Source organism: Lissotriton helveticus, chromosome 1_1 (assembly GCF_964261635.1).
Source record: "Lissotriton helveticus chromosome 1_1, aLisHel1.1, whole genome shotgun sequence".
NCBI classification, from domain to species: domain Eukaryota; kingdom Metazoa; phylum Chordata; class Amphibia; order Caudata; family Salamandridae; genus Lissotriton; species Lissotriton helveticus.
In genome coordinates, this window is record NC_136057.1 from 32,368,289 (window position 1) to 32,656,646 (window position 288,358).

General features: G+C 46.4%; 2 protein-coding genes across 3 annotated transcripts; one reads left to right on the forward strand and one right to left on the reverse strand.

The window, feature by feature from the left end:
• The first annotated feature begins 77,885 nt into the window (after positions 1 to 77,885).
• LOC144757578 (olfactory receptor 10Q1-like) lies at positions 77,886 to 78,830 on the forward strand. Its single transcript, XM_078646387.1, has one exon. It carries the CDS (start codon positions 77,886 to 77,888, stop codon positions 78,828 to 78,830), a length of 945 nt encoding a protein of 314 aa, XP_078502513.1.
• A 13,716-nt stretch (positions 78,831 to 92,546) lies between these two features.
• Positions 92,547 to 192,136, reverse strand: LOC144819699 (arylsulfatase A-like). Of its 2 annotated transcripts, XM_078677546.1 has the most exons (9): positions 192,055 to 192,136; positions 191,558 to 191,805; positions 165,968 to 166,208; positions 151,802 to 152,020; positions 151,395 to 151,564; positions 128,710 to 128,834; positions 117,761 to 117,888; positions 116,002 to 116,104; positions 92,547 to 93,873 (listed from the first exon to the last, which is right to left on the reverse strand). In XM_078677546.1, the coding sequence occupies exons 2-9, from the start codon at positions 191,770 to 191,772 to the stop codon at positions 93,572 to 93,574; spliced, it is 1,503 nt and encodes a 500-aa protein (XP_078533672.1). In that variant the 5' UTR covers positions 191,773 to 191,805; positions 192,055 to 192,136; the 3' UTR covers positions 92,547 to 93,571. The 2 variants fall into 2 exon arrangements, with proteins under 2 accessions (XP_078533672.1, XP_078533629.1); XM_078677503.1 differs by lacking the exon at positions 192,055 to 192,136 and having other exon boundaries at positions 191,558 to 191,912.
• Between the last annotated feature and the right edge of the window lie 96,222 nt (positions 192,137 to 288,358).

Consider the following 288,358-nt stretch of genomic DNA (forward strand, 5'->3'; position numbering starts at 1 on the left):
TGTATAGAATCTATGTACAAAAAGATTCGTAAAGAAATTATAAGTATACACCAAAAGGAGGAAGCGCAGCGAGTAGCCGAGAAAGAGAATGACTCTTCAGGCGAAGAGGTAGACAGCGAGAATCCCACCAGAATAGCGTATGTAGGCAGAATGAGAATTTCTGATAGACATTCACGTCTAGATTACAAGAAAGCTTTTCCTCCTCCCGTACCAGAACAGTGTTCTCTTGAACAATTATTCCAGGCTACCGATAAAGTTCTGAAACTACGAATAGGTTACAGTGAGCTTAGTACCATGTATGAACAAGAACTAGCCCGATCAGCAGTCCGATGGACTAGTGATTCTGCCATGTTTCCAGACGAAGTAGTGGCCCAAATGTTTCTGAAACTGCCCCCAGGCGAGCAGCGACTGGTGGGTATGTACATGATCCAGCACCTCATCACACTGTATGAGGATCAGCATTCTGATCCAGGTCCCTTATATAATGTATTGAACGAGTTACTACTAAACAGATGGAAAGGTCTAGGTACCGATCTAATTAGTGTCATTTTAGAACAGCGCCACAAATACAGAACGTTCCTGACTCCACATTTTGTTCCTGTTTCACCTCCGTTCTACATAGACAGACAGAATCCGTTGCGAGAAGTGCATCCTGTTAAGGGAGCGGGGGGTAATCTCGAACGAGTATTTGTTTACACCCCTATCACGAAAATAGAACTACTAGAAATGAAAAAGTTACTACCCTGTCACGATAAAGATCCAGCAGGGTTCCACCGAGAATTAAAAGACATGCTCCGTATGGGAGAATACACGTATCCTGATATCATCAAAATGTTAAAGGTCCTGTTGCCTGCGGGCATATATGAAAAACTTAAAGAAAAGGAATGGGAGGTGGGAGAGAAAAAGATAGACTGGACCGCGTTAGAGAACAAAGATAACGTACGAGTCCCAGGTACTGGTCTTGGGGATAGAGCCAAAGATTTGCCCGAACTGTTAGTACAAGTCTTGCCAAGATTGCTAGCCACGAAAAAGGAAGATTGGGATGCCATCTCAGCCTGTAAACAGAAACAAGACGAAGACACTAGTGATTTTTATTCCAGATTTGAGAAATGTTTCATTATTAATAGCGGTCTGAAAACAAGTAGTGAGTCGTATCCACATCTTTTTGTTACCAAACTAGTTGAGAATTCTTTACCGCAAGTTAAAAATCGAGTATTGAAGGTCGAGAGTACTTGGCAAGCTAATACCCCGTCCCAAATGCTCCAGATGTTACAGTATCACCAGAATAGAATCAGGGAAGAGCAAGAACACGAAAGGAGACGTATGAAAGACACGAAAATGAAAGTACTAGTTGCACAGTCCGTTCCACAAGATAGTCAGAAGAGGGGTCCGAATCAGACTAGTCATTCTGCAGCTCCTGTTAAAGGGACCTGCAATTACTGTAAACAGCCAGGTCATTATATAAACGAATGTGCAGTTCTGAAACACAACATAGCTACAGGTAAGACGAAAGAGAGACCACGTCCTCCTAGACAAGAACATGTTCCGCAGAATGCCCAACCTCCGCAGAACGCACAACAGACAGTTACAGTACCGCAGCCTATAGCTGCCACACAACACGTTACACAACAGATGTACCAGTACGCACAGTCAGATTATCCAGAATATCAGCAGTATTCATGAAACAGCCTAGAGAGGGAGGTTGGCTTGCCTCTCATCGAGATTCCTGTAGATCAAGAGGGTCCCTATGTACACAGTCAAGTATTAGGGAAAGACAGAAAGTTTCTGATTGATACAGGGTCAAGTAGGACTACCATCAGTCATGACGAGGTTCCAGGGGCTCCACTCTCAGGCTCAAGAAACGTTTCCCTGGGATTTTCAGGAAAGCCTATTGTTAATGAAATATCGAAACCAGTTTCCCTAGAAGTTGGTCCATTGTCCCGAACTACAGACTTGTTACTTACGAAATCATGTCCTGAAAATTTACTTGGTATTAAAACATTGAAAGAATTAGGAGCGGTAATATGCTGTTCTCCGGAAGGAGTGAGATTGTTTTTACGTGATTTTAAAGGTCATTATGTGTTACGAGATTTTGATCCAAGATTACTGAATGTACCACAGCATTTATGGGCGCAAGGTCCAACTGATGTAGGTTGTATGCACATTACACCATATTGTGTCACTCTGAAACAAGGTGTTGTATTGCCACGAATCAGACAGTACAAATTGCCACCTGAGGCTGTAGCAGCCTTATCGAAAATTATTGACGAGCTCATTGCTCAAGGAGTGGTTGTAGAAACTGACTCCAATGTATGTAATTCTCCTATCATTCCGATTCTTAAACGTACTGATCAAAATGCACCTCCAGTTTATCGATTAGTGATTGATCTCCGAGAACTTAATAAATGTATCATACCCCAGTACCCTGTGGTTCCAGATATCTCTTCCCTATTGACTGCCATTGATTCTGAAGCTACGTTCTTTTCTGTTATTGATCTCAAGAACGCATTCTTTAGTGTCCCCATTCATCCAGACAGCCAGTTTCTTTTCGGATTCTGTTTAAATGGAAGAAGCTATAAATTCACACGAGCTCCTCAAGGTTTCACAGAAAGTCCTAGTATTTACAGTCAAGCACTTAAAAGACAACTAGACAGTATTCACATGCCAACTGACACTGCCCTGCTCCAGTATGTCGATGATCTATTAATCACTGCCCGTACAGAACGTGACTGCGAACGTGCGTCACTGACAGTATTGTATTTTCTGGCCGAAATGGGGCACAAGGTGTCCCCTTCGAAACTGCAATTCTGTGTCCAGCAAGTGGTATACCTTGGACACTTACTGTCCAAGAGGGGTAGACAGTTGACACCAGACCGTATCCAGTTAATAGCACTTCTTCCACAGCCCAAGACACAGAAGGAGGTACGAGCTTTTATCGGCCTCACTTCTTATTGCAGACAATGGATTCCTCAGTACGCATATCTAGCTAAACCACTAATACAGTTAACGACACAGGAGGCAGCGACATCGACTGTCCTCCCTTGGACCCAGGAACATACACTTGTTTTTAATGAGTTAAAGAAAGCTTTATGTAATGCACCTGTATTAGCAACACCAAACTACAGTAAGCCTTTTACGCTTTTTGTCACTGAACGTGATGGTACAGCATTATCTGTTCTCACGCAAGATCAAGCAGGACAACACAAGCCTTGTGCTTATTTTTCTAGCACATTAGATCCAGTAGCCCAGGCTCTGCCTGCGTGCCTCAAGTCAGTTGCAGCCACAGCTCTAGCTATCAGACAAAGTGATTCCATAGTGTTAGGACACTCCCTGACAGTACAAGTTCCACACTCCGTGGAAGTTCTTTTAAACCGAACACAGACTCAGCACCTGACAATTGCACGTTTAACAGGATATGAACTGACACTGTTTCAGCCACACATAGAAATCAGACGCTGCAACATTTTAAATCCTGCTACACTGTTACCTTCGATTACATCAAGCCCTGCCACACATGACTGTGTGGAAGTTATTAACATCATGACAAAGCCAAGACAAGACTTGACAGACATTGCATTACCTGATCCAGACCTGACACTTTACGTGGATGGTTCATGTATGAGAACAAGTACAGGAGAGTTAGTAGCCGCGTATGCAGTGACTACTGAAACTGAAGTTATAGAAACACATCGTATTGACACCCTGTCTGCTCAAGCAGCAGAGCTCATTGCTCTGACCCAAGCCTGCATACGAGCTAAGAACCTGAAAGTAAACATATATACAGATTCACGTTATGCATTCGGAGTCGTACACGACTTTGGAGTACTCTGGCAAGAAAGAGGTTTCATGACTTCTCATGGAGCCAAGATTCTGCATTGCCCCCTCATTCAAGCCCTGTTAGAAGCAATACATTTACCGAAAGCCATTGCCATTATGAAGTGCAAAGCACATACGAAAGCCACTGACACCATTTCTCAAGGTAACGATCTAGCAGATCGAACAGCCAAGCTTACAGCTCAGACTCCAGACACTCCAGTTAACACGACAAAGACAGATGTTCTCGATCAGACTACTTGTATGACAGTTAAAGACCCTACACGAGATGTACTAGACATACAGACACATGCTACCCCAGACGAAATCAAGAAATGGTCTGAACAAGGAGGGGTCCAAACAGATCAGGGATGGTTGACGAAGGGAAAAGCCACATGGTTTCTCCCCGACTCTATGGTTCAAGTCATTATTAATACCGCACATAGTCCAGCACATTTAGGAGAGAAAGCCATGTTAGACAGCATCCAGAACATTTGGTTTAACAAGCATTTACGAGCAGCAGCTAAACAGAAAGTACGTACCTGCATGATCTGTTGTCAGTTCAATCCAGGTAAAGGTGTTCCGGTGGAACAAGGTGGATTCCATCCTCCTGACCACCCTTTTGAAGTCCTCCAGATGGATTATATTCAGATGGATCGATGCCGAGGTTTCAAGTATGTCCTCGTAGTAGTATGCGCTTTGTCCAGATGGACAGAAGCATATCCAGTCCCAGATTATACTGCTGCGACCACTGCCAGGCAGTCGGTTCGTGAGTATTTCCCCCGCTATGGTTTACCTAGGGTCGTGTATTCAGACAACGGCCAGCCATTCTCATCCGAACTCATGAAACAAGTATCTCTTCTGTTAGGGTACCAGTGGAAGTTCCATTGCGTACGACATCCCGAGGCAGCTGGCCTCGTCGAGAGACACAATCAGACTCTGAAAATACGCATTGCAAAGGTTTGCGCCGAGAAAGGCGTAGATTGGATGGTAGCTCTGCCAGTCGCCCTTTTTTACATGAGAATGGTCGCTCACTCCCATTCAGGTCTGTCACCTTTCGAGGTTGTTTTCGGTCGTCCCCCGAACATGTGGGGTACACCAATGCCACGTAAAATAACTGATGTTGACAGTAATATGCTGACAGATTACCTAGCTTCCTTGATGTCTGCACTACTCTCTTGTCGTTCACAGGTCGCGGCTGCCTTTCCAGACAACACTCAAGTGAAACCGCACGAGGTCATACCAGGCGACCTCGTACTCGTAAGGAACTTTGATCGTTCAAGTCCGCTGGAGCCCCGCTGGAAAGAGCCGAAACTAGTTCTGATGACCACAAGGACCGCCGTCAAAGTGGAGGGCCGCAAGGGATGGCTCCACTCCAGTCACATCAAGCATTTTCATGGACTCCGTCCAAAGACTTTTCTCAAGGACTGCCCAGATACTGACTCTAAACTCCCCCTGTTAGAGAAAACTCCGCAGCGGGAGTATAAACTTAAGCTCAGGTCTAGCAAGTCAGACAGTTTAATTGTTTAAGTCCCTCTCGGGTGAAGCGGTTAGACAGGTTCCTGACATGTATGAGATAGACCCCCATAGTGAGAGAGTTAGTCGAAACTCCAAGAAAATACGTTACTGTAAAAATCTGCGCAGCAGATGTATCGTCACTTTATTGTTTATGTTATTTCTGAGTCTTACGGTTACATGCATAAGTTATGTTTTACATGTATTTTTTCCTCCTATTGATTCACATGTACATTTGTCTTCTAATGATACAGTAGAGCACACTTTTAGTGAACTACCTCCTCACGAGTTATCCTACGGACTTGCCATGCGCAACAATACTTTTATCCGAATGTTACACTATTCACACCAGACTAGCAATGCCACTAATTGTTGGGTGTGTGGTCGACTCCCCCCTTTCCAGACACCGAAGGGAGTTCTGCCACTCTTTCCCTATCCGTTTTCACACAATGGTTCGTGTGGAGCATGGTTTACGATAACATCATCCTCAGACGATAAGTCCCTTTTGAATAGAACATGTTTCCCAGACAAGGAAGGTCTTTCCCATAGAACAGGGTTAGATCTAGAAAATGAAGTATATGATCTAGGTAATTATTCCTCGAATTTCATGGTTTTGAATGTTCAGTCCGAGACTACTCCAGACTTGCCTGCTATTACAGTCCTACCAGTGAAAGGCGAATTATGTGTCCGAAAGAATGGTTCAGTACATCTAGGACACAGTGATTGTACTACTGTGGTCGAGTATAGTGACAGTGGGAAATCTAATTTCAAAGCCTCACGTCATTCGTATTTTGTGTGTGGTCAGACCGCATATGTTCGTCTGCCCCTAGATTGGGATGGAACATGTTACATTGCCTTCCTACTGCCACCAGTTTTCCTAGCCCCATCCGATTATCACAGAAACACACATCTAGTACACGTCAGACATAGAAGGGAGATCGAGTCCCCAATTGTCGATCAAACTGAAACTGCCTTAGAACAGTATACAGACTTCAATAAAGGTTTCTTTTTCTTCATAGGTCCTGTCCAGAATAGTAAGCTAATACGTAGGTTAACCAGAACCCTTGAAGCAGTAGTGAATGAGACTACTTCCGCTCTAGGTAACTTAACCGAAGAACAATCTGCTATGAGATTTGTTGTCCTTCAAAACCGCCTTGTCCTTGACGTCATACTGGCCGATAGGGGCGGAGCTTGTAGAGTCATCGGATCTAGTTGTTGCATTTTCATTCCTAATAACGCACCGTCTGTTTATTCAGCTATAACCAGACTTCACAAGATAGCCCATCAGTTACACCAGAATCCAGGCACCTGGACATGGTCCGGTTGGCTCTGGAGTATAATATCTGCCTGGGGATGGAAAGTATTGTCATTCCTAGGAATAGTAATAATGATCATATTCAGTTGTTGTCTATGTTTACAATGTGGCCCTGCGATTTGCGGCTTGTGCGCTACCTCTTGTATTCCAAGTCCTAAGTCCCGTTCCAAGAAGATAAGAGACGAGCAAATGATGCTATATGAACAGATAGATGGTATCATGAATATTGATGTTTCCTGAAGGAAACGTAGGGAACAAGGAGGGAATGAGGAAAATTGAATTTTGCCCTGTCATGTGTCCCTACGTGTTCCCCATTATATGTTATATGTGCATGATCGATATGCATATATTCCCCTTGACCGAATAAAGACGCAATTATAGTTGTGTCCAACGTTAGTATGCCAGTTATCCAGTCCTCGTGAAAGCAACGAGTATTAGGCCTATGTTGCCAACGTTTTACATTTTGCACGTTAATTCATCGAGTTGTCCCCGTTTCTAGGCCTCATAGGGCCCGGACACCAGATTCGAGCTCCAGTCTCCTGAAACCACTCCGAGGAGCGATACAGCCCCTCCCGCATTCCTGACCCTTCACTTACTCTCTGCCAAGCAGCGCGGTGCCCGGCCTGGCCTGCCTGCCTGTCTGCCAAGAATATGTTATGCCTCTAGTTATCAGTTCAGCTCCCCGGCTTCACATTCCTAAGCTAACGAACCGCATAAACATCTTCAGCTATAGTCTAGTCTTCCTGTCTCCATGCAAGAGAATTACTGAATTAATATTCATAGAAGATTCATAGCACACGCTATACACGTAGAATATATGCATGCACCAGCCTTAGTGTCAAGTAGCCTTTGCCCTGATAACTTTTAGATTCTATCAACATGTACTCCAAACACAAGATACCAGATATGCTATAGGTACATGTCGTCCTGACATCCCAGACTTTAGTCTCCTCTTCTAGTGCAGAAGTCAGAGTCCCCAGCTCTCCCTAGTTACACGTCATGGCCCGTTTGCGCGCACCAGTAGGTTAAAGGTTCCAGCTGCCCAGGTAGCCCCCTCCATGTATCCACCCATTTATGACACTTCTGTGACGTTTACATCACATGTTTCCGTGCACGCCCTGTGCACGCCTTCTTTGTACGCCCATATGTTCTTATCTTTCGTTTGTCACTTGTTACGCCTACTGTATGCAATGCAATTATACTGTTATACTATATATACTGTATGATGTTAATATGATATTAGGCTATCATTCTTGTCCCTTCCTGAGCCTTTGCAGGTGATGGAACCCGATGGTCCATTGGCTCGAGCCATCTGATTAAAGCCCATTCTGACTCAGATATCACGGATCCTGCCTCTTATTTATTGAGCTATCTGTTTTTAGTTAATGCATAGAAAAATAGTACCGGTAATTAATTATTTATTTACCACAACTGCTCCTGCCACGTCGCTGCTCCTGCCCCATTCACCGCTCCTGCCCCGTTCACCGCTCCTGCCCCGTTCACCGCTCCTGCCCCGTTCACCGCTCCTGCCCCGTTCACCGCTCCTGCCCCATTCACTGCTCCTGCCCCGTTCACTGCTCCTGCCCCATTCACTGCTCCTGCCCCGTTCACTGCTCCTGTATACTCAGCGCTCCTGCTCATGCCTAATCACCGCTCCTGCCCCATCACTTCTCCTGCTTTGTCAATTCTCCTGGCCCCTCACCTCTCCTGTCCGTCACGTCACCTGTCCATTATGTCACCTGCCCGTCACTTCTCCTGCCCCATCGCTTCAACTGCCCCATTGCTGCTCCTGCCCCGTTCACTGTTCCTGCCCCGTTCACCGCTCCTGTCCTTTCACTGCTCCCGCCCGGTTACCACTCCTGCCTAATCACCTCTCCTGCCCCATCACCTTTCCTGCCCCGTCACCTCTCCTGCCCCGTCACCTCTCCTGCCCCGTCATTACTCCTGCCCCGTCATTACTCCCGCCTGGTCACCACTCCCGCCCGGCCACCACTCCTGCCCGGTCACCACTCTTGCCCACTACCTCTCCTTTCCTGTTGCCTCTCCTGCCCTGTCACTACTCCTGCCCCGTCACTGCTCCTGCCCCATCACTGTTCCTGCCCCGTCACCGCTCCTGCCCTGCGGCCTCTCCTGCCCCATCACTGCTCCTGCCCAGTAACTGCTCCTGCCCAGTCGTCACTCCTGCCCCATTCACCGCTCCTGCCCCGTTCAACGCTCCTGCCCCGTTCACTGCTCCTGCCCCGTTCACTGCTCCTGCCCCGTTCACTGCTCCTGTCCATTCACCGCTCCTGCCTGGTTACCGCTCCTGCTCATGCCTAATCACTGCTCCTGCCCCATCACTTCTCCTGCTTCGTCACCTCTCCTGCCCCCTCACCTCTCCTGTCCGTCACGTCACCTGCCCGTCGATTATCGCTGCTCCTGCCCCGTCGCTGCTCCTGCCCCGTGGCTGCTCCTGTCCCGTTCACTGCTCCTGCCCCGTTCACCGCTCCTGCCCCGATCACTCCTACTGTCCTTTCACTGCTCCAGCCCGGTTACCACTCCTGCCTAATCACCTCTCCTGCCCCTTCACCTCCCCTGCCCCGTCACCTCCCATGCCCCGTCACCTCTCCTGCCCATCACCTCTCCTGCCCCGTCATTACTCCTGCTCGGTCACCATTCCCGCCCGATCACCACTCCCACCCAGTCTCCACTACTGCCCACTACCTCTCCTTTCCTGTTGCCTCTCCTGCCCTGTCACTGCTCGTGCCCCGTCACTGCTCCTGCCCCGTCACTGCTCCTGCCCCGTCACCACTCCTGCCCCATCACTGCTCCTGCCCAGTCACTGCTCCTTCCCCGTTCACCGGTCCTGCCCCGTTCACCGGTCCTGCCCCGTTCACAGCTCCTGCCCCATTCACAGCTCTTGCCCCGTTCACTGCTCCTGTCCATTCACCGCTCCTGCCCGGTTACCGCTCCTGCTCATGCCTAATCACCGCTCCTGCCCCATCACTTCTCCTGTTTCGTCAATTCTCCTGCCCCCTCACCTCTCCTGTCCGTCACATCACCTGTCCGTCAAGTCTCCTGCCTGTCACTTCTCCTGCCCTGTCGCTTTTCCTGCCCTGTCACCTCTCCTGCCCTGTCGCCTCTCCTGCCCCATCACTGCTCCTGCCCAGTCACTGCTCCTGCCCCATCACTTCTCCTGCCCCGTCGCTGCTCCTACCCTGTTCAATACTCCTGCCCCATTCACCGCTCCTGCCCCTTCACTGCTCCTGTCCCATCACTGCTCCCGCCCGGTTACCTCTCCTGCCTAATCACCTCTCCTGCCCCGTCACCTCTCCTGCCTCATCACCTCTCCTGCCCAATCACCTCTCCTGCCCCGTCACCTCTCCTGCCTCGTCACCTCACCTGCCCCGTCACTTCTCCTGTCTCGTCATTACTCCTGCCCCGTCATTACTCCTGCCCCGTCCTTACTCCTGCCCTGTCCTTACTCCTGCCCGGTCACCACTCCTACCCGGTCACCATTCCTGCCCACTACCTCTCTTTTCCTGTTGCCTCTCCTGCCCTGTCACTGCCCCTGCCCCGTCACTGCTCCTGCCCCATCACTGCTCCTGCCCCGTCACGTTTCCTGCCTCGTCACCGCTCCTGCTCCGTCACCGCTCCTGCCCGTTCACTGCTCCTGCCGTTGACTGCTCCTGCCGATCACTTCTCCTGCCCGATTACTTCTCCTGTCCCATCACTTCTCCTGCCCCGTTCACTGCACCTATCCGTTCACTGCCCCTTTCTGTTCACTGCTCCTGCCTAATCACAGCTCCTGCCCCATCACTCCTCCTGCCCCGTCACCTCTCCTTTCCTGTCGCCTCTCCTGTCCCGTCACTGCTCCTGTCCCATCACCTCTCCTATCCTGGCAGCTCTCCTGTCCTGCCACCTCTCCTGTCCGTCACCTCTCCTATGCTGTCACTTCTCCTATGCTGTCACTTCTCCTGCCCTGTCACTTCTCCTGCCCATTACTTCTTCTGCCCAGTCGCCTCTCCTGCCTCATTACCTCGCCTTTCCTGTTGCTTCTTCTGTCCCGTCACTGCACCTGCGCAGTTCACTCTGTGTACAACATTGACAAATTACACAAGGGGGCAAATTCCCCACAGTACTCTGTTTGGGGAAAGCTCCTCTGTAATCAGGAACTACGATCGCACCGGCATGTGATATGCTAAAGGCAGAGGGCGGGCGCATTGTCGTTCGAAAGGGGGTAATCAGCCTCAATCGGAATGACAATGGGCCTGCCCGCAGTCTGTGAGAGCTTAGGGAGGGGCTGCTGCAGCCTCTGGACTTCAACAGAGAAGTTCGAGCAGCCCCTGGAAGCTGAATGAAAAAGTTAATGTTTTTTAAGTAGGACTATTCTTGCCGTCCCGGGACGATTTTTTAAAATAAAGAAGTAGGGGGACGGACTGAAACAATTTTTAAAAGTAGGGGCACGCCGTGACCTTCCGATCCCGCCCTCTACTACCACTGCATCCATCCTTCTAAAAAATGTTACCCAGCGGACACCCAACAGTGCGGCAACTTCGCTCAGCGCAGCGGGACCCGGCTCCATGTGATCGAGCCGACGAGGGACCTCACCGGGGCGTGGGGTGTGGGGCAGCCCAGCCTGCCTCGGAGGTCCATGACAACAGGGGTCGCGGGTGAGCATGAGGCCGGACCTGCGGTGCTCCGCTGGGCAGTGCATTCGCCCCGGGCTGCCCAGGGCTGGGAACACTTCAGCCTGAATTCCATGCCGGAGTGAGAACAGGCCGCCCCAGCCACAATTCGGGACCCGGGAGGGCGACAAAGGCCGCTCCACAGGCAAAACGGAATGGTTGGCCCGGGAGCCTGAGTGGGCATGACACTTATCCATTGTCCTCCGAGGGCTTGGCACTGATCACATATAGCTCCTCTCTCAGGTGGGGGAATGAGCAGCCGGAAAGCAAGGCCTCACCCAACTAACCCCTTCAACATGGCCATCCGATTGGCCTAGAGGTAGGCCCAAAGCGAGGCCTCAGTTCATTCCACATAGCTCAGGACTCACCTTGAGCTCACCACTGCTATAGGGACAATACAAGGGGATTATCCCCCCTTCTCATACTGGGATCAGACACTGCACTACCAAGCGGGAGGGGCAGTGAGAAAACTCTCAATGGGCTACTGCACCGAGTCCTTGCTAGGCCCCATCTATTCTCGTGCCTACAAACCAGAACCCAGGACCAAGCTGTGCCTCAGCAGGGCGCTACTTAGCAGGCCCTATAGCCGGAGCCCAGCCTCTAACCACACACTCTTAAAAACCCTACCACTTACCCGTTTCTTGGGCCCAGCTCTCTCATGCCCAAAGCAACTCAGGGCCCCTGTCGAGGCCCTCTACAGGGCAAGGACATCCCGGTGCTCTCCTCTCCTTCTGAGGCTGGACTCTGCTCTTTCTGAGCTCAATGGACTGGTGGTCTCCTCTGTGACATTCCTCCTGTCTTTCACTGTGAAACCCCTGAAAAAACTGCCACAACTTAACTGGCGGCCACCAGCTCTCCAACTAGCAGAATGGGTTGACGCAATCCAAATCAACGTAAGCTGACCTTCAACAAGTCTGGCACATAGGAATGCTCTGGTCAGCCCTATACAGAGGGTGAGGAAGAGTCGGATGCACAGCCCCCGCACTAGAAGGCACAGCTGCCATTATGGCGGAACTGTGTGCTGAGTTCCAGGCCATTTTTTCCAGGTTCAACTCACTCACTTCAAAACTTGACAGAATGGGAGAAAGCCTTGATAGGCAAAACATCCGGCTTGAAGCAGCTGAAGAACGCATCTCCACCCGTGAAGATCAAGCCAAGAACACCGCGCGCCGGTTAGAAAAAATGGAGCGATTACTGAAGGGCGTACCAATAAAGAATGAAGACTTAGAGGCCGTATTCCAGAGAAATAATAAACACATTCTTATACCTATGGTGATGTTATAAGTGCAACTCAAAGAAAATACTCACAGTAAACAAGAAAATCCACCTAGGTAGTCAGCTGTGCCCACGGATCCTGGCGATCAAGCAGGAACACGCATAGCAGTAACAGCAAGGGGGTAGAACTAAACACAAGCACCATAGACAAGGAGCTAGCAAGGAGGAGTGCTTAACAGGAAAGGAAGGAAATGACAGGGATCACTTGGCAGAAAGCAGGTAACAAACATACAAGGCAACAGAAGCAAGACAGCAGAATAGAAAGGCAGCAAACTAGAACTGGAACCAAGGAAATGGGAAGAAAGGCAGGGACTGGAAACTGATATACAGAAGGGGAGGCTACAAGGGTATACTAGAATAGTGCAGGTTCAGGAATCAAGAAAACAAAGTAGCATAGGAGGCAGTGTTGGGGCAGGAACAAGAAGTGAGCTAAGGCTCAGGAGTCCAGGCGGCACTGCAGTCAGTGCTGGTTCGGGAACAGAGAATTACTAAAGCTTCATGAGTCAATGTAGCACTGCAGGCAGTGCTAGTTCAGAGAAACAGGAAATAGCTACAGCTCAGGGAACAAGGAGTCAAGAGAGCACTGCAAGCAGTGCAAATCAGGAACAAGAAATAGCTGAAGCCCAGGAACAGGAACAAAGACTAACTCCGGCTCAGGAAACAAGGTATCACTTCAGGCAGTGATAATTCAGGCCCAAGAAGTGGCTATAGCTCAGGAATCAAGGAATAGCAAATGCTCAGGAACAAGAACTGATCTCACCAGAACACAGCTACAATGACCAATCTTGGCCTGAAGCGAGCTGGGGTTTAAAAGAGCTCACAGTAATCACATGCATCAGGTGTGAGCAGGCTAGCAGCAGCCAGCCATAAGGTGAGATGAATTCCTCCACCCATCCTTGGCCTGCACTGAAACAGTGAGCATGGAATTTTAGGTATTGGAGTTTCGGGCATGAGCAGGCTGCCTTCCATTAAACCCGGCATGGATTGGGAATGGATGGCCATTTCCATGTAGAGTCCAGTTAGCTGGAAGTCAGTGTGTACATTAAGGGGATGGTCTAGGCGCGTATTAGAACACTGGATAGTCCCACAGTTCAGCCCCCTGGTGGTGGACACGAGAACGCAGGGAGCAAGTTCTGACACTCTTGACACCTATCACCGGACCGACAGCTACAGGTAAGTGCTGAATTCTTTCCCTTGGAATAACGCCTGCTTTGCTCCCCCCCTCTCGCTGCCTCCCTTTCCACCATGATGGCAAGTACTCTCTACATTCTGTTTTGGCATAAACTGGGGATTCTTCCTCTATACTGCAGTGCGCTGTGATGGCGATGCGAAGGTGACCAGTTCGATTTTGGGATGTTACTTTTTTGCTTCGGGGTATTGGGCATTCACCAGGCCTTTGTGCCCTGGTGTGGGTAGGGGGTGGGATCTTTGGGTATTTGCTTTCTCTTACTCTGCTCTTTTGCCCCTCTTTCTGTTCTCGCTTTCTCCCTATGTGCTCCCCTCCTCCGCATGTAGTGTACTCCATAATCATATTATATACACACAAATCCACGTATCCCTATGGCATTGACTCCTGACGCCGCCTCATATTATCATGGCAACGCCTCATATTATCATGGAAAGACGCATAGCTTGGGTAGGACCAAATCCAAAGGAAATCGAGGGTGACTGTGTGGTTGTAAATTTTGATAGAGATGATCTAGCAGGGAAGATATGCAGGACTGCCCAACTTGGGGTTCAGGGGGGCATTAAGGTTTTCCCCCTGGCCTTTTTTTACCCGCCAAATAAAGGCAAAACTCAAACAATTTGGACCCCTAGGGATAGGACAGGTCTCAGGGGTACCTCTACAAGATTCAGTCAATATGTAAACCACTCAAACAATGGGAGATTACCATCTGGTGCTCAATTGGCAAGGAGTTTGGTAAATGTACAGAGGGGAGGCCCCTATCTTTTGATGTCAAGTGCAGAGGGACAAAATAATCAAAGTGTAATTAGATCACCACCCCCAACTAGCCTGGATGAAAATGACTGACTGAAAACAGTTACTTCTAATCAGAGTATTAACCTTGAGAATATTAAGCCCTGTGGACTAAGTAATCAAAACATGTCCAAGTTTGGTATCTTGAGCTGGAATATTGCTGGCCTAAATTCTAAGAAAGATGATCCTAAGTGGCTACAGCTGATTAACTTGTATGATTTTGTGGGGCTCCAGGAGACCTGGGACACGGAGGGAGAATGGTGGCTGGATGGCTATACAGCTTTTTCCCAGCCAGCGGAATTTTCTTCCTCTAGTAGAGCCAACGGGGGGCTTCTTCTGTTATTTTCTGTTAAATTGCCGTGGATGTATAAAAGGGTCGGAGTAGGGACACCCCATTGTTTAGCAGTAGATTTGAGGGATCATAACTCCATTAAACTTTTGGTAGTTCATTTTTATAACTCGGCAGATTGCTCAATAGGAAATGAATATCTGTAAATTTTTAAATCCTTTTTAGAGGAGTATAGGGAAAATCAAACCACTTATCATCCCATTATTATTTTGGGTGATTTTAATATACATCCGTGCAGGCAGGATTGTGAGGGGAGATTGGATCGTGGTGATTCTACAGTATATGCCGTACCTCACTTTGAGCATAATAGACAGGGGGAATGCCTGGAAGAGGTCCTAGCAGTAGTGGATCTCTATGAACCCAGCACAATCGAATTAATTAACAGGATCCTTTCTTTCAAAGCCAGAGGATGTAATACTGTGATTTATTACATTTTGTGTGTTTATTTTTATAGTGTGACATATTTGCATTTTAGTGATCACAATCCGGTCATTTTGGAACTAAATAAAGAATGAGGGTGGAGGTTAGTATTAAACCGACTGATCTGGGAAGAAGGCTGAAATGGACAAAGATTATTCCTGAGATATTTTTTGTTAAAAAATTTAAAAACAACTTTCTGCTTAATGGGGCCCCCCTGGAGTTGGTTGACGCATTCGACTACTTAGGGGTCCGGATAAATAGCCAAATTAATTTGAAGGTTCACCTGGCTAAAATGTTACTTCTCATAAACGCAACACTCCTATTCTTGAATTTAATGAACACGCTGACAGGGAGGTCAACCTACTGGGCAATTACCTTGGGGCACACAGATATGGTGAGGTAGAATGCCCTGGCAGGACTCTTGAACGCCTGGTGCGACCCCCCCAGGAAACTGGACACATTTCTGTGGCGCCCTGATGTCTCCATTGCCTCAGACAATACTAACATAATGGCAGAACTAGCTCCTACTATCGGTCTCTAAATGCCACCAAACTCCCCACAGTCTTCACACAGGCGAGAGACGCTCTAGATGGATTAAAGGCCCCTGGCCTTGGTGGACTATCCGGGAGGACCTTTTACAAAACATTTAAGTAAACACTTATACCACATCTGCAGGAGGTCTATACCGAATCACTCACCAACATGGTAGACATGTCCTACATGGGCAAATTCTTTGCGACCAGACTCGCAATTAATTGATTGCGACCAGACTACTCGATGCTTTCTGCTCTCTGCTCGACAATCTCCTCCTTTCCCCTCCCACCAGAAGAGTTTGTACCTCTCATACTCCTAGTTGCTTACCTGGACGGTTTGCACCTGGTCACTAAGCTATACAGGGGCATATGGCACTCAAACAAGTAAAAGACAAGGGGGCGTGACGCCACTGGGGAGAGGATCTAGGTCAACCCTTATCTGACAAAGAGTGGACCTGCAGTCATGAACAAATTAAGAGGGTATCCCCCAACCACAGGCATAAACTACTTAATTTCAAATGCATTCGCCAAATCTAGGTCACACTGGTAGAACCGGCCAAATATGACTCCTCCAAATCACCCAAATGCCCAAAATTCCAATTCCCCAACACCAACTTCACACACATGACTTGGACCTGTCCAATCATATCTACATACTGGACCACAAAATTTCAGGGGCTCTCTGATATAACCTCCACGCCACTTGCCCTCTCCCCCCAACTGGCCCTATTGGGAGTAGTCAACGACATCCCACTTAGTCACCGCATATTCAAAGCTATATCACTACTGTTAGCTACAAGGGAAATGGGGCACCAGACAATTCCCCACGAAGGAGGCATGCAAACTGAGATATATTCCTCACTCCAACCCCCTGCCTCCTGACCCAAGGATATCAGGCATCTATATCGCCTTTACCTACACCCTATGCAACATGAGTCACCTGCCCTATCCCCTACGCCTTCAACTGAGCATGATAGAACATCATCCACGAACCCGCCACATCCACACTGAGGACTTCTCCAATGGGGGAGGCAAGTCTGCCTCATACTTTCCATATTTCTAGCTGGTTACACATCCCCTCTCAAGTATCTCCTCAAAATAGCCTCGACCTTTCCGACCTCTTTACCTGCCTATTTTGAGTGTCCATGCGGGTAGACCCCCCATTTTTCTGCAACCTCTCCTCTTTCTCTTCCCACTCATCTATGCCCCTTTTGGACGCACTAAATTCTTAGGGGCCGATTCACAGAACTAATCTGAGACAAAATCCTAAACTTACTACTTTTGGTATTCACAGAAGGCCCTTACGATATTTGGTAGTCACAGAAATCACTTAGGACTTCTAAATTTACGTTTGCAATCGGGCTGGAATCCCCGCATCCGGACCGTACTCTACGCACATGGACCTTACTCTCCGCACCCGAACCGTACTCTCCGCACCCGAACTGTACTCTCTGGCTCGAGCCGTAATCTTCGGCTCGGGCCGAATAATGTGAAATCAATGGGGTGGAATGCAATTTTTACAAAAATGAACATTAGGAATGTGTGATAAATGGTAAGGGTGCTCCACTTAGTGCTGACTGTAGTGTTGACACTACAGTCAACACTGAGAGGAGCTCAAATTGTGCACTGCATGTACCATGATGCAAGGGAGCAAACATTTCTGGGTTATGATGTATGCAGGGAAGTAAGATATGATACAAGGAATCCTCATGCATAATAAATTTGGCCAGTTTCAGAGAAAACTGATCGACATTTATTCAGCATATAACTAAGTAAAAGGTCAGAGCCTGAACCATTATGCAGAGCAAGGTTGGACAAACGTGGGCAAAAGGTTTTGTAGCTGCCTAGGCCTATAAATGGGGGACACTTGGGTTCATAACATTATCTAAAGTGCATATATTTGGGGGGAGCAGATTTAATATTCTAACTCCATACCAGCCAAGATTGCAGAAAGTGCATATATTTGGAGGGAGGTAGCAGAAGATTAAGGGCTAGATGTAGGTAAATGGCATTTACTGATTCGAAATACCGAATTTTACCGCTATGTAGGTATTTGTACCGAAAAATTTAACGAATCGGTTTAATTCGGTAATTACCGAATCGGTATTTACCGATTCGGTAATTGCCACGGATTCCCATGGGCCTTGAGGCCCATAGGAACCAATGGCAATTACCGAATCGGTAAATACTGATTCGGTAAAATTACCGAATTGCAAGGGGGACAGGGTGTCACTTTGACACCCTGTTGCACCCCTGATTCAGGCTTGTGTGCCATGTAACACACATACATGCCTTTAGGGCATGTATGTGTGCCACATGGCACAGGTGTTCATGCACAGATGTGCATGTACACAGGAATTCGTTATTTACCATCAAATAGTATTTGATGGTAAATAACGAATTCTGAAGGGTCTGTGGCACTGTTTTCAGTGCCACCTACATCACAAATTACGGATTTGGTAAATTTACAGATTCGGTAATTTACAGAATCAGTAAATTTACCAAATCTGTCATTTTAAGGCCCCCTACATCTGAAACTCCAAATACCGGTCAAACCAGTTGAAACTAACGATTTCAGTAGCTCTACCAGGTACTTGTATCCCTTGTAACGTGTGTTGCTCTAGTTTATTATTCTGCCACCTCAAAAGATTCAAATAGTAAACCTGACCATATTTTGACGATTATCAATCCCCCATCGCTGGAGCAGGGTTGCCATAGTTTTAGTCCCCCCTGCACCCGATACCCCCTCACCCGACTCCCCCTCCCTCATGCTATTGAGAAGTAAATAGCCCCTCCTTCTGGCTGTCATCTGGAAGCTGGAAGTGCTGATTACTGGCACCCCTAATCCCCGATCAGCCACACAACCATCGGGTACCACTGAGTAAGAAAAAAATATATATACTTTTCTGCACCCTGATAATATATGATATTCAACTGTAGGATATTATTGTCCAGATCATGAACCCACCTTAAAAAAGAGATGAGCTGCCCCATGCCACAGAGACAATATGTGAGAGAAATATCAGGGCATAGAAATAAGTAGGTATAGAGAAAAGTAGCCCGTACGTGATCTAAAGTTCATAATAAGATTAGTGTTACTGTCCTGCTCCAAGGTGAGCCAGGGCCTGTTATCATCCTCCAAAGGGTAACACATCTGGGTTTGCCCGTCTTTTAACATTTTGAGGCGAGGAGGTGTGGTAATTTAGCAATGATTAGGTTAAGCATTAGCAGAAGACATCTTGTATTTAGAGACTATCTTGTCCGTTTTACGGAATCCATTTTGTATTTCTGTCGGCCATTTTGTATGCCATGTGCTCTGTCCTACCTTCCTGTCGACTGCTCTTGAAATCTGCCTAGAGACAAGATATATTTATCCTCTTCTGCTTTGCACATGCTCAGTTGAACATGCAGCTGTCTCCAATTTGTAACTGTCAAGATGTGTCCACCAGAATTAGCTGACTGTCAGCCCCTCCCACTTGTTGCTAGCACACTCTCTGTACGACCTTATATGTATTTCAAACCAACACTCTGTGCCTTGTACTGCCTTCATTTCAGCCCCTGTGTGGGTATAAAAGGACCAAGCTCCTTCTAGTCAGTGTGCTACCTCATACACTACCGAAGGGTGTTGTGTGTATGTAGTTCCACCTCATGAGGTTTAATAAACTCTTTCTTTTCTATTCCAGTTTCTGTGCCAACTTCTTATTATTGGTCTAAGGACTCTAAGCAGAGAAGGGCGAATCCCTTGCACTAGTAGGCCTTGCTGAGGCTTGCTACCACAGAGGTTCCTGCAGAAAGAATTGGGCTCCCACAGTTTTGAGATGATTTATAAGTTGGCGCATCTTCCATCTTTGGTTAGTTGTAGATCTACAAAGATCAGACTGAGCCACAAATGACATTGCCCTGATCCGAACTGGAGTTGCAGGATGTGCTTTAAGAAAGATTGCCTGCCTCAAAAGAAATTACAGACGTATATTAAAATTGGATGAGGCTGAGCCATATTAACACTGGAAGAGTTTTGTCTGAGCGTAAGGCATAAGCATGCTAGATTTGAGAGTCCTGTCCCAGTCGGCAAGGTCAGCAAAGGCCCTTCTGAATATTTGTCCCACATATTGCCAGGGATCAGGGCCTTCCTTTCCCTCCGGGATTCCAAATATCCTTAAGCTGTTTGTCTTCTGGCGGTTTTCCATGTCTTTGATTTTTGTTTGTAGATATTCAAACTGAGAATCATGGCCAGCGATTGCCTTGACTATTGCCGATGTAGCCTCCTTGGGGCAAGCAACTCTCTCCTGCAGCTCAGAAAGTGCCATTGTGCGAGTGGTGTTCTGCCCAGTGACCTCATCCAATGATTGTTGTACCTTCGCATTATCTGCTCTAGCCTGAGCATAATACAGCTGGGCCTCAGAGTGCTGGGTCTGCAGGGATTGTAAAATAACTCTTACCGAGGGTTCCTGCAATCATCATATTTGGAATTTGCTGATGGAGATGCCTCCGGTGAATTCTGCCTGGTAGGCACTACACCATACAATAACAGAGATATCATAGATAGTCCCAGGGACGAGTCCACTAATAATGGAACATGTAGACTCACTCTAACTTCGATTCCAGAGATCAGTCCCACTGAAGTAGATTTGCTTCTTAATCTAATTAAATCTGGATCACCGATTGACCTATTACCAGCCATGATGACTGCACCTTTGGCCAGCATTCTGGCTCCAAGTCTTAGAACTCTGATCAATATCTCCCTAAAGGAAGGAAGGATCTCTAATGACTGGAAGATGGTGGTAGTTAACCCCATTCGAAAAAACACCGCACTACCATGGTCTGACCTTAATAATCTACGTCCTATTTCCCTCCTACCGTACATCAGTAAGATGACGGAGAGACATGTTAACACCTATTTGTCTAAATTCATCGAGGCAGCGGACGGTCTGGACCCTTCTCAATCTGGGTTCCGACCAAATCATAGCACAGAATCAGCTCTCCTCTCCGTGACCAATACCATGCGAATGGCACAGGATAGAGGAGAATCTATGATTCTAGTGCTATTAGATTTGTCCGCTGCCTTCGACACGGTGTCTCATGACACCCTGATCAGTCGTCTAGAGGGAGTAGTTGTGGAGGGAACCGCTCTATCTTGGCTGAAAAGCTTCATTTCCAATAGATCACAAAATGTTCGCCTGGGCTCCCACTATTCCACCTCAAGGGAGCTCACTAAGGGGGTTCCACAGGGCTCATGCCTAAGCCCCACATTATTTAATGTGTATGTGGCCCCCCTGGCGAAGGTCGCAAGGAAATTTGGGTTTATACCAATATCCTATGCAGACGACACCCAGCTGTTATTTCCATTCCAAAACATGACTTCTGCAGTAAGGAATTCCTTTGCTGCTGGAATGAGAGCCATAGCTGGATGGATGACCTCCAATTGCCTACAGTGTAATGTGGGCAAGACGGAGGTCATGCTCTTTGGAAATGCCCCTCTCCTTTGGTCGCCTGAGTGGTGGCCATCGGAATTAGGTACAGCTCCTTGTCCCAAGGAAAGTGTGAAAAATCTGGATGTCAAATTAGATCAATCCCTGGTATTAAAAGATCATGCCACACAGGTTACGGGAACCTGCATGAGAGTCATTGGCCTACTCAGAAGGGTTTTCCCTTATTTAGCTGACCATCATCGGAGAACACTAGTACAAACTTTAGTTATGAGTAGGCTTGACTACTGTAACGGATTGCTTATATCCGCTAATACAGAACAGCTGAAGAGATTACAGGTTGTTCAAAATACTGCTGCCAGATTGATCCTTAATGTCCCTGCTAGATCCCCTTCACACCCCCTACTGAACAAACTACACTGGCTCCCTATACGTCAGAGAGTACAATTTAAGATATGTTGTACCATTCACAAGTGCTTATACGGCACTGGCCCCAGGTATCTGACAGAAATCTTCCAATTCTATCAACCTGGAAGAACTCTAAGATCTGGAAATCAAGCTTTGCTACAGATCCCTAGGAGCAAAAGAGAAAGACAAGGAGGCCGGGCCCTTGCATTTAGAGGTCCTACCTTATGGAATTCTTTACCCCCCTCCCTAAGACAAAATTCCAATCTTGTTACCTTCAGAAAATACTTGAAGACGTACTTGTTTCCTGTCTAAGTAATCCTAAGATATGTCACACAAACTTGCTGTCATTTCCTATCTTCGGAACAACACAGCGCGGAGATATCTCCTAGGAGATCGAATTCCTGCGCTTTACAAGAAACTTAAATAAAATAAATAAATAAATCAACCATTTGCCCTGGAGGCACTGATGATAAGTGGGAAATAAGTGTTTTTACCTCCCATTTAGATATAACCCCCTTCCTAGCACAATTATTGCCACCCTTACTTGGATGCCGCTGTCTGGAAGGTTTTTAGAGTTTTGGCAACTGACACAGCTCGTCCTGGTCCACACACTTCTTATTATTATTAGATTCATCCCGATTTGCCTGAGCATAATGTCCTCCCCCCTTACAAAGGGGGGAGGACATTAGCCCCCCTTTGCAAGGGGGGATAATGTCAATGTTCAGTATCCACCTCACAACCTTTGCCCTCCATATCCGCAGGAGTCTTCCTGCCCTGGGCCCCTAGAGCATCAAAAACTGTACTCACATTTAGTAGCTCAGATAGTCCCGTTTGAAGGGGCCCACCAGGCGATATTGTATGTCCCACGTCTGTCCAGGGATTGACTGTTGCTTTGCCTTTCATCTGGTCCTCAACACCAAGAGGGGGTGCCACTGGGCCTGATTCCATTAAAGCATGTGCCAACGAGGGTCCCTCACCAGCGCTGCCGGCTCAGTGTCTGAGATCTGTATAAGCTCCCTCTTAGCCCCGGACCGAAATAATTTTAAAGCAAGAGAGTGTGAGCAAGGAATCTGCAGCTCTGTGCTTGGAACTCGCGATTGAGGCGTGATGGAGGGCAGTGATCGCGCAGCTGCGGGGTGGAGCAGCTCTCTACAGCAGGCTCTTCCTTCCCTTCCATGGCCTATGTTAAATAGGTGTGCTGTGAGAAAGAATCATTGTGGAACCTTGTAAATAACTGATGGGGTCTGGACCCACCTGAGAGCAGAGGCCTTAAGTCCTATCAAATGCTGCAGACAGGTCCAGAAGGAGCAAAGCGAAATCAAGTGCAGAATCGAAAAAGAATGAACTGTGTGACGTCCTAAAGCTGCAAGTAGATAACCCAGCAGAAGCTGCATCATAAGTCTGCAACATGTTTTCCAAACATTTGGCCACAAGACGTAACAAGTATTTGTAATGCAATAGGTCTCGCATTTGTAAGAGTTAGAGCTATTGGCATTGTAAATGATAATGTGTTTTACTTACGTGTTGTATGTATTGGAGGTATGTGGTGTGTTGTGCAATTGTGTTGCATATTTGAAATATCAGTTTTAGTGTTGAATTATGTGGTATGTATCGGAAATGTGTGGAGTGAAGTTTTGTGGCGTGGAACTGTGTGGCGTTGATCAAAATTATGCTTATTACAATTGTGTGTTATGGTGTAGAGTCATTTATATGGATTGCTGGTATGTGGTATAGAGAGCATTTATGTGGGGTGTAGTTATGTTGTAATTATGGGTAGTGTGATTATGTGGTACTGAGTGGCATTAGGTGGAGTGTAATTATGTTGTGTGGTGCAGAATTGAGTGGCATTAAATTGTGTGGTGTTGTATGGAAAATTGATGTCCCCCAACACTCTGTAGTGTAATTAAGAACATAATGGCGGCATAACTCCTTTAACCCCTTCCATGCTGGTGACGGAACCGCTCCGTTACCAGCCTTGGTCGCGCTTTGCTTGTGACGGATCGGTTCCGTCACGGCCCGCTCGGCGGCCTGTGTGGCGCTGATTTCGCGCCTGCGTGGAGCGTTCTATTGAGCAGGCGGAGGCTCGTGACGGAGCGGTTCCGTCACGAGCATGGGAGCGCCGCACGGCCCCCCTCCCACCTGAAATGAATTGGAAATTAAATGAAAATAAAATTTATAAAGCGTTACAGTTGCCCTCAGGCGTCCAGGCACTGAAGCCCTAGCACCTAGAGCTGCGGTGGAATTGCCGCTGCAGCAAAGGGGTTAACATGTTTCTGATGATATTCTAAACTGCGCTCGCTTTTCCTATGCAGACATAGAACTACAAACAATGATTCGCTCAATTGTTAAAAATATGTAGCTTGGTTATTAAGAAGGGGGGGGGAGCTTCAGAATCCCCAACAATGATGCTGGCATATTTTGTTAAAGCACAATGTATGAAAAGCACACCATGAGGGGAGCTGTGTAAAGAGAGCGGAGGCCATTTTGTTTGGAGCACTTAACAGCCCACTGAGTGCACTAATGATACCGTCCCATAGAGTAGTTACTACTGATTGTTAGAAAAGTTAAAGAGATGAAGGTAAAGAGGTTAAGAAATGCTGCCTGCTGCCCTCCACCTGGACTCTCACTTTGGTAAGCATGCCTCTCAGCTCATGCAGTCCAAAGGGTGCATTTTTTGTGGTTGCCTTATCAACGCACTTAACTGTGTGCTTTGTTTCCTTTGCAACACCTGAAACGTGCATCTTAATGGCTGCACTGATGAGGTTTGGCTGATGTCTGCATGGGAATGGCATGATCTCTGGGCCCGATTCACAGAATGAACTTAAAACTCAATCCTAAACTTACTACTATTTTGGTATTCACAGAATGCACTTACTACTTTTGGTATTCACAGAATGCACTTACTACTTTTGGTATTCACAGAATGCACTTACTACTTTTGATATTCATAGAAGTTAGGATTTTGTCTTAAGTCTGTCTTAAGTCTGTCTTAAGTTTGTCTTAAGTCTGTTTTAAGTTTGTCTTAAGACAAACTTAAGACAAAATCCTTTAAGTTTGAAAGCTTTATTGAAAGAAGAATTAGCAATACAATAAGGTGACAACAGCAGAATAAAATAAAAGGCAATCATATGATGGAAAGAAAAATTAAGTCAGCTGATGGCACAGTAAAGAAACAAAGCATTTTACAGATTTTCCAGGGAAGGGAAGGAAGGAAAGGGAGGGGAAGGGAAAGTTAGAACCATGTTAAATACCAGTTAGACTACATTATAAAATCAGCAACTTAAGTAATGGCAGATAGAACAGTAAATGCACGGATCAAACATTAGCAAAATGTGAATAAAGGAAAAAGCAAAGAAAACCTTCAATAGTGAAAACTGAAGCATGAACTTACAGGCAGAAGTACAAACGCTCAAGGAGGCTTAAAATTGTCAGAAGTCAGTGAAGTGTATTTCTTGTTGGAGGCTCGATCTAAGTATAAGGTGAGAGGTAACCAGAACAGTTCAACATTGCGAGGGGGTTTGCAGGAGGATGCGAAGGCAACGTCCAATCTGTGAGAATGACATATTAAGTTCCACCATGAAATTATTGAGAGTTTATTCAAGGATTTCCAATTGGAGGCAATATGTTGGAGTGCAAGGGCCAAAAAAATATCAAAAAGGCCACCTGAATGTGGGTAGAGGTCCAAAGATTCCGAAAGGCTACCTAAAAAAACCAAAGAGGTAGAAAAAGGGATAGAAAAATTAAAAATATTGGAGATGCGAGACCAAACTTGTACCCAAAAACGACGGACAGAAGGACAGAGAAAGAAAAGATGATAAAGGTCAGCATTGGGAGCATCACAGGTCCAGCAGTTGGATGTAGCAGAGGCGAGAAAACGGGAGAGAGAGAGAAGAGAGAGATAGAGCCTGTGATAGAAAAAGAATAGGGATTGAGTAAGAGATGCAGTGCGAGAGGTCTTCAAGGATTTAGCCCAAAGTTTGTCCCAAAGAGAAGTCGGCCACAAGCAATTTAAGTCTTTTTCCCAAGAAAGTTCCAGTTTTGATTTGTGACGATCAGAATCAGGGGCTGAAAAGTATCGATAGATAAGAGAAGCTTTAGGAATAGAAGAGAGAATGGTGAGTAAAGAGGAAAGGGATGTGGATAAATCCTCCGAGGGCAAAGAGTAGTAACGGTCAAGAACGATGTCCATGAGGATACAATATTTCTTTGCAAACGAACGGGGGCAATGGAACTGAGTCTGAAATTGGGGGAAGGAACGAGGACATGAGCCGTCAAACAGGTGATGCACCCATATAATACCTTTTGATCTCCATGCCGCCCAGGCAATAGGTCTATTCCGTACTAGAATAGATGAATTATACCAAATGGGTGACAGCAAAAAGGATTCACGAGAAGTAGATGTGCTGGAAACCAAGGGTCGCAAAAGAGAGGAGGTATGTTTGAATAATGGAGGGTTAAGGCAAGGAGCCTTGGCCGTAAAGCATATCACGTCCTGAAAGGAATAGGGAAGCAATAACTGTCGTTCAACCGATAGCCATAAAGGAGCAAAGGGGACTACATCTTGCGATAACCAACGGGATGCTTGCCGGAGAGAGAAGGACTTATGATATAGGCGGAAGTCAGGGAAGTTAACCCCACCATTCGACTTAGATTTACGGAGGGCCGAAAGTGATATGCGAGCTTTCTTCTGCCTCCAAAGGAATTTGGACAAAACAGAGTCAATGCGACGGAAGTAGAGAGCTGGAATATGTACAGGGAGCATGGAGAGTAAGTAGATCAGAATCGGAGCAATCATCATTTTAATCGAATCAAGACGACCCCACCAGGAGAGATAAAGGGGGTTCCAGGAAGAGAGGAGAGAGTCAATTCTAGAAATTACTGCATTCATATTAAGTCGGATAGAAGAGGAAATGGAATTGGAGAAGAGGACACCAAGATATTTTATTTTCGTACCGTTCCAAGCAAAGCCGGTGGAAGCAAAGAAATGTGGAAGACAGAATTTAGTGAGCGGGAGGATCTCCGTCTTATCAGAGTTTATTTTATATCCGGATGCTTGGGAAAACTTCTCAAATTCCTTTAATAAGGCAGGGATAGAGGTAGCAGGGTCTGAAATGAATAAAAGTATGTCGTCCGCATATGCCGAGAATTTAAGTTGATGTTCACCATATGGGAAACCAGAAATGGATGAGTTGTGACGAATAGAAGAGAGGAAGGGTTCAAGTGCTAAAATAAAAAGAAGAGGTGAAAGAGGGCAGCCCTGACGTACACCTCGTTTAAGGATAAAGGGGGAGGTAAGTTGACCGTTTACAAGGACCGATGCTTTGGGCATAGAATATATTAGAGAAACGTAGGAAAGAAATTTCGGACCAAAGCCATGCCATTGCAGTGAGGCCATCAGAAAAGACCAATCAACTCGATCGAAGGCTTTTTCGGCATCAACCGAAATAGCCGCAAGAGGGATAGAGAGAGAAGAAGCTTTGTTGAGAACATTAAGGAGGAGTCTGGAATTGTCTGAAGTGAGACGGCCTTTAACAAAACAACATTGTTCTTCCCCAATAAGGTGAGGCATGAATAGGTCAAGACGAAGGGCTAATAGTTTGGCAAAGATTTTATAATCCACATTGACTAGGGATATTGGTCGATAGTTCTTACAAAATTTTGGGTCCCTTCCTTCCTTAGGTATAAGACATATGGTAGCATCCTGAAATGAGCCCTGAGCCATTCCAGCAGAACAAAAAGATTGAAAAAGGAAAAGAAGTTTGGGTAAGAGAAGGTCAGAGAAGTGTAAGTAAAATTCAACCGGAAAGCCATCAGGTCCCGGGGTCTTGCCCTTAGTTAAGGAAGACAGTGCTTTGGAAAGTTCAGAGAGGGTAAGATCCGTCTCAATGTCTGAGAAATTAAGTTTAGAGGTGTCCGGATGAGGCAAGCCCTCAAAATATGATTGTAAGAGATCTGGGGTTGGGGGAGTCTCAGGAGAATATAAAGACTCATAGAAGGACTGAAATTGCTGTAGAATATCCTTATCTGTATGCAAGAGGACATTAGAAGGGGAATAGATAGAGTCAATTAGAGTTCTTTCCTTACGTGACTTTAAGTAATTAGCAAGCAATTTGCCCGATTTGTTACGTCCTCCGTAATACCGTGCACTACCTCGAAGGAGGAATGAGGAGGCCGAATCTGTAGTCAATTTGTTAAATGCAAATTTGGCTTGAAGAAGATCCGGAGTTATATGAGTCGGAGAGGAGGTATAAAATTGGTGCTCTAGTGATTTAATATGCGCAAGAACAACTTTTCGTTTTTGGAGAAACTTTTTCTTTCGTTTGGATACAAAATCAATAATAAATCCACGTGCTGTGGCTTTGAAGGAATCCCAAAGAACATGAGGAGAGATATCAGGGTCAGAGTTAAGCTGGAAATACTCAGACGTGAAAGAGCGAAAAGAGGAGGAAAAAAGAGGATCTGTAAGTAAGGAAGAATTAAAACGCCAACGAGAAGATTTAGGAGTTGGAGAAGAAAGATCAAAAACAGTCACAATAGGGGAATGGTCCGAAATGACGATAGGTTCAATAGAGGAGGAGATAAGATGTTGAGATAAGGAAGAAGAAAGAAAAATATAATCTAAACGAGAAAAATAGGCATGCGGTGGGGAGAAAAAAGAAAAATCTATAGTGTCTGGGTGTGTGAGTCTCCATGAGTCCAAAAGGTGAGCCTGGGTGATGGTATCCAGAAACTGTTTATGAGGTTTATGGGGGGTGAATCGTACAGAGGACTTGCGGTCTAAAAAGGGGTCAATGATCTGATTGCAATCCCCGCCCAAAAGGAAGGAATCTTCTTTATGTTGGATACATTTGGCAGTAATTATGGGCCAGAAAGATGAGTCAAAACCTGTGGGGCCATAAACATTAAATACAGTAAGTGGGACATTATTAATAAGCAACTTGACCAGAATCCAGCGACCCTCATCATCTTTGTCCTCAAGAAGTACCTTATATTTGTGGCGTTTGTGGATTAAAATAGCAACACCATTCTTTTTGCATGAGGCCGGAGAAAAAAAAACATTGCCGACCCACAATCTTTTTAGTTTTAGGGATTCAACATCTGAAAGATGGGTTTCCTGAATGAGAACAATATCAGGGTTATAAGAGGAGAGGTGGGAGAGTACTTTCTGTCTGCCATTTAATAGGATGATTAAATCCTTTCACATTCCATGAAATAACTTGAAAATCACAACATGTTTTTTTTTTTTTTTAAACCTTTATTGTAAATAGGGTGGACACAATTACATGTTAACAAAAACCACATCCGGTCAATATCACAGAGACGGGCAATGCAAGTCAAAAAATCAATACACATACCACCCGCCTCCCAAAGTCCACATCAACACCCAGGATACTGTCGTACCATAACGGCACCAGGATAAAAGAGGTTATGTTTTCATTTTTTTAAAGGGTTCAGAGATAGAACAGGATCCGACATCATACAATCTAGCAGCACCAGGGAGAGGGAACATCGCAATTCAGGATATACACATTTGGGATCGCTGCAGGCAGGGCGCAGACATTAACGCGCACTAAACAGGATAGGCAACAAACCGCACATCACGCCCTCCAATGCAGCACACGCCCGCTGAACCAAAAACGAGACACGATGATAACCTCCCCCATACTGGCCTGAAACATAAAAACATCCGTTAAACCACCTACTACTCGGAATCCCAAAAAGAAGAAAAGAAAAACAGAAAAAGAAGCCCAAGCAAAGCAAGAGAGAGAAAGAGGCCCTAGTAACTGAAAAAGGGAAAAAGAAAAAACAGAGAATACCCCCCACCCTGCACCCCTGCCTCCGGCTACGGCCTCCCCCTCAGCAGTGTGCCTGTCACCCGCTGTATGAACCCGAGATTTAGAAGAAAGAGAAAAGAAACAACCACCCGTCCAGACTAAAAACCCAAGCGAGGGAAGACAAGAAAGAAAGAAAAGAAGCAGGAGATAACGCCACAGCGCTTGTGAAGAGAGGAAAAGGGAATAGAAGGTCATAGAAAATAACAAAGAAAAATAAAAAATAAACCCCCCCCCACCCTACACCTCTGCCGATGGCTACGACCCAACCCCACTAGCAGCGTGTCTGTCGCCCCCTAAACTACACCCCAAGGAAGGGAAAAGACGGAGGAGAATGTAACTTCCCCCGCCCCGCTCGCACAAGGCAACACAAATCTAGTACACGCAGGTCCACGAACTGATACACGTAAGCGGCATTAGAAAGACATAGCAGTAAAGCATCTCCCCATCAGTAGCTGGCCGAAGAATCCGCCCCACATCACACGGAAAAATTCAACCCTGCCCCGCTTTAACACGCCCGTTGGCGCGTGACAACCGAATATTCGCCCCACAGTACAATGTCCAATGATCAGAGTTAACAGGAAAGCAAGGCAACGCCAACACCATGCGAAAGTTCTGCAGCAGGGAACCATCAAGACACAACCAACGATTGTCCGAGTTCAGCAACAAAGTACCAAGCCAGCCTTCCAGATCACGACGCCGCCAGGGCAACAAAGAATCAAAGGCCATGTCAGCCGGGTGCACAGGCGGTGCAATTCGAATGGGCAAAGTCGGTGTTCCGTGGAAGTGGTCCGCCCGAGGCGTAGTTGCATGCCCCCCTGCGCCACTCATGTGATCGGCTGTGCGGGACTTATACACCACACCTGATGGAGCCCCATAATTGATCATCTCTAGGCGTGCAACAGTGGATCCGAACGTTGGCGCAGTGCCGCGAGCCGCGCTTACAATCACAGGATTAACGTGGCTCCCACCCGTCGGAGGGGCAACAATGGCGTCCAGCTTTAGTCCAAGCACTCCGACTCCTCCCACCCAGGCAGCATGGAGGGAGCCGAGAGCAACAAAGAGGTCCCGACCCGTGGGCTTCATCATATGTTTCTGGGCCAGTATCAGTCTCTCAGGGTGCAGCTCCTCACACAAAACGGCAACAGAAGCCCTGTCAAGTGTAGCTGATAGAAGAGCCTTGGTAGATCCACTAGGCAGGGGTCGTCACTATCATCAATAAGGAAGGGCAAGCCGCCATAGCCCACATGAACGTGCACAAACCGTGCAGTCTCTGATGCCTCGTGCGAGGCGCAGGCAGAAGTGGCGCTGTGAGACACAGAAGGCTGTTACAGCGGTGAACCCTCCAGGCACATGCAAAATCGGCAACCTTTGCTGCACTAACCACTGGAGAAGCAGGGTTCACAAATACGGTCCAATGTCGACACGGACGGTAGTGCTGTGTCCAGCCAATATGGCGGCCCCCTTCTTCACCGATCCACACCAGCAGGAGAAAAACAGGATATAGTCGTGCGGGCTCGCAACGAGGGAGTCCTGAAGCATAGCAGCTGTGGCCGGAATAGCGCGCTTACCCCATCTCCGTCAGCGCGGGTAATGTGTCGACCCCCGCAGTCCCGACTGGCAATCGTCCAGGCCCGCACAGCCACGTCCTCAATTAACTGTGGTAGCCGGAGCCGATCTCCAGCACCTCCGGGCGCAGCCCGACTCCGCCGCAGCCCGGGCAGGGAGGAGCCCAGGACGGGTTCTCGATCACTCCAAAACACCGGAGTTGCCGTCAAGTATGCCCCAGACCATCCGGTGTATTATCGTGCCGTTCACGAGCCTGTGCGAGCGGGAGCAGGCAGGATTTCAACAGGATTAACGGTGCGGGCAGCGGAGCTCGCTGTCTAAGCGGCCATTCCGCTGCCCGGTCAGCCACGCCCCCCCACAACATGTTAAACTGTTCAAAATTGAAAGGTGCAAAGATATACAGTACAAATAATAATTCAATCAGTAGCATAGCAAAAAGGAAGATAACCAATAGAGTAGTAGAAGAAAGAATAATGAAAAATAGGGGAAAAAGGAAAAAAGGAAAAGGGGATAGGAAAAGAAGAAGGGGAGATATTGGAGAAAAAGGAGTAGGAACTAGGAAAGGGAGAGATGAGAGAAGAAAAAGAATGCATAGAAGACAGTACAAATCCTTACGGATGACTGTAATAAACATACCTGAAGGGAGTGGTACACAAGGGAAGGCGGGGAAGTGGGGATGCAGGACAAGACGGGTAGACCAGGATCAGAAACACAGCCGCGCCGAAACCTCATAGGCAGACAAAGGATAAACACATGGTGAAGGGGAACTGAGACACATCTGTATAGGGAGGAAAGGGAGAGAGAAACAATTAGGTCAGGAACATATGACATATATGTAAAACAACAGTAGAGGAGATCTTAAGAATGTAGAGATCCAATATAAAGGAAGTCAATTGAAAACTGGTCAAAGAAGTTAAATAGCAAACCAGCAGCAAATAACAACAAATACATATGGAATATAAAGAGTCACATCAGCCACTAGTGGAAGGCGAGGATTCCATTCCATCGTTGTTGTGTAAGAGAAGGAAATTACGAAGTTCGCCAGGTTCTTGAAAGGACCAAGACTTATTCTGATGAGTGACTCTGAAGGTACATGGATGGAACAAGCCATATCGGGCCCCTAGAGAACGTAGAGATGGTCTCAGGGCTAGGAATTCTTTGTGTCTAGTAGCGGTGGCATTAGAAACATCTTGAGAAATGTAGAGACGGTGACCCTGCCAGGTTAATTGTCTCTTGGCTCTAGCAGCAGAGAGGATGGATAGCAGATCTGTGAATTTCAAAAACAGGATGATAACACCACGAGGCTTTGTAGAAGTGGACGAATGTGCTCCAAGTCTATGAGCCCTTTGTATGCTGATGGACGTAGACGGTGGCATGTCTAGTAACTTCGGAAAGAAGGAGGTAAAGAAGGTAACTGGATCATCCCCCTCAATAGTTTCCGGCAATCCATAAAGGCATAGGTTGTTCCTCCTATTTCGATTTTCCAAATCCTCCGTGTGTCGTTGCAATGAGAGGACAGTTTTCTCCAAAGACTCAATACGTTGCGTGTTAGAATGGACTTCAGGGAGTTGTTGTTCTATGGAGGAAATACGAGTGTCCATTGCTTCCCACTTGTCCTTTAGGAGTTGCATATCTCTGCTCGTGTCCTCAATGAATGGGCGCAATGCACAGATCTCCTCCAGAATCAAGTCCATGGAGGAAGGAGGAGAAGAGTCAGGTGTAGGAGAGTTCTGCTTTAACCTTTTGATAGATGCTGCGGAGGGTGAAGACTTATTCGAAGGTGGGTTGCCTGAAGAAGAGCGTTGAGTGGAAGATGTCGACATCTTGATAGGTTGTGAGGAGGCACCCAAAGAGGAAGAATTCACAATAGACGTCGCAGAGGGATTTAATACAAATTTGGGTTTGCGCAACCATACCATAGATGAAATTGAGTCCAAAGAATGAACTTGACAGAGGGAGTTGTGTATAACTCCGCAATGTGGAGAATAGGGACTTCGCACCAGCTGAACTGCAATGACAGAGACGTTGCTACACTGAAGACCTTGAAAAAGTCATCTAGAACGACCCATACAAAGCCTTAAGTGGGTTAGTGTACAACAAGCCCAACGGAATTAATGTGGACGACAACATATCAGAGACGCAGGTACCTTCCATGACGTGTGACTGTCTGGAACCAAATGACAAGAAACATAGGTGATATACTGCCTGTGCTCAAGTCGAGTGCGTATCCAGCAGTAAATGATGAGAAATTAGCTCAATGTCAGACAGAAAATCCAAGAAAGTATCAAGGAAAAAGTATGAATCTCCAAAGAAAGGAACGTGTACATGCCCCAGCAGCTGATAACGTGAGGATAGTCGCAGAACCTTGGATATCAGAACATGTCCAAGCTAGGTATCCATATGCAGCAGGAAAGCGTAGCGCATTAGGAAGGGAAACGATTGGGAGAATGTGGAGAAATTGCCAAAAGTAGGAACCGTGACTTTCCAGTCAGCCGCGGTCACCCTAAAATGGCGGCTGTCGCACCTCAAGTCTAAAGAAGCTCCTGAATCCAAACGAGGGCGGCGACAGCCTTGATATAACCCCCAACGCTCACCTTCTGAATATTGCAGGCACCAGAGCGAGTAAATTCTCTTCAGCAGGAGGAAGGGCAGGAGCTCGTCAGAGGAGCCGCTGACGCTGAAGCGCTGCACAAAATGTCGGATCTCGGCATCGCGTTCCCGGTCTTTGGCTGCAAAACCTCAGGGAGGGTCCGAAAATATGCGCCAGGAGGCACAAATTGGTCACGCCATGTTCCGGTTGAGTAATCCGGTGAATTGCGGTGGAAATAGTCCACTTCACCGCCGGGAGGCCAAAAGGAGGTGAAACGGCACGGAGGAGCTCTTCACCTAGCCGTCCATCTTGCGCGGCACCCAAGCCACGCCCCAAGACAAAATCCTAACTTCTGTGAATTCCAAAAGTAGTAAGTGCATTCTGTGAATACCAAAATAGTAGTAAGTTTAGGATTGAGTCCTAAGTTCATTCTGTGAATCGGGCCCTCTGTCACTGGTGTATGTTTGAAAAAACTCAATAATAAGTGGGAAAACAAGCATTTGCAATGCAATAGGTCTAGCATTTCCACGAGTCCGAGTTACTGACATTGCAATAACAATGCCTTGCGGTTTTCTTTTCATTTTTAAAACATAAATAGAAGGTACTGTCATTTTCAATACCAAAATCTTACGCTCGCGTAAATGTGAGACCTATTACATTGCAAATGCTTGTTTCATGCATGTATTTGAACATCAAAGTTAGATCTATTGGCTTTGCCATTGCTAGTTATTTCAAGTGAGATTAGATCACGGCTGTAATGCTGTTAGTATAGTCTTGAAGTAGTGGCTGGTTATATGGTTTTTACTTCAATCTTCATTGAATGTGCCTTAAACTTTTTGAAAGTGAGATTTTGAGCTATTGGCATTGTAAATGACAATGCATTTTATGTATGTGTTTAAAAAAACTGCAATAATAAAAGGCATTGTCCTTACAATAGCAATAGGTCAAAGTTTCTAAAATGCGAGACCTATTGCATTGCAAGCGCAATGCTTGTTGTTTACATGCGCCCCATGCTGTGCTTTCACGTTAATGGAGGCCACGCCCCTTTCTTTAGATGAGCCATGTCTAAAGACAGGTTAGCGGCCGCTATTAAAGTGAAAGCGCTGTATGGGACGCTTTTACCAGTAAAAGCATTTGTTTTTCAAGTTGATAAACACTGAATGTTGCTGGAAAGCATGTTGTGTCTGCAGTAGGACAAACTTATTGAAGAAAATAGTGCTTAAAGACTAAAAAAGACGTACCGTGTTACAAGCGAAGTAAAAGGCTCCCCATGGGAGGTTACAAATAAAGACAAGGCGGTTCTAAGGAGGGACTAACAAGCCTATTAACGAATCAGAGGCCAGCATTTATGAAGGACAATGACACAAGCCAATGACAAATATGGGCGGAGAAGAGCGGGCGTGGCTTCAACTCCATATGCCAATACAGCATGCATCGCAGAGGCTCGACCTAAAAAGTTAACTAGTCGAGATAATTATAATTTTAGGATTGGGCGCAAAAAGACACTGTAAGAAAGTGAGCTGACCTACTTAGTCTCTGAACATGGCAAAAGTTTTCTTTATTTAAGGTGTGAAAATAGAGAGTGAAGTATGGCACTCTTACATGCGCTGTCCCTTAAAGAGCAGCAACTAACAAAGCTAGGACAAAGAGAAGGATAGGATAGAATACAATCTCAGATTAGGAGTGTCTGGGAATGATGGAAACTTTGATGGCGAGTTTGGACTGTCTTCATTCAACTGACAGGACATGGCAGTCTCTGTACACGTTTTTGAAGGCTTTAACCGCATGCGCGCTAGCGGTTTTCCCGCTGCGCGCTGCGTTTTTTAAAACCCCGCGTCACATGACGAGCTCAGCTCGTCATCAGTGTACGACAGGCGTCGCTGATGGGGAGCTGAGCTCGTCATCAGCATCGAAGGGGTTAAAGAGTGCTGGAGTGTGCTTGTGAGAGGGACACTCTATCCTTCCCTGTCTTCTCTCAATTCTCTGGATTATATAATGAGCAGGGCCACTGGAGTCATGCGATTCTGCGGATTATAATTATGGATTTTTGCCAAATTTGCCTCATAATTTACCATCTGCTGCATAATCTGCAGATTTTAGCAAAACTAGTTTTGTTTGTGGCCTAAACTGATCAAAGTTACAAAGAACATGCCAACGTGTTTGCGATCAGTGGAAGGCCCTTTGCAAAGGTTTGCAGATCGTTCTTTTGCTTATTTCTGTATGTGCTTGTTAACCGCGTCGCTGCAGCGGCTTTTCCCGCGGTGTGCGGCAATTTTTAAATTACCGCGTTACATGACGAGCTCAGCTCGTCATCCGCGTACGGCAGGTTGCGCGGATGACGAGCTGAGCTTGTCATCAGCATGGAAGGGATTAAACTGGTACGAATGAGGAGAAATCTTTGCCACACCAGCATAACCATGTGTATAAATGATAAACTAATGAATACTATAAAAATATGTGCTGCATTACACCGCATAATTTAGTTAACCCTGCCTCATAATTTGGTTGTCGCGTGTTGCTTTATTCCAATGGCCCTCATCACGTGTTCCCTTCAGAAATTGGCATGTAAACATGCAGCTTTTCAGCTAGACTCTTTGAAAGTTGTGCTGCAGATTTTGTCATGTAGCAATAGTTGACGTTATCTCGCCCAGGAACATTACTTATGAAGTAACAATGCGAAAGAAAAAAATATTGTGAGATTTGTATAACCCTTCCAACACAACAGGGGCGATTCGGGGACAATCCATCTCTCTACCAGAGTACGGGGAGGAGGGCAGTGACACGCCAACGCTAAATGTGATGTGCTTATTTACGTTGCGCTTAGCATTGGGGTTCATAATTGTTAAGTGCCCATTCAGAGTAGATCTGGGTTTAATCCATCACCGTTCTTTAGCCCACTCTGCCACCCCAGGTCAGACATGGCCATATGCAAATCAGTCTGACCCTGTGCCTCATGGGAACAGTCCAGCCCGAACTGCCAAGCCATGTCTTCCCTGGACCGGAAACAAGCATCCTGGGACCGGTTTCGGGCTCACAGCCCTGATCAGCTGCAACAATTTTCGCCCTAAGTGTGGCAGGGTATGCTCAGACGTGAGTCCCTTGCTCACTTTGCCCCTGGTTTCAAGCAAGCCGGGCTGACAACGGCTGCAATGCCAGAAACCGGTCCTAGGATGCTTGTTTCCGGTCCAGGGAAGACATGGCTTGGCAGTTCGGGCTGGACTGTTCCCATAAGGCACAGGTTCAGACTGATTTGCATATAGCCATGTCTGAACTGGGGTGGCGGAGTGGGCTAAAGAACGGTGATGGATTAAACCCAGATCTTTTGACTGGGTGTGAGTGTTTGATTGGTTCAGATGCTCCGTCCATTACCACCCCCTTTTGTACCGCTTTTGGCCTCCATAAGTGTGGCAGGGTATGCTCAGGCGTGAGTCCCTTGCTCACTTTGCCACTGGATTCAAGCAAGCCGGGCTGACGACGGCTGCAATGCCAGAAACCGGTCCTAGGATGCTTGTTTCCGGTCCAGGGAAGACATGGCTTGGCAGTTCGGGCTGGACTGTTCCCATGAGGCACTGGGTCAGACTGATTTGCATATGGCCATGTCTGAACTGGGGTGGCAAAGTGGGCTAAAGAACGATGGAATTAACCCAGATATTTTGACTGCGGGAGAATGTTTGCATTGTCAGCATCCGTCCATCATTTCTTTGCTGTAAAGTTTCTCTCATTGCAGCATCAGTGCAGCAACTACTTCACCAGTGCTTAGGTGTAATAAATAAAGCAATGTAAAGAAAGTTATTGACCCAGGCCAAAATGCTCGATTTCAAGTAACAAAGTCGCCAAAACAAGGCAGGTTTAACCAAGGAAGCCTGAGCCACAGCTCCAACTCCCTGGAGGGACAAGACTGCTCTTGACATAGTTAACATCTGGGAGGCTGAGTGAAAGCCCCAGGCTCCTGTGATGAGTCCCTTGTGCACTGCACTCCTTACCCAGCTTCCATGTCTCCAGAGATGTGCTCTGAGCACTGGCCTGGCACCGCAGGGGCGCAGGGATCCTTTCTCTTGCATATAACCCTGCCAGGCAGCTGGCATCGCGTCACCCATGACCTGCAGGCTCTGTTCTCTCCTATGTAACCCTGCCAGGCAGGTGGCATCGCGTCTCTCATGCCCACCAGGCTCTGTTCTCTTCAGTATAACCCAGCCAGGCAGCTGGCATCGCGTCACCCATGACCTGCAGGCTCTGTTCTCTCCTATGTAACCCTGCCAGGCAGCTGGCATCGCGTCTCTCACGCCCACCAGGCTCTGTTCTCTTCAGTATAACCCAGCCAGGCAGCTGGCATAGCGTCTCTCATGCCCTGTAAGCCAGGCAGCTGGCATCGCATCTCCCATGCCCTGTAAGCCAGGCAGCTGGCATCGCATCTCCCATGCCCTGTAAGCCAGGCAGCTGGCATCGCGTCTCTCATGCCCACCAAGCTCTGTTCTCTTGTGTGTAACCCAGCCAGGCAGCTGGCATCGCGTCTCTCATCCCCACCAAGCTCTGTTCTCTTCTGTGTAACCCAGCCAGGCAGCTGGCATTGCGTCTCTCATGCCCACCAAGCTCTGTTCTCTTCTGTGTAACCCAGCCAGGCAGCTGGCATTGCGTCTCTCATGCCCACCAAGCTCTGTTCTCTTCTGTGTAACCCATCCAAGCAGCTGGCATCGCATCTCTCATGCCCACCAAGCTCTGTTCTCTCCAGTATAACCCAGTCAAGCAGCTGGCATCGCGTCTCTCATGCCCACCAGGCTCTGTTCTCTTCTATGTAACCCTGCCAAGCAGCTGGCATCACGTCTCTCATGCCCACCAGGCTCTGTTTGCTTCTATGTAACCCTGCCAAGCAGCTGGCATCGCGTCTTCCGCCGTGCCCTGCAGGCTCTGATCTCTTCTATGTAACCCAGCCAGGCAGCTGGCATCGCGCCTCCCATGCCCACCAGGCTCTGATCTCTTCTATGTAACCCTGCCAGACAGCTGGCATCGCGTCTCCCATGCCCTGCAGGGTCTGTTCTCTTCTGTGTAACCGTGCCAGGCAGCTGGCATCGCGTCTCCTGCTGTGCCCACCAAGCTCTGTTCTCTTCTATGTAACCCTGCGAGGCAGCTGGCATCGCGTCTCCCATGCCCTGCAGGGTCTGTTCTCTCCAGTATAACCCAGCCAGGCAGCTGGCATCGCGTCTCTCATGCCCACCAAGCTCTGTTCTCTCCAGTATAACCCAGTCAAGCAGCTGGCATCGCGTCTCTCATGCCCACCAGGCTCTGTTCTCTTCTATGTAACCCTGCCAAGCAGCTGGCATCGCGTCTCTCATACCCACCAAGCTCTGTTCTCTTCTGTGTAATCCAGCCAGGCAGCTGGCATTGCGTCTCTCATGCCCACCAAGCTCTGTTCTCTTCTGTGTAACCCAGCCAGGCAGCTGGCATCGCGTCTCTCATGCCCACCAAGCTCTGTTCTCTTCTGTGTAACCCACCCAAGCAGCTGGCATTGCATCTCTCATGCCCACCAAGCTCTGTTCTCTCCAGTATAACCCAGTCAAGCAGCTGGCATCGCGTCTCTCATGCCCACCAGGCTCTGTTCTCTTCTATGTAACCCTGCCAAGCAGCTGGCATCACGTCTCTCATGCCCACCAGGCTCTGTTCGCTTCTATGTAACCCTGCCAAGCAGCTGGCATCGCGTCTTCCGCCGTGCCCTGCAGGCTCTGATCTCTTCTATATAACCCAGCCAGGCAGCTGGCATCGCGCCTCCCATGCCTACCAGGCTCTGATCTCTTCTATGTAACCCTGCCAGACAGCTGGCATCGCGTCTCCCATGCCCTGCAGGGTCTGTTCTCTTCTGTGTAACCGTGCCAGGCAGCTGGCATCGCGTCTCCTGCTGTGCCCACCAAGCTCTGTTCTCTTCTATGTAACCCTGCGAGGCAGCTGGCATCGCGTCTCCCATGCCCTGCAGGGTCTGTTCTCTCCAGTATAACCCAGCCAGGCAGCTGGCATCGCGTCTCTCATGCCCACCAAGCTCTGTTCTCTCCAGTATAACCCAGCCAGGCAGCTGGCTTCGCGTCTCTCATGCCCACCAAGCTCTGTTCTCTCCAGTATAACCCAGCCAGGCAGCTGGCATCGCGTCTCTCGCCGTGCCCTGCAGGCTCTGTCCTCTTCTATATAACAATTCAATTCAAAAGTGCTTAATTCGAGTGTTACTCATAAAAGCAGACATACAAACACGTAATAAAAAACAATTAAATTACAGAGGTCATATTTGACATAAGCACATATCACATTAAAAAATAACAGATATATTTCAGCAGAATTTACATGATCACAGGTGTAAAGTTCACTACCGTTAAAAATACAGTTAAAACAGATATAATATCAGTGCTAAAAATCAATAAAATTTCAGTTCGAAGTGACACGTAAAGTATACCAATACAGAGAATAGATAATCTAGCAGTCTCTGAACAACTAGGCAGAGAGTAGTTACCCTACTAGCAATCTCTGCCTAATTACCCACGCCCACCCCAGGTACTTTGCAGTCGCAATTGTAATCCAAGTCAAAGAGGTAGATCTAACAATGCGCAAAGCTACCATACTGCTTTTAGTACCCAAATTCCTGCACATAGGTGCCAACCAAACTCGCCTTGGAGCAGAATATACATGGCAGGAGAACAAAAAGTGACCAAGTGTTTCGTTTCCTTCCCCACAGACTGGGCAAGTAGCTTGTCCTCCTTCTCTCCACTTAGATGTTAAATTACCGAGAGGGAGAGAGCCAGCCCTTAGTTGGAAAAACAGTTTCCTATCCATAGGTTTCGATATATAATCCCAATACATTTCATATATAGGGAACAGTTTAGCCTCGAGGAAACTGGTAGTCATGGACCCGCTATTAGTACTGAGCAAACTCCTGTTAGCAACCCGTTCCCAGAATATGTTTTTTAGGATTGACTTAATGGGAAATGATGACCCAACTGGATCAGACCATAATGCATTTAATCTTAGTTCAAATAGGGCAAGTTTTAATGATTTGAACCATCTAATTTTGTTAAAACGATCTGCTTTAATGACATAAATGAACCCATCCGCATAGTGGGAGAGCTCGGGCGTAGTCCAAAGTTTGCGCCAGTATAAAATCGGACGTAGTTTACCCATGTCCGAGATTTCTCTCCTGCCAAGCTCATATCTCAGAGGCAGTAGCGGGCTACTCTGTGGGGTGCCTGTAAGTTTCCTGAAAAATTTATTCTCAGATATTTGGAGCTCCTGCAGATTTTCATGCCCCCACAACTCAGCCCCGTACAATGCTGACCCAATTGCTTTTGCCTCATATATGATCAAGGGTGGTTTAATCGGTTTGGTCAGCGATTTCCTATGCTCCTTGATAATGGTACCAGCTAATTGCTTGTGCCTTAGTGTTGCAATGTTTATATGTTGGTTCCATCTATTTTTTTTTCATTTCAAAAGAATTTTATTGTTATAAAGAAGCAAATGAAGATACAGATTATAAGTAGAAGTGATACAGTTGATAACAGATGAGTAGCAATCAGAAGCTGACAATCAAAAATGAATCATAGCAAATATATCGAAATATAGAAGCATTCTGCCAAAAACAGAAAGATTAATTAATAATATAAATTAATATCCTAGGCAGAGTCTACCACCAAAAGTATCACTATCAGTTGGTATAATCAGGGGAAGAGAGGACAGGAAAGCAGAAGGAAGAAAGAATGAAACAGAAAAGGGAAAGAGTGGAAAAAGAGATAGAAAATAGATAAGGAGGAGGAAAAAGAAAGAAAGAGAGAAGGATTCCCAACGAACAAACCCGACAAACAAGACGTCATTCATCCAGACAAGTCGAAGGGATATTGGTCAACCAGCCCCTTGGACGACAACTCCATATAGTTATCCAGAGCAGTCCAAACCCCACTCGCAATAGAGGGAGCCAGGTGAGCATGATCAACCGAGGTATGAGCACTTCGTAAAAAGGAAACCCAAGCCCACCAAGTATGATAAGAAACAGAGGAGAAGGATTTCCATTCCATAAGTATTACTTTCACTGCAATAGTCAACAGTAGATCCAACAGCTGTAATTCCAATGGATCCAAGGGTAGAGGGGTTGGAGCAGCTAATGGACCTAATAAAATGAATGGGGAAGAAAGTGGGAACTTAATATTAAAAATGAGCATTAGGTGTTTGTGAATGAGATCCCAAAAGGGTTGAAGGAGGGAGCACTCAAAAAACATATGCGGAAAGTCACCTGCCAATAAACCGCAGCTCCAACATAGGTTATCATCTTTGAGATTGAGCGAATGTAAGCGAACAGGAGTCCAATGAAGAAGGTTGACAGAGAAAAATTTAGATTGCATTAGTGATGGGGCGATTTTATTGCGAAGAGAAAATTTGCCAATCAACTGCCAAGTGTCTGAAGAAATATGTTCAGTAAGACCATGTTCAAAATGGTGCAACCATTTGTCTGGGCAACTGTCTGCGTAGGCAGTGAAACAGTGGATAAAAAGTTATAGATTTTAGAGGCTACATGACCCGATTTAGTCCAGATATGAAAGAGAGAAACCGTAGGAGAAGTAGGATGAAGACGCACCTTAGCGAGCGCTACTTTGATTTTAAGAAAGGTATAAAAATCTAAGTTAGTTAAAGAATATTGTTGAGCTAAGGAGGAAAAAGGTAGTGGCTCATTGTTAGCGCCATAAAGATGTTTAACAAGCGAGACCCCCTTAGCAGCCCAATAAGATACCAGAGAGGGATCAATATTGATTTTAATTTTAGAATTCCGCCAAATAGACGACCATCTAGATTTGTGAAGTGGAATCGCCACTTTCTTGTCTATTTTCCGAATCGCTGCAAGAGTATCCAGAATAATAGAGCGGGAAAAAGGGATGGACAAGGTAGACGCAGTACAAAAGGAAGCAGTCGGTAACGGAGAAGCCAACTCCTGTTCGATTAACAACCAGGAAGGAATAGGACTAGGGGGAGAAGAAAACCACAGAGCACCTTGAGACGCCAAAAAGGCAGTTTGGTACTTCTCCCAATCAGGAAGATTGCAACCCCCCATGTCATAAGGCTTCCGTAAGAATTTATAGGAAATTCTAGCCCGTTTATCATTCCATAAAAATTTAGAGGTTAGAACATCAATTTCATGAAAGAAGGAATCCGAAAGCTTCACCGGGAGCATAGAGGACACAAAGTTAACAATAGGTGTAATCATCATTTTAAGGGTCTGGAGGCGACCCCACCAGGAGATGTGTGTCGGGGACCAAGTGTCCAAAAGACGACGTACTTTAAGAAGAGTCTGGGATTCATTATAGGTAATTGTAGCATATAAGGTCGAACAAAAATAGATACCCAAATATTTTAATTGTTTAGACTGCCATTTAAAACCAGCAGAACCCATATGCGTAGAAAAACAGTAGGCATTTAAGGGGAACATCTCAGTTTTATCCCTATTTAAGGTGTATCCTGAGACCTTTGAAAAAAGGGAAATCGTATCCGAGATAGCAGGAATAGCCAAGGCAATATCTTCTGAAAAAATGAGGACATCATCCGCATACGCAGCAGTTTTAATACAATGAGGACCAAAAGAAAAACCTTTGATGTCTGGGTGTAATTCAATCAATCTGAGGAGAGGATCAATGGACAATAAAAACAAAAGTGGAGATAAAGGACAACCTTGTCGAGTGCCTTGGCGAAGATTAAAAAAGGATGACGTAGCACCATTGACTCTTATGTTAGCTCTAGGTTGAGAGTAGAGAGCCATGACCATATTAATAAAGGAGTCCCCAAGATTATGAGCACACAAGACAGCACGAAGAAAAGGCCAAGAGACCTTGTCGAAGGCCTTTTCTGCATCAAGAGCTAGGGCCACGGCTGGGAGATGAGAACGTTTAGCTGAACCGAGAATATGGCAAAAAGTACGTATATTATCACGCGCAAGACGGCCTTTTACAAAACCCGTTTGGGAGGGATGTACCAGTTTAGGAATAAAGGATTCTAATCTCTTGGCTAAGATTTTAGCAAAAATTTTTGCCTCCATGTTAAGAAGGGAAATAGGACGAACGTTTTTTGGATCTGAGTGATCCTTTCCCTCTTTTGGAATTACTACAATGGTAGCATCAGCCGCCGTGCCAGACACAGACCCATTCTTAATGAAAGCGTCAAATACCAATTGAAGCTTGGGAACAATCACAGGAAGAAAAGTCTTATAAAACAGAATAGGGTAACCATCAGGTCCTGGAGCTTTGCCAGAACGAGTGGCTTTAATTGCGGCAATGATTTCTTCAGGAGTAATTGGACCACTTAAAAATTTACTATCTTCCCCGGATACCGCCTGCACCGGGACAGATTTCAAGAAGTCCTGACACTGCTCAAAAGAGGCCTGATTAGAAGGGGTATATAAATTATTATAGAAATCACGAAAGACTTCAAGAATTTCCTCAGTCTGAAATTTTTTAGAACCAAGGTGATCGTTAATAGAAGAGATTTGAGAAGACTTGAAGGAAGAATCCTGAAATTTTAGTGTAGCCGCAAGAATTTTCCCAGCTCGATTTTTGAACAACAGCCTTTTAGATTTCTGAGCCTGAACTCCAATATGAGCTCTTTTGGTAACTATAGTGTTATATGTGTATTTTAACTGCTTGATGGACTGTAAGCAAGATTTATCCTTAGACTGTCGAAAGGTAGATTCCAGCTTTTTTATTTCAGTTGCGAGATCTGTAAGTTCTTTTTTAAGAGTAGCATTCCTCCTTGACATACATTTAATGACCTGGCCACGGAAAGTACATTTAAACGAATCCCAAAGGATAATTGGGGAAGAAACTGAGCCTTCATTCTCAAGAAAAAAGGTGTCGATTGCACTAGAGAACTCATCAATCTGAGCAGTATCATGCAAAATTTCTGTATTTAATCTCCAGGAGCGAGCTCTTGATTTAGGGGCAAAGGACAACAATGTAAAAGTGACCGCGGCATGATCAGAAATCAGAATAGGATGAATAAGCGGAGAGGAGGAAGACGAAACAAGAGAGGAGTGAACCAATAAATAATCAATACGAGAAAAGGTAGAATGAGGTGAAGAAAAGAAGGAAAAATCACTACCAGTAGGGTTGTGAAGACGCCACACATCCTGAAGATGATTAATGGAACACATGTTAAGCATTTGCTTATGGGATTTTGGAGGGCGAAATTGAAAAGCGGAATTCCTATCTAGAATGGGATCCATTGGTAAATTAAAATCCCCACCAACCATAATATTCCCAGAATGAGGTGTGTCATTTAGTTTTTTGGTAACCGTCTTCCAAAAGGACGGATCATCCTTGTTAGGGGCGTAAATGTTCATAACGTAAAGATCAGTATTACCATCAGACAACTTACTTAATAGCCACCTACCCTCAGTATCATGCTCAGAAGAGATTATGGATAGACCGGAATTTTTGGAAATTAAAGTAATGACTCTATTACGTTTGCCACAAGCGTCGGAACAGACAACATCTGAAACCCATTCTTTCTTTAGGAATAGCGCCTCTCTGGTAGAAATCTTTGCTTCCTGAAAAAGGACTAGATCCGAGGAGAGAGATTTGCAATAATCTAAGATTTTTGACCGTTTCACTGGATGATTTAAACCCTTAACATTAAGGGACAACACATTCAAGCCTGGCATAGACAGAAATTGAAAAAAATAACATAATCCATAGATGGCAAACAGAAAACAAGCAGCACAAATACAGGCATGCAGACTTCAAACATTAACGTCGCAGCGGGAGAGTCCGTGAGGGAAATCCGAAAGAAGAAAAAAGACAAGAGAGGAGAAGAAGGAAGAGAGAAGAGAAATAGCAGGGGAGGTCTGAAAAAGACCAAATTCATACCAGGGGGAACGTGGGAAGGCGAGCAAGGGGACCATCATGAGGAATGATTATAATTGATATGAACAACCCCAAAACAGTATACAACTAAATATACGTAATTAGGAGATAGGAACAACTGCGACATCAACCAATAACCATAGAATAGTACAAAAACAGTTCCTCCACGAATTTATAAAGAGAATACGCATATATCAAGTTAATTCACAAAGAGCATATCAAGTAATCAAAAAAACGCAAGATAAGCAGACAATCAATTGTCTTTAAATATAGATAACTTGTCATAATACGTGACACGAAAGTGCAGAAACATATTAGAGATATGAGAAGAGAGAAGAGGGTAAAGAAGAGACTAAAAAGTGTAATAAAAGTAGAATAACTTATTATACAGTATAAGAGAAGTGCACAGAATTGCAATAGCCTAGCATCAATACAAGAAAATAGTAAATATCTGAGAAGCAGAACAAGCAATGAAACAGCAATGTAAGCATATAGTAAACCTAAATATACAATACATATTGAAAGATACTTGTAATCAATGAATTGACATGCAAAAGGTATATAAACCCCGTTATAAGTAACCAGGAAGGAACAATAAAAGATAAGAACGTCCTATATGATATTAGACAAGTAATAGTAAAAACATAAAAATGAGCCACTATCTGAGATCTCATAGAAAAGATCATGTAAGACCAGTAAAGCAGTCTAAGCATTAAAACAATAACTAGGTAAGCATATGAATAAATGCAAGGTACAATAATCATAGCATGGTGAGCGCCGCTAAACGCAACTATAGAAAATATATAATACTGAGCCTATGACCAGCGCTTGTATCATAATACGAAACAGAACCAGACAAATTGAAGTCAAAAAGACTAAAGACGTACAAAAAGAATGAGCACACACGACGGAATATCAAGTACAAATCAAGTGAGAAAGTAGACTACTCCAAAAACGATAAAGAAATAAACAGTCCAAGGACGGGGATAGAGGCAAGAGGAAATATGAATACACATTGTAGCGACATAACCAAAAATAAATAGACGCAAAAATGGTTACCGGGAAAAAGATCATACAGAAGCAGACTACTACTACAAAACGTAACAAGGAAACAGATAGGAGATATGTCTAACATATCAATAAGGAAGGAGAGAACGAAGACTAACAACACAAACCATAAGGAGGAAGAAAACCATGTCAAATGACAACATCATGAAGACGGGAAAAAGAACACACCGACTACGAAAATAAAAACATCATCGAAAAAGGTGACTGACACCCACAGTCACAAAAGAAAGCCATATACGCACCATCAACCACGGAGCACGCAGGTCTAAAAGGTAAACTCAATAGACCCGGAAAAAACAGAGAAAAGACAAGGAAGACAAAGAGTCACATCAAGTGCCAGAAGCACCAGGCAGACGCGAAGCCTCCATTTGAAGTTCCATCTGTAGCTCCATCTGATTGTCTAAAAAAGAGGCCAAGTCAGCAGGTTCATCGAAGATTCGAGAGCGACCTTTGAAGGTAATGCGAAATTTGGAAGGGCCAGAGAAGGAGAAAGGGATATTCATTTCAGATAGACGCTTTCGAAGATTAAGAAAACCTTTCCTCCTTATCACAGTGTCTCTTGCAAAGTCTTGAGAAATCGAAATACGGTGTCCTTCCCAAGAAAGAACTTTAATCTTCCGCATATGAGCCAGAATTTGTTCCGTGTGCTGATGACGCAATGGTTTAAAAATGACAGCCCGTGGTTGCGTAGCAGATTTAGAACGGAAAGTGGGGACACGATGTGCCCGTTCCAGCTCAAAGTCTTTTTGAAATGAAATTTGCAGAGTAGAAGGCAACCATTGATATAAGAAGTCAATCATAGACGGAGCACCTTTCTCGGCCTCTTCAGGAAGGCCAAAAATGCGTAGGTTGGATCTACGGTTACGGTCCTCCTGCTCAGTTAGATCCCTCCGCAAAGCCGCCATTGAGCGCTCGAATTGTAAAAGAGATCTAGACTGCTTCTGCAGATTATCCTCAGCGCCACTGATGCGTGTCTCCGTGGCAGAGACACGAATGGAGAGAGCCTTAAGATCATTTCTAATGGCTGATACCTCCACCTGCAGTAAGTCTGTATTAGTTTTAGTAGACTGCGCAATGTCATGTACGTCATTGAGACGTGTCAGAATAGCCTCCAGAGTAGAATTAGTATCTTTTTGAGAGGATTCAGGTGTAGGAGAAAGTTGTTTAAGTCTCTTAAGAGAAGCTTTCGACTCCTTTGCATCTTTAGCAGTTGGCGACAAGCCCATATTTGCTGTGATAGAGCCTCCCAAAAAAAAAAATAGAAGAGACAAACACTTCAGAGAGCTAAGGAAAACCCAAAGCCCGAGGAGAATGAGTCACTCAGGAGGCAGGGAAGAAAAAAAAAGAAAAATAGTAAAAATATGCAGGCACACCTCTAGCAGGTAAAGCAGGGTATTAAAGAGCAGTTAATAGCAGTGGAAGGCACTGAAGACGCTCAGAATAACGTAGGGTAAAATGCAACCAGATTATAGTTAAGGCACCACAGCATGAAAAACGATGGCTCTATAAGCTGGTAGGGGTTAATAGTAGTCACCAACCCCTATTTGTGGGCATTTGGTAGAGCTTCGTAGCCATAGTAGCTCCTTTGCTGAGGAGACTCGAAACTGCGTGGAAAGGTGAGGAAAGGCGACCCAAAATGGCGGCCGCCCACAGAAACATCGAGCGTCACCTTAAATCTGGAGCAGAGCAGGCATAATGAGGTTTTGAGCACAGGAAGGACGTTCCGCCGGCACACGGCACCTTCCGTCACCAAAGGCTCCGTTTGCTGTGAGTTCGGGGTCCCTGGAAGCGGAGACGAACCTCAGACGGCCCTCGCTCGTCCCGGAGCTCAAGCGCGAACCGCCATTCCAAAGCGGCGCGCAAGCCACGCCCCATGTTGGTTCCATCTATTATCATTGGAGATATGAATCCCCAGGTATGTAAAGGATTTTACAACTTCAAGGATGCCTCCGCTCATGGTAATTTTGGATTTAAAATTTCTATGCGGATTAAAAACCATGAGTTTTGTCTTAGATGCGTTCACCTCCAGACCGTGATCCCCACAGAACTTATCAAATATTGCCAATGCTTTTTGCAGACCACTTGGGGTTTTAGATAAAATTAACGTGTCATCGGCAAACATTAAAATAGGAACTTTTACACCTGCGAGAGAGGGAGCATCCACTACCTGTGATTGCATGCGTGGGACAATGCCATTAATAAAAAGGGTAAACAGTGTTGGTGCCATTGAGCATCCTTGCCGAACCCCGCGTTCGACAGGAAATTCGGCGGTGTCATTACCGTACCCACCCCATTGAATTTTGGCATAAGTACCTTCATGTAGTCTCATGATCAAGGTCAACAAGACCCCTGGGACCCCCAGAGCTGCAAGCACTGCCCACAGTTTAGCCCGTGGTACCAGGTCGAATGCAGCCCGCAGATCAACAAATGCTGCATAAAGACTGCCTCCACCTAGCACCACGGTCCTCCACTGGATCAGTTGAAAGTGAAAGACTTGATCCACAGTGCTAGTTGCCCTGCGGAACCCAGCCTGAAAAGGAGATAGAATATTGTGGTCCTCCGCCCAGTCGAGCAATCGATTTATAATCACTCGCCCCACGATTTTTTGGACAGTATCAATTAAACTGATTGGGCGGTAGTTGCAAGGTTGGGCGCGATCTCCCTTTTTATATACAGGGATGATTACAGCACCCCGCCACGATACCGGGATTTCTGCACCCTTGGCAATGTGGTTTATTAACAAGTGAATATATTTACTCCACCTTCCAGTGTCATTTAGGAAAACATCCGCTGGGACCCCATCAATGCCTGGAGCTCGGCCACTATGTACAGTTTTTAGGGCAGACAATACTTCACTCTGAGCGAAGACGTTGTCTTCTGCACACAAATAAGTAGGGCAAATGCTATTTACAGACTGATCCCTGGTAGCGTACTGTTCGCTGAAGAATTTGAACCATGCATCCTGTGGGACATTGTTATTACTTGCTTCATCAGACCTTTCTTGACCCCATTTGACAATGTGCCAAAATAATCTAGAGTGTTTACGATCACTTGCACATTTCAACTTGTTCCAATGGGCTTCGTCCCAATCTCTTTTCGCCTTAGCAATACAGTTTTTATAATGCTTCCTAGCAGATCGAATCTCCCCCAAATTTTTACTGTTAATCGCTACTCCCAGAGAGGTTCTTGCCACGTTGCAATCATGATTATACCACTTAGCAGCTATATAAGCACATGCCCTCTTTCTGTTTACAGGTTTTAAAAAATAACATTTGATTTCATTAAAGAGAGTCACATGTACTTTAGTAGTATCGTCATGGCCCAGAGAGATCCCTGCCACACTCTCCAAGGCCACAATAGCCTTATCAGTCGCAGCTCCTATATTTTCTAAGACCTGCTGATCTGTCCTAACACCTGACCACCTCAACCTGCGCATGTCATTTGTTGGTACAATCAACGGTGGTAGAAGTTTGTCACGGGTGATAGATACAATGTCTTCAGACAACCACCATTTGTGAGAAACGCATAAAGGGTTATGGTCGCTCTCTAGCCTTTCTGTTACTACCATATCAATAACAGTTGACCAAAGAGACATGCTACAGATCACATAATCAATGCGGCTTTTATTTCTCCCAATATTGAAGGTCATGGCTGGTACCCTATCTGACTTAGTTCGACCATTCAGGGCTTTTAGCCCTTGTTCGAGGCACATTGCATTTAAACCTAAAATATCCTCGGTCCAGCGAGTTATCGGAGTAGTATCTAATGTGGGAATGTCCCATTGCTTATCTTCCTCTACACCCAGAAAAGCCTCACAAGTGACCAGAGGTTCAAACGTACGGTTTAAGTCTCCTGCAATTATTATGTTCTTCCTAGTTGAATATTTCTCAAGGAGATTATACAGGGTCAAGAGAACCTCAGATTTTCCTGCTTTTCCTCCTCTGACATATATGTTATAGATGTCAATGGAAATGGATAAATCACTCGTGAGTCTAATGAGCTGAATATCTTTTTGATCAAGCTCCACACTTTTTACTACAACCTTTAGGGACTGCCTGACCCATATAGTAAGGCCCCCCATCGGGCGCCCTTTTGGGCCCTTGATGGCTGGAACGTAAAAATTTAAGTACCCCAAAGCAAAAACAGGATCACAGGCCCATGTCTCTTGGAAAATGCAAATATCATATTTGCTTACAAACCCAAACCAGTCTGCACAATCCAACTTGGAACATAACCCAGCCACATTCCAGGACAATAGATTCCCCGTGTCGATATCCATAACAGGTTTAGGACTAGAAACAAACTCATTCAACACGTATCAACAATACTTTTGCAGTTTACATTTTCGTTGATTGGTCCTACTGTAGCCTCAGAGTTGACATTCTTAGTTCGTGCTTCAACTGGATGACTGGACTCTCCAGTAGTACATGCATCACAGGTATTTTGCAACATAGAATTAGGTTTAGATGGTTGTCAGTCACGGGCATCCAGGTTTGAGAGGGCAGAGAATCTATTTTCCAAGCCTAATCCACACTCAGTAAACCCAACGTCCATCCTGCCCCTTTTGGTCACAACGTTCCATTTTGTTCTTAAAATAGTAGAATTCGGACCTCTTCCTTTCTGAGGGTAGAAAAAGTCCAAAGTCAGTGGAACAATTGAAGTGGATCTTCGCTGTGGGGGTAAGATGTTGGGCAAGATGTTTGACAAGACCCCAGGGTCTGAAAAGTGGAGGACAGCACACTCCCCCTTAAACTTTTTGACCCTGTTACCAATCCACTTGACCCTTCTGGCATTTACAAGCTCTTCAGATAGTTGCTGCTTTCCCCAGGGAGAAATTACCATGTTATTAGTGAGCCACGATAAGGATTTGTTTATTAAGGATGATGTTGATTCGTTCTCTCCTGGTGCTAGTGGGGGAACATTTGCAAGGGCGAGAACTAGTGGAGAATCTTCTACTACAAGCTCAGATGACCCTTTCCCAGTATTAAGATCAACAATGGTGGGAACGGGAGGTACAACATCTGAGACACCACCAAAGGAGTCAATCTGTGAAACCATTGGTGGGGTTGGCGCAGGAATAGAATTAAGTCCACTTTTTTCAACAGAGGCAGTTTTACTCACTAATGGCACTATCCTAGACAGGACAACTTCCGGGAGATTTCCTACCTCCACCAGAGTTTTTTCTAGTAAACCTTCTAGTCTACTGACCTCAGCGGTTAGTTTGTCTATTCTACTGACCAGAGGTTTAACTAAACCTTTAAATTTTGTATCCATCATATTCCATAGTTTATTAAATTGAGCATTAGAGAGGGTAACATAGGTCTCATTAGTCAAATCATCCTCCTCATCCTCAAGTGATTTCCTTGGTGGGGTTGCAACTTTATTTCTAGCTGACCTTAAACCCTCCCGTTTTGACATAACCTTTGTTTTATCCCCTGTAATCCTCGGTGCTGGAACAGGGGCTGCAATGTGGATTGGGGACTCATTATTAGTAGCTATCACTGTCACAACTTCACTATCACTATTGTCTTCAGTACTAGCAACTATGCCACTAGGCTGGATGGTAATTGTATCGTGCAGAGAATCATGTGCCACCCCAGATGGACTGCTATTTTGTGGTGCAAAAGGATCCTCTATCTCTTTATCGTTCAAAGGAGATTGGTTACAGAAGTCTAATCCCAGTGAGGATCTCCTGTCGCTGTTTATTTTTGCCACGACTTGTACCAGATAATTATCTATGGTGTTATTGACTGGGGTTTGCTTTTTCGCAGGCATCGTTCAAATGGACAATACACTCAAAGCAAGATAGTTTCTCACAGGACTCAGCAGTTATTTTAATTACCCTGGGCAGTATAGTCCAAGATGGGCTCTATCCAGCAACTAGACGAAAGGATTTTCGAGCAGGGTCCCTGGCCCAACCCAACCTAGTCCAACCTCGGTCGGCCTCAGACGGCCCGCCCTTTGTCTGGGCTTCGTCTGGGCGTCCCGCGACGCGGAAGGAGCAGTGAATTTCAAGCGCCTCCGGGCGCGGTGACCCCGCTGATGTGTTCCGGGTCGCAGGGCAGGCTGGGAAGTGTAGTCTCCCTCCGCTCGGCGGCCGCAAAGATGACTACAGCGGCGGCGGGAGGGAGACCAGAGCACAGCCGATGAGGAGAGAGTGCAGGCAGGCGCAGCAAGTGGCAGGTGAGAGTCCCTCGCTGTTAGCAGAACCTATATAACCCAAAAAGGCAGTGGGCATCACATCACCTACGCAATGCAGGCTCTTTTTTCTCCTGTATAACCCAGCCAGGCAGCTGGCATCGCGTCTCTCGCCGTGCCCTGCAGGCTCTTTTTTCTCCTGTATAACCCAGCCAGGCAGCTGGCATTGGGTACCTCACACCCTACAGGCTCTGTTCTCTTCTATTTAACTCAAAAAGGCAGCTGGCATCACATCTCTTATGCCCACCAGGCTTTGTTATCTCCTGTATAACCCACACAGGCAGCTGGCATCACATCTCTTATGCCCACCAGGCTTTGTTATCTCCTGTATAACCCACACAGGCAGCTGGCATCACATCTCTTATGCCCACCAGGCTTTGTTATCTCCTGTATAACCCACACAGGCAGCTGGCATCGCATCTCCCATGCCCTGTAAGCCAGGCAGCTGGCATCGCGTCTCTCATGCCCACCAGGCTCTGTTCTCTTCTATGTAACCCTGCCAAGAAGCTGGCATCGCGTCTCTCATGCCCACCAAGCTCTGTTCTCTTCTGTGTAACCCATCCATGCAGCTGGCATCGCGTCTCTCATGCCCACCAGGCTCTGTTCTCTTCTGTGTAACCCACCCATGCAGCTGGCATCGCGTCTCTCATGCCCACCAGGCTCTGTTCTCTTCTATGTAACCCAGCCAGGCAGCTGGCATCGCGTCTCTCATGCCCACCAGGCTCTGTTCGCTTCTATGTAACCCTGCCAAGCAGTTGGCATCGCGTCTTCCGCCGTGCCCTGCAGGCTCTGTTCTCTTCTATGTAACCCTGCCAGGCAGCTGGCATCGCGCCTCCCATGCCCACCAGGCTCTGTTCTCTTCTATGTAACCCAGCCAGGCAGCTGGCATCGCGCCTCCCATGCCCACCAGGCTCTGTTCTCTTCTATGTAACCCTGCCAGGCAGCTGGCATCGCGTCTCCAATGCCCTGCAGGGTCTGTTCTCTTCAGTGTAACCGTGCCAGGCAGCTGGCATCGCGTCTCTCGCTGTGCCCACCCAGCTCTGTTCTCTTCTATGTAACCCTGCCAGGCAGCTGGCATCGCGTCTCCAATGCCCTGCAGGCTCTGTTCTCTTCAGTGTAACCGTGCAAGGCAGCTGGCATCGCGTCTCCCGCTGTGCCCACCCAGCTCTGTTCTCTTCTATGTAACCCTGCCAGGCAGCTGGCACCGCGTCTCTCATGCCCACCAGGCTCTGTTCTCTTCTGTGTAACCCTGCCAGGCAGCTGGCATTGGGTACATCACACTCTACAGGCTCTGCTCTCCTCAATGTGACGCAGCCAGGCAGCTGGCATCACATCTCCGATGCCCCTGCAGGTGGCTGGGTGAGCTCTGACCCTGCCCTTCATAGGACAGTCCTCTCCTGCGACTGTCAGGCAGTACTGCTCCGCGGATGATGAAATGCGGAGACACCTTTCACCCTCTCCTGGCGTCACCTGATCTGTGCCTCCAGCAGCGAGGTAGGGTTCTCTCGGCCTGGGTCCTTGTGGGTCGTGCCCTGGGGCTCGTTGTAGGGGTTGATGGGCAGTGAAGAGCACATGCCAGCCTTAGTGCAGTGATACTGTTCACTGCTCAGCATTGTAAGGGCAATAAAGTCCCTCTGGTAAGGATACTGACCACTGCTTACTGCCTGCCCGACAGGCATGGACTGGGTAGAAAGGGGTGGTGTACAAAGAGCATGCGGGCCGTTAACTGCTGTTTATGCTTGGCAGTAGTTGCCATCTGTGCCCTCATTTCCTTTCCGCTTCGGGCAGGGTATCAATATATCAGTGATAACAGCTCTTCAATCTCGTGCTAAACCTCCACCTATCAGGGCGCAGCTAACAGCTCTCCACACCCATCCAGAACTGTGATTGTTATCGACTTCAGCAAGATGGCCTGCTGAGCCAGCCCTGCCGAGGCTTACACAGCTGCAGAACAGGTTACGGACAGATTCCAGATGTGCCAACTCAGACTGTTCCAGGTGTGTCACACGATAGTGAGTCCCTTCACAAGGTCACCCGGTGAGGAACCGAAGTCACACAGAGATGCAGAGAAAACCAGCTGAAAACAGCTGGAGACAGCTGACTTCCAGCTGTGATCGGAGGCGTTGAACTGCGGCGTGCGTCCAGTAAGGGAAGTGAAACCGAGGTCGGACTGAGGCTGGGGGAATCAGGCGGCGTCCGATGGGCTGGTGACAGGTCAGTGTGTGGGCTGTTATTCTTTTTTTTGGCTTTTTGGGGACTGTTTTATGGTCTTGTGGGTCGAGTTTTACTGTTGATTTCCCTGATATTTAAACAAGCATTGGCTGCAGCAAGCTCGAATCCATGCCGCGTCACATACCTTGCAAGCCACATGGCAGATTTACAAGCCCCATGCGCCGCTTTTGCGTCACTTTTCCCATGTTAAAAGTGACGCAAAAGTGGCGCAATGGGGCTTGTAAATCTCCCCCCACGTATTCAGCCTGTCTTTACGGGCTCATAACGTGAAAGTCAATTCACCAAAATGCCAGGAGTAGCGGAAGTGACCTCACACGCCCTTTGACCTTTTTCTTTCACATGCACGTGCTTACACATTAGTCAATATTAGAAAAAAAAAAATAGAGAGATAACAGAGAGTGAAGCCCCAACTGACGTCCATAAGAACAGGCTGCCACTGTCTTCCCAGCACTGACTTTGCTCCCTCTGAGGGCAGGGGTCGCAAAGCCAAAGCCAGGAGTCTAAACCGGAAGCCAGGGGTCCCAGCTGCAACCCCTGGCGACCCCTATGTGACCAGGGCCAGACTGTCTGTAGTGGGCACCGGGCCTTTCAGCGGTGGGCTGCCAGGGTCGGGCCTGTTTTGCAGCCCTGGGAGGCCATTTTTGTAACCTATGCAGGTTTTGCGGCATTGCTTGCAATATCGGCCCTGTAACAAACTCAGCCGAAACTGGCACTTGCAAACAACCCCCCCCCTGCGGCCAAGACGTTTGGCAGGGCCGGTTTGTGTTCCCAGTCTGGCAGTGTATGTGATGACCATGATTCAAACCTGCCCCACTTGCAAACATTGGCACATTTTTAGCCGAGCATCAGCGCGCATGCGCTCTCTGCCAGACCTGCTGTGATCTATCTACAGAGGAAAATCCTGCCTGCTGCTTACCATTGGTTCACATCTATGTCAGTCATCTTTGGTGTGTTCTTATTGGTTGGCTCACCAGTACATCATTTCTGTTTGGTACTCGGGAGCACCAATCAACTCCAGTTCCCTTACACAGTAGCCAGTTATTTGTTCCTTTGAGGACTACTTTAGTAAAAGGAAAAGTGTTAAAGAAAGCTTCCGAGTAGAGCGCTGCAGGCTGTCTGTTGCTTCCTCGCTCTCCAGCTCTGCTGAAACTCTGCCTTGTTTTTTAGTTCATTTTTGGGCTTCTTTCACAAACATGCACTAGGAAACTGCCCTTGACATGCTTAGTGCAGCAGTTCCAGCCAGGCACAAATGTATAATCTCACTAGTGCAAAAGAACCGCACTTGCATGGATAAGTAGGCAGGCTATATTTACTGGCCTTTGTCCCTTAAAGTGTGATGAATGTGTAAGTGGGTGTGCCCGTGTCTTGTTCAAGGTGTGAAGGTCTGTTCCAACCCCTGTAGTGACCTTTACCCACTCGTGACTTCTATCCTCTGCTGCAGCCACAGTGGGACCCCTGCACCGGGCCATTAAATGGCCCTCTGCTGGCCATTGTCTGTGCACTGGCTGCAAGCGCCGGGCTGTCGCTGACGCAGTTGAGGAGAGTGGGGGTGGGGGGGCTCAAGGTGAAACCTCTGTCCCTCCCCTTCCAAGTGAAGGTGGAGCACAGTTCATTCCTGGTCATCGTGCGTGCCACTGACATGCTTTGTTTTTGCAGGTTATACAAATGAAAGGACATGGTATGGCCGGCACAGCCAGTCCGCGGTGTCCTGTAGACGGGATGTCCATTGATCTGAGTTTATAATGCATTTCGCTGAAACAATCCTGTGATATCTATCAGAACTCAAGAAAAACAGGAAACATAAACACATAAAATGCGATTCGAAAGGAATGGAACCCGAAGCACACGGAGCAGCAAATAGTGCCTACACACACGTCCTCTAGGTGCTGTTTACTGAATCTCTGTGGTACACACACACACGCATCCTCTCGGTGCTGTTTACTGAATCTCTGTTGCACACACACACACACACACGTGCGTCCTCTCGGTGCTGTTTACTGAATCTCTGTTGCACACACACACACACACGTCCTCTCGGTGCTGTTTACTGAATCTCTGTTGCGCACACACACACACACACGCGTCCTCTCGGTGCTGTTTACTGAATCTCTGTTGCACACACACACCCACACGTCCTCTCGGTGCTGTTTACTGAATCTCTGTTGCACACACACACACACACACACACACGTCCTCTCAGTGCTGTTTACTGAATCTCTGTTGCACACACACACACACACACACACGCGTCCTCTCGGTGCTGTTTACTGAATCTCTGTTGCACACACACACACACACGTCCTCTCGGTGCTGTTTACTGAATCTCTGTTGCACACACACACACACACACACGCGTCCTCTCGGTGTTTTTTACTGAACCTCTGTTGCACACACACACATGTCCTCTCGGTGCTGTTTACTGAATCTCTGTTGCACACACACACACACACACACGTCCTCTCGGTGCTGTTTACTGAATCTCTGTTGCACACACACACACACACGTCCTCTCGGTGCTGTTTACTGAATCTCTGTTGCACACACACACACACACGTCCTCTCGGTGCTGTTTACTGAATCTCTGTTGCACACACACACACACACACGTCCTCTCGGGGCTGTTTACTGAATCTCTGTTGCACACACACACACACACGTCCTCTCAGTGCTGTTTACTGAATCTCTGTTGCACACACACACACACACACACACGTCCTCTCAGTGCTGTTTACTGAATCTCTGTTGCACACACACACACACACACACACACACACACCTCCTCTCAGTACTGTTTACTGAATCTCTGTTGCACACACACACGTCCTCTAGGTGCTGTTTACTGAATCTCTGTTGCACACACACACAAACACACACACACACACACATACACACACATGTCCTCTCGGTGCTGTTTACTGAATCTCTGTTGCACACACACACATGCGTCCTCTCGGTGCTGTTTACTGAATCTCTGTTGCACACACACACACACACGCACACATCCTCTCGGTGCTGTTTACTGAATCTCTGTTTCACACACACACACACACACACGTCCTCTCGGTGCTGTTTACTGAATCTCTGTTGCACACCCACACACACAAACGTCCTCTCGGTGCTGTTTACTGAATCTCTGTTGCACACACACACACACGTCCTCTCGATGCTGTTTACTGAATCTCTGTTGCACACACACACACACACACGTCCTCTAGGTGCTGTTTACTGAATCTCTGTTGCACACACACACACACGTCCTCTCTGTGCTGTTTACTGAATCTCTGTTGCACACACACACACACACACCTCCTCTCGGTACTGTTTACTGAATCTCTGTTGCACACAAACACGTCCTCTAGGTGCTGTTCACTGAATCTCTGTTGCACACACACACACACACACACACACACATACACACACACGTCCTCTCGGTGCTGTTTACTGAATCTCTGTTGCACACACACACACACACACGTCCTCTCGGTGCTGTTTACTGAATCTCTGTTGCACACACACACACACACACACACACACACGTCCTCTCGGTGCTGTTTACTGAATCTCTGTTGCACACACACACACACACACACACACACACGTCCTCTCGGTGCTGTTTACTGAATCTCTGTTGCGCACACACACACACACACACACACGTCCTCTCGGTGCTGTTTACTGAATCTCTGTTGCAGACACACACACACGTCCTCTCGGTGCTGTTTACTGAATCTCTGTTGCACACACACACACATGTCCTCTCGCTGCTGTTTACTGAATCTCTGTTGCACACACACACACACACACGTCCTCTTGGTGCCATTTACTGAATCGTTGTTGCACACACACACACACATGTCCTCTCGGTGCTGTTTACTGAATCTCTGTTGCACACACACACACACACGTCCTCTCGGTGCTGTTTACTGAATCTCTGTTGCACACACACAAACACACACGTCCTCTTGGTGCCATTTACTGAATCTCTGTTGCACACACACACACACATGTCCTCTCGGTGCTCTTTACTGAATCTCTGTTGCACATACACACACACACGTCCTCTCGGTGCTGTTTACTGAATCTCTGTTGCACACAGTTGGAAAATGCAGATAGTGAAAAATAAAGACCCTCTTAGACCAGCAGCCGCGCATGGCAGTCTGGTGTTGTGAAGTTTCTTTCCCGGGATCAGAGGCTTGTAAATTGATGGCAGCCGCCCATGTCAGCCAGGTTTGGTGCCCATGCGGTTCTTCAGCTGATAGATGCAGCCTGTGCTTCACGACGGAGGTCTGTGAGCCCACACCACAGCAGAGCAGATTAAAAACACAAGAATATCCCTCTGCTCACAATTGTCGAACACTTGTGAATGTACGGGGGCACAAGGGGTGTGTCAGAGCCGCAGGACGCCTCAGAATTCACTGCAGGCCCCTTACCCAGACACAATGACCTGCGTTGTACTTGTGTATAGCGCTGCAGATCGCACCAGTGTTGTCGTTGCACTTCAAGCGTTGGTTACTAGGAGGGCAACCTGAAAATTAGATTTTAGGATAGTGCCAAGTTGTTATAAAAGTCGAAGCTTGGCCCTTCTTTGATTCAGGTGCATCATGACAAGTGCTGCTTTACAGCCTCACAAGCTTAGTGTGGCACGTTAAAGACCGCCCACGAACAATCCACTTCACCAGCAGCAAATGGTTTTAATTGGATAGCACTGCACTGTATAGTCCAGTGGCAAAAGCCTATATAATTTATTTATTTATGAAGATTTATTTAGCGCGAACATGTTCACCGGGGGTATCAGAGCGCTTTACAATATCTGTGGCGAGAGGGTACATGTAAACAACCAAGAGTAACCAAAGAGAGGGAATCATATACATAAAATATCACAGCAGGAGGAAATAAACAAAGTGATAATTACACGGTCATAGGCGTCCGAACTGCCTCATGACCCTTAAATGTCCAACATGGTAAACATAGCTAGAATTTCACAGTCAAAAGTGATCAAACATTCTCCTGAGTCATAAAATGCAAAGGCTGTAATATACAAAGCGAAAATTCACAGACATGAAAAGACCGAGCATTCAAACGGTCCAGGCCGCAGGGCCAGGGATCGACGGTTAGGCCACGGCTTGAAGTGGCGAGGCTAGACTGAGGTAAGAACTTCTACATTAGGAGCCTTTTGGCTTCTTTCTTGAAGAGGAACTTGGGAGGATTTGTCCTGAGTTCGGGGGGGAAGGGAATTCCAGATCCTTGGAGCCATTCCAGAGAAGGCTACAGTACAAGCCATCTTTAAGTGGAGAAGCGTGGCTCAGTGGTTAGAGGCGGCAGACCCGGAAGCTGAGATGGACTGTGGACCAGGGTTCGATTCCTCGGCGGGTCTCGGGCTCAAAATTCCACGGACTCGACAATTCTCGCTCTGGTGCCTACTCAACTCACGGGGTCACACTCTGCGACTCTGGGCAATAGCTTGCTTAATCTCCACTACGGCCCCTCGCAGCGGGATGCCTGGCTTTCACCTTGTGGACACCCTGCCGGGGTTTCTCACAGGGGAATACCAGGACGGGTTCCCTAAGCAAGCGCCGGGACACTCACGGGCAGCTGTGCGCTTTACAAGTCCAACACATTTACATTTAAATGGACTTTTGAAATTTATGTTTCACACTTGCACATTTTTCCTCTCCTCCTTCATGTCAACGTTTACTGATGTCTTTAAATTCAACCGGGGCAGGAGGATGTGCGGTTGCCCTTTGCCATGTATTGTTCATTGTATGTAGGTCTGAGTTATAAAAAAAAATAAGACGCTGCGAGCATTAATCGCCATGAGAACTTCCCCAAGCAAACATCTTACACTGTCCGCAAATCACTTTCCAAATGAGCTCATCAAACGAGTCGTTTAAGTCAGCATTGTCTTCAGTTTACTCTCTTATTTACGTTGGTAAATTTCCAGACATAGCCCTTAGCCTAGTATCATAAGTCTAATGACATTTGGGAAGGGGTTCACGGTGTGTTTTGCACCTTTTTTTAAACTGATTTTTATACATCTGTTTCTCTACAAAGAATCAACTCCATATGGTAAGCAACAGTTTCCAAAGCTAGAACATTCCCTTCCCAGAGGAAACAGACTCACTCCTGACCTTTGCAGAAGTCATGGTTAGAATGGGAAATGTTATGAAAAACCTGCAAGGTTGACCACAGAGTGGCAGGTTTATAAGCCTCTTGCCTCTCTTTGCACCTCTATTGCATCACTTTTTTGACACAATGGGGGCGCAAACAATGCAGCCTATTTACAACATGATGCATCTACGGAGATGTGTCACGCTGTAAATCCCTGCATCACATTAACCTGCATCAGGTATAATGTATGAAGGAGAGGCGTTCCCATGCAGGAAAGCCTCGTAAAAGTGACGCAGTGAAATCTACAAGATTTCCCTCGCCACTCTACAAGATTTCACTGCACCACTTTTAGGACGCCAATGCGTCAAACCTTACACCTGCTTGAAGCAGGCGTAAAAAGTGACACAGAACAGTAAGTACAGGCCTCAAAATGCATGCTGGAGTTGCGTCGTGCTTGCAACACAACTCCAGCAATGCGTGACTTTTGGGCCAACAGATAACTCCAAATTTCTGACGCATCTGTTAATCCTTGCACCATTGAGCACTGTATTGTAAATACAGCACATCCATGGTGGCGCAAGGCCATTTGGCACTGGCACAAGGCATCTGATGCATCTATGCAGATGCGTCAGTTCCTTGCAAATCTGCCCCAAAGTTTCCACTTTGTAGCCTTTCACAACACTTTTCACAGACCCCCTTCTCTCTTCCACAACACCCCTGTTCTCACATTTTCACTACCATAATACAGACTTACTTAGGCAAAAAAGTCCACTAAGAAGGGTAGAATACAGTGTAAGTGAATTTGCCCTTAGCAAAATCTACAAACACTGATTAGACTAAGGATTTACAACTTCCGAATGTGATTCAAAGTTTTACTAAACACTCAAGTGCATGAAATGTGGGCATTTGGTATTTTAGTGACAGAAGAGGCTTCTATTGGTCCCATGGGGCACACGCATCAATATTGCATTTTGCGATTCCTTAATTGCGAAAAATAAGCAATGGCAATTAAGGAATTGCAAACTGCAATGCATCAAGAAATCGCAAAAAAATTGCGATTTCTTAAAATTCCTTAATTGTGATTCTCTAATTGAGAATCGCAATTAAGGAATACCTCCCCATCCATTCCTATGGGCCTTGAGGCCCATAGGAATGAATGGGAAGACATTCTTAATTTGCGATTCACCATTAGAAATTCGCAAATTGAGAATGCAATTTCAAGGGTGCAGGGGTGTCCAAAGGACACCCTGTTGCACCCCTGAAATCTGCCTATAAGTACATTTTGCAAATGGAACTTTGAAAAATGCACTTTAGTGCATTTTTCAAAGTTTTTGCAAATCACCATGAAGGTCAACTTCATGGTAATTTGCTCCCCTTATTTGCGAATTCGCTAATTTTTAAAGTTTGATGCATTGCATTTAAGGAATCTCAATTTGAGATTCCTTAAATGCAATCGCAATTTACGAAATCGCAATTTTGCGATTTCTTAAATTGCGAAAATTAAAAAAATGATAATGCATCCCAAAAATTGGAATTGCATTCGCAAACGGCCGAATTTTGCGATTCCCACCATTTGCGAATGCAATTTTCATTGATGCATGTGCCCCCATGAGTCTTGAACTTGCAGCCTGTGCCTCTAACAGTGAAGTCTTGCCCTGGCCTATCTTTGAGGAAGAGCATTGTATCATGACACAGTAGGAAAGTCTAAGTAAAGTATTGTAGAGCAGAGCATGCTTGCATGCAGTGTCTGCCGTGTCTGCCACAGTTCAGCTTCTTGGAGGTTATTGTTTTTCGCAGCAATCTAAGTCTTGGCAAGGCCTATCAGATGTCAATTATAATTAACCCTGGGCGAAGCACTACGCTACGCTCGCGGAGTTTGCGAAGTTTTCGCAACTTCGCACTACGCGAGCTGCACGTAGCACAGTGCGAACATGCGTAGTGCAGCGTAGCATAGTGCAGCGGTCATTTTTTGCTTGTTCGCGGTCCTGAACGTCATGTTCGGGACCGCGAGCAAGCAAAATGACATCCCGACGAGATTCTCAACGCGAGGAGGTCAGGTTTCTCATTGTGAGTGGTTGCACATGCTCGCGACCGCTCTCAATGAGAAACTACCTGTTCGCGTTGAGAAACCTGCTGTTCGAGTAATAATCTACTCGAGCAGCAGAAAACTACAGCTCGCACTGTGCAAGATGCCGTTTTCAATGCTTGCACAGTGCCGGATGCTTGTCCGCACTGTGCAATAATTGAAAACGCATCTTGCACAGTGCGAACATGCTACTACGCAGCTCGCGTAGTGCTACGTGAAGTTCGCGTAGTGCGAAGTGCACTTCGTGTAGCTTTGCGTAGCGCTACTTCGCGAACTACGCCCAGGGTTAATTATAATGCATTTGCCAGAGGTTGGAATCCTGCAGGTAGCAGAGCCAGTTCTCTTTACACTGATCAGAATGAGGCAGTGCTGCCCCTCACTCATGATTTTATCTGCTCTAGGTAAATGCTGGTCTTTTACTTTTATCTGACTTTTTCAGGTGCCATTGCTGCATTCATTTTTCCAAGCGCTATATTGAACATAAAAAGACCATGAAAATCATGTAATGTAACTTTAACTGTACTCAAATAGTGAAAAAGGGCCTTTCACGCTTGCCGACAAAAATACAAGCATCCAAAGATGATACTTTGAAATACGTACTTTAAACAATCTGTAACAAAAATTCCACATCCAGTCAGCAATAACTTATCAAATTATCAGGATTTTCCAAGTTATCAGTGTATCTTCTAATATTGTAATAATCATGGATAAAGGGACAGGTGTCACAGTTTTCATATTTATGCGGTCAAATCAATCAATCAATCAAATCATTTGTATAGCGCACTACTCACCCGGAGGGTCTGAAGGCGCTGGGGGGAGGAGGGGTATCCGCTACTGCTCAAACACTTCTCTCCAGATAGATTTGCCCATACCACAGGCATGGTAGGAGGGTTGCCCATACCACGCGTGGATGGACCACAATACACTGTGAATCTCAGAAGATGGAACTCACCGGGGGCATATTATCAACATCGGCATTAAAATTAGCGGCGCTTTATTGGCAGGAAACCGCACACCCTCCTGCCCCGGCGATAATGGGCTTGATAATATTCCCCAGAGAAGCCCAGGTTCTGGTGCCTATAATGGTAAACAGTCAAAATATCGAGTAGAAAATATCGAATGGACATAATATCGAGTCCAAAATATAGAATGGACAAAATATCGAATGGACAGAATATAGACATCAAAAATATCGTTTTTAAGGTAAGTAATGTAATATCGAATGTTAAAAATATAGTAAGTTAAAATATCAAAGTATATAATATAGGTTATTAAAATTATCGAATTTTTAATAATATCGAATTTTTATAGTGTTTTTTGTGTTATTGTATGTGTCAAAAGTGTGTATTTATGTTCTAATTTATTTTAATTAATGAATTTTGTTTTTTTAATTTTTGCGTAATTTAATTCTGTAGCGGGTAGTGGGTTTGTAGGAGAATAGGTTGGGAAGTAATTTAATTATAATTAATTAAATATGTAAAATTATTTATTGGTATTTTTTTAGAATTCATTGTTAATTCATTTTTATGGGTAATTAATTAAATTTTAATTGGCAATTAATTTTAATTGATTAATTGCTAATTATGTTAATTTTACAAAAAAGAATTCTGTCGCGGGTTGTGGTTTTATAGGGGAATTGGGTGGGAAGTAATTTATTTATAATTAATTAAATATGTAAAATTATTTATTGGTATTTTTTTAGAATTATTTGTTAATTAATTTTTTATGGGTAATTAATCAAATTTTATTTGCCAATTAATTTAATTTAATTGATTAATTGCTAATTATGTTAATTTTACTAATTTATTTTAAGTAGTAGGTTGTGGGTTTATAGGGGAATAGGGTGGGAAGTAATGTATTCATAATTAATTAAATAATTCAATTTATTTAATTGCATTTAATTTGAATTATTGTTAATTAATTTTTAATGGTTAATTAATTAATTGTTAATTTGTAATTAATTTGTATTAATAGGTAACTAATTGTAATAATTAATTTTAATTTGTAATTTTAATTGATTAATTATTATATTATATTAAATTGGTAATTACTTTAAATTAATTTTTTGTAGATATTAATTTATATTTTTTAAATAATATATGAAGTATTTACTTTCTCTACTGTTGCACTCTCTGGAGTGGGAATAGTAATTTTTACCCCTACGCTATCCAATGCTTTCCCTCATGTTGCACTCTTTGGATTGGGAATAGTCATTTTAACCCCTACGCTATCCAACGCTTTCCCTACTGTTGCACTCTTTGGAGTGGGAATAGTAATTTTTACCCCTACGCTATCCAACGCTTTCCCTACTGTTGCACTCTTTGGATTGGGAATAGTCATTTTATCCCCTACGCTATCCAACGCTTTCCGTACTGTTGCACTCTCTGGAGTGGGAATAGTAATTTTTACCCCTACGCTATCCAACGCTTTCCCTACTGTTGCACTCTTTGGAGTGGGAATAGTAATTTTTATCCCTACGCTATCCAACGCTTTCCCTACTGTTGCCCTCTTTGGATTGGGAATAGTCATTTTATCCCCTACGCTATCCAACGCTTTTCCTACTGTTGCACTCTTTGGAGTGGGAATAGTAATGTTAACCCCTACGCTAGCCAACGCTTTCCCTACTGATGCACTCACTGGAGTGGGAATAGTAATTTTTACCCCTACGCTATCCAACGCTTTCCCTACTGTTGCACTCACTGGAGTGGGAATAGTCATTTTAACCCCTACGCTATCCAACGCTTTCCCTACTGTTGCACTCTTTGGAGTGGGAATAGTAATTTTAACCCCTACGCTAGCCAACGCTTTCCCTACTGATGCACTCACTGGAGTGGGAATAGTAATTTTTACCCCTACGCTATCCAACGCTTTCCCTACTGTTGCACTCACTGGAGTGGGAATAGTAATTTTTACCCCTACGCTATCCAACGCTTTCCCTACTGTTGCACCCACTGGAGTGGGAATAGTAATTTTAACCCCTACGCTATCCAACGCTTTCTCTACTGTTGCACTCTTTGGAGTGGGAATAGTAATTTTTACCCCTACGCTATCCAACGCTTTCCCTACTGTTGCACTCTTTGGAGTTGGAATAGTAATTTTTACCCCTACTCTATCCAATGCTTTCCCTACTGTTGCACCCACTGGAGTGGGAATAGTAATTTTTACCCCTACGCTATCCAACGCTTTCCCTACTGTTGCACTCACTGGAGTGGGAATAGTAATTTTTACGCCTACGCTATCCAACGCTTTCCCTACTGTTGCATTCACTGGAGTGGGAGCAGTAATTTTTACGCCTACGCTATCCAACGCTTTCCCTACTGTTGCACTCACTGGAGAGGGAATACTAATTTTTACCTCTACGCTATCCAACGCTTTCCCTACTGTTGCACTCTTTGGAGTGGGAGTAGTAAGTTTTTACCCCTACGCTATCCAACGCTTTCCCTACTGTTGCACTCTCTGGAGTTGGAATAGTAATTTTTACCCCTACGCTATCCAACGCTTTCCCTACTGTTGCACCCACTGGAGTGGGAATAGTAATTTTTACCCATACGCTATCCAACGCTTTCCCTACTGTTGCACTCACTGGAGTGGGAATAGTAATTTTTACCTCTAGGCTATCAAACGCTTTCCCTACTGTTGCACTCTTTGGAGTGGGAATAGTAATTTTTACCCCTACGCTATCCAAAGCTTTCCCTACTGTTGAACTCTTTGGAGTCAGAATAGTAATTTTTACCTCTACGCTATCCAACGCTTTCCCTACTGTTGCACTCATTGGAGCGGAAATAGTAATTTTAACACTCTTGCCATGCTACGGTAATAATATTGTATATTTTTTAATAATATTCTGTTAATATATATATATATATATGTTTTAACAAATAAAATTGTATTTTTTTATTATTTAAATTAATTATTTAATTATTTTAAGGTTATGTCAGTATTTTTAAGTATATTTTAGTTATTTATTTTTTATATATTTTTTTAATTTTACATTAATTTTAATAAGTTCGATATTTTTACAAAGTACATATTTTTAAACGATATTTATGACTCAATATTTTTGTACTTACCTGTTTGTAGATATGACTTCGATATTTTTGTAGTCGATATTTTGGAGTCGATATTTTAAATTCCTATATTTTTGAGGTCGATATTATGTCAGTGATCTGCCTAGAATATGACAGCCAGGAGAAATCTCTCTACAAGTTGGCACTGACAAACTATAAATGGCCAGTCTCGGTGAAACAGATCATTTATCTGGTAAACACGGTCAAATCAGGCTCACCATTAGATCCTTGCCCCACTCAGTTCTGAAAGTGATCCCAGACCTAATAGGTACAAGCCTGGCCAACATTTTCAGCTCCATGGTCAGCTCAGGCGCCTATCCTTCCCAATTGAAAAAGGCAAAACCAACAATTATCGACCAATTGCGTGTCTCCCTTTGCCTGCCAAACTCACTGAAATAATTATGAACACTCATCAGGTTTAATTTATTGAGGAGAATAAGCTGTTGGACGATACTCAGTTTGGCTTCAGGAAAGGCCATAACACAGAAACCGCACTCATCGAAGCCACTGAAGAAATCAGGTTTGTTTTAGACAAAGGTGTGCTATTCTATCTATTGGCAGCGTTTGACACGGTTGATCATGCTACGCTGATCAATTGTGTCTCTGCCCTAAGCATTGGGAACAAGGCAAAAGCCCTTCTGTCATCGGGGCAGATTTACAAGAAAGGGACGCATCTATAGAGATGCGTCACTTTCCTTGCGCCACCCTAAAAAATGCTTGCGCCACCATGGATGCACCGTATTTACAATACGGAGCACCATGGTAGATGGATTGACAGATGTGTCAGAAATTCTGACGCATCTGTTGGGGCAAAAGTCACGTATTGCTGGAGCTGTGTCGCAAGCACCATGCAACTCCAGCAATGCATTTTGTGGCCTATTCTCACCACACTGCGTCACTCCTTACACCTGCTTCAAGCTAAAGCTTAAAGCAGGCGTAAGGTTTTGACGCAGTGGCACCTTAATCTTGTATATTTCACTGCGTCACTTTTACAAGGCTTTCCTGCATAGGAACATCCCCCTGCATACATTATACCTGATGCAGGTATAATGTGATGCAGGGCTTTAAAACGTGACGCATCTCCCTAGATGAGTCACGTTGTAAATAGGGCAAATTGTTTGCACCGCCGTTGCGTCACAAAAAATGACACAATGGCTGCGCAAATAGGCGCAAGGGGCTTGTAAAACTGCCCCAATATTTTTAACTAATCATACTCAGCTAGTTAGTCTGGGTGACTTTAATTCTCCAGTCTTTTCACTTCCATGTGGAGTCCCGCAGAGATCCTCGCTAAGTCCGACTCTGTTTAACGATTACGTCCCCAACTTAGCACAAGTCATCAACTCATTTGGACTGGGTCTCACGTCATATGCAGATGACACCCAATTGGCGCTCACTGTTCATAAAAACAGGGATGCAGTATCGGCTTGCTTAAAAATGTCAAGGCATTGCCTTAAATTAAGCTCATCCAAGACAGAAGTTATGGTCTTTGCAAATTTATCCCCAGAGTGGTCAGCGGGCTAGTCACCCAATCCCGGTCACTAAAGCCAGGAACTTAGGTGTCATACTTTATGATAACTTTCTTTTAAACATCATGCTAATGCAGTGCTCTCCTCATCCTTAAGTATGGTTAAAAAAATTGCTGTCGTTTATCCCGGCTGGTGCCAGGAGAAAGTGAGTTTCCACCCTGGTTATGTCCAAAGTTGACTACTGTAATAGCCTTCTAATTAATGCACAGGAAATGGTCCTTAGTAAGCTGCAGTTGGTGCAGAATGCAGCCGCTAGGATACTGTTGGGTACTCCCAAATTCAAGTCCATCTCTAACGTGGTGCGACAGCTCCTTTGGCTGCCCATACGAAGCAGAACTAAATTTAAAGCTCTCTGTATTGCCTATAAGGCCATTCACAATACAGGACCAGAATTCTTGAAGAAGTCATTTCAGGTATACACCCCCATCAGATATTTTCGCTCAGCAGGTGTGTCAGGGGGTACCTGTCTGCCCGGGGCCGGGTGAGGACTTTAACGTTTGTTCATTTCCGCCCAGAGTGCAGGACGGCCACGGTTCCTTTAACGCTGCTTGGACCCTCCCGGAGCTGGAACTCCGCCAGTGACATCGTCGGCCGTGCTGAAAACGCGATACCCGGAAGAGGGTGGTTTGTCATCGACCACCGAGGCAGTTGTGGAGAGGGAGTCGTCCGTTGTGGCCATGGAGGCGTTCTACCCCGAGGAGACGGATGTTTCAGGAGTCGCGCAACCCCAAGAACGGAGAAAGCTAGGAGGCCAACGAGACAACGAGCCGCCCCACCACGCTTCAGGAGAAGTGTGGCTCCACAAGGTATGGGCCCGCTTAAGGGGACTCGTGTTTGCACGGGGAGGGACTACGTAGGGGAGGTTGAGGGAGGTCACAACACGGGTCTGCGTGGTAAATGCCCGAAGTCACATCCCTTCCTTTTCATTCACAAAAACCGCCTTGTTAGTTATCGTGTGTTGTGGTGGCAGACCCTGGTGATCCCTCACTCCCCGCCTCCCCTCTGTCAGAACCGGAACCCCGGTACCAATCAGTAACCAAGGGTTTTTTTTTGTTTTTTTCTTTCGAGTGCCTTTTTCGGACCCCTGACATTGAATGACCTAAAAGGCCCAGACCCTTGAAGCAAGGCAGCCATCAGCTACCAAACCACAGCAGTGCTAATTCTGGGATAAAGACGATTCCCTGTTTTCTTTGTTTTGGACTGGATTTTTGGAGCTGGACTTATGAGCTGCCAAATAAAAGAACGCTCCCTTTCAAACGTACCTGAGTGGTAGTACTTCGTTTATGGTTCCCCCACCCTGTCCCAACCATCACAAGGTGTCAATGCTCGTGTCGTCCCTACAATCAAGAGAACCAATTGGGGCGACAGACGTTTTGTAGTTGCCACTGCTAAACTGTGGAACTCTCTTTGCTCACAGATTAAGGCGAGCCCTACTCTGCTATCATTTAGGAAACCAATAAAAACTTGGCTTTTCAAGTAATAGGTTTTTTCCAGCCTTAACCCTCACCTTCTGCAACACATAGCACCGAGACACCTATGGGTATTTGCACACTTTATCAGTTGTTTAAATAAAAAAATGAAATAAATAAATACTCGGAGACCTAAACTTCCACCTGGGCAACCATGATGACCGCAACACCACCGTCGTCCTAGAGAACCTCACCAACATAGAACTGAAGATACTGGTCACCCTCCATGCACACTGCGGGACATACACTCGACCCCATCTTTACAGAAGGAAACAGAATCTCCTACAGCCAAACCACAGAACTCCTCTGGACAGACCACCACTGCTTCCACTTCTCCTTCAGAAAACTCACTGTACAGAAGCATGCCCACTGTCTCCCTCGCAGAAGCTGAAACAAAGTCGCCGAATAGCAGTTCACCTCTGCCCTCATCAGCACCCAATTACCAACAATGCCAGAAGCTAACACCCCGGCAAGCAACCTCGTAGAAGGAGAGACACACAAACAGTCAACATTACATTAGGTTGTCTGCCGTCTGAGGAGTCACATCACTGGGGGATTGTTCAGGGGATGTGTCCGGATCTTGTATCTGAATCTGATTGCGCATCGTTGGCACCGCATGCAGCTCCTTCTGCCTCTCTTGGATAACCTGCTGCAAACTGGGGGTGGCTTGGGTTGTGGCAGGGACGCTTGCTCCTTCTATGCCTCCCGATATGACTGGCTCCACCAATAACAGCTTGTTGTGCAGACCCTCCACTCCCTGTCCGCAGCACCTACCAACGGGTGGATTACAGCGGCGTCAATGATTTGCATGTCAACATCTGAGATCACTTTCAGTCTTTACGGGTAGAGGAGGGATTATTCGATGCCTAACTCTCAGAGGCACCGCTTATACACTAGAGACGAGCCCTTCTGCCTCTGCACCCACGTGGCATTGTCAGGGAGGAAAATAACTGTGGCGTTATCCAATTTCACCTCCGCCAGCCTGCGTACCTTCTTCAGGACAGCGTTACGATCCCTGTAGGAGGCAGACAAGAAAGGGTCTAGGAACTGTCCCTGGCAGCAGGTGGCTCACCGGCACTCCGATAGCCTGTTCCACAACAAAGAATGGGAAGAGTGAACCTGCTGGCAGTGGGTGATGCAACCATGTCTCACTATATGCCACTGCACAAGCCCTATCTGCTCCCTCAGGCAGACCCAACGCCCTCATGTTGTTAATCTGGGAGCGGCCCGCTGCATCCTCCGCTGTTCTTACCAGTGACTTCACATGTGCCATTAACTACTTTACCTCCAAGGCTGCGCTCAGGGTACTCGGGGGACTTTGGCCAGTGCTTGCTCATTATCGTGTACCTTGTAATTCAGCTTGTGATGATCTGCATGCTCCAGGGTAAAATCAACTGTGATTTTGTCTATGCGTAACTCAAAGAAAGTGTCTGCTTGTTTGAGGGAGGTACAAACTGTGAGTACAGAGTCTAGTTTTTAGTCCAGGCTGTCCACTGTCATCTGCCCTGGCATCAGCAACACAGAGGAGTGGCCAATTGTCAACGCTGCCTCCATCTGCAGGCGGTCCATCGTTGCACCAGACGCCCAGGCACTATCAGTGCAGTGTGGCCAGCCAGCCCTCTCCTCCAGTCAGGTGTATTCTAGTCAGGAATCTTCATTTAGGTGGCACCAATGGTAATCCCCATACAATTTCCTTATGGGCGAATTCCTCCCCTAACGCTGCATTCATTGCACCTCAGTGTCCCGGTTCCACCCACTGTCTCGGCAGTATCGATAGTCTTCTTGGATGATACTCACCCACACTGACACTCTTGTTTTAAATGTTTTGTCCTGTCTTTTGTTCCACAGGTATCCTGGGATTGAAATTGCCTGCCTCTTTGTACAATGTATCTCCCTGGTTTTATCCTAACTGTATCCTCCCCCCACAAAGTGCCTTGTTTACCTCCTATATATCGTGTAAAGCACTCCGATACCCTCATGGGTCTGGTTCGCGCTCTATAAACTCTAAATAAATAAATAAAACTCTAAATAAATAAAAATACACCCAAGCATCTGATCTAACAGTGGTGACCAGATTCCATGTTCTCCAGTACCTCAGTAAGTGATGGCAGAACAAGTTGATCCCCCAAGTGCCTGGGGGCGACTCGACTGCTGGGCACCGGATCACTGAAAGAATATCGACGGAGAGAATATCGACCTTCAAAAATATCGTTGAGAAAATATCGACAGTCAAAATATCGAGTTTCTATCTACAAACAGGTAAGTACAAAAATATCGAGTTTAAAATATCGTTAACAAAAATATAGTTGTAAAAAATATCATATTTACTAGAAACAGTGTTAAATTAAATTAATATTAATAATTAATTACTAAAATATACTTAAAATTACTTAAATTAACTTATGATAAATAAATAATTAATGAAAGTTAAATTAAAAAAAAATTATTTCATATTTATTAAACATATATATATAGTAATAAAATATAATAAAATAATACCCAAAAACTGAAAACTGACCCTGAACCCTAAAAATACCCCTTTACCCAAAAACTGAAAACTGACCCTGAACCCTAAAAATACCCCTTTACCCAAAAACTGAAAACTGACCCTGAACCCTAAAAATACCCCTTTACCCAAAAACTGAAAACTGACCCTGAACCCTAAAAATACCCCTTTACCCAAAAACTGAAAACTGACCCTGAACCCTAAAAATACCCCTTTACCCAAAAACTGAAAACTGACCCTAAACCCTAAAAATACCCCTTTACCCAAAAACTGAAAACTGACCCTGAACCCTAAAAATACCCCTTTACCCAAAAACTGAAAACTGACCCTGAACCCTAAAAATACCCCTTTACCCAAAAACTGAAAACTGACCCTGAACCCTAAAAATACCCCTTTACCCAAAAACCCAAAACTGACCCTGAACCCTAAAAATACCCCTTTACCCAAAAACCCAAAACTGACCCTGAACCCTAAAAATAAAAATCGATATTACTTCACTTACCTTAAAAACGATATTACTTCACTTACCTTAAAAACGATATTTTGGCTGTCTATATTCTGTCCAGTCGATATTTTCTCCAAACGATATTTTCAACTCGATATTCTGTCCAAACGATATTTTGGAGTCGATATTATGTCTGTGTACCCTGGGCACCACACCTTCTCCTCACCTGGAAATTGACACTGGGGCTCAATGCGCCAAGCTCTCTCCAAACCTGTGACTCAGCCAGCAGGAACTTCAGCCAGATGGGATTTCACAAGCAGGTACAGCAGTCACAACCAAATCCACTGAGGAACCTCCAGATGCAAGTGGTGCAAGAGGGCCCCCTTAGGCATGAAGTTGCAGTGCTCCCGCCACACAAGTTCAACGCAGCTCAGGGGCCTCACCTTACACAGCGTCTGGGCAGCACCATATTCTCTGGCCTGCAAAGCAGAGAGGTGCAGCACACTGTTGGCGATTTCCTCATGCACCCTGGTGTAGTGGTGGCGCGTGTTATGCAATTCGGACCTCCCTACGCCGATGCCCAGGAGCGCCTCTATCCCTCACCGCTCAAAGGAATGCCAGGCGGTCTTCTCACAGGAGATTGGGGATTTTCAGTAGAAGTCAAGGAACTGCTTTCTGCACTGTTTGTTTTGTATTCACTAGTCATAGTTGCATATTAAGGTTTCGTCTGTTACAGTAGTAGTGGAGAATTGTTTTATGGTATTTAGGACATAAAATGCAGAGGAAATCACTGAGTTTCCATGTTCAGTATAGGACAGTTTGTCATCTATTATACGCTATAAGTTACCGGAATTTGTTACTGGGGCCAGGAGTTTGACCTGGGTCTCAGGGCCACCAGGTTGGGGACCGAAAGGAGGTTTGAGAACCAAATAGAAGAACCTCCATCTTCCCTGAGCCCTTGGTTTAAGGTGCACATTAGCCAATCCTAATCCTTGGCTGATTTTTATTTCAGCCAATGAGAGACAGTTTCTCTTACCTGCCTGCAGTTCCCTCTCTGGTCCGCCAATTGCCATGGACCAATCCTGGTCCTGCTATTTCAACCAATCCTGAGCCCGTATCTCGGGTCACAGCCAATGATAGTTCTTTTCTAAAGCCCGGGATCAAATCGTCTCTGTTCCCCCGGTCTGCAGTGAAAGTTCAATTAAGTATTATTGCGCGATTTTTGCTGTGACATTTGAATATTGTGACTATGAATAAAGCGCTTACAGCCCTGGCTCTGCCAAATTTACATATTTGTTTTATTTTTAAGAATATATAGATATATTACCAAAAGAAACAGTACTTGATAATCCCGCTATCATAAGGTACTTGAATTACAGCAAGACTTTCCCTGCTCTAATCCTCAAGGTGGTCATGTTATGATAGTGGACCCATGCTTTACACGTGATTATAACCAATACAAAAGCCCGTATTGTGGGTATCGGCCAAAGGTTCTAGTTGACAACCACATCCCCAGCGTCTAGGTTTTACTGATCTGCGGCAAGAGTTGAATTTTGCGAGACTCACAGTATTATCACAAGCATTAATTTGAACAATAAAACGGTCTACTGCACTAGTAGCACTCACTCTGAAAGTATGTGTATTAATTCCGAATTTAACAAAACTCGTAGTATTATCACCGACATTAATATGATCAATTGAATGGTCTACTGCATGTTGCAGAGCTAACTAAGAAAGTGTATATTGATTCTTATAATTGTATTCTTACCGGCACGGTACTCATTAGTGACACAGTTTGATGTGGACATTTTAACGGTGCAATGCTAACTAATTTTATTAATAGGATTCTACTCTTACAAGAATTACAAAACTGGTGTGGACATTTTAACGGTAAAATACACTCACAAAACCACTTGGTAGAGTACATATGTTAATTCTTATAATTACATTACTGCGAGGGGTGGTGCTCATTTTAAACATAATCGTGTTGTGCCCTAATTAAAGGAAGACTTTCCTTGTCATATACTAGTGATGATAATATTTGTTTTCCAATTGATCAAATGTTTCCAGTACCTAATTTGATCAAATGTGTTTATATTAAGAATAATAACTTTTTAGGAGGAGAATCTCACCCTCCTTGGTCGTTATCAACCATGTTTTGAAATAGTTAAATATTCAACATGATACTTGATGCTGTATGATATCTATGAAACGCTTACCGGACCTGAGTTGGTCATAATAATGCACAATGTAAGCAAAACCCATATCCTATGCTTCAAAATCTATAAACCAGTCCACTGTATTCCCTTGAATCCACTACTATGAAGAAAATATATGTACAATAAATGTATGGTTTTCTTAATTATACCTATAAAGGCTAGCTCTGTAAGCTATTCCAATTTGTTAATATGTCAATGAAAGACTAACCTACAATGTAAAATATGAGTTACCTAATTTACCTCTGCACCTTTTTTTCCCCTAAAATATGTGATATCCCATTCTGCTATTATAAGAAATAATGCAGTTCATCATCACTATTGAGGCCATAAGACACTGTTTTACATCGACTTCAGGTTTAGGTGGTAAATTCCGTTCCGTTCGCAGAATTTGCGCAATTTGGTTAATTTCGCAATACACGGAGAACGAAAAATTGCCCAAAATTCTGCGTTCTAAAAATGCGTGTTCACGAGATAGTCCCCCCGGAATTTCTGCTTGTTCGTGGAGATTTTTTACCGTTTCGCGGAGATTCACGTAACGCGATTACACAAATTCCGCCCACCCTAATCAACTTATCCATTTGGCCTCTTGCTGTCTCAGTACCAATTCTCAATCACCCCCTCTCCTGTGGGGCACTACTTTCTGTATTCCATGGAATCTGAAATTAATCTGATGCGCACGATTCCTTTGCATATGTTGATATAAGGTAGAATTTTCATCCCTTTTAATCACTGCCCGTCTGTGTGCTTGAATCCTAATTTTCAAGACTCCTTTTGTACTCCCAATGTAAATTTGCGAGCATTCGTACACAATTGCATAAACCACTCCAGTACTGTTGCAATTGATGAATTCCTTTACATTGTAAGTTTGTGAATGTAAGTGAAGCATTACCTTGTTCCTTTAAAACATGGCAGCCACTTCAAATCAAATAACTTTATTCACATTTGATATATGAATAAAAGTACAAAATACAATTATCCTAAAGTCATTTGAACAATAAAAGGTTTAAAATTAATTAATAATTAATATATTATACTTTACGGCAGTCACTTATTATTCATGAGGGGAATTATTATTCTTACAGATATACGCGTTACAAGAAAGCAACATGAAGTATCGAACTGCGGTTTAGGGATGTTTGACTGATAGGCCTTACACGTGAAATAGTTCATCAACATTATGTACATACTGGGTAAGCAGATTTGAAGAAGAGGATTTGCCATTTAATGCGAGTGATATGGTCCTAGGTGACATTGGCTGACAGGATATCATTCTACATATTTTCATTTTTGAGGAACAATGAACGTGTAGATAAAGAAGGAAAAACATACAGTTAGCAGGTCATCTTTAATTTATTTTGTGTTTCATGATTTGAATATCATATGCAATAACAATACACAATATTGATAAATACACCTTCGGTAAATGAGTTGTATTTTGAAATGATCATCAGATGAGTAATTAACAGGAATCATGTTGATGTGTTAAATATGTACTGAATGGATTACAGTGGTATATTGATGTTTTTTTTTCCAAAATAAACCTCCTGATGAAGTACTATTGAGTTCAAATGCTTTGAGGATGAGGACCTAGAAACTAAATATTAAAGAAAAGAAAGGAATGGGGAATTTGCAGATTAAACACTCAATATATTTGACTTTTTGCATGATTAAAAGAGTTCGTGGATTCACTTAACATTATATGGTTTGTATTTGAAGAACGATTGACCGCACAAGGGGACACATAGGAGTGCCACAGGGACATTGCATTTGGTCTATGCAATGCAAAAGTAAATGAAATTGAAGAGACTTTGAATCAGTGAGTGACACCCCTTGGCAACCCAATTAGATTACATTTAAGGTATTTGGATTAAAAACAGGGGAGTGCACAGATTAATACTTGTATGCGTTGGACAAATATTTTACTCATTGCCTCTCAAGTTAAGCCTCACTGCTCCGTACTAAGCTACCAGAGGGTGAGCGCAGATTAATTTAGGTCGTGGTTGTGACTTACCCTGCCTAGGACTGTGGTTCCTGGTTGGACAGGGTGCATACCTCTTCCAACCGAAAACTCTATTTCTAAGAGGGGGTGTCAGATAGGTACAGTGATACCCACCAAAGAGAGGCCTGAGTTCACCCCTTAAAAGCACCTCTGTATTTTCTGGAATAAATATAATTATAATTCCTTTTTCCAGGTTTTTTGATGTGCCTTGGCCTGTTAGAACTTTCAGTGGGGATGCGCTGTGTTACACCGATGGAATGAGTCCTCGACACATACGTGTAAGCATGAATTAATAACATACATGGAAACATGAATTAATAACACATACATGGATGCTTGTATTGATTTTGTAGACTGATATTTAAGTCTAAACATTGCTTTTTGTCCTTTTAAACATGGCATATGGGGCGTGTGAATCAAACCTTGGTGACAGAGTTCATCTTCATGTCCTTCACAAACGCCCGCGAGCTGCAGATCGTTCTCTTCCTGCTCTTCTCCCTTCTCTACAGCATCATTTTTCTGGGGAACATCAGTATCATTGCACAGGTCCAGGTAGACAGCTGCCTCCATAAACCAATGTACTTCTTTCTCTGCACTTTGTCTTTCTTTGAGTTCTGCTACACCTGCAGCGTGGTGCCGAAGATGTTGGTCAATTTACTTGTTACCAATCCAACCATCTCCATCGTTGGCTGTTCGTTGCAGATGTTCTTCTTCATCTCTCTGGGGAGTGCCGACTGCTTCCTTCTTGCAGTGATGTCATATGACCGGTACGTAGCCATCTGCAACCCCTTGCGTTATAGCACAATCATGACCATGCAGCTATGCTTCAAATTTGTAGCTGCCTCCCTGGCCGTCAGCTCTTTGCTGTGCATGACACTGGTCATCCTTATATTCCGCTTACCGTTCTGTGGGGATAACCACATCCAGCATTTCTTCTGTGAAATCCCTGTTGTGCTGAAGCTTGCTTGCTTGGATACATCAGTCCATGAGGTTGCGGTCTTCATCGTGGGTGTCCTAGTCTTGATTATCCCATTTTTGCTCATTAGCATCTCCTATACCAGGATCATCTCATCAGTGTTGGGAATCCGCTCCACTGAGGGCCGACGCAAAGCCTTCTCCACCTGCACATCACACCTGACTGTCGTTCTGCTGCAGTATGGCGTGGTGAGCTTCACCTACATGCGCCCCAAGTCGCTTCACTTTCCAGAGCAGGACAGACTGGTCTCGCTTGTGTACGTCTTCGGGACTCCTCTGTTGAATCCACTCATCTATACTCTAAGAAACAAGGAAATGAAGGCAGCATTGAGGAAGGTGTTAAGCCACAAATGGTCTTCTTCTGTAATGTGATGGGTTACAAAGAACTGAGGGACAAACACATTACATCCATGCATAGGGTAAGTGGCAAAGGCTCGAGGAATGGAAAATGTGGATACGTTGCTACACCGTTTAGCTAGTTGTTGGCACGCAGATGAAGATCTGCTTAAGCCGTCATAGTCCTTACATTTTTATGGTCCTCCCACTGTGCCCAAGGAGAAGGAAAGGGGCCAGGACCCAGCAAGGAGATTTGAAAAGAAGGTCCTTGAGGCTTTTCCAGAAAGAGATGAGGATTCGTGAGTGGTAAATTGCTGCAGATTTCCAGCTCTAACGCAAAGCATGTGAACACGCTTGTCTTAGTGTTTGGGACTTCTTTGCTCTTGAAAAGCCTGGTTGGAGGTTACGTTTGGTTCTGCTGATCCTAGTACCACGTGTGTAAGAGAGACTTCCGGCTGGAGAACTTGGATAATAAACACTGTCTCTGAAGATGCTTGCAGGGTTCTGACACCTTACAATGTGGGGTTGTAATTTCAGAAAGTATACGTCCTGTCATTAGATTTTCATACACCGGAGGAGATCCAAGCGTGCACAACGTTGGGGCAGTTTAAGAAACGGTTGACGAGATGGATGTTTTAATGGCTTTGCGGCTTGAGTGTCCGAGGCTGTACCGCGAAGGCACCAAGAGATCCCCCTGGGGATGATTTGTTGTGCTTGACAAATTTTAATAATAATAAAATAATAAATAAATAATACAGACTACTAATGTCCAACCTCTGGCCTCTCCTCAGGTTCTTCCTTCGGCAGCCTAGAATCTTATCGCAGCCAGCAGTTCGACTGAACACACACTATGTACAGGAATTTATATATAGCGCAAATCACCGAGCGGTTTCTAAGCGCTTGCTTAGGGAACCCGTCCTGGTATTCCCCTGTGAGATAACCCCGGCAGGGTATCCACAAGGTAAAAGCCAGGCATCCCGCCGCGAGGGGCCGTTGTGGAGATTAAGCAAGCTATTGCCCAGAGTCGCAGAGTGTGAACCCGTGAATCGAGTAGGCACCGGAGCGAGAATTGTCGAGTCCATGGTCATTTTGGGACTCAAGACCCCGCCGAGCCGGGAATTGAACCCTGGTCCCAGGCTGACCTCTGCTTCCAGGTCTGCCTCCTCTAACCAGTGAGCCACACTTCTCCACACTAGAACTTGTGGCTTCTCTAGTTCCATAAACACCACTCCCCCTCAAGCTGTCTCCTTCAGGACAGACACAATAACTGGAGATACTCAGTTTCACCCAACAGAGAACCAACTCTCTCCAGATCTCAAGGCTGAATCTCACCCAGAGGGTTTGAAGAAGGAAATGCTGAGGTGGTCACAATCAAGCAACCCAGGATCACAGCACTAAAAATACAAGAAGAGGGCAGGATCCTTGTGAAACACCTGTACAGGTCCTAACACCCACTCTCACAGGCTGCCTGACACCACCTCTTATGTACAAGGTGTGGCGACCAGAGCAAAACCACTATCCAGCACGCCTCGAAGCGGCAATACTGATTGTCTTCATCACATGCCCTATACAATATACTGTTAAGTAAGTGGAAAACACTGGATTTGAAAATTTATAATTTTTATAGTCAGTGAGCTTATTTTATTATTTGTGTATGAGAACCAGGCAGCATCAGTCTTGGACTGTTGTGGAAATATATTCATAAAATGCACACCGCAAACACCAAAAAAGTTAACCCATTATCTTATGCAATGTAAAGATATGGAAGAAGTCACAAGAGCAAAAATGACAAAAGAATAAATAAACAAAAACAAATAATAAAAGATCATTAGACTAATTGATACACAGGAATGCCTCATATAGTGTGACAGTGAATCAACAAAGGGATATTGTGCAGCTTCAAAACATGCACAAATACAAAAATCTGATATGTGTGATGTAAGTGTTTTACTGAAAGCAAATTCTTGAAATGTAATTTAACAGAAATGTTGAAAAAAAACTATTTGAAAATGTATCATTATCTTTCTTCATCCCTTTTGGTTAAATGTATTTTAGATCCAAAACATGTCATTCTAAACAAATCTGATGTATTCTGGGAGTAAGCAAATGGCTATTCTAGTCTTAGTCCTGTTGCATTTGGGGCTCACCTGGGGGCCTGAGCTCAGCAACTTTAAAGAAGTCCTGAGAACAAACAAGCATTGGCAGAAGTTCACTTCTCTTGAGATTTTAATATAGTGTCATAAGATCAAAGACTGGAACATGTCAGGCATTAGAGGGCCCAGACAGCTTGCATTTGCCAACAAAAGCAGTCATTAAAATGTATGAAATTAAGTAATTAATCACTGATTGAGTAGGTGGTCTATCTGACGTCAGTGAGCAGTTATCAACCAGATGCACCTAGGAGCTTATTCATGAGAGACCTGCGCTGACAGGCCGCGAGCCTCTCAGTCGTATTCATGGCCTCTCTGAGTGGCTTTGCATGGCCTCGTAGATATGGAGCAAGGAAAGGCAATTCAACACCCATGGATTTTGACACATCACCAGATTTACCTAATTTACGTAAAACCTTACGCCTCCCCAGAGCAGGCGTAGCGAGGAGAAATCTTATTTCTCTTCATTGTTTCTGCAGAAAGAGGAAAACCCTCTTCGGATTGTTTCTGCACCTACGTTGGCTCTAGACAGTAAGTTGTGCACCAGTGCTGGGAGAAAGGACAGGAATGCACCGTATTTCATAATACAGTGCATTGCTGTCTTTTCACATTGGCGTAAGGAGGCACAGCAAGAAGACTCGCGGCGCTGCCCTACGTCAGTTCCTCATAAATAAGGACCTTAATCTAAAAAGTGCAGTAGAAACTAATCACATACTATGGCAGGTAGCTCTCTTTAGTAAACCATGTACAGTTGTCCAGTGTTGTTTACAGTTATTAAATGGTCATGTTATATTATGCTCTGTTATATTTGATGCCATGTCATTTTATGTGATGTTATGTTATGTCTTGTTATGTCATGAGGCAACTAATCTGTTGTGGCAGCTGGGTAACAGACACATGAAACAACAGGGGCCGGGGTAGCCATCTCAGGGCCTGCTCTGGACACCCCTCTCCAGGACCTTGTGAGAGGTGGTGTCAACTTAAAGGTAGCTGAGAGCTCCAGCCGTATTAGAGCTGCATTCACACCTTCATCCAGTTTGATTTAATCTCATCCACCACGGATTACCGAGCGCTTCCAGGTCTGTGCATGGATGTATGACGTTACAACGCATACTTTTACAACGCATACCATTACAACGAATTTTTTACAACGCAAAAACTTTTACAACGCATACCATTACAACGCATGTTTTTACAACGCAAGTACCTTTACAACGCATACCATTACAACGTAAGTATTGGTAAGTATATATTATTTTTTTTATTTTAAATTAATTGAAATTAATATAATTTAATTTAATTTAAGTTAATTTCATTTTATTTTTACCCTGTACCCCTGTACCCCAAATTTAATTTAATTAAATTAATTTAATTTTTTTTCACCCTGTACCCCAAAAACCCCAAAATGACCCTGAACCCTAAAAATACCCCTGTACCCCAAAAACCCAAAACTGTCCCTGAACCCTAAAAATACCCCTGTACCCCAAAAACCCAAAACTGACCCTGAACCCTAAAAATACCCCTTTACCCAAAAACTGAAAACTGACCCTGAACCCTAAAAATACCCCTTTACCCAAAAACTGAAAACTGACCCTGAACCCTAAAAATACCCCTTTACCCAAAAACTGAAAACTGACCCTGAACCCTAAAAATACCCCTTTACCCAAAAACTGAAAACTGACCCTGAACCCTAAAAATACCCCTTTACCCAAAAACTGAAAACTGACCCTGTACCCTAAAAATACCCCTTTACCCAAAAACTGAAAACTGACCCTGAACCCTAAAAATACCCCTTTACCCAAAAACTGAAAACTGACCCTGAACCCTAAAAATACCCCTTTACCCAAAAACTAAAAACTGACCCTGAACCCTAAAAATACCCCTTAAAAAAACTCAAACATATAAAATTTTAAATATAATTATATACTTACCAATACTTACGTTGTAATGGTATGCGTTGTAAAGGTACTTGCGTTGTAAAAACATGCGTTGTAATGGTATGCGTTGTAAAAGTTTTTGCGTTGTAAAAGTTTCGTTGTAATGGTAGTGCGTTGTAAAAGTTGCGTTGTAAAGGTTGTTTCCCGGTTAATTGGTATTGGGAGCAAGTATACTGTCAGGGATAGCTGGATTGGCTCTAGGTTTTTGTTTTAATAGCTTCCTTTTTCCAGCTGAAAGGGATCACACCACAATTTTATGAGATATTGCAAAGTATCCTCAGGAGGTCTAAGGATAGTAACCTGTGGGAACTAGCACTAAAGGGATGCCTGGCAGAACCCACTGCTCCCATCAAGGGTGGGTGAATACACTTGCTGTATAACCTGTGCTCACCATCGGGTAGTTTGGCGCTGAGCAGTCGGGCTTTCTTCAGAGGCAATGTGTAAAGCAACTATTTTACAAAACAAGGGAAACCCAGAAGGTATGCCATAGGGACCTTGGGCAGTAACGTATTTTAAAGAACAATGGTCCCTATTTTGGAAGGAAAAATAGAGGAACACAATAATCATACGCTCAAATGTATCAAAAGGCAGGGTACAAGATGTGTCTGTATGTGTGTAATCACTTATGACAGACTTAGATAACCAATTACACACCATTGATCATTACAATATTATAAAATCATATTGCATATGGTGTTTTTAGTGTCGACAACGTTTCAATGCTATTCACAACAGTATAAAGCATCATCTTCAGGACAAAAAATAAATAATTGTTGTCTTAAACTTAATCACATGTATAGCCTATATCGCATTAGTTTGAAGGAGCAGGTAGATGCACCGGTAATGGAACGGACATTGCGATCCGTAACTAGCGAGGGCAGCCACTAGATCATTAATAGGCCATCGGCCTTCCTCGAAAAATTAAATTCTTGATATCGATATGAGTCAGTGCCGGATCGCACTTGGGGCTTTGGGTTAGATAATATTTCCACTGGGTGCCAAGTTGCACCTCTTGAATAACGGCGGAGGGTCAGGGCACCGAAGCTCCTGCTCGTGCTGAATAGCGGGTCATCAGACCTTGCAAGAAATCTAGGGATTATTCTAGATAACAAGCTCAACATGATGACTCAAGTTAACGCAGTATGCCCCTCCTGCTTCCACATCCTACGCATGCTGTGTAACATCTTCAAATGGTTGCCTCAGACCACCGGATTGACCAACACAAAAGCACTCATCGCCAGCAGGCCGGACTACAGCAACACTCTCTATGACAGAATCTCCAAACAACTCCTACACAAACTCCAGACCATGCAGAACACCAGCAAGACTCGTACTCAACCTCCATCGCCTCACCCGCCTCCCACCGCACCTCAGGAAGTTTCACTGGCTCCCCATTCACAAGTGCAGCCAATTCAAACTTCTCACACACGCATACAAAACCTTAAACATCACAGGACCAGGATACCTGAACAGCTGCATACACTTTCACTAACCCACCAGACACCTACACTCTGCTTCACTTCCACACATTTCTTGCATCTGAAAAAGCAAATTGGAGCTTTCTCATTCTCCTACATTGACCCAAGACATGGAACAACCCCCACCCCCCAACAGGTCAGAGCCTCCTCTTCACTTCTCGAGTTCTACAAGAAGCTGAGGATCTGGCTCTTCATATAAGCACCTTGGAAACCACAAACCTACACACCTGCCCAAGTGCCCAAGTGCCTGGATACCCTCTCGGGTGAATACTGCACTATACAATCAACATAACATAACAACATCACATGGAACTTCTATACAAGAATCTTTTTTCCCACATGTATTGTCCCTACGCCACATCTGATGTGACGTTCGAATGTGTTATAATTTAGCTTGTCTAGGCATAGTTCATACATTTAAAATATATTTCAGCCTAGGAAAAATATAGCATTTTATTCAAGAATAAAGAGTTGGAATTATAAAGAATGTTAGTAGCAGGGGTGTGGGAAGGGATGTGTTTGTGTTTTTCACCCCCTAATAAATGTATCTTCTAGTAAATAATTGGGTACAGGTGCCTTCAGTCAGGTATAGCGAGGTGTCCATGGTATGTCACTTCTAATTGTTACATACACAGTCAACAACGCACACACGCTTTTCTTCCTTTCTCTTCTTTGAAAGTCTTTGAAAATGTTGGTAAGTCTACAAAATATTGTGATTTACTCACTTAGTACCTCTTCCAATCTTCATTTCTCCCTCTTTCCACTGCCCCTTAAGCCACTTTCAAGCGCCTTGAGCCCGTATATCACATTTTTACATTATATGCCAGCATGATGATTGGGAAATCTCAAGCTCACACTCCCCAATCTAACTAACTTGATTCTCCCATTCTAAGATCCATAGGTGCAGCTTAGTCAGTGAGATTCAGGAGGCGATGTGAATCCCAGATTTCCAAACTAAAAAAGCAATGGGCCGCACTGTGAATGGTTGAAATGACCAAGGTACAGGACAGACTGGCCGCTGAGAAGCAGGGTCAGTACTGATGGATTGGTGTCACTACAACGCATGCTTTTACCACGCATGCCTTTACAACGCGGTTTTTACCACGCAGTCCATTACAACGCATAATGCTTTTAGGCGCTGGTTAGTGAATTATTTAATTTACTATTCCAACTCCAGTCCCCGTGGATAGCAGGGAAGGTGTTGGATAGTATATTAAATACATTCCCTATCCTAGAGCGCCCCCCAGCGCATTGCGTTGTAATGGTTTGCGTGGTAAAAGTTGCGATGTAATGGTAGTGCGTTGTAAAAAATTCGTTGTAACCGTGCTACACCGTACTGATTTGTATTGTGAGGGCAGATTTCTTTCAAATCTAGAATAAGTTTTACATACTTTATTCTGTCGCTTTTTATCTCTATTTACAGCTATCCATGTCTGTCTCTGCCCATCTCTCTATTTCAATTTGGTCTGTGTCAGAGACTCACAGACCAGAGTTTGTTGACTGTATCAATGCCTGCAACAAGTTTGGGGAGCGTTAGGAGACATGAATCATTCCTCCTTCTGATTAGGATGCAGTTGTCACCTACCTGGAGGGCGGCTTCTTTGTGCTGCAGCAGGGTCTGGAGCTGGGTTGGCAGTGCTCCAGAAGGTTTTTCTTACTGATATACCCTGTAGTTGAATACAGGCTTTCATTAGTCTTACCATAAGCACAGATGGGTGACCGGTGGTAGTTGGAGAGATCTTTCTTTGTCCAGTGTGGGCCTTTCAGCAGCTGAGGTCTATTCTGAAACATTGACTAGATATGAGTGCATCTCAACTGAGGGGCTTCACCATATTTGCTGGTAAAAAGTGCATTGATGGACTTGATTGTGTCAGTGATTGAGAGGAGTTTGACTCCTGTCCAGTTGAGGTCTACGTTCCAGCTCCTGACCCTAGATACGCTTACGGATAAGTTGTGTCATACAAATCGACCTAGCATAACGTAACTTAACATAACATAACAAGATGAATGTCTGTTTGGGGTTGTTGTTGCAGGTAATGTTTTGTTTATCTTCTCATTGAAGAAGTGATTGATTGCACTTGTCCACTGACTGAGAGATTGGTAAATTTAGTAGTGCCCGGACGCACTGCTTGACTGCTTGGAAGAATGTTTTACTTCTGTTTGTTGCTTTGAGGTGATGGTCCTCTTTAAGGTAATTTTGGATCCCCTGATGAGGGATCTGTTCACAGATTGAGTGATTTTAGTTGGGGCCTTTGGTCAGTTTCTGTTTCTTTTTTGGCTTTTTATGGAATACTTACATGTTCAAAGGGAGATCTTGTGAGTACTATAAAGAAGAAAGGTTGGTTATGGCGGATTATGCTGTTAGTAGTGCATTAACGCATATGTGTTTTTCAGGGTGTTATTGTATACATGCAGGAGTAGATTTTCATCTATTGAAGGTTGGTGGGAGTTGCTGAGTTTGATTAATCATTTTTGAAGTGAGCCTCTGGAGGATCCTTGAAGAAGGGTTTATTGGAGTGGTAGGAAGTAGCGAGAAGGGTTTTGCAAGGTGATCGGTCGAGTTCAGATGTGCCAGATTGAATGTGAGCACATCATCATGTGCTCAAGGATGATTGTTTCAGTGTAAACATGCAAAAGGTGATGAGAGGAATGCTTGCAATAAGTTAAACCACTAGCAATCGCTTGAGCAAGAACTCCAACCCATCGAACATTTGCTTACCTTGCCACCTCAGTTTGGCAGATATGCCCAGATGTGGGTCCCTTGCTCACTGTACCAATGGGATCAAGCTATACCCAACAGATGACCCCTAAGAAGGGTAAAGCCAGTCCTGGTTTGTCTGTGTTCTAGTTCAGGGAGGACTTGGCTTGACACTTGAAGCTGGACTCTTCCCACCGGAGCAGGATCAAGATTGATTTGCACACGGCTGGGTCCAAACTGATATGGCATAGTGGACAATAAATCAATGGAGTGGAATGTGGCCCCAGTAACTACCAGTGGCTGAGGGCAATTCTAGCATTCCATCCACCTCTTTTTTGTCTACTTCTCTTTGGTTTAGAGTAAGTAGTTTCAGTGATGTGCACATTGATGTCTAGTAAAGAAAGAACTGTGGGGAATATCAACAAGGGTATTATCGCCGCTTTAGCAGCACTCTGTGTGTTCTAAAGCGGCGATATTCCTATCGCCCTATAAACAAGGCGGCGCTAACAAGCATTAGCACATGTTAGCTGCTGAATTCCCAACGCTTGGCATCTCAGCGATAAACATCGCTAATGAGAATATTATCGCCCTGGAGTAACACGTTGTTGATAACGCGCCAACTAGGTGATAAATTCCAGCGATAGACGGCGATAAATATAAATGTGCTAAGCGCGTTTTGCGATATTTATCGCCGTCTTTTGCTGATATGTCCCTGCATTATGTTGGTGCTTGAGACTTCAAGATGATTGACGAACTGCTGAAGGAGGCTGTCCCACAGCACTACCCTGTATTTAGCATTACTTAAGAGTATGAGGGCATATTTACTCATCTTTCATGCAATGTAGGGCAGCACACAAAGGTGTTGCACTGCACTGTGTTGCGTTGCGTGGAAGGGAGAGACTGGAAATGCACAATATTTGTCTCTCTGATTGCACTGGTGCACTGTGTACAGTTTAGCGCCGTTGCTTGCACCCAAAGTGCAACCTTCCCGCACAAAAACAATCTTTAAGGCAGCCTCCTCTTTCTCTGTGTGCTCTGGAGTGAATCACACATAGAAAGAGGAAGCAACAAGGCTAAAGTTATTTCTCCTCATTATGCCTCATTGGGGGAGGCGCAGAATGTTCATGCTTTCTCAGGTTTACTGGCTTTAGTATATCTGGGAATGCGCCCGATTTCATGCGTAAATGCATGGGAAAACCTCCCATCTAGAAATCTAATGTAATGTAGCGCAAGCCACTGCGTTGTGTTACATTTGTTTACAAAGTCATGCAAGACAGTGCAAATTGCTTGTTTTGAGGCTTTGTAACTATTACTGAAGCCTTTGTGTTGTCCTTGCATCGCCTTTCATGACGCAAGGACGGCGCAAAGGATTAATAAGTCGGTGCCATGATGTAATAAAGAAATGGTATTGCAATGGGCTGGTCAGAGTCCAGACTGCTACAGAAAATATCAAAGGGTCTGAAAAAAACACAGTTAATTGGAAATTCCAAATGCCCAAATGTAGTAGGAGCAAACGTGAAATAAGTCCACATGAAGCGTCAACACACTGCTGCCAATGGCTTCTCTATAGGACCTTGTGGCAGGCGTGGCAGCCATTCGTATACCCTCATCTGGAAACTTGGGTATGGCTGGATAGCACTGGCAGTACTCTGAGCCTGCAGAGATCTCCACAATTAATTTCAGTGGAAGCGTTATCCCATCACGAGGTCCTCATAGAATTACGGAATGAAGAGGGTATTGGCAGCTTGAGCAGAGAACTTGAACTGCATGGATAACTCCAAGACGAGCTCCCTGTTTACAAGCACCAAAAGCAAAAGCAGCCATCTTGGATGACAATGATTATCTGATCTATTTCATTCTGATGTCAAGAGGATTCCGTGTTTTTAGTCCAGAGCACGTGTCGAGTAGTTCCTATAAAACTTTACAGGATCTGCACGTTCGAACAGCATACACTGCAGGATTGGTGTCAGACTGACTCTGAAACCCCCCATCTGGTATGGGGGCCTCTTGTATCAGCTAGCTCACAGTGCCACTAGAATCTCCCCTTACCAAGGAGAGAACAATTCTTGTCAACCATCGAACATGACAACCCTGATCCCTCAGGACGTGGAAACAATATACTACTTTTCGCTTAGTCACTCGTGTTTACTCAGTCTGATACACAGAATATACAGGCTGGGCGTTTTCAATAAGTATTTGTTGAACAGTTGTTATTCTGGTGTAAAATAGATGGGCTGCAACAACCGTTAGACAGTAAAAATTATAAATGAACAGTATTATAAAGGTAAACGGATGGAACGTTCTACCACCTTGTAGTAATCATGAATACAGTAAAGTATATAAAAAAGATGTGTACTCCTGCGTTGCCTCCCTAGCTAGATGTGCCTAAGTGTACCTAGCATGTGTATAGGTGTTAAGCTAAGAATCCACTAGGATAAAGTCAACGCCATTACCTGAAGTGAGAGACTGTGGGACCCTGGCCTGGTCTCGAGTTGGACACCCCATGAGGGATGTTAGACCACTGCGAGCTGGAGCATCTGCATGCAGGTCCCTCTGCGTCTCTGGTCAGTGTGATGGCCGGTAAGTCTCGGTCTCCTCTGTTTTATCTTAGCAAGATGAGATGTATATATACCCAAAGGTCTACCCAGGGGTCTTAACTCGCTGTATTACTGTGTCGGCCTTAGGATGACATCAGGCATGGACTTTATACATAGATATTATACATGAGATGGCAGTCCTGCTGTGCTTCCAAGAAACCTTGTGTATAATGTATGAGATTTAGAACTAGAGAAAACCTGCATTCTGAATGCAGTCTTGTATCTATGTAAAGGTCAGTCCCTGTAAACCGTTATAATTGTAATGTAGGGAAGCACATAGGTGAAGGGTTACGATGTTACCTGGGCCTATATCAGGGTACCTATATGGAATATAATACCAGGACAGCCTTCGGAGCAGCAGAGTGTTTTAGAAATGCCTTTTATATTACATTACAGATCTCGCATGAGTATGAAGGAATTAAAAGAAAAAAAAACAGTAGAGATTCTGTGTGGAGTGATACAATAGTGTTTGGATCTGCTTGTAGTTGTTAGAAATTTTCTTTTCTATAGTTTTTATTTTCTGTGTGGAAGCATAAAGCTTCATTTGCTTCTCCACTTCTCTGGCCGCACTGGGCCACCTGCGGACAGAGTTACTCACACCTACTCTGCCTTGTCCCACACTTTCTCTAATGGACTTTTTTTATAATATGATAGATAGTAGAACTCCCACTCACCACATAGGACCCTCTCCCTCTAACTCACAAGGGATTTGGACAGTTCCATAAAATGACATGGACATAAACTAAGACATCGACCAACCACGCCCTCGCCACCGTTCCCCGCATCCGAAGAGCCACAACGGGAGGAAGATCCTTCTCCTACCTGGCTGCCAAGACATGGAACTCCCTCCCCATCCACTTCCGCCTGACCCAAGACCACCTCTCCTTCAGGAAGCAACTCAAGACCTGGCTGTTCGAACAGTAGCGGACCCCCCTCCCCCAAGCGCCTTGAGACCCTCCGGGTGAGTAGCACGCTATACAAATGCTTTGATTGATTGATTGATTGATTGAGAGTCTCAGGACAGTACTCAGTTTTTTATTGTTTTAACATACAAAATTTGTCAATATCAAGACTCTTTTCGATATCGCAGTTAGAGATACAATCGCTTTAATCAAAGCTTTCAGCATTTGTGAGAAATACATCAAACACAAATACAGAGGTACAGATTCCTAATACCCTAGGTAGAGGAGAATTCTCCAGGACCTAACAAGAATATACTTCACTAATCCAGGATTTGGGATGGTTAAAGTCTATAGGGCAATATCCATTAGCTAAATCAAAAAAGTCTATCTCAAATCAAAGTCTATTCTTTTTGTTAAAAAGGAAAGTGCACCAGGAACGGAGTCAGAGTCATCCAAATGAGTCCAGCAGTTTTCTTTATTTGTTTCAAAGTTTTAAAATGGCCTTCAGCCAACGCGTTTCGTTCCTATGAAGGAACTTCTTCAGGGCTGCGGTGTCAGATAGAAGGGTATATATCTATGTATACGTGCTGCAATTTGGGAAATACCCCATAATAAGGGTTTAGCAGGATTATATCAAGGTCCATTCTTGTTCGATAGGTAAAGCTTTGTCCAACTGCTACCGAATGTGGCATTGAGCCAGAAATCCAAAGACATTTAGAATCCTCTGAAGCCAGTCTGCATCAAAAGCAGGAAGCAAATCCAAAAAACAAAGAGCTGGTTGAATACCTCGTCAAAAAGAGAAAATATGCGTTGAAAAGCATTGCCAAGGTACAGCTGGCATAGCATTGTGAAAATGAAAATGCGTTGCCCCTGCTCTGGGGTATCATCTGTTATAAGATTTCTTGCAAAAATCCGTATCAGGGGGTGTCACACCCCTACTACATCATCTCACAGTTCAGGGTGTAGAATTATCTCATTGATTGGTTAGCTCATTGAGGGGATGATTAATAGCGCCTAATAAATGATAATAATAATAATTGATGAGGTAGATACACCAAGGAATATTCTCACGCGCTTCATGAGAACGGAAAAGTAGGAGTCTATGTCAATTGTTAAAAAGAAACAATATTTGAGACATGCATGCTCCGACCAGCATGGCTCCCAGGGTCTAAGTATTCTCATGAGACCCAAGTCACACTACATCCACTGGAATGTGAGTCTCTGCTCCTGTATGGAGAAATATAACAATATCTAAGGTCTGTGGTCCTAGGCTAGCCTAGGTTAAGTTAAAGCCAGGTGCCCCCACCACAAAGCTTTGCACGATCTGCACAATTACATTTCAGGTCATAAAATAAAACATTTCCTTAAATCTATACTTCTCCATAAATCATTGTTAATATACATATATTTAATTTACTACATGTTATTCATCACTGAATATACCCTATTGCTGCAAAGCTTTTGGGTGTAGATTTATACCTTCTTAAAAAACAATTTGAGTTTTATAATAGATACTCTTAAAGATAGTTTTTTGTCAAGCTTAGTGCAAGCAACATGAATTCCCTTTCTGAGTTCCGTGAAGAGCCAAGGACCACCCACCCAGAGTCTGCATCCTGAAGAAGGCCACAGACCCAAGTTGTCTACCACACCACAGCAGGTGTCTGTCAGTTCCACAGAAAGGAACTTTTCACAGCAAATGTTGGGGCTTCTGTGGTTTATGGTCAGTTTTTAGGTTAGAAGGTCTGTGTGCCAACAGAGATGGCAAAGTGTCTCTTTCGTGTGCTCAAAAATACAAATATATATATACTGCTATTGTTCTCGCTATATGAAACCAAATGAGTGTAGATTTAGGACATTTTAATGCAATGCAGAGTAGCAGCTAAATTACATCCCTTAATGCTTAGTAAAGCAAAGCAGAGTACAGCACCAAGTTGCATTAGGTAGGGCTACTTTCCAACACAAAACACTTTTGTACTGGAAAATAAATCACGATTTGACAATTTTAAGTCAGTTTGTATCGCTTCTGTGATGCTAACTTGTACAAGGTGTTAATTAATTTGCCCTGGATTTCCCAGTAACCCCTTCTAGATAGTTAGCTCCGGCTTTTCTCAACACCCCCACACAGGTATTGTGTAGCACCAAGGTGCCAGCACTGGAAATAATTTCAGAATATTACATTTTTTGGCAATGTTTTAGCCCCTAAACAATTTAAGGATAATCAAAAGCTTTAGGAAGTGATAGATATTTCAAGAAGTGACAGTTCTTTCAAGGAAGAGACAGATCTTTCAAAAAGTGATAATTCTTTCAAGAAGTGATGGATCTTTCAAGAAGTGATAGATCTTTCCGAACATATATATCCTTCAAGGAAGTGATAGAACTTCCTGGAAGGGAGAGATTCTTCAAGGAAAAATTAGATTTTTCAAGAAGTGATAGATTTTACAGGAAGTGATAGATATTTCAAGGAAGTGATACATCTTTCAAGAAGTGACAGTTCTTTCAAGGAAGTGACAGATCTTTCAGGATGTAATAGATCTTTCTGGAAGTGGTAAATATTTTAAGGTAGTGATAGAACTTCCAGGATGTGAGAGATCTTTCAAGGAAGTGACAGATTTTTCAAGGCTTCAGTGTGAGTTGAGATCACAAGCACCAACAACTGGATGTTGCTTGTGAACACCTGCTGTTGCTGCCGCGTGCCAGAAAATACTGTAATTCCAGGCACCAGATATGGCATGTCTTGGATAAGAAAGCAGGGTTATAGTGAGAGTCTTGGGTGGGGATGATGGGCACAGCCCAGTGGATGGCTTAGGTCAGGTCCCAGTGCTACACCATGGCTTCAGGCACTGACAACTGAATTATTCTTGAGTGTTTTTCATGGACCCCCAACACCCCAAAGTCTTTAGTGGACAGTGAATATTAAGGTAAGTATCAAGGCTTTTTTGTGATCTTGGGCACAACCAATCTGAATATCTTTGGAAGACCACCAATTTGACAGCAAGGCTTGGGCTGGAGTGTTGATCACAGGCACCGACAGCAGGCTGGTTTGGGTGAACAGCTGGGGTTGCAGCATGGCTCCAGACTGGGGTCTCTACCTTTGTTGTACTGACTCTCAGCAAAGTCCATCTGCTCATCGAAGTGTGCCTTCTCCAGCCAGATCTCCTTCAGGAGGTGAACGTACTTCTCCCTCTGCTCACCTGCTAAGAGGTTGTAGTTTTCAGATGGGTCTGATTCCAAGTCATAGAGAAGCGGAGGGTTGTGGGAGGTTAGATTAGCTGATCGATAGCAGTCTTGATCTGGTGGTCCTTCACTGTTTATGGCCCCTGGAACAAAAGAAGATTAATAAAAGGATGGTTTACAAACCATAGTGTATTACTTCAGAGCTACAGGGCCTTTAGTGTACACTGATCTTCACATGCAATAAGACAGCCAGATCAAATGCATCACTTCATGGCAGACTCTGGTTATATCTCCCCTACCAGTGCACGGGCAGGCTGTGTAAGTTAAACTTTGGCGCTGCTTTACGTGTTAGGAACCTTGGGGGAGCACTGAACAGGAGCCATACCTTCCAAAGACTCAGTGACAGGCCACTACCAAGTAAGTGGAAATTCAGTTTCCAACTCTCCCTCAAGAGATACTTGGCCTGGGCTTTCCAGAGTTTGGAGGTTTATCTTTTGCCGGTGCATCTTTAGTTTGTGTCACAGTAGTTGTTTGTGAGATCACATCAGAGAAGAACTTATCGCAAAGGTTGTCAGTAGCTTGAGTAATGAAAAAACCCTTAGTGTCATTTGTTGAACTTCCTGAGACCACACTCAGACTCACTGCTGTTCAGCTTACCACTGACAGGAAACAAAATGTTATTTTCTAGCCAAAGAAATGCACAAGTTGTCTTCAGTGTCGCAAACGCCACACTATGTGTTTGCTACCATGCCTCACATTCAAAAACATCTTCACATTCTCTTCATTGCAGACAATATCATGAATTGATAATGAGTGGAATACTTCACAGTGAGTGTGAACCATGCACCACCTTCAGAATTTGTTTAAAAATACTGAGGACTACTTTTGAGTACTCTGAACGCGCACATTGGTTGTGAGTTGTCTGAAACCTCTGGGTCTGCACCTTAATAATGAGTTGTCTTAGACCTCTATCTGTGCACCTTGATTGTGAGTGGCCTCCACCTGTGGCTGTTCATCTTGGTAGAGATTTGTTTTATACTTGTGTGTGTACACCTTGATTGTGAGTTGTCTTACACCTCTGTGTGTGCAAATTGATTGTGAGTTGTCTTACACCTCTGTGTGTGCAACTTGATTGTGAGTTGTCCTACACCTCTGTGTGTGCAACTTGATTGTGAGTTGTCTTACACCTCTGTGTGTGCAACTTGATTGTGAGTATCCTAAACCTCTGGCTTTTCATCTTGATAGTGATTTGTTTTATACTTGTATGTGTACAACTTGATTGTGAGTTGCCTTACACCTCTCTCTGTGCACCTCCATTTTGAGTTGTCTTACGCCTCTGTGTGTGCACATTGATTGTGGGTTGTCTGAGACCTTTGAGTGTGCACATTAATAGTGAATTGTCCTACACCTCTGTGCCTGCACCTTGATTGTGGGTTGTCTTACACCGGTGTATAGCAAGATTGTGAGTCATCTTACACCTCTAGCTGTGCACCTTGATTGTGAGTTGCCTTACAACAGTGTGTACATATTGTTTGTGACTTGTCTTAGCCCTGTGGATTTGCACCATGATTGTGAGCCCTCTCGTGTGCATCATAATTGATATCAAGACACCCTGAGAGTAGACCCTCACACCTCCTCAGACTGTGGAAAAAGGGTCAGGCAGATCAGGTCGATTACCCCTTTTCAAGGTTTGCCCGGCGTTAGCCGCTTCTCACCCAACTCACGGTTACCAAATAAAGAGGCAGGCGCTGGAGACTGGAAGGCAGGAAACAGGAGTTTATTCCGACGGAGCAGAACACGTCAAATCAGACAACAGGGTATCTTCTCGAGGTGCTCTCTAACAACATCTCTGAGGCCTGGCCTCTTATACACAGTTTTATGGTTTTATTGAATTCATTGCATCCGTAATATTACTTTGAAGTACAGCATGACATCCTTGGAATCCCCGGTCCAGGCCCGTTCCCACACAATCGCGCAGCTGGACATTCCGCTGGGAACGGGAATGTAGGCGATCGGTCGGATCTAGGGGTGTGAAGGTATTGATTAATCTCTGCTCCTTTGATGTGGGGTGAGTTCCTACAGTAGGGGTAATAAACTGCAGCTGCAGGGCAAGGTGGTGGCTTGGGAACGGTTCGGACAATGGACGAGGAGGAAGAGGTTATCAAAGGGAAATGAGATGAAAGGAGTGTCGGGGTTCAGCACGGGATGTGGCTCTGAGGCAGGGTCGCGCTGGAGGTGCGCTTATGGCCCAGGCAGGAGAGATCGGGGGCTATCAGAGCGTGGGGGATGCTTGCGAGGCCTGAGAATGAGGGGGGGGAGACGCGCTGGCTATCGGCAGTGGGCAGAGAGGCCATGGCATTCAAAATGGCTGCTGCTTACGCGCACGTACGAGTCTGAAAAGGGACAAGATGGCGCCGATAATGTTTATGCCATAATCTAGATTTTAACAGTCCTCCCTTTTCAACATATCTAGCCAGCTTGTCAATTTATGTCAATCCCCATTATATTTCTTATTTCAAGGTCATACAAGGCTTTCATGCGTTCGGTTTCAAAGTCCAGAGTCTTACGGCAGATACAATTAGTCAAAAGTGAGCATAGAGGTGGCAAACATTGAATACCCAGGCAGAATCCACATATTACGACAATCGGTACCAATACGATCATAAACAACTTCCACCCCCAGTCCTTTATAGCACTCCAGAACCAACTCCCAAGTGACCATTCTTCTTGTTCCTGATGAACCTCTGAGGAAAGTCTGTGGAGGTGTTCAATGGCTTTGTAGACTGAGGGCGAATTGTCTGGTACGTAGGTGCAACAGCTGGACCCGATGATACGGCATGCTCCTCCCCGATCTGCAAGAACCACGTCTAGAACGAGGCGGTTCTGAAGGGCTACCAGGCGGACCGCCTGAAGCTCGGCCGTGTTGTTCGCGAGGATGCCAGCTGTAATGTTCATTGTCGTTTCAATCGCCTGGGTCAAGTGTTGGATGGCACAGCTGTTCGCCATCGGTCCCCAGAGCGGGACGAGTCCTTTAACTGCATCCAGGAATTGTGCCCCGGTTTAGTCGACTTGCTCAATGTCTCGTGCTCGCTTTTGACGGTGATGGTTTGCTGGAGCCACATAGGTTGGTGGAAGGATGAAGGCAATGTAGCAGGTACCACCCCAGCCCTTTGGGAGCCAGGTGTAGGCTTTCGTACCACAGATGAAGTACATATTCGGGGAGGTGACGAAAGGGGGTGGATCAGTTGAGCCCAAAGTTCTGGTGATGAGGCAAGCACTGTGGCCCACCATCTGTGTCCCAAGGCCTCTGATGCATACAAGGCCCGAGACATTGACGACAGATAGGGCTACAGTTAGGGTGGCAGCTGTTTGTTTCCGGAGATAGGAGAAGGTGGGTCTGGCTGGATTGTTGAACACCTGCATCTCGATTCGCTCTTTAGCAGGGATATCCAGGTGAACGGAGGTGTTGGATGTTAGAGGGCAAAAGGGAGCAGCGTCTCTTCCCGTTTTGTTCAGCCAGACCCCATGATAAAAGTGTGACATAGTTTCGCTGGAAGTGGTATTGTCCTTGTAACTCTCTTGCAAGAGGATCAGCCAAGCAAGGCAGGAACCATGGATAGAAAAAGGTGAAGGGATGAAAGGGATGGAATGTCCAGCGGCATGTGGTATCAACCCACAAATCCAGCAGTTTGTGGCATTGGCTGCAAGGTTGTGTTGGTGCAGCAACTGTACAAAGGAGTTGTTCCAGAACTCCTTGCGTCTTTCTCGGAGTTGAGGTGAAAGAGAAACCTGGTAGTGTTCTTTCATGGTGGTAGGCTGTGCAGTTGTGAGAAATGGCTTATGAGCCGGGGGCGCTCTCTTCCACAATCCAGAGGGTAGTCATGAGGAGGAGGCAAAAGAGAAGAGCGATAAAGAGGACAATAGTCTTTGAGCTGTGTAACCTGTTTGTCTTCGGGTTTCTGTAGTGGGTCTTCGGATATCCGGTTGCTTCCATCATCTTCGTATCGGGCGCTTCCATCATTTTCAAGGGGCTCGGTAGCGGGCAGAACCACAAACTTCGTTTGGCTTCTCTCCGGGCAGCCTTAGTAGTGTTAGGCCACCGTTCTGAGAATTGTAACTTAGTCAGTGGTCTGCTTAGCCGAAGCTTCCTCCTTTCATCGCAGGTTATACCCTTCTCTGGATGGTACAGTGGGATCAGGGAATTTTGCCAATTCGAGTGTCTCTGTTTCAGGGTAGCAGCGCAGGGATGGTCGGTCTTTGTTCAGGAGCTCTTCTTGGGTGGCCACGTCTTCGGTCGCAGTCAGGGTCGGAGAGATCTTCTTGCAGTGATGTGCGTGCAGCCAGTTTCGCTTCCCCTCCACTCGAAGAGCTGTTCGGGTGGTGATCAAAACTTGCCAGGGGCCCGTCCAGCGGGGTTCCAGACTCTTCTCCCGCTGAAAGTTTCGGATCAGGACGAAATCTCCAGGCTGGATGGTATGTCCGGGGCCCCTGGAAGCATCGGGGATGGCCTGCAGCACCTGATGATGAATAACAGACAGTGTTTTAGTCAGGTTATACAGATAGTCAGACATTAGGACGTCCGGGACGTCGTGAATAGATGTCGGTTTGGGTGCGGACCAGATACTCATGGGCCGGCCGAAAACGACCTCGTAAGGGGTCAAGCGGTGTTTGGTGGGGGTGGAACGTATTGACAGCAATGCTAGGGGAAGGGCGTCTGGCCATTTTAGTCCTGTGGTAGCCACTATTTTCGCCAGTTTTAGTTTCAATGTGGCATTGTGCCGCTCGACCAGTCCAGCAGATTGGGGGTGGAAAACTGCGTGGAATTTCTGTCGTACCCCCAGTCCTTTCAGGATGAGCTGGATAACCTCGGCTACAAAATGGGGGCCATTGTCACTCCATAAAATACGACGAAGGCCGTAGCGAGGGAAGAACTCTTTCAATAGTACTTTTGCAGTGGCAATGGCAGTGTTGTCACGCGTCGGGTAGGCTTCCACCCATTTGCTAAAAGCGCATACAACAACAAGTACATACTTCAGTCCTCGACATCTCTCTAACTGGATATAGTCCATCTGTAGGATTTCAAATGGATGGTTGGGGACCCCAAACCCTCTCCGTGGTACGACAGTTCCTTTCCCCGGGTTGTGTTGCAGGCAGACTAGACACTGCTGAACTAATCGTTTGGCTGAGTCTGCAATCCTATCGTTATGCCAAACTCGGGAGACAAGTTCGGTCATAGGTGCAGATCCTATGTGTGCAGGGGAGTGAGCCATGGTCAGTATAGGGACCAAGTATGAATTTGGTAGCAACCATTTGTTAGTGTCTTTCGTACGCCAGCAGCCTTCATCGTCCTTCAGTCCCACCCGTGCCCATTCAGTCAATTCGTGTGGTGCACTGGCCATCTGGATGTCCCTAATGGTCTCCCTAGTGTCTTTCCATTTTTCCGTTTGTGACCTGGTCACATATATGCGTGTTGTCGTCCTATTCTCTGCTGTCGTCCGGGCGGTGACGTCGGCCAGTGCATTTCCCTGTCCAATGATATCCATCACCTTTTTGTGTGCCTGACATTTGATCACAGCAAGTCGTTTGGGAAGGAGAACTGCTTCAGTCAGAGCGGAGACTAGATCTCCATGTAGGATGGGTGTGCCGTGTGAGATCAGGAATCCCCTCTCCTTCCACAGGAGTCCAAAATGATGAACCACCCCGAAGGCATACTGACTGTCGGTGTAAATATTTGCTGTCGTCCCTGCTGCTAGGATACACGCTCGTGTGAGGGCAATCAGTTCTGCTGCCTGTGCAGATTTCTGTGTGATGCGGGCGGTCTCAACTACAGTTCGGGCTGTGGTAACTGCGTACGCAGCTGAGGTGGTGCCATCGGTGAGTTTGATGCAAGAGCCATTTACCCATAGCTCTCCGTCAGGATCTGGGAAAGCTGTGTCTCGAAGGTCAACTCTACTCCTAGTCTGTTCGTCCGTGAGGGTCACACAGTCATGTATAGTTCTCAGGCAGAGGCAACAAGGTGGCTGGGTTCAGCGTGGTGCATCTCTTCAACGTGATGTGGGGTGCAAGCAGTGTCAGTTCGTACCCAGTCAGTCGTGCGCTAGTCAGGTGCTGTGTCTTAGTCTGGTTTAAGAGGGTGTCAACGGCATGGGGCACTAGTACCGTGAGGGAATTCGAGAGTACGATCCCCTCACTTTGTCGGATAGAGACAGCAGCAGCGGCTACTGCTCGAAGGCAGGCAGGCAAAGCTCTCGCTACAGGGTCAAGAGTGGCAGAGAAATAGGCACATGGGCGTTGCTTGGGACCAATGGTTTGAGTCAGGACAGACAAAGCGCATCCCTCCCTTTCGTGAGTGTAGAGAGAGAAGGGCTTTGTATAATCAGGGGTTCCTAGGACGGGTGCTGAACAAAGGGCGTCTCGTAGTTCCTTGAAGGAGGATTGGCATTCAGGGGTCCAAGGGAGTGGGAAGGGAACATCTTTAGCTAGTAGGGAAAGTAGTGGTTTCACAATGAGGCTGAAATTTGGCAACCATTGCCGGCAGAAGGAGGTGAGGCCTACCAGAGAGCGGGCTTGCTTCTGGGTTTTAGGGACAGGGGTTTCTAGAATCGCCTGAATTCGATCGGGTGTGAGTTTTCTCCCATCTTTGGACAAGAGGTGGCCTAGGTAAGTGACTTGGGGTTGGCAGAATTGCAACTTCTTCTTGGAGACCTTGTGGCCATTTTCCGCGAGGAAGTGCAGGAGTTGGATGGTGGCTGTGACTGCAAGTGGGGTGGTGTCGGCCGCCAAAAGGATATCATCGACGTACTGTATCAACACCACTCCATCCGGCAATTGGACTGCATCCAGCTGTCTCTTGAGGGCCTGGCTGTAGATGCTTGGACTTTCAGTGTAGCCCTGGGGTGCTCTGCAAAATCTATATGAGCGGGATTTTAAAGGGAAGCCGAAAAGGTAGCGGCTGTCTGGGTGGATGGGGATGGAGAAGAATGCGTTTTTAAGATCGATTACCGTGAAGGTGGTGGCAGTGGAAGGAATCAGAGTCAGAATGGTGGTGATGTCTGAGACTACAGGGTACTGAGGTACAACTACTTTGTTGACTTCTCGTAGGTCGATGATGAAGCGGTACGCTTTTTCATCTCCCTCACCCTGCTTCTTTACAATGGGTAGGATAGGGCTGTTGCAAACATTGCTAACTACTTCCTCTACCACTCCTGCGTCTACCAGAGACTGGATGATTTTTACCAATGCCTTCTCGCCCTCAGGGCGATATTCGATACTGTGGGAGTTTTGGGAGCACTGCGTCCTGTCGAACAGTTATGTGTACAGGGTCTATCATCATGCGTCCTACGTCCGAGTCAGTCTTTGCCCACAGGTACAGAGGTAGGGTGTCGAGTAGAGACAAGTCAGCGTCAGTGATGGAAAGCATGTGTCGTGTGGGACAAGATCTGAGCAGTGTTGGGTTGTCGTACAGAATGACTCGAACTCCGTCCTGTGAACACCTAATAGTAGCTCGAAAATGTTTCAACAAGTCAAGTCCCATAATGGCATCGGGGGTGTTGGAAGAGAGCAAAAACGTCGTGTCAGTGGTGTTATTGTCCAAGTTAAAGGAGATCGGTGTGGACAAGGGATTAGTGGAGGGCGTTCCATCAAAACCTATTGATGTCACATGTGAGCCAGACAAGGGTGCCCTGGGAATCAATCGTTTAGACAACGCACTACGTGTTGCACCAGTATCTACCAGAAATTGAGACTTTGTACCTAGGACCTTAGCGGTGACATAAGGACCTTGCTGGTCAACATAGAGCTCGACTGGATCCCTCCCTTGCCCATGGCAGTCCTATGCAAAGTCGTGGGCATTGTCGCAGTCAGACTGTTGGCACTGATTCTGTCGGGGACGGTCAAACGTGTTCGGTCTGCTTGGTCTGTCATTGTTGGTGTCGTTTGTGTGCCCTCGTCCCTGTCCTCTATTCTTTGGCCCGCCCGCTACGTTTCTCGTGTCTCTATTTCTGAGTGCTTCTTGCATAATTGGGCATTGGGACTTCCAATGACCATCGCCTCTGCAAAACGCACATTGGTTTTCGTCGATGTCTGTTCGCGGAGCGTTAGGTGCAGATGTGCGGTCTCTAGGGGGTGGATGTCTAGGAGCATTCGACTGGTAGTTTCCCCTATACTGTTCCCTTCGTATAGTCACCCCTTGCAACTGAGCAATCATCACTCTTTCTTTCAAGTCCTTTTTCTTTTTCTCAGTCGCTCGATCGTTTTCGTTCTTCTGTCGCTCATAGTATTGAGCCATCTGAAGGATAGCTGAGGGCTTGGAGGCCGCCCAACTACTTTCGCTAGTCTGCAGTTTTTGCGAAACTTCTGTTGTCAGGCCTTTCACATAGTTCTGGACAAAAAAGTGATGTCCGGTTGCAGTGGTCATGTCCTGACCGCTGTAATCAGAGAACACCGTTTCGAACCGGGAGAAGTATTCTGATACGTCTTCCTGGGGTTTCTGGTGACAGGCCGTTACTATCGACCAGTCCACCTTTCTTTCTGGGACTAGGGTTTTTAATTTCTGCACCATCTTGTCGGGTAGGTCTAAAATGGCTTTCAAAGGTTTCTGTCCGGGCTCTCGCTGCTTGTCTACGTCACCGAGTTGTGTCCAGGTATGTCCGAACAGCTCAAGGTGGTCGACTTTCCGGATTTGCTTCCACACATCAGCTGGCAGACATAACACGAAAAACAAGTCGATATCCGCTAGGGTCATATTCGTCGAACCCAAAGCGGTGGCTAATTCTGTATAGAAGGCTGTGGGGTTCTTTCGCAGATCAGGCAAGGACTTTCGGAAAGTCAGGATGTCTTGCCGATCCCATGGTTGGTAAACCCAGTTGTAAACTACCCTGCCTCTCGCATCTTGGTGGTTAATATCGTCGTGTGTTCCCTGTCCTCTCGGGGGAACCCAATAGGGAGCGGCCTCCTTTATGGGCATCATCGTGTCAATTTTTTCTACTTGGCGTTCAGTCGCTACAGGAGTCGTAGTGTTCGGTTTCAGTGAGGTGAGGTGGCGGAAAACTTCAAGCGTACGCGTGAAGAGGTCCGTCACATCACACTCGCCTTCATCTCCAATGTCAACTTTCCTATACAGAGTCGTTAGGTTTTCAGGGCCTTTGTCTTGGTACCGGTCTTCGTAGGCATTAAGGGTGTGATAGCAAAGGCGTACGACAAAGTGTCGCTTATGGCTATTGGCATATGTATTGTACATATCCGTTATATAATCCTCACTTTCCTTTCGCGCCACCAGTGTCTTTACAATCTTATCAATCCCAGCTCGTTCATCCTTACTTAATCTATTCGATCTAGCAGGGTCTTTCCTCCCAGCTTCGGGATCATCTGAAGTCGCTGCTTGCGCTGTGCTGGGTACAAGGGGTTCGGTCGGCGCAGAGGCCATGAGGGCCGAAGCTCTAGCACTATTCTCGTCTGTCGTTGGGGGTTGCGGGTGTTGCGCTAAGGGTTGGGAAGGAGCATATGGAGGGGGCATGTAGATGATCGGGGGACCTAATAGCAAATCATCGTTCGTTCGCTGTTTTGAAGGTAGCTCAGGGTAAAGCGCAGAGGGTGTCCTAACGGGACACTGGCCCGATGATTCGGAATCTTGTTTTAGCTTGGATTCTTCTCTTTCTTTTATTTCTTCTTTCAATTTGTTAGCGGCTAGGTGAGCTGCCTTTCGTAATTCCTTTTCTAATCTGACTTAATTTCTCTTTTTCCGCTGTTCTGTTTCTTTGCGCCACATGCCGAAGCTATCAAGCATAGTGGGTGTTGTCTTATTTCTATAAAGGGCTGTTTCCAGCGCATTTATTTTGTCGTTATCAAAGGATCCTATCAGTGGCCACTGACTTTCCTGATCCTTTCTCGTATATTTATGCGACAGCTTACTATAAGCCACGGCGACTAGTCCATATTTAGTAAACATGTCCTTATTAGGGGTGCCTTCCAGTGGAGCCGGATGGTTCACCTCTAATAAGCGGTCCGGGCTGAACCAACTACCAACAAACGGGGCAAAAATAGGCATGACGGGTTACAAAGGGGACAAAAGTCTGCACTACCTATCCTTCACTATCCACAAAGACTAAACAGAGTATTTCGACTCTGTGCTTATTTGTAAATAGAAAATAGCCCAAAGAGAACCAATTCCGAACAATCAAGGTTCAGATAAACAATCAATCAAATGAGGGATATAAATAGGCACGACGGATTACAACGGGGGCAAAAGCCTGCGTTACCTATCCTTCACTATCTGCAAAGACTAAACAGAGTATTGCGACTCTGTGCTTGTTTGCAAATAGAGAATGATCCAAAGAGAACCAATTCCAAAACAGTAAATGTTTGGATAACAATCAATCAAATGGAGAGGGAAGTAGGCACGACGGGTTACAACGGGGGCAAAAGCCTGCGTTACCTACCCTTCACTATCTGCAAAGACTAAACAGAGTATGGCGACTCTGTGCTTGTTTGCAAATAGAGAATCTCTCAGAAACAATCAAATGAGTAATACTAGTATTTTCAAACAATCAAACAATCAATTCGCAATTCGCTGCGATGTACGACCTTACCCGGACCGCATGGACAGTTTCTCGTCTTCCGCTTCCAGTGCCCGATCGTCCTCTATTCTCCGTAATTGCTGTGGCACTCCTGATGGTTCCCAGTCAGGACCATAGATCACTCGAGAGAGGTCTGCTCGGAACCGGTGAAGTTCGGATGATCGGCTGCCAGACGAGGGTCTATCGGGCAGGAGCTCTTCCCGATCGTTGCAGTCGTTCACGCTGTCGTCAGGACCTCTCCCACTGGATCCACGTGTCGCTGATGGGCCCCATGTTTGGGCGGCCAATTGTGGAAAAAGGGTCAGGCAGATCAGGTTGATTACCCCTTTTCAAGGTTTGCCCGGCGTTAGCCGCTTCTCACCCAACTCACGGTTACCAAATAAAGAGGCAGGCGCTGGAGACTGGAAGGCAGGAAACAGGAGTTTATTCCGACGGAGCAGAACACGTCAAATCAGACAACAGGGTATCTTCTCGAGGTGCTCTCTAACAGCATCTCTGAGGCCTGGCCTCTTATACACAGTTTTATGGTTTTATTGAATTCATTGCATCCGTAATATTACTTTGAAGTACAGCATGACATCCTCGGAATCCCCGGTCCAGGCCCGTTCCCACACACATCTACAGTAGAGTTCCCACCCCGATCTCAGCATGTGATGGCAATCGCGCAGCTGGACATTCCGCTGGGAACGGGAATGTAGGCGATCGGTCGGATCTAGGGGTGTGAAGGTATTGATTAATCTCTGCTCCTTTGATGTGGGGTGAGTTCCTACAGTTGGGGCAATAAACTGCAGCTGCAGGGCAAGGTGGTGGCTTGGGAACGGTTCGGACAATGGACGAGGAGGAAGAGGTTATCAAAGGGAAATGAGATGAAAGGAGTGTGGGGGTTCAGCACGGGATGTGGCTCTGAGGCAGGGTCGCGCTGGAGGTGCGCTTATGGCCCAGGCAGGAGAGATCGGGGGCTATCAGAGAGTGGGGGATGCTTGCGAGGCCTGAGAATGAGGGGGGGGGGGAGACGCGCTGGCTATCGGCAGTGGGCAGAGAGGCCATGGCATTCAAAATGGCTGCTGCTTACGCGCACGTACGAGTCTGAAAAGGGACAAGATGGCGCCGATAATGTTTATGCCATAATCTAGATTTTAACAAGACTAACCTTGTCCTTCCCTCACACCTAGATGAGGTAAGAAGAGGCATTGTTACACGTTTGAAATAAATATGAATATTTCAATATCACTATTACTTCACCAAATTATATGTTATGGTTGATGGCCCTCGGTCCACTAGCCTAATAATCTTTGAAGTAGCCAAGGTACCAGCCTTTCCCTATTTAGGGGTGTTATTTGACATGAACAAAAATTGGAAGCCCCAGATTGGGGGGAAGAGATCTGAACTTGTCAAGTCCACCGTGGCAGTGGCCAGTTTTGCGGGTAGGTTGAGTTCTTGGTCACTGCATGCTCTAACAAAAATTTACCAGGCCAAATGGGTGTCACTGATCTTGTATGGTAGTTAGATTTGGAGGTACATAAAGAGTGATAAAATCCAAACAGCTGAAACCCATTTCTTAAAACGGTTTGTGCCGGTCTCCCAAAGTACTCCAGACTTTTTAATCCATTCTGAGCTTGGAACCAGTTGCCTAGATGATATAATTGCCCTTAGACCTCTCTTGTGTTGGGTTAAGGTTTGGGTCAGGGAGAGACTTTCATTAAACAGACAGATTCTCTGAAACTGTCTGTCTCTTGATCATGCTCTCGGAACCCCCTGGATTGTTTATGTGAAGGCAGCTTTTGCCACTCTAGGGAGAAAGGGAATATTTCTTAATCCTCACTCACTGTTGCTCTTGGAACTGAAAAGGGTAAATGATCTGTTTCTAGAGTGGACCCTGTTGGCTAGAGAACCAAAACAGTCTAGAGTAGGGATCCTTACTTGGCACAGGTACCTAATTTAATGGACAGGCTTGGTATGACCAGGATTAGATTTAACCTGTTACATCACCTCTTGGCCTTATCCAGCTGCTGAGCCCATCCATGTTCCGTGTTGCCCTGCGGCTGCGAAAATAGGTCTCCACTGTACATTTGACACTTTTGTAACGATTTGCAGGTATTTGAATATGCATAGAAAGCAGTTTATTGTCCCACTGCTGAAGTTCCTGAATTTTACCCCCTACACTTATAAACCTGCAGATGCCCCCCAATGAACATGTGTTATATGCTGTCTCTTGTTTTTACGAGCCGCACTGATGTCAAAGCTTTCCAGACCTAACTGACCAATGCATTGCTGCTAATGGGGTTGCCTTTTTACCTGTTTTTATCATGACTTGGTAATTAATTTTAATACTTTGTATTTTATGCAAATGTATTATAGTTGTATGACCATATGTGCTGTGCTTTTTGTTCCTTTATGGTTGTTGTTGTCAGGGACTGTCCGGGACTATGTCTGGAACACAGTCATGGACTTGGGCAAGGACTTGCGACTGGGTAGAAAATGTACGCAGAAAGAGAAGTAGAGCGCTGATCAGGACCATACAGGAAGTTAGAGGAGAAAAAGGAACCAAAGGGGAAGCCTGCACGAAGGAACAAGATGGAAAAGACTCAGAAAGGATAGGCACTCATGAGGTGATTTAGCACACAGAATAATTACACCCTGGACGAGTGTGCAAGACTCATATATGAAACAACATTAACAGTAAAAGGAGTGTGGGGTAAAGCACTCAGGAGCTCCACACGGTAAGACTGAATCTCAGTAAGTTCATCACCCACAATTGCTGTTACAAAGACTGACGGCAAATACCCACATATAGGACATGCATGCACAGGCCGGGTCTGAGGAGCTTATACCTATGGTAAGGTTATAAATATAACTCGAAGACAATAGTCACAGTGAACAAGAAACACCACCTAGGTTGTCAGCTGTGCCCAGGGATCCTGGCGATGAAACAGGAACACGCAAGGCAGTAGAACTAAACACAAGAAAATAGACAAGGAGTTAGCAAGGAGGAGTGCTTAACAGGAAAGGAAGGACATCACAGGACAAACTTGGCAGAAAGCAACTAACAAACATACAAGGTAATAGAAGCAAGACAGCAGGAAAAGAAAGACAGTAAACTAGGAACTGTAACCAAGGAAACGGGAAGAAAAGCAGGAACTGGAAAAGGATGAACAGATGGGGAAGCTACAAGGGTATACTAGAATAGTGCAGGTTCAGGAATCAAGAAAACAAAGTAGCATAGAAGGCAGTGCTGGGGCAGGAACAAGAAGTGAGCAAAAGCTCAGGAGTCAAGGCAGCACTGCAGACAGTGCTGGTTCAGGAACAGGGAACTACCAAAGCTTCAGGAGTCAAGGCAGCACTGCAGGCAGTGCTAGTCAGGAACAACTGCTGCAGCTCAGGAACAAGGAAAGCTCAGGAGTCAAGGCAGCACTGCAGACAGTGCAGGTTCAGGAACAACTGCTGCAGCTCAGGAACAAGGAAACACTGGAAACAAGGATATCAAAGCCTCAGGAAAGACTGGAACAAGGCTCAGTCTCACCGGTACACAGCTACAATGACCAACACTGGACTGAAGGGAGCTGGGGCTTAAAAGAGCTCTCAGTAATCACATGCATCAGATGTGCTAGGCTAGCAGCAGCCAGCCACAGGTGAGCTGAATTCCTCCACCCATCCTTGGCCTGCAGGTGTGGTGGAGATGAAGCAGTGAGCAGAGAATTCTAGGTAACAGATGGTCAAACATGAGCACGCTGGCTTTCACAAAACCAGGCAAGGATTGGGAATGATGGCAATGTGCATGTTGAATTCAAATGACTGAAAGTCAGTATATGCAAGAAGGAGAGGGTATGGAAGCTTATGAGAACACTGGAGATCCCCACAATTCTGCCCCCTGGTGGCAGGCACAAGAATGCAGGGAGTGAGGTGTGACAGTTGTTGCAACCGAATAAAGATTTTTATGATCAATGTCACTCAATCCGGCTGCATCTCTTCACAATGGGTTATAGATCTGCAGCCAAATAATGCACGTGGGGCAATAGAACTGCACACCCTTCATCCTCCTGTAGCATTTAGGGGTTTGAGACTCAATCTAAGTTACATATTTGTCGCCAAAAATGAAAGCAAATCTTATCAAATTCAAGATGAAGTTAAGTACAATATGATGGAGACATTTCCATTCTGATAGCAAAACCCTAGCTACCCCCTTCGCCGCTTAAACGAAGTACTAATTCGAAACTATTGTTAATGGTTAATATTCTTAAACCACAGGCCAGTGTGAAGGACCTTTGTGAATCGGGCCCTGAGGGAGTGTGATGATGCAGGGAATGCTGAGTGTAGATCTTGAAGATGGAATATTAAGTTTGGATACTGAGGGAGTGTGATGCATGGAATGTTGAGTGTGGCTACCAAGGGAGTGTGATGATGCATTGAATACTGAGTGTAGATACTGAGGAAGTGTGATAATGCCTGGAATGCTGGGTGTAGATTCTGAGGGAGTGTGATAATGCATGTAATGTTTAGAGTGGATACTCATGGAGTATGATGATGCATGGAATGCCGAGTGCAGATACTGATGGAGTGTGATGATGCATGGAATGCTGAGTGTAGATACTGAGGGAGTGTGATAATATATGGAATGTTTAGAGTGGATACTCATGGAGTATGATGATGCACGGAATGCTGAGTGTAGATACTGAGGGAGTGTGATAATATATAGAATGTTTAGAGTGGATACTCATGGAGTATGATGATGCATGGAATGCTGAGTGTAGATACTGAGGGGGTGTGATAATATATGGAATGTGTAGAGTGGATACTCATGGAGTGTGATGATGCATGGAATGCTGAGTGTAGATACTGAGGGAGTGTGATAATATATAGAATGTTTAGAGTGGATACTCATGGAGTATGATGATGCATGGAATGCTGAGTGTAGATACTGAGGGAGTGTGATAATATATGGAATGTTTAGAGTGGATACTCATGGAGTGTGATGATGCATGGAATGCTGAGTGTAGATACTGAGGGAGTGTGATAATGTATGGAATGTTTAGAGTGGATACTCATGGAGTATGATGATGCATGGAATGCTGAGTGTGGATACTGAGGGAGTGTGATTCACAGAATGCTGATGATGATACTGAGGGAGTGTGATGATGCATGGAATGCTGAGTGCAGATACTGAGGTTGTGTGATGATGCAGGGAATGCTGAGTGTTGATACTGAGGGAGTGTGATGCATGGAATGCTGAGTGTAGATACTGAGGAAGTGTGATGAATCAGGGAATGCTGAGTGTGGATACTGAGGGAGTGTGATGATGCATGGAATGCTGAGTGCAGATACTGAGGGAGTGTGATGATGCATGGAATGCTGATTGCAGATACTGAGGGAGCGTGATGATGCATGGAATGCTGAGTGTAGATACTGAGGAAGTGTGATGAATCAGGGAATGCTGAGTGTGGATACTGAGGGAGTGTGATGATGCATGGAATGCTGAGTGCAGATACTGAGGGAGTGTGATGATGCATGGAATGCTGAGTGCAGATACTGAGGGAGTGTGATGATGCATGGAATGCTGAGTGTTGATACTGAGGGAGTGTGATGCATGGAATGCTGAGTGTAGATACTGAGGAAGTGTGATGAATCAGGGAATGCTGAGTGTGGATACTGAGGGAGTGTGATGATGCATGGAATGCTGAGTGCAGATACTGAGGGAGTATGATGATGCATGGAATGCCGAGTGCAGATACTGAGGGAGTGTGATGATGCATGGAATGCTGAGTGCAGATACTGAGGGAGTGTGATGATGCATGGAATGCTGAGTGCAGATACTGAGGTTGTGTGATGATGCAGGGAATGCTAAGTGTTGATACTGAGGGAGTGTGATGCATGGAATGCTGAGTGTAGATACTGAGGAAGTGTGATGAATCAGGGAATGCTGAGTGCGGATACTGAGGGAGTGTGATGATGCATGGAATGCTGAGTGCAGATACTGAGGGATTGTGATGATGCATGGAATGCTGAGTGCAGATACTGAGGGAGTGTGATGATGAATGGAATGCTGAGTGCAGATACTGAGGGAGTGTGATGATGCATGGAATGCTGAGTGCAGATACTGAGGGAGTGTGATGATGAATGGAATGCTGAGTGCAGATACTGAGGGAGTGTGATGCATGGAATGCTGAGTGCAGATACTGAGGAAGTGTGATGATGCAGGGAATGCTGAGTGTGGATACTGAGGGAGTGTGATGAATCAGGGAATGCTGAGTGTGGATACTGAGGGAGTGTGATGATGCATGGAATGCTGAGTGCAGATACTGAGGGAGTGTGATGATGCATGGAATGCTGAGTGCAGATACTGAGGGAGTGTGATGATGCATGGAATGCTGAGTGTAGATACTGAGGAAGTGTGATGATGCAGGGAATGCTGAGTGTGGATACTGAGGGAGTGTGATGAATCAGGGAATGCTGAGTGTGGATACTGAGGGAGTGTGATGATGCATGGAATGCTGAGTGCAGATACTGAGGGAGTGTGATGATGCATGGAATGCTGAGTGCAGATACTGAGGGAGTGTGATGATGCATGGAATGCTGAGTGCAGATACTGAGGGAGTGTGATGATGCATGGAATGCTGAGTGTAGATACTGAGGAAGTGTGATGATGCAGGGAATGCTGAGTGTGGATACTGAGGGAGTGTGATGAATCAGGGACTGCTGAGTGTGGATACTGAGGGAGTGTGATGAATCAGGGACTGCTGAGTGTGGATACTGAGGGAGTGTGATGATGCATGGAATGCTGAGTGCAGATACTGAGGGAGTGTGATGATGCATGGAATGCTGAGTGCAGATACTGAGGGAGTGTGATGATGCATGGAATGCTGAGTGTAGATACTGAGGAAGTGTGATGATGCAGGGAATGCTGAGTGCAGATACTGAGGGAGTGTGATGATGCATGGAATGCTGAGTGTAGATACTGAGGAAGTGTGATGATGCAGGGAATGCTGAGTGCAGATACTGAGGGAGTGTGATGATGCATGGAATGCTGAGTGTAGATACTGAGGAAGTGTGATGATGCATGGAATGCTGAGTGCAGATACTGAGGGAGTGTGATGATGCATGGAATGCTGAGTGTAGATACTGAGGAAGTGTGATGATGCAGGGAATGCTGAGTGCAGATACTGAGGGAGTGTGATGATGCATGGAATGCTGAGTGTAGATACTGAGGAAGTGTGATGATGCAGGGAATGCTGAGTGTGGATACTGAGGGAGTGTGATAATGCATGGAATGCTGAGTGCAGATACTGAGGGAGTGTGATGATGCATGGAATGCTGAGTGCAGATACTGAGGGAGTGTGATGATGCATGGAATGCTGAGTGTTGATACTGAGGGAGTGTGATGCATGGAATGCTGAGTGTAGATACTGAGGAAGTGTGATGAATCAGGGAATGCTGAGTGTGGATACTGAGGGAGTGTGATGATGCATGGAATGCTGAGTGCAGATACTGAGGGAGTATGATGATGCATGGAATGCCGAGTGCAGATACTGAGGGAGTGTGATGATGCATGGAATGCTGAGTGCAGATACTGAGGGAGTGTGATGATGCATGGAATGCTGAGTGCAGATACTGAGGTTGTGTGATGATGCAGGGAATGCTGAGTGTTGATACTGAGGGAGTGTGATGCATGGAAGGCTGAGTGTAGATACTGAGGAAGTGTGATGAATCAGGGAATGCTGAGTGCGGATAATGAGGGAGTGTGATGATGCATGGAATGCTGAGTGCAGATACTGAGGGAGTGTGATGATGCATGGAATGCTGAGTGCAGATACTGAGGGAGTGTGATGATGCATGGAATGCTGAGTGCAGATACTGAGGGAGTGTGATGATGCATGGAATGCTGAGTGTAGATACTGAGGAAGTGTGATGATGCAGGGAATGCTGAGTGTGGATACTGAGGGAGTATGATGAATCAGGGAATGCTGAGTGTGGATACTGAGGGAGTGTGATGATGCATGGAATGCTGAGTGCAGATACTGAGGGAGTGTGATGATGCATGGATGCTGAGTGCAGATACTGAGGGAGTGTGATGATGCATGGAATGCTGAGTGCAGATACTGAGGGAGTGTGATGATGCATGGAATGCTGAGTGTAGATACTGAGGAAGTGTGATGATGCAGGGAATGCTGAGTGTGGATACTGAGGGAGTGTGATGAATCAGGGACTGCTGAGTGTGGATACTGAGGGAGTGTGATGATGCATGGAATGCTGAGTGCAGATACTGAGGGAGTGTGATGATGCATGGAATGCTGAGTGCAGATACTGAGGGAGTGTGATGATGCATGGAATGCTGAGTGTAGATACTGAGCAAGTGTGATGATGCAGGGAATGCTGAGTGCAGATACTGAGGGAGTGTGATGATGCATGGAATGCTGAGTGTAGATACTGAGGAAGTGTGATGATGCAGGGAATGCTGAGTGCAGATACTGAGGGAGTGTGATGATGCATGGAATGCTGAGTGTAGATACTGAGGAAGTGTGATGATGCATGGAATGCTGAGTGCAGATACTGAGGGAGTGTGATGATGCATGGAATGCTGAGTGTAGATACTGAGGAAGTGTGATGATGCAGGGAATGCTGAGTGCAGATACTGAGGGAGTGTGATGATGCATGGAATGCTGAGTGTAGATACTGAGGAAGTGTGATGATGCAGGGAATGCTGAGTGTGGATACTGAGGGAGTGTGATAATGCATGGAATGCTGAGTGCAGATACTGAGGGAGTGTGATGATGCATGGAATGCTGAGTGCAGATACTGAGGGAGTGTGATGATGCATGGAATGCTGAGTGCAGATACTGAGGGAGTGTGATGATGCATGGAATGCTGAGTGTAGATACTGAGGAAGTGTGATGATGCAGGGAATGCTGAGTGTGGATACTGAGGGAGTGTGATGAATCAGGGACTGCTGAGTGTGGATACTGAGGGAGTGTGATGATGCATGGAATGCTGAGTGCAGATACTGAGGGAGTGTGATGATGCATGGAATGCTGAGTGCAGATACTGAGGGAGTGTGATGATGCATGGAATGCTGAGTGTAGATACTGAGGAAGTGTGATGATGCAGGGAATGCTGAGTGCAGATACTGAGAGAGTGTGATGATGCATGGAATGCTGAGTGTAGATACTGAGGAAGTGTGATGATGCAGGGAATGCTGAGTGCAGATACTGAGGGAGTGTGATGATGCATGGAATGCTGAGTGTAGATACTGAGGAAGTGTGATGATGCATGGAATGCTGAGTGCAGATACTGAGGGAGTGTGATGATGCATGGAATGCTGAGTGTAGATACTGAGGAAGTGTGATGATGCAGGGAATGCTGAGTGCAGATACTGAGGGAGTGTGATGATGCATGGAATGCTGAGTGTAGATACTGAGGAAGTGTGATGATGCATGGAATGCTGAGTGCAGATACTGAGGGAGTGTGATGATGCATGGAATGCTGAGTGTAGATACTGAGGAAGTGTGATGATGCAGGGAATGCTGAGTGCAGATACTGAGGGAGTGTGATGATGCATGGAATGCTGAGTGTAGATACTGAGGAAGTGTGATGATGCAGGGAATACTGAGTGTGGATACTGAGGGAGTGTGATAATGCATGGAATGCTGAGTGCAGATACTGAGGGAGTGTGATGATGCATGGAATGCTGAGTGCAGATACTGAGGGAGTGTGATGATGCATGGAATGCTGAGTGCAGATACTGAGGGAGTGTGATGATGCATGGAATGCTGAGTGTAGATACTGAGGAAGTGTGATGATGCAGGGAATGCTGAGTGTGGATACTGAGGGAGTGTGATGAATCAGGGACTGCTGAGTGTGGATACTGAGGGAGTGTGATGATGCATGGAATGCTGAGTGCAGATACTGAGGGAGTGTGATGATGCATGGAATGCTGAGTGCAGATACTGAGGGAGTGTGATGATGCATGGAATGCTGAGTGTAGATACTGAGGAAGTGTGATGATGCAGGGAATGCTGAGTGCAGATACTGAGAGAGTGTGATGATGCATGGAATGCTGAGTGTAGATACTGAGGAAGTGTGATGATGCAGGGAATGCTGAGTGCAGATACTGAGGGAGTGTGATGATGCATGGAATGCTGAGTGTAGATACTGAGGAAGTGTGATGATGCATGGAATGCTGAGTGCAGATACTGAGGGAGTGTGATGATGCATGGAATGCTGAGTGTAGATACTGAGGAAGTGTGATGATGCAGGGAATGCTGAGTGCAGATACTGAGGGAGTGTGATGATGCATGGAATGCTGAGTGTAGATACTGAGGGAGTGTGATGATGCATGGAATGCTGAGTGTGGATTCTGAGGGAGTGTGATGATGCAGGGAATGCTGAGTGTGGATTCTGAGGGAGTGTGATGAATCAGGGAATGCTTAGTATGGACGCTGAGGGATTGTGATGATGCAGGGAATGTTGGGGTCTCTGCACTGGGTGAAGTCTGGGACTTATCTAAAGTTGTAGATAGAATGGGTCCCTAACAGGATCTATCAGGCTATGGCTGTGGCTAGGGTTAAACAAAGAATGTACTTCCTACCTGAATGGCGATAGACTCTTAAGAGAAGACACTGCTCTCCACCTACAATATTGTTCGTCAGCATAGAGACACGAAGGTCGCATGCCCTCAAGCATGCTAGTAATCCCAAGGTGGCCAAAGGTAAAAAACGTCATGATATATATGTAGAATGTTTGCAATTATTTGTAAGGACACGGCAGAAGCAGTGTCTAACACCTGATGGTTCTCTTCTTAAACACTGGGCCCAGTAATGTATGTGACCAAATGTTGTGATAATCTGAAGTGAACTCTAATAAATTGGAGGCACCTCTGAAAATGATCAATGGTTACTTCTTTAATTCCCATAAGTGATTTTATCAATTAGTGAAAGAGCTGACCCATGTCTCATGGTAATAGCTGCTTCTTTAATGTGACATTCATGAATGTTCATAATTTCCACTTCAGTTGCTTCTAGTTTACTGAAAGATGTGTATACAAAGTGGGTATCATACACATCCAATTCCTCTATCCATCAGCTTCCTCTAACACAGATAAAATCTCCCTCTAAGACACACTTCGTCTTAATTAACAATCATCCCTACTTCAGCCCTGAAGAAGCAGCTATGTTTCGGCAGCTCATACAATCCATCAAGAGAATTAGAGGTGAAGATTGATGTATTTCAGCAGTGCCTCTGTTTTGTTAATAATTTTCCTAGAGTCAACATCTTGGGGAGTTTGGTGCCCCTTAAGATACCTGAGCACTGGGTATTATTTATCATGTAATGCCCTAAAACTGTCTGTGAGTCAGACCTATAACTCTTATACTCCTAGTAGATAGTTACCCCTCCTGCTGCTAGGTATGTGTAGGACTTAAAAGGCCCTACCTCATACTGAGTGTTCTAGGTTTGCCTCTATGTGTTTACAATAGAGCTCAGAACTCCCAGATCCGAGAGTAGCATTGGATTCTAATAGTGAAGCACACTAAATACTGAGCCCTACAACTTCTGTGCATCACATTGTAGCCTGAATTTCATGTACAGCACTATGGGTTTGATTTTACAGAGCTCTGATGCCTATTAAGGTGTAGTGTAGGCTCTACAAAAATATACATATATAAAACAAATGCATGCATGTATAGAAAGATAAAGGAACAAGAGACATACCCTTTGTAAAAAAGTGGGCCTTGTATTTCCCATATCGAACAGCGTACGCTCCGCGGATCTCATCTGGGGAAACTGGATAGTAGAACATTGTATTTCTCTTACTCTAAAATGTTGCAAGAGACCACATTTAAACATCACTCTTGAGTACTTTTCCTAAGATTGCAATAATTAATCACAGCAAGCATGACCACACATCTGCATTGCATTTATTTCTGGTGACAAGGAGATTATGGTGAAAACTGTGTTTATGTCACAATACGTGTCCATCCCATAATCCTCATGTATAACTCTTTCCGTGCTGATGACGGAACCGCTCCGTCATCAGCCGCGGTGGCACTGTGCTGATGACGGAGCGGTTCCGTCATCGCCCGCCCGATGCACCTGCGCGGCGCTGATTTCGCGCCTGCCCGGCGCGTCTATTAAGTGGGCTGGGCCATGACGGAACCGCTCCGTCATGAGCACAGCTCAACTGCGGCTGGTGACGGAGCGGTTCCGTCACCAGCATGGGCCCGCCACGCGCCCCTCCGCCCCTAGGCGCTGCGGCGGAATAGCTGCCGCAGCGATGTGGCTAAAGAAGGTTGTTCTTGTGGCAGTGAGCCTGGCAGTGTTATGTCCCACAGTGTCATCTCAGAGGTGACTACATCCTTCTCTTCTGACCTGGATCCCTATTATTCCAAACCAAGGAGGAACACAAGGATGTAAAATAATCTGCAAGGGTGAGATAAGGAGATAGGGAGTGACATGTGGTGAAGGAAAGATGAATGAGGTGAAATCAGGACAATGCAGGCTTGGTGTCGGCACCTGACCTTCAATGGAGCCGACAGTAGGCTTCCGATCAAAACTTTGTGGCCTTGTAGTTTTTCTGTGGTCACTTCAAACCAGTTCTGGGGGCAGCTCCTCTCCCTCTGGGTTTGGAGCCTGCCTGGCTGGGGGACCAAAGAAAGGCCCTGCCCAGTGTCCTCTCACACTTGCCGGTGACAGGTGATGACTCCTTAAAGTTAATCAATTTCCTGGGGGCAGCCCAAATGGACATTCTGCCAGAGTAACATACACACCTTCCCACACCCAAAGCCTTTGCCTTGTTCTGGGATTAGTTTATATACCTCATCAATGGCTGTATTGTAATCATCCCACATTGAATTCACTCATTGGTATATCCCCGCTTTCAGTCACTCCTGAGTTTCTAACCTGTTCATGCATTCACCCAACTCACTCACCACTCATTTAAAGACTAAAGGCCAGATCAACCGTCCGCCACAGTCTTAATCAGGGGCTAATTCACGTATCCACCCATATACACTTCCACTGACCTGCATAGTCATCCCTCATCCATTTATCCATCCATTTTTTAAACAATGCAGTCCTCTATTAATAAGCCATCCATTCTCACCTTGGCTAACACATGACTGTGTGGTGTGAGATTATAGAAGGCCATGCCCTTCAGTGCTCGGGGTGTTTCAATAGAGTGCATTCATGGTTGATTAAGGCCAGGGACAGAAATTTGCACAATAGGGTTTGAGGCTGGCAAGGAGATACTTTGGTGCTCTTTAGGGGACTGGATAAGCATGTAATGAATTATGCTGTTATAGTTAAGCCAAATTCTAGTCCCCGTGGTATTCCACAACGCATACCGCACTACTAATCAATGCTGGCTGAACTTTCTGTGTATTGATTCAAGAGAGCCATCACACTATACACTGACACATACTGCAAATCACCCCCACACAGAAGGATCGAGTATTATAGACTGAGCACTAACCTTGCCACCACTGAAGAGAAGATCGAGCATGCTATAGCCATCCAGAGTCACACTCGGCAAAGGCACGCCAGCCAATGCCGCCAGGGTCGGCAGGATGTCTAAGGTGCTGGCTAGCTCGTGGGTCACCCCTGACAGCATAAAAGAGGTTTACAACTTAGAAGAGAGATCAGGACATGTTATTTTCAATATAGTGAACCAGTTACATTTGCTTTTCAAATGAAACATTTGTTGAAGACTCAAACTTTTTATTAGACTGATTAAATTAATGACCAACAGCAACTGCTTTAATATGGTTGGACAATCATCTATGCTTTCATCAGCTTTCTCCATGTAAGTCCATAAAATCCTAGTTTGCAGACACTGACTGTTTTAGGTAGTGTGTAAGACATAGTGGATTTGCATCAAGGATGAGTTTAGATATCAGTCCAGCAAATGCTGTACCCCCGTATGTTTTTGCCTCCGAGTGATCCCAACCAGCTATAGGTCCCATATGATCCGACTGTGGGTCCCATAGGGGGAATCTACCCTTTATGGATCTAAATCCTCTGTGGCCATAATCCTTTGTGGATTTCCCTATTGTCTGTGCCATCTCATGTGCTTTCAGGGCGCATGTTTTTAGACCTTCATGTTTGAAACAGCTTTTGTCTTAACACATCTGGGGTACTCTTACCTAACCCATGGATCTGGAAAATGCTGCCAAACTCACTCTCCGGCGCAAAAGAGATGGCCTTTGGCAGGTGGGAAAAACTCCAACTATTCCTAGTGTTTGCATTGTCATACCCTGGCATTCTGCAAACACCATTTTCAGAATCTCCATTGAAGGGAGTCCAATTTTAGGAAGGCGTATTGTTAGTAAGTGGGGGTTCAGATAGTTATAATACCACAATCAATAATATGGTCCAGCAAGGGCTCAATAAATTAATCCTTGCTCCACCCTTAGTAGCTTGGCAACAAGCAGTCAGGCTTAACTTAGGAGACAGGTAAAACATTTCATATCGCCAAAACAGGTCATAAGTAAAAGACACAAAACAATAAAAAAAATCAACCTAATTTTATAAAAATAGAGAATAGTTGTATCTTTAACATGACACCAAAACAACAAAACTCCAATGAAGGGAACCAGAGATATTAATTTTTAAAGATTAAATAAAAAATTCTGCATACTTGCATCAAAAAGCTTAAAGCTCCACTTGCGGCTATCTGGTTGAGCTGGGCCGGGACAAAGTCAAAGTTTTAGGCCTACTACAATGGACCGCTGGTCAGCTAGGTCGAGCACTAGGTCCCTTTCATGATTTTACCTTCGCACTCAGTCACTTTTTTGGAGCTTTTCTCTCAACGACGAGCCCTCAGGTTCCTTGAATCCTGCGTTGGCTTCGATGAAGGTGGCCTGCTGCAGGAAGAAGCCACAGTGAGCCCCAGGCAGTCTTTGTCCTTGGTGTCGATGGTGAGGAGCGCTGCAGATTTTAGCAGAACAAGCCGGCATGGACAGGGCAATTCTGAAGTCAACAACACTGGCTTAACTCTTGATGTTGAGTCAGTCTTCTTCTGGTGCTTTTTACCAATACTTTGCAAAAAGTTCCCAGCAGCACCAGCCAAGGGTTCAAAAGTTCGGGATTGCCTCTAGGGGTCTGGGAGTCAATCGTCCACAATGCACCTGGTCAGTCCAGGAAAATATATTTGTAGATGGTCCGCTTGAGTTGTCCTCTCTTTGGCTGTTGCAAGTGGCTTCTTCCAGCACTTATCTACCTGTTGCTGTTCAGAAGTCCACTCCTTTTCCTTGAATTAGGCACAGTGCTTCTTTTGTGGGGACTGTAGAGTGCAGAAAGTGCAGTTCTTCTGAGTGCAACATCTTCTGTGTTGCAGTTCAAGGTTCCAGCAGGGCAGTACTTCTTCAGATGTTCCAAGCAGTGATCTCAGGAGCTCCTGCAGCTCTGCCTTATTTATCCTCCATTCTTGGCTGGCAAAAGGGTGGGTCTACCCATCCAATATGGGCAAAGTTGACTTCTCTGCTATGACCACTTCCTGCAAAGTGTGGTATATTTTTGAACCAAAATGCACTGTTCTTCAAAAAATTGAAATGGAGAAGTTCTCCCCTTGGGGTGTGTGCATGGCTAACCCAATCCACAGATGTGGCTTACCATTCACAACACTCCCTTTCCTGCCCCTCTCCTAATTAAATTAGAGGTGTTCCCATCTGGCTGGGGATCAAGGAAGTGGGTGTTGGCCTAGGTCCTGTGACATCTTTTTTCCTGCTTTTGAAGTTCCGTTTACCTCTCCTGCCCCCTTCCTCTCCCTGGCTTCTCCAGGAAGCAATCTTCTCCCAACAAATGGCTGTATTGTTTCAGCCCGAGACCTCTTCACACTTACTCAGGGAGCAGCTCAGACTGTCAAGGTTGGTAAGTCGTAATGGCTGCTACAGGGCTGTTTTAGGTAACTTCAGGAAAGTAAGTGCTAAAACTACTTTCCTGTAACAGTTATAACAAATCGAAGCTTGGCGAGTTGTTGGATGTATTGTAGCAATTATTGTGATACTTTGAATCATATTTTGAGCGAAATCCAATCAAAAGTTAGACTTTATTAAACTTTGATAAAGCATTTCAAAGTGAACCTATGGGGTTAGCTGCACTACAATTAGGGAAAAGCAACTTTGGCTGCTTCTCCATACTAGGACATATAAAACAAATGTTATATTGTCCCTGCTTTTTACAACAATGCACACTACTATTGGGGCACCTAGAGTAGACCTTAGGAGTGACATATGTATAAAAAGGTAGTTTTGTACTTTGGAAGTATTTTTAATTCCAAAGTCGAATTTGGACATATTAAACATAGAAGCACCGGTGCACCACAACACATAGCACAATAAGAGTCAATATAGAGTCCAAATTCCAAGAGTCACTGGAGTAGAGGTTCCTCGGTTAGATCTCTTTAATTCATTAGAAAAATAGAGCACAATACAGCCAACGCGTTTCGTCCCAGGGTGGGACTTCTTCAGGGCTGTTAAATGTAAACATATAAACAAACATATATAAGGCACATAAAAAATACATATATATAGACATCATAAAGCCGTACAAAAACAAAACACCATATTTTAAAATACCACAATTCATTATGCAACATTTGGCTTGATGTTATCTTTATCTCGTCAGGTCTGTTAATATATTGACATACATAGACAGACAGCTTTAGCGACAATACAGGACTAATCTGTTTCCATCTATCATTTGTATATTGGGTTACAAAACCCTTTTTCATTATATACATAGTCTGAACAACAGAGGTTGTCTGAATACATAATGAGCAAACGAGCGGGAGAGGAGAAGAGAGCAAGGAGGAGTAAAGAGAGAAGGGAGGAACTGATATAGCCAAAAGATAAGTACGTTTTTTATATTTCAAGATAAGACAAGTATATACAAAGAGGAATAGGAATACAGGAGAAGGGAGAAAGATCAGAACCTGAGACCCCCCCATCTTTACTTCGTGAGTCTCACCAACGAGGAACGTATTCGAAAGCAAAACATTTGCATCAGTAGCCATCACTAACTGTACATTTAATTGTGCGTATTAATTCAACAACATAATAGCTCAGGCAAACAAATTGAATCAATGTTCCTCAGCGTGAACCACAATGCTGGGGGTCCAGTTATGTTCATGTTTAAACAGACAGTGACACTTACAAGAAACGAGTAATTTGATGGCCGTCCCAGTGCAAATCTCCGCTGGTTTTGAAAAGGTTTTTATATACTGACCCAAGGTATAAGGTTGAAACAATGTTCCATCAGACAACTACACAAGGTTAAAATTTAATCTGTGGGCGGAAAGGTGGAGCCATTAGTAATACCCCTTACCAGAATCAATCTTTTCAGTATAGCCCGGTATAGTTAACTAGGTCAATGAATCATGTTCCTAAAAGTAAGTACACTTACGAGTCCAAGAAAAATATGTGGGCCGTTCAAGTGTATAGGCACGGGGGAGTACCGATGGAAGTGGTGCACGACCTGCAGGTAATAGGTCAGAAAGCGATATTGTACATTTTCTACACATATATACATTTCCAAACTCTGTAGAAGAGGGTACGCCCGATAGGTTATCATATTTAATAAAGAAAAGATGATGGGACAATGGTTTTGTGGGCTTCTGTTGACATGCAGTACCCTTTTCAGATTCCACGCCCGTCGTGAGCTACTAATAGTGTTCCCTGTGGGGGGATCTGTTGCTGCACGATTTCCTTTCATTTCTTTAATAAATATGAGAACCTATCGGGGTATTTTAAAATATGGTGTTTTGTTTTTGTACGGCTTTCTGATGTCTATATATATATGTATTTTTATATGTGCCTTATATATGTTTGTTTATATGTTTGCATTGAACAGCCCTGCAGAAGTCCCACCCTGGGACGAAACGCGTTGGCTGTATTGTGCTCTATTTTTCTAATGAAATAAAGAGATCTAACCGAGGAACCTCTACTCCTGTGACTCATTGGAATTTGGACTCTATGTTGACTCTTATTGTGCTATATGCTGTGGTGCACCTGTTCTTCTCTGTTTAATTGACTGAGTTCCTGAGGGAACAGGCATTGTAACAGTGGGTGCTATTCGGTGTGCACACGAACCCCTGTCAAATTAGTAGGGGTAATATTTATTAGTTGGGGCTATTCCATGTTAGGTGCTGACTCTGAGAAGGTCCCACTGTTAGGTCTAGTTTTGTTCGAATTTGGACATAGTTTTATTGTAAAACCAGCCTGCAATGCACGGGTGTCTTTAAAATGGCACAAGACACCACAGAAAGCAACGTACATGCAAGAAGTCCACTGAGGTCTCAATACTTACATGTTCTACCAGATACTAGGGATTTAGAGGTAGGTTGCTTTGTCCAATGTGAAGTAACCACCAGTATCAGTCAAAAAAGTGGATGATCAGGACCAAAAAGACGACTTTCCTACACCCATGTTATCTAATTTTCACACATTGAAATATTCCCTTTAATATTAGAACTTCCTTCGTACTATTGTCAATACAACTCCACGTCATTCATGTGATTGCTGCTGTGGCTTAAAAAATGGCACTTGCCCTCGTTAACTAGAAACAATTTGCAAACAGCCAGCTCACTGACGAACCGTTCCACACCCTACACAAATACCGGGTATATCCATCGGTGGGTGCAGCTTTTCCCGCTTTCCCTGGTCACATATCAGTAAAATAGAGTTGTAAAAACATTTGTAAAGGTTGACGTTCCCCCAGTAGGGCATCTTGGCACTACGACCAGAGCTTGCTTGACAGAAGCAGAACAATGAACCACTGACACACAAAATAATGAATTTTGATTGGATTTCTGTAGGGTTTGGAGTCCAAGAAAACACACTCAAGTAGAGGGAGGTGTTTGTTTAAGAAGGAATCAAGCACCACCATGTGCACTTTCTCTGTGGCTATGGAATTTTGTATGTTATCATTTTATATGTAAGTATGTATGTATGGGTGTACGTGTGTGTATGTATGTATGCATGTATGTATATACAAATGGATGTATGCATGTATGTATGTAAGTATATATGCATGTATGCATATAAGCATGTATGTATGCATATGTATTTATGCATGTGTATATGTATGCATATATATATTTATATATGTATCCATGTATGCATGTACTCTTGTGTTATGTAGGCATGAATGTATGTATGTATGCATGTATGTATTTATGTATCCATGCATGTATGTAAGCATGCATGAATGTATGTATGTATGCATGTATGTATTTATGTATCCATGCATGTATGTAAGCATGCATGAATGTATGTATGTATGCATGTATGTATTTATGTATCCATGCATGTATGTAAGCATGCATGAATGTATGTATGTATGCATGTATGTATTTATGTATCCATGCATGTATGTAAGCATGCATGAATGTATGTAACTGTATTTATGTAGCGCTTACTACCCTTTATTTTTTTATCAAAATCACTGACCTCCAAACGACAGTTCAGGCCTTAGTCATCTCAAGGCTGGAGTATGGCAGTTCCACCCTCGCTGGCCTTCCAAAAACCTCTACCGCACCGTTAAAAGCCTGTCTCAACGCCGCAGCTAGACTCATCTCTGGATCAAGGAAATTCAATCACATTTCGCCACACCTGAAGGCACTTATGAAGGCCGCATTCACTTAAAGATTGCATGTATTACCCATGAGGCGTTACACCACAATACCCCGCAGTTCCTAGCCCAAAAACGTACTTTATCTGGAGGAAACAGACATTCCAGGAGCACTGATAACCTACTCCCGAAACCCGCAAGGTTCATAAAGACAAATAAAACAACCGCAAAGGTGCACCACAACAAGCAAGATAATAAGTGCAAATGGTATTTAAGCACGATGAAGAAATATTTCACAAAGAAATGTTGATAGTCTTCTTTTAATCTTTAATTTTCAATTTGCAGTGAAACATATACAGCCGACGCGTTTCGTCCCAAGCTGGGACTTCTTCAGGGCTTTAAGTTTATGATGCGTCGCTTATGGAGACAATGTGAGTGGAACCGGGGTCCAAGAGGCGCCTTCCCAGATACTGTAATCCTGATGTAAATTAGTTCATTCCCATGTCGAATTAACAAATTTGGACTGTAAGCATGCTAATGGGTGATGAAGGCAGTGCTTATCAAAGTTCCTGAGTGGTGTAAACGGTCTTGCCACCTTATTTTTGTATCTGTCTTAAGCCGTCTACTGGGTGGTCTATAGATCTAGTGATGGACTGAAGGTCCTATTTGTCCAAGGGAGGAGGGTGTAGGCACTGTGTTCCAGCAGGCCGTTCCTGATAAAACGGCCGGCGCCCATCCACAGCCCTCGTCCCACCGAAACACCCACAGCGACGTCGAGTTCATAAAGACCATAACCTCCAACAGAGCTTTCTCTGGAGCGGCACCAAGAATCTGGATCTCGCTTCCCCCAATCATCAGAAAAATCACCTCAACACACCTCTTCAAAAAGGAAGATAAATCCTTCCTGATGAGCAAACTCCTACCGTAAACTCCCCACTCTTACCGAGCCAGCATCAAATCTCATCTCAAAGATAACGCTTCTTCAATCACGTTTTGACTCCCTATTGTATTGTTGTTCTCTATTTCGGCCATCTCCCAGCTTACCGTATTATGTACTTGTCACTTATTTGGCATTTCTTTTTATGTACGTGTTACTTGATTTGCGCTTATTTCGATTGGTGTGGTTTCATGCTCACTTTGTAAAGCGCTCGGTTACCCGTCTCTTGGGTCTGGTTCGCGCTATGGAAAACTCTAAAAATAAATAAATAAAAAATAAGTAGTATGTGGAACCCAAAAAGGATTAGTGGTGAATTAGTACAGGGAAAACATGAATTAATTTGAGCGGTGGACAGGTGAGTTTGTTAGTTGGGTTGAAAAGGATGATGGCGGGATAGTAGAAGGGAGAGTCTAGTAAGTGTTTATTGGGAAATAATAGTAGTGGGGAGGTCCAAGTAGTGAAATGAGGTCTCAGATTAATCTAAGGAGGGATAAATGAGGGAAGAATTTAGAAAGGGTTGTTTGGGGGATCTTAGTAGTATATTGAGGTGTGGGGTGATGCAAGGAGGGATAGAGAGTGAAAGAGTCCAGAAAGAGTAATTTTGAAGCTCATAGTAGGAGAATGAGGTTTGGGATGAGTCAGAGAGTGGAGGTAGAGGATATACTGGGAGAGCTATAGGGTGAATCATAGGATAGTGCATTGGAAAGACGCAAATGTGTTGTTATAACACTAGGAGTAAAGTAATAGATAGATATAAACCACCAACAGCCCATACAAAAACTCTATTTTAGAAACAATCCCTTACAAGGGGAGTTTACCCACCTTTCCTCAACGTGCTTCGTGTGATCTTTGCAAGGGGACTGGCTCACCAAGATCGCAAATGAAACCGCACCCATCGTAAGTACTAGGATGAGGAAGAAAGGAGTCCTATTGCAAGATTTATGAGGATCTACCATCAACCATCTTGATATAAGGCATACCAGAATCCAAAACAATGTCGTATCATCTATTGATGTATATATGTGGTATTTCTATAACACAGACGTAGCCAAAAGGCAGCAGACCTCTGTACAGAGTCAAAGGCGAGCATCAAGTCAACAAGTATTAAGCGGGGAAGCTGGGTTGTGTTTCTCTCAAGAGGTGAGTCTTCAACCCTTTCCTAAATTGCAGCAGTGTGAGGGCGATGCTGATGGACATAGGGATGAATATGTGACATTCCAACGCATGCCAGTACATGGCGTGCCGTTGCAACTCCAACCTCTCCCCGACTTTCTGTCGGGGGAGCGCTGGAAGTTGGAATAGAATAATTTTCTATTCCAACTCCAGTGTGAGCAACAGTAGGGAAGGTGTTGGAGTTAAATCCAATACCTTCTACCCACTGCTGCACACCTTTTTAGTTGCAGCAACATGCAATATAATGGCATTCATTGTAACGGTTGAGCAGTAAAGGCCGTTTCCCTATGGGGATGTTGTTCCAGATTTTGGGTACATAGATGGAAAAGTCCTGCTGCCTTGTTTCTTTTCTTCTTTTTTACACTCAGTAGTCTGCAGTCTGCTGGTGTCCTGGCTGTGGGTGTGCCAAGAACCACCAGAGATGGTCGGCTTCTCAGAAAGATAAGCAGTTGTGCTGGTCATATTGACTTTGTAAATGATGCAACTGCTTTGGGGGATGGTGCAGCTCGGCAAGAGCAGCCAATGGCGTTCAAGCAGGATGGGAGTGATGTAATTATATTTCTTCAGGCCTTTGATGGGAAGTGATGCTGCATGTAGGATGTGCCTAAGGGTTTTCTGTATACAGTCTGGCAGGCCAAGGCCAAGGATGTTACCTCCATCCAGATGTGAGAGTACCAGGGCTTGAACAGCAGGTCTAGAGACACTTTCAGGAAGAAACAGACCTTCTTTAAAAGAGAGAGCTGGTACCAGGACATCTTGTTTTTTGAGCAATATGTTCAGGAGGGTAAGGTCGGTGTCCACGAGGAATCCAAGTGTCTTGGAATTAGATGAAAGCTGGGGTTTGATGCTGTCAAAGATGTCATTGATGCAGGTTTCTTGCTGTTTCTTGTTATGTTAGTCTTGGCAAATAATAGACATTCTGCCTTGGTTGGTTAAGCTTCAGGTGGGCAGAGTACATCCAGGTCTGGACAAGGTGAAAGCTGTGTTTGAGGCTTTGGATGTCTGAAGCAGAGGAGGTTTTCAAGAATAGTTGAGAATCTACAGCATATTAGTGAATCTTGATGCTGTTATCCGTCAACAGAGCAGCAAAGGGCCAGATGTGTTGGTTAAAGATGACAGGGGACATAATGAGGGCTCTACATGCGATAGGGATCTTTCGTGAAATGTGAACAGACTAGTGTTGTTTGGAAAAGTAGGAGAACCAGAGATGATCATTACTGGTGAATCCTATTGAAGACTCCAGGGTGCCCACGAGGGTGGGGTGATCAACTGTGCCTGAGGCAGCTGAGAGGGTCAGCAATATCTGGAAGCAGGGGACATCTTCATTTGTTGTAAGAAAGACCTTGTCTATGATATGCAAGGTAGTGTTCTCCATGAGTGGAAGCCAAAGAGTAATCCAAAGAATCCAAACGTAGAGGGGTAAGCATCAAGAAGATGTATTACAATGAAGTGGAAGAAACTCCAGCCGCAGCTGTCCCAGGAATTCTCCAGTCAAGGGACCTTCACTGTTTCTGGTTTGACAACAAAAAATCCTACATTGAAAACTCTAATAGGAAAGAACCACTAAAGGACGCTTCAGAGAAATCTGAAGCAATAGGCCCATACTACTGAAAAATAATTCACAAAAGAAATATAATAAATATACATTGCCACACCAGGGTTAGCATTCATTTGATATTGTAGTCGAACAGATCGTTTTTTTAACCAAGTATGAACTACAGTTCCAGCAGTGGCAAAACTGACAATGACATTCCAACTGACATGGTACAGTCAGGTTAAGGCATAGTCAGGCATCTCCACAGCGACATCAATTATAACAGAAGCATGTTATAGAAGCGGCTGACTGCATGAAGGGCCATGGGCTGGTTTATTTATTTATCCAAAGTGTTTAACCCTGATTATGGTCCTTCTTATTACCTGTCAGAACATGACAATTTCTGTGATGTTCTTAGCCCATGCGATAGGGCTCTTGCTGGAATCTTGGGGCCCAATTCGCTGAATGAACTTAAGACTCAATCGTAAACTTACTACTATTTTGGTATTCACAGAATGCACTTACTACTTTTGGTATTCACAGAATGCACTTACTACTTTTAGTATTCACAGAAGTTAGGATTTTGTCTTAAGTTTGTCTTAAGACAGACTTAAGACAGATTTAATAAAGACTTAAGACAACTTAAGACAGACTTAAGACAAAATCCTAACTTCTGTGAATACCAAAAGTAGTAAGTGCATTCTGTGAATACCAAAAGTAGTAAGTGCATTCTGTGAATACCAAAATAGTAGTAAGTTTAGGATTGAGTTTTAAGTTCATTCTGTGAATCAGGCCCTTGGTGACTAGATGTTGGTGCCCGTCAATCTTTTAAGTGGGATTTCTCCCTCCTCCCCAGTACCTCAGTTCAAAGGGGATGCCACATCCCCCTTATCCAGGTCATGTAAACTAACCTGAGTCCATCCTGGATCCCACCTGACATCAGTCAGGAGAACTGTGCACCATCTGTAGGCCCCAGTGAAGACTCCAGCAAGATCCATCCATCCTTTCATCATTTTAAGATCAAGAGAAGTTGGCGGTAGAACAGCTGGGTTATAGATATAATTGCCATTTAAGTTGCAAGAGCCAATGTGTGGTGTGTGGCATATAAATGATCAGCATCCGAGCCCCGCTTGCATCCACTGAATTGTGTTCCCAGGTTATCACAGCATCATGGTTGGCAGACTCATGCATCATCAGGCACTTGACATACCTTGTGTGATTCGGCCAGGCCAGTAGACTATGGCGGGCTCTCTGACGCCGCCTTCATAGGTTGTGGCTTTCCCACATTTCAGAAGACCCGAGTTCCCTCCGCGGGAGTGGCGCATGGTCTCGGGTCTGTAACATGAAGCAGAAGAGATGGAAAGGTTCACACGAGGAAAGCCTAACAAGACAATGGCATTACAAATAGGCTTATGATTTAGATTTTTAATTATTTTTTTCAACCAAATGGTGTGGCAAAGCATACAGAGGTTGTGTCAATAGATATACACAAATGCTAAAAAAATAAGCAAACATAAAGAAATTGAATTGAAGATGTTGAAGGATGGAGCAGTCCTGTTCTGATTCTCAGGACCCTGCCAGAAGATGCTCTTTTGAGGGTAGATCATTGTCATCAACTGCTTTGAGGACAGATTTTTCCATGGTGTGTAGTGTAGTTCCTATTATCCCAATAGGCTCTGCGCATTGGAATAATACCTTCAATAGTATAGGCCTAGACCAGACGTTAACTAGGTCTACTACTGTCGATATTAGACTTAAAGTTTTGTGTTTGCCAGCTAGCTCAGAGTTCACTAGAAACTTTCTCGAATAGGCAAGGAGGATCTGAACCTCCCTGGATAGACAAGAAGGGATTTAGTTTCTGACAACCATAGAACATGACAACTTTGCTCTCCCCTAATCAAGAGTGTATCTCTAGAGTCGTGTGAAAACAAAAGACGACTTATTTTACTCAGTCAGTACGTGCATTCTTAGTCTCACCAGATTGTAGAGAAAAGGAAGAGACGGGCGTGCTCAATAAAAGATGTTATTTATTGATCAGTCTCTTTTCTCATACAAGAGAAATGGATCGATATTATTGCAATACTTATGGTTAAGTAAAGTGCATACATTAAAAGTAGAAGTATAAAATAATACTGTAAAAACATTGATATGGTTTCTAAGCCATATGATGGTTTAAAATGGATAAAATAGATACATACACATATACATTTGACTAATCGTACTCAACTGGTGTTTCTAACTACGCCTACCCCAAATGTACCTGACCTAAGCCTAATACGTGGGCGGGAATAGAAAGTAGCAGTTTAAGTTAAGTTTGTTTTGCCAAGTGACTGACTCAAGAATTCTCTGCGAGGGGTTATTCAGTTCTGTACCTGGAATTTAGGATGAATGAGGGATGGTATCTCTCGTCTCTGGTCTCGATATTCCAAGCTGCCTGCGAGGGCTGCTCGGAAGCGCCGGAGCTGGATTTCTCGGCAGGAGAAAGCAGCGTCTCGTTCTCAGCGCGTCAGGAAGGCGGGGCTGCGCCAGCGGGGTCTGCTCTGCTCTGGGCTTCGGCAAGTCTGGCTGCTCCGATCTCGTCACCACCGCGTGTGTTTGCATAGGGCAATATCGGTAATATTTATACCTTTAAGGTGCCGAGATTGACGTAAGGATGGACATAGATACGTCAATAAGGATGTCATACGACTTGGTCGTTAGCACATTCTTTGGCTGAAGTTCTCGATGAAATCAAAACAATGGCCGCAGGGTTTTTCCCAGGTTGTCATAGGTTTGATTTGTTTTGAGAACTCCGTATGCCTTATCAGGGGCTGGAGGAATATCGCTATCTAATTAGATGGCAAGCGTTATGACCTAATCAGATAACACGTTCCTGTGCCGTAGTGTGGCTTAATCAGATAACGGTTTCTGCATCATGGGGGTTTTCTGCATCATGGGATGGCTGCTAGTTAACTTGTTAACCAGAATAGGGGGATCGATACAGAACCTATAGGAATACATCACACCCACTCCACGCTAACTATGGACATATTTACGAATCTATGCATAGTAAAACATACTGTAGAGTATCGTGTATACCTTACCACCCCAAAATACATAAATGCATTTTGAAATTATCAAATATACGGAAAAAACAGTCACATGTAATATATGCACTCAAGCTGTAGAATAATGCTAAAGTAATCACGCATATCTATACATTATCACTTAATTTGTATATGAGAATTTACACATGAAATGGCTCTTAATACAGAAAAAAGGTTCGAGACCATTCCATCACAGAATAAAATAATTATGAACATACCAGCGGGCAGCTAATGTCTATAAACTATCTAAAATTAGAAATGTTAGTTCTCTAAGAATAGTTCCTACTTTAAGCAGAAGATAAGTGTCCCGAAAAATGCGAAAAATATTTTGGGGCTGCTGAAAAAATTGCTGTCCGTGAACTGGAGGGAAAATGGTTCATGGTATTTTGCTTTTCTAGTTGAAGGCCAAATTCAGGGAACGCCGTGTACGAGCTTGCTCAAAAGTCTCTATTTCTGCTCTGGTGAGAGCATCATATCATTTAGACTCTCGAAAAAGTTGTCAACAGCTTCCTGGGAGAGTTCCACTAACTCGGAAAAAGGTGTAACCATGCATTCGTGCGCATGATTGTCTCCATTGACATTTTGGTTAGTATTGCTGACAGAAGGTCGTACCTGATCAATGCTGCTTTCATCATGAACTTCACTACCCCTTAATTGTAGTGGTGAAGCTTCCACGAATGCCGTCATCAGGATTGGTAGCCGTTGAGGGCAGCACAAAGCATGAGCCTTTATTGGACTCAACAATGTTTCTGCATCCATTGGCGCATCTGATTGTAGCGTCAGACAGGTGTCTAACACGCATTCTTCTCCGCATAGCAAGCACCTTAATACAGGTAAAACACATCGTTGCCACATTGGTCGAAATGAAAGAAACCAAGTCATGTTCAGGTCTCTAAGCCGGGATAGTCCCAGGATTTTTGATATCCGGTCCCGGTATCCAATGGCTAGGATTGTTTCTTCCCTTGTCGCAGGTGTTTTGTCTGTGACACGGTTTGCCATAACGAAATATTAGGACCAAGAATAGGATTCCTGCAATTAGTCCCAAAATGAGGGGAAGTCCGCCAAAAATCGAATGGACGAAATCTGGAAAAATACCCAGTATGGCTTTGAATGCTGTTCATGCCATCGAAAATACTGTCTTAAATACTTTTGAGACTCCACTGGTATCAGAAATATTTAAGATTTCATTCAGGATTTCTGCGAAATGTATGGGGGAATTAGTTGATAATAAGGAGTGAATCTCTGCAGTCGTCCTTGCGACTAGGAGATCATACGTTTCTTTTGATGACGTGAGCCTTGTCGGCGTCTGAAGAAGCACTGTTTTCATTCTGCTTAAAGTGTCTATTCGAATAGAAGTAATTTTCAAGTTGGGCCATGCCCTTGCCTCCCTGTCTGGAAGGGAGCTGGGGAACAATAAGCGTCCACAGCACTTGACCTTCGCAGTCGTAGTTACGAGATAAGGAGTCCCGGGCATAAGACTACAACATCTGCGGTCCACAATTAGAACGTAACTCCCATTATAGAGTCTTTGAAAGAATGGTTCTATCTCTGTTGCAGGTGTGCCTAGCTGGTGACATGAAAGGTTATTTGAGTTCCCTTCACAGGCTCCATGCAAACTAATTCCATTACACAGAAGTGTACCGCTTAGTGACATCGCACAATTATTGCCACTAAGAAACACTTTCTGTCCTTTATTACTGACACATGCATGTGAATAGGGCAAGTTCCATGTTGTTTTAATGTACCCTTTTCCCAATTTTTCGTACATGCCAGCCTGTATATATTTTTGGCAGTATTGAAACCTGAAGGTTGATATTGGAATATTAATTATCCCATGTATTATCCATTCACTGACAGGTCGTTCTGACATTGTCACTGGTAATCTCTCGAGTTTCTCAATACTCAGGATTGTATAATCAGCACCCTTCTGTGCCATACTGATTTGTTTATCAGTAAGGTTAAAGATATTGAATAGTGACGTTGTGTTGATTAAACGCCAAGGCACATAGCCTGAACGCAGATTTTGTAACGTCCAGCCAAGCTGTACAATAGAACGCAATTGAGACTGACCGTGTTGTAACAACAGTAAGTCTTGCGATAATATGTCGATTGCTGAAGACACAATGCTGTCCAGAGAAAAAATTCTGGAGGACAGAGTCATTAACCCATTGTCCACTACAGAAAGTGATTTTTCCAAATTAATACGGTCAATTTCCCGTATACTTTCTGCTGTCTCAATTTGAGTAACCTTCCAGGCCTCGTTGTATGCTGCATATACAGAGGCTGCTATGAAACGTTTTTGACGCTGTTTGCGCGGTCCCATAATGAAATCACGCAAGTCAGCACCATCAGTAAGTAAAGTTAGGTGTTGCTTAATTTCTGCCAGTGTGGAAGTTTGTAGCCACTGAAGGCATAATTTGCCCACACTGTAGGTGGTTATTATCCCTGGGTGTTGTCTTTGGGGATATCTAGGGTCTGGCCTGGTCAGTTTGAACCCCTGTGTTTTGTTCAGGAATCTGTCTTGACAGTTATTAGTATCTGTGGGCCAGATCAACCACTGTTTCCAATCAGGATGTGTTCTGTTTTGGTTTAATACATAGTTTACGTCTATCTCTTCATCTGTAGAGCTATTGCTGTACATTGTTGGTTTTGGAATAGACGGTTTATTTAAGTCTTTGATTTTGGCTAGGCCAAGACAGGTGGTTTGTTGAACAGTGTCATTTAAAAATATAATTTGTTCTGGGATCATGCAGGCTCTAAACAAAGATTCTATACCCTGTACTTGCCATTCTTTTGTACCCCAAACACTCTTTACTTCAACATTTTTGTCCCAATAATCAAAACCAAAAGTATTCATTTGTTCAAAGAATGAGTCTGAATATATCAATTTCGTGTTTGTTATCATGGTCTTTGTCCCTGTCTTATTTGACAATTGGAAATAAAATGTTTCAGCATTACTTGTGTTAAAACCTGAGAAGTATGAATATTTGTCATAAACAGTTCTTGAGCTTCCTTTTGGAGGGGTTGCACAATGTTCCCATTGATTATAATTTAAAACATTTCTAGGTTGTGCAGATCTATGTAGAAAATGGTTACCATAGTGGTTATAACAGTACATACTATCATAATTTGTCGAACCCTGCAAATAATCATGTTTGGTAAATTTAGCAGACATCACTAAGTCAGACATCATATTATTTATACTTTCAAAGTCCCAATCATCAGCAAATGAGCTTGGTTTTACAAAGTCACTCAACGAGATCTTAATTTGGTGTGGATATTTCAGGATTTCAACCGGACCATAAATTTCGTAGTCAGTGTTGTCCCATGCTACCCCACCCGGTATAGGATTGGCTGTGAAGTTGACTGAAGAAAGTTCTCTTTTCTCGACGTGTGAAGATGTGTGTGGTTTGAGGATCAAGTTGATTTTCTGACTTGCTGTGTCCATTTTAGCATATTTTCCCTCAATGAAGCGTCCCAAAGTTAGTACCATGATGAGCCAAAGTATGAGGATAAATGCACCAAAACCCACCCAAAATTCAATCCATGGAGAAATCAGATATGTTTCTTTCAGTTGTTTCAAAAGTACTTTAACTTTATCTTTAAAGGTTTTTGTTGATGGCTGTGTTTTTGATTCAGTGAAGTCTTCAGAGGAATCATCGAAGTTTATGAAGTAGCCGGATGCAGTTCTGTCAATTGTTCCAATTGCTTCAGGATTACTGTTTCTTGCATAGTCGTTTGTTACTTCATTATAGATTGGTGTGTCTCTGCTAAATGTTTTTATTTGGGTTTTCAGAGGTCTAAGTTCCATTGCATTGTTGCATAGTCCTTGTTGTAGTTCTGTAGGCGTTTCGAATGTGATTAGCCTCTTAGATTGGACCTCTGTATTGGTAGCAAACCTTGGTGTTCTACTACTTATCGGGAGTCCACTTGGCCTACTATTTGTTATCGGCCACATGATTGTGGTTTTACCAGGTCGATGGATACAACTCGGTTCTCCTTTTTACCAGCAAGCGGCGGTAGTACAACTGATCTTGTCCCGTTGATGGACAAGACAGGAACTGCTTTTCTGTAAGAAGGCCCAAATTCCTTCTTTACCGCGATCTTTTCTCTGACTAGATCCCCGACTTTTGGAATCCAGACAGGTCTTGCTGGGACAGGTGGTGGTTCTTCAGTGGTTGTTGGCTGCTGTTTCAACTTTATGTTGCTCAGGTCTTTTCTTGTTTCGTTTAAGTCCTGCAAAATAGCCAAACGATCTTTGATATCAAAGCTTTTTTCCTTCACCACTGAAGTCTGACTGTCGAGGTCTAAGACTAACATCCTAGTTCCAAATAATAATTCGTACGGACTGAATCCCTTCAGAGAATTTCTTGGCAAGTTATTTAGACTACGTTGGACACTTATTAGATGTTTGACCCACCCAGCTCCCGAACCTAATATCCTTTCCGTTATAGATAGCTTTATGCCTTGGTTTTTTCTTTACACCATCCCGTATCCCTCAGGAAGGAAGTGAGAAGATTCCCGCTGTGCTATGCTCATTTGGCCATGTTTCCCCTCAGGCTTAAGGGCTAAAGTGAGAACAATGGTCAAACGTAGCATGCTCCTAGCGTATATGCCATTTAGACTCGCAAATCTTTGTATAACAGTCCAGACGTCAGCCGAGTGCTGAGGATCTACATTATAAGTGGAAACTAGCCTGTATATGTTAATCGGACGCTTTGCTTTTTACTGTTGATTCTTTCTGGAGTGAAACGCCACGGTATTACACCGTTTCTCTCACCACTGCGATTTCTGTTACAGTTTGGGCAGTTCTTTACAAACATGGTATGATGCAGGCTCATGCCTGGCCACCAGTACCTTGATTGTAATTCTTCCAGAGAATCTTTTAGTTTGAGGTGTCTGAGACCCTCACCCATATGTGCGTCTGCAATTAACAAGGTTCTCCTGTCCATGTTTGGAATTACTCTATCCCCCACTCCAGGGATTCGAGCAAAAGGGACGGAGTTTGCATCGATTATGTATGTATAATTGAGTGGATAGTTGATCGGTAGCGCTGAGCAATCGCCTTTTGATGACGTTTTCACCGCCAGCACTGTTTCACCGTCAATATATTTTAATGTACGCTTTTTTCTAGCTACGGAAGCCGATTTAGTTGCTACCGCTGTGGCTGTCTCAGCCAATGAATTCCCTGCAACGTGAACGCCATCACGCTGATACTCAGTGAGTGTGTCACGTGAGTCTTTGGTAGTTCTTTTTGTAACAGAACTATTTGTTCCCAAAGCAGTTTTTGCTTTATTGTTGCACCTGTGTCATCTTTGTAACCGTTTTGAATCCATGTCTGCAAATCCTTGTTATATGATTTGACGCAGTAATATGAATCGGACACTATAAGTGTCGGGAATTCGCGATCCGCATTATCTAGCGCCATTTTCAATGCTATTATTTCAGTCTGTTGTTCTGAATTAGTTTCTACTGAGTGTGTTTTTGTTAATAGAGGTCTTAGTTTACCTCCGCGCCACACTTCTTTTGTAATCTCACATGTGGGGTTGTATGCTTGTTCTCCCCAAACGGAGGGTTGAGCATGTCCGTCTGTATAGATTACACAAGCGTATTGTCGTAAGGGCAGAATGTCGATTGGCAGAGGGAATGTTCTTTCATATTCTAGATTTTTCAATTCCTTTAGTTCTGGATCAAAGTAGTAGTATACTTTGTCCGTTGTAATTGAATTCACCCATTGTATCCATTCCGGATTCAATGTTGTTGTTGGTAAATTACACGGTGTTGTTAATGCCTCAAAGGCTGATTCTGCTGTTCTGACTGTGATGTGTCTACCGTCCGCTTGATCTTTTTCTCTAGCTATTGCGGTTTGGACTGCATAAACAATGTTTTCTTTAATGCTGAACTTCTTTTCAGCTTCTGTGTACAAGTGTGATTTGAATGCAATTGGTACCTTTTCTCCCTCATTAGAGGTCAGGTATGCGAATCCGCATCTTCCTGGGATGACTCGAATCACAAGATTGCGTGTGTTATCACGTGTTTCTAATTTTGTTTTAATTAACATGTCTGTTTGTAAGGATCTCAGAATTTCTGTGTGTATTTGAGTCCAATTGGTTCTTTTAAAATCTGGTTTTATTAGATCATAAAGGGGTTTGACCCTTTCTGCGTAATTTGCAATGTACGTTCTTTCGAAATTTAGGAAGCCTAGAATTGACTGTAGGTTTTTTAGTGTTCTAGGTGATTGGAGTACGGCACATTTCTCTAGGAAATTGTCAGCCAGGCTTTTGCCTTCACTTGATAATTCATATCCTAAAAACAGGACTGTTAGATGAGCAATTCTGGATTTTTTAAAGTTGAATTTGTAACCCTCTGCTGCGAACCCAAGTATTATGGTGTTCACTCTCTTCAAGTGAGTATCCAAGTCATCATCTGTCAAGTATATGTCCGACATACGATAATGCTTCGTCATCATATGTTTGTAGTAATTCTGTTACTCTCGCTGAGAATACCCCATGGCTATTCTTGTACCCCTGGGCTAACCGACAGAATTGTTTTTGAATGCCATTTATTGAGAACGCAGACAAATATCTGCTCTCTGGTGCTATGTTTTGACAAAAGAATCCATTAGAGATGTCTAATGTTGTTTTGTATTTTTTGCGCACTATGTTATTCATTAGTGCAGCACTATGCGAGTTTTGCACTGCAAAAGTTTTGCAACATGATTTAAGGTGTCGGTAATCCAAAACTAGACGATATGAATTGTCTGGTTTGGAGACCGGAAACAAAGGGTTGTTCATTTGTGAGGTGCAAGTTTCAATCACCCCCTGGTATTCTAATTGATCTAGGATTTCTTTTACCTGTTTTTTAGCTTCTTGCTTAATTGGGTACTGTCTTTGTGCAGTAGGTTGTGATTTTAACTGGATTTTGTGAGGAGGATAGTCCTCATCCCATCCTACATGGTTTTTATATAAAGCAGGAGCTAGAGCTACTGCCCACTTTCTAGCAAGTGTATATTTTTTATGAATTGGGATATGATTTGAGAAGGCAGGCATAATTATTTCTTCGCCATGAGGGCACTCCCTGACAAACTCTGGTGGCCAGTCTTTTTCAGCTAGAAGGATGTCATAGCCCTTGGAGAGATTATCCCAAAATAGTCCCCTTATTTTTCTAGTCTTATCCCCTTCTATACGTAAAGTTATTTCATATATTTTGTGAGGTTTGCTAACTCTGGTGTTTGCAGTTTCCACTTGAAGATATTCATTCGTGTCCACTGTCTCCAGATGATTCATAAGGACTTTGCGAGCTATGCTCACTTCTGCTGCGCTGTCTAGCATTGTCTGAGCCCATTCTCCGTTTTTCAGTTGTGTCCTCAGTATTCTCGGCATTGTTAACTACCTTGATACTGGCTACCTTCTTTTTTGGAAATTGCAGTTTCTTTTTTAGATGAGCAGATTCCTTGTCTTTGGACTTGGCGTGCTCTTCTCTTTGTTCTGATCGTCCTCTTCTTTCCGATTTCTGCGAGGAAGTCTGAAAAGATTGAGAGGGACGTGTATCAATGTCTTGATATCTATCAGGCTTCTTTATATTATCCCTATTTCTAAGGTTATATCTTTTCCCAGAGGGGTCACTTTGGGGTGACCTGTGTCTTTGGTTCGGAGATTTTTCTCTCCGCCGAGGAGACCTTCCTCTGGACTGGAATTTCTTTTCTTTAGGATTGGATTGTTTGTTTCCATCCCAGCTCTTTTTTTGTGATGTTGAATTATTATTAAAAAATATTTTTTCAGGACTTTCAATCAGTTGTGGTTTTACTGGTATTCCACCTAAACTATCTCTACCTAGTTCCTCATAGGATTTTTCTATAATTCTGGCAATTTCAGCTGGTTGGTCTGCTATATCTGTCTCCTTTAACCTCTGGCGGATCGCCACGTTTGCTGCTTCTCCCTTTATGTTGGCTAATAATATAGCCGAGACCTGCTTGAAGTCTTTTAGTAATTTCATACCAAGAGTTAAAGCGGGTTCTGGACCATATTCGTCTTGAATTTGTTTTAGCACATCTGGTATTACCGAAATGGATGGAACACCGTGCGTTTTTGTGTAGATGGAAGCAAAGACTGTACCCCAAGTGTCACAGTCCTCCACGTGTGGTGGGATTCCCATTGGAAGACAGATAGTCAGAATCCTGTGTTTTTCTAACGGGGTGGTGTCTGGAAACACCGCCTCTATTTGGGTGATTTTTTGTGCTAACCAGAATGGTATTTGTTCCCGTTTAGCTGGTACTTTACCTAGGCAGGATTGTATGTTCTGTGGTGTAATTTTATTTGTGTTCCCCTGATGAGGGGTCAGCTGTGGAATTTTAATTGATGGTTGAATTGTTGAAGTCCGCATCACATATTGGACTAATTGTCTATGTATTTTTATTAATTGTTTTAGTTGTACTAAAAGATCTGCTGCAGACATTCTTTCGAAGTCTGGATGTGGTGTGTATCCGGCTAGGACCGGCCACGTTGCTCCTGGTCTACCTAATGGACCGAGCCTGGTGATGTGATTATTATGTTTTAGGGCGCCATTAAATAAGAGCAGGTGCTCTTGAAATTTAAGTGGTACTTCCACCTCCTCGAAAGGAGTGTACGCATCAGGAGGTTCCTCTGTTTTGTAATAGTGGAAGTACTTTGTTACAGCATTTGCTGCTGGAAAGTGTATCCATGAATAGAACACCTCTGTCTGCCGATATTCGTGTGCCTCAATTACGAATATGACTGTGCCACCTCTAGGTGTCAGTCCATTTTCTATAAGTTTTAAGGTTATAGATTTCCTTGTGTTGACCGGGATGATTATTATACCCGGGTCTGCTTCTTGCATAGCAGTATCAGCTTCTGCGAGTTCAGTTGCTATTCTAACTGTCTCTTTTTCATCATCACTGTCTACCATTTTACCGACGGGAAGCTTATTTCTTTTGTTTGCAGATCAGGTTTCTTATGGAAACAAAGATTAGATGCACAATATTTTGGAACAGTGTATCCTTCAACGTTGACTAAACCAAGAACCATACATAGGAGTTTCCTCCTGCGAGGTCTGGCGGATATTACCTTTCACCCACTCCAGACGTCTTTGGAGTATTATGGGAAAAAAAGGGGTCTGAGTGAAAAAGCACGACTGAGTTACTCTAAATGTCTTGCTTTAGTTTTATCGCCTATCCAAACGAGTTGGGCGCCATGTAGTGTAGTTCCTATTATCCCAATAGGCTCTGCGCATTGGAATAATACCTTCAATAGTATAGGCCTAGACCAGACGTTAACTAGGTCTACTACTGTCGATATTAGACTTAAAGTTTTGGGTTTGCCAGCTAGCTCAGAGTTCACTAGAAACTTTCTCGAATAGGCAAGGAGGAGTTTAACCTCCCTGGATAGACAAGAAGGGATTTAGTTTCTGACAACCATAGAACATGACAACTTTGCTCTCCCCTAATCAAGAGTGTATCTCTAGAGTCGTGTGAAAACAAAAGACGACTTATTTTACTCAGTCAGTGTTGGACCCTGCTCAGCCCAAGCACTGCAGGAGCGAAGCATGCACCAGTCCCCTTCTCTTGTCCACCGAAAACCCACAAATTGGATTATACTGTGAGTATCCCAGTGAACCCGAAAAGAGGGTGGTATAATACGAGACACCAAGTCTCCCACCCTGTTGAACGTCAGGACACGGCTCCCTCCTTCACGCTTCTGCACCTGAAGTCAACAAGGGAAAGAATAACACTCAATATACATAACACCAATATAGCCTCTATATCTGTTACCAGTTCCACCAAAACACCCAAACAACATATACCCCCTTCTTACCAATGGTAAGCGCAGGCTTGGCTTCGTGTAGGGACTGGTATCTCCAACAATGGATAATAATAACTCTCCAAGGAGATAGAACCCAGTCAGGGGCACAAAGAAAAACGAAGTCCTGAAGTTACTGAAGATGCATGCTATGCACCGTACAAGGGGAAAAAAAAATGGCTGGGAAATAATTCCGCTAGCGCCAGCTAGCACCAGCTACAAAAAAAAACCTTAATATATAAAATAGGGCAAGGGATAATGGGCAAGGGATAATAAAGAGACTAGCGACTCTCTTTCCTACACGCCAGCAGTTTGTATCCAAAACAACAATAGCGGAATGACCCAAAACGTCACATCCGCGCGCCGAACGATGTAGACAGGCGCTTACTTGCAAATTGCCAGATGAAAACAAACAGCGCGTTTAACACCGCGCTGTCGGCAAAAAGACAAAAAAGGTGAAAACGGGAGCCCCCGCTCACATCAAGATACGATACAAAAATGCTGGCGAACAACAAGGGAGGGGACAGAAAGAAAACAGGAATGGCACAAAAAATAAGAAAAGGGGAACTAACTTACTCTCTAATACAGTGGGGAGGGACAAGGAGACAAGGAGACCAAAAAACGAACAGAAATCCCCCACGAGCCCGTGGGAGACAGTAAAGGAGCAAGGGGCAATGAATCCTCCTCAGCAAGCACAGGAAAACGAAGGAGCTGGATACCAGGGCCACAACGTTGGCGATATCGAGCAATGAACAAAGAGGTAGGACACAAATATATACATTGCCCAAGTCATGTGATGGTGGCCCATGGTCACAGAAACAGGACTAACTGCCGTTTCCTAACAGTACCCCCCCCCTACGGCCCTCCCCACGGGACGGGGCTTCATGGGATGCTGCCTATGGACCAATCGGACCAATCGAGGGGCATGAACCCCACCAGCCGGCTCCCAAGTCCTGTCCTCCTGTTTATATCCCTTCCAATCAATCAAGTAAAAGAGGCGACCCCTAACCCGTTTAGAGTCGCAGATGGCATGTACCTCAAATTCCTCCTGACCATCAATTGTCAAAGGAGGAGGCGGGGGCAACACCTGTGCAGAAGGTATGTAAGGTTTCAACAAGGACGCATGAAACACAGGATGTACCCCATAGTCCTGTGGCAACTCAAGCTTCATTGCAACTGGGTTAATAACCTGGACTATTGGAAAGGGACCTACGTACCTGGGCTGCAATTTACGAGACCCCTGCAACCGCAGATTACGAGACGCCAACCATACCAAATCGCCCACCTTATACGGGGGAGCTGGGGCCCGATGTCTATCCGCCTGTGTCTTCATAGCAGCCTTGGCCTCCACCAGACTCTCCCGGGCCAAGCCCCAGATATCACTCAATTGCCTACAAATCCCGTCAATGGCTGGCATGCGTCCCGTGGGCTGAATGGCCACCGCCCTAGGGTGGTACCCAAGTGAACAATAGAATGGGGTCATGCCCAAAGCGGAGTGCAAGCTGTTGTTATATGCAAACTCGGCAATGGGCAGAGCCGTCACCCAATCACATGACAAGGAGGTAATCAAACATCTCAGGTACTGTTCCATTGTCTGATTAGTACGCTCAGTCTGTCCATCAGACTGAGGATGGTATGCCGAGGACAAACGTATCTCTGTCTTCAGGACCAGACATAGTTCAGACCAGAAATGGGACACAAATTGTGCCCCCCGATCGGATATGATCACCTCTGGCATTCCATGTAAACGTACTACTGAAGACATAAAGACCACCGACATTTCCTTGGCTGTAGGGATCTTGCAGAGTGGTATGAAATGTGCCATTTTGGTGAATAAATCCACCACTACCAATATAGCCGTATATCCAGAGACTAATGGTAGTTCAGTCACAAAATCCATACTGATGGTATGCCACGGGGATGGCGGTACCTCCAAAGGGCACAGAAGCCCTGAGGGCTTACAGTGCGATGGCTTGTTGATGGCACATACAGGGCATGACTTAACATATCCCTGAATGTCCTTTATCATGGAGTCCCACCAAAACCACCGCTCACACAGTTCTCTTGTCTTTCTCATCCCTGGATGTGCCACCAGTGCAGACGAATGGCACCACTCCAAAACCTCATCCCTTAGAGAAGGAGGGATTACCATCCTGTCCCCATGATACAACAACCCTTCCTTCTCTCTTACCTCAGGCACAGATAACAAAGGAGCTAGGTCAAAATGCTTCAATCGCTCTTTTACCAAACCAGGAAATTCATCCATATCCATGGCCCCCACTATCCGCTTACCATCTATCATGGCCCTGTTCTCCGCCATGGATTCTTCCCCTTTTGGCTCACTATGTATCCGAGAAAGGGCATCGGATTTAACCTGTTGGGCCGCTGGCCTGTAGGTGATGACAAAATCATATTCATTAAAGAATAACACCCACCGCATCTGACGAGGTGTCAATGCCCTAGCGGAACGGAAAAATTCAAGGTTTTTGTGGTCTGTATAGATGGTGATAACGTGTCTAGCACCCCACAAATAGTGTCGCCATTCCTCGAATGCCAATTTTACGGCTAGCAACTCTCGTTCGGCCACTGTATAATTCCTTTCGGCGGGCAACAATGTCTTTGAGAAAAAGGCGATTGGATGCATATGACCGGTGGATTCGTCACGCTGGGATAACACCCCACCTACAGCACACATGGAGGCATCGGTTTCTACAAAGAACGGCAGGGCAGGATCAGGGTGCACCAATACGGGAGCTGAAGTGAAGTGCTCCAATAAAGACCGAAAAGCTTTCTGAGTCTCACTGGTCCACTCAAAAGGAACACCCTTTCTCAACAGACGAGTCATCGGTGACACCACCTCGGAGAAATGCGCAATGAATCGCCGATAGAAGTTGGCGAAACCCAGGAGCACCTGAATCTGTTTCACAGAGGTAGGCACAGGCCAGGTCACAATGGCCTGTATCTTCCCTGGATCCATTCGTATCCCCTTTGCTGAAATAACGAAACCAAGAAACTCTACCTCTTGAGTATCAAACTGGCATTTCTCTAGCTTGGCATAAAGATGGTGCTCCCGGAGTGTCCGCAATACCTGAAGTACATGATCTGTATGCTCTGCCCTTGTTTCAGAAAACACAAGAATATCGTCTAAATAGACGATAACTGTGCGATCCAAGTATTCACTAAGCACCTCATTTATGAAAAACTGGAACGCCGCCGGCGCATTACATAAGCCGAACGGCATCACAGTATATTCATATAAACCATACTTGGTCCTAAAAGCCGTTTTCCACTCATCCCCGGGTCTCATCCTAATTAGATGGTAGGCTCCCCGCAAATCCAATTTTGTAAATACGGTAGCCCTACGGAGCTGATCTAACAACACGGAGATGAGTGGAAGAGGGTACCTGTTCTTCACTGTGGCCGCATTCAGAATCCTATAGTCCACACATGCCCTGAGGGTCCCTTCCTTCTTAGGAATGAAGAAAATAGCAGATGACACAGGGGAGGAAGACGGACGAATGAACCCAAGTCTCAACATCTCATCGATGTACTCCTTCAAGTGTTCTTCTTCTGGTTCCGACAATGCGTACACCCGACTACAAGGCAAAGAGACCCCTGGTACCAGGTCTATCTTACAATCATAAGCCCTGTTAGGGGGAAGTGTCTGGGCATTCGTCTTATCAAAGACGTCCTTAAACGCCAAGTACTGAGGAGGAACAGATCCCACATCCGTCACAGCGCAAACCAACGGTTCGATCTGTACCCGTGCAACGGCGTAACAATGCTTCAAACAGTACGCTGAATCTAACGTCACCAACCTCTGCACCCAATCAATCCTCGGATTATGCTTCTGCAGCCATGGTACCCCCAACACCAATCCAAATGAAGGGGCATCGATTAGATCGAAAACCACCATCTCGGAATGCCCATTCTCACAAGATAGACCCAGAGGTGCAGTCTGACGGGTGATACACCCCGATGTCAGCTCAGTACCATCAATAGCCCTTACTGGCTCAGGTCGTTCCTTCAGCTGCCAAGGAACCCCCAGCTTCTCTGCCATAGTGATATCCATAAAATTGCCAGTGGCGCCTGAATCCAACAATACTGATACAGAAACACAATCCTGGGTCCGTATCAATAACTGGGCATTGATAACGAAATGTCTAGGTGCTTGGTCTATGGAACCGACAACCTCATACTGTTGACCATGTCCTTCACCTACCCTGCGATCTACCTGAACACAAGCCACCTTCTTGCTGAATCCCACACCAGAGGGCTTCACAGGACATTCCCTAGCAAAATGACCCCCCTGACCACAGTATAGGCACAAATTGTTCTCCCTCCTTCTCTTCTTCTCCTCTGGCGCCAAAGGACCCCGTACCCCGCCCAGTTCCATGGGCTCGGGTGCTGCCTTGTTATCCCCTGTGGCTTTTACCTCCGCCCTCACGTAACTACCTCTGGATGCCTGGAACCTACTACGCTCACCTCGCCTCTCGGACACCCTGTGGTTCAGTTTAACCACCAGATCTATGAATGCCGCACAATCTTCTGGTGGATCTACCACCTGGGACAAGATGTCCTTTAGCTCTTCACAGAGACCCTGATAAAATATTGAAGTTCTCTTTTCAGCGGGCCAATGAGTCTCAGATACCAGTCTGTTAAAAGAAGCAATATAGGACAACAAATCCTGTCTGCCCTGCCGGAGCTTCATTAGTTCAGCGTCACTAGCCTGCATAAACGCATTCTTGGCAAACAGTCCCCGCATGAGTTCTTTAAATGCGCTATAATTGTACAACACCCGATCATCGCTATCCACCAAAGGTATAGCCCATTGAGCCGCATTGCCAGCCAGGTAGGATATAGTGAAGGCCACCTTTGCAGAATCATCAGGGAAGGCACTCGGTCTGCACATGAAATGTAGCTGACACTGGGTCATAAACATTCCGAATTTCTCACTATCTCCCGTGAATCTCTCAGGAGGGGCCAATGGCACAGCTACCGGGGATGATACTGTGACGTTTATAGGGTTACTGGTGTTACTACCTCCCATTGTACCCTGACCAACCCCCCCACTGTACTGGAAGGTCGCAGAGTGAATAACGGGAGCGGCCCCCCTTTGGTGTGACTGTTCTCTGGCCCTGACAGCCACCAACTCCTGTTTCAAACCAGTGTTCTCCTGCTGTAATTCCTGAACCTGTGTCTGTAATGTCTGTAATGCCCCCATGATATCCTGCATTGAAGGACCTCCTGAGCCATCCCCACTGCGTTCCCATCCACGTCCATGCTCGCTCAGGCAGTGCTAAATACGTGGGCTCGATATTCTGTTGGACCCTGCTCAGCCCAAGCACTGCAGGAGCGAAGCATGCACCAGTACCCTTCTCTTGTCCACCGAAAACCCACAAATTGGATTATACTGTGAGTATCCCAATGAACCCGAAAAGAGGGTGGTATAATACGAGACACCAAGTCTCCCACCCTGTTGAACGTCAGGACACGGCTCCCTCCTTCACGCTTCTGCACCTGAAGTCAACAAGGGAAAGAATAACACTCAATATACATAACACCAATATAGCCTCTATATCTGTGACCAGTTCCACCAAAACACCCAAACAACATATACCCCCTTCTTACCAATGGTAAGCGCAGGCTTGGCTTCGTGTAGGGACTGGTATCTCCAACAATGGATAATAATAACTCTCCAAGGAGATAGAACCCAGTCAGGGGCACAAAGAAAAACGAAGTCCTGAAGTTACTGAAGATGCATGCTATGCACCGTACAAGGGGAAAAAAGAAGGGCTGGGAAATACTTCCGCTAGCGCCAGCTAGCACCAGCTACAAAAAAAACCTTAATATATAAAATAGGGCAAGGGATAATGGGCAAGGGATAATAAAGAGACTAGCGACTCTCTTTCCTACACGCCAGCAGTTTGTATCCAAAACAACAATAGCGGAATGACCCAAAACGTCACATCCGCGCGCCGAACGATGTAGACAGGCGCTTACTTGCAAATTGCCGGATGAAAACAAACAGCGCGTTTAACACCGCGCTGTCGGCAAAAAGACAAAAAAGGTGAAAACGGGAGCCCCCGCTCACATCAAGATACGATACAAAAATGCTGGCGAACAACAAGGGAGGGGACAGAAAGAAAACAGGAATGGCACGAAAAATAAGAAAAGGGGAACTAACTTACTCTCTAATACAGTGGGGAGGGACAAGGAGACAAGGAGACCAAAAAACGAACAGAAATCCCCCACGAGCCCGTGGGAGACAGTAAAGGAGCAAGGGGCAATGAATCCTCCTCAGCAAGCACAGGAAAACGAAGGAGCTGGATACCAGGGCCACAACGTTGGCGATATCGAGCAATGAACAAAGAGGTAGGACACAAATATATACATTGCCCAAGTCATGTGATGGTGGCCCATGGTCACAGAAACAGGACTAACTGCCGCTTCCTAACAGTCAGTACGTGCATTCTTAGTCTCACCAGATTGTAGAGAAAAGGAAGAGACGGGCGTGTTCAATAAAAGATGTTATTTATTGATCAGTCTCTTTTCTCATACAAGAGAAATGGATCGATATTATTGCAATACTTATGGTTAAGTAAAGTGCATACATTAAAAGTAGAAGTATAAAATAATACTGTAAAAACATTGATATGGTTTCTAAGCCATATGATGGTTTAAAATGGATAAAATAGATACATACACATATACATTTGACTAATCGTACTCAACTGGTGTTTCTAACTACGCCTACCCCAAATGTACCTGACCTAAGCCTAATACGTGGGCGGGAATAGAAAGTAGCAGTTTAAGTTAAGTTTGTTTTGCCAAGTGACTGACTTAAGAATTCTCTGCGAGGGGTTATTCAGTTCTGTACCTGGAATTTAGGATGAATGAGGGATGGTATCTCTCGTCTCTGGTCTCGATATTCCAGGCTGCCTGCGAGGGCTACCCGGAAGCGCCGGAGCTGGATTTCTCGGCAGGAGAAAAGGCAGCTTCTCGTTCTCAGCGCGTCAGGAAGGCGGGGCTGCGCCAGCGGGGTCTGCTGTGCTCTGGGCTTCGGCAAGTCTGGCTGCTCCGATCTCGTCACCACCGCGTGTGTTTGCATAGGGCAATATCGGTAATATTTATACCTTTAAGGTGCCGAGATTGACATAAGGATGGACATAGATACGTCAATAAGGATGTCATACGACTTGGTCGTTAGCACATTCTTTCGCTGAAGTTCTCGATGAAATCAAAACAATGGCCGCAGGGTTTTTCCCAGGTTGTCATAGGTTTGATTTGTTTTGAGAACTCCGTATGCCTTATCAGGGGCTGGAGGAATATCGCTTGTCTAATTAGATGGCAAGCGTTATGACCTAATCAGATAACACGTTCCTGTGCCGTAGTGTGGCTTAATCAGATAACGGTTTCTGCATCATGGGGGTTTTCTGCATCATGGGATGGCTGCTAGTTAACTTGTTAACCAGAATAGGGTCAGAAATAGGGGGATCGATACAGAACCTATAGGAATACATCACAGGTGAGCCCAGGTCAGTCGTCAGACTGGAAATGTCCCAGTTGGTGGTTATTGAAAGTGATTTCTAGAGATGATCAACCTATCATTGATCACTGCTCAGAGCAGGAAGACCTTTGATGAGCCTGAGGTTCTTCAGGACTTGGGGTCAACTTTTTGTTTTTTTACAATTGCATCCAACTTTAAATGCATCAGGGAGGAAGTCCTGTTCAAGAGACAAATGAATCATAGGCAAGAAATGGACTGGGTGGATCCCTAGCTAGGAATCTGAGCAGTCTATGGCAAGGCGTTTGTCTTGTCAAAGGCTTGTCTAATGGCTTTTTCAGTTATAAGGTTGAAGAAAATGAAGGATGATTCCCAGATTGTCCTGATAAGGATGATCCGAACACATTCAGGGGGAGTATGGAGACTGTCTATGATGTCTCTGAATCTTCTTAAAAAATCCGTCTCCCTACTATCAGTTGGGCAGTGTGCTTGGGGTTTCAGATGGGACCTTTCTCCTGGTATTAGTCTTGTTGTTAAACTATGAGACTGATACACCCACAGATATGCTCTATACTGAGCTCAAAATGTCCTAGTACTCCTTGCAATTTGATTTTATTTTATTCATGGTTTATATAGCGATTGAATGCCCAGAGGCGTCTTGGCGCTGCTTTCACGCAGGAGATCAATATGCTACATCCATACCAGAAAACTAGTTTCTAAAGAGTCAAGTTTTCATGCTTTCCAAAAAGACATAAGATTGGGTCTGTCTCTTAATGTGAAGTGAAGAGAGTTCCAGAGTTTGACAGTTCCTTAAATTAAGCTTTTGTCGCCCCAACTGGATCTTTAGGTCCTAGGGACCACCAGAAGCTTTGCAATAGCTCATCGTAGGTATCTGGAAGGAGAGTACCAGATAAAGCGTTTTCTCAGGTAGCCTGGGCCAATAATATGCAGAGTCTTAAAGGCTATACATAAACCTTTCAATTCAATCCTTTTACAAGTTGGGAGCAGATGTAGCTTCACCAGATGTTGAGATACAGATTAGTATTCGAGAATACCCACAATGAGCCGTGCTGCGGCATTTTGCAGCATCTGCACTCTCTCCAGGGATTTTATTTTTGGATATTAAGAAATAGGGCATTCCCGTGATCCAATTTGGATAGGGCTAGACCTTTGACTACTGTCTTCTGGAGGTCTGGAGGAAGAAACAGGCATATCTACCTGATCATTTTTAAGAAAAAGAACACTGACGATACTGAGCCGTTAGTCTTCTCTTTGAAGGTTAATCTATCATCAAAAAAGACTCCTAGATTCCTCGCCTTGGTCGGTGGAGAAGGGAGAGTGCCTAGGTCAGTCGGCCACCAGTTAGATGAGGTATTGTTTCCTAAAAGAAGAACCTCAGGGGTATATTACCAACAACTAGCTATATTTATCGCTAAATGGGCTTAGCAAGTTTTTTTTATCGCCAAGCATCGCTGGATTTTATTGCAGAGATAACGTGCTATTAGCAACATTTATCTCTAAAGCAATAAAATATCCAGCGATAGCGGCGAAATGCGTGAATATCGCTGAGAATACAGCGATATTCGCGCATTAACGCCAATAGGGTCTTAGCCATAATATCCACCTCCAATTGAATATAATGGCTAAGAACTGGTCTGATCAGGCATTAGCTTTTAGAGATATTCGCGCTTAGCGCGAATATTTCCATCGCTACGCCTGTGTTGATAATAGGCGATAGCGATGTTAGCGACTGTTTTTAGTTGCTAACAGGTTGGGTACGCCTACTTTGCATGTCATTAGCGATAAATATCGCTGACATGCAAAGCTGGCCCAAAACTCGCTATCACCTAAAAGCTGTCGCTAACTGATGTCAGCAACAGCTTGCTAATAGGGCGATGAAATTATCATGATAATATCATGATGATAATTTCATTTCACCCGCCTTGATAATATGCCCCTCAGTTTTTACACAGTTAAGTTTTAAACAGTTTTAGCCTCATCCATGCAGTGACCTGAGACATGCAGCTGTTAAAACCCTCTGCAGTTTCAGTTGGGTTGCTAGCTATTGAAACAATAATCTGGGTATCATCAGCGTAGGATACTTCTGAGACACTACAAGGTTTCATAGTCCTGGCCAGTGGGGTCACATATAGATTGAAGAGAGTAGGGCTCAATGAGGAACCCTGTGGCACCCCAAAAGGCAGCTTGAATTCATCCAAGGAGAAGGATCCCAGCTGTGCCTTTTATTCCAAGCTCAGTCGGTTAGTTAAAATGTCGTGACTGACTGTATCGAAAGCCGCCGACAAATGCAACAGGACCAGGGCCGCCTCCCCTCCTTTATCCATTAGATATGGAAGCTCGGGCAAAGCTGCGACCAAAGCAGTCTGTATTCTGCTACATGTCTCTTTCCTTTCACTGCCCCCTTCTTACACCACCCACAATATTGCTTCATTACATACGTCCTAATCATGTGCTGTATTGTAATTCTAGTTAATTCACTGGAGTCGTAAAATGTAGGGGCATATTAGCAAGTACCTCGTTAAAATTATTGCCATTTTAGCGGCAGGAAACTGTTGCTAAAATAGCAATAATGGGCTCGCTAATATGCGTTATAGAGTTCCAATAGAAGCCCAGGTTAGATGTCCAGGACATGTAACCTGGGCTCCTATTGGAAATCTATGACGCATATTAGCAAGCCCATTATCGCCGTTTTAGCGGCAGTTTCCTGCCACTAAACTGGTGATAATGTTAACGCAGTTCTTGCTAATATGCCCCGTAGTTCTTTTAGTTCGCCTTTTGATTTCTGTCTCTGATATTTGTCATCAAACACCTATGATCTACATTATTGGAATGCACATTTATGTCCTGATGAAGACCTTACACAGAAGAAAATCCCATTTAGGCTGAAAGATGTTGATTTTGTGTCTTAGTAGCTGAATGTTGTAAACATCTGTAATGTACAGTTCAGGGTTAGAAATAACCAGACACAAGAACGTCACCACTATCCAACTGTTTTAATAGCACTCCTACCTTAGTCAAAAAACATTTTTTATATCTATTTTCCACTGTACTTCACACAAAGTTTTGTGATAAAGATTCTAATTTTATCTGTTGTTAATTTTTCAAAGTTCTAGTTTAGCTGATTGTTTGATGGAGGCCTAAAAAGGTTCACAAACATGGGACAAACAAATATAACACAATTAAATGGAACCAACATGTCATCATACCCTTAGCATCTAAATCAATCATTTTACTAATACATATTCTTAATAAACACATTCAAAGACAGCCTAAAATTGCTCCTTTCTTCTCACCTTTTCAGTATTGAGAGTTATTTCTGAATTATCTCTAGGGTGGACTAATCTTCCTCTAAGTTATAATGTTTCTCTATTCTCATTACAATAATTGTTTTTGTTGGTTCAAGCAGGAGCGGCACTAAAATGGAAGAACAAGAGGTGAACTGCTTTTCCACAGACACCAGACTCACCCATTGTCAGATGTGAAGAACACAAGAGTGTTGTTTTCCACTCCAAGCTGCTGGATGGTCGCCACTAATCCACCCACCGAGCCATCAAGTTCCATCAGGGCATCACCAAATGGGCCGCGCAGAGACTGCCCGGTGTACTCCTTGCTGGCAAACTGCGGGTAGTGGGTGTGCTGGGTGGGGAAAGAGATAAACGATAAGATTACCAGGTGTACCTTAACCCCTTCCGCGCTAATATACAAAGCCAGCTCGTCATGGGCGTTACCTGCGCTACGCGGATGATGAGCTGGCTTTGTCATAAACAAGCCATTTTTCAAATTCCAGCGCACAGCGGAAAAACGCGGTAGGGGTTAAACCAGTCAATAGTTTCAAAGACCAGATCAGCCATATTAATGCTTCACAAAACCCACATGAGACGCGTAGTAGAGGAAGAAAGGCTTCTGCTGCTGGACGGTGTCCACGATGAACTGCTTGGAGAAGGCGTTGTAGCGCGGCACCAGTGTGGTGAAGTCCACCGGCTGTTGGATAACCTTGTCGTTCTGGAAGACGGGCAGAAGGACTACATCCTGGTCACAGGTCCCAAAGCATTTGGTGTCTGGCGGGAAGCACGTGAGGTTCTGGCAGGGGCCCTTGGACAGAACACAGAGAGAGGAGATTCAAGAAGATGCCAGAACGCACATTACACAATAGTACAGACTGAGATCAAAGCCAATGAATGGGCTGTTTGGGGCCGGTTTTATAGTCTAGTAGGCAGTTTCTTTACTGTTTATTTCACAGAAACTGTCACGTCCATTGCCTGCAGCAAGGACACATGCATGCACAGACTGCATGTGTGAGTTTGTGTTACTATCCTTGAGAGGACTTGGGTGATAACAGTCACGCTGTGGGGACTTGTGTACATTGTGGGACATGAACCCAGGACCCCACAAGGCAATATCTTTTAAAAGAAAAAAACAGGCATCATGAACATATGTGTAATTTTTTTTACAACTTTTAAAACAGTTGCCTTTTGTAGACCTGTGAATCATCAAGGGCCCGATTCACAGAATGAACTTAAGACTCAATCTTAAACTTACTACTATTTTAGTATTCACAGAATGCACTTACTACTTTTGGCATTCACAGAATGAACTTACTACTTTTGGTATTCACAGAAGTTAGGATTTTGTCTTAAGTCTGTCTTAAATCTGTCTTAAATTTGTCTTAAGTCTGTCTCAAGTCTGTCTTAAGTTTGTCTTAAGTCTGTCTTAAATCTGTCTTAAATTTGTCTTAAGTCTGTCTCAAGTCTGTCTTAAATTTGTCTTAAGTCTGTCTCAAGTCTGTCTTAAGTTTGTCTTAAGACAAAATCCTAAATTCTGTGAATATCAAAAGTAGTAAGTTCATTCTGTGAATGCCAAAAGTAGTAAGTGTATTCTGTGAATACCAAAATAGTAGTAAGTTTAGGATTGAGTCTTAAATTCATTCTGTGAATCGGGCCCATTGTGTGTTTATATTTTTGCTCAGCTGCGCCCCTGTAGACAGGAGGCAGTACTGCAGTCTTAAATACTGCATATAAACACACAAGCAGCAAACACACATTTCAAAGGAAAAGCTGCTTAACCCTGTGTGTATCCAAATATTTTTTATGCACATTTATCTTTTCCATATTTATTAAATCAAAACTTTTATTTACAGGAAGTATTCCATTTAGAAATTTTGTGTCTGAATTTTGTTAGTGATTTTAAAAATATTGCTAAAAACAATTTGGGTCAGTTTCAAATCCCTGAATACTTCAATACTGTCATTTGATTCTTAACTGCAATTAAAGAGTGATGATGCACTACTATAAACTCTTTTTAACATTTTTGGCAAATAACTTAAAGGCATCAATGCTTATCTTTACATTTTAATACTGGTACCAAGAATTCAGAGTCTCTTTGATGCTTTCCCTTGGTTTGCATCTTAATATGCATTATGGACTATGTTGTTATAGATGATGGCTATATGTAAACAGTCTTTACAACAAAGCCTTTAACATGCAGCTTTCATCACGCAGGTACATTGTTGTGCCTTTACCGTGCTGCCTTTACCATGCATGATGTGTGTGTGTGTGTGTGTGTGTGTGTGTGTATATATATATATTGATATGACATTGTGTCAAAATTTGCACTGGAAGGCTCAATCGTACATAAATCTCACACAAGACACCAATAGCCTGCTTTACCTGAGCAATGCTTAGAATCACATGGAAACAAGACAGCCAATTACCTCATTGGCCTGTGATTCTAAAAGTTTGGCCCTGCACTACTTTTACTGTTTATCCAATAGAGTACAGTGGAATGGTACAAATAGTTATATGTCACAGCCTCAAGTTTAGTTTATTTAGGTCACAGAGTTGCAACCACAGTCCTGTGTTTCTGAGCTTTGATATCTTCAGCTATGCACCAACTTGTAGTTATCAAGTTATTTCATGTGCACCTAGGCAGCCCCATTTAATTCAGAAGCGATGAACTGCTCCCTTTAGCATGCTATGCCCTCTGGACTCTTTAAGCATTTAACTTGAGTAAGAAGAGTTTTAAACTGTCCTGTGATTATCCATTTTGATTTTACTAGCTTAAACATGTGGCTCAGCAAAATTCCTTCTTATAGTACATAAGAACAGGTATCTATGCCTGGTGCCATATGTGTACTAGCTCAGTACATAATTGTATCTCTAAATTAGTTACAGTGAGCTGATCAGTCAATCATCCTAACTCATCAGATTGCAGGTGCTAGGGCTGTTTTGTATTTCCATTGACACACAGAGGCCTTTTCAGGCTGAAACATGTTGACCGCCTTGACTGATGCCAAGGATAAGTAATTCTGCCTACTGGTGTCACATACTGTTTTTAACCTTATCCCTACTGTCCTCATTTTATATTAAAAATTATTTTGGGCATAGTAGATCATTTTAATCTCAGGTTCTGATACACAAATCCCACCAATGTGACTCACCAGACACTCTCCCTCCAGTTGGAGGCATCACTCACCTGGAGAAGGGGAGTACCCAGGTGCGGAACCCAATGATGATGTCACCCACAACAATTGCCCCAGTGGAGACAATATATGCCGCTCGTGCAAAATAGGATTTGAGGGCTTCCTGAACAACAACTGTGAGACTGTGGAATAACAATTGTGGTGGTCCATTCTACTCATGATTATATATATCTACCCAGGGAGCTGAGTGGACCTACAGTAGCGCCTTTCTCCGTCCTTTGATCATTGAGTTATCACTATAATCAAACACTATCTCTAGGGGGAACTGAACATTCCTGTAATCACACATAATTTATGTGTGGTCTTGAACAACCTGAGACTCACATTCTTTCTGTTTGGACACTTTAACATTGTGTTCTAACATTATTTGAGGTGGGACTTGAACTCAATATCTTCACACACTTTCTTGATGGAAATTTAAAAATCAAGTTAACCACACATTATCCTCTGTGGGTGTTTGACAATCACTATAATCACATACTATGTGGGGACTTGAACGCCACTGAAATTGTACACTATTTCTGTGGGAACTTGAGCATAACTTTAACCACACACTATCTTTATGGGGACTTGAACATTCCTATAATCACACATAATTTATCTGTGGACTTGAACATCCTTAGCCTCAAATTCAACAGATTGGAGACTTGAACATTGTGTATTAACACTCACTCCGGCAGTATTTGAACAAGATAATCTTAGCACACTATTTGAGTGTGGAGATGAACATTGTCTTTGCACATTATTTCAGTTGAATTGTGAACACAATTTTTGTTACACATTATCTCTATGGGACTTAAAATTCACAATAATGATATATTATCTCAGTGGATGCTTGAGAATTACTGTAAGCACACACGGTCTTTGTGGGGACGTGAACAACAATATAATCACACACTGTCTCTGTGGGGACTTGAACATCACTAACTGGACACTATCTTTGTGGGAACGTGAGATAAGTATGAACTGACACTATCTCTGCGAGGACTTGAACATCACCATAATCACACACTATCTCTGCGAGGACTTGGACATCACACACTATCTCTGCGAGGACTTGAACATCACCATAATCACACACTATCTCTGCGAGGACTTAACCATTACCATAATCGCACACTATCTCTGCGAGGACTTAAACATCACCATAATCACACACTATCTCCGTGGGACTTGAACATCACTATAACCAAACACTATTTCTGCGAGGACTTGAACATCACTATAATCACACACTATCTCTGCGAGGACTTAACCATTACCATAATCACACACTATCTCCGTGGGACTTGAACATCACTATAACCACACACTATTTCTGCGAGGACCTGAACATCACTATAATCACACACTATCTCTGCGAGGACTTAACCATTACCATAATCACACACTATTTCTGCGAGGACTTGAACATCACTATAATCACACACTCTCTCTGTGAGGACTTGAGATAACTATGAACTTACATAAGCTATGGACCCAGATTTACTATGCCTTTGCTTTGTCCTTATATCTGTGGAGACTTGAACATCAAATACCCACGTGAACCACCATTTCTGAGAGGACTTGAACATCACTATAATCACACACTATCTCTGTGGAGACTTAAGAATCATTACCTTCACACTCTACTTCTGCGGGTAATTTCATCAAGGCTGGAGACATTATCTGTGTAGACAAAACAATCAAGACCCACTCCCTCGGCGTACGACCAAATCAGTGACTAGAGGGGGGGTGTTTCAAACGTCCTACTCCCTACCACTCTCTTACCAATATTGTAAGAGACAATATGCACTGTTCTCCGCCAATGTATAAAAACCTGTTCTCCAGGGCAACACACCAGAACCAACACATAAGGTGTACCCGAATCCCGGGATTTACCACTGTATCCACACCCAACGTTGGACACTGCTCTTGTTAGAGCAAAAAATGTGAAAGACGCAAGTGACACCTCACGGAAACACCACCGTCGGGGTAACTGGTATCAAATTTCCAGACAGGCCCCTGTCTCATCATCGGTTGTCACATGCGTCTTAAAGAAAAATAAGATGAAAGGAAAGAAGTGTCCAAAACAACAAACATATATAAAGTGACAAACTAGTGAAGGTGCAGAAATATCTGCTAGTGACCAAGACATATAAACAAAGTGAAAATAAAGTAACAAAGTGCATAAAAACACACACCCAATCAACCGTCCCTTACCCAACTTTATTCATAGGGCGGAGATGGTGTGCTTGTATAAAAAAGGGGGCTGGTAGTTAATCATATCTACCACAACCTCCTGCCAGTTTCGACATGTTTCACTGCTATGTTATATTAAAGCAGTTTCTTCAGGGCTGCACTCTGGGAATGTCACTTCACTGTCTTGGACACTAGTTCTATAGTGTGCTGCCAAAAGAGAACAGGTAAAAAGACCAAATTAAAACCATGTGGACCTGCACCAGGAGCCAAAGCACCCTGGATGTACTGAGAAAAGACTGGGGTATATAAAGTGAAATATTACCAAAGGGCAGCCAGGCCATTCATACCGGCCGCTCCAGTATCTATAAGGGCAATCAACACTTCTCATGTAAGTCTGTGCCTTATTGCTCCATTATCAAATCTGTAAAGGGTAAAATATATGCGTTTGTATCATGATCAAACTGAGATATATTGCTGTCTCCTCATTTGTACCAACACACTCCGCAAGGTTCAGCCCCATTATCATAACTGAGGCGTGCCAGTAACTGATGTGAGGAACGCTCTATTAACAAATGCTCCCCATCACATAGACTGCCGTGGTGCAAACAATCTCACAATCGCACAACCTACTGCCCATCCGCTTTTACACTTTTTTCACGAAACAACAATGTTTCACTTGTAAGGTATCCTGCCCCTCGGTACCGAGTGGCATGTAGGGAAACTGGGGCTAACAACATCTCTGCCTCGCAAAGCACCCATCCCTATGTTCAAGTTACTTCCCTGCTCAGAATCTCTACCAGACACCCTCTCACCGTGCCGTGCTCGGAAGGCGCCTTTCCTCAGCCGTGCACGCCCAACAAACACCGGAGCTACAAGGCTGCCGCGCCGGCCGGGTACCGCCCCTGCTTGCGTACCACGTGACTTCAGGTGTCTGTGTGTCGGCCATCTTAGCCTAGTTGCCGATAGCTACTAAACGCTGGGAAACATATAGAAAAAACATAAGCCCATTTGCTCCCGCATTTAAAACAATGCGTAGTAAAGTACAACTTGCGTGGGCATATAAATCAACCCCTCAATGAATGCCGACGGAGTCCCGCCGACCCGTCCTTGCCGCTAAGCAGGAAACGAAAGGAGAAAAGGACTCGTGTGAGGCGGCCATGCTAGCCTAGTCAATTTAAACAACTTCAGCCCTGATCTCTACAGCATCCAGGCTATCTCAGGCCAGATTGCGTCCTTGCAGGAATTTCGGGTTGTGCCAACTATGCTACATACAGCACCTCACTGCCTCTCCTGAAGCTGGATCTAAAGCGCTATATAATATGTAATATGTAGCACAGACTCCGCCGTCACATCATGTGTATCAGGAAGCCTAGGTCTAGAGTGGGGCCCTGCATAGGTGGTAAACAGGGGTTCACCTGTACTCCTCAAACCTATCTAGGTCAGTGTGTTTACAAAGCTCTACACCACTCCATCATTACTCATTATCCACAGGGGGGGTTTTGTTCCTTTCTCGCCATACTTCCAGTATCGCCACAGTGTAACAAAGGGGTTTAGATATCTGGACCCTACATTTACACCAGCCCACCATATCTAATAGGGCAACCTATGATAGACTGTATAATGTGGTGGACGTTTCAGAACTGAATATGGAACTTACAGTTTGACACGGTTCCATTCAATAATCTCATTTAGACCCTTCCTGTCTGTTTTCTCATTAAAGATCCAGCGTGATTCTTTAGCCAATAAGATCTCCTCTATGGGGGCGACCATGGCACCAAGCATAGCTTGCATCTATGTTGGACAGTTCGAGGAGCACGTCATCTATCACAATAACAACCCGTTCCAGAGTCAGCTTAGGCTCTGGAAACGATATATAGATGACGTGCTGTGCATTTGGACCGGCACTGAGGAGCGCCTCGTAGAATTCCTCAACTGGCTTAATGTCCAAGATGGCAACCTCAAGTTCACTTGGACATACGACAGACACAAGGCAGTATATCTGGACTTGGATATTGAGTACAATATGGGCACTATTAACACCTGTGTACATCAAAAGCCCACGGATAGGAATTCCCTGCTGTCATACAACTCTTTCCACCCCAGGGCTCTGAGGGACAATTTGCCGGTGGGGCAATTTCTGAGATACAGAAGAAATTGTTCAGATACCAACACCTTTCTGGAACAATCTGAAATATTGACGGATAAACTTATCAGAAGGAATTACCCCACCAGGACGGTGAAGCAGGCTAAAAAGAGAGCACTGAACACACCCAGGAGTGCCCTGCTAGAAAAAACGACCAAACAGAGGGATGAATGTGTACCAGTGGTTATGACCTTCGACCCTATGGCCACTAAGATCCGGCAGTCCATCCGGAAGCACTGGTCAATTCTATCAGACAGTGACTTCAAGATGCCACCCCCCAGATTTGCTTTTAAAAGGGCAAGCAATCTAAAAGATAAACTTGTACACTCTAGGGCACCCTCTACACCCACTGACCAACCATCCACTATACCCAAAGGCCACTATCCATGTGGAACATGCTCGGTCTGCCCACTGACTAGAAAGAGCAAAAGCGTGACATTGACATCTGGCAAGGAGTGGTTCCACAATCAATTTAGTAACTGTAACTCCACTCAAGTGGTGTATAGGTTAACATGCCAGTGTGGTCTACAATACATCGGCCTGACCAGTCGAAAAATTAAAGTACGCATACAAGAGCATTTGAGTACCATTAGGGCTGGTAAATTGACAACGAGGTTGGTCCAACACTGTTTTTCCACGAAACACACTTTTCAGTGGACCATCCTTGAAAAGGTTCGAGGGTCCCCCCAAAATTTAGAGGAGATCTTATTGGCTAAAGAATCACGCTGGATCTTTAATGAGAAAACAGACAGGAAGGGTCTAAATGAGATTATTGAATGGAACCGTGTCAAACTGTAAGTTCCATATTCAGTTCTGAAACGTCCACCACATTATACAGTCTATCATAGGTTGCCCTATTAGATATGGTGGGCTGGTGTAAATGTAGGGTCCAGATATCTAAACCCCTTTGTTACACTGTGGCGATACTGGAAGTATGGCGAGAAAGGAACAAAACCCCCCCTGTGGATAATGAGTAATGATGGAGTGGTGTAGAGCTTTGTAAACACACTGACCTAGATAGGTTTGAGGAGTACAGGTGAACCCCTGTTTACCACCTATGCAGGGCCCCACTCTAGACCTAGGCTTCCTGATACACATGATGTGACGGCGGAGTCTGTGCTACATATTACATATTATATAGCGCTTTAGATCCAGCTTCAGGAGAGGCAGTGAGGTGCTGTATGTAGCATAGTTGGCACAACCCGAAATTCCTGCAAGGACGCAATCTGGCCTGAGATAGCCTGGATGCTGTAGAGATCAGGGCTGAAGTTGTTTAAATTGACTAGGCTAGCATGGCCGCCTCACACGAGTCCTTTTCTCCTTTCGTTTCCTGCTTAGCGGCAAGGACGGGTCGGCGGGACTCCGTCGGCATTCATTGAGGGGTTGATTTATATGCCCACGCAAGTTGTACTTTACTACGCATTGTTTTAAATGCGGGAGCAAATGGGCTTATGTTTTTTCTATATGTTTCCCAGCGTTTAGTAGCTATCGGCAACTAGGCTAAGATGGCCGACACACAGACACCTGAAGTCACGTGGTACGCAAGCAGGGGCGGTACCCGGCCGGCGCGGCAGCCTTGTAGCTCCGGTGTTTGTTGGGCGTGCACGGCTGAGGAAAGGCGCCTTCCGAGCACGGCACGGTGAGAGGGTGTCTGGTAGAGATTCTGAGCAGGGAAGTAACTTGAACATAGGGATGGGTGCTTTGCGAGGCAGAGATGTTGTTAGCCCCAGTTTCCCTACATGCCACTCGGTACCGAGGGGCAGGATACCTTACAAGTGAAACATTGTTGTTTCGTGAAAAAAGTGTAAAAGCGGATGGGCAGTAGGTTGTGCGATTGTGAGATTGTTTGCACCACGGCAGTCTATGTGATGGGGAGCATTTGTTAATAGAGCGTTCCTCACATCAGTTACTGGCACGCCTCAGTTATGATAATGGGGCTGAACCTTGCGGAGTGTGTTGGTACAAATGAGGAGACAGCAATATATCTCAGTTTGATCATGATACAAACGCATATATTTTACCCTTTACAGATTTGATAATGGAGCAATAAGGCACAGACTTACATGAGAAGTGTTGATTGCCCTTATAGATACTGGAGCGGCCGGTATGAATGGCCTGGCTGCCCTTTGGTAATATTTCACTTTATATACCCCAGTCTTTTCTCAGTACATCCAGGGTGCTTTGGCTCCTGGTGCAGGTCCACATGGTTTTAATTTGGTCTTTTTACCTGTTCTCTTTTGGCAGCACACTATAGAACTAGTGTCCAAGACAGTGAAGTGACATTCCCAGAGTGCAGCCCTGAAGAAACTGCTTTAATATAACATAGCAGTGAAACATGTCGGCACTGGCAGGAGGTTGTGGTAGATATGATTAACTACCAGCCCCCTTTTTTATACAAGCACACCATCTCCGCCCTATGAATAAAGTTGGGTAAGGGACGGTTGATTGGGTGTGTGTTTTTATGCACTTTGTTACTTTATTTTCACTTTGTTTATATGTTTTGGTCACTAGCAGATATTTCTGCACCTTCACTAGTTTGTCACTATATATGTTTGTTGTTTTGGACACTTCTTTCCTTTCATCTTATTTTTCTTTAAGACGCATGTGACAACCGATGATGAGACAGGGGCCTGTCTGGAAATTTGATACCAGTTACCCCGACGGTGGAGTTTCCGTGAGGTGTCACTTGCGTCTTTCACATTTTTTGCTCTAACAAGAGCAGTGTCCAACGTTGGGTGTGGATACAGTGGTAAATCCCGGGATTCGGGTACACCTTATGTGTTGGTTCTGGTGTGTTGCCCTGGAGAACAGGTTTTTATACATTGGCGGAGAACAGTGCATATTGTCTCTTACAATATTGGTAAGAGAGTGGTAGGGAGTAGGACGTTTGAAACACCCCCCCTCTAGTCACTGATTTGGTCGTACGCCGAGGGAGTGGGTCTTGATTGTTTTGTTGACTTTGAGTGGAGGGCGACCCGCTCCAGCATCCCTCTGTGCTCCTTTAATTGTTTAAATTATCTGTGTAGAGACAATGGTGCTACACCACCTCTGTGGGCACCATCACACACCATACATATGCAGTGATCACAATCACCTCTTGGTATCATCACTTACTAATCCTGTTCATTACATGCCATTCCATGGAAGATGTTATCTAACAGCTGGTTTGACAACATATAAGTAACTATATAAACTCTGTGTTCCAGTTGATCACATGATTTGATACCATCTGTTGATTTATCTATGCATTGTTATTGCCTATCATTTTTAGCACTGAGAAATGGGTGACCTGCAGTTTAAATTATCTTTCTGTACCCATGATATATGATGTCTTCTGACACATTATGAGCATTATCCATCTTTATGTAGCCCTAGGATATGTGCGGCACTTCATATAAAAACTGATTATAATATTTCTGTATATTTCTGATAAAATAAACATTTACCCTTATGCCTTTGACTGTATTTGATCACTAATGACAATTATGGTGTAGGTCCTCACAAGGATATTAGTACGTGTTCAAACCCCATTAACGTGGTTATGTGGGCGCGTTTAAAGATCAATATATTTGCTTGTTTGAATAAGAATATCCTCAAAGAACATGTAGATCCAATGAAGGAGGGGTGAGCGTAGCAGGAAGTGGGAACTAAAATCCTGCCTTTCACCACAGCCAACCAAAACTGAAGGTGGGCAGGCCGAAATATCATCTGCTCCATATAGAGAAATGTTGAGACTGTTATCGGCCTGTCAGCATCTGCTGCTCATGCCATGGACCAGCCCTGCACTCAACATGCCGCGATGGTCACTTGTTGTATTCTCTTATTTGATATAAGTTTGTATATCACTTTAATGGAGAACATTCTATCTGGGCTGATGTCATGATGCTCCTTGTAACTTAGACATTCTCTACTTGCCAGTTGCTCCTACGCCTGGACAGGGAACACCAGCTTAATCTCTGTATCATCATTAAACTACTTATTCTTCTACACTGCTTCCATGGTTATTATCTACAGTCACATCATCACTCATACTATGTGGTTCACTGGATCAGTCCCATGTTCAGTTGCAAAGGGAAGGAGCTGCTGTGTGATCAGTGATTGAACTCCAAGGATCAGACACCAGCTGATGGGGTCTCCACATAGCTCTGTTATTACCCAATGCCACTGCTTATTTTGAGCTGGAGGTTGCCAGTGGGGGAGCACGGTCACAAATTCTTGGGAAACATCAGACATTTCCTAAGAGCAAAAGAAGGAAAAACACACAAAGGAGAAGGACAGAGGAAGAGAGCGATGGAAAAACCATCACAAAGCAAGAAAGTAAGAACCGGCAAGAGTATCTTTTAGATGCAAGGGGCATGAGGTGGATTTGAGTCTATGCAGCATTGGTTTTCGGTGCATGGCTTTTAATAGCCGAGAGCTGAGCAGTGCTTTACGCACTGGCATCCATTCTTTCAGGATTAGGCACTGGCCAACCCCTGTCTGTAGATCATGAAATAAACCAGCCAATGGGATCTGCTCATAGCACTGTCACCACCCAACACCTGTCTGTAGACCATGAAATGAACCAGCCAATGGTATCTGCACAGAGCACTGTCACCACCCAACCCCTGTCTGTAGAACATCAAGTAAACCAGCCAATGGGATCTGCACAGAGCACTGTCACCACTCAACACCTGTCTGTAGAACATGAAGTGAACCAGCCAATGGGGTCTGCACAAAGCCCTGTTACCACCCAATCCCTGTCTAAAGAATAAAATGGGTCTGCCTAGAGAACTGTTACCATCCAATCCCTGTCTAAAGAATAAATGGGGTCTGCACAGAGCACTGTTATCAAATAATTCTTGTCTGTATTAGATGAAATATTTCAGCCAATGGGGTCTGCACAGAGCACTGTTTTCACCCATCCCCTCTCTGTAGAAGAGGAAGTAAATCAGCCAATGGGGTCTGCACAGAATATTGTTATTATCCAACCCTTGTCTGTAAGACTTGAACTAAACCAACCGATGGGGTCTGCACAAAACCCTGTTACCACCTAACCCTTGTCTGTAGAACATGAAATAAACTCGCCAGTGGGGTATTCATAGAACACTGTTAGCACCCAACCCCTATGTTTAGAACATGACGTAAACCAGCAAATTGGGTCTGTGCAGAGCACTGTTCTCACCCAACACCTGTCTGTAGAACAAGAAGTAAACAGGCCAATGGGGTCTTACCAGAGCCTGTTACCATCCAACCCCTGAAGGTATAGTATGAAATGATCCAGCCCTTGGGGTCTTCATAGAACACTGTTATTGCCCAACCCCTATCTTTAGAACATGACGTAAATCAGCAAATTGGGTCTGTGCAGAGCACTGTTATCACCCAACCATTGTCTGTGGAACAGAGGGGGTCTGCACAGAGCACTGCTATCCAATAACTCTTCTCTGTAGAACATTGAGTAAATCAGTTAACAGAGTCTGCACAGAGCTATGTTATCACCCAACTCTTGTCTGAGGGACATGAAGTAAACCATGCAATGGGGTACGCACAGAGCACTGCTTTCACCCAACCCCTGTCTGTAGAATATGAAGTAAAACAGCCAATGGGTTCCACACAGAACACTGTTATTATCCATCCCTTGTCTGTAAGACTTGATCTAAACCAGACAATGGTGGCTACACAGAGAACTGTTTTTACCCAACCCCAATCTGAAGAACATGAGATAAATCAGCCAATAGAGTCTGCATGAAGCACTGTTATCACCCACCCCTTGTCTGTATTACATGAAATAATCCAGCCAATGGGGCATGGAGAGAGCATTGTTCACACCCAACACCTGTCTGTAGAGCACAAAGTAAACCAGCCAATGGGGTCTGCACAGAGCACTGTTATAACCCACCCCAGTCTGTAGAACATGAGATAAAGCAGCCAATAGGGTCTGCATGGAGCACTGTTATCACCCACCCCTTGACTGTATTACATGAAGTAATCCAGCAAATGGGGTCTGGAGAGAGCATTGTTCACACCCAACACCTGTCTATAGAACATGAAGTGAACCAGCCAATGGGGTCTGCACAGAGCACTGTTATCACCCAACCCCTGACTGTAGAAAATGAAAGAAACCAGCCAATGAGATCTGCAAAGAACACAATTATTAATCATCCCTTGTTGGCAAGACATGAAATAAACCAGCCACTGGGGTCCGCACAGAGAACCGTTTTCACCCAAACCAAATCTGTAGAACATGAAATGATCCAGCCAATGGGGTCTGCACGGAGCACGGTTATCACCCAACCTTTGACTTTAGAACATGAAATAAGCTAGCTAATGGGGTATTCATAGAGCAATGTTATCATCCGACTCCTATCTTTAGAACATGATGTAAACCCTCAAATTTGGACTGCACAGAGCACTTTTATCACCCAACCCCTGTCTGTAGAACAAGAAGTAAACAAGCCAATGGGGTCTCCATAGAACACTGTTATCACCCACCCCCTTTCTTTAGAACATGAGATAAAGCAGCCATTGGGATCTGCACAGAGAACTGCTACTACCAACCCCTGTCTATAGAATTGGCGTTAATAAGCCAATGGGGTCTGAAGAGAGCACTGATACCACCCAATCCCTGTCTGTAGAACATGAAGCAATCTAGCCAACCACTGATACTACCCAACCACAAACTTTAGAAGATGACGTAAACCCATCAATGAAGTCTGCTCCGAGCACTATTATCACCCAACCTCTCTCTGTAGAGCATGAAGCAAACCAGCCAATGGGGTCTGCACAGAGCACTGTTAACACCCAACAATGTCTGTATTACATGAAGTAAACCAGAAAGTGGGGTCAGCACAAAGCACTGCTAAAACCCAACCCTTGTCTGTAGAACATGAAATAAACAAACCAATGGGGTCTGCACAGAGAACTGTTATCACCTAACTACTGTCTGTATAACATGAAGTAAACTAGCCAATTGGGTCAGCACAGAGCCCTGTGTGCATTAGTGGTTGACGGCTACCAGTGCGCCAGTGCAGAGAGGAAACGGGAATGTGTCATAGGTCAGTAAAAATGGCGAATTCCTGCCCGCTCCATTTGACGCAGTGCAACATGTTCCCTTGCTCAATTGTGGTGCTTCAAATCTTGATACACCTGGCCCTTGTGTGTAAAGTGTGATGCAGGTGTTTCTTGTTTTTCTGTTCATTCCTCCATCCCTTTCTCCCCCCCATTCCACTGAACCTTCTGATATGAATTTCCTGCCTACCTGGTCATGGGAGTACGGGACTCCCAGGAACTGGTCGAAACCCTGGTGGATGGGCAAGAAGGTCCCGTTGGCACCGAGGCCAAGGTGCCACTTCCCTACCATGGCGGTGGCATACCCACGTGTCTTCAGAAGTTCCGCGATGGTGATCTCCTTGAGCGGGAGGCCACCGATGGATCCCGGGTCAAACACACTCGGATAGACCCCGGAGCGGGTCTGATAGCGGCCAGTGAGCAGAGCTGCCCTGCAAGGAGAAGAGAGACATCACTAACCCTGAATTGTGGGTACATTATTTGCTTGATCTTTCACAAGTGTCATTTCACAGTTGCCTTTAAATAATATCAAATTCATATTCACAACAGTTAAGCAACCTTTACTACTCAATAAACTGCACACAACCCTACTCACATGACGCATGTCCTCTACCCCATTTTATTAAATAAACAATCAGGTCCTGGTTCACAAAGGTAACTTTCACTTTTAAGTAATTGACACTTTTTAGTAAAGTTACTATTTTTTGGCTACTTAGAAAGGGACTGCTTCACAAAAGTAATCAGACAAAATCCAAAACTTTACGACTTTTGGTATTCAGAAAAGGCATTTAGTAGTAGCAGTAAAGTTAGGAATCCTAACTTCACTACTACTAAATCCCTTTTGTGGATCCCAAAAGTCGTAAAGTTAGGATTTTGTCTCAGATTACTTTTGTGAATCGGGCCCAAAATGTTTAAATTTACTCCAACAATGTAATTTACAAGTCTCCACCAGATTGAAGGGCCTAGGCTTCATTTACAAACTGCAAGGGCAATTCACAAAGGTAACTTATAGCTTTGAGTAATTTACATGTGTAAAATACTTTTACACTTTTGAGTAAGTTTATAACTTTTGGCTATTCACAAAAAACAAGTGTGAATCTACTCAAACGTGTATGAGTAAATTACATGTGTAAATTACTTAAGCGTCTCCCTATGGTAAAGTAAAGAGAAAATGTAAAACAATTATTTAACTCCAAAATAAATATTAAAAAATAGTTTTATAACAAATTTGAAAGTAAATTAATTGTATATAGTTGTTCAAATTGTACAACACAATAAAAATGCTAAGCACTATCAACATAAATTTAAAAAACATCTTTATTTAATAGATATGTATTAAATGTATGTAAAATATTTTTCTGAAGTTATTTAAAAAAAAAAAATTCCATCTAAACAGAAAACATTTTATGCTGGAATAATTATTCCAACTGATATACACAATTAATTAAAAGTAATGCAATTATAATTTAATCAGAAAATAGATGTACATTATTTTTAAATTCAAAATAGATATTCAACAATGTTAAAATTAAGCAATCACTTAGTGCTATTTTTATATAAATATTATTTATATAAATATATATTATATTTTTATATATATAATAAATTAATTGTATCTATTTTTTTTAACTATGTTAAATAATTTAACTTAATATCTTTTTCAGTGTATTTTCTTTTAATTCCCTATTGCTAATATTTTTTATGGGAGGATGTTACAGTACCACTGGTTGGCATGTGTCATGCTGGAGTTTAGTCATTGCTACTCTGATTTTCTGAACAAGAATAAATGTGAAAACACACTCAAAAGTTTAAATTACTCAAAAGTATAAGTTAGCCTTATGAGTCAGGCCCAAAAGCGTAAGAGAATGTTAAAAATTATCTGTGTAAAAAAGGTTGCAAGTTCTCCGGATGAAAATTAACCAATATGTCCAATTAAGGAGTTGACTTAAAAGATTAGAGCAATCATTAATCATTCCACCTAACAAACGGTCAGCAGTATGTCTTTCTTAGTGCAGGCTGTCGAATTATGGAGCCACCATCTAAAATTTACAAGATTGGCTAATAACTAGCTTCTTCCTATCAGACCACCCTGGACTCCCTGACAAGATAAGATCTCAAAACTGGGACTCACAAAAATAAGAAAAAGCCTGCTCTGCCCATAAACAGCAGCTCTGCCCAGCCGGTCAACATAACACGAAGATCGCGTTGAATCTTATTGGCCAACAGTTCTACCACTTGCCCGGTCCCTGTATTAATGTCATAGAGTACACTTGTTTACTACAACCATCCGCTGAAGACCGCGTGAACTCCTACAAACTTACACCACTATAATGCATAAACCCTGTGAAAAACAACAATGAGTGGTTATGACCTAACATCCTCTCTAAGACCGACTTCCCTTATTTGATTTATTTTCAAAATGAGAGTCATTTTCAACTCCTACCCAAATGTGTGTGTCTTTTGACCTACTATAGCCTTATAGGCTAGGACAGTAGAGTACCCACCATTAAAGGCACACTCCTGTGCTGGATCACTGACATAATATCGACCTCAAAATTATCGAGATACCAAAATATCGAGGATAAAATATCGAGGGACAAAATATCGACTGCCTATCTTCAAACAGGTAAGTACTAAAATATCGACTCCAAAATATCGACTTACAAAAATATAGACTGTCAAAATATCGATTTTTTTAAATGTCTTAAAATTAAGTTAAAAATAATATATATAAATATATGTAATATAAACTTAGAAATAATTATTAAATACATGTAATATTAATAAATAATTAATATAAATTAAAAAATTATATCACCAAAAAGAATACATATATATATATATATATATATATATATATATAAAAACATATGATTAAATAAACATATTAATATAATATAATTTAATTTAATTTCATTAAATTAATTTAATTTAAATTTAATTTTACTTTATTTTTACACTGTACCTCTGTACCCCAAAAACCCAAAACTGACCCTGAACCCTAAAAATGCCCCTTTACCCAAAAACTAGAAACTGACCCTGAACCCTAAAAATACCCCTTTATCCAAAAACTAAAAACTGACCCTGAACCCTAAAAATACCCCTCTACCCAAAAACTAAAAACTGACCCTGAACCCTAAAAATACCCCTTTACCCAAAAACTGAAAACTGACCCTGAACCCTAAAAATACCCCTTTACCCAAAAACTAAAAACTGACCGTGAACCCTAAAAATACCCCTTTACCCAAAAACTAAAAACTGACCCTGAACCCTAAAAATACCCCTTTACCCAAAAACTAAAAACTGACCCTGAACACTAAAAATACCCCTTTACACAAAAACTAAAAACTGACGCTGAACCCTAAAAATACCCCTTTACCCAAAAACCCAAAACTGACCCTGAACCCTAAAAATACCCCTTTACCCAAAAACCCAAAACTGACCCTGAACCCTAAAAATACCCCTTTACCCAAAAACCCAAAACTGACCCTGAACCCTAAAAATACCCCTTTACCCAAAAACCCAAAACTTAAATTTAATTTCCAAAACCAATTACTTTTATTTACGAAGTAAATTTTATTTAATGGTCAATTATTAATTAATTAACAAATGTAATTAATTAACATATTTAATTAGTTATTATTAAATTACTCCCCACCCTATCCCCCTATAAACTCACAACCCACCACAGAAATTAATTTACTAATTATTATTTATGTATTCTTTAAGTATTTATAATTACCAATTATATTTTAATTAATTACCAAATAATAATTATTTAACAATGATTATTAATTTACATATTTAATTAATTACATTTAAATTACTTCCCACCCTATTCCCCTATAAACCCACAACCCGCTACAGAAATAATATTACACAAAAAATTTAAAATATTATTAACTTACCTTAAATTCGATATTTTTGTTGTCTATATTATGTCTAGTCGATATTATGTCCATTCTATATTTTTGATTCGATATTATGTCCATTCTATTCGATATAAAAAAAATGTTGTCGATATTTTTGTTGTCTATATTACGTCTAGTCGATATTATGTCCATTCTATATTTTTTACTCGATATTCTGTCCAGTCGAAATAAACAACTCGATATTATGACTGCACACCGTCTGTGCTATAGGAACGCTCTGAAGGCGTTATAACAGGAGAGTGGGTCTTTAACCCCTTCCACGCTGATGACGAACACCTCTCGTACGCTGATGACGAGCTGAGCTCGTCATGAACCGCGGGATTCCGCGATTCTCAGCGCACAGCAGGAAAACCCGCCGCGCGCATGTGGTTAATGGCCACGACCCTCCGCGGCGGGCTATAAGGCTATTAGAAGATTCCACCCCATGAGAATAGAATGCTCTAAATGAAAAAAAGTCTCTTGGAGACCTGCAGGGTTTACAACCCTCGTCCATCTTCCCTAAACCAGTTCTCTCCTGCAAGACAATACCTAGACAATTATGATTTATTGTAAAGCCCTATAGCAGATAATCACACCAACACATGATGAATCTAAAGGAACATATCTAAATTAGGATAACATAACGCCAGCTTCGATCGACCAGCCACGCCCTCGCCGCCGTCCCCCGCATCCGAAGAGCCACCACAGGAGGAAGGTCCTTCTCCTACCTGGCCGCCAAGACTTGGAACTCCCTTCCGACCCACCTCCGCCTGACCCAGGACCACCTCGCCTTCAGGAAGCAGCTCAAGACCTGGCTGTTCGAGCAGTAGCGGACCCCTTCCCCCCAGCACCTTGAGACCCTCCGGGTGAGTAGTGCGCTATATAAATGCTCTGATTGATTGATTGATTGATTTACTTTGACTAACACTAAATGATGTGTCTCAAACAGCAGATAACACCTGGTCTCCAGAAGAAGTTCACCCAACTGAGCTCGATAACGTGGACAGAGAGTTTGCGGTGGTTTACAAGGCTCTGCACAGCAGAAGTCTCTCAATGGAGCCCCCCTGAAAGAAGCCCCAGAGGCTGACAACCCTCTAGTGGATCCACCCCCAAGAACTCAAGGAACTGGAGACTGGGCGAAGTCACGACACATGATAGCAGTGCACTCAATCCAAGTGGATTGTAATATAATGCTCATCTTGATGTTACCTTGTAAAGTGCTCTGATACCCCAGGGGCCAGCCAGCGCTATATAAAACCTTTTAAATAAATACATAAATAAAATAACTGGATAGAGTCGAGAACCCTAAATCTGAATAATAAGAGTGATCAATAACGCATCCACTTTGCGTAATGAAGCCGTTCTGCTTAAATTACGCAGAAGAAGGTATATGCAAGTCCTGAGTGTGAGGCATCTCCTCCTCTACAGAGGAAGGCTCAGGATGAAATTCTGGGAATACAATATCCTGAGAACAGTGAACTGAAGGTGGAACCTTGGTTAAACAAGCATTTGCAATGCAATAGGCCTCGCATTTACTAGAGTTTGAGCTCTTGGCATTGTAAATGACAGGCCTTTTATTTATGTGTTGTTTTTATAAACAGATACATAAAAGGTTTGCCATTTACAATGCCAATAGCTTAAACTCTTGCAAATGTGAGATCTATTTCATTGCAAATGTGTTCGGCGCCCGTGGTGTAAAAATAAAAAAAAACCTTAGGAGAGAGCGCGTCCTGTCTGCAGCAGCAGCTATTTGAGAAAATTGTGCTCGGAGGCTATAACTAAAGCCTACCGAGGGACAACACAAATAACGGGGGTGTTGCAATGCGAAGTTACAAAATGACACAAGGTGGTACTAAGGAGGGACTATTAAGCCTATTGACCAATGAACAGCCAGAGTTTACAATGCCAACGACACAAGCCAATGAAAACTATGGGCGGAGCTTTAAGGCCATACCTGAACACAGCATGTCTCACAGAGCATGTGCTGCCCAGGGAAGACCTAAAAAACGGTGTTACAGGGTTACAGCATGGCTGCAAGGTGACCTCTCCCCAGCCCATCTAACCACTCTTGATGAGATGCAATCTGCAAAATACCTCACATTCCCCCCCCCTAGCAGTAATGTAATGCAGTTGTAAATGCGCCCTAAATTACCCCCTCTTTTAAAAATAATAACCCTTGTCAGTTAGGAGCGATCCGGCGTTTTACAGATTGTTAGAAACGCACACCGCAAGCACCACCTCAGCATCAACCAAGCACTTCTAAACCACATCAAGTCAACACCACGAAGAACCAGCTCAGCACCACCACGTCAGCATTGCTCAGCACCACGTCAGCATTACTCAGCACCACCACCTCAGCATTGCTCAGCACCACGTCAGCATTACTCAGCACCACCACCTCAGCATTGCTCAGCACCACGTCAGCATTACTCAGCACCACCACATTATAATCTTAACACTATCCTGCTACAAATACCATATACGACACTATACTCTTCACACTACACTCTAAAACACCATCAACAGCCGCACAGCAACATTACACATAAATACACTCCTCGTCATCGCACAATTCCAAACAGCAGAATGTCACTAAATGCCACACAATTCCATACCACATTATTAGAAATGCTTACACTTACATTCTAAAATACAATAATTTGGAAACAAACCACATAAATAAAATAAACACCACAATTACACAATGCACTACATACATGCTATATACACCACAAAATACCACATCATACCAAAAAAATAAACACAACACATAATTAAACTACAACCACTGCGAATATATTTATAGTTCATAACACACATTCCCACTACACAATTCCAATACACTAAAAGCAACATATTTACTATCTGCATAATTCCACTATACAACATTCAACATAGTTCCATTACACACCACACATTTCAACAACTGACAATTCAAATACAACACGCATAATACTACTCCGCACCACATACATACATCCACTACACTACATACCACATAAATAACGCACATTATCATTCACATCACCAATAGCTCCAACTCTCGCACATGGGAGACCTATTGGCACAGCCAATGCTTGTTAGAGATGTTTCCATCTGGGTTGGTGAACGTCAGGAAAGTTCCCTCCAGGGCTCTTTCAAAAGGTGGTCAGTTTTCAGCACAAACAAAACCTATAGGGGCATATTAGCAAGAACCTTGTTAAAATGATCGCTGTTCTAGCGGCAGGAAACTGCCGCTAAAACGGCGATAATGGGCTGGACATCTAACCTGGGCTTCCATTGGAATTCGATAACGCATATTAGCAAGCCCATTATCGCCGTTTTAGCGGCAGTTTCCTGCCGCTAAAACAGCGATCATTTTAACAAGGTTCTTGCTAATATGCCCCCCAGTGAGAGAACGTTTGTGAAAGTCCTGCTCTAAGTCATTTTTTTGTGTGTGTGTGTGTGTGTGTGGGGAGGGGGGCTGGGGGGGAGGTCCCGAAACTGAACAAAGGGAAAGGGGTGTAACCACCCCCTTCGCAGGTCCACCCATAGGAGGGATCTAGCAGATAATCCAGCCCCTAAAATCAGTATAAAGATAGGAGCTGTGTCTATAGACATTAGATTATCCTGGACTGAAACTCTGAAATGGAACTCTCGGACCGTCAACATTCTATTCTGACTAGAAGACTGAAGACATCTCCCTTGTGGTCAAGGAGTGACCACCCTGTGCAAACAGGCACCACCAGTAACTTGCTGCTTTGCTTTGTTAATGCTCCTGCCAGAACCCGAAGACTCAGCGACTCAGGAACTGTACTTCCAGACTTCTCAGACTCCGATTCACATCCTCAGCAAAGCTGAGACCCGTGGCGGACACGAGAGACGCGGGACCGGACACCCTGGACTACGTGCCCTTTGCTAACAGTGCAACTACCGAGGCATCCTTGCAGTTGTGCATTGGGGTTTGAGAAGTCCCAAACCCGAGCGCCATTTGCTCCGAAGCTCAGTTCTCGACACTCCACGAGTGCCGCGTGGGGCCTGCTCTTGCATTTCAGCTTGACGCATCTTCCCGGTTGCTAGCCCGTTGGCTAGTTAGCCCTCCAAAGACTTTCTTTTAAAACTACACTGCTTTCCTGCTTGCTCCAGGCTTGCTCCAGCTTCCCTGCAGAGGAGAAGCTCCCCAGACCTTGCTGGTCTGACTCGAAGCCAATCTTCCCTTCCTGCGTGGATTGCATTTGCCAAGGCTTGTTGGGTCCAATCTGGATACCAACGCCGCAGTCAACTAGATCCTTTGTGGGACAGCTCGTAACCAGCTCCTGGTTGTTGTTGATGCCTCATGGTCCTCGTGGCTGCAGAGGCAAGCTTCACCTCTTCACCTGAGGGGATCACGACATCGCCTGGTTCCTTCCTGGTACCTTCCTGGTCACTGGCTAGTGACGCAGACTCTGTCCCCTCTGCTTTCAGGTTCTTCTCATCTTCGATCCACACTTGGATCCACCCGGACACTTTTCTCCTGGTCGCCTACAGCACTTCTTTGCAGCTCTCCATAGGAAACAGCGACAAAACCCGACACGAAAAGACACCTATGCACACGGCTTCCCTGGCTGAGGTAACTTGCGTACTCCAGTGCTCCCGTGGGTGTTGACTCTCGAAGTGTCCTAGTTTAAAAGTGTTTTACCGTAGTCCATCCGGAAGTGTCCTTAATCAACTACTTTGCAACTTTTACGTTCCCATTATAACTCCATGGTAACTCGCGTGGGTCTCCTACTTCCTAACCTTTGGATCTGTAGTGTAGCCCCAGCGATTCTCTAGGCCCTAGGCCTATTCACTATTCCTGAAGTGGTTCTTATACCACTTACTTAGTATATGGTTCGTGAGGCCCCTAGGGCAGAATTGTATTTGTGCAATTTATAGTATGCTTCTTGAGTGACTTGTAACGTATCTCGAACTCTGACCTCATAAAGAGTGCAGAGGGGTTGTGTTAGTAATAAATACATATATATTTGATATATACCTTGTGTGGTGTCCTTTCATTTGGTATTCAAGGGAATATAATTGGTAAAATAGCTTGCTTCACATGCTCGCTGAGGTTTTAGCCTAATACTGCTGGTCCATGTTACCACTAGGATAGCTGGTCTATAGGGTTGACTTTACAACCACCATCAATAAGGGTCCTTTAGACTAGTGCAAGGTGCCAGGTTAACTTCTCACACTTACCAACAGAGAGCCCCTACACACCTGCGTTACCTATTTGTCAGCTGATGCCAACAGATGCACCTCTACACATGAGACACAATGTCCCTGTCCAGATGGGTCTCCCTAGGACCAGACACCCTATGAGAGGGGAGAGTCCCAAAAATCACATTGAACTTCCTCCACAATCCACCTCCTTCATATCCTCGTGTCTACGAACCTTCGCTCCGTGCTCCACAACCGCAGATCAGCGTTACAACACGAGATTGCGGACTCAATTAAAATTTTGAGCCTTGACTCTGTGATCTCAACAGAAACCTGGCTCAATTATACCTCTCAATCAATGTAAGATTTTCTGATTCCTCCAAATGATAGTATCAAACACTCTAACGAGGAAGACAAAACGGGCAACAGAGTAACTGTGGTCCTCAAAGAACTATTCCCTGAAAATGAGCAGGAACAGAAGTGTGCCCTGTTCTCCAGTGCATCAAAATAGACGTTAAAGCCTCAAACGCCAAACCGCCAAACCTAACAAACTCAACATGACCTACCATGAACCCGGCAACAAAAAAACATTAAGTGAATATTGAATTTACTTTATCACTGTCACCTCCTTCCTCACAGATACGTTTATTCAATATTCTCTGAAACCAAAACATATTAAAGCAGCTACTCCTGACCGGATAATTGAAGATCTCATACACACCTCAGACTTTATTCCTCTGGACTCGTTTTATCGCTATCAAATTCCATTTGACTGTCCATCTCCAAATCAATAGCCCATTGTCAACCTAGAAGACGTAAAAGCTGTAACACTTGAGTCTTCCTTAACTCACAGACTTACCCTTCCTAATACATAGCAGGACATAAATCCTGCAAACAATCTTTTAGACAACACACTTACTGCAGTCATGGATGACGTAGCACTCCTCAAAGAGAAGCGAGCCCGGACCCAGAGCAGAAACTTGCGGTATATGGGTGGCCTTTATGGAGAAAGGCAACATCTCTAACTTTATGAGTGCTGTTGGTGGCAAAATCAGTCTAGGGGAAATCTAGAACTCCCCCCAGGTCAAGATTAACCAAGACATGTCTTTAAGGCCAAAACTGTGTCTTTAGGTCCCAAGCTGGTATTGCCAAAAGAAGATTCAAAAGCTTTTTGAGGTTGTCAGGGTGTTGACTAAACCCAGAGTTTTCCTGGTAATACTGGATCCTGACATGAAGAGTGAAGACTTCGCCCACTTTTTCGACACCAAGATCAAACATATTGACGCTTTGAGTCTCATGACACCCAAACCTCTTGAGGACAACTAATCAGTAAATCACCCAATGTTGGACGTGGCCCGTCTGGCGGGTCCACCCCTGAAGTTTTGTGCTTATTATAGGTGTCCGGGGGATGGTGATTCCCCTTCTGAGTGTGTGTGTGGTGAGAGAGACCTGCCGCCCATAGGAATGCATGGGGGATGTATGTGGCTCTGGTGGTTCCTGATGCGTGGGGCGTGCCGGGCCGTGTTTGGTATGTGTGCACTCGTGAGGTTGAATGCTACAAAATGATGTATGCGGCATGCGTGTGACTAGAAGGGAAGTGCCACTTCTAGACCTTGGTGTGTGTGTGCAGTAGGTGTGCTGGCGCATGATTGGCTGAAGCCGGCTGGGCCTCCCCCACCAGGCTGGCCCCACCCCCCTGGGGGTGCGTCCAGTGTCCCTAGCCTGGCCAGTACCAAGAAATTCCTTATAACCAGTTCCAGCTGGTTCTCTCCCTGCCTGCCCCTTTTTGGAGACAAAGGGAGCTCCTGTATAAAAGGAGGGTGGGCCCTCTTCTCTCTCTCTTCTTCTTCCTGCTTGGGACCCTACCTGGGTCGTGCTGCTGCTTGGGCTCAGGGAAGGGCGTGCCTCCCTGGGCCCTGCTCTGCCCCTGATCTGCTGGGCTCCTGGGCTTCCTGGGGTCTCTGCTAGCTATGGCCCTAGCGCTTGAGAGCGTTTTCCTGCTAACCTAGCGCCTTGGGGGCGCTCATTCCCGCTCCTAACGCTTGGGAGTGCTTTCCTCTGACCCTAGCGCTTAGAGCGCTGCATTCTGTCCTGTTAGCGCTTTTGGAGCGCATCCTTCGTGGCACTAGCGCTGTGAGCGCTACCTTCACCAAGCCGGTGCCACCCGGCAGTTGCCCTGTTCTTTGGGGGTTCTACCTCCCCCCGCGAGTGCCTACCTCGCTATGGCCCCCAATCTCGAGGGGGGCCTGGCCCTCGTCATTTTCCCGAGTCACCGCCGCCGGCCCGGGACCCCTCCGTGAAGCCCGCCCCCGGGCCGCGCTGTGATTGGACGGCGGCCCGGACTTGGCTTCTGACGTCTCCCCGGGCCGCGCTGTGATTGGACGGCGGCCCGGGGAGCTTGGGGGCCGGCTGGCGAGAGAGGCGAGGAGGAAGGGGGCGGCGGGAGCCTACTCCGCACCCCTGCTTGCCGGAAGACCGCTGTTTCCCCCCCCCCCAGGGGCCCCCAGGAGCGAGAGGGAGCCCCGGAGAGCGAGGGGGAGCCAGCGCCGCCGCAACTGGCGCATCCAGACCGGTGAGTGCTGCTGGAGGGGAGGCGGGGCGTCGGGCCACATTGTCGGTGGCCGCCCCTCCCCTCCGGTCCGAGCAGAAATGTGTGTAGAGGCCCGTGGGGCCCCCAGTGATGCCGAGTCCCCCGAGTGGGACTCCGCTGCCCCAACTTGGCCCCAATCCCCCGAGGGGGGACTCCGCCCGTGATCCTCGAGCCCCCAGAGGCTCTGATTGAAAACCGAGTCCCCCGAGAGGGACTCCGCCCCTATCCTGCTGCTGCTCCGAGCCCAGCGAGGCTCCCACGATGCCCTGAGCCCCGAGAGGCTCCACCACGTGCCCCCCCTGTCTTCCTGAGCCCGAGAGGCTCCAGCTGTAATCCCCGAGAGGCTCCACCACGTGCCCCCCCCTGTCTTCCTGAGCCCGAGAGGCTCCCGCTGTAATCCCTGAGCCCCGAGAGGCTCCACCATTGCCCCCCTGTCCCTCTGAGCCTGCAAGGCTACGTCCAAGTCCCTCAGCGGCCCAGCACTTCGTGGGCCGCTGCCACGTTTAGGTTGGCCCCGGGCCCCTTGCAGCCCACCCTGGACATCGAGACTCTAAGGCGCCCTTGCCCCAGGAAGGTCATCTGGCCTAGGGGGTACTACGGACTGATATCAATGTGATGCTGAGAATTATTATGTGTTGCCTTGCTGATGGGGGCCTCTGTTGTGTTATGTACCTTGTCCCTTCCCTCCTGAATACCCGATGTCTCATGTATGTGATCCCTGGTCAGAGTGAGTTCTACTGCTAGTTCTAGGAAGCTCCCAGGGGATATGTGTTCTAATGCCAGTCCCATCAGATGCGTAAAACGGGCAGTGGTCCCTTGGCCCTGCCCTGTACCTTTTCCCTGGTAACCCCTGCCGTGCCTTGAGCACATTGTAAAGTGTATGTTCCTATGTGTCCTGTCTAATACAAAGACTATTTTCATATATACTTCGTGTGGAGTTCCTTTGTGGGGGGGGGCCTGGGATGTTGCTGTTGGTGGGTGCGTGCGCAAATGCTTCACACATGTCCTCCGAGATAGGCCCGACTGCCCGCGCCGCGTTACCTAGAGGGCGAGCAGGGGTCGACTTTATATAGGAGTGGCGGTCTCTGACTGGCTGGGGCGCAAGCCCTGGCCGGCCGGGGGTCCCATTTCCTACACTGGTGGCTAGCGGTGGGATCCGGACTTGTGTTTGCGCAGTACCACAACGATAACTGGCCTCCCTACAAAAACTCTGTATTGTAACTGGTCGCAAAGAAAGGAGATTATTGTTTTTAGGAGGTTACTTAAATGTCCGGTCTGTGAAAAATGTGTTCTGGTTAGGTGACCCTAGCCCGGGAGGGTAGATCAACCCCCTAGTGCAATGTGTTTTCTGGATTCACCAGAAGGGTGGGATCCAGTGGTGGCAGCGTAATTGTGTTCAATGTGTATGGTCCCTGTCCCTTCCCTGGAGTAATGATACCTGCGCCACATGGGGTCAGGTCAGGTTGCTAAAAATGTCTGTTCTGTGGAAATGTTTAATGAACAATAGAAATACCTGTTCTGTGGAAAGTTTTAAAGGTTACTTAAATGTCTGTTCGGTGGAAAAAGTGTGCGTGTACACTGTTAGTTAGTTGCCCCTAGCTTGGGAGGGTAAATCATCTCCCTAGTACAATATGGTTTTCTGGATTCACCGGAAGGGTGGGATCCAGTGGTGTCTGCATCGTTGTGTTCAAATGTATATGGTCCTTGTTCCTCCCCTAGAGTAATGGTACCTGTGCCGCAAGGGTTAGGTTGAGGAATCAGGGGCGGTGGAAGCTGTCTTACCAGTCCAGGGGAGGGTGCATGGATGAATGTTGAGGTGTGCTGAGTGATGGAGTGTAAGTTCTCTGAGAGGGGGCTTGCTGAATAATGGAGTGTAAGTTCTCTGGGATGGGGAGCTTGCTGAATCAACGATAATTGTGTCTTACCTACCCCGCTGAATGTATTTTATGCGTCAGGTGTTCCCCTTGTAGAATGTATGTTACGTTGTGTCCCGGTCAAGGAAGACCTGCTGGCTCGGCCGCGGCTTACCTTAGGGGAGAGTTGATCACTGAGACCTGCTGGCGCTGCCGCGGCTCATCTTGTTGTGTTTTAGGCGTCAGGTGTCGCCCTGGCTGAATTTATGTTGAGTTGTACTGAGACCTGCTGGCGCTGCCGCGGCTCATCTTGTGGTGTTGTAGGTGTCAGGTGTCGCCCTGGCTGAATTTATGTTGAGTTGTATCCCGGACAAGGAAGACCTGCTGGCGCTGCCGCGGCTTGCCTTGGGGAGAGCTGAACACTGAGACCTGCTGGCGCTGCCGCGGCTCATCTGGTTGTGTTTTAGGTGTCAGGTGCCGCCCTGGCTGAATTTATGTTGAGTTGTACTGAGACCTGCTGGCGCTGCCGCGGCTCATCTTGTGGTGTTTTAGGTGTCAGGTGTCGGCCTGGCTGAATGTATGTTGAGTTGTATCCCGGACAAGGAAGACCTGCTGGCGCTGCCGCGGCTTGCCTTGGGGAGAGCTGAACCGTGAGTCCTGCTGGCGCTGCCGCGGCTCGTTTTGTTGAATTTATGTTAAGTTGTATCCCGGACAAGGAAGACCTGCTGGCTCGGCCGCGGCTTGCCTTGGGGAAAGCTGAACGCTTAGTTCCCAGGTGGAAGACCAGTGGAGGGAGGAAGCTCCAAGACTGGTAGGAAAGTGTGTTCTGAGGGTGTTTCTCCTGGGAGAACGCGGAACCTCAGAAGTAGAGGTAGGGTGGGGCATTCTTGCCCGTGACCTCTGGCAAACCTGAGGGTGCGGACCCTAGGTGGAAGGAACAGTGGTAGTCGTGGCTACACTGAGAAAGGGAGTGGAGAATGGCTATTGTGGGCCAGGGGTACCGCCCCCACTTCGGATTAGCAGGGACCAGGGGTATCTGGATGGCTTAGGGCCTGGTCCTAGTCATGGACAACTAAGGAGTACCAGGTGGGTAGCCTGGTTGGGCCTATGTCTTCATTTTCTTTTTTTAGTCTGCGTATGTCTGTTGGTCCGGCAGTGCGGGCCGCGTCCACGTCCTATCGCCCGGCCGCAGGGAAGTCCATCACGGTAGTGATTGGTCTGCCCTGCGTCTGGGCTGGGAGGGGCACGTGTTGGACGTGGCCCATCTGGCGGGTCCACCCCTGAAGTTTTGTGCTTATTATAGGTGTCCGGGGGATGGTGATTCCCCTTCTGAGTGTGTGTGTGGTGAGAGAGACCTGCCGCCCATAGGAATGCATGGGGGATGTATGTGGCTCTGGTGGTTCCTGATGCGTGGGGCGTGCCGGGCCGTGTTTGGTATGTGTGCACTCGTGAGGTTGAATGCTACAAAATGATGTATGCGGCATGCGTGTGACTAGAAGGGAAGTGCCACTTCTAGACCTTGGTGTGTGTGTGCAGTAGGTGTGCTGGCGCATGATTGGCTGAAGCCGGCTGGGCCTCCCCCACCAGGCTGGCCCCACCCCCCTGGGGGTGCGTCCAGTGTCCCTAGCCTGGCCAGTACCAAGAAATTCCTTATAACCAGTTCCAGCTGGTTCTCTCCCTGCCTGCCCCTTTTTGGAGACAAAGGGAGCTCCTGTATAAAAGGAGGGTGGGCCCTCTTCTCTGTCTCTTCTTCTTCCTGCTTGGGACCCTACCTGGGTCGTGCTGCTGCTTGGGCTCAGGGAAGGGCGTGCCTCCCTGGGCCCTGCTCTGCCCCTGATCTGCTGGGCTCCTGGGCTTCCTGGGGTCTCTGCTAGCTATGGCCCAAGCGCTTGAGAGCGTTTTCCTGCTAACCTAGCGCCTTGGGGGCGCTCATTCCCGCTCCTAACGCTTGGGAGTGCTTTCCTCTGACCCTAGCGCTTAGAGCGCTGCATTCTGTCCTGTTAGCGCTTTTGGAGCGCATCCTTCGTGGCACTAGCGCTGTGAGCGCTACCTTCACCAAGCCGGTGCCACCCGGCAGTTGCCCTGTTCTTTGGGGGTTCTACCTCCCCCCGCGAGTGCCTACCTCGCTATGGCCCCCAATCTCGAGGGGGGCCTGGCCCTCGTCATTTTCCCGAGTCACCGCCGCCGGCCCGGGACCACTCCGTGAAGCCCGCCCCCGGGCCGCGCTGTGATTGGACGGCGGCCCGGGCTTGGCTTCTGACGTCTCCCCGGGCCGCGCTGTGATTGGACGGCGGCCCGGGGAGCTTGGGGGCCGGCTGGCGAGAGAGGCGAGGAGGAAGGGGGCGGCGGGAGCCTACTCCGCACCCCTGCTTGCCGGAAGACCGCTGTTTTCCCCCCCCCCAGGGGCCCCCAGGAGCGAGAGGGAGCCCCGGAGAGCGAGGGGGAGCCAGCGCCGCCGCAACTGGCGCATCCAGACCGGTGAGTGCTGCTGGAGGGGAGGCGGGGCGTCGGGCCACATTGTCGGTGGCCGCCCCTCCCCTCCGGTCCGAGCAGAAATGTGTGTAGAGGCCCGTGGGGCCCCCAGTGATGCCGAGTCCCCCGAGTGGGACTCCGCTGCCCCAACTTGGCCCCAATCCCCCGAGGGGGGACTCCGCCCGTGATCCTCGAGCCCCCAGAGGCTCTGATTGAAAACCGAGTCCCCCGAGAGGGACTCCGCCCCTATCCTGGCACTGCTCCGAGCCCAGCGAGGCTCCCACGATGCCCTGAGCCCCGAGAGGCTCCACCACGTGCCCCCCCTGTCTTCCTGAGCCCGAGAGGCTCCAGCTGTAATCCCCGAGAGGCTCCACCACGTGCCCCCCCCCTGTCTTCCTGAGCCCGAGAGGCTCCAGCTGTAATCCCTGAGCCCCGAGAGGCTCCACCATTGCCCCCCTGTCCCTCTGAGCCTGCAAGGCTACGTCCAAGTCCCTCAGCGGCCCAGCACTTCGTGGGCCGCTGCCACGTTTAGGTTGGCCCCGGGCCCCTTGCAGCCCACCCTGGACATCGAGACTCTAAGGCGCCCTTGCCCCAGGAAGGTCATCTGGCCTAGGGGGTACTACGGACTGATATCAATGTGATGCTGAGAATTATTATGTGTTGCCCTGCTGATGGGGGACTCTGTTGTGTTATGTACCTTGTCCCTTCCCTCCTGAATACCCGATGTCTCATGTATGTGATCCCTGGTCAGAGTGAGTTCTACTGCTAGTTCTAGGAAGCTCCCAGGGGATATGTGTTCTAATGCCAGTCCCATCAGATGCGTAAAACGGGCAGTGGTCCCTTGGCCCTGCCCTGTACCTTTTCCCTGGTAACCCCTGCCGTGCCTTGAGCACATTGTAAAGTGTATGTTCCTATGTGTCCTGTCTAATACAAAGACTATTTTCATATATACTTCGTGTGGAGTTCCTTTGTGGGGGGGGCCTGGGATGTTGCTGTTGGTGGGTGCGTGCGCAAATGCTTCACACATGTCCTCCGAGATAGGCCCGACTGCCCGCGCCGCGTTACCTAGAGGGCGAGCAGGGGTCAACTTTATATAGGAGTGGCAGTCTCTGACTGGCTGGGGCGCAAGCCCTGGCCGGCCGGGGGTCCCATTTCCTACACTGGTGGCCAGCGGTGGGATCCGGACTTGTGTTTGCGCAGTACCACAACGATAACTGGCCTCCCTACAAAAACTCTGTATTGTAACTGGTCGCAAAGAAAGGAGATTATTGTTTTTAGGAGGTTACTTAAATGTCCGGTCTGTGAAAAATGTGTTCTGGTTAGGTGACCCTAGCCCGGGAGGGTAGATCAACCCCCTAGTGCAATGTGTTTTCTGGATTCACCAGAAGGGTGGGATCCAGTGGTGGCAGCGTAATTGTGTTCAATGTGTATGGTCCCTGTCCCTTCCCTGGAGTAATGATACCTGCGCCACATGGGGTCAGGTCAGGTTGCTAAAAATGTCTGTTCTGTGGAAATGTTTAATGAACAATAGAAATACCTGTTCTGTGGAAAGTTTTAAAGGTTACTTAAATGTCTGTTCGGTGGAAAAAGTGTGCGTGTACACTGTTAGTTAGTTGCCCCTAGCTTGGGAGGGTAAATCATCTCCCTAGTACAATATGGTTTTCTGGATTCACCGGAAGGGTGGGATCCAGTGGTGTCTGCATCGTTGTGTTCAAATGTATATGGTCCTTGTTCCTCCCCTAGAGTAATGGTACCTGTGCCGCAAGGGTCAGGTTGAGGAATCAGGGGCGGTGGAAGCTGTCTTACCAGTCCAGGGGAGGGTGCATGGATGAATGTTGAGGTGTGCTGAGTGATGGAGTGTAAGTTCTCTGAGAGGGGGCTTGCTGAATAATGGAGTGTAAGTTCTCTGGGATGGGGAGCTTGCTGAATCAACGATAATTGTGTCTTACCTACCCCGCTGAATGTATTTTATGCGTCAGGTGTTCCCCTTGTAGAATGTATGTTACGTTGTGTCCCGGTCAAGGAAGACCTGCTGGCTCGGCCGCGGCTTACCTTAGGGGAGAGTTGATCACTGAGACCTGCTGGCGCTGCCGCGGCTCATCTTGTTGTGTTTTAGGCGTCAGGTGTCGCCCTGGCTGAATTTATGTTGAGTTGTACTGAGACCTGCTGGCGCTGCCGCGGCTCATCTTGTGGTGTTGTAGGTGTCAGGTGTCGCCCTGGCTGAATTTATGTTGAGTTGTATCCCGTACAAGGAAGACCTGCTGGCGCTGCCGCGGCTTGCCTTGGGGAGAGCTGAACACTGAGACCTGCTGGCGCTGCCGCGGCTCATCTGGTTGTGTTTTAGGTGTCAGGTGCCGCCCTGGCTGAATTTATGTTGAGTTGTACTGAGACCTGCTGGCGCTGCCGCGGCTCATCTTGTGGTGTTTTAGGTGTCAGGTGTCGGCCTGGCTGAATGTATGTTGAGTTGTATCCCGGGCAAGGAAGACCTGCTGGCGCTGCCGCGGCTTGCCTTGGGGAGAGCTGAACCGTGAGTCCTGCTGGCGCTGCCGCGGCTCGTTTTGTTGAATTTATGTTAAGTTGTATCCCGGACAAGGAAGACCTGCTGGCTCGGCCGCGGCTTGCCTTGGGGAAAGCTGAACGCTTAGTTCCCAGGTGGAAGACCAGTGGAGGGAGGAAGCTCCAAGACTGGTAGGAAAGTGTGTTCTGAGGGTGTTTCTCCTGGGAGAACGCGGAACCTCAGAAGTAGAGGTAGGGTGGGGCATTCTTGCCCGTGACCTCTGGCAAACCTGAGGGTGCGGACCCTAGGTGGAAGGAACAGTGGTAGTCGTGGCTACACTGAGAAAGGGAGTGGAGAATGGCTATTGTGGGCCAGGGGTACCGCCCCCACTTCGGATTAGCAGGGACCAGGGGTATCTGGATGGCTTAGGGCCTGGTCCTAGTCATGGACAACTAAGGAGTACCAGGTGGGTAGCCTGGTTGGGCCTATGTCTTCATTTTCTTTTTTTAGTCTGCGTATGTCTGTTGGTCCGGCAGTGCGGGCCGCGTCCACGTCCTATCGCCCGGCCGCAGGGAAGTCCATCACGGTAGTGATTGGTCTGCCCTGCGTCTGGGCTGGGAGGGGCACGTGTTGGACGTGGCCCATCTGGCGGGTCCACCCCTGAAGTTTTGTGCTTATTATAGGTGTCCGGGGGATGGTGATTCCCCTTCTGAGTGTGTGTGTGGTGAGAGAGACCTGCCGCCCATAGGAATGCATGGGGGATGTATGTGGCTCTGGTGGTTCCTGATGCGTGGGGCGTGCCGGGCCGTGTTTGGTATGTGTGCACTCGTGAGGTTGAATGCTACAAAATGATGTATGCGGCATGCGTGTGACTAGAAGGGAAATGCCACTTCTAGACCTTGGTGTGTGTGTGCAGTAGGTGTGCTGGCGCATGATTGGCTGAAGCCGGCTGGGCCTCCCCCACCAGGCTGGCCCCACCCCCCTGGGGGTGCGTCCAGTGTCCCTAGCCTGGCCAGTACCAAGAAATTCCTTATAACCAGTTCCAGCTGGTTCTCTCCCTGCCTGCCCCTTTTTGGAGACAAAGGGAGCTCCTGTATAAAAGGAGGGTGGGCCCTCTTCTCTCTCTCTTCTTCTTCCTGCTTGGGACCCTACCTGGGTCGTGCTGCTGCTTGGGCTCAGGGAAGGGCGTGCCTCCCTGGGCCCTGCTCTGCCCCTGATCTGCTGGGCTCCTGGGCTTCCTGGGGTCTCTGCTAGCTATGGCCCTAGCGCTTGAGAGCGTTTTCCTGCTAACCTAGCGCCTTGGGGGCGCTCATTCCCGCTCCTAACGCTTGGGAGTGCTTTCCTCTGACCCTAGCGCTTAGAGCGCTGCATTCTGTCCTGTTAGCGCTTTTGGAGCGCATCCTTCGTGGCACTAGCGCTGTGAGCGCTACCTTCACCAAGCCGGTGCCACCCGGCAGTTGCCCTGTTCTTTGGGGGTTCTACCTCCCCCCGCGAGTGCCTACCTCGCTATGGCCCCCAATCTCGAGGGGGGCCTGGCCCTCGTCATTTTCCCGAGTCACCGCCGCCGGCCCGGGACCACTCCGTGAAGCCCGCCCCCGGGCCGCGCTGTGATTGGACGGCGGCCCGGGCTTGGCTTCTGACGTCTCCCCGGGCCGCGCTGTGATTGGACGGCGGCCCGGGGAGCTTGGGGGCCGGCTGGCGAGAGAGGCGAGGAGGAAGGGGGCGGCGGGAGCCTACTCCGCACCCCTGCTTGCCGGAAGACCGCTGTTTCCCCCCCCCCCGGGGCCCCCAGGAGCGAGAGGGAGCCCCGGAGAGCGAGGGGGAGCCAGCGCCGCCGCAACTGGCGCATCCAGACCGGTGAGTGCTGCTGGAGGGGAGGCGGGGCGTCGGGCCACATTGTCGGTGGCCGCCCCTCCCCTCCGGTCCGAGCAGAAATGTGTGTAGAGGCCCGTGGGGCCCCCAGTGATGCCGAGTCCCCCGAGTGGGACTCCGCTGCCCCAACTTGGCCCCAATCCCCCGAGGGGGGACTCCGCCCGTGATCCTCGAGCCCCCAGAGGCTCTGATTGAAAACCGAGTCCCCCGAGAGGGACTCCGCCCCTATCCTGCTGCTGCTCCGAGCCCAGCGAGGCTCCCACGATGCCCTGGGCCCCGAGAGGCTCCACCACGTGCCCCCCCTGTCTTCCTGAGCCCGAGAGGCTCCAGCTGTAATCCCCGAGAGGCTCCACCACGTGCCCCCCCCTGTCTTCCTGAGCCCGAGAGGCTCCAGCTGTAATCCCTGAGCCCCGAGAGGCTCCACCATTGCCCCCCTGTCCCTCTGAGCCTGCAAGGCTACGTCCAAGTCCCTCAGCGGCCCAGCACTTCGTGGGCCGCTGCCACGTTTAGGTTGGCCCCGGGCCCCTTGCAGCCCACCCTGGACATCGAGACTCTAAGGCGCCCTTGCCCCAGGAAGGTCATCTGGCCTAGGGGGTACTACGGACTGATATCAATGTGATGCTGAGAATTATTATGTGTTGCCCTGCTGATGGGGGCCTCTGTTGTGTTATGTACCTTGTCCCTTCCCTCCTGAATACCCGATGTCTCATGTATGTGATCCCTGGTCAGAGTGAGTTCTACTGCTAGTTCTAGGAAGCTCCCAGGGGATATGTGTTCTAATGCCAGTCCCATCAGATGCGTACCACGGGCAGTGGTCCCTTGGCCCTGCCCTGTACCTTTTCCCCGGTAACCCCTGCCGTGCCTTGAGCACATTGTAAAGTGTATGTTCCTATGTGTCCTGTCTAATACAAAGACTATTTTCATATATACTTCGTGTGGAGTTCCTTTGTGGGGGGGCCTGGGATGTTGCTGTTGGTGGGTGCGTGCGCAAATGCTTCACACATGTCCTCCGAGATAGGCCCGACTGCCCGCGCCGCGTTACCTAGAGGGCGAGCAGGGGTCGACTTTATATAGGAGTGGCGGTCTCTGACTGGCTGGGGCGCAAGCCCTGGCCGGCCGGGGGTCCCATTTCCTACACCCAACAATTGATCAATGTTCAGGGACCTCTCATAGCCAGAGCACAGTCATCTTATCTCCAAACTCAAGCCTTCTATTCACTTCCTTAGATCCCTTCCCGCACACACGGCTAAAGAGATGCAAAACGTTCTCATGCCCCACGGGGCCAATCTCATGCATTATTCTCTACCCCAGGGGTTATTTCCATGATTGCTTGAAAATTGGTTAACTCTTCCCCCTACTAATGATCTACTTGTGACCTAAAACCATTGCTTACCTTAGGACCTCCTTCCGAGCCAAAACCTTTCAAAGGTGTCAATGTGCAATTGATCCAATTGATGAAAGAGAACCGTCTGCTCTACAAGTACTGGTCTGGTCTCACAGCTGGTCGAGTACAGGGACCATTCTGCAAATGTTGGTGGTGCTCTCGTGATCTTGGAAAGTGTTGGCTCGTGCCTTCTGATTCTCCATGATCTCTTACGAGTTGTTTTTGACACCATCAACCCTGAAATCCTCACCCATACTCAAAACGTTTACATACATGGTAGTCATCTTTACAAGAGAATTGTATGCACATGGTGAAGATTGAGCCTGCAGTTGTTCTTCAGGGCATGCCACAAGGATCTGTGCCAGCTCCCACTCAGTTTAATCTTTACTCCAACCACTAGGCGCTCTCTTAAAGTACTCTGGTTTACCCTACCACCAATACGCTAGCGAAACCCAACTGTACTTGAAAGATTCATCCTTCACCGACACATCTCTTACAGCAAAAACTATTTTCTGGGATTAAACTCTTCCTGACTGAGCAAGACCTTAAAGGAGACATCCAAGCGTGGATCCTTTCCAGGCTTCACTATGGGAAAGCCTCTCCTCCCGGCATCCCTAACACTCATCTAGTCCCCTTCAAATCTGTTCTGGGTGCTGCTGCTCGCCTCAGGATCTGGTTGCATCTACCACATCTTCCCTGCCCTGTCATCTCTAGGCTGGCTTCCTAACCATGGCAGATCCATGCGGCTTCCTAACAAAGGCAGATCCATGCGGCTTCCTAACCATGGCAGATCCATGCGGCTTCCTAACAAAGGCAGATCCATGCGGCTTCCTAACAAAGGCAGATCCATGCGGCATCCTAACAAAGGCAGATCCATGCGGCTTCCTAACCATGGCAGATCCATGCGGCATCCTAACAAAGGCAGATCCATGCGGCTTCCTAACCATGGCAGATCCATGCGGCTTCCTAACAAAGGCAGATCCATGCGGCTTCCTAACCATGGTAAATCCATGCGACTTCCTAACAAAGGCAGATCCATGCGACTTCCTAACAAAGGCAGATCCATGCGACTTCCTAACAAAGGCAGATCCATGCGACTTCCTAAAAAGGCAGATCCATGCGACTTCCTAACAAAGGCAGATCCATGCGACTTCCTAACAAAGGGAGATCCATGCGACTTCCTAACAAAGACAGGTTCATGTACAAACTGTCCTGCATTCTTCATAAGATTTTACACGCCGATCCATCTCAGTACTTTGCCAACGAACTGAAGCTCTGTGATTGCACTCGTCCACTTCAGAACACTGACCTTCACATTGAAGTCCCCAAATTTGATAAAATGGGCATGCTAAATAATTCCCTCTCAGGCTGTGACCCTGAAATTTTAAACTCATTTGTCCCTCACATCCAGACCATTTCCTCAAATCCAGGTTTCAAGAAAGTACTGAGAGATGAACTCCTGATTTAATTGTTCACAATCACCTCTGAGGCCAAGTACAGGCTGAAGTTTCAGTTGATTAAATGTGCAGGATATTGTTGGAAACTGGCTGCATTTCCTTTGCACCTGTCTATATTCTCTCATTTCACAGACACCTTCTAACCTGTAATTTATCAATCTCTGCTATTCTTCAGAGTCTTTCCCTCTCTGTTTGATATCTTTTCCTCGTTTTGATTTGTTTATCTTTGTATACTTTTAGCGAGAGATGTTTTAAGGAATGTGCAAAGTGGGCAATAGCCCATAGCCGCCACCCTTTAAGGATCCGTGAAATAGATATATGAACCCCGGCACTCTAGTACAATTATCATATCAATTCATATAGTTGTTTAGCACAAATCAGTTCAAAGTACCAGCAGGGAATCAATTCAGTTCTTGCTGTATCAATTTACTATAAATATATCACCAAATTTTGAATCACAAGTTTAAAATTGAAAACACAATAACAATGTGGGTAGGAATAGTCAGCTTGGTATGACAATCCTCCTTTTAAATGTTGAACCGGCAGCCGACGCGTGTTTCATTGTATTGTACAGACTTAGGGGTCCATTAGGATGGCGACCGCCAGCCTGGCAGGGGCAATCCTCCTGCGATCCTCTCCTGAATCCCCCCCGCCATATTAGTATGGCTGGGGTGGACCGCGGCAGATGGAAAGAGCGTCCGCTGCTTTTCCGCCCCGGTTGCCTTGCCGTCGGGGTGGAAAAGGTTTAATATGGTGGCGGTGTCTATTAGACACCGTCAGCCATATTCCGATGGGCCAGGACAGATGCCTTTCCGTGGCAGCGATGCCGCCACGGAAAGGCATGCGTCCTTCACTTTGGGGGCCCCCTGCGAGCCCCCAAAGTGAAGGAGGAGTGGGGGGTGCACACGGGGGGTACCTGTGGCACCCCCTGCATTTGCATATACAATGCGGTAGGCACTGCACGGTGCCTGCCGCTTTGTGTATGCAAATGTATACATGCATTTATAGCATTGTGGCGGGTGGTGCAGAGAGCACCGCCCGCCACAATGTTATAAATACAGGATGCACCTGCCACTGTGGCGGGCGCATCCTAATACCCCCCACGGAACCCCTGCCCTTATGGCGGGCGGTCCCGAATTCCGATAGGATGGCGGGCGGACTAAGTCCGCCCGTCATCCTAATGACCCCCTTAGTGTACAAACGTCTCATGTGAGAATCGTCTCACCCTGTAGAATTCTAGATAAGTAATAGTTCTTTGTTGTAACAGAAGAGCGCGTCGTGTTTTGTACGTATTTAATCCACTGAATACTTCCTATTTTAGGTTGTCGCAAGATCTTGGGCTGTAATATGCCCTTTTTGTATTTGGAAAAGCCTCGCCGCACAATCTTCCCAAGTTTCGTCAAGTAGCCTACATGACGAAACTCAGGAAGATTGTGGACACGTGCACTCACCTGGAGGGGCTGGATTCAGGCTGGACACATGCACTCACCTGGAGGGGCTGGATTCAGGCTGGACACATGCACTCACCTGGAGGGGCTGGATTCAGGCTGGACATGTGCACTCCCCTGGAGGAGCTGCAAGCTGGACACGTGCGCTCACCTGGAGGGAGGCTGTGAGCCAGATATGTGCACTCACCTGGAGGGGATCCAGGTTGGACTCATACACTCACCTGGAAGGGCTACAGGCAAAACACGTGCACTTACCTGGAAGGACAGGCTGCAGGCTGCAGATGTGCACTCACCTAGAGGGGCTGCAGGCTGGAGATTTGCACTCACCTGGAGGGGCTGCATGCTAAACACGTGCGGTCACCTGGAGGGGCAGACACGTGCGGTCACCTGGAGGGGCGGACACATGCGCTCACCAGGAGGGGCTGCAGGCCAGGCATGTGCGGTCATGTGGAGGGGCAGACACGTGCGGTCACCTGGAGGGGCGGACATGTGCGCTCACCTGGAGGGGCTACAGGCCACACACGTGCGGTCACCTGGAGGGGCAGACATGTGCGGTCACCTGGAGGGGCTGTGAGTTGGACACATGTGCTCCCCTGGAGGGGCTGTAGGTGGGACACGTGTGCTCAACTGGAGGGGCTGCAGGCCAGACACGTGCGGTCACCTATAGGGGCAGAGACGTGCAGACACCTAGAGGGGTGGACACGGGCGGCCACCTGGAGGGGCGGACACGTGCGCTCACCTGGAGGGGCTGCAGGCCAGACACATACGGTCACCTGGAGGGGCAGACACATGTGGTCACCTGGAGGGGCTGCAGGCGGGACACGTGTGCTCACCTGGAGGGGCTGCAGGCGAGACACGTGTGCTCACCTGGAGGGGCTGTAGACGGGACACGTGCGGTCACCTAGAGGGGCTGCAGGCTGAACACGTGCGCTCAACTGGAGGGGCTGCAGGCGGGACACGTGCGCTCACCTGGAGGGGCTGCAGGCGGGACACGTGTGCTCACCTGGAGGGGCTGCAGGCGAGACACGTGTGCTCACCTGGAGGGGCTGTAGACGGGACACGTGCGGTCACCTAGAGGGGCTGCAGGCTGAACACGTGCGCTCAACTGGAGGGGCTGCAGGCGGGACACGTGCGCTCACCTGGAGGGGCTGCAGGCGGGACAGCTGGAGTAGAAGTCGGTGAACCGGAGTCCCCCATTGGCCAGCTTGTCCAAGTTGGGCGTCCCTGAGGTTGGGTGGCCAAAGCACCCCAGGTCGCCGTACCCCAAATCATCAGCAAAAAGCAGCAGAATGTTTGGCAGACCCAGCCCCCCCGGAGCGAGGAGGAGCAGGGGCAGCACCGAGAGGGGAGTCATTGTCCAGAGCCGGGCCTTAAAAGAGTGTCCCTACTACAGCTTCCTTCATCAGCCTCGTACAACAGGGCACCCCCTCACTCCAGGCTCAGTGACCCCTGACCCTGAGAGCTCTATGGGGACCCTCGAACTCACCCCCCAACCAGAACTTTCACTGCCCTTTTTACCCCCCCCACACTTTCCTTATTCTTCGCCCTCCACACTGTACTCTCACCTCTACACCCTTCTCCCCACCCCTCCCCACTCTACCTCCCTCTCTCCTCTCTGACCCCCCCCCTCTCTGGCCCCTCACAAGCGTCTCCTCTCACCCCCTCGCTGTCTGCAGGGCCTACCCCCTCCTCTCATCCTTATCTAAGAGCTCTCTCCCTCTCTCTCTGTGTCTCTTCCTCTCTCTCCCTCTCTTCCGGCTCTGACCTCATCTCCTGCTCCTGCTTGTGTTTCACTTTCCTATTTGACTGATTGTTTCTGCTTTTTTTTATACATACATACCCGCCAACCTGCTGTCAGCGCACCCACACCCTGCCCTGTGTGCGTTCACCTGTCCTCCCCTTAGCTCCGCCCCTCTCTTGTCCTGTGTGAGTGCACCTGTCCTCCCCTTATCCCCTCCCCCTCTCTTGTCCTGTGTGAGTTCACCTGTCCTCCCCTTAGCTCCGCCCCCTCTCTTGTCCTGTGTGAGTTCACCTGTTCTCCCCTTAGCTCCGCCCCCTCTCTTGTCCTGTGTGAGTTCACCTGTCCTCCCCTTAGCTCCGCCCCCTCTCTTGTCCTGTGTGAGTTCACCTGTCCTCCCCTTAGCTCCGCCCCCTCTCTTGTCCTGTGTGAGTTCACCTGTCCTCCCCTTAGCTCCGCCCCTCTCTTGTCCTGTGTGAGTGCACCTGTCCTCCCCTTATCCCCTCCCCCTCTCTTGTCCTGTGTGAGTTCACCTGTCCTCCCCTTAGCTCCGCCCCCTCTCTTGTCCTGTGTGAGTTCACCTGTTCTCCCCTTAGCTCCGCCCCCTCTCTTGTCCTGTGTGAGTTCACCTGTCCTCCCCTTAGCTCCGCCCCCTCTCTTGTCCTGTGTGAGTTCACCTGTCCTCCCCTTAGCTCCGCCCCCTCTCTTGTCCTGTGTGAGTTCACCTGTCCTCCCCTTAGCTCCGCCCCCTCTCTTGTCCTGTGTGAGTTCACCTGTCCTCCCCTTAGCTCCGCCCCCTCTCTTGTCCTGTGTGAGTTCACCTGTTCTCACCTTAGCTCCGCCCCCTCTCTTGTCCTGTGTGAGTTCACCTGTCCTCCCCTTAGCTCCGCCCCCTCTCTTGTCCTGTGTGAGTTCACCTGTCCTCCCCTTAGCTCCGCCCCCTCTCTTGTCCTGTGTGAGTTCACCTGTCCTCACCTTAGCTCCGCCCCCTCTCTTGTCCTCCCCTTAGCTCCGCCCCCTCTCTTGTCCTGTGTGAGTTCACCTGTCCTCACCTTAGCTCCGCCCCTCTCTTGTCCTGTGTGAGTTCACCTGTCCTCCCCTTAGCTCCGCCCCCTCTCTTGTCCTGTGTGAGTTCACCTGTCCTCCCCTTAGCTCCGCCCCCTCTCTTGTCCTGTGTGAGTTCACCTGTTCTCACCTTAGCTCCGCCCCCTCTCTTGTCCTGTGTGAGTTCACCTGTCCTCACCTTAGCTCCGCCCCCTCTCTTGTCCTGTGTGAGTTCACCTGTTCTCACCTTAGCTCCGCCCCCTCTCTTGTCCTGTGTGAGTTCACCTGTCCTCCCCTTATCCCCGCCCCCTCTCTTGTCCTGTGTGAGTTCACCTGTCCTCACCTTAGCTCCGCCCCCTCTCTTGTCCTGTGTGAGGTCACCTGCCCTCCCCTTATCCCTGCCCCCTCTCTTGTCCTGTGTGAGGTCACCTGTCCTCACCTGTTGTGACTCTCCCAAAGCGCCTCGAGTCTGAGCGCCTAGCGCTGTCCCCCAATGGGCCTTTGGACTGGCTGCGCCGGTGGGGGCCGGGGAGGAGCGCCCCCTGGTGGAGGGGATCCCCAGCACCCCTGCACACTCCTCCCACACTCGCTCCCGCCTGGTTTCTTGGCGCTGACTCCCCCCATGCCCAGGTGTGGGGCGGAGGTAGCGCCTGGAGGCGGCCTCTCAGGGCTGCCGGACCGGTTGAACCAGACCCGAAGGGCGGGGGGGGGGGGGGGGGAGGTGGTCACTGAGGTGGCAGAGTGAATGTCCACGCAGCTGTGTGCGTGTTTGCACAAGCACCCGGATATGTGCGGGCCACCTCGCCACACATCTATGACACGCGCGTGTGTACATAAGAGGAGGTCACCAGATATGTGCGTGTCTGCCTCGCCATAAGCTTTTTATTCATTTATTTATTTAATGTGATTTTCTATAGCGCGAACATTACCCGAAGGTTTCAGAGCGCTTTACATAAGAACCAGTTGCGATACATAAGGATTTAGGATCACGAGTTACATAAAAGATACAAACAGGATTTTTTTTTACAAATGTACAAGTTGTAAAGCCACTCAAGGAAGAGATACAAATGGAATAACTCTAAGAGTCACATAGGAATGGTAGTGAGTACAAGAGTCTACTACTATACTAGTGGTTAGAGTTATCTCTATATACATATATATATATATTCACTGAAAAAAACATAGGTTATAGACCATATATAGTTAGGAATTAGCATTTAGAAAACCTTATTTTACTCACACAAAACCATTGAAATTCCATATATAGTTAGTTGCACTAACTATATATCGCGCACCCGCAATCCACTGCTGATCATGTCACATATTACATCATTCATGACATGGTCAGTGACATCACTGATGACATCACTGATGACATCTCAAATGACATCACTGATGACATCATCTAGTGTCTGTGTGTTTTTGTAAAGTTTAAATACGTTTTACATATTGAAGAATGACTGGATGTATGGAAGACTGAGTGTGTGTGTGGCTGGCTGGGAGGTGTGTGACTGTGCATATCAATGTGTACTTGTATCAGTGATTGTATAAGAGAGTAAGTATGTGTTAGTATATGTGTGAAAAGTATGGTGTTCTGTGTTTAACTATAGATGAGGAAATCGAAGTGTGATTGATTCTTCACAGGACTGACTAGGTGTATGAGTGCATGTGATAGTGTTCTAATAATAACTGACTGTATGTATGAGTAATTGTATGGGTGAATGAGTGAATGTGTGTGTAGACGTACGAATCAGTGAGTGCGTATGTAGTAACTGGTATTGGTGTGTCATGATGTCATCAGTGATGTCATTTGAGATGTCATCAGTGATGTCACTGAAGTATGGTGTTCTGTGTTTAACTGTATAGATGAAGAAATGGAAGTGTGATTGATTCTTTACAGGACTGACTTGGTGTGTGAGTAACTCCATGGATGAGTGGCAGTGTGTGACTGTCTGCATAGGTGTATGAGTGCATATGATAGTGTTGTAATAATAAGTGACTGTATGTATGAGTCATTGTATGGGTGAATGAGTGAATGTGTGTGTAGACGTAGGAATCAGTGAGTGCGTATGTAGTAACTGGTATTGGTGTGTCATGATGTCATCAGTGATGTCATTTGAGATGTCATCAGTGATGTCATCAGTGATGTCATTTGAGATGTCATCAGTGATGTCATCAGTGATGTCACTGACCATGTCATGAATGATGTAATATGTGACATCATCAGCAGTGGATTGCGGGTGCGCGATATATAGTTAGTGCAACTAACTATATATGGAATTTCAATGGTTTTGTGTGAGTAAAATAAGGTTTTCTAAATGCTAATTCCTAACTATATATGGTCTATAACCTATGGTTTTTTCAGTGAATTTTCAAGGTTTTGTAAATGCTAATTCCTAACTATATATGGTCTATAACCTATGGTTTTTTCAGTGAATTTCATTGGTTTTTTAACAGCTAATATCTGTAGCTGTAAAATGTATTCTTCTTTAAATCCAAAAATATATTTTATATGTTTATGAATAATTTTTTTTTTAAATATTTTTTTTTCTTCGTTCCCGCTTCGCGAATCGGGAAGCTTCCCGTTAGCTGACCTTGATGCCGCGAAATAGACCGCGAGCCGGTAAACGTTTCTTTACCGCAAGTGCCGCGTTAGAAAACAACATCGTGACGCCTCCCGTCCGCATGACGTTTCACGTTGTCGCGTGATACGTCATATGACGTGCTACGTTAGCGAACTGGTATGCGAAGCGAGTCGCAAAGCGCAGGTTTCTGGAAGCAAACCGGGAGGCCCTGCAAAGCGCTTAACGTAAACACAGCAAGTCATGTGACTTGGTAATAACACTTTTCATTGGTTCATTTCACTTTTGGTTTCCTAATGATGTAAGACTAGGTCATATAATCTAAAATGAACACTTTTCATTGGTTGAGAACTCTTGTTTTTCCCAAATGATGAAAATCCCTCCTTCTTTCCTCACTCTGACTTTCATCATTGTGAGAGAAAGACCCTTTGTGATCACTGAGCAATGGCTTCTTTAGTAGCTTCAGCTGGTGCTTCCCCACCACCTCCACCACATCCAAGGAAGAGTGGACCACCTGCTCAAGTTATAATTCAGCAAGAAGAGGAAGAAGAGGAAGACGAGGAAGAGCAGGAAGAGAGGCAGTTTTTGCCTGAGGAACCCAGGACGTCTCACCGGAAAGAAAACTTCATTTGGCAATTTTTTAAAATTCCCAAAGGTCAGAAAAAAGTAAATGCAAGATACGTAACTTGCCTTATATGTCAAGATAGACTGTCCAGAGGAACCGAGAAAAAATACAGTTTCGGAAACTACACAATGCATCGCCATATGACTAGGTGGCATCCTAACAACTACAGTGCTGCACAGTTTCGGAACGACCTAGATAATCTCCCTATTATGGCCAGAAGATCTGTTGTACCGGAAGTAACGGGACCAGAGGGCAGGGAGATGGTGCCAAATATACAAATGAGATTTGGTGAAGTAAAACACATCTGCGTATTTTGCGATGGATTCATTTGCTACGGAGAAAGAAGCATCACTCTGATCAACAGAGCTATTGACTATCATATGCAAGTTTGTACAAAACGCCCAAAATAATAAATACTTTTTTTTTGTTTTGTTGCTCCTGTTGAGCCCTTTACAATGAATCGTTTTCATTGCCCCCTCCAAGAAAAACCCCAAAAAATATAAAACTGTTCAGAAAAATTCAAAAAAAGTAAAAAAATGTTCTGAAAAATAATAAAAAAAATATAAAACAACAAAAACAATAAAAATAAAGTTCTTTTCAGAACTACCTCCCCGTTATTAAAAAATTGGTACAATATTTGGAACTGTGCCAACCTCTATTTCTCTTAGTTCGCTTCCCAGTTCGCTCGCCGGTACGCGAACCGGAAGCGAACCAAAAACAGTAAGTATAAGGGAAGGAAACAGACACTTATGTTAAAAGAAAGACAGCTATAGGGGAGTAAACTAGAGATACTATTACCCGTAATCCACTGCTGATGATGTCACATATTACATCATTCATGACATGCTCAGTGACATCATCAGCAGAGGATTGCGGGTTTTTTGGCAACGTGCCTTATCCACGGTTTAATAACGCTGCCTTTTGCTTTATATAAGTTTTCAAATTGTATGAAATATATACCAATAGGTCGTTATGAACCTTTAGGTAGTGCTTTTCTTCATGAGGTCTGGTCGCTTCCATACACATACAGATGTTTCAAAGATGATCAAGAAGTTTATCTGAATGGAGAGGAATGCACTGAGACGCCAGATCATTCACTAATGTGTAGGCACATACAGTTACACGGTTCATGCAACAAACACCGACCAAATATGGCTTGCGTGTTGCAAGGCACGCCAGTTCCTGCCATCATCCCCACGTTCAAGTTGTTGGAAAATGGTAGTTATTTGATGCTCAATAATGAAGATTGTTCTGAGTTAATTAAAAGTATTCCTTTTATCGTAACAGTAAGTGAACGGGTTATTTGCTGCAGAAATGTTCTATTTCCTCCCACACATGAACATAGGGAGTTTTCAATCTGGCCACAAATACCAACCTTGGGAGAGATTTCAACGGCATGGCAAGAATAAGAGCTCTTTTGTCTCAGAGAGAGGTGGCCTTGAGTTCGGCCCGTGAAACTTTCGTGCTTCACATAGCGAACACCCGTACAGAGGTGCAGACCCTTTTCAATTCAGATTTGCCTTTCAATTTCAGCAAGATGGTTCGGACTATCTTTAACGCATCCTCCACAAAGGCCCTGGCGCACTTTTTTAAAGTTGTTACCAGTGGTCTCGTGACTTCATTTGAGAAAATCTTTGGAGTCATCCCTGCTTTCTTTCATTCTATTTTCTCCACTCTGCTTCGTGGATTGGCATTTTTACTTGCATTACCAGCGGACGCTCTTGTGCTTTTTTACATTTTTAAATATGGATGTCCCTCCTATGCAACCTCCCACCCTGCAGCTGCTGACACTGTTCCGCAATCGCATGCTAGAATATTATGGCACAATGCCGTTGGCGATATTAAGCACGGCATATGGATTATCTTTTCGATTCTCCTACTTCACCTGTGTCCAGCCTGTATTTCACTGCCTGACCTGTGATTTCGATTGGGCCATTGATTTGTGTCTCTGCGGACCGGTTTCTCCTGACGTCGACTTTAATCAGCTGATGACTCCTATCATTACTCACGAGTTGGTTTGTCCTGGCGAAAGGATTATGGCTGTGGCATTGATGCATGGACTAATTGGTCCCTGGAATTTACTGGCGGCAGCACAGTCTTTCTTGGAACAGAGCTTTCTTGAAAACCCACCGAGCTGTCCTCTGATGGTGATAGAGGATCCGGTGCTGGGAGAGCACGTATGTTCTTTTCCGCTTTTAAATTGGATGGCTGAACTGTTTTCGGATGAAGACGGTGACTTCCTATTGGAGGCTGTTGCAGCTTATTTTGCATACACAGTTATGTCATAGACCTTTTTCATGTTTGATATGCTGAGTACTAGCATTTCATTGACAATTCATTGACTTATTTGTCAAGTTTTTATTATTTACCTTGCCTATTGGCTTAAGACTCGATAAAGTACTTGGCTGTTTTATTTTTCTTTAGCATTAAATTTTCCTAGTTTTTAATGCTTTACCTTGCGGACCGTCCACATATAAACTTGCAATCTGCTCTCATGAGATGGCACTTCTATTATCTTATTCAGTTCGTTTCCGGATCATGGGGAGGTGTCATCTAGGTCCTGGATATCTTTACACCGTGTTAAGTTAGCATGGGCTCATTACCGGTTTAAACGCCATTTTTCCTTTTTTGCAACTTCTGCACACAACACTTAGTTGTTGCTTTAGCTTTCCACCTAATAGTTCATCGTGGTTTACATGAGAATAATATGTTATTGCTCTACTATCTGCTTTGCTTGTTAAACTATATCTGTACAGCGAGTGCTAAAGTTTCAAGAACAACACGATACAGAATTGTTATGAGGTCTGATCTCCACGACTTCATACTCATAACATAAGTGCAACTTCTGCCAATTCTGGGCATGAGGCGGGTTTTATATTGCTTTGCCGAACACACATACACAACAGTTGATGCGGTTCACATGAAGAGAGAGCTGGTGTATGCTGATGTGATTCCTTCAAATCTAAGACACTAAAGTATGGGCACGCCCTAAACCAACACAAAGAGACCTTCTAAGCAAATAATATAATATGTGTATTAGGGAGGGTGAGATATAAGCAGCCGCGGGCCGTGGAGGGAGTTACGGTGAGGCAGGGAGGCGGGGAGGGGGAGAAGCAGGGTGGAGCCCTCTCTACCCTGCCCCTCCCCCTCCCCGCCTCCCTGCCCCACCGTAACTCCCTCCACGGCCCGCGGCTGCTTATAAGTGTTGCTAACTCTTATTCATTTACAGCATGTTAACATACTGTCACCATTCGCTTTTTATGTACTAGTAACTATGCTGGTAATTTTGCTACTGATAATATGTGTACTTGTATTCTCCACCCTGCTTCTCCCCCTCCCCGCCTCCCTGCCCCACCGTAACTCCCTCCACGGCCCGCGGCTGCTTATAAGTGTTGCTAACTCTTATTCATTTACAGCATGTTAACATACTGTCACCATTCACTTTTTATGTACTAGTAACTATGCTGGTAATTTTGCTACTGATAATATGTGTACTTGTATTCTCCACCCTGCTTCTCCCCCTCCCCGCCTCCCTGCCTCACCGTAACTCCCTCCACGGCCCGCGGCTGCTTATAAGTGTTGCTAACTCTTATTCATTTACAGCATGTTAACATACTATCACCATTCGCTTTTTATGTACTAGTAACTATGCTGGTAATTTTGCTACTGATAATATGTGTACTTGTATTATCTAAGATACTACGCCTGAGAAGACGGCATTAGTAAATAAACATTTCAAATACACATGTGTTCTTCTTAACTCCATGTTCTGGTTTCTAAGAATATATAACGACCGACTGTTCATGAGTTCCACGTATCCTGAGGTACTATAAGTTCATATTCTGGATTGTCTAAACATTGAGAGTTTGTTATATCCAATGTGACACTGTACCTAGCTTGCTAAGGAGTTTTTGATTACTAACGTGAGTTTTGGGACACCCTAATTCGCCGAGGTTCCAATCCTCTGTCCACAGTTCTGTGTGAGAACAGAAACCCTGCGACAGGGGCACCCCCGACCCTTGCTGGAGCTTCATCACACTTGCGATACAACTCCAGCAATGCGCCACCTTTACGGCACAGATACATCACGCATCTGTGCTGTTTTTGCCCCATGATGCGCCGCATTGTAAATGCAGCACACCATAGGTGACGGAACAGTGGCACAGAATGACTAACACATCCCTGGTGATGCGCCAGTCATCATAAATGTATCCCTATGCTTCTTATCTTGTTAGAGATGAACCGCCATATGTATCATCAAAGTTTTTTGCATTTCCTAAATAGCGAACTTTAAGGAATAAATAGCGATTCTTTACCATTCCTAGTTTGCGATTAGCTATTTGCTAATTACAAATTACCCATTCATTTCCTTCATTTCCATAGGGCGGTTGGACTCACTTTTAGCTCGAACGGCTGAATGGATTTCCACGAAACTTGGCAAAATTGTAGGGACTGGTAGCCCGATGTGCCTTTGCTATGTCTCAAGATATATGCTCCAGTGGTTTTTACGAAAATTAACTTTGAAAAATATATATTGGGCTACATTGGCCTATATATATGTTGGAGCCCAAATGTAGCCCAATGTAGCCCAATGAAGCCCAATGTAGCCCAATGTAGCCCAAAGATGGCCGCCAGACACACAAAAAAACAAATGTAGCCCAAATATCAGCCAGATGTAGCCCAACTATAGCCCAGTGACAGAATGACCAATCAGCTTCGCAAACCTCCGTTACGCGAAGCGGAGCGCTGTTACAGATATATATCTTTTTTTGAACGTTAATTTCTCAAAATCCACTGGAGCACATATATTGAGACCTAGCAAAGGCACATCGGGCTACCAGTCCCTAATATTTTGCCAAGTTTCGTGCAAATCCATTCAGCCGTTCGATTATTATTATTATTATTTTTTTTGCCCCGCGGGGCCCTTTTAAAACCTCCACATCAAACCTAGGGGGTCAGCGAGGATCTACTATGCCCACTTATGGTTATTTCCCCCTTTGTTTTGGCCTCCTCTTGTCTCTCGATCCTACCGAGAGACAAGATGGCGGCCGCTACGGACTTTTTGGAATGTTGACAGACGCCAGAGAACCAATCAGCTTCGCTTCATAAAGCTCCGTTGCGCGAAAAGTACGCGTCCTGGGACGCTGCCCGGTCCGCTGTTACAGATATATATCTTTTTTTAAACGTTAATTTCTCAAAATCCACTGGAGCACATATATTGAGACCTACAAAAGGCACATCGGGCTACCAGTCCCTACAATTTTGCCAAGTTTCGTGCAAATCCATTCAGCCGTTCGGGCTAAATGTGAGGCCAACCGCCCTATGGAAAACTCAATGTTAAAAACACGTTTTGGGACCCCCCTTTTTTCTCGGCCCCCCCTTGACGAACCCCCCCCAAATTTTCAAGGGCTGCTCAGAAACAAAATGTGCCATTTTCCTGAAAATTTCAGCCAATTCCGTCCACAAACGCCAAAGTTATTAGACATAGAATTTTCAAAAATCCCATAGAGAAAAAATCCTAACTATATATACCTACTGGCGACCGCCAGTAGGTAATATATATACAAATAGTATATTTTCTCAGGATTCCATTTTACCAGCGATTTGGCTTGGACAAGTATATATCACATATTTACAGAGTGAAAAGAGAAATAAAAAAAAAATAATAATAATTAAAATAAAAAGGGGTAGAGAGTGGTATGTGGGGGAGAAGAGTTGGAGGCTAAGATTGGTGAGAGGAGAGAGGGGAACCTGATGGGGAGAAAGATATAAGGCAGTCCAGCGTAAGTGAAATGTCTGAAGGTCAGCAGGATGGAATCCAAGGGACCAAAGGAAAGGACAAGAATCAACAAAATGGCGGACCTGGGTCATGGGCATCGATGGAAACCATCTCAACATGGCAAGATGCACCCAGGACAAGAGCGACAACAGGAGAGGGTCCCAAAATGGCGGGGCGCACACAAGTTCCAGTCCAAAAGTTACAAGGGCCAAGTCCAAAGAAAACTAGGGAGCCGACCCAACGGAGGAAGAACAAGAGGGGAAAAGGAGCCAGACAGTCAAGTTCTTTGTACTCGGGAAAGCCTGTGCCAGAAGTGTCATCACACAGTGGTGATTCATATGCAAGCATTAGATCAGGTAACATTCAGGTTTTGTTTACAGACACTTCTAATGTTCTTGTTTACCAACGTGCCATTTTACATAGCCCGCAGGTATTGGTATGAAGCATTATATATCATTGCAGGGTGACGCAGGTTTCAGAATGTGAGGCGGTAAATATGCCTTCTTCCACGCTTCTTTGCCAGTCTGTCTCTTATTTTATTTATTTATTTTATTTAATGCAATTTTATATAGCGCAAACAATACCCGAAGGTGTCAGAGCGCTTTACAAAAGAACCAGTTGCGATATGTAAGAAATGGGGTTACCCAAATCTCCAAGGGGGTAGCATGGAACCAAGCGGGCAGGCCAACCTTCGAGGACATGTGAAGCACTCACGCAGTACCCACAGATGACACACCAGGCACACCACAAAAGAGGCGGGACACCAGCTTGAGTTGGAAAATTAAGAAGTTTAGTATCTCCAACCTGCAAGGCAAAAATGCATCAACAGTGGTATCACAACACGGCGCCAACTGGCACCAGAGCCAAGTGTATCAAGGGGGGATTATTTACAAGGGGACAATGGAAAGAAAATGGTTGAGTCCATGAGTCCGTGGCCGAAATCAAAAAGAATGTGATTGGATTGACATAAAATGAAACATTAGCAATATCAGTGGCAAGTACACAGTATGACCTGCATTGGCGTCTCCTGTGAACAGAACATAAATCACCCAGCATTAACATCGGGTAGGGGCCATATTCATAGACCAGGAACACCTGTAATGAAACAGCAAGGCTTCCTCTACCATAAACCTAGGGGCATCAAACATCAGGCAGAGCAGGCCTTAATCAAGGGGCCGAAAACCCATCAATAACATATGAACCAGACAGGAGCACCTGTAATAAAAGACACATCAAGGTTTCCTCTTTGGCAGGGGGTATAACCAATGGCATGGAACCTTCTCCAAGCATCAGGCAGAACGCTGGCATCACTATAAGCATAATACATCAGGGTGTACACAACAGCCAACCCTGCGCATGAACATTTAGGCATACACATTATAGAGCAATGTTAGGCATTAAACCATGAGCGTGAGCCTAATCCTCCACACTGGTGCATCATCTAATGAAGGCTCCCTAGGCATCTGTTCCCTCCTGGCCCACTCAAGCCAACCTCTATGGGGCGTGCCCTTAGGCCCAATTGCTCAGGTGAGCCCGATGACCAAGCTCTGGGATCTATCTCTGCGACAGGGGATGAGGCTCTCCACCTTAAAAAGAAATTCAGTAAGGGCCACCTGCTTGCTCCTGAGTTATCTGGTGGGGCAGTCAAATGTCGGAACGTCAGAGCAGTTCAATACCTTTGGGACCCAAGCTGCAGGTGCCCTCTGCCAGACGGGGCACCTGATAAGGTAACACAGTCCCAGGGGTGGTCACCGACAATGTACCCCGTTGCCCTCTACCCTCCTCACAGTCTAACCAAGGCCCCACTCACCGACTGCTCCTGGGCTCCTTTCTTACGGGGACCTCAGCAGGCGTGGGGCTTCAATAAGGGAGGCCAGGCACCGATCCTGTGCCTCGACGCTCCCTCTCCCTCTGCAGCTGCTCCTCCTCGTGGGTCGCGGGCAGGAAAGGCACCAACGCTGTGCCTAGGTAGTCCCTGCCAGTCTCCCTCCTCACGCGGGGCTCTCCTTAGCAGAGGCGGTAAATGCGGGGCTCTCCTCAGCGTGTGAGGCCCCCGCCTCCCGCTGCTCCGTCCGGGTCTTTACCCGGGCCCTTATTCTTCACAGGGGCCCGGGGTTTCCAAACGGCCTCAGAGAGGCCACCGGGGACAAACGCGGTGACTTGGCCCGCGTGGGGGAAGCCTACCTGGCTTTCCTCCCACCTCCCACGGGCTCCTGCAGCACAATCGGGGCTCCCTCTTCCTCTCGGGAGCCCCGCAGGCACTCTACTCCTCCGGTGGGCCTCACTTCTTCTATGGCGGCGGGGCTGGCACCGACAGTGTGCCCCGGCCCCGCCTCTTCCACCGGCCTCTCCCTCTGGGGCACAGACCGGCAGGGTGGGCTCCCGCTCCGGTCGCTCTCTCTTCGGGGCTCCCCCTCGTCCACAGGGGCCCCGCACCGGCGCTTCACCCGGTTCCCCCTCCTACCTCACCCGTGGCGGTGATTTCGCCTATTTACAATGAGCGCAAAGCAGCGCCAACACTCCTTGGGCTGCGGCGGTGATATCGGCGGCAATAAGGGGCAGGCTCCCTTTTTAATGAATTAATTATATGGCAGACAGCGCGCCAAAACGAGGGTAGGCTCCTCCAGCGCGATTCTCCTCAGCAGAATGGCGCTATTCACAGCGCACTGCTCCTCCCTCTGCCCACAACCTCAGATCCTTCCTCAGGCCACGCAGAGGGAGCAGGAAATTAACTCTTCCTCAGCGCTTTGCAATTCTAGCGCTTGACAGGCAGGCTTTACAGCACAACAGTCCCAGGGCCCAGCGCTTTCACAGGGCCTCACAGCACCTCAGCCAGCATCAGTTCTTTTGGGGGCACAATCTTCCCCACGCGGTGCTTCAAAGGGGCCACAGCTTCTCAAGGGGGGTAGACAGTCCCACTCCTCACCTCCTGGGCGCTTCTTCCTCACAGCGCTGGCGTAATTCCCGGGCCCTACAGTGTCAGGGACCTGGGTAGAGGCCCTCCCTTGTCAGGGGCCCGGGGGACAGCAGAGGGGGGGTTTTAGGGGTGCAGGGCCCAGCTCACAGGCCCATGTGGCGGTAGCTCCTCGCAGCAGGTCCCCTCTCTTTCTTGTCCCAGCGCTGACTGACTCTCTGGTGGCACATCCCCCTTACTTATACCCTCCTCCCAGGCAGTGCCAGAACCTTCTAGAATGTTGGCAAAGCTGGCCTAAACTGGTTCAAGGGGAGGGGTTGAGCACCCTGGGTGCCAGGCTTTCCCTCCAAAAGCTAGGGGCAGCTGGGTAATATCATCTAGACCGCTGACCTATGGCAGTCCAGTGGCAAAACCCTTGGCCATGGCATCCATTTTAAACATAGGACATTTCAGTCAGGTGCATTTTACAATGGGGGGTATTTATTTATTTATTTATTTAATTTGTATAGCGCGTTATAACCACCGGGGTCTCTAAGCGCTGTATTTACAAGTGCTCACACCATTACATAGCATTACAATTTAACAAGGTGTCTCACACCACTCATGGCCTATACAGGTTTAATCCCATGGGGGAGACATTCCAAATTAGGGGGGCAAAAGCGAAAAAGTTCAGGGGAAAAGGCCAAGTCCAACACGATACATAAGGACTTTGGATTACATGAGTTACATAAGAGATACAAACAGAAAAAAATTGCAAATGTACAAGGTTTAAAGTCACTCAAAGAAGAGATATGAACAGCAAAAAATTTCACATGTACAAGTTGTAAAGTCACTCAAGGAAAGATACAAACAGATAAAATCTAAAATCACATAGGAATGGTAGTAAGTACAAAAGTCTACTACATATTCTAGTGATTCGTACGTCACGTACGTGCCATACGTCCTCAGAGCTCACTGGAGTAAGTCTGTCTGCAGTGCAGCGAGGGTGCCATGGGCCCCAGTGTCCATCAGCAGCGAGACAAGCGTGCAATGGGCCCCCGTGTCCATCAGCAGCAAGGGTGCCGTGGGCCCCGGTGTCCATCAGCAGCAAGGGTGCCATGGGCCCCGGAGTCTGGCAGCAGCGCATCAAGGGTGCCATGGGCCCCGGTGTCCGACAGCAGCGCAGCAAGGGTGCCATGGGCCTCGGTGTCCGGCAGCAGCGCAGCAAGGGTGCCATGGGCCCCGGTGTCCGGCAGCAGCGCAGCAAGGGTGCTATGGGCCCCGGTGTCCGGCAGCAGCGCAGCAAGGGTGCCATGGGTCCCGGTGTCCATCAATAGCGAGGGAGCCATGGGCCCTGGTGTCAGTCAGCAGCTCAGCGAGGATGCCATGGGCCTCAGTATCCGTCAGCAGCACAGCATGGGTGCCATGGGCCCCGGTGTCAGTCAGCAGTGAGGCAAGGGTGCCATGGGCCCCAGTGTCTGTCAGCAGTGCAGCATGGGTGCCATGGGCCCCGGTGTCCTTCAGCAGTGCATCAAGGGTGCCATGGGACACGGTGTCCGGCAGCAGCGCAGCAAGGGTGCCATGGGCCCCGGTGTCCGTCAGCAGCGCAGCAAGAGTGCCATGGACCATGGTGTCCGTCAGCAGCGCAGCAAGGGTGCCATGGGCCTCGGTATCCGTCAGAAGCGCATCAAGGGTGCCATGGTCCCCGGTGTCCTTCAGCAGCTCAGCAGGGGTGCCATGGGCCTCGGCGTCTGTCAGCAGCACAGCAAGGGTGCCATGGGCCTCGGTGTCTCTCAGCAGCACAGCAAGGGTGCCATGGGCCTCGGTGTCTGTCAGCAGCACAGCAAGGGTGCCATGGGCCCAGGTGTCCGTCAGCAGCACAGCAAGGGTGCCATGGGCCTCGGTGTCACTCAGCAGCACAGCAAGGGTGCCGTGGGCCCCAGCGTCGTTCAGCAGCGCATCAAGGGTGCCATGGGCCCCGGCGTCCTTCAGCAGCGCAGCAAGGGTGCCATGGGCCCAAGTGTCCTTCAGCAGCGCAGCGAGGCTGCCATGGGCCCCGGTGTCTGTCAGCAGTGAAGCAAAGGTGTCATGGGCCTCAGTGTCTGTCAGCAGCACAGCATGGGTGCCATGTCCCGAGGTCTACCAGCAGCACAGCAAGGGTGCCATGGGCCCCGGTGTCCCTGAGCACCACAGCAAGCGTGCCATGGGCCTGGTGCAAGCAAGTAAATGCACCATCTGCCGGCTACAGGGGTTGTAAATAAAGCAATTCTCGGGATTCACAGGGAACCCCTCAGGTCTCTAGGTCCCCGGTGCACTGCACCTGCTGCACACTGTTAGCTTCTCCCCTGCTGTCGGCGTGTATCTTGTCTGACACTGTAAATGTAATTCTGAGGAGATGCGCGCACATTAAATGTGCGTGTCTATCTGTAGATGGACGTACTTCTAAGCACTCCTTAGAGCTGTGAAGGTGTGTGTGTGTTTGGGCACATTTGTGTGTGCCAGCACGCCAGTGTGCGGGTACTTGTTGTTGTGTATGTGCCAGGCAGCAGTGTAGCCAGTGAGTTGTGACAGTGCTTAATTTGTAAAGTTATAAGTACTATGGGCCATATTATCAAGAAAGGGCGATACATTATCGCCGCTTTTATCGGCTGGAAACTGCCGCTAAAGCAATGATACTGTGCTTGATAATATGCCTTTGTGAATTCCCATAGAAGCCCAGGATCACACCAGAACATGGTCGTCTATGAGAATTCTCAAGGGCATATTATCAAGCACATTATCGCCGCTTTAGCGGCAATTTCCTGCCGATAAAAGCGTCGATAATGTATTGCCTTTCTTGATAAAGAGGCCCCTGCAGCTTGCACCACTCACCAATTACCAACCCAACTACTGACCATCCCTCTTGCCTACAAGGGCCACCGTTCGGATGACTCCGTGTCCCCAAAGTGGAAGGACTGGCTGAGGAGGCAGGTGTGAGTCATTTTAATGTACATTGCATTCTTGAATACCCATTGTGCTCAGATATCTAAATAAGATGAACAGCGCTCCCAGGTGCCAAATTGCCGTAAGTTGAGTGTCTCTCGGGGCTCGGGAAACACTGCTGGCGGGGAGCCTCGTGGGCTCGAGGAACTGGGGTGCCCCCTGAGCCTCTCTGGGCTCGTGAGATAAATGCCCCCAAGAGCCTCGTAGGCTCAACGAAGATGCGGCCATCGTTGGAGTCCCCCCTTGGGACTCGGACAGAAAAGGCCCTTGGGCATGGCAGTCCCGCTCAGGGGACTCAGGATACCACTGTGCCTCTCTTAGGCACGCTCCCCCCAGCCTGTGACACTCACCGGGCTTCTGTCTCTGGGGACGCCGCTTCTCTGCTCCTCTTCCCGGGGCGGACAGCTGGGCTCTCTATCTCCGGGGCTCCCTCCTCTACATGGGAGCCCCGCAACACCGGCTCTGGTTGCTGGCGGCCCCAGGGCTCTCCCTCACTTCTGGGAGCCCCGGGCCGCAGGGATTCGGCCGGCTGTCTTCTTGCCCACCGGTGCTCCCAACCGCTCACGGGAGCCCGGGCAGCCGGCGGCCATCTTTCTCTGCCGGCGGAGCAGGCAGCCAATCACCGTGCAGCGGCGGGCGGGACTTCCCCGCAAAACCGGAAGTCCCGCCCCGAGTCAGGCACCGTAGTGCCTGGCTTCCTGTTTTGCGGCGCTTGGGCCGCGGCGGTGAATCTCGGGTCGGCAAATGAGGGGTGACACCCTCCGTAGGCAGAACCAACGTCGCAGCGAGGTAGGCACTCGCCAATGGGGCAGACAAACGGGGTGGCACCCTTAAATCAAAACATGACGAAAATACGGGCAAAAGTAAAAATAAAGCGCTCCGAGCGCTAGGGAACAACACAGCGCTTTCAAGCGCTAGAGGCAGAATAAAAGCGCTCCCATGCGCTATAAGGCAAATAAAGCGCTCCTTGCGCTAGGCAACAGTCCCTCTGGCATCCAGGAGCTGGGCAGGGCAAAGAGGCCCCACAAGTCCAGGGACAAGCACAGCAGAGAAAAGTCCTCCAGGGCATCAAGGCAAGGCAGAAAGACCCCAGAGGGAGAAGGCATCCAGGGGCTGGGCAGGGCCCAGGGAGGCAAGCCTTCCCCCTGGGCCCAAGCAGCAGCACGCCCCTGGTAGTTTCAAGTTGGCAAACAAGAACATTTTCATGGGGTCACAGCCCCTCTTTTATACACCTTTTCCTTTGTCTGTAGGTGCAGGGTGGGGGCAGAACCAGTCGCAGCTGGTTCTGGAGCACTCTTGATGGCCCAACCACCCATTTCATTCACTGGGGAGGCTAGGGTCGTTAGACACACCACAGGGGGGCGGAGCCAGCATTGTGTGGGGAAAACCCAGCCCATCCAGGACACAGGTACACTCCTCCCACACATCACTCATGCTAATCTCACACTCACCACCGGGCAGGCCCATCCAGACTTCCTGGAGCCTGGCATGCCAGCCAGCTCCAGCCAATCACGCTCCAGCACCCTCACTGCACACATATCTCAATGTCCAGAAGTAGCACTTCCCTTCTAGACACATACAAGCCGCACATACCGTTGCGCAGCATTCACTCCCACGAGTTCACACATACCAAACTCGAGCCTGCACTCCCCACGCATCAGGAACTACCAGGGACCCATACATTCCCCATGCATTCCTATGGGAGGGCAGGCCTATCTCACACACGCACTCAGGGAGCGCACGCACTATATAATGCGCCACAGTGTCAAAGTGCGCAAAGGCCAGAAATCACTATACTTCAAGGCAAAAAGTTCAGGGGTGAACCTGCCAAACGGGCCAAGTCCAACACAACCCCCTTCCAGCCAAAATGCAGGGTAGGCCAATCACCACCGTGATGGACTTCCCTGCTTGGGGCGATAGAACACGGGCGCGGGCCGGCACTGCAGGGACACCCTCCAGTTCTACGCCACGTTGATCCATAAGCCAAGCACACTAAAAAAAAAAAAACAGGCCCAACTAGGCTACCCCACTGGTACTCCTTAGTTGTCCACGGCTAGGACCAGGCCCTAGGCCACCCAGATACCACTGGTCCTTGCCAATCCACAGAGTGGGGGGTAGTAACCCCTGGCCTGCACAAGCCATTCTCCACTCCCTTTCTCAGTGTAGTTCCAAACTACCACTGATCCTTCAACCTAGTGTCCGCACCCTCAGGCTGACCAGAGGTCACGGGCAAGAAGGCCCCACCCTACCTCTACTTCTGAACCACCATCCAGAACACAACTCTCCCACCAGTTTAGGTACTTACTTCCTCAGCAGCAGTGACCACGGTCAGACCAGCACAAGAACGGTGTAGTGAGGCGTTGCACTTTGCAGGTTGCCAGATGCGGCGCAGGCGGCGGCTCGCGGACCGCGTCGAGACGGGGACGGCGAGCGGCATAGGCTGCGCGGCCGAAGGCAGACGCGGCTCAGTGCGGTGCCTACAGGACACCAGGCTGGTCATGACAGATTCACAGCTCCCTTAACTGGTTTACCACCTGGGATTCAAATTCACCGGATGCACAGGGGTCAGACTTCCTCTGACCCCCTTCCAGAGTTCTGCACCCTCCCACTGTAGAACAGGGTCCCTCCACTTAAGGTAGGCCCCACCTGCTCTCAGGGTAGTACCACAACACTCAGCCAAGAACCCTAAAGATCCTTGCTAGGCCTGGACCACCCCTTCTGGGAAACACAGGGTCTCTTCACTTAAGATGAGCCCCACCTGTGTTCACAGGGGTACCCCTGGAAGACACCCCGGCCAGGACACTGGCTACAGTCGCCCTGCCGTCCAGGACAGGCAACACCTGACCCTGGCTCCCCAACCTAGGGACGCTACCCTTTGGTTAGATGCCTGGCGCACCAGGACTTCTACAAGTTGGAAACAAAAATCTAAGACTTTCTCTCCTCCTTCAGCAGCAAGGCAACCACTGCAGGTCAATACCCCATACAGCTTACCCGGTTCCTTCTCTTCAGGCAGGAGTTCCCTCTTGTAACTTCAGGACACTACATACAGTTGTCCTTACGTCCAGATCCGGAAACACTGGCTACTGGCTCCCCAACCGAGGGACGTACCCTTTGGTCAGATGCCTGGCGCACCAGGACTTCCTTGAGGGTGACACATAACTAATGTGTCGTGTACAAGTCTGCCTGACACTCAGGACAGAAGTGGCACCACCATGGTCACTCACTGGCGACACAACCCTTCTGGCTGGCCCCTGACCCACTGGTTCTTCCACTGGGGAACCTATCCCCCTCGCACCCCTCCATCTGGACTTCTGCACCCTCCCAACTGGAGCGGTACTGCCAGACACCAGAACTACTGGAACCCTGGTTACAGAGATTCCACGTTCTCCAGACACTCTGGAAGATCCTCCTCAAATGACCTATTGGTACAGCCTAGGCCCCCGACCTGACGTTCCCTTCAAGAACAATCCAGGCCCTGAGACTGGGTTTCGGGCACCTGGAGACTTGCAGTCCCACCCACTCCTTCTCCTCTTGAGACAGGACGTGAGCCCCTACACCGAGACCTAGCTGGGCTACACTGAACCTCTTCCACCACGCTGGGCTGGAAGACACCTCAGACACTCCTTTTGGAATCACTCCATCCCCTATGCCTCCCTCCTCCCAGAACATTACCAACTCCAAAATTCTGTCTCTCAACAGACCACAGAAATCAAAAAGCAGGCTCCACTGTCTGCAGACGTTCTTGGGAAAAGTTCAACACACAGGACTTAGGTATCTGAACAAAACAAGATTACACAAGCATTCAGCAAGCTCCCCATCCAGAGAACTCACAAACACGTCCAGTGCCACACACCATTCATCCACACACACCCCTCCCCAGACTGGTAAGGCAGTTTCTACCACCCCTGACTTCTCAACCTGACCACACTTGACACAGGTACCATTACTCCAGGGCAGGGACGGGGGACATATGCACTGGACACACTTATGCTGCCACCACTGGATCCCACCCTTCTGGTGAATCCAGAAAACACACTGCACTTAGGGGGATGATCTACCCTCCCGAGCTAGGGACACCTAACTCAAAGTGCACAAGAAACACATTTCCACAGAAATGATATTTTCAGCAAACAAACAATCATCCCCAAAATGTTTTTATCTAAAATGCAGAGTTTTGTGGTGCAGCCAGCCGCTACTAAGGTACAAGGCAAACACAAATCCTTATCCTCACCGCTTGCCGCCAATGTTGGAAATGGGATCCCCGGCTGGCCAGGGCTTTCGCCAAAGTCAGTCAGAGACCACCACTCCCAAGTCAGGGCAAGGGAGTTACACGCCAAGATAACCCCTGCTCACCCTCTAGGTAACGTGGCGCGAGCAGCAAGGCTAAACTTGGAGGCGATGTAAGTTAAGTATTTGCGCACGCACCCCAGCAACAACACCCAAAGGCCCACCACAAAGGAAACATGACACAAGGTTATATAAAAAATAGCCTTTGTATTACAACAAAACACATTTAGATAAAACACACACTTTACAATGTGCCAGAGGCACGGGCAGAATTTTCAGGGGATATTTACAAGACAGGGCCACCTGGACCACTGTCAGGAATCAGAAGTAACACTTTCAGAAATAGCACTTAGAATGTAAAACATAGAATGTAAAATCACTTTTAGCACACAACCAGTAACTACTGGTAACCAGGACCTCACTAGCACCACCTGCACTAGGGAGAAAACAACCACCTACATATCACCATACAAGTAGGGGCCTAGACCTGGGGATAAAACACATGATGCATCATTATACATTCAGCGGTGTAGGAGAAACACATGACGCATCAACACACATTCAGCGGTGTAAAGAACAAGGCACATGATGCATCAACAACACATTCAGAGGTGCAGAACACAGGGTGCGCAAAACATACTACACATTGTACATTTCCTAACACCCAAAAGCAATAGGACATAGATCATAACAGCATCTAAACCTCAGTTAGCGCATAAATCACCTTTAGCGCAGAACTCACAAAGTCCAGGTTGCGCCACTGCGCCAAGACCTAAACGTAGCAGCTGCCCACGACTTGCTGGGCAGCTGAGGGACAGGACAGGGGGGCCTAAACGCTGCAGCTGGCACTAAGTGCTGCGCAGCTGGGGAAAGGCCAGGGATGAAGGAGTGCGCCTCACTCCTAAAGTCCAGAACATGTCCCTAGAAGCAAAATACCTAAACGGTGCAGCTGCCCACTACTTGCTGGGCAGCTGGGGAACAACTCTCGCCTGGGGCTCTCACTAGCCCCTCAGGAACACTGCGCCCCCTTGAGCCATCTGGCTCTTGAAAGAACTGGGCACCTGAGCCTCTGTGGGCTCGTAAAACAAGAATGCCCCCTGAGCCTCTCTGGGCTCGTGAATAGGGTGGGGGCCTTCGCTGGAGTCCCCCCTCTGGGGACTCGATATGGCCAAACTGGTCAAAGAGCCTCTCGGGGCTCGGGAAACACTGCTGGCGGGGAGCCTCGTGGGCTCGAGGAACTGGGGTGCCCCCTGAGCCTCTCTGGGCTCGTGAGATAAATGCCCCCAAGAGCCTCGTAGGCTCGGCGAAGATGCGGCCATCGTTGGAGTCCCCCCTGGGGACTCGGACAGAAAAGGCCCTTGGGCATGGCAGTCCCGCTCAGGGGACTCAGGATACCACTGTGCCTCTCTTAGGCACGCTCCCCCCAGCCCGTGACACTCACCGGGCTGCTGTCTCTGGGGACGCCGCTTCTCTGCTCCTCTTCCCGGGGCGGACAGCTGGGCTCTCTATCTCCGGGGCTCCCTCCTCTACATGGGAGCCCCGCAACACCGGCTCTGGTTGCTGGCGGCCCCGGGGCTCTCCCTCACTTCTGGGAGCCCCGGGCCGCAGGGATTCGGCCGGCTGTCTTCTTGCCCACCGGTGCTCCCAACCGCTCACGGGAGCCCGGGCAGCCGGCGGCCATCTTTCTCTGCCGGCGGAGCAGGCAGCCAATCACCGTGCAGCGGCGGGCGGGACTTCCCCGCAAAACCGGAAGTCCCGCCCCGAGTCAAGCACCGTAGTGCCTGGCTTCCTGTTTTGCGGCGCTCGGGCCGCGGCGGTGATTTCCAGGTCGGCAAATGAGGGGTGGCACCCTCCGTAGGCGGAACCAACGTCGCAGCGAGGTAGGCACTCGCCAATGGGGCAGACCAACGGGGTGGCACCCCTAAATCAAAACATGACGAAAATACGGGCAAAAGTAAAAATAAAGCGCTCCGAGCGCTAGGGAACAACACAGCGCTTTCAAGCGCTAGAGGCAGAATAAAAGCGCTCCCATGCGCTATAAGGCAAACAAAGCGCTCCTTGCGCTAGGCAACAGTCCCTCTGGCATCCAGGAGCTGGGCAAGGCAAAGAGGCCCCACAAGTCCAGGGACAAGCACAGCAGAGAAAAGTCCTCCAGGGCATCAAGGCAAGGCAGAAAGACTCCAGAGGGAGAAGGCATCCAGGGGCTGGGCAGGGCCCAGGGAGGCAAGCCTGCCCCCTGGGCCCAAGCAGCAACACGCCCCTGGTAGTTTCAAGTTGGCAAACAAGAACCTTTTCTAAGAGGTCATAGCCCCTTTTTATACAGACAAATCCTTTGTCTAAGGGTGCAGGGTGGGGGAGAAACCAGTCGCAGCTGGTTCTGGAGCACTCTTGATGGCCCAACCACCCATTTCATTCACTGGGGAGGCTAGGGTCATCAGTCACACCACAGGGGGGCGGAGCCAGCATTGTGTGGGGAAAACCCAGCCCATCCAGGACACAGGTACACTTCTCCCACACATCACTCATGCTAATCTCACACTCACCACCGGGCAGACCCATCCAGACTTCCTGGAGCCTGGCATGCCAGCCAGCTCCAGCCAATCACGCTCCAGCACCCTCACTGCACACATATCTCAATGTCCAGAAGTAGCACTTCCCTTCTAGACACATACATGCCGCATACACCATCTCGCAGCATTCATTCTCACGAGTTCACACATACCAAACTCGAGCCTGCACTCCCACGCATCAGGAACTACCAGGAACACACACATTCCCCATGCATTCCTATGGGAGGACAGGCCTATCTCACACACGCACTCAAGGAGCGCACGCACTTTACACTGCGCCACAGTGTCCAAGTGCGCAAAGACCAGAAATCACTACACTTCAAGGCAAAAAGTTCAGGGGTGACCCTGCCAGAAGGCCCAAGTCCAACACTCTCTCTCTCTCTTTCTCTCTCTGTCTCTCTCTCTCTCTCTCTCTCTCTCTCTCTCTCTCTCTCTCTCTCTTTCTCTCTCTCTCTCTCTCTCTCTCTCTCTGTCTCTCTCTCTCTCTCTCTCTTTCTCTCTCTCTTCCTCCCTCCCTCCTTCTCTCTCTCTTTCTCTCTCCCTCTTTCTTTCTCTCTCTCTCTCTCTCTCTCTCTCTTTCTCTCTCTCTCTCTCTCTCTCTCTCTCTCTCTCTCTCTCTCTCTCTCTCTCTCTCTCTTTCTCTCTCTCTTCCTCCCTCCCTCCTTCTCTCTCTCTTTCTCTCTCCCTCTTTCTTTCTCTCTCTCTCTCTCCGTCTCTCTCTGTCTCTCTTGCTCTGTCTCTCTGTGTCTCTCCCTCTCTCTCTTGCTCTCCGTCTGCCTCTCCCTCTCTTCCGGCTCTGCGCTCCTCTCCTCCTCCTGCTTGTGTTTCGCTTTCCTATTAGAGTGATTGTAGAGAAGAGGTGTGGCGCCGCGGCCAGAGCGACTGACTCCGGAATCTGGGGACCACGGTTCGATCCCCGGCTCCGGCGTCAGGGGTCTGCCATGCACCATGTGACTCTGCGCTTGCCCGAGGCCACGCAGTGGCCATCAGGAGGGCGGGCTCCTAGTCGCGTAGGGCTGACCCCGCCCCTTGTGGCCAGCCACGCCATGCCGGGCAGTAAGTGCCCAGTAGGAGGCGGGCTGCTGACGCACGTCCGGGGCGGCTAGGAGGAGCCTCAGGGGGGTATTTGACCCCTGGGCACCATCTTGGAGCCCTCTTTGCTGCTCCGGGACGTCGCGCTTCAACGTCGGGACACTCTTTAGAGGCACGGTCTATGAGCTCTCTCACCCGTACATCATCACATGATGATGGTTGTAAATTCAGGTGTGATAAGTACAAAATGAAACATTTCTCAATTTTCATGTAGTAGGCCCTTTTTTCTGCAGATAGCACTGCGTCTAGGGTAGGGTCACACAAGGGTCATGGGTAGGTGGCCTGTTCTGTGTGCATCGTTCAGTTCTGGTCTTTGGCTCACAGTGATTTTTCTTTCAGGGGAAGAGCCAAAAGATAACATGGACGGACTGGGATCCCCCCCGCTTTTTACGCAGACCTCTCAGGTTGATGACTCAGGGATAGGCCCCTCCCAGGATGCCCAGATGAAAGCGCTAATGGACATGATCAAGGCCAATAGGGTGGCATGGGCCAGTGAACTTTTGTCAGCCAACGCCCCCAGAAACACCGGGGTTGCCCCTGCCTCCAGTGCCCCAGATATAGACATTGCGGAGGACTCTGGCTCTGGGAGGCCCAAGCGCGTGCGGAAACCAACAGTAAAGGACTTCCCAGCAGAGCCCCCCCCCCAAGACCAGGGCGGTAGAATCTGTTCGAAATGTTATTGTGCACGCTCCAGCCTCCCCCCCTGCAGAGCTCCGGCCTAGCCCCCCCCACCCCCTCGCCCGGTGGCAGCAGCTGTGGAATTCGCCACCAGGGAGGATTTGGGTAAGCTCACGGACACCTTAGCTGTCTTTATGTCTGAGGTGAGGGCGGGTTTGCTTTCCGCTCCCTCGCAGGCTTTGCCTCCGGTGATCTCCCGGTTGGTGGAGCCTGCGGCTGTCGCCCCCCTCCCTTTGCCGGTGGAGGCGGCTGTTGCTCGAGTGTGGGGTGGGTACCCTGTACCAGGTGGGGAGGTTTCTCTGTTGGATAGGCCGCTTCCTTCATCCTCAACCACCCCTACCCAAGTGTTGCCCTCCTCCCCTGCGCAGGTAGCTGCTCCTGCGCTCACGTCTGTTATCACACTTGCCTCTGTTGCACCCACTCTGTCGCCAGCGCCCTTAGTGGTACCTGCGCTCCCAGCTGCGTTGACGCCGGTCACGGGAGCGGCCCCTACGCCTCCAGCTGTGCTGATGACCATGGCCCCTTTGTTGTCTGGCAAATGCTCCCTCGCTTGGCAGATACCACAAGCGGCGAAAGAAGGTATCTGGCGCAGAGAATTCATAGACATCTTTTCCCTCCTGATGGTGGGGGCCTATGGAGTTGACATTAGGAGCATGGGTGGAAAGGAGGAGGAAAAGAAAGCCCGTTTCAAAGCTTGGCCTGAGAAAACGATCAAGAACTGGAGACAGGCATTCTCAATACTGGCTGCAGTTATCACAGAGCGTTTTCCGGAACAGGCACAGGGTTTGTTCCAATACGCCAGTGTCATCACTGATGAAGCAGAATCCACTACTGGCATGGGGTGGTACTTGTATGATTGTGAGTTTCGCAAAAAAATGTCAGTGTGTCCAGAGCTGGATTGGGATCAGGTTGAGGTGAGACTCTGGATCCAGCATATGGGGAAGGGGAAATGTGAAACTGTGGCCAAGGCTAGTCCCCCAGCTAAGGCGGAAACAAGTAAAGGGTCCTCTGAGAAGAAAAGCAACTTTAGACAGTCCTTTCGAGGGGGCAGAGGTGGAGGGGGGTTCAACAGACAGAGCTACAAGAAGGGCTTCAGTGCAACATGCAGATTGTTTAATGCGGGCAATTGCACCTGGGGTAAGGCATGCAGGTTCGCACACTCCTGAAGCAAATGTGGTGCGGCCCATCCAGGTTCAAACTGTGACAAACGTGAGGCCGCAACCAGTGGCGCTAGCAAAGACAAATAAGCCCCCTTGCAGAGTTCTGCCACATAGCGACCCCCCTTCCTCCCTCCACCTCTCCAGCTTTCTACCCGGCAGGTCCACCTCGTTCACATTGCTTCAGCTGTCTCCGGTGGGAAGTCCACCCTCTGTCTTGCTAAAGGCCCGTCCCCTGTCATCATCCCAAACTTGCTAGCCTTGCTCAGATCTTACCCCAACGACAAAGACAGGGAGGCTTTGACTGTGGGTTTCCTAGAAGGTTTCAAGATTCCCTACCAGGGTCCCAGGGTCAGCAGAGACGCGGAGAATCAGAAGTCTGTTAGGGAACTCCCTGAGATCGTAGACAAGAAAATATGCAAGGAAGTGTCTTTGGGTAGGGTGGCGGGCCCATTTTCTCCCCCCCCCTCTGCCTGATTTTGTAGTGTCCCCGCTGGGTGTGGTCCCCAAAAAAGAGCCAGGGGCTTACAGGCTAATTCACAATCTTTCCTTCCCAGAGGGGAACTCTGTGAACTCTTGGATTCCGGAGGGGGCATGTTTTGCCACATACTGTTCCCTGGACATGGCTATTGATCTAGCGAGGAGAGCAGGGGAGGGGGCATGGCTTGCAAAGGCAGACATCGAGGCAGCATTCCGCTTATTGCCTGTGCATCCGGACAGCCAACACCTGCTGGGCTTCAAGTGGAAGGGGGAGTACTATGTCGACAAGTGCATGCCAATGGGGTGCGCCATTTCATGCGCTTTCTTTGAGGCTTTCAGCACCTTCTTACAATGGGCCCTCTCCGCGAAGTACAGGGTCTCGGCGGTGTCCCATTACCTCGATGATTTCCTTTTCATTGGAAGGCAGGGCATGCAGGAATGTCAGGAAGGCTTGAATAGCTTTACTGACTTGGCTAGCCACCTGGGGGTGCCTTTGGCGCCTGGCAAGACTGAGGGTCCGGCACAGGTCTTGACTTTCCTTGGCATAGAATTGGACACAATTGCAGGTGTGTCTCGACTACCGGCCGAGAAGGTTCAGGGCCTGAAACGGGACATTCAAGACTTGTTGGGAAGAGACAAAGCACCTCTAGGGGTCATACAAAGTCTCCTAGGGAAACTGAACTTTGCAGCGAGAGTCATTCCTGTGGGTCGCGTGTTTGCTAGGCGGTTAGCTAGGGCCACTGCTAAAGTCACAAAACGCCACCACTTTGTTAAATTGTCCTCTGGTCTGAAGAAAGACTTAGTGATGTGGGACGAATTTCTGTCAGACTTCAACTGGACCGTTATTTGGAGGTCCCCATGGGTGGAGAGTCCCGAGATCAGTATGTTCACTGATGCCTCCGGCAGGGAGGGATTCGGGGCAATTCTGGGGGACTTGTGGTGCGCGCAGGAATGGCCCAATGCATGGCGCAAGCGGGGGATCACTTCCAACATAGCGGTCCGCGAACTGTTTCCTATTGTTGTGTCGTTGCATCTCTGGCCGGCCATTTTGTCCAACAGGAAGGTCTTGTTTTGGTCCGACAATATGGCGGTGGTCCAAGCCATCAATGGTCTAACTGCTAGCTGCCCCCTTGTTCTCTGCTTGCTTCGAGAACTGGCCAGCAGATGCCTGCGCTGCAATGTGGAATTTAGGGCTAGGCACATCGCCGGGGTCAAAAATGTGGCGGCTGACGCTCTTTCTCGTTTGCAGTGGGATCGTTTCCGGGTGGTCTGCCCACAGGCGAGAAAGGAGATGACCCCCTTCGCACCGGAACTTTGGTGCATCTTGCAGTGGAACAGGAATTGAGAGAGCTAGGCGAGAAGTCTTTAGCGCCAGGAACCAGGAAGCGTTATGCTAGACACCGGGCCACTTTCCTCAAAACTACTGCTGAGCTAGGTGTGTTGGCCCTTCCACTGGAAGATAGAGTTCGGGCTTTCGTAGTGTGGGCCAAAAAACAGAACAAGTCACACTCCTGGGTCTGCGGTCACTTGGCAGCCATTAGCCATGAAGCTAAGCTGGCCGGGGAGGATGATCCTGCTAAGTCCTTTGCAATCAGGGCAGCTTTGAAAGGCTGGGCACGGGAGGATCCTAAGACTCCCGACAACAGGTCCCCCATTGAGTTCCACATGTTGCAAGCGATGTTGGGGGTCCTACACTCAGTGGTGCACTCTCACTACGAGGGTTCCCTTTTTTCCGCGGCCTTCATCCTGGCCTTTTTTGGGGCATTTAGGAGCAGTGAGATAGTAGCACGCTCCAAGGCAGACCGCTCAGGGGACGCCCTTGGTGTGGCGGATGTTTGCCTTTCAGATGAGATGGCTATCACGCTCAGACGGTCCAAGACTGACCAGGCCGGTAAGGTGTCTCTCGTCCGGTTGGCCCCTCTCGGGGATTCCCGCTTCTGTCCGGTCTCCGCTCTACGCTCCTACCTGGCCAACCGTCCGGCGGTGCTGGGTTACCTGTTCATTCACCTGGACCTTAGCCCCCTGACCAAATACCAGATGGACAAAATAATGTTAGCTTGCCTGGATCGGGCAGGCTTGTTGAAACAGGGTAAAAGGTTCTCCCGTCATTCCTTCCGGATAGGAGTGGCAACTTCAGCCTTCAAAGCTGGATTGCAGCCAGACAAGGTGCAATTGGTAGGGCGCTGGGAGTCCACCTGTTACAAACGTTACATTCGCCCTTGAATAGGGTATCTTCCAGGTCCTTGATTTGTATATATGCTTGCTGTGCTCCTTTTGGAGGTTTTTAGGTCTCGCCTGTCGATGCGCATGCGCATCGAGCAAGCGAGACTATAGGGGCTCATCCAGACTTTATCTAACTTGCAAGGAATCGTGGCGATTCCTTGCAGTGCCCGTGACTTTTAAGCTCAATGCGCATGTGCATTGAGCTTAAAAGCGCGTGCACAGCCGCCCGCATTCCTCCGACACCTTTGAAGTGAAGCTTAGCTTCACTTCAAAGGCCCGGCTTGTTCACACCCACATGCCGCTCTGCCCCGCTCCGCCCCCTCCCCTGAGTCATCCTGCCTGCCCCTTCCCGCCGTGTCGCATTTCTCCTCCCCCCTCCCCTCTCTTCCCTCCGTCTTGTTCTTCTTGCTCACTTGTCACTCTTTGCCCCTTACTTCTATCCCTTCCTTTCTATTCCCTCTCTGAACCTCCTTCTATGCCCATCTCCTGTTCCTTTCTTTTCTCCAACATTTGCCACGTCTGCTTTCCTCGTCTCCCCACACGTTTGCCTCCCTTTACCTCTGTTTCCTTAGCTCCTCGTTTCTCCCGCCTACTCTCACATCTTTCTCTTTTCTTTCTACCCTCTCGCCCCCACTTCTCTTCGTGCTCATCTGTTCTCCACACATTTCTCTCACTTAATTCTTCCTGCCTCAACTCTCCGCCTCCCGCCCCCTCCCCCTAGTTTTTTATTTTTTAATTAATTTCCTGCTGAAAGCCTGACGAGCGGTACATTTCCCGTCCCTTGAGCCGTCAGACCTCGATGTGCCGCCAATCATCTACTTAGCATCTGCATCGTTAGAAGTCATCCTGGCCACTTGCAAGCACCCTGGCAGCCTGCTCTGGCGTGGGGGAGGGGCGCCTGCTCTCATAGGAAAGCTGGCAAACAACCCAAGTGTAACTAGCGATAGCTCGGCAAAAAGTGCTTTCTTCAACCTCAGACTGCTGAACAAAATCAAACCTTTCATTCCAAACAAGGATCTTAAACTTGCCACACAATCTCTAGTTCTATCCAGACTGGACTATGGGAATTCAATTCTTACAGGTATCCCCAAATCACACTTGGCGCCACTAAAAACAACACTACATGCGGCAGCAAGAATGATCACAGGATGCAAAAAATTCGACCACATCTCGCCAGCACTTAAAGAACTCGAATGGCTCCCGGTGGAAATGCGTAGCACCTTCAGAACGGCCTGCCTAACCCACAAGGCCCTCCACACCGGTAAACCAGAATACCTGGCAACCAAGCTCAAAAAAGCAGGCCAAAGCAGATATCTGAGAAGCTCCAACTCCCTGCTGCTCATCCTTCCAAAAACCAGAAAGAAGAAAACTGCGGACTGCTCCTTCACTGGAAATGCCCCCAAAATATGGAACTCTATCCCTCCGCATATCAGAACTCTACCGTCCTATGCGGAATTCAAGAACCAACTCAAATCCTTGTTCCTCATCCGCTCCCTAGGTCCCAGATAACTAAGATCTCCTACTGAACTATGTGTTATCTATGTATCCTTTTACCAAAAGTCCCACTTTACGAACTTTCCCTCCCCCAATATTGCCTTTCGAGGACTGCCTCTACCTGTTACATGTATTTTTTGTTCACCCTGTCACGCCTGTTACTGTAAAGCGCTCTGCTACCTTCGGGTCTTGTTAGCGCTATAGAAAACTTCTAAATAAATAAATAAATAAATTAAGATCAAAGCTGATATATGCAGCAATAAGCCTTCATCCCTTTAATATTCAACATTCTTTTTCACTTTGACACAGATCAAGAGGTGTTAATGCATATTCTTTCAAATGAGTCGAGCAGTGCTTTAAAGTGACAAAACTGTTATTTGTTCTTTCACAATCAATTAGTATCATGGTTCAGCCTACTCTGAATTGCTCTACAGCTGGGGTGAAACATGCATCCTTGTCGCTGCAGTGCCACAGTCTATTCGAGGCTATGTTCTGCTGCAGAATAGCTCGAAGGGGCCTATAAACAATAGACCGAGCACACCCTTGGAGGAGCACGCGGGGGTGCAGACATTTTGTTCAGTTCATAAACGATCTGACAGATGCTTGCAGGTATGCAGTCATTTTTAGCAGGAGTAAAACAATTAAAAATGTGCTTCGGGGTTTGAGGCGCTCCCATTTGCATCTGACAAAATGCATTTCTCCAAGCAGACAAAATGTCCTAATGTTAACACGTTCCGAACTGTGAATTCATTATTGAACAAGCAGGCTCTGAGCAGCAGATGCGAATGTAACGCTAGCCAATTCGAAGTAACAACACATCTTGTGACGATGGTGTGTTCGTGTGGAAAAGCACCCACGAGAACTCGTTATCCCTGCTATATAAAGAGGTCAGTTAGCAGTGATTGACTCTTTTCCAGGGTACTGGGTACTCGGCTATGTCACTGTATTCTTTTCTGTTGCACCTCTGTTGCAGTGGTGGACTGGGAGGAAACAGCAGCCCAGGAAATGTGTTTTTATCAGACCTATTGCATACCCAGAGAATGTAGGGAACGAGTCTGCCATCTACAGGCACCCTCACAACCCTCTCACCCTCACTCACTCTCACAACCCTCTCACCCTCACTCACTCTCACCCCCTCACTCACCTCACTCACTCTCACCCCTCACTCACCCCCTCACCTTCACTCACCCCCTCACTCACCCCCTCACCCCCTCACTCACCCCCCTCACCCCCTCACCCCCTCACTCACCCCCTCACCCTCACTCACCCTCTCACCCACCCTCTCACCCACCCTCTCACCCACCCCCTCACACCCCCTCACTCTCACACCCCCTCGCTCTCACACCCCCTCACTCTCACTCCCCCTCACTCTCACTCCCCCTCACTCTCACTCCCCCTCACTCTCACTCCCCCTCACCCTCACTCCCCCTCACCCTCACCCCCCTCACCCACACACCCCCTCACCCTCACACCCCTCACCCTCACACCCCCTCACCCTCACACACCCTCCCCCTCCCACCCCCTCACCCACACACCCCCTCACCCACACACCTCCTCACCCACACACCCCCTCACCCACACACCCCCTCACCCTCACACCCCCTCACCCACACACCCCCTCACTCACACCCCCTCACCCTCACACCCTCACACCCCCTCACCCTCACACCCCCACACCCCCTCAGACCCCCTCACCCTCACACCCCCTCACCCTCACACCCCCTCACACACCCTCACACACCCTCACACACCCTCACACACCCTCACCCTCCCTCACCCCTGCACGCCTCTCACCCCTGCACGCCTCTCACCCCTGCACGCCTCTCACCCCTGCACGCCTCACACTGCTGCACGCCTCACACTGCTGCACGCCTCACACTGCTGCATGCCTCACACTGCTGCACGCCTCACACTGCTGCACCCCGCACACTGCTGCACGCCGCACAACACCACCATATCACTCTGGGACGGCGCCACATCACTCTGGGACGGCACATCCACCGCCACCACCACATCCACCGCCACATCCACCACCACTACATCCACCACCCCATCCACCACCACCACCCCATCCACCACCACCACCGCATCCACCACCACCACCACATCCACCATCAACACATCCACCGCATCCACCACCACATCCACCATCACCACCACATCCACCACCACATCCACCACCACATCCACCACCACCTCCACATCCACCATGACATCCACCGCCACATTCACCACCGCATCCACCACTGCATCCACCACCACATCCACCACCACCACATCCACCGCATCCACCACCACATCAACCACACCCACCACCACCACATCCACCACCATATCCACCACATCCACCACCACATCCACCGCATCCACCACCACCACATCCACCACATCCTCCACCTCCGCATCCACCACCACATCCACCACCACATCCACCACCACATCCACCACCAACACATCCACCACATCCACCACCACATCCCACCACATCCACCGCATCCACATCCACCACCACATCCACCACCACATCCACCACCACATCCACCACCACATCCACCACCACATCCACCACCACCACATCCACCGAATCCACCACCACATCCACCACCACATCCACCATCACCTCCACATTCAATCGCTGACACACACAGCACGTTCCCATCTAATTGTGTGTATACAGTACAACATATTATATCCTATGTCTTCATTAACAATATAGTGTATCTGTACTGAATATATATCCAGCATTTCAGACTGCATTTCAGAGCTTTTAAAAATGTTTATGGCTTTTTTTTTTTGAAATTCTTTAGCATTGGCTACAGGAAACAAAAATGCTAAAGATTTACAAAAAAAACCCATAAACAATTCTAAAAGCACTAACTCTAATGCTGCGAGACCTATTGCATTTTCAATGCTTGTTTGCAATTTTGCTGTTGTGTGCAAGTTTTCAATAAACTGTCCTGAACATATTGCGCCTTTGTTTTCTTGACAGGGTCAAGAGTGTGGGTCTTGGGGCATTCTACAGTCGCCAGGTTGGGACGGTGGGCAGCAATCAGGAACTGGACCCAGGGCTTCAAGAACTTGGAATGTGTGTGGCTGGGCTTTCCTGGGATGCGTTGGAACAGCTTGCTGCATAGGCTACAGGAAGCCCTTGCCACTACAGGGCCCCCACCCCAGCATTTAGTAATCCATCTGGGGGGCAATGACCTGACCAATTTGGGGAGATCTACCTTGCTGCAAAAAATGAAGGTGGACCTAGGAGTCATCTGCGGGCTCATGCGGGAATGTGAGATATGGTGGTCAGAAATTGTCCCAAGGCGAATTTGGCATGGCGCTAAATCCAGGGAGGGAATCGAAAGGTCCAGGAAAAGAATTAACTGTGCCATGAAGAGGTTCACTCAACGGAGGGGCCTGGGTTTCATCAAACACGAGATGATTCAGGACAAAGTCAAGGGGTACTTTGAAGCTGATGGGGTTCATCTCACGCCAGTAGGCTTAGACCTGTTCCTCCTAGACCTTAAAGAAGCATTGATGAGCAAAGGTTGCAGGTAATGAGGAGTAGCAGTGGTGGGAGGCCCGTGCGGCAGCGGGTACCACCGCACGGGCTGTGGCGGAGTTACTGGGCGATCCGGAAGAAGAGAGGTGCAAACACTGTACTTCAGCGGGCACATAGGGGTGCCAGAGCCTAACCTGTCACCTCATGGGAGGCGCAGGAACTCGTGTCGGCGCCCCAGTAGTCCTTCGGGCGGTTGCGGGCCTGTGCAGCCGGGGGTTTGCCTAGTCACGCCCTGCAAGGGGCGTGTGTAGTATAATTATAATTGTGCAGTAGTTGGGTGGTTCGCCACTATGCTGATTGGCTCAACAGGTGGGCAGGTGGCGAGAATGCGGCCTGCCCTTGGATCGCCCGTAAGATAACCCACCATCATTACATATGTTGTATGTAATAAACCTGCAGCAAATTTTCCCAAACTTAACACTTGTGTCTGTGTGTTATTTGCGGGTTTGGGCTTCACGGGCGCGGGGGGGTTCTGTGGCCCTGAAGTGACTATGCGCTTGCCCGAGGCCACGCAGTGGCCATCAGGAGGGCGGGCTCCTAGTCGCGTAGGGCTGACCCCGCCCCTTGTGGCCAGCCACGCCATGCCGGGCAGTAAGCGTCCAGTAGGAGGCGGGCTGCTGACGCACGTCCGGGGCGGCTAGGAGGAGCCTCAGGTGGGTATTTGACCCCTGGGCACCATCTTGGAGCCCTCTTTGCTGCTCCGGGACGTCGCGCTTCAACGTCGGGACACTTGGAAGGGCGAGATTTTGATCGATACCTTATCACTATTGACCTAAACCTCGATCTGGTCGACTGAACCTTTGTTGCCTGTCTTTGAGGAAGAAAGTGCATCCATTAGCAAGTTAGTTCACCCAATAAAGGACTCTGCTCCCAAAGATCACAAACAACTTCTAGCTTTCAAAAGTTTATTGTAAAGATATGATAAGCTGCAAATACAGGCATCTCAGAATGAGATTCACGAGATACACAGGTCCAATTACATACATGTGCTCTCTGAAAGCCCTCAGACGAGCAACGGAAATTACTAACACAAGTTCTAAGAATAATAAAGCTATCAGCATTGACGCATATCTCTCCTTCATTTGAGTTGGAGGAAAACACACAGGTTAGGCTGTCCCTACCCTGCTCTAGATGGTATCCCTACTTAACCAAATCCCAACCTAACAAAGGTGTCAGCAGTGAATGACCCCCAAGGGAAGTCACTCACTCTAAGTCTCTTGGTGAAAACCTATAGTTCTCCAGTCATGACCCCTCTCTGCCTACCCATCCGCTCTCTAAAGGGTCCTCAGGTATCTGCTCTAACTCCACCCAGGGGTGCTGTCCCTAATACAAAACAGTCAACAACATTTGAGACGCCCCTCATGAGACGCCCCTCACGTGGTGTAGCTTCTGGCTTTTTCCATGCTGCTTTGTATTGGGCCTCATACGTTGGAGTTGACCTTGCTTCTCAGACTCTTCTCCGGCCCGCTGATACCCCTTAAACATTCCAGAACCCTCCTCCATGTCTGGGCCGTCTACTGAACAGACCTCTATTCATATTATTTATAATCAGATCCTCCCTTTCCCTTGCAGACAGACATCTGCGGCCAAGAACCCAACTCTCATAGACTTCCAAAAAGGTTTGCAACATTTCTCAGCCCAGACATGTACGTGTAAATCAATGTTAAAACATTTCAGGCCTACAGCATTTCTCATAATGATTATAGCATTCAACTTCTTCATTAATTAAAGCATGTTAATACTCTTATTCTATTATTCAGTAAACACATCTATAAATCATGGCCCATTAATGCAATGGCCAAAACATTATTGCAATCTATGTCGTGAAAAGAAACACCTTCTAGCTTTGGCCCTGAGGCCTACCACATTCTGCGTTTTACCACATGCCATCTTACATTTTAGCAGCTACACGACATGAATTCAGGAATAATCACATCTAATAAAATCATATAGTGTCACACATTTCTGTATTAGTTCCACTTCTACTTAAATCTCTACATTAGCTATACATTCAGAATATAATTGCAGATACTACTAGCACTCATGGCATTTCTCCTCATGATTTGTGCTTACTACAGGTAAGTGTGATGCACTCATACATTTAGATCAGTTTGCGCTCTCTCAGTTCCCCCCTTTGATGACCTCTCGGGGTCATCACTAACATTTAAACTGCAGTTATTGCTGGCATAATTTGTCTCTGCGCTTCCAGAGCCCTCAGACTCCTGTACTGATTATCTTGTATGGCAGCCAATCTCTGCAGCTGCTCTCTTTGGGCTCTTTCTGACCTTCTTGCTCTGTACCATTTGAATACCCTCACCAATCCCCACAATATAATCCCACAGATCAATATTATGATGATAGGTTTTAGTATATACCACACAAAGCTTTTGCCTAAGGTGGAAATCCACCCTCCAACTTCACTCATTCCGTGGCCCACCTTTTCCCAGACATTTTCTCTACTCAAGTCTTCGATCTCCTTGTGAATATCAGTTATGTTCCTAATAACTTTCTCAAGGGGCTTCGAATTGTCTGGAATGTAAGTACAACATTCCTGGACCTTCAAAGCCTTACAGACTCCGCCCTCTTTTGCTAGTAGGACATCTAACGCAAGACGGTTCTGAAGAACCATAGCCCTTATCGATTGCATCTCTCCTTCTACCAGCATTAAGGACTGAGCAGTGCTGGCAGACAACCTGTCGACAACTGTTGCCAGTCGTCTAATTTTAACATCATTAAGGATTACTCCCAAAAGAGGGAACATAGCTCCAAAGACATCTCCAACCATTTCTGCATCTCCTACATCTCTCCTTCCCCTCGATGATGTCTTGCCCTCGATGATCACTAAGTCTTGTGCATGATATATTTTGGGGAAGACAATTGCTAGGTAACATGATCCATACCAGTTGTCAGGTAGTCTCACGTAAGCATTTCTTCCACATACAAAATACACATTTGGAATCACTTGCATTCCCTTCAGGAAATCCTTAGTATAGTACTCTATATTGAAAGCATGTTCACAGTCGACTTCTCCCACGTATACATTTTCATAATACGTTTTGGCTCGGTGAAGACATAGCTTTCCTCTCTGCGTCTTATCTAAAGCTATTGGACCACTACTACCCTTTCTCTTGTGTGCCTTCTCTTCCTCGGTCCAATCTGTTTTCCATTGTCCTGATTTTTTCAAAATCTTTTGTCTCCTGTAACGATCATCCACCTGCCCTATGAACTTCTTCTCGACTTCTGACACCTTGCATGTCAGGTTATTTCTACGGGCATGTGAAGTATCTAAGGTAATCCAAGGAATGAAGAATTTGGCCAATCTGTCTTCACTCTTCCAGTAGTCCCATTTGTTCATCTGCTTATAATTTGGGACTTCTGGCAACACTGAATCATAGTTGGAGAAATAGTATTCAAAACTATCTCTCTCATAAAATATACTAAGCAATAAGCTACATGTAATGCCATATGTCAGCGGGAGGTGATGATATCTAATGCCTTCATCTACAGACGCCGGCAACTGCATGCAGACGTAACAGTCCTTAACCTCCATGGCATCCACGTATTCATATAAGAGTTTAGCATAAGCATTTGACCTAAAGTCTCCTTGGGACTCATCTACGTGTAACCTGCGGGCTTCTGCAGCTAATAACGCTTTCTTTTGAGTGTTTTCCCTTTTCTCACCAGCAACAGTGGGTGTAAGCGTTTCTACAGATTTCACATTAGTTACCTTCGCCTCTTCCTCATGTCCCTTTACATAAGAAATTGTTACCACTAAAGCTATCAATATTATCACTCCTACTATTAGTGTACCTATTATACATTTAGCTCTGCGGTTCTGGGTGCCGGCTTCCATTTCGTCAGACAATATGGCTCTCTCTTATCTTAGCAAAAAGTTCTTTTCTTCTCGTTCCTTTACAGTCTCTTTTTTAATCCTTTCGTCTTTAGAATCCACACAACTGGAAGCTGACAACCTTCTTCGCAAAAGTCCTTTAACAGTTCAATAAAGACTACCCTAGCCCTTCTCCATCAACTCAAGGGAAGTTCCCTAATATTCTCTGCTTCCTGGGCGCTAGGTAATCTTCTTTGTTTCTGCTCGCTTTATTTACAAAGTCCTTTAACAATCTACTATCAAGTTTGTACCTGCAGCTTCGATAGCAAAGTTCAGTATTTCCAAACGAAGATTGTGCTCTTCATGTGCTGTTATCGTTGTACCAAAGTCGGGGAATTGCAATTCTGAAAGAAACATGTGTTTTAACTTGCTGAGGCGGGGAGGTCTGGGGAGCATGAATGTTAGTGACCCTTCTTGTTCGACTCCGGGTACCAACAGTCGTATTTCCACGGTGACGATGGGCTCAGAACTGGACACCACCACCGCTCGAATCCTCCCTGTCTCCTGCTTCAAAGACATTTGTCGCCAGATATGTCCACTCAGGTGTGGAGTATCTTCTGTTAGGCACACGCACTCTTCTTGACCTTCTTCGGTCCGGTGCTTCAGCGCCCTGAGCACCTTCTTCCGGGTCTGAGTCTTCTGATATCGGAGGAAGGGTTACCTCTGGAGTTGACCTCAGGCTAGAACTCCTTCTTTGCGGCCAATTAGCTTCTCCACGTGCCCTTCTACTCCTTCTCCTTCTTGTCTGTTCTCGCTCTCTGTCAGACCTGTCAGTGTCTGACTCGTACTCCCAGCTACTTTCTCCTTCTGTAGCGTCGTCTGTTTCGCTGTTGTACTGACCGTCCTCAGCTTGGTCAGACTCGTTCCCTGCTTCCGCTGGCACCTCTTCAGCTTGGCTAGCCCCCTCTATGGCTTCTCGGTCCTCTGCTGGACGTCTATCCGAGAGAGGAGCTGTTTCTTCCCGAGGTGCTGGAACCCTTCGCGTATGTGACGCGTGGATCCAATTGGGCAGGCCTCCCACCTTCACAGCCGTATTCGCAATCAAGATGATCTGGAAGGGCCCACGCCAACGAACATCCAAGCAGCTTCTTCTCACATGTTTTTTCACCAGGACCCAGTCCCCAGGATACAGGTCATGGCACGGGCCCTGGCACGATGGAACCTCGGCAGCCTGCACCTGAAGGGACACAGAATGAATGGCGTCAGACAGCCCCTTACAATAGTCCAGGATCATATCATCTGTGATATTTAACAGTGCAGTAGTTGGGACAGATGGCAGCCTCATTGCTCTCCCCATTAACACCTCATGGGGTGACAACCCCGTTCTTCTGTCTGGGGTACTACGAAGGCTCATGAGGACCAATGGCAGGGCGTCAGGCCAACTCAGGGTCGTTGAGGAGCACACCTTTGCAATTCGGGCTTTGATCGTGCCATTGATCTGCTCCACAATTCCTGAGGCTTCTGGTCGGTAACTACAATGCAACTTCTGATCGATATTCAGAGCTGCACAAATCATCTTCACAAGCTCGCTGTTGAAATGTGTTCCCCTATCTGATTCCAAAGAGGCCGGCACCCCGAAGCGCGGAATGAGTTCCCTAAGCAGTAACTTAGCCACTGTGAGGGTGTCGCACCTACGTGTAGGGTATGCCTCAACCCATCTGGAGAACACACAAACAACCACCAGGACATAGCGGAGGCGGTTGCATCTCGGCATTTCAATGAAATCTATCTGCATTCGATTGAATGGACCTCCAGACCTTCCTATGTGACTCAGTGCAACTGGTGTTCTTTTCCCTACGTTCAGCTGCTGACAGGTCACACAACGCTGGCACACTGCTTCTGCTGCTATTCTAAACTTAGGATTGTACCAAGTCTGTCTAAACACTCTCAGCATAGCGTCTCTCCCTAGGTGTACGGGACCATGTATGAGTCTGGCCATTGGACTCACCATCTCATTGGGCAACACTGCTCTGCCATCTGCTGAGACCCAAAAATGGGACTCACCCACTACACATCCTGCCTTTTCCCATGTTTCTTTTTCAAAATCAGGAGCATTTTCTTGCATGTTTGCCAGTTCATCCCAAGTATCAACAGTTTCCAATATCATGGCTAATTCAGTCCTTACATTTATTCCACCCACTTCCACCTCTGTGAAAGAGTACCCTTGTTCTGCGCAATACCGCGCAACTTCATCAGCATATCTATTGCCTTTCGAAACGAAGTCCTCATTTCTGGTATGTGCGGTGCACTTTACAACTGCGATACCTGCTGGGCATTGCAACGCCTCTAACAACAGGCGCACAAACTCTCCATTGCGAATGGGAGAGCCTGAAGAGGTCATGAACCCTCTTTGAGACCATAACTGCCCGTAATCATGAACCACCCCATAACCATATTGGCTGTCGGTGTATATGGTGACTCGAATTTGATTGCTTGCCAAGCAAGCACGTGTCAAGGCAATAATCTCGGCTACCTGAGCGGAGTGTACTCCTTCCAGGCACCCAGCTTCTACAACTCCAGTAATTGTACAAACAGCATAAGCTGCTCTCAACTGCCCAACTTCGTCTCTTACACATGAGCCATCGACAAAGAAAATTTCATCTGGGTCAGTCAGTGGCTCATCTACGATGTCGGGTCTGGGTTTGGTGCATAGTTCAGTCACATCGAGGCAGTCATGGTCTGTACATTCATCATCATCCTCGATATCATTTGGGAGTGGCATCAATGTGGCAGGGTTCAAAACAGAGCATCTCTTGAGGGTCACATTCTCTGCAGCAAGAATAACTTGCTCATAGCGCGTGAGCCTGCTGTTGGTCAGATGCTGTGTTTTGGTCCTGGTCATCAACAGTTCAACAGAATGGGGCACGCACACCTCTAACGGGTGCCCCATGACGATATTTTCACATCTCTCAATGCTGACACCCGTTGCAGCAACGGATTTGAGACATCCGGGCAACGCTGCGGCTACTGGGTCTAAAGTAGCCGAGAAATAAGCAACTGGTCTACGGGCATTCCCATGGATTTGGACTAACACAGACAACGCGCAACCTTCTCTCTCACAACAGTAAAGAAAAAATGGTTTATTGTAATCAGGCATTCCCAATGCCGGAGCACGACACAGGTCCTCTCGCAGCTGTAGGAATGCCATCAAACAGTCTTTGTCCCATGGTACCGGATCGCTCACCTCCTTATGCGTCAGTTTTTGCAAGGGCTTTGCTTTCAGTGAAAAGTTCGCGATCCACTGTCGGCAATAACCCACCATCCCTAGGAACATCCTGACCTCTCTCTGTGTCTTAGGCGCATTCATTTTCATGATCGCCTCTATCCTGTCTGGTGACACCTTTCGCTTGCCTTTCTCTATTCTGTGTCCCAAGTACTGCACTTCTGTCAGGCAGTACTGCAATTTTCCCGGGGACACCTTGTGCCCATTGGCAGCTAGGTGATTTAACAAAGCAATGGAGTCCTCCCTGCAAGCTTCTTCTGTTTCTGACGCCACGAGGAGGTCGTCTATGTACTGGACCAGAACTGACTTCTGGGGCAGCACTAGACTTTCAAGATTTTTCTTCAAAAGCTGGTTAAAGATCGATGGGCTCTCTGTATACCCCTGAGGAATACGACACCATGTTAGGACGCGATTTTCCAGCTTAAATGCGAAAAGAAAATGGCTTTCTTCGTCCAGAGGGATCGAAAAGAAAGCCTGACAAAGATCAATCACAGTGAACCACTCAGCTTGGAATGGAATCTGAAACAGTATCACTGATGGATTCGGTACCACCGGACAACACGAAACGACTATGTTATTAATCTTTCGAAGGTCCTGTACTATCCGAAATTTCCCATTTGGTTTCTGCAGACCCATAATCGGGGAGTTGCATGGACTCCCCACGATTTCTTTCAGTATTCCCTGTTTAATCATGGACTCGATCACGGGTTTTATGCCTGCAATCGTTTCTGGAGTCAATTTATATTGGGGTGTTCTTGGGAACTCAGCATGCGGTTTCACTACAATTTTCACTGGGTCCACCCCTTTGACCAATCCAATCTCTTCCCCAGTGAAGTCCCATACTTCTGGTGCCACTGTCTCTCTCAAGTCCCAGGGGAGCTCATCTACTGTCAAAGTAGGATACAGCTCCACGCATATTCTTGAGTTTGCAACTTTGAAGTCTGCGTCATCATCATTGGTCAATACCTCCACTCCCTGAGGTGTACAGTATATTGTACAATTCAATTTACACAACAGGTCTCTACCTAGCAGACACACAGGACTTGAATCGCAAACCACAAACTGGTGCTCATCGCTGTACTTCCCTATTTTCACCTGTACCGGTTCTGTCAATTGGCTGGTTATTCTCCTGTTTGCGACCCCCACCACTTGTATGGTCTCTCCAGACATGGGCAGGTCTGGAACTGCAGCTGATCTGATCGTGGACCTAGTGGCTCCTGTGTCCACCAGAAATGTCGTGGGGCACCCTGCTACTTCTGCTTCGACATAGGGTCCCCTCTGGTCCACCTCCAAGGCTGCCCCGAGGGTGCAGTCTTCTCTTTCCACTCTCTGTCCGGTTAATGGGTCCACATAATAGCACTCTTCTCCTTCTACAAACAGGGGCATCTGTCTATAGGTCTTACCCATAGTCCCTACTCGAGGAGGTTGCGGGAACTGGGCTCGGGGAGGAGCCCCCCCCCCTTTGAGCACCTTTCCCTGATATGGCGTCACCCCTCTCGTAGGCGCGCTCTGGACCTCTTCCTCCTCTATCTCTTGCTCTCCTATCTCTACATTGTAGGGACACTCGCGTTTCCAATGCCCCACCTCGTTACACTGGTGGCACCTTGTCGTTTTCTTCAAGGCAGCTATGTCTATTCTGGGTCTAAAGGTGGAACTCTCCTCATTGCCCTTATTCTGACTGTACTGCTTCTTTCCTCCTGTACCTGTTCCTTGCTGCTGTTGCTGCTGTCCCCCCTTTCCTGCTGCCTGCATCTGTACCACCATCAACTTTTCTTTTAGTTTCCTAGCCTTGGAGTCTATCTCATCACAGCAGTACCTGGCATACCTCAGTATTTCGTCTAGGGGTTTACTTTGCCAACAAATCGAGTGTTGCTGAATCATTAAACTAATATCCGGTCTCAGTCCCAGGACGAACTTGGACACGAATTGCCCTATGTCTTTTGGATCCATTACATCCAGGCCGCTATACTGTTTAAACGCCTTCAGCAATCTCTCGTAATATTCGTGGACGGTCTCTTTGGGTTCCTGTCTGGTTCGGTCTATTCTGACCCAATCTATGTCTTGCATTGGCACTTTCTCTTTCAGCCAATTCATCACTCTCTCGAATTTTGCCATCACAATCTCGGACGGCCCATTAGTCTTAGCATCTCTCTCCGGCTCCGTTGTGGGCCACTCAGCGCTAACCTTGCATGCTGTCCACAGATCTCCTGGTACTACAATGTCAAACAGCGTGTTCAGATCTATCCATAGGACCTTTGAGATTTTTACAAATCTCTCGACTTGCTTGTACCACTCCACTGGGTTTTCCCGCAATTTGGGGAAGGAGGTGGTAAAAGCAGCTAAATCTCCCCTACTCCAAGGGACATGCACATAGTTCCCATTGGCGACTTCACGCAAAGGGTATGCTTCTATTCCCTGCAGCCTTCCTGGTGTCGTACCAAGCGGGCTTCTCCTGACGGTCCCTTTCTTGGACCACCTCTCTTCCCACTTATCTAGTGCCCTCCATGTCCTTATTCCAGTGATCAGTTCCCTTATGTGCGTTTTCAGCCCAATCGTTCTCCTCTCATCTAGGTCTCGATCTGTGTAATGTAGCCTGTGGTTACCCTGTAATGCTTTGGTTCTTGACAGGTCCACCATATATTTGCCTGCTAGTTCGACTAACTTCTCATGGATTGCTCTCGCTTTTCGAGTGATGTCCTTTGCCATATACAGTATTTCATCCTGCTCATACATTTCCATTCTTTCTAAAGGCAGGGTACCATCTACCATGTCATCCAGGTCTGACCTTAAGCTGGCGACATCGAGTCTCTTAGCTTTTATCTCAGCTCGCAATATGTCTTTCGAAGGGGGCTCACTGGTCTCCCTACCATCCCAACTCCGAGCTCTACGTTTGGGCTCGGGAGAGTTAATGAGTGCTCTCCCTTGCTCCCATCTCTCCAGGTCCCATGCTCGGCCATCCGATCTTGGAAGGTGATGGAACACGGGCCTGTTACCCCCACTCTTGCTCTGCCCACTCTCTCCTGCTTCTCTCCTTTCACCATACTCCTCTCTGTTATTTTCCCTCTGGTCGCTACTCTCCCTTTGCCTAGTATCGCTCAGTATCCGATACGATCCTTCCTGGTTCCCCATATTCCCTGGGCTGCGCTCATTTCCGTCATCACAGGGACTATGGTGCGACCTCTCACAACTCCCATTCAGTTCTCTGGTGCCGGGCACACAGTGTGGACACTTAAAGCTGTTTCTGTACTCTTGCGCTCTCCTCTCCCCTTCACTGAGTATTGGGCACGCCACCCCTCCACTCCCGGGGCCCCCGTTTTCCAGGTCTGTTCTATCTCCACTCCGGGCCCAATGGGTGACTCCCCTACTATCTCTCTCTCTACAGTCCCACTCCGGGCTGCTCTCCCCAGCCCCGCAGTGAGTCCGAGCTCTGCTGTCCTGACTTTCCCTTTCAGCTTCTGCAGCTATGATGCTCTTGTGAGCCTCCACTGCCTCATCCCACTTCTTCATGTACTCATTTAGCTCTTGAAAGGATTTTCGTCCGGTTCCCCTCAGATCCGCTGGCCATCTAGGGCCCCCAGGGTCCCCTCCTGGATCCCCTGCTGTGTGCATCGGGGTGCTCCACTCTCTGGGTATCGGCATCTGACTTGGGGAATTAATCGTATCGTTCCTCCTTGCCGTCCCTGCTCTTTCTCTGTCCTTCCGTACCCGTTCTTCCCCTCTTGCTCTCTCTTGGTCATATATCGATATTATAGGACCTATGGTAACAGGTACCTGTAGTGCATCTGGTAATCCGTAGGATGTGGCGCACTCCGTTTCCGGCGCTCTTTGTACCACAAACCTCCCGACTACCTGTTGCACCTGACTAGGCTGGGACAGCTCTTTCTTTGCCTCAGGATCCCACTCTGAACTGGGAAGCGGTCTATGCTCTCCTGCATTGCCCCCCTTTTCTCCTTCACTATGCTCGACCTCTCCCCCTGCTCTATTATACGGGGGTGGCCTGTCTGTCAATAATCTGTTTATCAGGCTGTCCTCTGTTTCGCTCTCATCATCTTCTTCTAGGGGGCTTTTATTTACGGGCACCTCTAACACCGGGTATAGTTTATTTACTTCCATGTTATGCACTCTCCATCTTTTAGCATCCGCATCCCACCTGGCATCCTGCACTGCCCTTACCGATCGTTTCACCCTTTCTTGTCGTCTGTTCATATTCTTTTCATGCGCTGCCCTAATCCATGCATCAAGGGCTTCAAACTGGGTCGGTCTAGGCAAGGGTCTCATTGAGGTCATGACTGATTTTAATCGATGTAACACCTCTAATCTGAACGTCCCGTACTTCGGGAACGTCAGTTCCTCATTTCCTTCCGTGATCTTACTCCACTCTGATATCCAAAGGATCGTATGCAACCCAACATTCACTGCCATGTAACGAGCTGGCGTACCCTCCGGCGGGGCTTCTTCCCCTTCATACGATCCCCGCTTCTCTTTTTTAAACACCGCTCTCAGCCATTTAAAACACTTCATAATTATGCGCACAATATCCAGCCTCGCTACTCTGTTTACTTCCTGATGACAATCCACCAATCCTGTCGCGGCTTTGCTAACTTGGCCTATCGCAGCGCGGTCTTTCTCCGGTCGGCCAATCCCAGCTCGACACTTTCTGACGTCTTTGCTAGCTGGCCTATCACAGCGCGGTCTTTCTCCGGTCAGCCAATCACTGCGCGACACTTCCTGACGTCACTTTTCTCCGCCTCGCAGCAGCACCCCTCCTTTCTCAACTCGTCTCCCGGTCATGCATGCGTCCCATTCATACACCGAAAAATGACTACTTCCGACCAAGCGGTCACTTCCCTCGACTGTACGTCCACAGTCTATATGTAATTGTCAACACAACTGACGAAATGTCTATCGTCCCTCTGATAGGTTGCTTACACACACAGTAACCTCCGACCAGCGTCCGTTACTCACGCACTCACTCTTACATTCCCCCTATCTCGGTCTTTCGGGTGATCAATGGTACCTCATGACCCCCTTCACACTATTTGACAATTACTCTGGGTGTCCGATACACCCGAACCACTTAAGCTCTCCTTGAACTTAAGATTTCCACCGGTTGCGCGCGCTCACAACCTGTTCCACAGTCACTCTACAGACATTCAACTCCGCCAGACATTACAACATAGATACAATACAAAAACACCGCAATCTAACACGCATGACCCTTTATACTCACTCTCGACCGATACTGCTGCTTTTTCTGTCTCACGTCATCCGGATCTTCTTCAGCGGGCGGTTCTTCCGATCATCGATTTCTAGGGGCCTTGGGGTAAGCTAACCTGGCCTAGGTCACCGTCCTCAAGAAGGCAACCATCCTCTATAGCTACCAACTGGAAGGGCGAGATTTTGATCGATACCTTATCACTATTGACCTAAACCTCGATCTGGTCGACTGAACCTTTGTTGCCTGTCTTTGAGGAAGAAAGTGCATCCATTAGCAAGTTAGTTCACCCAATAAAGGACTCTGCTCCCAAAGATCACAAACAACTTCTAGCTTTCAAAAGTTTATTGTAAAGATATGATAAGCTGCAAATACAGGCATCTCAGAATGAGATTCACGAGATACACAGGTCCAATTACATACATGTGCTCTCTGAAAGCCCTCAGACGAGCAACGGAAATTACTAACACAAGTTCTAAGAATAATAAAGCTATCAGCATTGACGCATATCTCTCCTTCATTTGAGTTGGAGGAAAACACACAGGTTAGGCTGTCCCTACCCTGCTCTAGATGGTATCCCTACTTAACCAAATCCCAACCTAACAAAGGTGTCAGCAGTGAATGACCCCCAAGGGAAGTCACTCACTCTAAGTCTCTTGGTGAAAACCTATAGTTCTCCAGTCATGACCCCTCTCTGCCTACCCATCCGCTCTCTAAAGGGTCCTCAGGTATCTGCTCTAACTCCACCCAGGGGTGCTGTCCCTAATACAAAACAGTCAACAACATTTGAGACGCCCCTCATGAGACGCCCCTCACGTGGTGTAGCTTCTGGCTTTTTCCATGCTGCTTTGTATTGGGCCTCATACGTTGGAGTTGACCTTGCTTCTCAGACTCTTCTCCGGCCCGCTGATACCCCTTAAACATTCCAGAACCCTCCTCCATGTCTGGGCCGTCTACTGAACAGACCTCTATTCATATTATTTATAATCGGATCCTCCCTTTCCCTTGCAGACAGACATCTGCGGCCAAGAACCCAACTCTCATAGACTTCCAAAAAGGTTTGCAACATTTCTCAGCCCAGACATGTACGTGTAAATCAATGTTAAAACATTTCAGGCCTACAGCATTTCTCATAATGATTATAGCATTCAACTTCTTCATTAATTAAAGCATGTTAATACTCTTATTCTATTATTCAGTAAACACATCTATAAATCATGGCCCATTAATGCAATGGCCAAAACATTATTGCAATCTATGTCGTGAAAAGAAACACCTTCTAGCTTTGGCCCTGAGGCCTACCACATTCTGCGTTTTACCACATGCCATCTTACATTTTAGCAGCTACACGACATGAATTCAGGAATAATCACATCTAATAAAATCATATAGTGTCACACATTTCTGTATTAGTTCCACTTCTACTTAAATCTCTACATTAGCTATACATTCAGAATATAATTACAGATACTACTAGCACTCATGGCATTTCTCCTCATGATTTGTGCTTACTACAGGTAAGTGTGATGCACTCATACATTTAGATCAGTTTGCGCTCTCTCACACTCTTTCCCCACCCTGCCTCAAACCCAGAGTGTAGGCTTGAGGGGGGCTCCATGGGGAGTTTTAATGTGTTCTTTTTTCGTTGCAGGCGGAGTTACTGGGCGATCCGGAAGAAGAGAGGTGCAAACACTGTACTTCAGCGGGCACATAGGGGTGCCAGAGCCTAACCTGTCACCTCATGGGAGGCGCAGGAACTCGTGTCGGCGCCCCAGTAGTCCTTCGGGCGGTTGCGGGCCTGTGCAGCCGGGGGTTTGCCTAGTCACGCCCTGCAAGGGGCGTGTGTAGTATAATTATAATTGTGCAGCAGTTGGGTGGTTCGCCACTATGCTGATTGGCTCAACAGGCGGGCTGGTGGCGAGAATGCGGCCTGCCCTTGGATCGCCCGTAAGATAACCCACCATCATTAAATATGTTGTATGTAATAAACCTGCAGCAAATTTTCCCAAACTTAACACTTGTGTCTGTGTGTTATTTGCGGGTTTGGGCTTCACGGGGGCGGGGGGGTTCTGTGGCCCTGAAGTGACTATGGGCAATAGCTCGCTTAATCTTCCCGACGGCCCCAGCGCCTAGAGACCCTAACGGGTGATAGTGCGCTTTACAAGTGTGGATAATATTATTATTATTATTTGTGGTTTGTTATATATACACATATCCCTCCCCTCCTGTTAGGGCACCCACACCCTGGCTTGTTTGAGTTCCCCTTGTCTCCCCCCACCCCTCCCCCCTCAGCTCAGATGCCCCGCCACTCCCTGGCCTCTTTGAGTTTCCGCTGTTCTCACTGCCCCGGTCACATCGTTTCCCTCGCCCTCCCTCCCACCCGGCCTCTTTGAGTACCTCCTCCCTCTTAAGCCTCGGTTTGGGATTTTTGGGGCAGCATTAACACCTGTTGTGACTCCCACAGCGCCTCGAGTCTGAGCGCTTAGCGCTGCACACCACTGGGCCTGGGGGCGGAGGTGGAGCGCCCCCTGGTGCTCGGGACCCCCAGCTTCAGCAGCCCCCGCCTTCCCCCACACACTCCTCCCCTCCCACTCAAACTCCCTCCCGGCGCCCAGGTGTGGGCGGAGGTAGCGCCTGGAGGCGGTCTCTCAGGGCTGCCGGGTATCCCCTCGGGATCGTGTATCCCCTTCGCTTCGGCAGATTCCGGACGTCCTGCAGATTGGAGAGCTCGGACGAGCCCCCAGTAGCCCCGCCCACCCCAGGCGCGAAGAACCTCGGATCCAGCAGGCAGAACCAGCAGCGCGCCGAGCAGAGCTTCTGATAGAAATGCACGCATTGCAGATGGGTGATTCTTACACAGCCATAAATCCCTTACGTCTTGGAGACAGAAGAGGAAATAATTCACGGTGCTGAAATTAGCTCATAATACAATTCTTTTCTGGGCAAAGTCCAACTGCTGGCTAAGGTATTACGATCCCGGATAAAGAGTTATTTTAGGAAGCACGATAAATGTGTGACATTTTAATAATTTCAGTGAAATTATGAGTGACATTTCAACGAATATGACTGACACTTTTTAGCAAGCATAAATCAAGCAATTAAACATACAGGGAAACATATAAATATCTGAAATTACAACCATTTGAGCACCAACAAACTCTAAGAAGTAATTGCCCTAACGGGGGTGGGGGGTGCCAAAAGTGACGGCAAGCTAATCTGCCAATCAATGCGCCCTTGCTGAGTGGTGGCCTGAGTCAAAGCATCCATAAAAACGGAAAGTAAGCCAAACATAAGCAAATGCTCGATTTACGATATGTTTAGAGAGAAGAGCCAGTGTGGAAATCAGCATATTCAAGACAATGTCTGCAATTTAACCGCCCATTATACCATCCCTAATACAAACAAAGTTATCCTCTAAGCAAAGTGATAGTCAGCAAACTCGCCATAAACAACACAGGTGGAAACAATCATTTTAAACATGCGGTGGAGTTAATCCAGAAACATGTGGCTGCAGGCTGAGCCAAGGAATTTAAGAAATGTGTGACTCTCTTCAGTTATACTATGCCCATTCACCATGTTTACTACATGAAAATGAGACCAAGCACAATGCAAAGGAAAAGTGATAATCACAATTGTAGAAAGCCCAAAATACAGTGATTGCTGCCTAAATTATCAATAAATGATGACCTTATACCTGATGGTGCAGAACCCTCACAATCTCAATTCAAAATATAAACGATGAAAAGACTTCGGTAGAACGTCAGACCCAAATGTTTAAATGCACCCTTACTTTGAAAACAAAAGAAAAAAGAAAAATGAAACAATGCCCCATGCATAATTATTCACCATTTGCTGTTGTATTAAGATAACTTTTGCTTATGCACAGAATACAACTCGATTTTTCCAGGAGGCCTCTGATGTTTCGTAATATATGTACTGCGATTTCAAATGCTCAGGGTCATAACCAGGCGGGACAGAATACGAATGAATGATGGTCGAATACGCTAAATTATTTTCTTACATGCTCAAAGGCATGAATTTCAGGAACTAGACCCCAGCATGACCGTCGGCATGACTTGTAGTGCGCCCCCAGAGCCTCCAACAAATGAGCAGATGAATCATAATGTTCATAAACCTGCGAGGGGCAGTTAAGTGTACCCCCCTGTGCCAACATGCGAAGGTCTGCATAGGTGAATGTTGAGAGTGTGGGTGGGACGCGATACACGTGTCGACTCCAAAATGAAAACTAAAACCCGCCGGATGTATGCTTTTACCACGCATGCCTTTACAACGCGGTATTTACAACGCATGCCTTTACAACGCATAGCGCTTTGGGGTGCTGGATAGTGAATAGTTTAATTTACTATTCCAACTCCAGTCCCCGTGGATAGTAGGGAAGGTGTTGGATAGTAAATTAAATGTATTCCCTATCCTAGAGCGCCCCCCAGCGCAATGCGTTGTCATGGTTTGCGTTGTAAATGTTGCGTCGTAAAGGCACTGTGTGGTAAAAGTTGCGTTGTAAAGGATGTTTCCCAAACCCGCCTCCTACCTCATAGTCAACTTGTCCAACGGAAGTCTGCCAGAGACGGGCAAGCTAAAAAAATAAAACCTTGCGCCTAGGAGGCCAACTACCCTGCATGCAGTAATCACAAGGGAAGCGCGCCTTGAATAAAACAACGACGATAAGCTGCAATAGACAACTTGGAAGTGCTGTTGATTATTGTTTCATGAGGCTTCACTGCGCTCCAGTTCACCATCTATTTAAGTTCCTGACACAGTCAGACACAGGCACGCTTAATATAGCACAGTAAGTACGCTGTTGAAGCTCCTTGTTACAGCATGCCTGGGGGTGTTTGGGGGTCCCTAATTTGCATATGCTGTCCACTATTCTAGTAGGCACCTTGCACCAGTCCAAACAACCCTTATTGATGGTAGGTTTAAAGACAACCTATATAGAAATCTATCCTAACGGTAGCTGTGGAGAGCAGCCTTCAGGCTAAGTCGTGAAGGAATGTAAAGCAGCTTGTTTTATCAGTCGATAATCTCATGAATGACCAAATGAAAGGAGGACCACACCAGGTATATATATAAAATATATGTATTTATTCTAAACACATCACCCTAGTCTCTTTATGAGGGTAGAGGTAAAAGTACATTCAGTAAACTTATTTTGTACACAGTAAATTAACACAATATATACGTTGAGCCCTAGGGGCGTACCAAACCATATATTTAGAAGGTGGTATAAGAACCACGACTGACATAGATACAAGGTCTAGCGCCTTTAGAACCACTGGGGCCACCATGAACCACCCAAGATAGTGACACAGGGGACCCACGGGGGACGTGCGCAGTGTCTAAACACAGCCGCGAATCACCAATAAATTCTAGGACGGAAAGTCGCGATTGGGAAATTACAGATTAAGGACACTTAGAAGATGACTTGGAGCAAACCCCTTTAGAACTAGGAGGTTCTAGAGACAACACCCACGGGAGCACCGGAGTACTCGAGTTACCTCACCCAGGGAAGCCGGGTGCATAGGTGACTTTTCGTGTCGGGTTTCATCGTCGATTTCAATGGCAAGCTGCTGAAGAATGTTGCAGGCGACCAAGTGGAAAGTGTCCGGGTGGATCCAAGGGTGGATCGGAGATCTGAAGAACCCAAAAGCAGAGGGGACATCATTTGGGTCACTAGCCAGTGACCAGGAAGGTGATGAACAGATGCCCACCGATGTCGGGTAATTTCAGGTGAAGAAGGTGAAGCTTGACTGTTCAGCCACGAGGACCAGGAGGTGTCGAGGATGACAAGTAACTGGATTCTAGCTGTCCCACTAAGGATTTTGAGTGCTCCGGTGTCAGTTTCCGGATCAGACCCAACAAGCCTTGGCAACAGCAACCCACGCAGAAATCAAAGATTGGCTTTGGTGAAGACCAGTAAGGTCTGAGGGACTCACCCTTTGAAGGGGAGTCAGGGCACGTCTGGTGCAACCAGGGAAGCAAAATAAACAGGAGAGTTACATTCGTGGGGACCCACCAGTCGACAGACCAGGGATTGCGAAGGGCCCTCGAGCGGAAATGCTAGAAGCAGGCTCGCGGAACACTCGTGGAGTGTAGGCCCACAATCTTTGGTGCAAATGGTGCTCGGGGCATGGACTACAAGCAGCCCAATGCGCAGCTTCTGGAAGCTCGGGAAGTCGATGCACTTGCAAATATGACGTGTCCAAGAGTTCCGGTCCCACGTCACTCGTGAGGGCAGCAGGTCTCAGCTTTGCTGGGATCTTGTGTCGGCCTGGAGAAGTCTGGAAATCCGTGTCCTGAGTCCCAAATCCATCGGATTCCAGTGGGAGCCTTGGAAATGCAGACCGGCAAGATGCTTCTTTGGTGCCTGTTTGAACAGGGGAGTTGATCCTTGGCCCCAAGGGAGATTCTACTGTCTTCTAGTCGATGTAGAATGTCAAAGTTCCAGGATATATGCTGCAGAGTTTCGTCCAGGTGTAATCTGAAGTCCTAAGGACTGGGATCCCATATTTATACTAAGTTAGGGGGTTGGACATACTCTAGGGACCCACCTATGGGAGGTTCCAGGAAGGGGGGTGGTTACACCCCTTTCCCTTTGTCCAGTTTCACGCCAGAGCAGGGGCTGAGTGCCCCTGCTGCCGGTTTGAACTGGGGTATGCACAAGGACACCAAGTGTGCCCCCAACACTGTCAGAAAAGCATTCTATGAAGCCACTAACCCAGCCCCAATACACTAAAGCCTGTCTGGGAGGTGGTTACACCTCCCTGTGACAGGAAATCTATTGTCCAGGCCTCCCCTGCCAGAGCTTCATCCAGCAGCAGGAGATCAGACTCATGTCTGTGGCTGCAGCATCCATCTTGTGATGTTGGGGCTCTTTTAAACTATTACCGGTTGGGTAAGTGGGTACATGTCTTCTCCCTCTAGTAGGGTGGAATTCTACCCCCGCCGCCAGGACTGGCGGGGGGGGTGTAGGATTCCAAAGTGTTTGACACCAAACACAACATGTTTTCATGCAGCCATTCCAAAGTTAGCATTAACCAGGAGGTTATAATGCACTTAAGAGCATATGGTCTGGCTGCATCACAGAACAGCCTCAGAGAATAGATGCCGAAAGCTGCAGAGGGGTCCTGCTCATGCATGGGCACCCTCTCACACAAAACCAAGCACTCTGCCTTCAGGAATGATAAGGCCTGCGATAGGAGTGACTTATAGGTTTATATGTGTCAGTGATTAAAGGTAGATATAGGTAACCTATATCTTAGTAAGGGGTGCATGCACCACCTTACCCAGGCTGTAGTAGCAGACCTGTGGTGCCATTTTGGAAGGCTTCCCAGGGGTGGCATAACAAATGCATCAGCCCCTGGTGGCATCTGGGGTACCTATGCCCTTGGTATCCAAGGTACCATATACTGGGGACTTACAAGGGTAACCCTGTAACCATTCTGGAGTGTACCTAATGTACATGTATTCATTTTAGAGAGGAAGCAGCTAGACTGGTGTCATGGTTAGCAGGGCCCCAGCCAAACTGAAGTAAAAAAACAGTGAAACAACAGTTAAAAGTGGGGGTAACCATAGTAAGCAGATCCTACTCTCCTACACTGTGTTGTTTTTGCACTGGTGTAAAGTTATCACAATACAGCCCTCGATAGCCTAAACAAGAACCTTCCCGTTGGTTAAATGCCAACCTTGCATGTAATAGTGACATAATTCATAGTTCCTTCAGTCGTGTTTGTTGGGGTAAATAAAATAATAAACAGTGTAGGAACTAAGGATCACTTGCCTCCTTCCCATATTTACACTCTCGCGCCTCACCTCCCCTCGACTGATGCTTGCTTGAGTTTGTCATTACTCTTTTCTATAATTTAGTATCATTTATTAAAGCTTTGGGGAATGGGCGGTAATACTCATTTTGTGTAAAGGTAATGTCGATTTAAGTGCCTATACTGGAGCCCAGGTCATGTGTGGAATGGTGAAAGCTGCCGTCCGCATTCAAGGTAATACAATATTTAGTTAAACGTGAAATGTAAACAGAACTGTCCCTGACACTGATTACCTCAAGGGCCACACTGAACCACAGTCCCTGCTGCACAGTTATTTGTTGTGCGGGCTCGGCTGGTGCTGCATCACTGCTCGCAGTCAGAACAGTCATCCGACCTGAAGGAAAGAGGGCTGAGCAAATAACAGTGAGCACCTCGAACTCCTCAGGCCAGTTCTGCCAGCTTGCCCCCTGCAGCCAGCCTTTCGGCTGCACAATCATTGGACAGATCCTTACAGTCACTCTCATGAAGTTGGGTCACGTGAATCAGAATGTTGGGACCAAGTAAAATGTATCCAGAGCGGAGCGCAGTTGAGTTTTCTCCCAAGCTGCGAGCACCGCAAACAAGGGCTGGAAACTTTGCTCACACAGACACTGTGAATTAATATATTGCAGTGGTCCTGCTTGACACTGAGGAAGCGCTATAATGCGTTATGATTTTTTTTAATGCGGTGATGCGAGCACTTGCCTTCAAATGCCTTAGGATCACGCGTACTGCGTGGCACTTGGCAGGGTTGCAAATACCTGCCTTTGCTTGTTTCTGTAAGCTTCAGTGCGTGTACCTTTGTTTTTCATGGCAAGTTTCTGTGTGTTTGCATGTGTGCATGTTTGTGGTTGCATTTGTGAGGGAATGCATTATGTGGATGTGCATGTGTTTGGGCACCTGTATGCTTTTGTTTTGCTTGTGTGAGTGTATGTGTGTGTGCCCTTATCTTCCACGGCAGTTTGCTGTGCTCATGTTTTCATTTGTGTGGGCATGCAATGTGAGTGCATGTGTGGTTGCATGTATGCCTCATGTACAGACTTGATTGCTGCAATGTATCTTTCAAAGTTAAGATATAAGATACTAAATTGCATCCTGAACTGTCATGTTCTGGTAAATAAGAGCAAATACAACAGTATAAACAGTATGAGTCTCATTTAAAGTTTTGAAATGGATGGAGACATGCAGGTTCCTGCTCTCCTGAAAATGAGCTGTTCCGCACAAAACCAAATGAGATGCATATTAAATGTATCAGATATGACCCTTGACCCTCGGGTAGGTCGCTTCCCCGCCGCTACAGCGCCTCCTTAGCCTGCCAGCCAGCCGCCTCCTCAGCCTGCCAGCCCTCTCCTGCACCCCTGTGTGCCAGCAGCCCCTGACTCCGCGCCACCGCTTTTCCCGCCGCTGTCCCTCGCCGTTTTTTCGCCACTGAGCCCCCCCTGCGGCCCCGCCCCCCAGTGCCCATTGGCAGCCTGCCCTACCGCCTCCCAGCTGACCCCAGTTAAAGGGAGGCTGCTGCGCGACGGAGACAGCGACCCTTGACCCTCGGGTAGGTAGCTTTCCCGCTGCTACAGCGCCTCCTCAGCCTGCCACCAGCCGCCTCCTCAGCCTGCCAGCCTTCTCCTACACCCCCCCTGTGTGCCAGCAGCCCCTGACCCCGCGCCACCGCTTTTCCCGCCGCTGACCCCCGCCGTTTTTTCCCGCCACTGACCCCCCTGCGGCCCCGCCCCCTGTGCCCATTGGCAGCCTGCCCTCCCGCCTCCCAGCTGACCCCTCCTCCCCCTCCCACTTATGGAGACCGCGCAGCGGATGCACGCAGCGGGCGTGCCAAAGGCAAGCCCGTCTGCGCCCGTCCGCACCTGGCCGCGCCCAGTGCCAGGACCCCTGGCCCCTGAAGATGCCAGCCAACACGATGGACGTACGCCGCCGCCACCCTCAACGCACTCAAACCCGACCGGAACCCCGCCTGCTACCGAGCCACACCGAAATGCACCCACGGACCCTTAACCTGCCAAGCCTGCAAGTTCACCTGCCTCCGGACCATCACTGCATCCGAAAGGCCAGGCACCAGCAACAACCACCTCAAGTGCATCCTGCTCAACACCCGCTCCGTACACAGACACGCCGTCGAACTCTGGAACCTGCTCGACTTAACATCTCCAGACGTCGCCTTCCTCACGGAAACATGGATGAACGCCTCCTCAGCACCCGACATCGCCATAGCCATCCCGGACGGATACAAGATCACCCAGAAGGACCGCGTCAACCAGACCAGAGGAGGCATCGCCATCGTCCACAGGAACACCATCCGCATCACGACCAACTCCGACGACACCCTCACCGCCGCCGAGCACCTCCACTTCCAGATACACACCGACCCCAAGGCCACGCACACAATTCAGCGAAGCCATCGCAGACTTCATCAGCCCGCACTCCCTCGCCTCCTCTGACTACATCCTCCTAGGGGACCTCAACTTCCACCTGGAGAACAACAACGACAGCAACACCACTACCCTGCTGGACAATCTCGCCAACTTCGGACTCAAGCAACTGGTGAAAACCCCCACCCACTATGCCGGCCACACGCTTGACCCCGTCTTCTCCTCCAGCAAGCACATCGCCTTCAGCTACTCCACCGGACTTCACTGGACCGATCACAGCTGCATCCACTTCAGCTTCAAGAGAACCACGATCCACCACCCGCAACAAGTTCCCCGCAGGAGCTGGAGCAAGATCACGGCCAACCAGCTCACCACCTCCCTCAGCCAGAACCCTCCCACCAACACGACGGACCCCAACGAAGCAGCCCGCATCTTCACACAGTGGCTCATCAACTGCGCCGACGACCTCACACCACTGAAGAACCCTCCCAGCAGACACGGCAGCAAAAAAGCCTCGTGGTTCACCAATGAACTCAAAACATCCAAGAAAAACTGCCGCACCCTCGAAAAAGCCTGGCGCCACGACCATACCACAGAAAACATGACCGCTCTCAAGAACGCCACCCGCACACACCACCAGCTGATCCGCACCACCAAAAGGACATCATTCAAAGAACGCCTGGACAACCACACCCACAACAGCAAGGAACTCTTCAGCATCGTCAAAGAGCTCTCCAACCCCAGCGCCGGAAACAACAACATCACACCCTCGCAAGACCTCTGCGACTCACTCCCCTCCTTCTTCCACCGCAAGATCGCCAACATACACAACAGCTTCGACGCACCAACCACGCACCCAACCACCGAAAAAATGTCCCCCACCACCACCCTCTGCAACTGGACCCCGGTCAGCACCGAAGACACCACCCGCATGATGAACACCATCCACTCCGGATCCCCTACCGACCCCTGCCCCACCACGCCTTCAACAAGGCCGGCTCCATCATCGCACCCCAACTCCGGAACATTATCAACATCTCCTTCAACACCGCCACCTTCCCGGAGAGCTGGAAGCATGCCGAGCTCAGCGCCCTCCTAAAGAAACCGACAGCGGACCCCACCGACCTCAAGATCCTTCCGCCCCATCTCGCTCCTCCCTTTTCCTGCCAAAGTCATCGAGAAGACCATCAACATACAGCTCACCGCCTTTCTCGAGACGAACGGATCCCTCGACCCCTCACAGTCCGGTTTCTGAACCAACCACAGCACCGAGACTGCCCTCATCGCAGCCACCGATGACTTCAGATCCCTGCTTGACAACGGGGAAACAGCTGACCTCATCCTCCCGGACCTCTCTGCAGCATTCGACACAGTCTGCCACCGCACTCTAATACAGCGCCTCAGCAACATCGGAAGCCAATGGAAAGCACTGGAGTGGATCACCTCGTTCCTCGCTGGAAGAACCCAGAGAGTCCGCCTCCCCCCGTTCCGTTCCGCGGCCACCGAAGTCATCTGCGGCGTACCTCAAGGATCCTCGCTCAGCCCCACCCTCTTCAACGTCTACATGAGCCCCCTCGCAGCCATCGCACGCCAACACAACCTTAACATCATCTCATACGCCGACAACACCCAGCTGATCCTCTCCCTCACCAAACGACCCGGCCAACGCCAGAGCCAGCCTACACGAGGGAATGAAGGACGTCGACGAATGGATGAAGAACAGCCGCCTGAAGCTGAACTCAGACAAGACGGAAGTCCTCATCCTGGGATCATCACCCTCCGCCTGGGACGACTCCTGGTGGCCCCCTGCCCTGGGCACCACCCCCAAGCCAACGGACCACGCACGAAACCTGGCCTTCATCCTGGACTCCACCCTTGCAATGAAAAGACAAGTCAACGCCGTGCCGTAAGTCAACGCCCTGCGCATGCTCCGTAAGATCTTCCGATGGATCCCCACCGAAACCAGGAAGACGATCACCCAGGCACTCGTCACCAGCCAAATGGACTACGGGAACACCCTCTACGGGGGAACCAATGCCAAACTACAGAAAAGACTTCAACGCATACAGAACGCCTCTGCACGACTCGTCCTGGACATCCCCCGCCACAACCACATCTCCGCCCACCTGAGAGACCTGCACTGGCTCCCCGTCAGCAAGAGGATCACGTTCAGACTCCTCACCCACGCACACAAAGCTCTCCATGACCTGGGCCCCAAATACCTCAACAACCGCCTCACTTTCTACACGCCCACCCACCAGCTGCGATCGACCAGCCTCGCCCTCGCCACCGTACCACGCATCCGCAGAGCCATCGCCGGAGGAACATCCTTCTCCTACCTGGCGGCCAAGACATGGAACTCCCTCCCCATCCACCTACGGCTGACCCAGGACCATCTCTCCTTCAGGAAGCATCTCAAGACCTAGCTTTTCGAGCTGTAACGGACCCCCCCCCAGCGCCATGAGACCCTTCCGGGTGAGTAGCGCGCTTTACAAATTGTTCTTATTGATTGATTGATTGATATCATATGGAAATGATTTAGATGATTAGTATGAAAAGAGTTGGAAAAGATAGCTTCCTGTTTTTATCAAGTATGTTAGTGGCTCTAGGTGTTGTGCTCACAGAGTTTCTTGTTAATTGATTGGGATTTAGCCATAAACTTGTAATAAGGGCCTTTCTTGTCTCTTGCAAAGATAAACTCGTTTGTTCCGATTTTCACTCTCTGTCTTAAGTTTCTCTGGGAAAAGCCCTGCTCTTGTCACACTTTAAGGGGGTATTGGATGACTGTCTCGCTCCTAAGCACCCACTAACTAGTAATATTTTGCAATCATAATACTGACCATAACAGGCAAAGCGCCAATATATCCCAGGGTAAATTCATCCCACCCCTTTTCACTTAAATTTAGTCGCACCTGGGTGGCAGCTAGCACGGTCATATAAACTTCCTACTAATACCTAACGATGGACCGAGGGAAGGAAGCAGCAGAGCTGTTTGAGAGTCTAGTGAGAGTGGAGACAGTGACAACCTCCTTAGCTAGTGGTAACACTAATAAGAAAAAAGAGGGATTGCGGGAGAAATTCCAGAGATTGGAAAAATTAAGAATGGCTGAAAACTCTAAATGGTGGGATGGAGCTACTTTGGGACAATATATAAGGCTAAAGAGAATACCTAGGGGGCTTCGCTCTCAAATACTACCTACTTATGATGATCTTGATGAGGATCTACTATTATCATGGGAAAGGGAATTGACCTCTAACTCAAACAACTTAATGTCAATTCTAATAGAAAATGCAGATAGAAAAGTCAAGAAATTACAGACTGATATAGCACAAATAGAGCTGGAGATTAAGGAGCTAGACCTTAAGGAGGCAACGGATAAGAACTACGAGATACTCAAGGAAGTTCTCAATAAACACCAGGAAGATATTAAGCAAAGGAAAGCCCGCAAGCTCAAAAGAGATGAGATTGATTATTCACAAGGCCGTATCTTCACATTTGCGAAAAAATATGACCATTTGGTAGAGAGGGACAACAAGAATGATAAACTAGCGGCCACGAATATGTAATCTGTGAGCTCTATCTCGACATCTGTGGAAACCCTACCAAGTGAGAGTGAGACGGAAGGAGCCTCTAGTGGCAGTAACCATGATTTTGGTTTTTTAAGAGAGGTGAAAAGGATAAAACGGGAGAAAAGGGAGCAGCCAAGACCAAAGGAAAATACTGTAAGAAAACAAGTAGAGGAAAGAGAGGAAAGGGTAAAGGAGCAGGACAAACAAGGGATGAGGTTAAGATCCTGGAAGGAACCGAGTCAGAACTAAATCAGATCAAGGGAGTAGAGGTTATCAATTTGAGTGACCAGATTTTGACCACAGACTTGGTGCTAGAAAAAGGAATGGGTTTTTGTCCCAGGGAGAAGGGTGATATGTACAATACTATGATTGATTTGTTCAAATTTACGAGGAATTTAAAACTAAAGAAGTTTTTTTAATGCAACCACAAACCGAATAAAAGCATGACCACTACCATCAGTGAAATGTCTCACGATGTTATAACTATTCAAGACATTAGAGATGCAGAAATATTGTTATCTATTGCAGATGATGATCGTGACCATATGTCTATTGATGAATTATTGTGGGAACATGATATAGCTATAGACACTAGTATTTCCAGTGGTTTGAGGAACAAATCCAGATGGACTCCAATATTACCTAGTGGCAATAATGTAGATGTATTCCATAAATTGATGACCGAAGATATGTATAAACACCTTAGACATGAGAACAAACATCACCAGAGACTTTTGGATAATCTATCTAGGAATGAACAAAGGGCCTTGAAAGATTTAAGTACACTTGACAATATTATCATAAGGGAGTCGGACAAAGGGGGGAATATTGTAGTCATGAACACTAAGGACAATAATATGGAAATACTGTCACAACTTGAGGATACGACATACTATGATAAGTTATCAGACAACCCAATGGAACCACTCACCACTCTAATCAACACGCACCTGAGAGAATGGTTGAATAGTGGCCTAATAAACCAAGATGAATACTTCTATCTCAAAATTGATAAACCGAGATTCCCTTGCATATACACCTTACCCAAAATTCATAAGAACCTAGAGACACCACCAGGTAGACCTATAATCTCAAGCATTGGGGGGCCAACAGAGAAATTGTCACAATATGTGGACACATTCCTACAACCGATGGTTCAAAATTTACCGGCATACATCAGAGACACGAAACATATTTTGAGTATCTCATCTCATGTGTCATGGGGGGAGGGCATGCTATTGGCCACTTTGGATGTGACCTCCCTTTACACCAACATTAGGACTGATCTGGGTATCAAAGCTGTGACGAAATTCCTGAGTACAAGACCGGCGAGTCACTGGGCGCATGCTGAAATGATAATCAGAATGATTGAACTTATTCTAGAAAATAATGTGTTTCTCTTTGATGCAAAGTGGTACAGGCAGAAACAGGGTGTGGCCATGGGCTCCAGATTCTCTCCTTCGTATGCTAATCTCTTTATGGGATGGTTTGAGGAGGAGTGGATCTGGGGCCCTAGGGGTACACCTTGAAATGAATCCATTATATTTTGGGGTTGTTATATAGATGATTGTATACTGATTTGGTCTGGAAGTATGGCAGACCTTACCCAATTTTGTGAACGATTGAATAATAATGATATGGGTATACATTTCACACACAATTTGAGTACCACACACATAGAATTTTTGGACCTGAACCTCTTTATTGAGGACAATAGGATACAGAGTAACCTGTACCGCAAACCAACCTCATGCAACGCATTACTGCATGCTTCCAGCTTGCAACCCAGGCACCAGATCAACTCCATACCTTATGGTGAATTGACTTTGGCAAGGAGAAATTGCAGCAAAGATGAGGATTTCATTGTCTGTAAAGACAACATGAGTCAGAAATTTATAACCAGAGGTTATAAATCTGAGATAATCAGAAAAGCAGAACGCAAGGTAGAGAGTATGGCAAGAAGTGATACCCTTAAAGATAAAGCACGTGATCCTAAGGCTCAGTCCCATGTGAGACTTGTAACTAATTACAATGAAGCAGCTATCACACTTAGGAAGAGTATGCAAACCCATTGGAATATACTTACCAGTGACAAAACACTGAATAAGTATATTGCTAAACAGCCCCTAATTACATACAGACGCGGCAAAAACATTAAAACATTGATCAGTCCGAGTTATCCAAAACAAAGCATGAGACAACCAAACTGGTTGGAACAGAGATGTGTGGGATTTCACAAATGTGGGTGCTGCATGATAAAATGCATATGTGGAAGCTTTTATATAGGCAGCACGATCAGGTCACTGAAAGAACGAATACATGAACATTTGAGGGCCATTAAATAGAAGGATACACGGTATACAACTGCATCACATATCAATGATTGCCGAGCACAAACGGGAAACAAAACAATTGCATTCTGTGGCATGGCATAGAACAGGTGAATCCAGACTGTAGAGGTGGCAATCATGAGTTACAACTCAGACGGAGAGAGGCTCTCTGGATTTTGAAGCTTCAGGCAGTAGAACACGGCATGAACTCTGACCACGAATTACACTACTTCCTGGGGGATTGAATGAATGAATGACTATAGTATGAATATGAGATTTTAAGTCTGCTGAATATGTACTATGTCTATGTATTGGGGGATTACAACAATGATTACTAAGTTTAAGAACAGTATACTGCCTGATCATTATATTGTGTGACCACTGACTCAGACGCTTATGAACAATGTAATACTGTGACGGGTTACTTACATCTGTTGACATATATTGGAAGTTGTAAATAAGGGCTTTATATGTTGTACTGGAGCAATTTATTTAGATTTTTTATGTGTCTATAATTTTTGATTCCCACCTTAAAATACTTTCCTAAAATTCCTCCTGATAGATGTTGGTTCCGACTGATCAATGATGGTCGCACTATTAATGAGCACCGTGTAGCACCCTTTTCCAATTACTCTCCGCTTCAGAACATCACGATACACGGGGATACTTATGGAATCCACTAGAATATGACAGCAGTTTTGCAGATTGGGAATTAATCATACCTTAGATTTTCTATGATCATGCTGGGGCATGGAGTAATAACGGATCGTGAGACCCCGGTTAGCACATGCAGATTATATTGTAGATAATTTTACCGTGGATACGAATTTTGAACAGGGACTTTGCGAAGCGGCAGAGAAAGTCAAATATTTATATTTATAAAGATTTGTGATATATTTGTCTTTGCAAATGTACCGGATAGAGATAAATCCCACGGATGAGGCGAAATATACTTTAGATGGACACCTAATATGGCGTCCCTCTACAAGACGCGTGACCATCGGGTAGGCGGTCTACTTTATTTGCGTCCTACCGGGTCGCAGGATACTTGAGACCACTTCCGCATTTGAGGTGCGGACTCGCTTTCACAACACGGAGACGCCGGATAAGGGTGGACGCTGCTTGGAGGTAGCCGAATACAGGTACGTGGTGATGACACCTTCTCGTAACTGATCGGTTGATGTTGCTGATTGCAGCCGGTAACATTCTTAGCTAACGGTATTCCCGTTTTGTCTCTCGTTTTTTACATGTAGCGCTACGGATTTACAGACAAACGTGTTGGAAGCTTTATAATTCACAGATATACACAAGTGAGTGATTATTGTAGCATAGCTTTAATTGGAATGACAGATGTTTTGGGCTGTGTGACCCAGATCAGGGTCCAAGGCAGGTTGAGAGATGTCGAATTGTTTTAGTATAACAATACGATAATTTGTAACATAGAAATTAGTAAATCGAGTATAACTTATGGAGTACGTTTCCTGATTGCATCCATTATATTTGGTTACAGATACTGAATTCAAATACGACGAACTTGCTTTTGATTTACCCAGCGTGTATTAGGCTGGGACGGAATTATAACCAGCCAGAAGGTACATTTTTGACCTCTCATGATATTTAGATGGCATTAAGATATAACGATCTGTTTGGAGGACTTATTGTCTGTTCATTTTATATGATTTAGGCGCAAAAGACTTTGCTTATGACCAACAAGGTAGGCCTGAGGTACGCCTCAGTTTTTATACGTTAGGCGGGCTGCACTTCTGTCACGAATCTCTTCTACGATTACAATTTTGCGATGCATTATTAGACCACACCCCTTGTCCCCACGACAGTTAGACTCACGTGGTGAAAATAGCCGACCAAGTTTGCTTCACTATACACCGCCATCATTGATTATACTGTTCTCGGATGCACATTGCGGAGCTGATTTGGTCTGTTGGGATTTGTTGCACAATTTTTCCCATCTTTCAGAGTAATAGTATGCCACCTGCACTGAGAGGCACCACACAAGCCATAAGCATAATCATGTGAAATGTTGGAATATATTTTGAGATACGCCCACTAAATCTAGGGCTTACACTATATCATTTTTATATGTTTTTCCAGCCCTGAGGAAGTCGTGGGTTATCATCCTAAACAACGAAAACACGTGTCAGCTGGAGTTGGAACAACTTGAATAACATTAAAAAGAACATCTTTGTCAAACGTCCATGTTGATTCTGAATGACAAACTAATCTGTTGAGATATGTACTGTGGTGTGCTAGGTTTCTTTTGTTGTAAATTATACGATCGGCTGATCTGTATGCTGGGGTATTGGATGACTGCCTCGTTCCTAAGTACCCACTAACTAGGAATATTCTGCAATCATAATACTGACCGTAACAGGCAAAGCGCCAATACATCCCAGGGTAAATTCATCCCAAACTTTTTCACTTACACTTTAAGTGCCCCTCCACATGTGGGCCATAGAAGAGGGCCACATGGCAGCAAAGCCCAGCTATTTACAATATGCGAGAGGAATTAATGAGAAAACCCTTTCATGCTGCACAAAGCTTTCTCATATTTCAGAATGGTGGGAGCTGGTGTGAACCTGGACTTTCTTGGGCATGTGTAGAGCCAAGGAGTTGGGTGCTATATGTGAAGCTAGATATTCAAAGGAAGTGCTACCTGTTGCAATCCGATATGGTGGGCTAATGCACCTGCAAAAGAAACTTGTGTATAATAAACAAATAATGAATTAGAATCAAGTTGGAACTACTAAACCTTGTATCGTGGTGTCTGCACTATGAGAAGGCATTGTCCAAGTCAATTAGTCTGGCTTACTAAAGAAAGTACCTCTATGCTTTCATCCATGCAGTCACTCATCCGCACTCACACGAAAGTAATCACTCTTTATCATACCATCAAGCATCTGGCCTCACCTTAGCAACCTATGAAAACCTCATGATCGGACAGTGCCGCACAGCTCCAAAGCCCAGATCACTGACAAATGAGGAAGGTGCTAGATGTGCGTGAGGGCTCACTTTAGGAACAACCTGGACCCTTTTTATGAGAAACCTGGTAAAGTGCCTTCAGTTCAGAAACCACCTTAGAACCTGCCTTTTCAAAGATGCATTCAATGTTCACCCTTTAAAACCTAGTCACTATAAAAACCAGACAAAAATGTCCTTCAAGACCTTTTTCTAGGATGACCATTTACGTGTCTCCTAATGTGTACCATAACCAGGTTGTCCAATTCCTTTTCATTTATTTATTTATTTATTTTAAGAGTTTTATATAGCGGTGCTAGACCCGGAGGTATCAGAGCACTTTACATGAGGAATTTAGCATTTAGCATATTACAAACGTTACAAAATTTACATGAAAGATCGTATTAACCAATATGGGCCGGGTTAGGCATTTTAGCAAACTTAACGTGTTCCGTAGGAACCCCTTGGCCAGAGTGTTTATCAATGGGCAGTGGCACCAGACAGTGTTGCCCTCTATCGCCACTCTTATTTGCCATTTCTGTGGAACTCTTGACCTTTGTTTACAGACAGATGCATGCAAATAGAGGAATTTATATAGGTGGCAGGCCATTGGTTGTATACCTGTACATGGACAATGTCCTTCTGTGTATACAGAACACAACCGGAAACATGAATCCAATTGTTCAAGAAACTGACTGATTCAGTGTTATCGCTGGACTAAAAATTAATTGTGCAAACCGAAGTAGCCAGATTGTCATGTGTTCTTCATTTGGCATGGACATGTCCAAACATAGCTACCTTTTGGGGGGCAATTGATGAATGTACTGTACAAGATTAGATAAATCCTTGCACTGTCATTGCTATTATTGGCATTGTTAGGCTTAAGGATATGTAGCCGTGGCTCTACTTTTGGCAAAGTGTGAAACTGCAGTGTGACGGATGAAAGGTTCAACACCTACACTTACACCTAAAAAACAGAAAGAAGACTTAAGTTATTGAAGTGATTTGGTGGTCCTCTTTAAGGACTGATCCCAGCAGTGGCAATATCGTGGGACTTCAAGGACTCACTGAAAACATAACCTTTTTTTTGTTTTTACACATTTCTTTATTGGTTTTATCACAAGTAGAAAAATAAACAAAAAACCACAATAGTGACAATTCCGAAGTGCCACTCCCAAATGATATCACATCAAACAAAATTAACAAATGTGAACGGTGGAGTCACACCTAGCCTACAGCAAACATAAGGAGATGATAGACTGAGCGCTGAACCTTTTCAGACACTCACCCCCAGTCACAGATCTGGGTTTAATCTATCATCATTCTTTAGCTAACTTTGCTGCCCCAGTTCATACCACGAATCCAGTCCCAGGATGCTTGTTTCTGGTCCAGGGAGGACCCGGCTTGGCAGTTCAGGCTGGACTGTTCCCAGGAGGAACAGGGTCAAGACTGATTTGCACATGGCTGGGTCTGAACTGACCTGGGAAATTGAGCTAAAGAACAATGATGGATTCAACCCAGATCTGTGACTGGGAGTGAGTGTCTGAAAAGTTTCCGTGCTCGGTCAGTCATCTCCTTGTGTTTGTCATAATAGTCTAGACATGTCACTTCCCCAACTTCAGGTGTGGTAGCATGTCATAATGAAGAAGGCCCTTGCATGGACATGGGTCGCAGTATGGTGCATCGTGGCAATAGTCCCTGGGCAACAACATGATTTGGAAATACACCCAGGAACATGTGTGCACTAGTAAAGGGTAATTCACACATGGAGATATAAGAAGATCCTGTAGGCCAGTGTGAGTGGTGTCACCGGGGCCAGGACACCAATTCTGGGGTGCCCGTCAGGACCCCCCCCCCCAATGAGATCCACACTCCACGGTTGTAAAGTGAAATGTTGGTGTGGCTGTATTACCTATGTAGAGTCCTCACAGGGGCATGGTCCCGCTATCTTATGTGCTGGGATGCCTCATCATATGAGTTGAAGGATGGGACAGAAGGACCTAGAGCAGGGTTCAGGGTGGATGTGCATCATTTCTTACTCCAAGTTTCTGATGTAGGTATCTCAGCACCCATTTTGAGCATCCCCCCCTCCATGTGTACATGCCACTATGAGGACATCTAGATTAGCTTTTGCCTATTTCAGCAATGTGGAGAGCCAACATTGTGTATCAGCGGCGTCCGAATGGTGCAAGGGCCACATATCGAACATGCTCTTGTTACCCATCCAGCCCTGAAAGTATTTTGACACCCTGGCACACATAGTGCCATTCAGCGGACGGGTGGAGCATTCGCAGGCTACTTCTGGAACACAATTAAAGTTGCTGCCTGATGTGCTGGGATTGTCTGGGTCCCAGAAAAGAGCTAGGGTGAGGAGACCTGAAAAGTAGAGTGAATAGTGTTGGGGACATAAACAACCACCTGCATGAGTGTGGCACTGTCCATATGTCCTTCCACCACCACGTACCTACCCTTGGTGTCATCTCTGTGTATGTCTTTCACAAATGGAATCCCCGTGGCAATCCATATCATGACCCCCTTTGCATATGGGATGTGTAGTGCCATACACCTGTCCCCTCCATTTTATATTTACTTTTTGTAACTCTGCCTGTATCAAATACATCTCTGGCAAAAAAGCTATGTCTGGGCAGCGCCGCTTAAGATATGTATGAACCCAGTACTTCTTTGTGGTAGTGACCATGCCCTTCACATTTAAGGTCAGCAAGTTATAGTGTGGGATAGTGTGGCCTGTAGGTGTGCCCATTAAGTATGGTGGTAAGGAGTGATGCATCACATTCTACAATTCCCATTTCCCCAAAACTCCAGTGTGAAGGCCCCCGCAAACGTTTGATCAACGATAAAGAGAACAGTGCAGTACAGACCCATGCCACAGAATTATATGTAGAAAACTTAATTTGTGCATCAAAAGAAAACACAAGATGTGTAACCCCTCCGACAAAGACTCCGCTGAGTGACTAGCATTAACCATCCAACAAATGAACAACAACCAAAGAGAAATATGTAATAAAATACATGTCCTCTTTAGAGAGATCAGGGCTCATGGACACAAGGGTCGTCTCCAATGATCTGGGCGTCCAATCCTCTCTTGTGAGGTTCTAAGGTGTCTCCAGTAGGTACTGGTGAGCAGTCCACACCACTTCTCACACAGCAAAGACCAAACCCCCACCCTTCATAGCAGAATATCTGCCAGTCATGGCGTCAAAATCTGCCCCTGGGACTACTCCAAAGCAGAGGCCATTGTTGTGTAGTTCCTACAAATCTATATAGGATCTGCCCGTTTAGAAAACATAAACTAAGGGATTGGTGTCCAGACTGATTCCAGGCACCCCAAAGGTTATGTCAGTTTGTGGATCAGCTAGCTCACAGGGCCACTACGAGCCCCTCTTCCCAAGGAGCTAATAGTTTCTGGCAACTATTCAACATGACAACCCTGCCCCCTCAGGGATCATCAAAACTGTACAGTACTTTACGCTCAGTCATTTGTGCTTACTTTGCCTCAGAGAGATACACAGAATAAACGGTGGGGACGTTTTCAATAAGTATTTATTGAACCAACATCATTCTAGTATAAAATATGTCTGCTGCAACAACCATGAGACCGAAACAAATATATACGATTATGAGCACCAGTAGAGTAAAGAAAAGGTAGAATTCTACCATAGTGCTAAAACAATGACAATATGCAGGCATATAGATACATAACATTAAAAATGCATACTCCTACGAACCAAACCCTAACTAGATGTACCTAAGTGTACCTATCATGTATGTTGGTTAATAGCCAAGAATCCCCATTTGGATAGAGCCAACACCATTACCTGATGTGGCAGCGCGAAGGACCCCGTCTTGGTCTTGAGATGGCCATCCTGCAAGAGATCTGTGATACAACTGCGTGCTGCAGTGTCCTGCTTGCAGGGACCTCAGCGTCTTGTGTTAGCATTTCAGAAGGGAAGTCTGTCTCTCTGGTTTACCCAGTGAAGATGTAGCACTTATATACATGAAAGGTACCCTCAGGGGTTCTTCCTAGAAGTATACCATGCATCTGTTGGACGAAGATGATGACAGAGATGGCCCTTATACAGAGGTATTATGAAGAAGATGTGATGCTGAGAATCTTCCTGCATAATACATGAGGCTAGTTTTCGTAGAAAACCACATGAGTCATGTAGCACCTATCCAGGTAAAAGGTCAGTGCCAGACCTCTTATGTAGAACAATGGTAGGACAGATGTAGGTAAAAGGTTGTGTAACTATCTAGGCCTATATTGGGGTACATTGGGGTTCATAACACCATGGAGTCATTAGTATCCTACTGTGAGAGGCACGGTCTGACCGTAACTCCTGAAAAGAGTTCTGACCATATTTCTGCACCACTTGCCCGTGCTCGCACACTGGCCGCCTGTGCCATGAAGGGGCGGCTCTGGGTCCCCCGCTCCTCCTGCGCCTCAGTTGCAATGTCATCTATTTACCAGTGTTCCGGTTCTTTGATGTGGGCTTCGCTATTCCCTTGGCATGTAACGAGGCTCATGCGTCTCCAGGAGTCAAGAAAGAATGGGCTCACTCATCATCCATCACCTTAAGTTTAGCAAGATAGATAAGAGCATAGTTAAGGCCTAGCTCCTGAAGGAGCTGCTTGACCACAGTGTGCGACTTGCGAAGATGCTGCATGTCCACAGTAAATTCTGCCCTCAAAGTGCCAGGGACCTTTCTTTCAAAACAACTTCAGAATAAAGTCTCTCTCTCTATCATTAAGATGTTTTGCAATTACTTGACTCGTATGGGCCCCTGTTGGCTTTGACCTTCCAGGTAGATAATGTGCTTTCTCCACAGAGAAAATTTTGGGTACATTGCCTGTCAGCACTGTGGTCATTGGCCACTGATTGAGGAAGAGTTCTGTACTCAGCCCCACCCCCCAGCATGCCAGAAATCCCAAGAAGGGGACAGTATTATTCCACGAGCCCCAATCTGCATCCTCTGATGTGGAGAGGTCACCTCCACCCTCATGTCCTTCAGCTGGGGTTGTAGCTCTTGCAATGTGGGTAACATCATAGTTAATGTGGATTCATCATCATGCACATATTCCACCAGTTTCCTGTTGTCCGTACAGAGCAGGTTCACATCCAGGGAGACTGCCTTGATCTTTAACTTCAGCGTGGCGTTTGTGTCCAGAATTGTCTGCAATATCTTTTCAAACTGTAAAGAGTGACTGTAGAGAGTGGCCCAGAGTGCCGACCCCATTATCAGGAGGGGTGGAGTGCCCCCTGAATCCCCAATGACTGAGGTGGGGTTCTTAGCAGATTTTGGCTTCACCATCATACCCACATTGGTATCAACCCCAAGTGGATGCACCAGCAGGTTCTAGACAGTGTGCCACCGCCCCTGACTCGCCACCAGGTTTGTGCCGTGGGTAAGCTCAGTGTAATGCTGGGGCAGCACGTGGTTTCTGCCAGGCCCCTCATAGGAACTGAATGTAAAAAAAAGTTGGTGGAATGTTATAAAAAATGCGAACAAATACTATAATCTGCTATCAAATAAAAGGCAACTTTAGGTGGTCAATTGCTAAAGGGTAACCCCCACGAAAAGAAGGGATTTTGAGATATTACAACCAATGCAAAAGCTGTAATATTTGGTATCCCTATAGTAGGAGATGTTAGAAAACTCAAGAAAGGGTGCCAGTTGGGAGACAAGTACTATGTTCACTAAGCCAACATAAGACAATGTCCAATTGAATCCTGGTAATTTATAAACCTAGATACAAAATATTATAGTCGGTATGGGCCATTAAATCTGGTATTCCCCAAAGAAACCGGATATGAAAGTTTGCGTGATGACATCAAAAATGTGAAAAGAAACTGCAATCTGGTATCAAACCAAAAGGCATTTCCAGTTGATCAATGGCTAAAAGGTAACCCTTGAAAAGTTGTAAAAGGTGTTGGAAGACTCACGCAAGGGTGTAATTTGGCAGAGCAATACTGTGCTCACGCAGCCAACACAAGACCATATCACATTGAATCCTAGTAAGATCTAGTCCAAGAAACACTTGAATACCAAATATTATAGCCGGTATAGGCTATTATATTTGGTATTCCCTAAAGGAACCCGACATAAAACCTTGTGGAATGAAGTAAAAAATGTGAAAAGATACTGCAGTCTGCTATCAAATGAAAGACAATTTGAAGTGGTCAATGGCTAAAGGGTAACCCATGAAACGTAGGGTATACGAGATATCACAACAATGCGTGATCCATTTTTTTGGTATCCCCATTGTAACCGGTGTTGGAAAGCAAAAGAAAGGGTGCTATTTGCCATAGAAACACTGTGCACATCCATCCAACATAAGACCATGTCAAATTGAAAACTGGTAAGTTCTAACCCAAGAAACACAAAGGGATACCAAATATTATAGACAGTAAAGGCCATTATATTTGGTATCCCCTAAGGGAACCAGATGTCAAATCTAGTGGAATCATGTAAACAATGTAAAAAGCTGTTGTAGTCTGCTATCAAATAAAAGGCAACTTAAAGGGGTCAGTGGCTAAAGGTTAACCCATTAAACATAGGGGATACGAGATATTTCATCAATGTGTGAGCAAAAATATCTGGTATCCACATTATAAAGAATGTTGGTAAGCAAAATAAAGGGTGTTATTTGGCATGGAAATATTGTGCTCACCCATCCAAAATAAGCCCATGTCAAATTGAATCCTAGTGAGTTCAAACCAGAGAGACACAGGGGATACCAAATATTATAGTTAGTATAGCCCATTATATATTGGTATCTCACAAAAGGAACCAGGGACATATTATCAAGAAAGGCGATAAAATTATTGCCGCTTTAGCGGCAGAAAACTGCCGCTAAAGCGGCGATAATGGCCTTGATAATATGTTCTTGTGAATTCCCATAACAGCCCAGGTTAACACCAGAACCTGGGCTGCTATGGGAATTCACAAAGGCATATTTTCAAGGCCATTATCGTCACTTTAGTGGCAGTTTCCTGCCGCTAAAGCAGTGATAATTTTATCGCCTGTCTTGATAATATGCCCCCAGGTGTAAAATGTGGTGGAATGATGTATAAGATGTGAAAAGATACTGTAGTCTGCTAACAAATATAAGGCAACTTCAACTGCTGAATATCTCAAGGGTAGCCCATGAAACGTAGGGGATACGAAGTATTACAGCAATGTGTGAACTATAATATTTGGTATCCCCACAGTAACCAATGTTGGAAAGTTAAAGGAAGGGTGCTATGAGGCATAGAAACACTGTGCTCACCAATCCAACATAAGACCATGTCAAATTGAATCCTGATAAATTCTAACTCGGGAAACACAGGGGATACCAAATAATATAGCAGGTATAGCCAATAATGTTTGGCATCCCCAAAGGAACCAGATGTAAAATGTTGTGGAATGATGTATAAAATGGGCAAAGTCTGTTATCAAATAAATGGCAACCTCAACTGGTCAATGGCTTAATGGTAGCCCATGAAATGTAGGGGATACGAGATATTACAGCAATGCGTGAGCCATAATATTTGGTATCCCCATAGTAACCAATGTTGGAAAGCAAAAAGAAGGGTGCTATTTGGCATAGAAATACTGTGCACACCCACCTAACACAAGACCATGTCAAACTGAATCCTGGTAAGTTTTTTTTTTTTTTAAATCTTTATTTATAAAGTTTTCCTGACAAACAACAAGAAAAAATGGCATTCATGGAGGTTACACAGGTTCACATTGCATTCCTAAACAGACACATAAATAAATACGACTGACGGCTAGCCCGAGCAGGCCGGAACTAATCAGAAATCACATCTCAAGCTGTACTTCTACACATGACCTACCCAATAGTAAACCGTATTTTATTACATCATAAGCAGTTATCTCTTGAGGTCAGAAGAGAAAGAACGCAACAGTCAGGAAGATTGTACACAACATCTCTCATGCGGCATCGTGAAACTGATAGTGGGCCCATCCAATCCCCCCAACCTGTCGTGTATGTATCCTTGTGCGTCATATATTGCAAGCGGCGGTTTGGCAGGGAGTGATCGCTCACTCAGGAAGAGATGCATATAGCGGCCCCCTTTATAATCTACTAGGGACCCCCAACCACGTCAACGAAACACAGGTCACAGTGTAGCCACTGCTCCAGCCTTCACTCTCGGCTGTCATCATCTGAATCTGCTGATGCAGCTGCCTCTTTCAGTAAATATTCCTGCAGTGGACCCCATATATCGTTAGGTCTGCTCCGTACTGGTATCAAATCTGCGTACACATTGTTTTGATCCTGGCAATAAACCATATCAGCTATCCACTCCTTAAACTTTGGGGCCCTTCCCCTACCCCATCGGCATGCAACACGTCTCTTGGCTAGCAGTAGTGCAACATCTACAAACCTACGCATTGTCTTAGGTATATCCCGTGTGTATCCCAACAGCATTATTAACGGATCTCTATCTAGCACTCCCCCAGTCATGGTCTGTAAAGCCTCCTGTACCTGCGACCAATAGTCGTACACACCAGGGCACTCCCATGCCAAGTGGACGAATCCCGCCCCTTCCGCCCTGCAGCGGTCACATCTATCATTGTCCGTTAAACGAAAGCGTAGCTTCCTGACAGGCGTATAATAAAATCGTTGTAAGAACTTAAAATGGATAATCTTCAACCTGCTACTAGGCGAAATCTTAGCTGTAATGGCACAACAATAGTGCCATTATTCGTCAGTTATAACTCTGCCCAGGTCCATGTCCCAATGTCGCCGAGCTGAGCTCTCAGTACCCTTACTCTGCAATCTGATATTGCTATACAGCCTGGAAACCAGATGGCGGCCATCGGATAGTAGCATGGCATGCAGTGGCAGAACTACCTCCGGTTCCCTCGGGAAATCAGATAAGACTACTCGCAACCCCTGCCTAAGCCTGACGTAATAGAAAATCTCAAGAGGAGTAGGCGTAACCCCTTGAAACATTTGTTCCCTGGTACGAAACTGCCCATTGAGGAAAAGGTCTCCCCACATGGCAATTTTCAAGCGTTTACACATCAACTGAAAGCCCGTCTCCTGTAGGAGTGATATTCAAGGGGGATACGTGAGGGGCAAAATAGGCGAGTACAGGTGCGTGGCATTAAGAATCCTCACAATACGAGTCCAAGCGTCAATGGTGCATGTCACCGTGGTAAACGGTGTGTCTATGTCCCGCACCGAGCCGTGTATCAGGCCGTTGAGAGGGAGAGGACGTGCGATCCAGTCCTCTGCAGCGACTTGCGGCATAAAAGGCGGGGGCTTAATCCAGTGATAGACGTATTGCGCCTGGGCAGCAGCATAATAGACTTCGAAGTCAGGCACATCAAAACCCCCCCTCTCGTAAGGCTGGGTCAGAATGTCCCATCGCAGCCGCGGTTGTTCACCCCCTCAGAAGAGGCGAAGAAGTTCCGACCTCAGCTGTTTAAAGAAGAAAGTGCCAGGGAAGTAAGGTACATTCTGGAACAAGTATAAAAACTGTGGTAGTATCACCATCTTTATTAGTGACGCCCTTCCCGCCATTGATAACGGGAGTGTTTTCCACCGTGTAACGTTATCTGCTAGTTTCGTCACGGCTACCCCGTAATTCATCCTCAGTGTCTCCTCCTTACTCAGGGATATCATTATACCCAGATATTTAAGATCAGAATCACACCATTCAAGTGGGTAGTCCAACTGGAATCTCTGAACAGCCCCCGTGAGCGGGAAAAATTGAGACTTCGTCCAATTGATTTGCACCCCTGACAGCCACCCAAACACCAGAAATTCACGCAGTATGAGGTTAAGATTAGTTTGCGGGTCTTTTACATAGATCGTGATATCGTCCGCATACAAGGACACACCAATCTGACGTTGGAAGCAACGAAAGGCACTGTCTCTGTGCAGTTGACGGATCCGACATGCCAGTGGTTCTATCGCAATAGCGAAGAGCAATGTTAATGTTAATGTTAATATTTATTTATTAAGCGCTCGAACGCCCAAGGGCTTCATGGCGCTATAGGAGGGAACACAGCACACCAGTTAAGAACAGAGATGAGGCAGCTCAGCAGTAAGCCTGGGAGAATAACCAGGTTTTGAGAGAGTGTCTAAAACTCAAAATGTTACCACTCAGTTTCAGTTGAAGGGGAAGAGAGTTCCAGAAGGTGGCTGCAAGGTGATCAAAGCAGCAACCGCCTAGACGCTTCCTCTTGTAAGAGGGGACATTCAGAAGGGATTTGTGGGAGGAGCGAAGATTGCGGGAAGGATCGTATCTGATAAACAGATCTCTAATAAACTTAGGGCCAGAATCAAGTAGGGACTTGAATAAAATACACCCTGTTTTGAAAGCAACTTGCTGCTCAACAGGCAGCCAATGTAACTGTTTCAACCCTGATCTAATAGACTGCCTTTTAGAAAGATTCAGAATAAGTCTGGCAGCCTGGTTTTGAACCAGCTGGAGGCGTTTTAACTCTCCAATTTGAAGCCCAAGATAAAGGCTGTTGGAGAAGTCTAGTCGCGACAGGACCAAGGCAATAACAATCTGGGTGAGGGCAGCTGGAGAAAAAAAACAAGCGATTTTCTTAATTTTCTTTAATTGAAAGAAGCTGGATGACACCACTGCGCCTACCTGTCTTTTCAGAGACAGATCCTCACTAATAAGTACACCCAGACTCTTAACTGAAGATGACTTAGAAGCTGGAGCCCCCAAGCTGGAAGGCCAAAAACTTGGGTTCCAGCTAAGCATACTCTGCCCAGGCAAGACCAATTCAGTCTTGCCTGGGTTGAGTTTCAGATGACTGCAGCTCATCCAACTCTGGATGTGGGACATGATATTTTGAAATTCCTCTACTGAGTCCTTGGTGTTCAAAGGAAAGATGAGTTGCAAATCATCTGCATAGTTGAAGATGGTAACTTTCGCTTTTCTTAAGGAGTACAATAGGGGGCGTAGGTATAAGTTAAAAAGTAAAGGTGACAATGATGAACCCTGAGGTACTCCACAGGTGGTAGATATAGTGGGAGCTGTGAAGGAGCCCAATCCTACAGATTGAGTGCGGCCGGTGATAAATGAACGGATCCAACTCAGCGCAGGGCCCCTAAGACCTGCTTGTTCGACACGGTTGACCAAGATGGTATAGTCAACCGTGTCGAACGCAGCCGAGAGGTCCAGTAGCACCAAGGCCTGGTGGATCCCGTTATCCGCGTTCTGCCTCAGGGTATTTTGTACCGCCAGGATAACTGCCTCAGTCGAATGACATGGGCGAAAACCAGCTTGGTTAGGTGCAAGGTATTCAGTTTCTTCAACAAATTTGGACATATTGTCACAGACATGAGCCTCCAAGAGTTTAGCACAGTATGGCAACAGTGATATAGGCCTATAGTTAAGCGGGTCGAGCGGGTTTGCTCCGACCTTCTTTATCAGGGGAATAAGTAGAGCCTTTTTAAGGTTGTTGGGGACTTTACCTTGTGAAAGATGGGGAGAGTGGACACCCTTGTCCCGTGCCTCTGGTTATCGGTATCGGGGTAGACAGCAGTCCATTGACCACCACTCTGGCCGTCGGCGCGGTATACAGTAGCTCCACCCAACCAACAAACAGCTTCGGAGACCCCATTCTATGCAAAATAGTAAATAGATACTTCCACTCAACCGAGTCAAACGCTTTCGTGGCGTCTAGGAATACGGCAGCGACTGGGAGATCTGGAGCAATCGTCTGTATTAAAGAGAACAGCGTCCTAAGATTATGTGAGGTAGCACGACCCGGTACGAAACCAGCCTGATCCGGCAGTACCAGCTGGGACATAATCAACGAAAGACGTGTCGCGAGGACTTTGGCTAGAATTTTCGCATCGCAATTGATAAGCGACAATGGCCGATACGAGTCTGTGTCAGACGGGTCCTTCCCTGGCTTCAGCAAAGAGGTAATGACCACCTCCCTCATTGATACCGGTAATATTCCATTTTCCAAAGAGTCTACATAAACTTCTATAAGGACCGGCGCCATTATATCTATATAACATTTGTAGAACTCCGCAGGGAGTCCATCCAGTCCCGCCGCCTTGCCATTAGCCAGTGACATAATCGCGTCGCGGATCTCATCGAGCTCCAGCGGCGCGCTAAGGAACGTTCTATGCACATCACTGAGCCAGCACAGTGCAACGGCATCAAGGAAGCTTCCCATGCCCTCCACAACTGTCTGTTGCGAAGTATAAAGGAGACCATAATGCGTCAGGAACTCCCTCTGAATCCGCGCCGTATCCAGGCACCTTTCCCCTCCCTGCGTGACAATCTCTAAGATATTGGAGCTAAAGCGCGGTTTCCTCGTCATTGCAGCCAGTACTTTGCCCGGACGTTCCCCTTCGCAATATCTACGTGCGGTCCAATACTTCCCCCTGAAGTTAACCTCCCTCGCCGCCTCTTCCTCATACTCCGATAGCTTATCTCAAAACGTCTTATGTAACCCTACGTCCGGCCGTGTTGCCATAGCAAGTTCCAGCTCTCTCAACTCGTGCTCCAGTCTACCCAGAGTCCTTTGAATATCTCTCAACACCCCCCCACCCTTGGAGATGCAAATCCCTCTAATCGTTACCTTGAATGCCTCCCAAACTGTTTCAACACTAGCCACAGAGTCTTTGTTCCGAGGAAAAAATTCTTCAATTTCCACGCCCAGCTCTGTCTTAAACACTGTGTCCAGCAGCATGGATGGAAGCATCCTCCATGGAGGCCTCATTCGATCATGTCCCGGCACAGTGAGGGACAGCAACACCGGGCAATGATCAGAGTATGTCCTGGGCAAGTGCGATACCTTACCCATCCCCTCACAAAGTCCTCTCGACACAAAGCAGTAGTCCAATCTAGCCCAGGTATTAGTGTATGATGTAAAGTGTGTGCCTTCCCTACGTGTATTATGTGCGTACCTCTAGCTATCCACCAGCCCAGCTTCCTCAATGATGCCTACTAGCACATCTCGCGCTTGTCTGTTATATTGCACACATCCATCCGATCTATCCATACCAGGAATCAGAGCGACATTGAAATCCCCCCCCCCCCCCCCCAAATGACATGAGTGGCGCCCACCCCCAGTATATGCCCCCACAGTGTCGTAAAGAACTCCGGAGTGTCAACATTAGGAGCATAACAACTTACTATCACAACAATATCTGTGCCCAACCTCCCCCACAACAGCACAAAGCGACCATCAGGTTCCAGAATCTCACCCATCAGGTGAATAGTAATTGAGCTTTTTATCAGCACAGCAGTTCCTCGCGAGTACGAGGAATATGATGAAAATTTCCTGATCACAGCCCCTTTTCTAGCGAATGTGGGATCCAATCGCGGCCTAAAGTGCGTCTCCTGCAGCAGTGCTATATGCACATTATGTCTATCCAGATACACAAGTATGTTTCTGCCTTTCCTAGCATCATTAATGCCCCGCACATTCCACGATAATATTGACAGTGTATTCCTGGACTTATCAGCCATGAGCATTTATGACAGATATAATGAAGCACATTCCCCCCCGCTCCCACCACCCGCCAGCCACATCATAGCAATTCCTCCAAGGGACATGCAATTTCCTGTGCAACCATCGTCCGTTGTAACCAAACTCCTCAAACATACCCCTCATCCCATGCCTCCCCCCCCCAATTCCGTCAACCCACCGCCCCCCTTCCCCCAACCGAACAGTGTCCTAGCATCCTCGATCCACAACCCAACAACAAATACTCTAACCATACATATCGCATGTACTCTCAGCCCACCCACCTCCCACTGAAGCAACCCCAACTCTTCAGCACCCCGTTCCCCTCCCTCCCCCACCACCGCTAGCAAACCCCCAATTAGCTGCAGTGCAAAAAACAGTGTCAATGGGGCACACCCTAGTGGAGCCATCCAAGGTACGCACTTCACCACCCCCTTCGTCCCAACCCTCGATCCGAACCTCCCCACGGAGGATTCCTCGGGGGAAGGGGGTGTCGCCTGGCATACGTTACCACCATTAGTCCCAATGCCGATGTCGAAAGTATCGTATGTCCATAGTAGCAGTGGTCATGCAGAGTCTCCAATTCGGCAGCAACGCTGAGGGTATGCAAGCCGAGCCATCCTAACCACAGTTCAGCCAGCAATATAACTCAGCAACGTTCGCTGAAGGTTCAGTTTTCTTCCTCCTCCGCTTCACCCTCTGCACGACGATGCCCTTGTTCTCTCCTCAGGGTTTTCAGGAAGTCTTCAACCTGTTGCGGATTTGTAAAGAAGCGTTGTTTCGCCTGATGCGTGACTCTCAGCTTCACAGGATATAGTAAAGCGTAATCAATTTGCAGAGCTCTAAGTTTTCTTTTCACATCGAGAAACTTCCGTCGTTGGTCTTGCACCAGTGGTGTGAAGTCCGGATATAAGGAAAAATTCACTCCGTCACCCGTCAGCTGTTTCGTGTTTCTTGCGGCCCGCAACGCAGTGTCGCGGTCTCTATAATTCAGGAGCCGCGCTATGATCGGCCTGGGCGGCGCTCCTGGCTGAGGTTGTGGGCCCAGAGAGCGATGCGCTCTTTCGACGATGAACTGCTGCGAAAAGGCTTCCTTCCCCACCACTGTCTTTAGAATCCGCTCCACATAGTCTTCCATCCGCCCCGTGTTGGTCGACTCTGGTACACCAACCACACGAACATTATTGCGACGACTGCGCGCCTCCAACTCCTCATTTTTTGCAGCTATTACCCTGAGTATGTTGTCCATTCTTGTGAGCCTGGTAGCATGGGACGCTGTGGTATCGTCATTGTCCGATATCCTCCTCTCAACCTCCGTAATGCGTTCCTCGTGAACGTCCATTTTTTGTGCTATAGCGTCCATTCTGGAGGATAGCCGATCTACCTTGTCCACCACCGTCGCGAATCCCTGTTTCATCTCCTGTAAAAGAATGTGCATATCCGGCGCGGCCACATCACGGCTTGTCCCTGCCGTGGATGCGGTTTGTGGTCCACCAGAGTCAGGTTCTACTCTCGCGTTTTTCTTCACCGGCTGGGCTGAGTCAAAGGATATTTTCGGCTGTCTAGTGTCCTGCCGCCCCATTATAGCGCCTTTAACTGATCTGGCTCTGGAAACAGAGGTCCCTTTACCCCGTCCGCCACTGGGCGATCCAGAGGCCTCCGTCATGAACTAGCGCAGATTCAAGAAGCAGAGGTCGAGCCACCAAGCCAGCTCCAAGCCCGCCGTGTGTTGCTGTGGCTCTTAACAAGTACCTCACCGTCCCCGGCACTTTCCGCCCGCTAGATCGCTGTGTAGTCTGGTATGCGCCGACGCACTAAGGTGGAACCAGCATGCAGGGGTATACCCGGCCTATGCCTTCAAGGCCACAGTGCAGGGCCTGGGGTCGATCTCTAGGATTCACTCCGCCATCCTGCATCCCAACCAGAGCCGTGCATCGGCCAATGAGTCACAAATAGCCAGCATAAATTAACTTCTTGTGCAGCAGAATGGGGAGCCCAGACGACGTGCACAACTCCACAATGGTGCAGTGAGTAGTGTCAGCACCGCTCTACTATCAGGCCCTGGTCCACTCCGAATGACATACAACGCTCCTCACCAGTAGTACTGTATTAGCAGTCTGTTGAGCGGGCAGGCACCACAGTAACGCGCCGTTCACTGTACATCCCGCATGTCTCCGGCGGTATGGAGCACACTCCCTGTGCCGATGCAATGATTGCCGTCCCACAGATCTGAGGCAACACTCCACTGCTATGACCGAAGGGCCAACGGACGTTCTCTCCTTCTGCGCGCTCACCTCGCCTTTGGCGCCAAATGTGTCCGTATCGTTACCGTCCTACACAGCCCTCAGCACAGCAGCGCAGCGCACCCCCCCAGCAGGGGAGCGGGGGGGGTGAGTAAGATGAAATATGCAGATACCGTTTCAGCCAAGCCGCCCCGCTGCCAGCATTCACCAACAACTCGGTACCTCTTCGCGCCGCCGCTCTGCCATGAAAGACTCCGGACCACCTTCAGTCCTCACGGACGTGTCCCCGAGCTGTGCTGGTCCTCCTGCCCGGGTAGCAATGTGCACAGTCCAACACCTCAGCGTCTCAATCCTGGATCGAGCAGTCCCAGACCCTGGCCTGCAGACCTCGTGGGCATCCCCCGGTGTTGCGTAGGCTCGGCGTCCGGTCTCGCAGAATGCAGTGCTCCGTCGCAGTGGTCGGCCGGTCACCGCCGTATCGATATCTCCGCAATCCCGGGTCCGTTACATCTCAAACTTTCTTTTTTTTTTTTATTTTTTTTTTATTGGTTCAGTTCAAAACCGATATCATTTCATATTCATAATACAGTTGTACAGTTATACACTTCCAAAAGCCAGGGGGAAACAATAGAGACTATATAAATATAAAACAATATTGGTGTTACGCTACAGTGTTAACCTTCATTGGTCTTAATACTTACAAACATCATTCCTCCACCCCCATATGTTCAATCATCGCCTGCCAGACCTTAATCCCCCTTTGCTTTTTCTTAATTGACTTGGTACAGTAAAGATTGTATTCCAAGTAAAACACATTGTAGAATTTTGCTCTCCACATCTCATAAGTTGGAGCTTCCGGTTTCAACCACATTGAGGTTATGCATAGGCGAGCAACTGCCATCACCATAAATAGCAAATATCTGTAATTACAATACGATGAGAACACATCCAGGTCACTAGATATACCAAAGATAATCATTTCCCTGGAGATTATGACATCAGTTTTTAAAACATTTGAAAGAAATTGTACAATAGATGCAAAAAATGGATTTAACACACTACAATCAGCAAATATATGAACGATGTCCGCCATATTAGTTTGACATCTAAAACATTTCCCATTATAGCTATTGCCCCACTTTGCCATTTTTGCAGGAGTATGGTAAAGATTAAATATCGTTTTGTAGTGTTGTGAGCGTAAATTCGCCGATAGAATGATATCAGCCGCAATATTAATAGAATCTTGTAACGGTACAGAGCTAGTAGCTAGTCTTATCGACCATTTGGACTCCTGCAGCACAAGGTCATCCTCATATAATTCCAGTAGATAGTTATATGTAACACCAATCCGTAGCGATTTATTAAATACTGCCAATAACCCATTGGGCAGAATAGATATTGAATTTAAATGTTTAAAAATGAAATCTCGTAACTGTAAATACTTAAAAAAATCGTTCTGTTGAATTGCATAGGTATCTTTAAGCTCTTGAAAGGATGACATTACACCGTCTTTAAACAACGAACCAACCAGTTTTAGCCCTTTTTCACCCCAAAGATGCATTCTATAGTCCCAAAATATAGATGGTAGCAGTTCCGGGGAATCACAGGGAGTATGATAGTTAATGCGGCGCAAATGCATAATTTTACTAATCATACGCCAGCCCTTGAAAGCAGTGAGTACCAGCTTAAATTTGGTTCTCTTGTAGTAGCTAGGTTCGTAAAAACGAAGAAGCATCTGTCGTGCTTGTGGGCCAAGTAATAAATAAAAAATATCTGGGTCCTCAAATTGAGGTGGGTCAATCCCATTTACAGCAAACTTAATATTCTGTAGCAAACAGGCCAAATAATATAATACAAAGTTTGGGACGGCCCAACCTCCCTTCAGCATAGGAAGTGTCATGAATTTAGATGCCCGACGTGGGGATTTCCATCCCCATAAAAATCTTTCAACCGTTGTTTGAAGTTTCCGCACTTCTAGTGGTGGTACCTCAAGTGGTACAGACCTAAAGAAATATAGTACTTTAGGGAGTATGGACATTTTAAGCACATTACGTCGTCCCACCATAGATAAATGTAGACATTCGAGTTTCTCCAGTTGTTGTTTTATTGATCGTGTGATATCGGTCCAGTTGACCATAACGAGATCATGAAGGGATAGTCTAATTTTGATACCGAGGTACTTAGCTTCTGAAGTCACTCGGGTATCATTGGGGCATAGTCCTGACGTGCATACAATTTGTGTTTTTGAGATGTTGAGTTTGTACCCTGCTACCCGACCAAACTCTTTAGTTATGGCTTCAATCTCGAGAACTGCTGCTTCCGGGTCTGATGTTACAACTGCGATGTCATCTGCATACGCTAGCACACGTACGCTGCCCCCCGGAAGCATCATAGATGGTATATGCGGTGAAGTAGTTAACGCCTGTAGCAGTGGATCAATATATATAGCGAATAAGAGTGGCGAACAGGGACAGCCCTGACGTGTACCCCGGCTAATATTTACATACCCTGAAAGTTGCCCTGATGTAGAGATCTGTGCCCTTGGGTGCCTATACATAACCTGAATGGCCTGCATATATCGAGGTCCAAACCCCACTTTAGTCATGACATCCCATAAATACGGCCATGAGACGCGATCAAACGCCTTTTCTGCGTCTAAAAATACTAAACCCATATTCTTATGCATCGTCTCGGCGTAGTCCATGGCTGTAATGACTCGGCGAATATGATTAGTTGTATCCCGCCCGGGTAGGAATCCATGCTGTTGATTAGAAACCACTCCAGGAACCACACAGATCAACCTATTCGCGAGAATTTTCGAATAAACTTTGACATCGACATTAATAAGTGATATAGGCCGATATGAACCAGGCAGGTGTGAGGGCTTATCTTTTTTCTTAAAGACCGCTATAGTAGCGTCATCCCATGATGGTGGTGGATGTCCTGACTGGGCCGCAATAAATGTCTCCAGCATATCATTTTTAATAATTGGGAACAGTTTGAGATATAACTCTAATGGCAATTTATCAGGGCCAGAAGCTTTGCCCAAAGCTAAACTTTTGATAGCTGTCTCGAGTTCAAGCATCGTGATTGGAGCTTCCAATTCCTCTCTTTGAATATCATCCAAAGAATGCCCCATATAGCAACTATTAACAAACTGCTCTATTAGCTCTGGGGGAGCATTGTCTTGAGTATAAAGCTCGGTATAGAATTCTTGAAAAACTCTCATGATGCCTTCGGGTGTCTCTATCCTCAAACCATGTCTATTTTCAATAGAAGATATATATTGCATCGTCTGTCGTTGTCGCATTCTTTGTGCAAGACACCTCCCCACCGTCTCCCCATACTCATATCTTTCGGCCTTATACAATTTATATTGAGATGCGATTTTCTGACTCCAGACCCCCGTAATTTTCGCTTTGCATTTCGCCACCTTATCTTGAGTATTACAGCAGTCCTGTCCTCTCCTTATATCATTTATCAAATCGCATTCTACTTTGGCCAGGTCTTGCAATAGCTGTTTCATTTCTTCCTTTTCCTTACGTTGCATTGCCCAGCCATAGCTGCACGTCTCACCACGCAGCCCAGCTTTAAAGCAGTCCCATACCATCGCGCTAGTTGAAGATCCTCTATTAATATCGAAAAACTGTTGGGACCATTCTAACATTTGAGATACATACAGCGTTTCTAGCAGAAGTTTCTTATTAAATGTAAAAGATCTTTGCATGCGAGGTATGCTAGATATTAACATATCCAACACTACGGGTGCGTGGTCTGAAGTGATACGTGGCATTAAGGACGTCCGAGCACCTACTATCAAGTCTCGTGTAGAAAAAAACCAGGATCTAGTGGATTTGAAAGTGGCCAACAGTCTACCAAACCATGTTGCAACAATAGCTGTTTTAACCCCATAAGTACCTTCGGTTTTCGACCCCTATAGTCTTGAAATGTTGGATCCCAGGTATTTATATCCCCATGGATGTTGAAATCTCCCATTAGTAACACGGGGGTGCGCCAAAGTGCTAATTCAACATTCAAAAAATCAAGTATAGCAGCATCGTCGCTGTTTGAGCCGTATACAGTATATATTGTCACAGGGATATTCCCTATCACACATTCACAAATTGCCCAGTGGCCAATATTGTCAGCTTTAACTCTTGTAGTTGCCATAATTGATTGGCGCCCCGAAATAGCAACACCCCGATTCATAGTGGACTGTTGTGATACGACTAGAACAGTATATCCCAATTCATTCAATACTTTACGATTTCCCCATGATATATGTGTCTCCTGGAGACAAATAATGTCTGGTTGTATCAAGCGTATTTGGTGCATCACTTTCCTACGTTTTACCAGATTATTCAACCCACAAACATTAAAGGAACATATTCTAAAATTTGTACCAGCCATTTTTTTTTCTTTATTTTTACTTAAAGCAATAAATGGTAACCATCCCTTGAAACCAGAGCCTTTCATCTCGATATCTCTCACATCTTGTCGGTCTTGAACTGAGTTTTCCCCCTTTTCTATCCCCCTCCACCGTGCACCCTCCCCCCGCCCAACACTCCCCGGAGCACCCCCTCCCCCACCCCAGTGACCCTCCCCCAACAATAAGGCATTAGGGCCTATTGCCCCTGGATGTGTATGAGAGTACCTCCATTGGCTGTGGAGATCCTTATCAAAAATAGAATAGAAAACCCTGAGATTCCAAAATATAGAATAGAATAGTCAAATAATAGTCAAATCTATGTCATCTCAGGGTAGTGAGTTCAGGTATTCTTTGGCTGAATCTTCCGTTGTAAAAAATCGATTTTGCCCTTTATAAATCGTTTTCAAAGTAGCAGGTTGCAAAAGGAACACTTGCGCCTCTTTTGCCTGAAATGCAGGAATTAGCTGACGAAGTCGCCACCGGTTCTCAACAGTAGCATGGCAGTAATCGGGGCGGACGAAAAATTCCACCCCCAAACCTGACCTCTTTTTATCTGGTCGTGCAAGATCGTACAGTAGCTGTCTAGCCAAGAAGTTGTTGAGGGAAATTAGAATAGCCCGTGGATATCGAGCGCCTTGGTTCGCTTGCACTGGTTGTGACCGAAATGGAAACCGATGAGCCCGTTGGATTTCTTGCGCCCATTGCCACTCCTTAACTTCGGGAAATGCATCATTGAGTAGATCTATAACAAACTGGCGCACATCTTGGCCTTCACGACCCTCGGGCACACCCAGAATGCGTAAATTATTACGCCGTAGCCTGTTTTCTAAATCGGTCAATTTTGAATTAACATCGAGCTTTTGAGCCTTGATTTCCTTAATATCGCTTTGGTTTTGAACCATTTGATCTTCGAGTACAGAAATACGCCCTTCTGCTTCAATCATTCTGTCCGTAAAGTCATTACAGGATTTTGCTAATCGACGGACAGTATTCTGTAGCTTTTTACAGGCATTATGAGTTTTTTGATGATCCGCTTTGGCCTCTATACGTTGATCAGCAATGGCCTTCAATACTACATCCAGTGCCTCCTGTGCCGTTGTGCCCATATTATACGCTGCCCCGCCAGGTTGGTCAGCATTGGGGTTGTCCTCGATTAATGCCCATTCGGGAATCTCCGTGGATCCAGGCTGACCACCATTATCATTAATCTTGTTGCCAGCGGTCGAGTCTGCCCAATTTGCATTCCCTTGCTCGACGGCAGTGAGATCGAGAGATAGTTTCCCTGTATTTTCACCATCATCCTCCAGGTCTCCCTCCTCTTCCTCCTCTTCCTCCTCCTCTGCCTCCTCTTCTATATCCTCTGAGGCGTCGGAGTGCTCTGAATGTTCAGACAGTGAATAATATTCACTATCCTTGCTACCAATAAGATCACCCTCTCCGGAGTCGGCTATATTTACTGAGGTAGAAGTCAGTGTAGGGGTAGATATTAAAATGGTAGTATGAGTGGAAGCAGGTTGTATGGACCTAGGGGAGACCACCAAGTCCGATAGTGCCTCAGTCAGGGTGGTATCTACCACATTCTCAATATTCTCAGTATTCTCACTGTTCTCTTTGGATTCCATGCCTTCGATGTTCTCCTTTTGAGACTTAATCTTACTGACTACATCCAATGTGGCATCCTTTGTCTCTGAATTTACAAAAGTATCACTCTCAGGATGGGCTACTAATTCAGCAGTAGAAATTGCAGAGGCCGATGCTACGGTCGTTGTTTTTGATGTTGATGTTATCGTTTTGCCCCTAAGTTGAAACATTTGTGTAATCTTTGGAGTACCGGCTTGGGATCCATCAGCCTCTATAGCATTACTAGGGTCCTGCTTGCCTTTAGCTGCCAATGCTGCACGTGTACCAATCTGCATCTCTCCAGTCGCTCCAGTCGCTCTGGTTTTTCCACCACGTGCAGTTTTTGGTCCCATGGTGGAGCCGTATATAAATCTTTAACCTTAACACGAGGAGTCTATCTATTTCCTCTTAGAGGCAGTCTATGTAGCTGCACAGATAGATAAGATGTAATATGAAAAATATGAGAAATGTACCTGATAGCTGTCTCTTGCGTTGTATATGCTGCTACAATGCACAATGCACAGTCGTTCAGGCATACATCAGCTTATATCAGCAAGACTCGCTCCAACCCCTCTTAAATTATCCACGAGTCCAAGTACTGCAAGAATGGGGCAAAAATGTAATCCAAAATATTCCCGCGGGTACAGCCTACAAGCTCCAATGCCGCATGGGTTTAGCTTGTCAATTACTCCAATGCTGCTTGCTGCTCCGTGGCTCCGTAGTCCGTAGCTCCGTGAGTCGGTGACTCCGCCCGCAGCCTCAGCTCAGCACACTCCTTGGTCGGCGCGGCTCCGCCTATGCCTCCGCTCAAGCTCCAGCCCGAGCACGAGCACCAGCTTCGGCTCCGGCACCTCCGACTCCGGCACCCCGGAAAGTTTCCAATAGATGGTGAGTTTTGACCAGTTACATCGCCGCTGCCGCCGCCGCTTTTCTTAAAAAAATGAAATGCGCGAAGATTTCACATCTCGGAACGCCGATACAGCCAAGATACAGCCAAGACCAGTTTGCTCTCCCGGCCGCAGTGGGAACTCTCACACTCGCGTCTGACCAGCAGACGCCATCTTGCCTTCACATCTCAAACTTTCAACAAGTGTGGCATCATAGTCTCTCCGCAATCCCACCAACTTTCATCGGCATCGGAGGTGGATAAAGTAGGATAAGAAGCAGGATATTGGCACAGGCTGCAGGAGCCTCACGCAAGTGCGGCCATGCTGCTCGTGCGCCCTCTAGCGCCCCTCAATCCTGGTAAGTTCTAACCCGAGAAACACAGGGGATAGCAAACATTATAGATGATATAGCCCAATATATATGGTATCCCATAAAGGAACCGGATTAGGAATGTTGTAGAATGATGTAAAGGTTGTTAAAAGATACTGTAGTGTGCTAACAAATAAAAGACAACTTTAACTGCTGAATGTCTCAAGGGTAGTCCATGAAACGTGGGGGATACGACGTATTACAGCAATGTGTGAGCCATAATATTTGGTATCCCATAGTAACCGATGTTGGAAAGTTAAAGGAAGGGTGCTATTAGGCATAGAAATACAGTGCTCACAAATCCAACATAAGACCATGTCAAATTGAATCCTGGTGAGTTCTAACCCGAGAAACACATTGGATGCCAACTATTATAGCTGGTATAGCCAATAATGTATGGTATCCTCTAAAGGAACCGGTTGTAAAATCTTGTGGAATGATGTATAAAATGTTAAAAGCAACTGTAGTCTGCTATCAAATAAATGTCAACCTGAACTGGTCAATGGCTGAACGGTAGTCCAAGATATGAAGGAGATACGATATATTACAGCAATGCGTGTGTCATAATATTTGGTATTTCGTATACCCATAGTAACTGATGTTGGGAAGCAAAAGGAAGGGTGTTATTTGGCATAGAAATACTGTGCTCACCCACCCAACATAAGACCATGTCCAATTGAATCCTGGTAAGTTATAAACCAAGAAACACAGGGGATACCAAATATTATAGATGATATAGCCCATTATATATGGTATCCCATAAAGGAACCAGATGTAAAATGTTGTGGAAAGATGTGAAAAGTTGCTGTAGTGTGCTAACAAATAAAAGGCAACTTCGACTGCTGAATGTCTCAAGGGTAGCCCATGAAACGTAGGGGATACACAGTATTACAGGAATATGTGAGCCATAATAGTTGGTATCCCTATAGTAACCAATGTTGGAAAGTTAAAGGAAGGGTGCTATTAGGCATAGAAATACTGCGCTCACCAAGCCAACATAAGACCATGTCAAATTGAATCCTGCTAAGTTCTAACTTGGGAAACACAAGGGATACCAAATATTATAGCAGGTATAGCCAATAATGTATGGTATCCTCTTAAAGAACCGGATGTAAAATCTTGTGGAATGATGTATAAAATGGTAAGAGCTACTGTGGTCTGCTATCAAATAAATGTCAGCCGCCAATGGCTGAACGGAAGCCCATGAAATGCAGGGGATACGAGATATTACAGCAATGCGTGAGCCATAATATTTGGTATCCCCATAGTAACTGATGTTGGAAAGTTAAAGGAAGGGTGCTATTTGGCATAGAAATACTGTGCTCACCCACCCAACATAAGACCATGTCCAATTGAATCCTGATAAGTTCTAACCCGAGAAACACATTGAATACAAAATATTATAGCTGGTATAGCCCATTATATAGGGTATCCCCTGAAGGAACTGGTTGTAAAATCTTGTGGAATGATGTATAAAATGTTAAAAGCTACTGTAGTCTGCTATCACATAAATGTCAGCCTCAACTGGTCAATGACTGAATGGAGCCCATGAAATGTAGGGGATACAAGATATTACAGGAATCTGTGAGCCATAATATTTGGTATCCCCATAGTAACCATTGTTTACACTAGAAGGAAGGATGCTGTTTGGCATAGAAATACTGTGCTTACCCACCCAACATAACGCCATGTCAAATTGAATCCTGGTAAGTTCTAACACAAGAAACACAGGGGATACCAAATATTATAGGCGGTAAAGTCCATTACATGTGGCATCTTCTAAGGAATCCTAATGTAAAATGTTGTGGAATGATGTATAAAATGGTAAAAGCTGCTGTAGTCTGCTATCAAATAAATGTCAACCTCAACTGGTCAATGGCTGAATGGAGCCCATGAAATGTCGGGGATATGAGATATTACAGCATTGTGTGAGCCATAATATTTGGTATCCCCATAGTAACTGATGTTAGAAATCAAAAGGAAGAGTACTATTTGGCATAGAAATGCTGTGCTTACCCTCCCACTATAAGACCATGTCAAATAGAATCCTGGTAAGTTCTAACCCGAGAAACACAGGGGATGCCAAAAATCAGAGCCTGTAAAGTCCATTTCATGTGGTATCTTCTAAGGAATCCTAATGTAAAATGTTTGGGACTTCTGTAAAAAATGTGACAAGATTCTGTAGTCTACTGTCAAATAAATGGATACTTCAACTGGTCAAAGGCTGAAGGGTAGGCCGTGAAACGTAGGGGATACGAGATATTACTGCAATACGTGAGCCATAATATTTGGTATCCCTATAGTACCCGATGTTGGAAAGTTAAAGGAAGGGTGCTATTAGGCATAGAAATAATGTGCACACCAATCCAACATAAGACCATGTCAAATTGAACCCTGATAAGTTCTAACTCGGGAAACACAGGGGATACCAAATATTATAGCAGGTATAGCCAATAATGTATGGTATCCCCTAAAGGAACCAGATGTAAAATGTTGTGGAATGATGTATAAAATGGTCAAAGACTGTTATCAAATAAATGGCAACCTCAACTGGTCAATGGCTTAATGGTAGCCCATGAAATGTAGGGGATATGAGATATTACAGCAATACGTTTGCCATAATATTGGGTATCCCCCATAGTAACCAATGTTGGAAAGCAAAATGAAGGGTGCCATTTGGCATAGAAATATTGGGCTCACCCATCCAACATAAGACCATGTCAAATTGTATCCTGGTACATTCTCACCCGAGAAACACAGGGGATACCACATATTGTAGGCGAGAAGGCCATTGTATTTGGTATCCCCTAAGTGAACCGGTTATAAAGTCTTGTGGAATAATGTAAAAAATGTGAAAAGCTAATGTAGTCTGCTAATAAATAAAAGGCAATTTCCACTTGTCAATGGCTAATGTGTAACCCATGAAACATAAGGGATACAAGATACTACAGGAATATGTGAACCATAATATTTGGTATCCCCACAGCAATTGAGGTTGGAAAGCAAAAGAAATGGTGATATTTGGTATAGAAATACTGTGCTCTCCCATCCAAAATAAGGCAATGTAAAATTGAATCCTGGTAACTTCTAACCCGAGAAACACTGGGAATACCAAATATTGTAGGCTGTATAGGCTTTTATATTTGGTATCCCCTAAGGGTACCGGATGCAATTTCTTGTGGAATGATGTACAAAATGTGAAAAGCTAATGTAGTCTGCTAACAAATATAATGCTACTTCAACTGCTTAATGTCTAAAGGGTAGCCCATGAAACTTAGGGGATACGAGATATTACAGCAATACGTGAGCCATAATATTGGGGATCCCCATAGTAACCAATGTGGGAAAACAAAAGGAAGGGTACTATTTGGCATAGAATTATTGTCCTAACCTGTCCAAAATAAGACCATGTAAAATTGTATCCTGGTATATTCTAACCCGAAAAACACAGGAGATACCAAATATTATAGGCGGAAACGGGCATTGTATTTGGTATCCCCTATGTGAACCGGTTATAAAGTTTTGTGGAATAATGTAAAAAATGTGAATAGCTAATGTAGTCTGCTAACAAATGAAATGCAACTTCAACTGGTGAATGTCTAAAGGGTAACTCATGAGACGTAGGGGATACGAGATATTACAGCAATACGTGAACCATAATATTTGCTATCCCCATAGTAAATGATGTTGGAAAGCAAAAGAAAGAGTGATATTTGGTATAGAAATATTGTGCTCCCTCATGCAACATAAGGTGATGTCAAAATGAATCCTGGTAACTTCTAACCGGAGAAACACTGGAGATACCAAATATTGTAGCCGGTAAAGTCCATTATATTTGGTATTCCCTAAGGGAACCGGATGTAAAATCTTGTGGAAAGATGTCAATAATCTGAAAAGATGCTGTAGTCTGCTTTCAAATAAAAGGCAACTACAAGGTTCTAACGGTTAATGGGTAATCCTTGAAAGGTTGGGGATACAAGATATTACGGCAATGCGTGAGCCATAATATTTCCTATACTCATTGTAAACGATGTTGGAAAGCAAAAGGAAGGGTATTATTTGGCAAAGAAATACTGTGCTCAACCATCTAACATAAGATCATGCCAAATCGAATCCTGGCAAGTTCTAACCCAAGAAACATAGTGGATAAGAGATAATATACGTGGAATAAGCCATTTTATATGGTATTCCCAAAGGGAACCAGATGTAAAATCGTGTGGAAAGATGTAAAAAATGTTAAAAGATGCTGTAGTCTGATTTCATATAAAAGGCAATTTCAAGTGGTCAATGGCTAATGGCTAACAAAAGAAACGCAGGGGATGCAAGATAGTACAGCAATGCCTGAGCCATAATATTTGGTATCCCCATTGTAAAAGATGTTGGAAAGCAAAAGGAAAGGTGATATTTAGCATGGAAATACTGTGCTCACCCATAGCACATAGGACCATATCAAATTGAACACTGGCAAGTTCTAACCCCAGAAACATAAGGGATACCAAATATTATAGACGGTAAAGGCCATTATATATGGTATCCCCATAGAGAATCTGACGTACAATCTTGTGGAATGATGTAAAAAATGTTAAAAGATACTATCGTCTGCTATCATATAAAAGGCAATTTCAAGTGGTCAATGGCTAATGGCTAACAAAAGAAACGCAGGGGTTGCAAGATATTACAGCAATGTCTGAGCCATTATATTTGGTGTCCCCATTGTAAAAGATGTTGGAAATCAAAAGGAATTGTGATATTTAGCATAGAAAAACTGGGCTCACCCATAGCACATAAGACCATGTCAAATTGAATACTGGCAAGTTCTAACCCCAGAAACACAAGGGATACTAAATATTATAGACATTAAAGGCCATTATATATGGTATCCCCATAGAGAACCTGACGTGCAATCTTGTGGAATAATGTAAAAAATGTGAAAAGATACTTTAGTCTCTTATCAAAGAAAAGACAACTTTAAGTGGTCAATGGCTAAAGAGAACCAATGAAACATTGGGGATACGAGATATTACAGCAATGCGTGAGCCATAATATTTGGTATCCCCTTTGAAAAGGACATTGGAAAGCAAAAGGAAGGGTGCTATTTCCCATAGAAATACTGGGCTCAGCCATCCAACATAAGATCATGTCAATTTGAAGACTGCTAATCTCTAACCCGAGAAACACAGGGGATACTAGATATAATAACCGGTATACGCTAATATATTTGGTATCCCCTAAGGTAACCGGTCGTAAAATTGTGTGGAATGATGTAAAAAATTTGAAAAGATACTATCGTCTGCTATCATATAAAAGGCAATTTCAAGTGGTCAATGGCTAACAAAAGAAACGCAGGGGTTGCAAGATATTACAGCAATGTCTGAGCCATTATATTTGGTGTCCCCATTGTAAAAGATGTTGGAAAGCAAAAGGAATGGTGCTATTTAGCATAGAAAAACTGTGCTCACCCATAGCACATAAGACCATGTCAAATTGAATACTGGCAAGTTCTAACCACAGAAACACAAGGGATACCAAATATTATAGACATTAAAGGCCATTATATATGGTATCCCCATAGAGAACCTGACGTACAATCTTGTGGAATAATGTAAAAAATGTGAAAAGATACTTTAGTCTCTTATCAAAGAAAAGACAACTTTAAGTAGTCAAAGGATAAAGAGAACCAATGAAATATAGGGGATACGAGATATTACAGCAATGCGTGAGCCATAATAATTGGTATCCCGTTTGTAAACAATGTTGGAGAGCAAAAGGAATGGTGCCCTTTGCCATAGAAATACTGGGCTCATCCATCCAACATAGGACCATGTCAAATTGAATACTGGTAAGTTCTAACCCCAGAAACACCAGGGATACCAGATATAATAGCCGGTATAGGCCATTATATTTGGTATCCCCTAAGCGAACTGGACGTAAAATCGTGTAGAAAGATTTAAAATATATGAAAAGATGCTGTAGTCTGCTTTCAAATAAAAGGCAACTTCAAGTCTCCATTGGTTAATGGGTAACGCATGAAGGTAGGGGATACGAGGTATTGTAGCAATGCGTGAGCCATAATATTTGGTATCCCCATTGTAAACAAAGTTGGAAACAAAAATGAAGGGTACTGTTTGGCATAGAAATACTGTGCTCACCCTTCTAACATAAGACCATGCTAAATCGAAACCTGGCAAGTTCTAAACCAAGAAACACAGGGGATACCAGATATTATAGCTGGTATAGGCCGTTATATATGGTATCCCCAAAGGGAACAGGATGTAAAATCTTGTGGAATGAGGTTAAAAATGTAAAAATATACTATAATCAGCTATCAAAGAAAAGAAACATTCAAGTGGTCAATTGCTAAAAGGTAACCCATGAAACGTAGGAGACACAACATATTGCAGCAATGCGTGAGCCATAATATTTGGTATCCCCTTTGAAAAGGACATTGGAAAGCAAAAGGAAGGGTGCTATTTCCCATAGAAATACTGGGCTCAGCCATCCAACATAAGATCATGTCAATTTGAATATTGCTAATCTCTAACCCCAGAAACACAGGGGATACCAGATATAATAACCGGTATAAGCCAATATATTTGGTATCCCCTAAGGTAACCGGTCGTAAAATTGTGTGGAATGATGTACAAAATGTGAACAGATACTGTAGTCAGCTATCAAATAAAAGGCAACTTCAAGTGGTCAATGGCTAAAGGGTAACCCATTAAACGTAGGGAATACGAGATATTACAGCAATGTGTGATCCATATTTGGTATCCCCATTGAAAACGACATTGGAAAGCAAGAGGAAGGGTGCTATTTGGCATACATATACTGGGCTCACCCGTCTAACATAAGACCATACCAAACCAAACCTAATCCGGGTAAGTTCTAACACAAGAAACACATGGGATACCAAATATTATAGCAGTTATAGGCCATTATATATGGTATCCCCTAAGAGAACCAGACGTACACTATTGTGGAATTATGTAAAAAGTTTGAAAATATACTGTAGTCTGCTATCATGTAAATGGCAACTTCAAGTGGTCAATGGCTAATGGGTAACAAATGAAATGCAAGGGATACAAGAAATTACAGCAATGCGTGAGCCATAATATTTGGTATACCCATTGTAAAAGATGTTGTAAAGCATAAGGAATGGTGCTATTTGGCATACAAATACTCTGCTCACCCATAGCACATAAGACAATGTCAGATTGAATACTGGTATGTTCGAACCCTAGACACACAGGGGATACCAAATATTATAGCCGGTGTAGGCCATTATACATGGTATTCCCATTGTAAAAGATGTTGGAAAGCAAAAGGAAGGATGGTATTTGTCATAGAAATACTGTGCTCACCCATCTAACATAAGACCATGCCATATCGAATCCTGGCAAGTTCTAACCCAAGAAACATAGGAGATACTAGATATTATAGCTGGTAAGATACTGTAGTCTCTTATCAAAGAAAAGACAACTTTAAATTGTCAATGGCTAAAGGGTAACCATGGAAACTTAGGGGATACAAGTTACTACAGCAATGCCTGAGTCATAATATTTGGTATCCCCATTGTACAAGATGTTGGAAAGCAAAAGGAATGGTGCTATTTGGCATAGAAATACTGTGCTCACCTGTTGCACATAAGACAATGTCAAATTGAATACTGGTAAGTTCTAACCCCAGAAACACAGGGGATACCAAATATTATAGCCAGTATAGGCCATTATGTATGGTGTCCCCATTGACAACCTAACGTACAATCTTGTGGAATAATGTACAAAATGTGAAAAGATACCGTGGTCTCTTATCAAATAAAAGGAAGAGTACTATTTGGCATAGAAATATTGTGCTCACCCATCTAACATAAGACCATGCCAAATCGAATCCTGGCAAGGTCTAACCCAAGAAACTTAGGGGATACTAGATATTATAGCTAGTATAGGCCATTACATACGGTATCCCCAAAGGGAACTGGATGTAAAATCTTGTGGAATGATGTTAAAAAAGTAAAAAAAGATACTATAATCAGCTATCAAAGAATAGAAATGTTCAAGTGGTCAATGGCTAAAAGGTAACCCATGAAACGTAGGAGACACAACATATTGCAGCAATGCGTGAGCCATAATATTTGGTATCCCCTTTGAAAACAAAGTTGGAAACCAAAATGAAGGGTACTGTTTGGCATAGAAATACTGTGCTCACCCATCTAACATAAGACCATGCTAAATCGAATCCTGGCAAGTTCTAACCCAAGAAACACAGGGGATACCAGATATTATATCTGGTATAGGCCATTACATATTGTATCCCCAAAGGGAACCGG

Bases quoted from the DNA above. Each gene is read 5' to 3' on its own strand.
- LOC144757578 (XM_078646387.1), top strand. From the start codon at position 77,886: ATGGGGCGTGTGAATCAAACCTTGGTGACAGAGTTCATCTTCATGTCC.
- LOC144819699 (XM_078677546.1), bottom strand. From the start codon at position 191,772: ATGACTCCCCTCTCGGTGCTGCCCCTGCTCCTCCTCGCTCCGGGGGGG. The intron at 152,021-165,967 runs GTAGGCAGGAAA...GTTCTGTCCAAG, and splicing joins TCCCGTACTCCCATGACCAG to GGCCCCTGCCAGAACCTCAC. The intron at 151,565-151,801 runs GTGGGTTTTGTG...TTCCCCACCCAG, and splicing joins TCCTCTACTACGCGTCTCAT to CACACCCACTACCCGCAGTT.